A 240,367-nucleotide genomic window follows, 5' to 3' on the forward strand; every position below is an offset into this window, starting at 1 on the left:
TTGGCAACATCTGCAAAGCCCTGCACAAACCCTGTGCTTTGCAAGCCCCAACAATCAGCTGATCCCCAGGGCTTTCCAAGAACAAGTCACCTGATGGGTTACTTGCTGCTGGTCAGATACACTTCCCCCCATCTGCATATGGCCAACAAGCCAAGGAAATCTCCATCGCTTGGTATTCATTGCTTCTGGACAGAGAAGCCTTATTCATGGCTGGTAGCACCTCTAAAAGCAGATAAAGTACCCCACAATGGCTAATACTGAGCTATAGTCACAGGCTTTTTGCATTGGCTCTCTGACCCTTTGGGTACGCCTGGGGGGCATTTTTTTGAAGAAGACATACTTACCCAGTGCTAGTTCTGTGAACAGTAGGAGGCGTGGTCTCATTATTCTTAGCCCCTCCTTCACTTTTTATAACATGAACTGGGTTGGTGACCTAGTAATTAATAAGTTAATTTGGATTTTTGCTTTGTTCTTGTTTGTTCTTTAAAATAGTTCAATGGTGTACATGTTTTTAAAATAGCAAACACCCCCCTTTAACCGAAACCCTGGGGTACACCTTGAAAATGTAGCATAAGAATACACAGCCAGCAGTCTAAAGCATAGGATGTGGTTTAACATAGATCATCCAAAAGATATGGATGTGTGCAGAAGGTAAGGATTGTTTTTTCTTATTCGTATCAATAAAATAGTACTAGCCAGTTACAAATGAGTCTTTGTGTTTCTGTCCTTTAGCTAATCACATTTTGTTGGTCAATTTCTCTGTTAGGGCCAGTTGCCAAACTCTCTTGAGTCAATTCAGTAAGGATGCCCCATTCTGGCGTTATATTGTAAAAGTTTCTTTGAATATATTAATTTAGACTGCAATCCTCTGGCCGTTTTCCTAGGAGTAAGCGGAACTGAACACTGTGGGACTTAACTCTGAGTTGGACTGTGCATTATTTTATATGCTCAGGCTGCAATCTGAATCTTACTTGATTACTCATAGAAGTTTTACAGTGTGCCTACTCAGAGGTAAGTCCCATTGCACTCAATAGGGCTTCAAATTAGATATCAGTAATTATAGCAACAATTAAACAATAGGGACCTAAACTATGGTTGGCGCAAACCAGAGTTGAGTGTGATTTCTTTTATTTAAAATATCAATATGCCCCTCTTTCCACCTGACTAGAAGCCTCCAAAATGCCTATTGTATTCTTTGCATGAAACCCTTTCTTTAGAATAAACTCTAGCAAACATCAGTTATTGTATTTTTCTAATCTCACCTTTCTCCAAGGAGCTCAGAGTGGTGTGTGTAGTTGCCCTTGCTTTATCCTCCCAGCAGCCCTGCAAGGAAGGTAAATTTAGGGGCCACCAGGTGAGTCTCATGAGTGAATGGGGAGCTGCCTCTAATGGTGCTTGCAGGTGGGGGCTTAGTACTGCAAGTTATTCAGCATTCATCCTGATTTGCTTGTCTGCAGTGGTCAGACTGTGTCCAGTTCATTGAGCATTATTGAGCTTGAGTTGTTTGTGGGTTGGTTATATGACAATGAGCATTCACCCTCATTTGTTTGTGGGGGTGTTTGCATGTTTTCCTGTTAATCAGCTGTCCACCCCACACATTTTTATCCATTTCCTCATTACTTTCCAAACAGCAAAAAGTCTGGGTTTTTTTGTTTTTAAAGTCTGTTTGTTGAGCTAGGGCAGGGGTCAGCAAAGTTTTCAGCAGGGGACCGGTCCAATGTCCCTCAGACCTTGTTGGGGGCCAGACTATATTTTGAAAAAAATAAAAAGTGAACGAATTCCTATGCCCCACAAATAACCCAGAGCTGCATTTTAAATAAAAGCACACATTCTACTCATGTAAAAACACGCTGATTCCCAGACCATCCGCGGGCCAGATTTAGAAGGCGATTGGGCCAGATCCGGCCCCCAGGCCTTAGTTTGCCTACCCATGAGCTAGGGCAACAGAGTGCTTTAATCCACTTTATAAGTACAAACCTAAACTTTCAGTAGGCACTTGTATTCCTCCCATACAATACTAATAGTCTAGAGGCAATCTAGGTCATTCAAATATTGCCAATGAGTCATTCACAACCATTTTAAAACTTAGCAGATATTCTGCGGGAAATGGAGATGTTGGCTGGCGTTCTGATGCCAATGATGTCGTGTGGATGCTCTGAAAAACCTGCATCCATGAGGAGCCCTGATCAAACAATAAACACCCCTCTGGAGGCACCCTCCAGATCCGACACTCTAACCACTACACAACATTGCTCTGGTTAAAAACAGATAAAGCAGAAGACTTTGTATGACCATGTTTGTTTGTTTTTTGCAAGCCAGTTAGAGAATTCCCCCACCTTCTACCCCAAAAGTGAAACACTTACCAGCCTCCCATTCGTATTTTCAGAGCAATCCTTCAGAACGCTTGAGTCACACTGATCCCTGTCGCCCGTATGGTCTATAGCTCAGTGGGAGTTTTATACATGATCTCCCAGTAGGTGCAACTCAGAACAAATCCTGGACGCTTTAATAGGAATGAATAGATTCATTTGTCAACCCAACCTGTCTTGGGGTATTTAGACAGGGATATATTGTCCTATGGTCAGCTTCCCCTAATGCAACCAAGCCCAATCGCTGGCAGTCTCAGGGTATAAATATCAAACTGGGCAGATTTTTTTTAAAAAAATAAAAAATAACACAATCCCAATACCCTTGGCAAGGAGAAAGGGCAATACTGTAATACTGAATTGGGTAGGGAAGTGGAGATAGGTAACAGTACCAAGAAACAAGTGCACAATTATTTTTGTCACGAGAAAATGTTTTCAGCTTGAGGGCCAAATAATAATAATAATAATAATAATAATAATAATAATAATAATAATAATTTATACCCCACCCATCTGACTGGGTTTCCCCAGCCACACTGGGCGACTCCCAACAGAATATTAAAAACACTATAAATCATCAAACATTAAAAACTTCCCTAAAGAGGGCTGCCTTCAGATGTCTTCTAAATGTCAGATAGTTGTTTATCTCCTTGACGTCTGATGGGAGGGTGTTCCATAGGGCGGGTGCCACTACCGAGAAGGTCCTCTGCTTGGTCCCTTGTAACCTTACTTCTCACACTGAGGGAACCACCAGAAGGCCCTCGGAGCTGGACCTCAGTGTCTGGGCTGAATGATGGGGGTGGAGACACTCCATCAAGTATACTGGGCCGAGGACGTTTAGGGCTTTAAAGGTCAGCACCAACACTTTGAATAGTGCTCAGAAACGTACTGGGAGCCAATGTAGGTCTTTCAGGACCGGTGTTATGTGGTCTCGGCAGCCACTCCCAGTCACCAGTCTAGCTGCCGCATTCTGTTCTGGACAATCTTTTGGGGGCCACACGCCACTGGTGGGCAGGGTCAGAGGCAAAAGTGGGCGGAGCAACTAATCTGAATTTTCGCTTTGTACCTTTGTTGCTTTAGACTAGTTTCTACTTACCTTCCTGGCAAGTCAGAAGTATTATTATTGCGCACAGGCAAGAGGCGAATAAGTTGGCAGGGAAGGGGAGGTCTGCCCTCAGTTGTGTGCAGCAGAGGAGGATGCAGAAGAGGGGGGAGGAGGGAGGGATGGGGTGCCCCCTCTCAAATATTTTGCTCAAGTTGGTGCTGATGACAGGAAGATTGTCTCCCGTAGCTGGACTGGGTTGTGTGAGTGCTTGGCTGCGGTGGAAGTTTGGGGTGAGGTAAAAGCCACTTAGAGGCTGGTGTCAGTAACACCATCACTTCAGAAACTGTTGCCAAACACATTTAAGCAACCACAATATAGGTATCATTATTCCTTTATGTGCATAATATCCCTTGAATAACCCTACAATCTTTGCATGAAGTTCATCCTGTCTCTAGAGTTGCTGTTCATCTCACTTAGCCTTCTATATCAGCTGTTAGGAGGTGGGTTTAAAAAAAAACCCTGAGTGAATTGACAGCAGCAGAAAATTAAAAGCTGCACAAACACCTAAACATCTGTTTATACAAACGAGGCTGAGGCAACCCATGTCCCCAGCACTATTTTCAATGTTGTTGTAATTTCAAATTGCCGTAGCCCACCCTGGGAGCTTGTGGTGAAGAAAGGTAGGTAAGAAACAACAGTTTTAAACTACTGTATTTAAATTTATTGTTTAGATTTTGACTGGGGAAACCAGCAAATTTCAAACATATGTGAATGCAGCGTATAGAACTCTTGCTCAATGAGTGCTGCTGTTAAAAGGGAAGAAAAAAAGCTCTGGAGAGTTCCCTCCTGCTTAATATCTCATATTGCTGCTGAAAGGTGCAGAACTAAATTAAATATTGGAAAAATAAGAAGCCGAGAGATCTGAAATGGATAGATCCTTCCATTCCTAGCTTCAACTTGCACAGCATCCATGCAGAATGGCCTTTGGATTTCTAAATCTGATGCTGGGTTTGACCCTGGGATTTTATAGCTGAACATCAAGTAGAGGTCAACAGTTGTAGTGTTTTTCCTGGCATGGAGACCAAGCTTCACCTGCTTAATTTCTGAGTTTGGAATGAAGTTCAATCACAAGTGGAATGCTGGGGGGTTGGGGGTTGGAGTTGACTAGCTTCTTAGAGAAAAATATAATAAAAATCTTGCATAGCTGATCAAAGGCTTGGGCATGCCAAGGTAGGTTCCTTCTTCTAATGTGGAGTTTGCATTAGGGTCATCATTGTCCTGCCTTACAGAGGACAGGACTCCGTTTGATGGAATCCTCTGTCTGAAGGTCTGTCTGGTCCAAATCTGGTTAATATCAGTTTTCCTCTGTGCTGGACTAGGAATTGTATTCATGCACGTTTTTATGTATCGTTAAATTGTTTAATGGTGTTTTATGGGAAGTGATTCACAAATAAGACAGTGAATGACTCTCTCCCTCTCTCTATTGTTAAACAATCTATGGGTTTTTAAACTGCATTGGGGGTTATTGTTTTGTTACTGTGTTATGTGTTTGGGTCTTTTTATATTGCAAGCTGCACTGTGATCACCGGATGAAAGGCAGTATAGAAATTCAAGTTGTTGTTGTTTATTCTCATATCAACCCTGTGAGGTAGGATAGGTTGCTTGCTGGTGACTGGCCAAAGATTCATGGCTGAGTGGGGATTTGAACCCTGGTCTTCAGGACACTATTCCAACACTCCAACCAAACGGGCTGTCCTTTAAGGGCATGCCTGCACAACTCTGAATGATACAAGAGCTTTGTTGATCAGGACTCTGGCAAGCCAATCTCATCACCCACAGACCTCCACAATGGCAGCATCCAGCCTGGGTTCTCCAGGCAGACTGGATACGAATTTCTTGGCTCTTGGAGAGGGCAAGGAGGGAGAGAAAGAGTAGAGTTAACCATTAACAGGCAGTGGGCCTCTGTTCCTTTTCCCCAGGCGGATGTGTCACCTTACTCTTCCTACAGTGCCATTGTTCTCACCCAGCTGTGGGGCCTCAGCATATGTCAGGTCCCATTATTCTGCCACTGCATTATACTGCCGCTTCCATGAAATAAAGAAAAGAGACCCATTAATCATCCAGAGCTGGGAGATGGAGTGACCTCCACATCCATCCTGGGCCAGGTGAGCGGCCTTAGCGATGGGAAGCTCTTGGGGAGAAAATTAAGTGGATTTGGGGAGAGCAATTAGGTGCGCTTGGGGGCCTGCTGCAGGCAGGAACCCAAACAAGGTACTTAGGAGGAGTATTGGTCCAAGAGACTGATTGGTTTAAGTGGTGGATTTAGGGAACTTGAGAGTCTGGACTTAATGGTCTTACAGGGAACCCTCTCTAGATGATAATGGGTTTGAAAGGCAGTGGAGGATGATTCAGTAGGGTGAATGGGACACCCCACTTGCGGCGGCAGCAAATGCTCCCGTGAGCCATTTTTTAGTCCTTTTACTGGACTTTCAGCTCACTGGCATCCTCTTCAAGCTCTGGGGAGGGTCTCCTCATGAGCCACAATGACTTTCCAGTTCCTTCCTGCCATTTCAGGTGGGGGCGTTGTCTGTCTAATGGCTTGGAAGTATCTAAATGAGACAGTGTGACTTCTTACTGTCTTGGAATTTGTTTAGTAGGACCAGTTCTGGGGTGACCTCTAATACTTGCTTAGTTATTTTGCATATTTCTTGTGTGATTGATGTCCAGAAGAGTTGAATTTTGGGTCATTCCTACCACATGGGGAGGTATGTGCCTGTGGAGGGGCACTCTCTCCAGAATTTTAGTGAGGTTCCTGGGCGTATTAGCATTAGTTTCCGTGGTGTTAGGTACAACCTGTAAGTGAGTTTCAGAGTGAGTTCTTTTTGCTGATATGGATTTAAAGGGAGGTTTAGACCACATTCTGGTCCATTGGGTGGGGTTAATCTCATAGTTTATGTTGTTTTTTGAAGACAGTGTGACTTCTGAAAAATGTTTTAAGAGGTGGCACCTGTTAATATGGAATGGTTCATATTGCTCAGTGGCAGAGCAGGTTCAGTTCTCAGCAGTTCCACAGAGGACTTGGAGAGACCCTTGTCAGAAACCATAGAGAACTCCTGCCAGGAAGTGCAAGTGATGCTTACCTAGGTGGACCCAAGGTTTGATGTATAATCCAGCTTCCTATGTTACTAATTTAGAAATTAATCTCCCCACACCCTTATATATGCAGCCATTCTCCGTGTGTGTGTGTGTGTGTGTGTGTGTGTGTCATTACACACAGATTTCCCCCCAAATAACCTTTTTCAGATTTCCCCCCGCTCTTGAGATACATAGCACAACTACAATGCTAGAAGAGCTTAATATTTTATTGCTACACTACAATTAAGCTGCAGTTGCAGAAGGCCTCTAGAGGGCAACAGAGCGATAGTTCTACATCCTGGCTGTTTCTCTCTTCTGACGGCAACAGCAAAGGTCTTCTGAGGAAAGTGGCTTATCTGGAGTGGGGGAAAGAGCAAGATGTTTGTTTTTACTGAAAAGAAATTTAAGTCATTTTAAGGCCTGCCCCACAATCCCAGCTTGAGTTTGTCCCCTGCTTATCTACATTGTCCTTTCATACTGCAAGAAATTGCAAGCTCAGGACACACAATGTGCACTGTGCAGGGGGATATCGCTTCGGACTTGCAACAAAGTCTTTCTTTCAAGGTTATCTACTGAAAGTGTTTGCAAATTTGTGGAGTATTAATCAAAAATATCAATAAAAAACATTGAAAACAAAATTGCAAAACCTGGAATGAAACCAGTCATTTTAAAACAATTATACATACTAAGAGCATGTGTTAAAATTGCATGCTAAATTGGGCAGGCTTGCTGGAACAAAAATGCTTTTAGCAGTCGCTGAAAACAATACAGTCTACTCTGTGAACATCTGCTTTGTGTATAACTTAGCTGGATCTCACCCAGTGTCTCTGCAAAATAAACAAAAAAAATTCCTTGCAGTAGCACCTTAAAGACCAACTAAGTTAGTTCTTGGTATGAGCTTTCGTGTGCATGCACACTTCTTCAGATACACTGAAACAGAAGTTGCCAGATCCTTCTATATAGTGAGAAGGTGGGGAGGGGTATTACTCAGAGGGGGGTGGGAATGGGTGATTGGCAGATAGCTGTGATGAGCCTGTTGACGACTATTAACGACTGCAGTAGGTCTTACAGGAAAAAGCAAGGGGTGAGAAGGTGAAAAATGGCTTTGTCATGTATAGTGAGATAAGAATCCAATGTCTTTATTCAGTCCAGGTGTCTCCATGGTTTTAAGCTATCTGCCAATCACACAGCTATCTGCCAATCACCCATTCCCACCCCCCTCTGAGTAATACCCCTCCCCACCTTCTCACTATATAGAAGGATCTGGCAACTTCTGTTTCAGTGTATCTGAAGAAGTGTGCATGCACACGAAAGCTCATACCAAGAACTAACTTAGTTGGTCTTTAAGGTGCTACTGCAAGGAATTTTTTTTGTTTTGACTATGGCAGACCAACACGGCTACCCATCTGTATCTGCAAAATAACATATGGAAGTGACTTCCCTATAATATTGAAATGGTAAGAAGGACCACATTCAAGGTGAGATTTTGCAAAAGCTTGAAAATAATGTGAAATGATTCTGCAGTATCTTCTGGGGGGGGAGGGAGGTGCAGGAAGGACGTGTGGCTGAGGGCATGGTCTCTGCTTTCATACAATGCCCTGTGAAGCTTTTTCCTGTTGACTTCCAGGAAAAGCCAGCTAGTTCCCACCCTTCAGGCCTTGGCTTGACATACTTACCATTCACAGTGATCACTCTCCTCCTCATCACTGTCCACATGTGACTGTTCTTCAGGAACCTCCTGGTTGTCCTCATGGGTGTGATGTCCTGCTTCTTGCTCAGGGAGGTCCTCTTCTTTCTGGAGGACTTCTGGTTCTTCTTTCTTAGGCGTAAGCTCTTTAGGGTCTCCAGCCGGTTTGAAATTGTCCACCTGGAACACCCAGCGTCCTGGCACATCCACGTTGCTAGTTTTTGTAATGTTGATGACTTGAGGAGTGCGGGAGCTCGGGATGTTGTAGTAGTTCTTGTCATCGCCGCTGTTGAAGCCGGCCTGAAATAACCACAATACCAGCCTTGATACATGCATAGCAGTCAAATGCTGCTTTGTGGCAAGAAGCAGCAACAGTTTGGACTTCCAGGGAATCTTCCCAGGGTCTCTCCCTCTCAGGGAAGGAGTCCAAGCACTTGCAGGGTGGACAGGGTTCCTGAACTACTGCAGGAGCTATCAACAAACTGGTTGCTCTGCTAAAGACTTCCACTAAGGTGGGCTCCCTCAAGGAAAGTGGCTTTTTGCTGCAGAACTACTTAACCCAGGGATGAGGAACCTGTGGCCCTCCAGCTGTTGTTGGGCTCCAACTCTCACCCCAGGCAGCATGATGGGCTTTGTAGTCCAACAATATCTGGGCAGCCACAGGTTGCCTATCCCTGACTTAAACTCTCCTTTGGTTCCAATGCTCAGGTGTGGGGAACTTGGACCAAGCTGGCTGTGGATGGTGGGGATTTTAGTTCAGCAACATCTGAAGGGCCAAAGATTCACCAATCCTGCAATATCCAAGTTTCTTGCTTGTCAGATATTTGGCCCAGCACTGTTTCCATCCAAATCGTGAGATATCCAGGATGATCATTTGCTGCTTTGCCACACCTGGTCAGAAATATCCCTTAGCAAGATGGAAGGAAGAGACAACCCCAACCAGAAAAGAATGACAAACCAAGTTGATGGCAAAATTAACTGGGAGGTTCAGGAACCAAGAAGACAAAAACTCAATGGTAGAGCTTTGCAACAGATAGTCCCAGGTTCAATCCCCAGCATCTTCAGGTAAGGCTGAAACCCTGGAGGACCACTGCTAGTCAGAGCAGACAACAATGGGCTCAATGGGCTCAGTGTCACCCACTGCCTGTTAGAGGAGACCATTGTAGACCAGACCAACAAAATAAGTCAGCTAGCTGTGTTCCTGGATTTGAATGGAAAAGCATTTCATTCACTCTGGCACCATAAGGGACTCCGAGCAGCTCTTCTGAGAAAACCGCCTGGAACCAAATTCTCGGCTCACAGCGTGGGCCTACCTGTGCTGGGATTCCTCCTAAACCTGTTCTGGGATTTCCCTGACTTGCTGCCCCTGTAGTCCATTGGATGTCTGCATAGTTGAGCATCATAAAGGAAACATGGCCATCAGTACATAAGATAGCCTGGAAGGTGTTTACCTGGAGCAAAGACAAGCAGAAAGAGTGAGGTCGAGAAGACACACAATGAATTTCATTGCAATTTCCTTGGCCTATGTCTTTTCCTCTTTGGCTGGCTATGCTCTTCCATGTGGATTTGGCTTCTTGGTGCTACAGCTGCATTTAAGAAAGGGGTGCATGTTTTGACAAAGTTGGGAGTTGCTTATGATGGGCAAAATATCTATAGAAATTAGGGTTGCTTTGCACCTTAATTTCAAGGGCAGCTTCCTGGGGAAACAGTTCCTATTTCTGGTATATGTTAACCCTAAAAGGCCTACTCAACTCTTAATTTTGGACTCCAACTTCTTTCATCCCCAACCATATTGGGTGGATGGGAATGGGCATCATGTTGGGGAAGGCCAATGGATAGCTTTGGTATTTTGTGTGCTATACTTTTAGTGACTCTGACTTCCAGTGACCCTGAAAAGTGAGTATGCAAGTAAAAATTGGTGGTTATGCTTGAAACAAGCACTCCAGATGAGGCTTGCACAGCAGGGCAGCCCTGGAGTCCAAGGCATCTCTCCCAGCCAGCCTTCAGCCGATGTATCCCAGTCTTTCTTCTCCCCTCTTCTTCTTCCCACCTTGCTAAAAGACTCCCTTTACCTGTCACTTCACACCCACTTACCCTGGCACCATCTGTCTCCCCAGGCCAAAGGATTCCTCTTGGATGGTCCATCAACACCTTTTGTCATGTTAACAGATTTGCTCTTCACTGGGCCAGCCAAACTGCTTAGCATAAGCAAGCCCAGGGATTCTTGACACAGCTCTGCATCTTGTTCTTTCATCCACATCCCAATTAATCAAAAATCCTACCATTTATTAATTCCTATGGTTTAGGAGGTTCCCCCCTCCCCAATCTATAATAACACTCAACTACTGTAGATGGACCAATGGTCTGACTCAGCTAGAGACCCAAATTTGGGAAACACTGCTATGTGGTAATCTAGTACAGAGACCTCCAATGCCTGTATCAGAGCAGAAGCCCATGTTGCCCCAGACAAGGCCCAACTGGAAGGAAGATGCCCGAGCAAATTAGGCTCTTATTTATATGCGGAATGACTTACCTTACTGGACAAAGATCCGAAATAGGCTACACGGTCCCAGGTGGCAATGAAGAGCCAGGTAGCCGTGAAACTGATTTCAGGGAAGTAGTTATTAATGTCCCGGGTGACATTTCTCAGCAGTTCTGGTTTCTGCGTCTGCCGGTAATAGACATGGCCACCTAGAATAATGTTGGCATCCGCCCAGTAAGGGGCAACAAAGGCCTTTCCGTCTACCATGGGGATGGCTTTGGGGGTGTACTCTGGGACGGGCACGGAAAAGGAAACCACCCCATTGTTGTTGACCTGTGAAGGGGCAGAGAGCAGCAACGTAAGCAGAAACAGCAAAAGGCTAAAGTGCCCCCAAGCAAACCATCCCAAGGACTATTTCCTTCTCACTGCTAAGAATTTTCAGTTTCTGATCTGAATCCTCCAGGTATCGGCTCCTAGACTCTTGGAGCAGCACAGTGTAACAGGCAAAGGGGGTCGATACCATGACTGGGAAGTGAGACTGTGCTGCTGGTCCTACCCCTTGGGTCATGTGCTCAGGCTAGCTGCACTGCTGAGGACATTCTGAATGCAAATATCTGAAGGAGAGTCCCTATTCAGCAGCTGGTTCATGCATTATTATCATCATCATCATCCTTCATCTGAGGATCACAGAGCAGTTTACAATATAAGGTAAAGGTAAAGGTACCCCTCCCCGTACGGGCCAGTCTTGACAGACTCTAGGGTTGTGCGCCCATCTCACTCTATAGGCCGGGGGCCAGCGCTGTCCGGAGACACTTCCGGGTCACGTGGCCAGCATGACATCGCTGCTCTGGCGAGCCAGAGCCGTTTACCTTCCCGCTAGTAAGCGGTCCCTATTTATCTACTTGCACCCGGGGGTGCTTTCGAACTGCTAGGTTGGCAGGCGCTGGGACCGAGCAACGGGAGCGCACCCCGCCGTGGGGATTCGAACCACCGACCTTTCGATCGGCAAGCCCTAGGCGCTGAGGCTTTTACCCACAGCGCCACCCGCGTCCCAGTTTACAATATAAAAACACAAAAATACATGCCATAGTAACAAACAAAAGCAATAACCCCCATGTATGTAGTTTAAAAGGCCATCGATCAATTAGCCAAAGACCTGGGAGAAGAGGAATGTTTTTGCCTGGCACCAAAAGATATGTGATGAAGGTGCCATGTGAGCCTCCCTGCATTGTTGCCCCTTGCCTAGGCATTTGGATCACCAAGAGTTGCTATGCATGAACTGATGTTCATTGCCTAGCGGCTTGTTTTCAGTCCCCGTCCCCCCCCCCCATCTTTCTGAGAACCTCCGTCAGTGATTGGCATCGTCCTGCGTTGTTTATCTATTTGTACATGCACACTATTTATAGCCTGCCCTTTGTCAAAAGACCTCAGGGAAGATCCCTTGTCCATGGGAACTCTGTCTACCAGCAGGGGCATACCTAGGTTCCCTTGAACCCTTGGTAAGGAGATGTTGGTCACCCAGAGCAGTGAAGGAGTGGCCTGAGAGATGGCCAGGCAAGTGGGCTCCTAGTCAGAGTGAAGAGGCTCATTTTTGCACCCCCCCCCCCTGGGCCTGCAGCCCTTGGCAGGGGCCAGCCTTGCCAACCCCTAGGTACACCCCTGTCAAAGCAATGATTCTTCAACATCAACTTTGTTGGAGTGGTCATGTTGTGCAGATGCCTGATTATTGTCTTCCAAAGCAACTACAGTGGTACCTCGGGTTAAGTACTTAATTCGTTCCGGAGGTTGGAAATGCAGGGAAAGGGAGGGAACCTTCTTCCACATGTGGTGGGATTGCAAAAAGGTCAGAGGTTTTTGGGAAAATATTTATACTGAAATGAAAAAAAATTTAAGGTGTACTTTCGGAAAAAAACCAGAGGCCTTTTTGTTAGGTTTATCAGGTAAAGAGATAAAGAACAAAGATTGCAAATTTTTCCAATACGCAACAACAGCAGCAAGAGTCCTACTAGCCCAAAACTGGAAACAGCAGAAAATACCGACAATTGAGGAATGGAGAGAGAAATTAATAGATTATGCGGAGTTAGATAGATTGACGGGGAAAATTAGATATTTAAGAGACCAAAGGTTCATAGAGGATTGGGGGAAATTCGTGGATTATCTGGATAATATAAGTGAAGGACGATTAACGCTAGTAGGCTTTAAAAGAGCTCTGTGATATCAGCAAGAATATTGTCAAAAGAGAAATGGTAGAAAGGATTTAAATAATGTCAATAGATAGCAGTATATGCGAATATAATGGAAAGACTACGGAGGATTCGCGGAGAGGCTGAAGGAAGTTCTAAAGAATGAAATCGATGGAAATATGATGTAGACCGTTTAAGTATTTTTTTGTTATGTTTCAAATGAATAAAAATCATGCATTAAAAAAAAAAATAATTCGTTCCGGAGGTCCATTCTTAACCTGAAACTGTTCTTAACCTGAAGCACCACTTTAGCTAATGGGGCCTCCTGCTGCCGCCGCACTGCTGTAGCACGATTTCTGTTCTCATCCTGAAGCAAAGTTCTTAACCTGAGGTACTATTTCTGGGTTAGCAGAGTCTGTAACCTGAAGCGTATGTAACCTGAAGTGTATGTAACCCGAGGTACCACTGTACTCCATTCCGAACTTAAAAATGGAAAGCGTAATGCTGGTGGTCAACAAAAGAGGTTCAAAGACTGTCTCAAGGCAAATCTAAAAAAAACGTAGTATAAACACAGACAACTGGGAAACACTGGCCTGCGAGTGCTCCAGTTGGAGAACAGCCTTTACCAAAGGTGTCATGGGCTTTGAAGACGCTCAAACTCAGGATGAAAGGAAGAAAAGTGCTAAGAGGAAGACACACTTGGCAAACCCTCACCATGAGCAGCTCCCGCCCAGAAACCTATGTCCCCACTGTGGAAGGACATGTGGATCCAGGACTGGCCTCCACAGTCACTTACGGACTCACTGTTAAAACTGTGTTTATGGAAGACAATCTTGCTCAGCTACGAGTGATCGCCAAAGAAGACGACACCCCTGTGTATCGTTTTAGCATTCCCTGACAGCTAGGGCTTATCTACACTAACCTTCCCTCCTTGCTTTAAAGTTCTGTGCACTCTTTTTATTTTTGCTCCAGAGCTTTCCCTGTGAAAACCCACCCTTTAAGTGCTCTGACACAGAACTTCAAAGCATTGGTTTCTGCCTGGAAAGAGCAGGGCAAAAGATAACAAGCCTCTAATCACAGTATTGGCTATCTGTTCTTCCGGCTACAAGAAGATGGAAGTTTGTGGGGTAATGGGCATCCTGAGAGCAGAACACTTGAGGTTGAAGTGGGAGAGTGGTCACGTTCCCCTTTCCTGTGATTCATTCTTGCTTTGTGCCAAAAGGGATTATACGTACATAAACGCTGTGGTAAGTCTTGTCGTAGAAGGTGAAAGGTACCAAAATAGGAATCTTAGGGGACGTCCCGTCATCTGCTATGGGGTTCTTCATATCTCCTGCAGCTTCCCCATAGGGATACAGGAGGTGCTCTGGACAGAAAGGAGAGAAAACACTTTGATGCCTCAAACCTGACACAAACCTATGAAAATTGGGGAGGGGTGCTGTTGTGTGGCATAACAGAGCATCCTCAAAAGGAAGGAAACTGTTCTCTATGGTCTCACAGCTACCAGATTCTGGAAGGAAGATTTGCACAATAGTGACCCCCTAAATACTCTGCTTAAAAGTTTTTGCTAGGTGGACCTCCATCTTGGTCTCAGTAGTTGTTTTATGCAGACCCTCCAAGTGTCCCTATTTTCCACAGACAGTCCCAGATTTACAAAAGCCGTCCCAGTTTCTGATTTGATCCCAGAATGTCCCACTTTTCCTTAAAGGTAAAGGTACCCCTGCCCGTACGGGCCAGTCGTGTCCGACTCTAGGGTTGTGCGCTCGTCTCACTCTAGAGGCCGGGAGCCAGCGCTATCCGCAGACACTTCCGGGTCACGTGACGAAGCTGCTCCGGCGAACCAGCACCAGAGCAGCACACGGAAACACCGTTTGTTTACCTTCCCACTATAAAGCGGTACCTATTTATCTACTTGCACTTAAGGGTGCTTTCGAACTGCTAGGTGGGCAGGAGCTGGGACCGAACGACGGGAGCTCACCCCGCCGCGGGGATTCGAACCGCTGACCATGTGATCGGCAAGTCCTAGGCGCTGAGGTTTTACCCACAGCGCCACCCGCGTCCCCCTCACTTTTCCTTAGGACGTCCCTATTTTCATCAGAGAAATGTTAAAGGGTATGGAGGTATGCCCTTAGGCAAGGAGAAAAGTGACTATACCACCTTTAGAAGACATCTGAAGGCAGCCCTATATAGGGAATGTTTTTTTAATGTTTTGTTATGTTTTTTACATATGTTGGAAGCTGCTCAGAGTGGCTGGGGAAACCCAGTTGGATGAGCAGGGTATAAATAGTAGATGATGGTTGTTATGGAATAGAATGTTCCTATTTTCATTGGAGAAATATTGGAGGATATGTAGAAGACTTCAGTCAGCCCATCATTATCTAAATCAGTGTTAAATAACACAGGTTTCTAGAAATACTATTTCTTTGGAGAATGCTCCACCGACACCCCATGAGGGTCAGACTTTACCGTTGGTTTCTTTTGTTTCTTTTGTTTCTTTTATTGTTACTTTTGTTTCATGCAGCCAAAAAGTCGAAGCTGAACCTATAACAGAGAAGGAAAGACAATGGTGAGTCTTCAGGGGAAGAGTGCTCTCTCTTCTGGGATCTAGGAAGCTTTCTGGGTCTGTGGATTCCCCTGGGGGATCTCACCACATCTATCTGTCAATTTAGCAAGGCTTTGCAGCAGCTCCCCAATTTGTGATGGGCCTTCTCCACTTCTCTGTGCTTTTCACTTTTTGGGGGGTCTTGTTTATGCCTCTTTCTCCAAATACCAGCTTCTGGTGAGACTCAGATTGCTGCCTCGGTTCAACTTACCTAGCAGAAGTAGCAGGAAGGCAAAGGAAGTCTTCATATTGGCGTCTCCTTCCCAAGCAGCAGCATATGACAAGCAACATCCCAGGAATTGAGGAGAAAGGAGAGGGAATATAAAATTGAATTAAGACATGAATGCAGGAGGGAAAGATGCTTTTTCCAGTTGTGTGTATGACCCCCCACCCCCACTCACCCACATCCCATTAAAGCAGAGGTGGGGGACCTGTGATCCTCCAAGTGTTTTTGGACTCCATTTCCCATCAGCTCCAATCAATATGGCCAGTGGTCAGGGATAAGGGGAGTTGTAGTCTGCAAACAGCTGGACCGTCACAGGTTCCCCCTTCCTGCATTAAGAACTCCAAACAATGGATCACACCTTTTGGGTCTGAGACCTGCCTGTCAGTTCCACTCTTCCCCATTGCCTATGTGAAACTGGCCAATGGTTGGAACAGGAAAAATCTAGTGCTCCTCTGTATTTTCGTCACTTGATGTGGAATATTCTCCAGACAATCTCTGACCATGCAACTCTAGGCATGTTTACTTGGGTGTAAGCACTAGGTAAGTGGACAGGATTACAGCCTAAGTGTTTTACATATTTGCCAAAGTTACTTGATGTGGATATCTGGATTTGACACCCTGCGATATTTTGTTTCAGCATTTGATGTTCGACTAAAGAGGTTTGATTTCAGAATCTGATATTTACCTGTGTCTGATAGCCGATGCACAATTCTATCATCTATCTATCTATCTATCTATCTATCTATCTATCTATCTATCATCTATCTATCTATATCTATCTATCTATCTATCATCTATCTATCATCTATCATCTATCTATCTATCTATCCATCTATCTATCTATCTATCTATCTATCATCATCTATCTATCTATCATCTATCTATCTATCTATCTATCTATCTATCATCTATCTATCTATCTATCATCTATCTATCTATCTATCTATCTATCTATCTATCTATCATCTATCTATCTATCTATCTATCTATCTATCTATCTATCTATCTAATCTATCTATTTATCTAACTAACTAACTAACTAACTAACTAACTAACTAACTATCTAAGCACTTTGCATATCCCAACAATTTACCAAAGAGTTTGAATTCTGAAGCAAAGGATGTGGCGAGAGGGCGGGGGGAGGGAGGGAAAGCATTTTCAGAAATCAAAGCGATAGAATTGGAAAGTTTGGTGCGTTTTCAAGCATTTCCGCCTTAGGAAAATGGAAGGTATCATCAGGAGGTCATGAGCAGCACTTAACTATTGCATTGCAAACCTCCCAACAGCTATCAAAAGTGCACAAGGTGTCATACATGGACTCATTCTATGAAATGAGGTAGCCCAATATACAGTGGTACCTCGGTTTAAGAACAGTCCTGTTTACGAATGATTCGGTTTATGAACTCCGCAAAACCAGAAGTAGTGTTCCAATTTGCGAACTTTACCTTGGTCTACAAAAGGAAACCGAATGGTGGAAGGGCACCGGCAGCGGGACACCTCATTAGGGAAAGCACGCCTCAGTTTAAGAATGATTTTAGTTTAAGAAACGGACTTCAGGAACGGGTTAAGTTCGTAAACCGAGGTACCACTATATTGCAAGGTGGGTGGGTGTTCCATTGGAAGCACATGTGAGGGGTCACAGTGTTGTGCCACCCCACCAAAGATGTGCTCACTGCTCATCCCACCTACCCCTCTCCCCATCAGCCTCATTTAGGAGCCTCTGTGGTGATTTGGTCATTTTAGACTCTGGACTTTATGGTCTTACAGCCATCGCCCTCTTAAGATGACAGCGTTTATCATTTCACTGCCTTCAAAATGTAGTAAGCCAGCTCTGCTGTGCTTGGAGGTCTTCCTGCTCATTCTGATTGCTGGGTGGGGAATAGACCTCTCCCCCAAGTCCTGCCTTGATGGCATAACCGGGCAGTTTTTGTGCATGTTCTGATTGATGTGTGCTGGGCAATTTATTTCACAACGTTTATATACGCCTTGATTGTAATAAAAACTCCAAGTGATTTACTAAAAAAAAAACCAATGAAAAGAAAGTGAAAACACATATTTAAACCACCCAAAAATAATTAAAATCCAGGACAAAAATGCTCTAGCAGACACCGAAAAGAGTACAGTGAAGGCAGCTACCTGACGTCAACAGTCGGAGAGTTCCAAAGTGTGTATGTCTCACTTGCACGTGAATGGGAAAAGCTGGGTCTCTCCCTCATGCTGAGAATCTCTAGGCATGTTCACAGTTTCGCATGTATAGACGCTACACACAGCTACCTCACATGTAAATGTTGGGTTATGGGGCCAGCATGTATGTATGTTGACAGTGGCAGGTTTTGGGGGGGGTAAGCCAGCTAATGCACTGTACTCACTATTGTCTGTCCTCATAATTACAACTTGCCCCTTCCCCTTAAACCTCATCGCTGAGCCACCATATGAACCCAAATCTCCGCAATCCAATATCAACATGCTATACCCTGCAAGTGTCCTGGGGGGGGAAACAGAACATCCTGTTTTTTTGCGCAAGAGCATGGCGGCCATTCCGAGCCCTGTGATCTCAAGCGGGTCATGTGACTTTTGTGTGACACGCATCCTGGTTTGGGGACATGCCATTCACATATTTCATATGTGCTGACAACCTGGAAATGGCCCAGGAAGGCTTCTGTCTCAATGCAAACAGCAATGAGGGAAGGGCGCTTTTTGTTGGTATCATGGCAGGAGGAGGAAAGCAGTAAAGCCTTTCACGTGCCCCCTCTCTCCCTACCTCCCTCCATCTCCCTCCATTGCAGTCCCAGATGTTGCTAAGGCTCTCCCATGCTGCTATTCATGTAACAAAAGCATGCAAGTTAATTGCATTCAATTTCAAGCCTAGCTTGGCCGTATTATGTGTGTGCATATGTAAAAACACCTGTCTGTCTTCATGCTCCTGATATTGCTCCTACATTGGCTCCCAGTACATTTCCGAGCACAATTCAAAGTGTTGGTGCTGACCTTTAAAGCCCTAAATGGCCTCAGTCCAGTATATCTGAAGGAGCGTCTCCACCCCCATCGTTCTACCTGGACACTGAGGTCCAACTCCGAGGGCCTTCTGGCGGTTCCCTCACTGCGAGAAGCCAAGTTACAGGGAACCAGGCAGAGGGCCTTCTCGGTAGTGGCGCCCTCCCTGTGGAATGCCCTCCCACCAGATGTCAAAGAGAACAACAACTACCAGACTACCAGACTTTTAGAAGACATCTGAAGGCAGCCCTGTTTAGGGAAGCTTTTAATGTTTGATGTATTACAGTATTTTAATTAATTAATTTATTATTATTATTTTGGAAGCCGCCCAGGGTGGCTGGGAAATTATTATTATTATTATTATTATTATTATTATTATTATTATTATTATTATTATTATCTTGAGGATGCAGAAATTTCCACTTGCCTTTAGCCCCTACCTCACTTACCTTTCTGCTCCTTTCTTCCTCCACGTCCTTAAGGAGTCTCCACATCCTTAGGGAGTCTCTTCTGGTTTTATATATACAGCCCTGCAATATTTCCACACCCAAGTTCCCCTGTAAAAATTGACCTGCCTCCCGACTGCTCTTCCCTTCCCTCTGACCTGGCCTGATGCCCCAGAGGGATTCATAACTCAATGGCAAGATGGAAGCCTTAAATCCACTCTTAATCCATTGTGTATGTTTTAGGGGTGTGCGCAGGCCCCAAGATTTGTCTTGTAGCTGAGTTTGTGCATTTTAAAAGTACTGATCTGTTTTCAGACACACTACTTTCCCCGCTTCAATCTTTAATTTGGGTTGTGAGTTGTATCAAATGAAGCTCTGTGGTTCCCCTTTCACTATAATGGGAAATCTAAAAACAGCTGTAACTCTTCTCCCCTTTTGACGAAGTGAATGACATTTATGAGTCCCTTCAGAGTGGATTAAGCTTGCCAAATTGCAGTGGAATGGGTTCGGAAGCTTTTTGTAAATAAAAGAGATTCACTTTCTTCCATAAGTCCAAACAAGGGGCACCATGGGGCTTTCTTGCTCTTTCTTGCCAAGTGGTGCGCATTTTTGTCTTCATATTTCATTTCAATTTTTGAACCTTCACACTGGCCATTCTGCACATGCTTCCTGTCTAGAACATTGCCTGTGAAGTAATGTGAGCTATATTTGCTTTTCTTAAAAAAGAGCAATACAGTGGTACCTCGGGTTACATACACTTCAGGTTACATACGCTTCAGGTTACAGACTCCGCTAACCCAGAAATTGTGCTTCAGGTTAAGAACTTTGCTTCAGGATGAGAACAGAAATTGTGCTCCGGTGGCGCAGTGGCAGCAGGAGGCCCCATTAGCTAAAGTGGTGCTTCAAGTTAAGAACAGTTTCAGGTTAAGTACGGACCTCCGGAACGAATTAAGTACTTAGCCTGAGGTACCACTGTATAGAATTTAAAACAATAACAACAACCAAAATACATTAAATCAAGTTTGTAACTATTAAAAAAATATATCCAGAGCTGTGCTTTAACCATAAACCACGTCTTCAGTTCTCTGCAAGCAAAATTTTGAATAGCCTCATCTTTTAAAGCTATTGAAACACTGTGATGTGTAGGAAAACAGTTTTTCAGTTTTGCACCCCTCGGCTCAGCACCCTGTTGGGGGGATCTGCCCCCACACCCCTAAATTCAGTATGGTGGGGGCCAAGAAACACAGTTGCCATGATGTGAGGGCACAAGCGAAGCTGTACTATAGACTAAGGTGACCATGTTTCACAGGCTGATGTATCTTCTAATGCAGATGCAGGGGAACCTGTGGCCCTCCATATGTTGCTGAGCTGCAACTCCCATCATCTCCAGCCACTGGCCATGCTAGCTGAGATTGATGGGAGTTGGAGTCCACCAAAATCTGAAAAGCTACCAATTGACAGCTCTGTCCTAAAACATGCAGCCTGACTGTGTGGTTTGAAAGAAGCTCCTTCCTCAAGACCTCACTTTAGGGTGCTTTATCCCAACTCTATGAAAATCAGTATTAGCTGTCCTCTACCCTGTGTTCTTCTGACAAGGAGATCTGAGGGCCCCAATCTAGCAGTCCCAGTTAAGAAAGCAGAAAACAACTCATTGCTGAGAGGGCAAGGCGGATGTGGATTAGGCCTTGATCCTCTTGTTTGCTCCTTTACTGAGAGAAGATCAACAAGGATTAGGTGAACACGCAAAGTGTGGACTCTGTGCCATGATCTTCCCACTTGGCTTGAACTCCCAAATGTTTGCAAAAGGAGATCTGGATTGGGGAACAGGATCTTGCCACACCCCTGGGAATTGGTGTAATGCCTTTTAATGGGTGTATTGTCCTCTGTCTCAGCAGTGAGCATCCACAACAACACAGAACAAGTAATAGGGCAAATGCACTAACTCTCAGTTGCCCAGCCTTGTAAATCCTATCTATATCACTTCACCAGGAAGCAGCTGTATCTCTTAAAGCAGAGCTTTCCCAACTTTTCATGTTGGTGACACATTTTTTAGATGTGCATCATTTTGCAACACAGCACGGTGGTTAAGAACTTAATTCGTTCTAGAGGTCTGTTCTTAACCTGAAACTGTTCTTAATCTGAAGCACCACTTTAGCTAATGGGACCTCCTGCTGCTGCGCCGCCGCTGCACAATTTCTGTTCTCATCTGAAGCAGAGTTCTTAACCCGAGGTACTATTTCTGGGTTAGCGGAGTCTGTAACCTGAAGCATATGTAACTTGAACGTATGTAACCCAAGGTACCACTGTAATTCATTTTTGTTAGCAAACAGGAGGTTAAACTAACCCCTTTCCAGACCCAGGAGGAGTGCGGGGACCGTTTGCGTGACACACCTACACACTAACGTATCAGGACACACACTTTGGAAAGCTCTGCCTTAAAGGGACCACACACCAAATATCTGACTAAGAAACATAGAGGAACAGGAAACCATGGATAGAATAACTGGTAATTCAATATGAGATGGAATGAAGTCCTTTTTTTAGGAATTAGGAAAAAATTCATTCAGTTCACGTTTTAGTGCAAAATTTGTGCTTCTCTTTTGCAGCATAACCAAATAATGCATACGAAAAGGTTTGTATTAGGGCTCATCCATACTCCAGCTTGCCCCATGCCTAGAAAGCACAGGCCCAAGCAATTTTCCAATTGGCCCACTCCTTTTTGAGGGAAAACCCACTCTTTAGCTTTAAATCAGAACAAACTGCAGTCCATGGAAAACTCGATTGCTGTTTGCTCAGATGGCGCACTAAAGAACAGTTTTCCCTGAGGGAAAGCGGCAAGGCAAGAGGATGTGTGGATAAGACCTTAGTGAAAAGTGCATGTGCGAAAAATGCATTCTATTATGGAAAATTTGCTGGCAAGAGTATATGCACTAGGTGAAATTGCATGGGAAAGTGTGCACACTGGGAGGTTGGTTGGCATCCATCTGTCTCATGGAAATGTATGGATCATGATACCTTTAAAAAAAAAATGCCCTAAATACATACATTTATGAAGTGAACTGAATTTTAAGATTAACAAAATGCAAAACTGGGAGAAACCAAACTGACAGGTTTCTGACACTGCATTCCTCATTTAACATAGACATGTTAAAGAGTCTCCCTCTTGCTGCTGTCCACTTCTCTTGTCAACCTCTCTCTGGTACAGTGGCGTAGCGTGGGGGGCTGGCCCTGGGTGCATTTTTTTTTGAGGAGGCACAACCAGGTGCCCCAACAACAGGCTCCCTCACCTGAGAAATATTACAGAGGGAGTGGAATAGGACATCTCTATTTTCACCAGAGAAATGCTAGAGGGTGTGAGAGTGTTTGGGAAACTGAAAGTTGGTTATCAAGAGGTTGCCTTGCTTCTGTGAATCCCACTTTCAGATGAAACAAGAACCCCTCAAGTCAGATTTTGACCTAGACGTCACTGACACGGTAAGGACTCATCTGTGTCCATCCATTCATGTTCTGCTTTTTCGCCAGTGTTTCTCAGAAGATGAGAGCCAGAGTCTGGTCCAAACGCTGATCTCCTTCCTGACTTCCAAAGGTCCTGCTATTCAGGTCTTGCAATGCACTCACATTTTAAAGTTGCTTGCCCATCCCATGTGCATATCTACGGCTCAGTGAATCTGCTCGGAGCTGATTCATTTGCTGGTGCACTGATCCCTGTGTAACTATTAGCAGAGAATAGGACTTGGGTGGGGCAGGACAGCCCTAAGCCCTTGGAGAGCCATCTGTCGGCACCTGCCTGGATTCAGTAGTAAGAAGAGAGTAGAGCTCTATATTGTTGCACAGCACTGCAAGCTCCAGGTGGCTGCAGTTGTCTGAAAATGACAATTTCTGGGTTTTGAGATCCATTCCCCAGGACTACTCAGTGGCTTTTATCATTCCAGATACCACCTTGGAAGGCAGCCAGGCCTCAAGTGGGAAAAGTAGGAGTCGGCACATCATCAAATAACTTGCCCTGGTTCACCCTATAAAAGGTTTATTTGGTCCCAACCTCTCTTGGGTCAGTACTGGGCAGAACCCATACCCGCTAACATTTCTCTGATGAAAATAGAGGTGTGTTGTTGTTGTTGTTGTTGTTGTTGTTCTTGTTGTTATACCCCATCCATCCTTTATTATAAGGTAAAGGTACCCCTGCCCGTACGGGCCAGTCTTGCCAGACTCTGGGGTTGTGCGCCCATCTCACTCAAGAGGCCAGGGGCCAGCGCTGTCCGGACACACTTCCGGGTCACGTGGCCAGCGTGACATCGCTGCTCAGGCGAGCCAGAGCCGCACACGGGAATGCCGTTTACCTTCCCGCTAGAAAGCGGTCCCTATTTATCTACTTGCACCTGGGGGTGCTTTCGAACTGCTAGGTTGGCAGGCGCTGGGACCGAGCAACGGGAGCGCACCCCGCCGCGGGGATTCGAACCGCTGACCTTTCGATCGGCAAGCCCTAGGCACTGAGGCTTTTACCCACAGTGCCACCCGCGTCCCTATCCATTATTATACCCATCCATTATTATACCCCATCCATGGCGTGCTCTGGTCCATGGGGTCACGAAGAGTCGGACACGACTAAACGACTAAACAACAACAACACCCCATCCATCTAACTGGGTTGCCCCAGCCACTCTGGATGGCTTCCAACATATAAAAAACCATAATAAAACATTAAACATTTTAAAAAAAACACCCTTCCCCATACACGGCTACCTTCAGATAACTCGGAGGTCAGATAGCTCCATACCCTCCAACATTTCTCCGATGGAAATAAGGACATCCTAAGGAAAAGTGGAACATTCTGGGATCAAATCAGAAACTGGAGCAGCTTCTGTAAATCCGGGGCTGTCTCAGGAAAATAGGCACACTTGGAGGGTCTGCAATGCATCCAATTCAAGCTGGCTTTCATGAAGGAAATGTGTGGAATAGCTTGCAATGCACTCTAGTAGCAATTCTTACTTACTCTCTGTAGGCACTAAATAGCAAGAAGCAGTGAGAGTAGGGACTTTGCAAGAGTAATGAAGACAGTCTTGGAAAGAAATGTTTATAATCTACAGCACCACTCTGACAACCTTACCTCTCCTGAGCTATGTTATTGTAATTAAAAGCCACACATCAGCAACATTTTCTAGGGAGCTCAAAAGTAAAAGGAAACATAATACATTTTAAAAAAAATAGAATAAATTGCCTGGTAATAGGATGTGGTTATTCAGCAGCAGTAACAATGACTACATGAGACACAGAAGAATGTAGGGATACAGGTGTGCAGAAAGGACTGGAAGCCCATTTATATTAGACATTGATTTGTTTAAATTGCATTTTTTGAAATGCTAAAGACCTGCCTTTCAGAAGATTAGAAGCAGGCTGGACCACTGTTGCAGGGGTAATGTCATAAATATGCCAGCTCCAAGCGAAGGTTTGCAGCCAGCTGCAAAAAGCAGCCAAGAACGGAGAGGCTTGGATTTTACTAAGACAGAGGAGAGTCAGCAGCTGCAGGCCTTGCATGCTCTTGGCTTTGAGCAGCAGGCTGATAAGGCAGTAGCTGAGAGCAGGCTGGAACACAGCCAAAACTCTCAGGAAGCACAGACAGGTGTGAAAAGTGAGAGAGACAGTCTTTTGTCACAGGAAGGGGCTGCAGATGACCCAAGAAGCCCGAGACGTAGACAAATAGGACGGCTGCTAGACAGGAAACAAAACAAGAGACATAAGGGTAACAGGTTCAGTATCTTCTGTCAACGCAGGAAGAACTCCTCAGAAGGGTTAACTTAGGGATGATGCTGGTGTTGGGATGCAGCCAAGGAATCAAGGGCAATTGGCAGGCCCCCAGCTGGCTCCAGCCCACCGGCTGGTGTGCCAGGCAATCTCCAGTCCTTGGTGCAGCATCAGCGACTCAAGCTTCAGAAGCTAGAGCACGCTACTCAGCAGAGTAAACGCTACGCAACAGAAGTGGCAGGAGACAGCTGCATGAGCATATTTACAAGCAGTTTCTTCAGCGTACAGCAGGACAAAAGGAAAACATGTCCGATCTCCTTTGTGTCCCAAGCAAGACGCTAAAAGCGAAAGCTGTACACAAACGGAAATTCTCAGCAAGCTGTGCTGGAGTGTAAACAAGCATGTGACACACAACAGTCATGCCTGTACTTAAGGTGGAACGGGATATCCTAACATCCGGATGCTTGGCTAGAGCAGTCCGGAGCTAATTGCTTGTTTTTGCAGTAAGTTCTCCTTTTTAATTACATACATTTACTGTGTTATCAAGCCGGGAACCTGGACTCCTAACAGGTATATCCAGTTGGTGGAAATTGCAGGAAGGGAGATTCCCTTTAACCATTAAGAGAAACTTGCAAATGGCATGAGCTGTCCAACCGTGGAACAGGCTGTCTCAGAAGATGGTGGGTTGTCCTGTGTTGGAGACATTTATGCAGAAGCTGGGTGGCCATCAGTCCAGGGATATTGGAGTTGCACCTGTACCACAGATCTTGAGTAGAGCAGGGGGTTAAAATAACAGAACCGCAGAGCTGAAGGGGACCACAAAGGTAACCCCCTTTTACAGCGCTACTATAGCCTAGAATAGAGGTGGCCATTCAGTAACTACTTAAGAATCTCAGGTGAAAAATCACCCATCACTTCCTAAGATTGAACAGCTCATATAGTTACTAAGTCCTTTAGCTGACATCCTTGGGGTCGTAATTTGAACCCACTGGTATATTCGAAGAATGCCGACCCAAATAAAAGCTTTCTTTCGTTGCAATAAAAATGAAGGCACAAAATTATTGGGATGTGTGGCAGCATTTTTAATAACCCATTCATAACTCCAAAGAGATGATGATGATGATGATGATGATGATGATGATAATAAAGCATCTTGACTACTGTAAGAAATAACAAGGGTCAGAAATTACCTCTTCTGGGTTCAAGGGTGTGAGGAGTAGAATACTGCTGTTATCTAGAACACAGCTCTGACCAAAAAGCAGGAGTGGATTTTTATGCCTGCAGGTTTGCCTGCAGGTTCGCAACAGAAAGGCGCTTTGTTGTCACCAAATTCATGTGAAAGGAGGGGTGGGGGGGGTTATGTAGTGATTTTGTGCCGGAAGATCTTGCTGACACTTTGGGAAGATAGCTGGCTCTACGATCCTTAAGCAACATGGAATTTTTGCTAAGAGAGCAAGATGATGCTTCTGTCGGGTACGTGATGTACCTTAGGGAGCTGTCAAATGTATTAATTTGAAGATTGTTGCAATAGATGCCTACTGAATATTAGCAGCCATCGCAACAGCTCATCCAGTCCTCACCAGACATTTCAGTGCTACAAGGGCAATACAACATAGATTGGACAGCATTACTAAGTATTTAATTTTATCCAAATGTCTCACCCCAAACCCAGCTTGGTATCTAAAACCTCCAGAAGAAAAGAGTGTTCATGTCAATTGACACGTAGCAGTTTTTTCTCAATGTGTCTGTTGTTTATGCTTTCAGCGCAGCCTGTTAGGCTGTTTTGCATTTTCATGGAAGTAAAATGTTTTAGAAGCAATACTTGTGAATTCACGGGCTGATCTGTTGGGAAGGACCATAGCTCAGTGCCTTACATGCCTTACATGCAGAAGGTCCCCATTTCAATCTGCAGGGAGGGCAGTGAAAGATTCCTGTCTGAAACCCTGGAGAGGTTGATGGACCCATGTTGTTGTTGTTGTTGTTGTTGCAGTGGCGTAGCGTGGGTTGTCAGCACCCGGGGCAAGGCAAGTAATTTGTGCCCCCTAACCCGTGGATTTGCGCCCCCTAACCCGTGGATTTACGCCCCTAACCCTACCCCCCAGATGTTGCGCCCGGTGCGGCCGGCCCCCCCTGCACCCCCCACGCTACGCCACTGTGGTGGTGGTGGTGGTGGTGGTGGTGGTGGTGTTGTTGTTTTATAATTTTTAAAAATTATTTTCACATTTAAACATTATCATCATATAAACCATAACATACAAAAACAATTAAAATAAAAATAGAAACTAAAACATTTTCATACCATATTAAATCCATATTTTCAGATTATTCAGATCCCTTGACTTCCCTCCATTTCCTCCCCTGCTTCATTTATAATATATTATACATGTCTATAATTTCTTTATCCTTAACGATTTCCCATTTTAAACATTCTCCTTAATATTACAAATGTTTTTAAAGACCTGCTATTGTATTAACTTCCTTACAGTGCTTTTGTAAATATGCAATAAACATTTTCCATTCTTTCTTATATTTGTTGTCTTCTTGATTTCTTAGTCTTCCAGTCAATTTAACCATTTCAGCATATTCCATTAATTTAAGTTGCCAGTCTTCTTTAGTTGGGACTTCTTTCCAATGCTGAGCTATCAATATCGGGGGGCTGTTGTTGCATACATAAACAAATTTCGTATTTCTTTTGGTATATCCATTCCAGTTATACCTATTAAGAGAGCTTCTGGCTTTTTAACAAATGTTATTTTTAACTTTTTTTTTTCAATTCATTATAAATCATTTCCCAAAAACTTTTTATAACCTTACATTGCCACCACATATGGTAAAACGTACCTTCTACTTCTTTACACTTCCAGCACTTATTATCTTTTGTCTTGTGGAATTAGAGTAACAAAAGCCTCTTTCCAAGTCTTTGGTATTTCTCCTATCTTTAATATTTTGTTCATTCCATTTTGTAGTGGGTGAATTAAGTAATTTTCTAATTTTTTTGGTAGTATTTTGCTGTTAGTCCATCTGGGCCTGATGCTTTTCCTGTTTTTGCTTGTTTAATGGCATTTCTGCTATATTAATTGGTGCATTTAAAATATTCAACTTTTCATATGGAATTTCTGGCAACTTATTTTGTCTTATATTTCTTTCAATTTCTATTTTATCTTCCGGTCTGGCTCGGTTTAGGTCCGAAAAATATCAGAAGAAAGCAACCACTAATGTTCCTGTGATAGTATGGTTGTTATCTAGATACTCTTTGAGTTGCAACACTGTGCAGATGTGATGGAACCCAAGACACATGCAGCATATCCTACCTAGAAGCAGGGGTTGTTTCTTTACAGAAGTCAGTTCTATTCAAGGAATCCTCTCTTTGAAGGACTATCCAAGTCTGGTTTAAAGGTCAATAACTGAAAAATCAAGAGTAGGGGGCTTGATGTTGCCTATGAACTGTGAGCACGTGGAACGAGCAGCTAGTGCATTTCAACTTTTTTGGAGATGAGTTTAGTGGCCTTACCCATAACTTTCTTCCGTGTAGGAAATTTGTCTCATATGCAGTCACCTACACATTGCACGGAACTCTAGTAGGAATCTTTACTTACTCTCCATCAGCCACAGCAAAAGAATATAAGAAGCAGAAATCTGGACGAGCCCTTAGCTTCCTTGGAAGACTGCAGGTTCTTAGGTTTATGCACAAGGGAGAAACATTTTTATTTCTCCACTTTCTCTACCCTGTGCATAATTTTATTGTTCCCCATCATGTCTCCCCTTACTTGCTTTTTCCTAACCTGAAAAGTCCCCACTACAGCAATATTTTCCTCAGAGCTCCAGCCCCTTGATCATTTTGTTTGCATTTTTCTGCACCTTTTCCAGATCTACACAATATCCTTTTCGAGGTGCAGCAACAGTACCAAAACACAGTATTCAAAGTATGTGATCACACCATAGACTAGCATCAAACTATTGGCAGTTTTATTTTCAATCTCTTTCCTAACATGAATTTCACCTTTTTTCACAGCTACTGTACAATGGGTCCATGTCTTCATTGAGTGATCCACTATATAAAGTTAGGATTTCTTGCTTCAATGTACATACATAGAACAACATTTTCCATTTTAAGGCCCATTCACCCAGTTTGGAGCAATTCTTTTGGACCTCTTCACAATCCCTTCTTTCTTTTGAAATACTGAATATTTTAGTTTCATCGCTTGACCACTTCACTGTCACTCCCAACTCTATTATGAACAAGTTAAAAACACTGGCACCAATACAGATCATTGGAGACACCCCTTCTTACATCCATCCATTGTGACAACTGTTTCCTGTTCTTAACCAGTTACAGATCCATGAAATAATATGTCTCTTATCTAATAACTGCTAAGCTTACTCTGGTGTTTTTTTGGTGTGGGACTGTACCAAAGGCTTTTTGAAAGTCTAAATACACACTCTGTACTAGATCACCCCTATATAGTTATGGACCCTCTCTATGAACATAGTTATGGACCTCCTCTATGAACTCTAAATGTTGATTAGACAGGAATTACTTTCACAGACTGGTTCTCCTTCAGCATGTCTTCTTTCCTAGATGCTTCACAATTTCATCTTTAATAATGTTCGCCACCAGTTTTTCCAGAACAGATGTTAAGCTAACTAGCCGACAGTTTCCCTGACCTCCTCTGCATCCCTCTCAGTGTGTTCTGATTTTAAACACCAACATTTGGTTGACCTGGAGCCTGACACTTTTTTGTAGAGGACCAGTTTGTCACACACACACACCCCAAATTCCCCCATGCCTAACAAATCAAACTCCTCCTACTGACACCCATCATCTCATCAATGCATTGAGAGTCCTCAACGTTTCATGTCTTATTGGCCTTGCATGTGGATCTGGTAGCAGTTCTGAGAAAGCAACTTTGAAGATTCTGGTTTTCAAGCCTCTACCTAACACCTGAAATGTTGCTTCCAGAACTGCGTGTCTACACTTCCACAGGTTATTGAACCACTGACACTTCCCCATCATTAACAAGCAAGCTATCTAGATGATGTGTCACATTCTCAACTTTTGTAGGCAACTCACCATGAAGTCCACACACCCATTCCAAACCCTAATGATTGAATCGCTCACTACCAGGAAACTCCCACCCCCTGGAGGAGTTTCTTTGGCATGAGAGGCTATTGCTTCAATCACAAGGAAAAAGCAGCCAGAACAGGCTCTGTAATGAGGGGGGGAGGGAGAAAGAGAGAGACAGACTGCCAGTTTGGGAAATAACTTTGAAATCCGTAACACCAAGCTGACAGCATTACCATATGTTGTATTGGTATGGGTAATTGAATGCATTTAGCTGTGCATCAATACAATTATGGATACAATAAGATACAATACAATTTTATTACAGAATAAAAACAAACAGCATACAGCAGGGATGGGGAACCTGTAGCCCTCCAGATGGTAATAGATTCCAGCTCCCATCAGCTCCAGCCATCATTGCGAATGGTTGGGGGTGATGGGCTTGCAGTTCAACAACATCTGGATGGCCACAGGTTCCCTACCTCTTGCATACCATATTTGAAAATACAAAATACAATACAACCATACCATTTACTGACCAGCCTCTTCTGATCACATCTGAAGAAATAATAATTCAGCAGCGATACAGCCTGGTGGTTTGGTAGGAGGGACATGCATCATATGAGAGATAAAAGGGTGTGGGGATGCAAAAAAGCAAGCAAGAGCAACCATTTGTTCTTCTTCAGTCCCAGGGGAAACTCACACCCACACCCTTAATGTGAGATGGATAAAAATGGTCAAAGATTTCGTTCTGTGCCACTGTGACGTGGTTCTTCCAATCCCCGGGTAGCCCTGAAAGACCACAAGAGAGACTCGTAACCACAAAGATGTTCAGCCAGAATTATTTCAGCACTGGCTTCAGTTCCTGATTAACTTTATCCATTGGTCAATGGCAGTTCACAGGGAAAGACTCTCCACCCGCCCCGCCCCCTTTGCCTAATGGCCTTTATCTATGGACTCCACCATAAGCTATATTGTTACCTGTCAGCACAAGTGGCTGTTTAATGTGCATCGAAACACTTCCTCGCTTCCGAGATGAGATGGGCATAGCCTCATTCTTCACTTTATGGAAGGAGGGGTTTTCCGCCACAGAGTCAATTTGCTGGCTGTTCAGCTCCTTGCCAAGGAACTGGCAGATCTTCTCCACACTCCCTCGAAGGTCCTGCAGAAGGGGAAAGCAAATGACTGTGAAACTGATGAAGAGACACACAGAGGGCATTACTGCTAGTTTGTAGGGTGCATTTAACAATACTGATGCCATGGGTGTATTGACCTCTCAGCCACCATGGTGAGGAAGCCAGAGTAGAATCCTGTTCTCAAAAAATTGCCTTTCTTTTTGTCTCAGACTGCCTCTTGGCCGGCTCAGCACCGAAGGAGCATCTGAGACAGCAGCAGACCTTGGTTGTGTCCACATTAGGTCACTGAGTCCATGTGCAAATTTGTTTGCCTTCATCCAGTTTTGATTTTATGCCTCCAAAATCCGTCCTGTTGCTTCCTGTCTATACTAGTGGGTGATGCTTGATGGAATGTTTCCATGCTGTGTGTCTCCACACTCCTTCTCAATTAGTATATCCTTGTCCTTCACAAGTTCTGGAAAACTGAGGTCCATTATAGGCCATTTGTTTATCTGTGTGCACACTTAAAAAAAAAAAAAATCGGGGGGGGGGAGGAATACAAGTTTTTTAAACTATCAGATTTGCACAAAATAATAAATTTGTGTGAGGTTCCAAATGTTGTGGGCATTCATGCAAGTATTTGTTTCCCTGTGCACAGACACCTAAAAGAAAAAGTCTTTTTTTGAAGTAAGAAGTTGAAGAAAATACAAGTAAAAGGAGATATTGAAATAAATACAAAATAGCTAATCTGATGGCATTCCTGGTCTGATGTGGGACAAAGGAAGGGCACTCTGCACATGATATAAAGCTCTTTTCCATTAAGTGACTTTCCTATTAGGTTTATTTACCACCCTGAGCCCGGTCTTGGCTGGGGAGGGTGGGGTATAAATAAATTTTATTATTATTATTATTATTAATCATGTAGAGAGGCAGAAAGGAATACTGCGCATGTTTAAATGTATCTAGCAAACAGTACCAGAATTTACAAAAACGAAAATGGTGATAACCTTTTCTAAACTTCTTTGAGGGGTTTTTTTTTAAATCAAGTGCTATATAGATTTTATGAAATAGATAAGCAATAAACAAGGTGAGGTAACTATGGATGTGTGAATATAACAATGGGCTCATCTACACTTCTGCTTTTCTGCCACTTTCCCCCAGGAAATCCCGCTGTTTATAGCTGAATTGGAGCAAACATCAGTCAGGTTTTTCTCCAGATGGATGTTTGCTCAGACTTGGCACTAAAGAGCAGGTTTTCCAGGGGAAAGCAATGGGGCAAATACAAAACAGCTTGTACTCATGCCTAGAAAGTATGAGTTACAAGCAGAAAACCGGCTGGACCCATGCTTCCTAGCTACGGGACAAGCTGAAGTGTGGACAACTCCAGGACGAGCACTAAGGTTGGACCACACCTGTTTCAACTCTTCAACCGTGATGAAAAGGAAGTTTTCCCTTTTCTTCATCTGCAGCCAGCCTTTCACGTGGTCAAACCAGGAGCCATGGGACACTGGAAGAGGGAAACGGAGGCACCAGTAAGCATCAACAGTTGGGAGGTGTGTCAAGGAAGACTTGGGGAGAACAGACTAACCAAGAAGGTAGCAAGGAACATCTAATGCTTTTGCGTGGCGAGTTCCCGCCCCCCCAGGATAAATAAAGACACGAGACACCATAATTTAAGGTTAATTGGGCGAATTAGGCCACAACTTTATTGAATTCAGGAATGAGAGGCATTGGCTTAGGCATTGGTCCTAACGACTATCCGGCTCCAGCCCATTTGCTGGAGACACGGGGAAGGGTTAACCTTATATCGGGGGAGTCTCCCGCCGAGGCACGTCGACTAGGAGCTCCCCCGTGAATCTCCACCCCCTCCGTCCCTCCCACTTCCTCATTCATCACTTCTATGGGTGCTGCTAAGCGCCCTCTGTCTTTGAGCTCTTGGCTCTCCTACTTTCAAGGCTCGCCGGGTTCTGGGAGATGGTGGTGCTTTCTAATGGCAACGTGTCAGCCGGGTGTTGTCCCGGCTATCCCATGATTTTCAAGTTTTACCCCTCATCTTCCTCTGAGCAGCTACCTCCCTCAAACCCCTGTTGTAAATCTAGACTGTCTTCCTCTTCCTCCTCCCTGGAAGGGTCAGGATGCAGAGGCGGTCTCCACCATTCCTCCTCTGCCCAGTCCCTGACACCCAGCAGTATGGCCTGTGGTCAGGGATGATGGCATTTGTAGTCCAGTAACAACTCCAGTGTCACACATTCCTTATAATATTGCCCCAAAACACTGAATTTGAGACCCCACTATATCCCCACCCCACACATTCAGGCCATTCACTACTTAAGGACGTTATTAATGTTAAAAGGAAATGAGTTTAACTATCATGACACCTCCCACCTTCCTTCTAATTTATCCCTGCTGGAATTACAGTCCTATGATAGGGCTCTAGCAGTGGTTAAAAAGAGAGTCTTCGTGGTACCATGGAGCAGACATTTGGGCTGCAACAGAGGGGAATGAGCCCAGGGCCATCTTTACCCAGGGGTGCAAGAGGTGCGAGGCACCCAGGCGCCAAATTCTGGGGGTGCCAGGCGCCCGCTGCTGAAGCAGCCTAAGTTCTTAACTATCTACCTGTTATGAAATAATAAATAATTTTGATCAAGATAGAAAAACAAAATACATATATACCTAGGTGTCAGGGAACTGACATCAGAGACTAGCGGAGAGGGAAGTCGCCCCAATGATGCAGAGGAGGGAACTAGCAAGGAGAGAGAGAGAGCTTCCGCTGGGGAAGGGAATCAAGGTGACACCAGGAAGAAAGGGGAGGCTGAGAGTACTTCGGAGGGAAGGCTCCGAGATTCTTCCAGTGAGATCAGTGGGGAGAGCGCAGGACCTCCGCTTGGCACGCCTACTCTGCGCAGAAGGCTTCCGCGCAGAGAAGCTAGGAGGAGACTTGCTGTCAAGGAATTCTTATGTTGGAAGAAGTTCAGGAAATGCCCACTGACGGATTCTGCCAGTGATTGAGACAGTCATGTTGTGAGGGCTGTCAAACCAGGGAAAGGTTTAGCCATACAACCAGCTTGGAACAGTTGGGGAGTTTACGCACAAGCAACCCCAATTCCCATTACACTAGGTATTACCGAAATGTATACCTGCTGTTTCACTAAAGGACTTTTGACTTTGTGCGCTCATTTACCAAAGAAGCGCCAAGCCAGCAGCGGCGCTTGTCAATCACCACGGCGGCGCTTGTCAGACTCAACGAGGGCGCTTGCCATTCTCAATGGCGCCATGCATGCGAAATTAACTAAATTTGGGGGCGCTGGGCGGATCTTTGCACCCCAGCCACGCATATGCTAAAGACAGCCCTGGGTGAGCCGATTTGGCTCTTTCCATACCGTTCCCATCTAAGAACTCCTCCAAGAACTCATCCAGTCTTCCAGGATCCTTCCATTTTTTATAGCAGTAGTGGAACAATACCAGCACATCCTTGGGGTTTCGTAGGGTGTAAATAACCTGGAAGAGAGGCAGCGGGCACATTTTAAGGGAGCAGCAGCAGGGCAAGCTCTAACGTTGGGTAGAATGTGGTGGCCAAGTTGGGAGTCAGGAAATTAACTATTTATTGTAGTTTTATTATGTGATAGTTATTTATTGTTTGTAAGCCGCTTTGAGATTCATTTGAATGAAAAGCAGCATGGAAATAAATCATATCAAATAGTCGTATTGTTACAAAGGTTGCATGCCACCCCAGTCTGCTGAGCAGTAGCAAGATCCCAGAGGGTTCCAGGCTCTCTGGCAGGGTTGCTTCAATTGGGAAATCGAGGCACAGCAGAGATGAGTGTCTTTAAGAAATATGGAAATGGAGCACAGCCTCCATTGTGCCACATTTCCAAAGAAAACACAACCCTGGTTAAGTGCCAAGACCCCTGAAATCCTGTGCACCACTTGGCAGAGACTGGGGTGGCCCATAATAATATGCATTTTTATGTTCATCTTTGTACAAATTACCTGGTGGGCATTGAGAATAACTGGGAGGTACAAATTTAGAAGGATCACTGTCAGTAGATTTGCCTTTCAATGCACACTGAATCTCTCCCATCCCTAATCCCAGATCATATCTGATTTTCCCCCAGAGCACCTATATTTTAGAGTTTTGTATCTCTGAGGATTTAGAATTTTGAGATGTAGGTAGCTCTGAAAATTGCTTTAATCCTGCACTTAGCAACTATGTCTGGGGTTTAAAAAATAACAGCAGGTGTTGGGTGATTTGCCTTGAGTCCATAGAGGAGGGGCAGTTTTCATCAGAATCACAGCCAGGAAGGGAAAGGTTAAACTTCGCCTTTCTGTATACTATGGTTCCAATGATTCCAAACAGCAACAACAAGCTATTAGCTATGCAATTACTATAATAGGAAGTTTGACCCTGATTAAAGCTGGAAGCAAAATGAAGGGGAATTTTCTTGCTTAAATTTTCTTTGCAACCTTCCCTGAATTTATAGTCTCATAATTCACACTTTGCCCCCTCAATTTTAAGGGACCTTTTGGGGGTGCGGGTGGGAAAAATTAAAAAAGAATTGAATTTCAAAAAGGGCTAACTTTTAGAGGTCCTTAAAAAGTTTTCCTGAACCTTAAGTAGGTGTAAATAGTAGAAACCTGTGATATCTTGTTGGTCTGAGATTTATTCAAGAGCAGGTGTCTGGTGGCCCCTTAAGGGACAGAGGAAATGGGACTGGTGTGAGGTTTTTTAAAAAATCATTTTCTTTAATTCATTTCTCCATGAAGATCCCCACCATTAAGGAAAGATACATGAACATTGCCAGTGGCATGGATTGAAAAAGTCAGTCCCTGCCTCACCATACAGATATGGCTTCAGAACCCACCTGCATGGCTTCCTACTTGCCAAATCATCACATCAGCTAGTCTGGCCCTCAGAAGCGAAAGCTGAAAACACAGTTTGAACTCTGACATTTTGCCTAATTTTGAAAGGGAGACATTTCATTGCGACTTCCAGCTACAGAGAGAGCTTTGGGGGCAGTCTAGCAAACTGGGGCCACAGCAGTCCTCTGCTGAGGTCATGGACTGAACATTACCTATTCATAGGTAAAGGGACCCCTGACCATTAGATGCAGTTGTGACTGTCTCTTTGGTTGCGGCGCTCATCTCGCTTTATTGACCGAGGGAGCTGGCGTACAGCTTCCGGGTCATGTGGCCAGCATGACTAAGCCGCTTCTGGCGAACCAGAGCAGCATACGAAAATGCCGTTTACCTTCCCACCGGAGTGGTATCTATTTATCTACTTGCACTTTGACATGCTTTCGAGCTGCTAGGTTGGCAGGAGCAGGGACCGAGCAATGGGAGCTCACTCCGTCGTGGGGGTTCGAACCACTGACCTGATCGGCAAGTCTTAGGCTCTGTGGTTTAACCCACAGCGCCATTCTAGAATTAAGATGATGGTTAAAGAGTCTTTCTTATAGTGATCTCTAAGCTTGTACTATTATTACTGCTACTACTACAAACAACCTTCGTGGCACCTTCCTGGAAATGGACTGTGCCAAATACTGTATTGACAGTACGGAATTCCCAGTATCTTTACTGCAGACAGACATGATCAGGCTTTTGTGTGTGAATTGTTCCTCTCTTACCTTGGCCTTGGACTCGAGAAAGGTCTTAGGGAAAAGGTTTATTGGAAGGTGAGAAGCCAAGATTCTGGGTGGAGGATATTTCAAGGCAGTCTTCATGCCATCAAAAGTCTCGATCCAGGTTATTTTCTCACTGCAAACCCACGAGGGGTCCCATTCATGCTGGATCGCTGACAAGATCTCTGCCATCCAATGGCCACCTAGGAGGGAGTATAGCAATCATAGGGCTACCTCTTCTCCCACAGGCCTTTTGGTTCTGCAATGCACACCTTACAACTACTTTGACAACCAAAGCAAACCTCCTGGCAATATGAAATTATTAGTGTTGAGGGGATGTGACTGTTTTAAATGTTTTTGAATTGTCAGGTGTTTTCATGTGCATTATTTAAAAAAAAAAATCTTATTATTTTAATATTATTGCTTTAACATTTTTGTGTTTGCTGCCCTGGGCTCCTATGGGAAGAAGAGCAGGATGGGCATTTAATAAATAACCAAGATAAATGATTTGCCAATGCCAATTCAAATGACCTTTCCCTGTTTATGTTCTGCAGCTCTCATTCCACACATTGTCTTTCCTACCTGACTTGGGGTAAGAGACACTCAGTAGATCGTCATCCAAGAAGCGAAATTCTTTTTCCAGATAGGTGAGCGATTCTGCTGAGGACAGCGCTGTGGGGAATAAGATCCCATTGTAGACGAAAAATGGTGATGACATTGAAAAACGCTAAAGACATCAAAATAAATAGATCAGTAACCTGGACCAAGAAAGTTGTGCAACCTGTTACAAAGCATTTTAATTCTGATGGCCCTCAACCTTTCTGGACTGGAGGTATTGTAGAAACATTTCTGCATAAAGATGAGCAACGGGAAAGTTGGTAGATGGATCAATGGTCTGATATGGTATAAAGCAAGTTGCAATGTTTAATTAAACATTCAGCCCTTTATTCCGAGCCATGAATGGGAATCTTGCTAAAGGGCTAACATGGTGTAGTGGTTAGTGTCATACTGGAACCTAGGATGCCAGGTTTCAAATCCCCACCCAGCCACTGGGTGACTTTGGGCCAATCACTCACTCTCAGCCTACCTCACAAAGTTGTTGTGAGGATAAAAGAGGAGATCTATGTACGCCACCTTGAGCTCCCTGAAGAAATGTAATATATAGATATAAAATACATATTTTTTTCTATGGGGCAACCATCAAATCCACCATTGTAAGAAAGAGGATTTCTGAATCAATCATCTTAAGACACAAATAATCAACAATGGTTTCCATCTAGAATACAATGCTTGTTTCCCATGTAGCCTTTTCCTTTTCTTAAATTAAAAACAACAACAATGTATTGTGTATGACACACTCCTTAGAATTATTCCATCCCGAGTGTTCTTAAAACTGTCATCCAGGCTAATGGTGTTCATTTGAAATCCCAACTGTATCCCTGAGGAAGGTAGAAGTCTAAACATTTAGCTACATAGTCTTACATACTGTATGTCTTCCCCCCCTCAAACTCTCTCTCTCTCTTATACACACACTTAAATATATATTGATACACTTACAGTGATTTAGAGATAGATATGTTATCATGCCTTAAGTGTCAGTTTGCATTTCTTAGTGCAGAAAGCATTGATCTGATATGCAGATATCTTTCCTATTCTAATTAATTCAAGAGGTTTTCTGGAAGCTTCTCTGTGTGAAAGAAACAAGCAGAAGGTTCATGATGTTTGGCTTATTCCTTCAGAGAAGCTGAGTACAGCTGGCTTAAACTGGTTGCGTTATCTCTTCTGTCAAGGTCATGCTATAAAAGGCCAGAAGGAGCCTGGGTTTCACTTTCTCTTTCTCTTTCTATCTCTTTTCTGGTGTGGTGTTCTGTATATAGTGTTAAGGTTTTGTCTTATTAAAAGTTATTGTAAGTTTAAGTCTGCTGCAACTCGATTTCTTATGGACAGTACCAACCCTGGATGTATTGGATTTGTGACCATTATGCACATTTGCCTTCAGCAGCAGTAAAGCTCTGCTGGATGAAATATTAATTGCGTCTGGTCTATTTATTGGGAATCCTGCAACGTGTTTTAAGTTTTTTGCTCTGCTAACTATACGCTGGAGTTCGGCGCCGGATCAATATGAGTAGAAGCTGGGTAGATTACTTCTGAAATCCCTGAGAATGGTGCTTTGCAGATAGATAGATAGATAGATAGATAGATAGATAGATAGATAGATAGATAGATAGATAGATAGATGATAGATTTTAATGGGCAGCCTATGGCACCTACCAACAGAAGACCAGGCAAGTGAGCTGTCCAGTGATGAGGCAGATGACTAGTTGAAGGCTTCTCTGCTGCTCCTTCTTCTACCTGTCTCATTCTGAGGAGGAGGAGCCAATTGGGTCCTTCCTCACAGTGAGACATTCCAAGTGAGGTGGCCAGGAAACTGCCTGTGCTGCCCACCATGTTTTGCTGCTCCTCAACACCACCATCATCAACAATAAAATTCTACCCCACCTTTTTCCCTGACAGGGACTCAGGGTGGCTTACATGTAAAATACAAACAATTAAAAACAAAAGAGGGACAGAATATTTTTTTTATTAAAAAACCCCCCAATGAAACCTTGTATATTATCTCTTAAAGTCATACGGATAATGGACAAGGTGGGCTTGGGCTTTCCAGATGTCTTCTTTCCCCCAATGTGATGCCTCAGTGAACCAGTTGCAGTTTATCAATTAACCATGCAATGGTGGTCAGTAAACAATTTTCAGTGTGGTTTATTGTTCTTCACCAGAAACTCTGAGAATTGTAGGCAAGGGAATGGGGGTCTTCTAACAACTCTCAGCACCCTTAATAAACTACAGCTCCCAGGATTCTTTGGGGGAAGCCATGGCTGTTTAAAGTGCTAGCGCCGTGTTTTAAATGCATGGCATGAATGTGGCCTGAGCTGGCATCCAGGTGTGTTGCAGGTTCTAGTTCCTATGTTTGCTTCTCTGTCATGCTGTCTGTTGTTGATGGTAGTGTAGCCTTTCTAGGCCCTTTAAACCATGGGTAGGAAAAATGTTGCACCCGAGCTGGGACGAAAGGAGCCAAATGACACCAAGGGGTTAAATCCAGAGAAAGAGTTTTTATTCTGCCAACCTGGGTCGGCAGAGGAGCAAGTGTGATAAGTCACAAAACAAGCACGAAGTTCACAGCCATTGCACATAGTTTTTATATCCCCTTCCAGTTCCCTCCCCCTTCTTCAAGAGTCCTGCCCATGAGTTCCTCTGAGCATGAACAGAAAGCTCCTGTCTTGGGACCATTTTTGGACCCTTCCCAGAAAGGGGGTGAGAGGGTTTCAATGTGTTCCAGTTGTTTCATTCTTGTGCTTTGGCATGGTTCCCGGACAGAAAGCAAGTTGCAATGTGGTTCTTTAGCAAGGCCAAAGGCTCTGAGAAAGGCTTGAGAAGACAATGGGCTCTGTTCTCTACCTTGTTGCAATCTTTTTTAGTTACAGCATTTTCATTACAGAAGAGGACTGCTTAGCTAATGCTTTTTGTCTTAGAGGAAAATGCAGTTTTAAAATGCTTAAGGTGAGGCCTGGCTGGGGGGGGGGGAATTCACAAACAGTTTTTAGGGTTTTTTGGGGGGAACCCTAACTGTTCCCCTTCAGTAGTAAGCTGTTTCAGGCTGAGTTGTGAGCTTCTCTTTGTCAGATCAAAATAAATGCAGTTGTGTCACAGGGCTTCTTTGCAGAGTTGGAGCCTGTTCACAAGCCCCAAGGCACCCAGAGAAACCCATGAGGCATGCACCAAATTATTTCATCTCCTCTGGGCCAGATTGTATCTTAAGGCCCTCCTCAAGGCCAGAAATCAGAACAGCTTCTACCAGTAGTGTCCAATTAGAATTGAGCAAAGGGTTCTAACTAGAAACCACTAGCAAGAAGACATGTTGACTCCAAGGAGAGGAGGTAGGCAAGAAATGGTGACGCCTCTTCCTTGATGCAAGAAGGAAAGGCAGGCAATGATGGAAGAATGAGAAGTACAGCTGCTGCAGCCTGAAGAATGGGGGTGGGGGCAAATGTGCCCCCCATCCCATTTGTGTGGGATGGAGGGCTCATAAACCTGTCTGGTAGAGTGAAAAGGTGTGACAGTAGTGAAGTAAACAACTTAAACAAATTAAAATTACTCCTGTGACTTTCTGTAGTTTGCCAGATCTTACTGGAACACCCATGAAAAACATCTTGTTCCCATGGTAACTCCAGCAAACGCAGCTGAGCGGATGAACTACAGGGAGCCAAAAGGGACATTTTAATAAATTCCAGTAGGTGCTGAGAGCCCAGAAGCTTAAAAAAACCCCACACCCTTAAAAGGAGTCACACAACAAAACCATATAATTTCTATTCAGAAATCTGTTTATTTAGCAGGACACACTTCAACCATGAGAGGCATGAGGATCAAAAATAGCAGGAGGAATAATCTGACATTCTTCAATCCCATGGAAATGTCATGCGCAGACCCTGCATGTTCTCACGATAAACACGGTCAAAGTGTTCATTCTGTGCCACAGTCAGGTGGTTCTTCCAGTCCCCACAGATACCTGGAACAACACAAGAGGGTGTGAAACCACTTGGTAACCACAAAAAAGATCCACTAAAATTACTCCAACTAAAATCAGGACCCCATTTCATCTTGCTCAGGACTTGCCCTTCTACTGGATGAAGCAAGGCAGCTGCCTCAAGTGGCTTTTTTTAGGAATAGCAGGACCTGCTCCCTGGCTGTTCTTCCCAGGCCCTCCCTCAACTGGTACCCCAGGCGTAGTCATGCTTCCATGTCGATGGCCTAGACTTACTTAGCTGCATTTTCCTAAAGCTTCACAAGTAAGAATGGGCAAATCTGTCAATTTTGGTTACTCTCCTTTTCTCCTTTCCTCCCCAAATCTTAAATTCAGTTGTGCACATTATAACATCCGTTTGTAATTTTAAAAAAAAATCCTTCAAAAATCCACCAGCATTTTAATGCAAATTTATCCTAATTACACATTTTTCTTTTTTCTTTTTTTAAAAAGATTTTTATTAAAGTTTCAAAAATTATATAAAAACAAAACAAAACAATAGAACAAACAAACAAAAACAAGTATAATTTCAATCCCTTATTTTCTTATAACTTACTTCCCCGACTTCCTCATACCTCCCTTTTCTGTATTCTAATTTCCAGTTGTTAATTCAGCAAATCCTCTCCCTTATTTTCTGTTTAAATTTTTAACCTTTCATTTCTATGCTTAACCATTACTGCTGAAAACCACATATTTTCTAATCCAACATCATTCTAACATTCATTAATTTTACAATGTTTCTTAAGATAGTCCTTAAATTTCTTCCAATCTTCTTCCGCTGTCTCTCTTCCCTGGTCTCGGATTCTGCCAGTCATTTCTGCCAGTCCCATATAGTCTATCACCTTCATCTGCCATTCTTCCAAGGTGGGTAGTTCTTGTAACTTCCAATACTTTGCGATGAGTATTCTTGCTGCTGTTGTAGCATACATAAAGAATGTTCTATCCTTCTTTGGCACCAATTGGCCGACCATACCCAAGAGAAAGGCCTCTGGTTTCTTCAGATCTAATTACACATTTTCATGCAAGAAACAGGTTGTGGTTGCTTTTGTTGCAAATATGTATGTTATTGTCAGTATATGAATTTATATGCCTACATTATGCTAGCAGTGACATTTTGTACCGATTACTTGTCTGGAATACTGCATTGAAAAATCTGGAGTAGTGTGAATTTCGAAGAATGGTTGTGTTTCAGTACAAGAAAGTGTCAGTTAAGCAGGTTCACTTAAGGTGAACGGAATCAAATTCCCCCACACTCCCATACCTCTTTTTTTCTCTCCCCCCCCCACCTCCCTCCCTCTCTCACACTCACATGCACACACACAAGTTCTTCATAGCTTGCATAAGCCATGGCCTTGGTCTGTCATGTAAATTGTTACCTTTCCTCATGAGCTTTGCTTTTGTGTGATCAAAATAGGTATCTGGAAATTGAGTATTATTGGACATCTTGTTGTCCTTCATCTTGTGGAAGGAGGCATTTTCCACCACAGAGTCGATTTGCTGACTATTCAGCTCTTTACCAATAAAATGACAAATCCTCTTCACACTTCCTCGGAGGTCCTGCCAAAGGAAAAAGCAAATGAGTGAATCCTCACATTGACACTGCCATAGGGAGATCTATTCCGCCTGGCCTTTGGTTTGGACTCAGTCTGACCGTTATGTTTCCCTCCCCTTATGGTTTTGATGAGGCTGCATTTTAAATTGCATTTTAACCTGTATTTTAAATTGCTTTTCTCCCCCTCCCCATTATGTTTTTACTCTGATTTTACTGTTGTTAGCCAGGCTCTGGCCGGGGAGGGTGGGGTATAAATAAAATTTATTATTATTATTATTATTATTATTATTATTATTATTAGGAAGAAAACAAAGGCAATTGTGTCCGTTTGCGGGGAGCACTTGGCAAAAATGATGCAAACATTTGTCAACGGGTACCTCAAAGTCAGCACAAGAGTCAGTACTGAATTAGAAGACATTGAATTAAATACAGAATAGCATATTGTAGGGGAAGAAGTGATCTCTCCAGATACTTGTCAATTTTATCACTGCTCCACAGTTAAAATCCTGGTCTTTTTGTCAAAGAGGGGAGAGCCTTCAGGACCTGACTGCCCATTCTTACCACTTTAAATCTTTGTTTTATTAATGAAATTAAATTTAAAATTCCTTTACTTCTGCACTTTTAACTAACCTGTCCCCCCTTGATGTGAAACGAGATAGGATGGCAACTTTATACTGAACTGTGAAATCAAGGTAACAAGAATGGCTGCAATCCTAACACCACATTTGTACTTCTCTAACTCAGAGTCACCTTACCAATTGTACAAGACTTTTTTAAGAACCAAAAAAAATAAATGACAAAATGATATGTCACATGACACAAAGTTGGAGACATAACCTGGGGGCATAAATATACCTGCTGTAGTTCTTCGTAGGTGATGAAGAAGAAGTTGGATCTGTCCTTCATCTCCATCCAGTTTTTCACATGCTCAAACCAGGAACCAAAAGACACTTGAAGAGCAAAGTGGAATGTAAAGAGTTTTGAAGGGGAAAGGAAAGACATGGAGGATGCACCAGTCAGGAACCTAGAAAAGACCTTTATTCTTCACCTGATCAACAAGAACAGTAGCAGGGACCTTCCAACACCACCCAGATACGACAAGTCCCAATACCAGGCTGAGCTGTTTGATGATTCTGTTTACACTGGCAAGATATGTAATATCATCTACAACACTGGAGTTGGGGATTCACAGTATCCTCTCCCTACATTTTGCAGCCATTCCAATTCCCCTTTTAATGACATTTGTTACTTTTTTTGGAAAATGAGGTGAGTACTGCAAGACCTTTTCCCATCCTACCCCTTCCCCACTTATCTCGCTGGGAATTGTACTTCTCTGATACAACGAAAGGAAATGAGAGGAAAGAGCAGGAAAGAGCCTTGATAACATAGTGGAACAGTGAGGTAGAACAAATGAGAGAGGCTGATTTCCCTCTTTCCTTACCACTCCCACTCAGGAACTCCTCCATGTACTCTTCCAAAGTTCCAGGGTCCTCCACTGCTTTTAAGCCCTTGTTGAAATGATAGGATGAGATCATCACATCTTTGGGATTACGCATGGTATAGATAACCTGGAAGAGAGGGAGGGGACATATTTAGGGAAGGCAACAGAAGCAGCCCTAACTAGAGACAGACTGAGGCAGCTTAGGTGGGTCTCATGAAAAGGAAGCAAAGTCTTTGTAGTTTAATTTACTGTTATTGTTTGTTTATATCAATTAAATTTGTATGCCACCCTATACTCACAGGACAGGTGCCTGGAAGATTTGGTGCTTGATGCTTGTGGTTTTCTGATAAACCTCTTGCAGCATATCATCTTACTCCAGCATGGATTTGGGCAGGAGTTTTCTCACCACCTTTTTGGGCTAGATACTTGCCTTTCCTTACCTCTAAGCAACCTGTCCAAAATTTATGTGAATCCTACAGGATTAATAATTTCACAATAACCCCCCCACACACACCTTTTCACCAGACACAACTCAGTTGGAGACTAACCACCTTTCCCCAAAATTTTGAAAAATGTGGATGACTTCTCAAACAAGATTTTTCCAGGAACGGTGGGAGTTACTTAGGTGGAGGTTAAATGTAAAGTGAGAGGCAAAGTGGAATTTTCACCACAATCACAACATCTGGGGTGGGGGTATATAAGCCTTGTCTAACTAGCTGTGATCATGACAGAAGTTGCCCACGGTGATATGGTCGTAGGTGAAGTGTTTGAAAGACTGAACATGTCATGTTGCTTAGCAGATTGCCCAGGAGCCAAAAGCAGGGTTGACGTGTCAATTTCTACTCTCTTACCTTGGCCTTGGAGTGCAGGAAGGACTTGGGGAAAATGTGGAAAGGCAGGTGAGATGCCAGGAGCCTGGGTGCAGGACATTTCAAGGCAAACTGTAGGCCTGAAAAACTCTCAATCCAAGGTGACCGTTCCCACACTGGTAAACTCTGAACCCAGGAGGGGTCCCCATCATGCCAGATTAAGCCCAGGATCTCCTGCATCCAATGGGTACCTAGAAGAAAGTCAGGTAGTCTTCCCAACCACTCTTGATTCTGCAATAAACACATTTATTTTATCTTGTTCCCTCTCCCCTTTCATGTCATTTTGGACTCACAGCTGTCCATGGAGGTACAGGTCAATTCTGTGTCCAGGGCAGCTGTTTACCAGCTCCATCTGGTACGCAGGCTGAGAGCCTACCTGCCTGCGGACTGTCTCGCTGGAGTGGTGCATGCTCTGATTATCTCTCGCTTGGACTGCTGCAATGGGCTCTATGTGGGGCTACCTTTGAAGGTGACCCAGAAACTACAACTAATCCAGAATGCGGCAGCTAGATGGGTGACTGGGAGCGGCCGCTGAGACCGTATAACACCAGTCTTGAAAGACCTACATTGGCTCCCAGTATGTTCCCGAGCACAATTCAAAGTGTTGGTGCTGACCTTTAAAGCCCTAAACGGCCTGGCGCCTACCCTGTGGAATGCCCTCCCAGCAGATGTCAAAGCAATAAACAACTATTTTACTTTTAAAAGTCATCTGAAGGCAGCCCTCTTTAGGGAAGTTTTTAATGTTTGATGCTGTACGGTTTTTAATATTCAGTTGGAAGCCGCCCAGAGTGGCTGGGGAAACCCAGCCAGATGGGCGGGGTATAAATAATAAATTATTATTATTATTATTATTATTATTATTATTATTATTATATCTGAAGGAGCGTCTCCACCCCATCATTCTACCCGGACAATGAGGTCCAGCACTGAGGGCCTTCTGGTGGTTCTCTCACTGCGAGAAGCCAAGTTACAGGGAACCAGGCAGAGGGCCTTCTTGGTAGTGGCACCCGCCCTGTGGAATGCCCTCCCACCAGATGTCAACGAGAACAACAACTACCAGACTTTTAGAAAACATCTGAAGGCAGCCCTGTTTAGGCAAGCTTTTAATCTTTGATGGATTACTGTATTTTAGTATTTTGTTGGAAACTGCCCAGAGTGGCTGGGGAAGCCTAGCCAGGGGCATAAATACTACACAAGCAGGAATCCAAAAATTCATGACATGGTGAATCAAATTGAACCATTTTGATGACGGTGTAGCAGGTAATAATGTTATCAGTGTGCCTAATCTATAACAGACATATCACTTAGCTTTCTATATAAAGAAACAACATTCAGAGATGAATATCCTGAAATACAATTGCTTTTGACATGAGCAAATCATTCGAGAAAACAGAAGTAATAAAAATGCCTGTTACAGCTACAGCCCTGCAATTCCCTTCCCACCAGGCCCACTATGCAGCTGAGCCCCTCGTGCCACACCACAGCTCCTCTTGAAGTCCTCCTCTGGCTGGTTTGACAGCAGCATTGGTTTGCCCTCTGACCAAGCCACTTCCTGTCACATTACCTGTGCTAGGTTGGAAGCCAAGCAAATGATCAGCTCACTCCTGTAGGAGGAAGACCCCTGGAATCTCCCTATTAAACTACAGCTGATAAGCCTTATTCCAGTGATCCAGCTATTCCAGTACTGAGGACCCTGACAGGCAACAGATATTCCACAAGAGGGTTGTACTGAGCCTAAGATTCCTTAACTGACCTTCCGTTTGAGGGCAAATGATTCTGCATTTTGTGATAAGAACTTGGTCTGCTTAGTCAGGAATCCAGACAGATTTGTACTGCAGTGGGTGGGGCGGGGGGGGGGGAGAGGGATGTGGGGAGAGAAAATGGGAGATAAAGGGATTGATTAAAGTTGGCTGTGCAAAAGGAAGTCCAGGGCATTATGGCGAATAGGGGACAGTGCAAACTAAACTGTAGTCCATTACCAGATTACTGGCCAGTTTGGGTTGGGTTATCTGATGGTTTCTGAAATTCTCGCAAAAATTTGGGATGAGTTGGGACTCCCTGCCCCCCCCCCCAGCATCTTTCTCTTAAGCAAGCGTGTATATTCCTGATGATTTTTATAGGTCAGCTACAGTATACTTTGTTCAGGTACCCCCGAGTAAGCAGGTTTGTCATGGTGGTGTTAACAGAATTTCCATTTCCAGGGCCTGTCTACCTAGAAATGCAACATATATTGCACAGGCTATCTGCTTAGGAGTCCGGTGTTTTGAATCACAAGTTTAAGATGCATTTGTGCGTGGTGTTGCTGCTGGAATGGAATGATACAAACAGCCTGTAGTCATAACAGGGCCATGATAATTGGTTTTAAACGAAACTATTTTATTTCTAATTTATCCAAAAAAAAAGTGTGCCTTAACATTCAAAGACTGTAGGAGATGTAAAGCATAAAAAGGGAGAGATTAGCTATTTTATTGTTTAACATTTCTAAAATACAACATCATCATCTTTGAAACACCATTTACTCCAGCATTTAAAATTACCTAAGTGCACCACTAACCTGACTTGGGGTAAGTAACATTCACTATATCATCATCCAACATTTGGAATTCATTTTCAACATAGCGGAGTATTTCCTCTGAGTAGTAGTCCGCTACAGGCAAACTCATTCCCTTGTATGTGAAACAAGGCATGGTTGACACTAAAAAACTGTAAAGATAATACTATTTTTATTATTTATTGAATTTGTAAACCCCCCTTCATCCAAAGATCACAGTGCAGTTCCCAACACAAAAATAAAATCTGAGAATACAGAATGCACAATAAAGCAAAAACGAAAACAAAGCAATAACCCTCTCCCACAAACACATCATTATTATTCATTAAGATATATCTATCAAGATGTATGAGAGAGTGAGTTTTGATGCCATATCCTTAGGGACCTTCAAGTAGTCACTGTTTTGGGGCCAAACTGTGGACATAGCTGTGTCATCAACCACAATGATTCAGATCTCTGGGACACATGGAAACAAACCCTAACAAATTCAGTCATTTGTAGACCTAATAGTGGGTTTTCAAATCCCATGAAATCGACAGGGCAAATTCCTCACACTATTTGCTTGCATAATTTGCTCAAATCATTTACTTCCATTCAAAAATAAGCCACGATCCCATCACTAGGATTGGGACTTCTGTGCATAAACAGAGCAAAACTCGATTCAGACAATAAGGAATGGGGTGTAGTAAAACAGCCACAACTGCCCAAAGCAAAACACTCTTCCCTCCACACGCACAAGTAAATGCGTGTGGAATTAACTCCCGCAACATGCTCATGGGATCAATAATTTAAATGCCTATTTCCCCAAAGCCCCAAACACAGCAAAAATCTGCATTAACTTATGGTCCTGTTACATCCCAAGAGCCTGAGAATTTGCATCAGGACCCCCCAAAGAATAAGTGTAAAACATGAGGGCTTTTATGAACCAAAGAGGTATACATTTGGTTCTATGGGACTTGGAGGTTCTGAGTAACCATAAACCTTTGAAACAACCCCCCCTCCTTTTATAGCCCCCAACCCACCTTAGAATTCAGCCTGTACCATACTTACAACCACTGGCTGCTTCTGATCTTTCCTTCTTCTGGTCTCTTCCTTTCCCTTGTTCTGTCAGCAGTATGCCATGCGAGATGAACTTGATGCTCAAGGTGCTTTTTGATACTCGCTTCCTGATTCACAACTTTTTATTCTGCTCTGTGAAACATTCCCAGATAAGCTTACGTAGTAGCAAAGCAAACATAAGGGGGGGGGGACCCAGGCCTTTGGCCGATTGAACATTATATGGCCTTTTAAATGTGTTTGTGGGAGGGGAGGTATTGGTTTGTTTCTGCTTTATGATGTGTTCTGTGTTCTCTTTTTGTATTTCCGTGCTGTGAAACACACACACACACACACACCGGTGATATACGAATGAAGGGCAATATATAAATGGAATGAAGAATAAAATATAAAGTTGTTACTGGACCAGTGTTGAAGTGTAACTGAGGTGTTAGAAGTGTAACTGTGTTTGACTGTTTTGGATTATCTGTCTTTAACGTCTTCGTTAACTTGTGTCATTTTCCAACTGGGAAGCTATTATTCTGTTGCTTGTTTGTACATGGTGGGGGGTAGACAGGTGTCTTGTTTTTGGAGAGAGATAGTGTTGTAAAGTTGGGGGGTTCCAGGCCAGCTTCTTGGTAATGGCCCTAAATACAGGTTGTTAGTCTAATAAAGGCTTTCGGCAGGAGGGCAAATGGGAAGACAAAAGCCAGAGTGCATGAGAGCGAGCTGGGCCAGAAGCAGGCAGAAGCCAGAGAGGGAGAGCCATGCTTGATTTTTTATATTTTTTTTAAAGATATTTATTAAAGTTTCAAAATGTTACAAAAATAAGAAAAAGAAAAAAAGAAAAAAGAAAATACAAAGTACGGAAAAATAAAAACAGTTAAAAACAAATCAATCTTTCCATATCTTGTCTTTCGTTTGCTTGTTTCCCTGACCTCCTCACACCTCCCTTTTTTGTATTCCAGTTCAATTAGTTAATTTAGCAAATCCTTTCCCTCTTTGTTTTTATCTTAATCCTTTATCTTAATATATTATAACTTTAGATTATCACCTGTTAACAATCCATTTTTACATATTCCTTTATAACATTGCTGCTAAAAACCACTTAACTTCATTCCGACATCATTCTAACATTCATTAATTTTGCAATATTTCTGTAAGTAATCTTTGAACTTTTTCCAGTCTTCTTCCACTGACTCTTCTCCCTTGTCTCGGATTCTGCCGGTCATTTCCGCCAGTTCCATATAGTCCATCACCTTCATCTGCCATTCTTCCAGGGTGGGTAGATCTTGTGTCTTCCAATACTTTGCAATAAGTATTCTTGCTGCTGTTGTAGCATACATAAAGAAAGTTCTATCCTTCTTTGGCACCAATTGGCCAACCATGCCCAGGAGAAAGGCCTCTGGTTTCTTTGATTTCTGCTTGAATCAAAGGCTGTGACTATGGTGCAATATGCACAATGATACTCATTTGTACCTGTTGGATTACTGAGGGAGACAAAGTAAGATCAATTACTGCCTCAATATCATCTATCTGTGGGTGCTCCTTTTCTCAATAGATCGTTACACACTTGCGAAATCTATTAGAAAGTTCAAACACTTCATTGGTCTGATGCATCCATTAAGCAGAATACTCATTTTCTATACTTTTGCAAGGCAAGAAAAAAAATTAAGCACTGCTATGCCATCCTGCAAAAAAGGTTTCTAAAATAGTTCACGGCGCTGGCATAAATGAATCTGCCATAACGCAATTCGTTGCAAAACATAGCAAGTCACAAAATGTTCCAGCCAGCTTTCAGACAATTGGAACAGAAGGCATTGGAACTGGAAATTTCCAAGCAATTGGAGGTAACTTTAGGCCACACTTTGAACTACAGTGGTACCTGAGGTACCCGAGGTTAAGTACTTAATTGGTTCCAGAAGTCCGTTCTTAACCTGAAGCGTTCTTAACCTGAAGCAGACCTCCCCATTGAAAGTAATGGAAAGTGGATTGATCCGTTCCAGACGATGAAAAATACCCCCTAAAACAGCAATTTAACACGAATTTTACTGTCTAACGAGACCATTGATCCATAAAATGAAGGCAATAATCAATGTACTGTACTATAAAATAAATAAGACAGTATTTTAGATGAAAAAAAATTAACATTTTCTTTTTCTTACGTACACTGATGATAGTCAATTTGGATGGGGGGCTTTTATCCATTTCTGCAGTCATACAATCAACCAGTACCTGAACTGGGTTCCACACAGTCACAAAAACAAGTCACAAAAGTGAAGTCACAAGCCACAGTCACAAAAGCAAAGTTACAAGTCAGTCCCATAAAATGAAGAGCAAGTCAAAGTCAAAAAACCGAAAAAGCCACACAAACCAAAACGCAAAAAAATAGCAAAAACCAAACCTCCAAATCTAACTTCTGTGTTGCGTGGGTGCTCAGGATTCAACAGCTGGCAGACTCAACAGGAAGCCTCTGATTAGCAGCCAGGGACTCAATTAACAAACGGAACACACGAAAACAGGAACCAGACGGTGAAAAGCGACCCCTAAAACAGTACTTTTACATGAATTTTACTATCTAAGGAGGCCATTGATCCATAAAATGAAATCAATAAAACATTACAAAATGAAAATGTGTTTTTTTCTTACCTGTGCTGATGTTTGGATGGGGGCTCAGGGTCCTCTTCCACAATCACAATCGGCTTGGCTCCCAGCATTCGCAGAGCCTCCGCAGGCCCCGCGGATGTCAGGGCTTGGCTCCAGGCAGTGGCGAGGCCTCTGAGAGCTCGGAAAACTTACTTTCGGGTTACAATCGTTCGTAACCCGAAAAAAGGTAACTTGAAGCGTTCATAACCCGAGGTACCACTGTATCAGCAATAGCAATAAAACCCACTGAACAATACCCCAAACCAAGAGTCTGTTCAGCAACCTCAGCCTTTGTAGCTGGAGTCAGCCAGGACCCCACCCTCCCAGGCCAGGTGGAAAAAAGCTAGCCAAGCAGGGAGCAGGTCTTCCAGGACTCGCAGCAGTACAGGTGCAAAGAAATTTTGCCCCTTCAGATGTTGCTGAACCACAACTCCCATCAGCCCCAGCAAGCATCACCATTTGCCAGGGATGTAGTTCAACATCTGGAGGGCCAGAGGTTCCCTTATACCTGCTCTGCATACTACTTCTCTCCTTCCAGCATGTTCACAGCAGTGTTGGGACTTGAAGCAATATCTTTCTGGCCTCTTATCAGGCAGATATTGGGTGATGGGGTTTTAATGTTGTAGATTTGTTAGGGGATGGTGTACAGAGATTGTTAAGTTGTGGGTGAACATATCAGATGACACAGCGATTCTTCAAACAGCTCTTGTTTATTCACAGGCCAGAACAGAACTGAACTGAAGGGTTCAGCCAGCCTGCTTATATAGAGCTCCACTACCATGCAACTGTAACAACTTTCTGTAACTATCCAATCACTGAACATCACTTTCAATCCCTTCTTTGCATATGTGGACCTGAGTGAAAACTATCTACAGTATCCCCCTGCTGGCCGAGGGTGAGAACTTCAGTACATAACAGATAATACTGTGTTAATGTATATGACATAATAGGCATCACTGAAACCTGGTGGGATAAGTCCCACGATTGGAATGTAATAATGGAGGGATACAATCTATTTCAGAGAAACAGACCAGACAAGAAAGGAGGAGGAGTGGCGTTATATGTCAGGGATGTGTATACCTGTGAAGAGATCCAAGATTTAGAACCTCAAAGCCAAAATGAGAGCATTTGGGTCAAAATTAAGGGAGAGAAGAATAACAGAGACCTCATTGTGGGAGTTTACTATAGATCCCCAAGCCAAACGGAGGACATAGATGATGCCTTCCTGGAACAGATGGCCAAGCATGCAAAAGGAAGGGAGATAGTAGTAATGGGGGACTTCAATTACCCGGATATTTGTTGGATGTCAAACTCAGCCAAGAGCATAAGGTCAAACAGATTCCTCACTGGTCTTGCAGACAACTTCATTGTCCAGAAAGTGGGAGAAGCAACAAGAGGAACAGCCATTTTAGATCTGGTCCTAACAGGTGACTCATCTAATTATCGTGACCCAAATAATTATCGCCCAGTCAGTCTGACATCAATACCAGGGAAGATTCTGGAGTAGATCATTAAGGAAACAGTCTGTGAGCACCTAGAAAGGAATGCTGTGATCACCAATAGTCAGCATGGATTGCTGAAAAATAAGTCATGTCAGACTAACCTGATCTCATTTTTTGACAGAATTACAAGCCTGGTAGATGAAGGGAACGCAGTGGATGTAGCCTACCTTGATTTCAGCAAGGCATTCGACAAGGTGCCCCATGATATTCTTGTAAAGAAGCTGGTAAAATGCGGCCTTGACTATGCTACCACTCAGTGGATTTGTAACTGGCTGACTGACCGAACCCAAAGGGTGCTCATCAATGGTTCCTCTTCATCCTGGAGAAGAGTGACTAGTGGGGTGCCACAGGGTTCTGTCTTATTCAACATCTTTATCAACGACTTGGATGATGGACTCAAGGGCATCCTGATCAAATTTGCAGATGACACCAAACTGGGAGGGGTGGCTAACACCCCAGAGGACAGGATCACACTTCAAAACGACCTTGACAGATTAGAGAACTGGGCCAAAACAAACAAGATGAACTTTAATTGGGAGAAATGTAAAGTATTGCACTTGGGCAAAAAAAATGAGAGGTACAAATACAAGATGGGTGACACCTGGCTTGAGAGCAGTACATGTGAAAAGGATCTAGGAGTCTTGGCTGACCACAAACTTGACATGAGCCAACAGTGTGACGCGGCAGCTAAAAAAGCCAATGCAATTCTGGGCTGCATCAATAGTAGGAGTATAGCATCTAGATCAAGGGAAGTAATAGTGCCACTGTATTCTGCTCTGGTCAGACCTCACCTGGAGTACTGTGTCCAGTTCTGGGCACCACAGTTCAAGAAGGACACTGACAAACTGGAACGTGTCCAGAGGAGGGCAACCAAAATGGTCAAAGGCCAGGAAACGATGCCTTATGAGGAACAGCTAAGGGAGCTGGGCATGTTTAGCCTGGAGAAGAGGAGGTTAAGGGGTGATATGATAGCCATGTTCAAATATATAAAAGGATGTCATATAGAGGAGGGAGAAAGGTTGTTTTCTGCTGCTCCAGAGAAGCGGACATGGAGCAATGGATCCAAACTACAAGAAAGAAGATTCCACCTAAACATTAGGAAGAACTTCCTGACAGTAAGAGCTGTTCGACAGTGGAATTTGCTGCCAAGGAGTGTGGTGGAGTCTCCTTCTTTGGAGGTCTTTAAGCAGAGGCTTGACAACCATATGTCAGGAGTGCTCTGATGGTGTTTCCTGCTTGGCAGGGGGTTGGACTCGATGGCCCTTGTGGTCTATTCCAACTCTATGATTCTATGATTCTTCTATGATTCTTTGCTGCATGGATTGATAGGTATACATGTGTGTATGTGTGCTTGGTGGGCTGGGGTTAGAAAGCTAACAGTGCAAGTAGATAAATAGGTACCACTGTGGCGGAAAGGTAAACGGCATTTCTGTGTGCTCTGGTTTCCTTCGCGGTGTTCCGTTGCACCAGAAGTGGTTTAGTCATGCTGGCCACATGACCTGGAAAGCTATCTGTGGACAAACACTGGCTCCCTTGGCCTGAAAGCGAGATGAACACCCCAACCTTTGACTGGACTTACCTGTCCAGGGGCCCTTTACCTTTACCTTTACCTTTTAAGCAGTGTTCTGCTCCCATGATCTGACTGTGCTGCCATCCAGTTGTTGGAATGCTCCTTGAAGATATAAATACCTTTGGGACACATAATCCCTTAACATGGGATATGGCTTCTGAGCGTGACTGCTGTGAAGCTTCTGGGTCTTTTCACATTGCTGATTTTATATATTCTTTCAGAGAAGAGAACATGTCTGAAACCATAAAGGAAAAGCTGGAAAATTACCGAACGGCTCCATTTGACAGCCAGTTCCCCAATCAAAACCAAACCCTGAACCGCTGGCAGAATTATCTTGGTGAGTATAATTTATTTGTGTGAATTTTTGCATCCTTGGGTGAGTAATGAGAAACTAGGACTATTCATCACCTGACATTTGAGTTGCCAGAGAAGTATAAAAAATGTAGTTGTCTTATTGTACCATGTCTGAACTTCCAAACTGTTGACTTTCACTATTGCAGGCAAGGTCCATAGTGTATTGTGCAAGTTTTCCTAAACGTTTCAGGCTGCAGCACTTCTAGATCTGTGCATAAAATGAGGCAGTAAGTGCAAACAATAGGAAAATGCAACAGGTCAGACCATAATATTATCACTATAATATCCTTATTACGAGAATGTGCAAGTGTTATGTATTATTTTTTGTAAGTTGATCTGGATACTTTCTATAGTAGAGGAGGAAAGGAGGATTAAATAACAATAAAATAAGCAGAGATAGGCAAAACTAATGTCTGATGCCACCTTGTGCAAAATACATCCACAGAGTCTTGCAAACAGTTTGGGGTTTAAAAAGCTGTCCCCTGGGCTCTGCACTAGAGGAGCTGCAGTGGTCGTCTACGTAAGTCTGAAACATTTCTCTCTCCACAGATTTCCACCGCTGTGAGAAAGCCATGAATGCCAAGGGAGGAGACCCTTATGTCTGCCAGTGGTACAAAAGAGTGTACACGTCCCTTTGCCCCGTTTCTTGGGTATGTGAATGGAACTGAGCAGGGCTAAGGATTGTGTATGTGAAAGAGAAATAGGTGTCAGGGTAAAGGATGGGCTTGATGGGTGGTGTTTGGCACATTTCAGTGCTCTGTTATTTGACTGGAGGGGAGGTTCTGTGGACCATGGGCTGTGTTGGGTGAAGCCTCAGAGATGCAATAGACAGGTGCTTAATGTGTGTCAGAAAACTTCAATCTGCTCAAAATGATAACTCCTAAAACCTTTTATTTTGCATAAAATTAATAATGTGAGTCTGATGTGTTCCCATATTTTTAGCTGCATGTGGCAAAAGAACAAGGAGGATATGTATTGATAAGTGATGGGTAATAAAAGAACATAACTGGAGCTACTATTTTCATTGTTTTGCCTTGGGGACCTTTTCATGGACAAATTGCAAGGTCAAAATTTTCTTAAATATGAGGATAAGCTAGATAGCTATGCAGGAAACATAAATATCACCTTGTGAACACTGCAACATTTTGCAGGCGACTCCCACAAAACCCACCAAAGAAGACTATTATAATCTATAGTTATGAGGATTAGAAATGTGATTTAATTTTCTACAAAGAAAGCTGCAGAATTCCATGTGCAGGAGGAGATCTGTAGTCTGTCACTTTGCCTCTGTACTAGCCCAGAAGATATGACTAATCAAAGAAGCCTATTAGTCTTTTGCAGGTCACTAGCTGGGATGAGCGCATAGAAGAGGGGACTTTTCCTGGCAAGATCTGATTGTCTTGCCCCTGCCAGTTGCTCCCTTTCTCATGACACTGCTGTGCTGCTGAGGTCCCCCCACCGAAATGCGGTGACTGAAGGATAGTCTGAAATAACGCTTTTTCTTGGTCATGCTGACTTGAGCGTCCAACATCATGTGACAGTGCAAATTCTAATAAAAGGCATAAAAACCTGTAGTTATGGTTTGTGTTAAGATCAGCTGATTACGTGTGAATTTGTGGTATTGTTGCCAATGACTTGAGTGCTTCTTATAACGTATAGAATACACAACTCACATAATTTCTCACAGGACTCCTCCTTGCTTTGCCATAAACCACACCCCTCCACTTCCACTTGATAAGCAGTCTGGAATACTTTTGCACATGGAATTTCCTACTTGCTTGTTAGATTGGAGGCTGATCTGGCTACATCACAGCCAGCCTTCTCTTGCAGCTGGCCAGTTCCCACTTGGTGCTCATGATAAAAGAATGTTCCGCAGGTTGTCTGGATATGTTGTAATAAGTTACATGAGCAGATAACTAAAGTCCCTGAATTCTGTGCTTATGCAAGAGACGGGAGCCTAGAAGACACATTTTACAGAAGGGAGTTACTTTTCCTGCTGGGCTTAAGGGCTGACTTCATCACTGCTGCTTTGGCACTGTAGCATAGGAGTCAATTCCTAGGGGCCGACATCACTCCGGGCCCTCAATAAAATATTTGAGGGGGCCCAAGTCCCCCAAAGTTGATGGTCATTGCCAATTAAATGGTGCACTTGTGCCACATCTTGTGATCGATTATGCGGGGAAAGGCTTATCTGCTCCCCAATCCCATATTTTATTCAAGTTGGCATTCTTGCACTAAAGTGATATTTTTCTCACACTGCGAGAAGCCCTTCACCTAGACAAAAGGAAAACATTAGGTAGTTGAGTGCTAGGAAGCAAGACTTACTCAGGGTGATTCGGATTGCTGTGTAAATATCTGTAGGGCTGAATTGTAAAGTGACAGTGCAAAAATGTCTATTTACTATTGAACATTTACTATTGAACTCTGTGGATTTTGCTTCTGAATAAACACACAAGGTAAGAATGAAAGCCTTGGCCTTCAGGGCTGATTGCAGCCCTCCACACCTCTCTTATCTGGCCCTTGGGATTCCTCTGGCCATTCACACTTTCCCTAGGCTGCATCTTTCATCATCACTGAGCTTCCTCTGTGTGCTTCTGCCTGGCTGTGAGGTGCTCTTTCATTCTGATAATGCCTCTTGCTTCCCTGGATGGAGAGGTGAATGGAAAAATTACAGGGCGATGCTGTACAGTACAGGGCAACATGCAGAGTTTCTCAATAGAGCTGAGTGGGATGTGCTGGAACAGCAACACAGGTGGGGTGCCCTTAGGGAGGAGGAAGATCATCCGTTGTAAGAGATGAGCCCCTGGAGAAATGCGATGCACAGAAGTAGGGCAGTTGGGAGCCATGCTGTGTTGCTGGAGCTGCAAAATTGATTGCATGTTCTCACTGCAGATACCACTTCTGGGCCTGAGGAGCTAGGGCAGCAGTTGCTGACCTCAGAACACACCAAAGTGGCTGTGAAAGATACAGCACGATTCCTGCCACCCTCCAGAGGAGGAAGAGACAGGAAGAGATGGACTTGAAGGAGTGATTTTCCATCATTGACCTTACCACTTCAGATCCAAGGAAACTGGTCGTACAAGAGTATGCGGATAACCCACTTCCTACCTTCCAAGGAAATGATCAGAGTATCAGCTTTGCTGATAAACTTCAGGGAGCCAAGAGGGACATTTTAATGCATTCCAGTAGGTGTTGAGAGACCAGAATAATAATAATAACAAGGAGGCACAAAAGTAACGATCACACAATAAAACCATTCAATTTCTGTTCAAAAGTACCAGAACCACTAGAGACATAAAAGCATGAGACAAAATAGCAGGAGGAGTAATTTGACATTCTTCAATCCCATGGAAATGTCATGCGCAGAGCCTGCATATTCTCACGATAAACACGGTCAAAGTGTTCATTCTGTGCCACGGTCAGGTGGTTCTTCCAGTCCCCAGAGATACCTGGAACAACACAAGAGGGTGTGAAACCACTTGGTAACCACAAAAAAGATCCACTAAAATTACTTCAACTAAAATCAGGACCCCATTTCATCTTGCTCAGGACTTGCCCTTCCACTGGATGAAGCAAGGCAGCTGCCTCAGGTGGCTTTTTTTAGGAATAGCAGGACCTGCTCCCTGGCTGTTCTTCCCAAGCCCTCCCTCAACTGGTACCCCAGGAGTAGTCATGCTTCCATGTTGATGGCCTAGACTTACTTAGCTGCATTTCCCTAAAGCTTCACAAGTAAGAATGGGCAAATCTGTCAATTTTAGTTTTTCTCCTTTTCTCTCTTTTTTCAAATCTTACATAACTGATGCTTCACATGTAAGATTCACCTTCTGTTGTGTGGGCAGGGTGGTCTCTCCCCTTACCTGGCCAATCCCCTGGCAACGCCTCCCCAGGCGGGATTGGGTGATTGGCTGAGGTAGGCGGAGACCTCCAGGTATCCAGCTTGGGGAAGGTGAAGCCAGCCTACACTATGTTAGCAGTTTCATTTTTGCACTGATTAGTTGTGCAGAAAATAGCATACAAAATTCAGAGAAACGTGAATTTCAAAGAACTGTTGAGTTTCGGTACAGGAAAGTGTGAGATGAGTAGGATTACTCAATGTGAACTGAATCAAATTTCTTCCCCACCACTACACTCTCTCTCTCTCTCTTCCTCTCTCTCTTTCTCTCTCTCTCTCTTTCTCTCTCTCAGACACACACCCTCACACACACACTTGTCATAGGTTGCACAAGCCACAGCCTTTGTTTATCACAGGGTATTTTGTTACCTTTCCTCATGAGCTTTCCTTTTGTGTGATCAAAATAGGTATCTGGAAATTGAGTAAAGTTGGACATGTTGTTGTCCTTCATCTTGTGGAAGGAGGCATTTTCCACCACAGAGTTGATTTGCTGACTGTTCAGCTCTTTACCAATAAAATGACAAATCCTCTTCACACTTCCTCGTAGGTCCTGCAGAAGGAAAAAGCAAATGGCTGAATTCTCATATTGACACTGCCACAGGGAGATCTGCCCTTTGAGAAAGAAGAATACAGAGGCCATTCTTGCAGGGAGCATTTAGCAAGAATGATTCAAGGCTACCTCAAATTCAGTACAGGACCCAGGGAATACTGGAGACAGCATTGAATTTGAAGATGTTGAATTAAGTACAGAACAGCAGATTGTAGGCTACACCTGGTCTGTTGCAGAACAAACGAATGCCACCGCGCATGTAATATCAGGCTCTTTGGCCTTAAGTCATTTTTATTTTATTTTAAATATACTGGAGAAGAAGAAAGGAACTCTGAACTCAAAATAGAAATGTTGGAGAAATCAATTGAAAATGGACTATCAAACTGTTTCGTTCCATCTGCTCATTCAAACCCCCACTGTAGCACAGACTTGCTGTGAGCACTATTCACCTTAGTTCTCTACAAAGGACACTTTCCTTTTTTAACACACATACTTTGTATATAAATAGATACATAAATTTCTTTGAAGTATGTTGCTAATATGTTAACTGATGCATAAAGGTGCCTCATCGGAAGTGTTATTATGTGTTTAAAGGATTGTGCTGCAATCCTAACCATGTCTACTCAGAAGTAAATCCCACAGAATTCAGAGATACTCATCCACAGGTATATGGTTTTAGGGGGCAGATTAAGGATGAAATCCTATCGTGATTTTTTCCCTATTAACATTTTAAAGACCAAAGGAACACATCAATCATTATTGTTCTTTTCACAAGGAAATAAATAATCTCTTCTGAAAATTGCTAGTGTTATCACTGCTCCACAGATTTATTTATTTTTTAAAGAGGGGAGAACCATCTGGATTTGACTGCCCATTCTTACCACCTTAAATGTTTCTTTCAATAGTGAAATTAAATTTAAAAATCCTTTACATCCCCACCACCACCCAAGTTTTCTGCACTTACAGCATAACTAAACTGCCCCTCCTGACGTGAGAGAAACAAGACAGGATAGAAACTTTGTAATGAATTGTGAAATCAAGGTAGCAAGAATTGCTTCAATCCTAATTCCACTTACCTGGTGGTGAGCCCCACTGAATTCAATAGGACTTACCGTATTTTTCGCCCTATAAGACGCACTTTTTCCCCTCCAAAAATGAAGGGGAAATGTGTGTGCGTCCTATGGGGCGAATGCAGGCTTTCACTGAAGCCTGGAGAGCGAGGGGGATCTGTGCGCACCGACCCCTCTCGCTCTCCAGGCTTCAGGAAGCTATCCGCTAGCCGTGGGAGACCCAGCTCTCCCATGGCTAGCGGAGACCTTGCCGGCACCCAGAAGCTTGGGGCGCGCTGAGCTCTGCACGCCCCAAGCTTCGGGATTAGCGCAGCGCTCCGCTAGCCGTGGGAGAGCCGCGCGAAGTCGCGGGGCTCTCCCACGGCTAGTGGAGACCTTGCCAGCATCCAGAAGCTCGGAGCGCGCTGAGCTCCGCACGCCCCAAGCTTTGGGATTAGCGCAGTGCTCCGCTAGCCCTGGGAGAGCCGCGCGGCTCTCCCACGGCTAGCGGAGACCTTGCCAGCACCCAGAAGCTTGGGGCGCACTGAGCTCCGCACGCCCCAAGCTTCGGGCTTAGCACAGCGCACCTGGGGGAAAATAAAAATTTATTTCCCCCCAAAAAAACTAGGTGCGTCCTATGGGCCGTTGCGTCCTATGGGGCAAAAAATACGTTACTTCTGAAAGGGCATGTTTAGGTTTTCAGTGACAGGTGGATTTGTGATGGGCCATTAGTCACACGATGAGCTTTGTCTCTAAGGTGTCCCAAGGCTCTTGGCTAAGAGGGCTACCTGTTTCAATAATTTTGAAAGGGAACATGCAGGGAAGATGAATTGATTTGCAAATATCTGTAGATAGCTGTGATGGTAGTGTGTGTTAAAAATGCATATATTTCTGAATCAGCAAACAATGAAACAGAGCATAGACTTAGGCAGAACCAATCAACTGCAACTGGACAGAAAGCACCAGATAAAGGTGAGAATTACTTGGGAATTTGTACCTCTCTAACTCAGAATCACCTTGCCAATTGTAGAAGACTTTTTCAGAACAAAAAATAAAATAAAATGGCAAAATGATATGTCACATGACATAAAGTTGGAGACACAACCTGGAAGTGTGAATATTGTCAAGGTTGGGCCAATACCTGCTGTAGTTCTTCATAGGTGATGATGAAGAAGTTGGATCTGTCCTTCATCTCCATCCAGCTTTTCACATGCTCAAACCAGGAACCATAAGACACTTGAAGAGCAAAGTGTAAAGAGCAAAGTAAACAGTTTCAGAGGCGAGAGGAAAGACATAAAGGATACACCAGTCAGGAACCTACAAAGGGCCTTTATTCACCCAATCAGGTAAAAGGTAGGTAACAGTTAAATCCAGTCAAAGGCAACTATGGGGTATGGCACTTATCTTGCTTCAGGCTGAGGGAGCTGGCGTTTGTCCACGGACAGCTTTCTGGGTCATGCAGCTAGCATGACTAAACCACTTCTGGTGTAACAGGACACCATAACGGAATTCAGAGTACACGGATTCCCCGTTTACCTTCCCACCACAGTGGCACCTATTTACAGAACCAGGGAACTTTCAATAACACCCAGATACAACTAAGCCCAGTACCACCTAGCGACTGAGTTGTCTAATGATTCTATTTACATAGACAAGAGATCTAATATTGTCTACGACACTAGAGCCAGGGATTCATAATATCCTCTCCCTACATTTTGCAGCCATTCCAATTCCCCTTTTAATGATATTTATTACTTTTTTAAAGAAAATGAGGTGAGTACCGCAAGACCTTTTCCCATCCTACGCCATTCCCACTTATCTCGCTGGGAATTGTACTTCTCTGATACAATGAAAGGAAATGAGAGGAAAGGGCAGGAAATAGCCTTGATAACATAGTGGAACAGTGAGGTAGAACAAATGAGAGAGGCTGATTTCCCTCTTTCCTTACCACTCCCACTCAGGAACTCCTCCATGTACTCTTCCAAAGTTCCAGGGTCCTCCACTATTTTTAAGCCCTTGCTGAAATGATAGTATGAGATCATCACATCTTTGGGATTACGCATGGTATAGATAACCTGGAAGAGAGGGAGGGGACATATTTAAGGAAAGCAACAGAAGCAGCCCTAACTAGAGACAGACCGAGGCAGCTTAGGTGGGTCTCATGAAAAGGAAGCAAAGTCTTTGTTGTTTAATTTACTGTTGTTTTATTTATTTCTTTCTTTGTTTATTAAATTTGTATACCATCCTTATACCCCCAGGAGCTAGTAGGAATTAGTGTTTGGTGATGTGTGTTTTTTGCCACACCTCAGGCAGCAAATTGACTTCCTCCATCCTTGATTTGGACAGGGGTTATCTCCCCACCCTTTTTGGGTCAGATACTTGTCTTGACTAGGGCCATAGGTGGAGTGTTTGAAACACTGAGCAGGTCATGCTGCCTAACAGAGCCGAAAGAAAGAGCCAGAAGAAGGTTTGATGTGTCCATTGTTCCTCTCTTACCTTGGCCTTGGAGTGCAGGAAGGACTTGGGGAAAATGTGGAATGGCAGGTGAGATGCCAGGAGCCTGGGTGCAGGAGATTTCAAGGCAAGCTGTAGGCCCGGAATACTGTCAATCCAAGCTATCCGTTCCCACGCTGGTAAACTCTGAACCCAGGAGGGGTCCCCATCACGCCAGATTAAGCCCAGGATCTCCTGCATCCAATGGGTACCTAGAGAAATATTAGGTAGTCTTCCCAACCGCTCTTGATTCTGCAATAAACACATTTCCTTTATCTTGTTCCCTCTCCCCTTCCATGGCTCAATAGCACCAGTCTGCCCCATGCAAAATCAATTGAAAGGATCATAAAAAATTGGAATGGTTTTTTGTGAACAGCAAGTTACTCAGCACCCTTCTACGCAGGCAAGATTCCAAAAATTCATGTCTAGTTTAACATGTTGAACCAAACTGAATGAACTATTTTGATGAGGGTGGAGCCGGTGAGGATATTAGCAGTGTGACTAATCTAGAGCAGACATATTACTTAGCTTTCTATATACAATCAGCATTCATGGATGACTTGTTGCTCACAACACATCTCTAGAATCTTCCTGTTAAAATATAGCAGATCAGCTTTATACTCGATCAAACATGTGATCCAGCTATTCCAGTATTGAAGAACAGATATGCTGCAAGAGGGCATAATTAAGCCTCAGATTCTTTAAGTGGCCCTCCATTTGAAGGAGAATACCACCTGATTCTGCTGCATTCAGTGATAAGAACATTGTCTGCTTAATCAGGAATCCAAAACAGCTTTATACTGAGGGGGGTGGGGGTGACGAGGGGAGAGAAAATGGGAAATGAAATTATTGATTAAAGTTAGCTGTAGAAGTTTTGGATGGACTATCTGAAATTCTTGGACCTGTTTTCCTTAAGCATCTTTCTCTTAAGCAAGAGTGTATCTTCCCGATCTTTTTATAGGTCAGCTATACCTTAATTGTTAAGGTACCTCCAAGTAAGGAGGTTTAGCATGGTGGTGTTAATAGAGTCCCCATTTCCAGGGGCTGTGTATCTAGAAAAACAAAAATCTATGATGCAAGCCACCCGCCTAGCTGTCCAGTGTTTTGAATCACGAGTTTAAGATGCATTTGTCAGTTGCATGGCACTCCTGGTAGAGTGGAATGTTACACACAGCCTTTTGTCATGACAGGACCATCATAATTGGTTTTAAATGAAACTTTTATCTCTTGATCCAACTTGCCGAAAAAGAAAAAGGTGTGTCTTAACATACAAAGACTGTAGGAGATATGAAGCATCAAAAATGGATGCAGGGAGAGATTAACTATTTTATTGTTTAATGTTTCTGAAATAGGACATCATCATCTTTGAAACACCATTTACTCCAAGTTTAAAATTACCTACGTGCACCACTAACCTGACTTGGGGTAAGTGACACTCACTATATCATCATCCAACATTTGGAATTCATTTTCAGCATAGCGGAGCGTTTCCTCTGAGTAGTAGTCCACTACAGGTAAACTGATTCCCTTGTATGTGAAAGAAGTCATTGATGACACTGAAAAACTGTAAAGATGTTATCATCACCATCACCATCATTAATTAAATTTGTATACAGCCAAAGATAACAGTGTGTTTCGCCACACAAAAATACAAAATACACAATAAAGCAAAAACAACGCAGTAACCCCCTCTCACAAACACATTATTATTATTCATTAGAACATATTTATCAAGATATATGAGAGAGTGAGTTTTGATACCACATCCTTTGGGACCTTCAAGTAGGACCCCTCACCTTTCGCATTGGGCAGTGTTGTGGCTGGGCATCTGGGCAATTGAGACCCCCTTCTGCACCTGCCCCAGCTGCGTCACCCCTGCTACGCCAATCTATGCCGGTGGGGGACATGACCGCGGGTGTTTTAAACTGCTTTGCGGCCAGGGGCTTCCTTCTCTTGCCTCCTTGCCAGGTCTCCCAACCCACCCGCCCTCTTTTCAAACTTTGGTATGCATGACCTTGCTATGGGCAAATGTCGGCCGCCTTATTGTTGGGACCGGGTAGGAATATTTCCACTTGTAATTGCTTGTAAATACACATGTAATTGCTTGTGGACTAACTCTCACACTATGGCCATGGAATCAGAGTTTAAATGGCTATTTCCCCAAAGCCCCAAACACAGCAAAAATATGCATTAACTTATGGTCCTGTTACATTCCAAGAGCCTGAGAATTTGCATCAGGACCCCCCAAAGAATAAGGGTAAAACATGAGGGCTTTTATGAACCAAAGAGCTCTATGGGACTTGGAGGCTCTGAGTAACAATAAATAAACCTTTGAAACAACCCCCCCTCCTTTTATAGCCCCCAACCCACCTTAGAATTCAGCCTGTACCATACTTACAACCACTGGCTGCTTCTGATCTTTCCTTCTTCTGGTCTCTTCCTTTCCCTTGTTCTGTCAGCAGTATGCCATGCGAGATGAACTTGATGCTCAAGGTGCTTTTTGATACTCACTTCCTGATTCACAACTTTTTATTCTGCTCTGTGAAACATTCCCAGATAAGCTTACGTAGTAGCAAAGCAAACATAAGGGGGGGGGGAGGACCCAGGCCTTTGGCCGATTGAACATTATATGGCCTTTTAAATGTGTTTGTGGGAGGGGAGGTATTGGTTTGTTTCTGCTTTATGATGTGTTGATAGCCCTAAAGGATCCTCCAACCCACCTTAGAATTCAGCCTGAACCATACTTACAACCACTGACTGCTTCTGATCTTTCCATCTTCTGGTCTTTTCCTTTCCCTTGTTCTGCCAGCAGTATGGCAAGGTGGGACGAAGAATGTTCACAATGCCCTTTGATGCTCAGTTAATGATTTACAGCATTTTATTCTTCTCTGTGGCTGAAAACATCCCGGGGGAAGCTTACGTTGGAACAAAGCTGACAGACCCTATCTAAAAGGCACAACTCCAAAGGAAAAGGGAATGGACAGGGAGGAGGAAGAAACAAAACTCAAGTGCAAAATGAGGCACTGGAGTGTCCCATCTCTCCCTCTGCCGCAGCCAATTATAGAATTGATTTGATTTAGCATTTAATTTTAAATCCGTGCATGTTCCATTCTGGAAATCAGACAGAGGGGAATCAGGCAATCGTTCTTTAAGGAAAGAAAAGGGAGCCTAACAGAAGGAAGCAGGAATTGTCTTCCTAGGTATACACGGAGTTTTCTTGAGGACTTTGCCATGTCACACAGGAAACCTCTACAGAAAGCCCAGGAGAACAAACTAGGACTGACAATTACAAAGAACACCCCCCCCCCCCGCCCCCTAAAGGTGGTTTTCATACATTGCATCATGACACATAATCTGAGAAGTTGTTTGCAGACAATGCAGCCTTGGCAGCACATTCAGGGAAGCTCCACAGAAACTCATCAACCGTTTTGTCCAAGCCTGCATGAAGTCCGGCCTTGTCATCAGCCTGATGGAGACCAACACCTTGGGTCGGGATGTCGCCAGCACTCCATGCATCTGCATTGGTGGCTACACGCTTGAGGCGGTAGACCATTTTGTCCACCTAGGTTCCACCATATCCAGAAATCTCTCCATTGTTACTGAGCCAGACAAGCCTAATGGCAGCTCTGGCAACGGCTCACTTCTCCAAAAGGGTTTGGGAGAGAGAATGTGGAGCTAACCTCCAATACCAAGATGAAGATCAGGAGGATTTTGGGTACCAAATGGCAGGACAGAATTCCAAACAAAGATGTGTTCTCCCAAGCCCACATTCCCGGCGTGTTTGCACTTTATGTCTCCGTGATGTCTACGCTGGCTTGGTCGTGTGTCCCACAGAAGGGAAGATGGCAGGATCTCTATTGCCAGAGAAAGAAAGTTATCTAATGCTGTCTCTTCTCCAGTGTTCAAGGAGCTGCAGCCATAATGAGGCATCTGATCAAGGCTTGTATTTTAAAATGAGCTTAAAAAATATATTTGCAAATGTTTGTATGTTTCATGCCAGACATAAAGCAGCTGGCTGAGTACTCTAGCAGTTGTTTATCTTCTTGATCAAGGGCCCCCTGATCTATAGCAGTACCTCAGGGTTGTAAGGGGAAGTTACAGGCTGGGAGCAGAGGTCATACTGACCATACAAATTACAGAATACAATCAAGCTGCAAAAACACTAATTAAGAGTTGGTAAATAGTAAGAATTATTGTGCCTCCCATCAGACTCGAGCCACATCTTCCTAAGGTTAAAGGGCAAGAGCTAATAGGAACAGCAGCTGGCTTGAAAGGGGGGTGTAAATTTAAGGGGTTGCTTTTGGAAACTGTTTTTACTAAGTTCCTTTCCTTCTAAAAAGCTATATATGTTAATGTATGAAATATATTCGCTTAAATGTAAGTATGCAAAGGATTTAGAAAGTAAGAAATGTTAGATTCTTATGTTAGATTGTTATTTCATTGATGGTGTGTGAGAAGGTGAACCCAAAATCTCTGTTACCATGAGCCATCTGTTTTGGAGTGAATAGGGCAATAGGGCAATAGGGCAAAGATGATCTGGTAATTAAGGTGCCTTGTCGAGGCAAATGTAAGATATATGGCTACTTGTCTGCCATTTATGGATAGAAGGAAATATAGCTCTTTGTCTCCCATAAAAGGTAATAGGAAATGGGTGTATCTTTTATGATTGGTTCTAGCAAACAGCCAATAGGAATTTCAACCAGGCTGATTGGACAGAGGCAGCCAAAGGAGGAGCAAGGGGGCTGGGCTGAGGAAATATAAGTGCTGGCCATCAGGGCTGGAGTGGGGAGAGCTTTGGTAACCATATACCACTGTGTCTCTCATTTATTTGTCTGACAAATAAATTATTATTTTAATTTCTCTATTGCTGCGTTGAATATTTCATTCCAGCTAAGCGTTAACCACAAGCAGGGTGCTACAATTACAGTCAAGCCATTCACGCACGAAACAAAATGGAGAATGCATTAAGATACCTCCTATGTGACTAGAGTTAACCGAACGCATGAGAGTTACTGGGGAACATTCCAGAATTAAACACGTACCAATGCATTTAAGCATTTCCAATTTCAGTCAGGTAAAATCACTGTATTTGACACTGCTCCCCTGTACACCTGCTCCTCTCTGGCCTCCTTTCCCCCACCCAGCCACTGCCTTCAGCATGCCAGGGCATCCTCGGGCTGCCTCCAGTCACCTCAGGCAGTGATGGAGGAGGAAGCAGCTACAGGGGGTGTGGAGGAGGCAGCAGCAGGGAAGCCATTTTGTTTTGCCTCAAGTAGCAAAATGCTCCGTGGCAACCCCACACCCTATGCACACAACCCACTATCCCAACCGTCAGTTATCATGCTACGAAACAGTGCACAATATTTCAACTTCTTCCCATACTGAAGAATTGCGAGCATCAGAAACTTGTCCCTTAATTATTTCTGGGGAGTAAATGGGGGGAGGGGTGAAATTGTATTGCTGCACATGCTCAGTAGAGAGTTGAAGCCTGCGTCACCTGCCATTAAGGGCAGTAAACTTGCTGTGGAAAAAGAGGAGGTGGGACTTTGCGGCCTTCCTCCTGTAAAGCTCCAAAGCCTTTCAGACCAGGTAAGGTAATTTGAAAGCATTTAGGAAGTGCTCCCCCTCAAGATATCCATTCCTCATCTGTTTATGGTGTTCTGTTTGCTTATAGAGGGCCTGTAAATTTCATTCCCCTCGGTGAGCAGTTGGCGCCGGCAGCCATTCTGAAGGCTAAGCATGTTGTTGTTGTTGTTTAGTCGTTCAGTCGTGTCCGACTCTTCGTGACCCCATGGACCAGAGCACGCCAGGCACTTCAGTCCTCCACTGCCTCCCACAGTTTGATCAAACTCATGCTGGTAGCTTCAAGAACACCATCCAACCATCTCATCCTCTGTAGTCCCCTTCTCCTTGTGCCCTCCAGCTTTCCCAACATCAGGGTCTTTTCCAGGGAGTCTTCTCTTCTCATGAGGTTTCCAAAGTATTGGAGCCTCAGCTTCAGGATCTGTCCTTCCAGTGAGCACTCAGGGCTGATTTCCTTCAGAATGGAGAGGTTTGATCTTCTTGCAGTCCATGGGACTCTCAAGAGTCTCCTCCAGCACCATAATTCAAAAGCATCAATTCTTCGGCGATCAGCCTTCTTTATGGTCCAGCTCTCACTTCCATGCATCACTACTGGGAAAACTATGGCTTTTACTATACGGACCTTTGTTGGCAAGGTGATGTCTCTACTTTTTAAGATGTTGTCTAGGTTTGCCATCGCCTTTCTCCCAAGGAGCAGGCGTCTTTTAATTTTGTGACTGCTGTCATAGATAGCATCAAACTAAGAGATGTTAATGTGTCCACTGTAACTCCCCACCCACCCCTCAAAAAAAAAAGAAAACAGCCCAATGAATTTAGTGAATGCTGATTGGAAATGGTTGTGGCAGAAAGTTTTCCTCGGTTGTTGTTCTTATTAAACATTTTATAGCTGGGGGAGGCCGGCTGCGTATTAATCAGTGTGGTTACAGAGGAGCATGTTACTGTTTTTACTTCATTTTTCTACTACACACACAAAAATGTTCTTATTCCAGTCAAATGTGTTTAGCATCAGGACAGCGGAAGCAAATTCTGTTTACCGTAATTTTCACTCCATAACACGCACTTTTTTGCTCCTAGAAAGTAAGGGGAAATGCCTGTGCGTGTTACGGAGCGAATGCACTGGATTGGAGCCGTGGCTGCCGTCAGTCAAGCAAAGCGGGAGCTGCTTGCAGGGCTTTGCACGGCTCTAGCTTTGCTTGCTTTACAGCCAGGAGGGGGGGCTCCTTTGCTTGCTTTAAAGCTACCTACGGAGGAGCCGGGGAGGGGGGAGGGAAGGAGAGCCATGGCAGCAAAGCGGGCAGCAGCCGCTTACACGGGAGGAGGGACAGACGGGAGCCATAGCGAGTCGGGAGAAGGCAGGCGGTTCAAAGCCAGCAAGCGCTTTTAAAGTAGCCAGCAACAGCTGCTGCAGCCTCAGCTAGCAAAGGTCCGCGCGCTCTCTAAACGGAGCAGTGAGGCTGCAGAGGGACAGGAGGGCTTGGATCAGGAAGGATAAAATTTAAGCAACCAGCAGCAAAAAAAAAAAAAAAAACCAACCTGGAGCTCTGAGCCACGAGCGCAGTGAAAACCAGGAAGTAAAAAAAAAGGCTATCCTCCCCCCCCCCCCCCCGCTTCTCAGCTGTTTTCAGGCAGGATAGATTTGAGCATTGTCTGGGTCCTAGTGCCCCTACCGCTTTTTGTGCTCCATTCTATTGCTGCTGGTGGCTGCTTATCACTCAGGCTGCAAGGAGGAGCGCTTTTACACAGCTAATGGCGAATCCCCTGCAATCCAAGTCCTCCTCAATTGCTCAAATCTATTCTGCCTCAAAACAAGGAGCAGAAGGAAAAGGCTGCAAACTGTTAAATGGAAAAAACCCCAGGCACAGGGCAAATACCTTAAGTATACCTTTAAAGCAACAGTGTTCTTTCCCTCCCCGCTCAGCTCACAGAAAAGCTCCTTCTCCACACACCCCACGCGTGCTCCTTGTCCATTGAGTGCTTTTCCTTCCCTCCCCACTTAAAACGTGGTTACAAAGCACGGATCCACATGGATCCTCAGGATTTTTGCACTGGGTCACCCCAAACTCACCATCAGATCACATGTCTGTGGCCACAGCATGAACCACAAAAATCATACATCTACTGTTTCGTTTAGAATATTTTTTTTCTTGTTTTCCTCCTCTAAAAACTACGTGCGTGTTATGGTCAGGTGTGTGTTATCGAGCGAAAAATACGGTAATTACTGTAGTCAAGTTGGTGCTATGCTTTAAGTGAGTCTAAAATATAAACCTGGGCTCAGGGGATTCTTCTTTTTTAAAAAATAAAAATAAAAAGTGGATTTCCTTAATTTTAAAAAGTGTTATTTTATTTTATTTTTAAAGTGTTTTGGTGTTTATATCAGAGTTAGCAATGTTTTGGTGTTTATCTGTTTAGCTTTTTGCTGTAAAATATCCGGAATGTAGAAACAGCTGTAAAACATGAAAGAGCAGGTGGGAACTTTATAAGTAAACCCCAAATCATTGCAGTCATACCTCGGGTTGCGAACGTGATCCGTGAGGGAGGCACATTCACAACCCGCAGCGTTCGCAGCCTGAAGCACCACATATGCTCATGCATGTGACGCGATTTGGTGCTTCTGCACATGCACATGATGTCATTTTGCACTTCTGCGCATGCGCAAGCACCAAAACCCGGAAGGTGCCCATTCCGGTACTTCCAGGTTTGGTGCAGTCCGCAACCCGAAAACGTGCAACCCGCAGCGTTCATAACCCGAGGTATGACTGTATTGCTTTCAGTTTGCAGTTAGGCCCTAATGGAACTGTGGTGCCACCCGCACCTGCCATGCAGTTGCCAGAGCCTACTATGCAAAATTTCTCGCCACCTATCAGGACTAGAAGGCAGGAATGTCACTCCCACCCAGCTGCAGAGTCATTGTGACTCCTCAGCATGGCTACACCTGAAGTCCCTTCGCCTTCAACCCTTTCTGTGCTGGGAAAGAGAAGCAGAGCAGGGTGTTGAGGGAATGGTGTGGGAGAAGGAAAGCAGGGCCAGGAGCTATGGAGAGGTAAAGTGATGAAAGGTGTAGTTCTGGCAGTCTCTCATTGCACCTCAGCTAGAGGAGCAGACACAGGTACCGTATTTTTCCGTGTATTAGATGAGGTTTTTTTACCGTAAAACATAGTTCAAAATCTGGGGTCATCTTATACATAGGTAGTGCAGAGGGGGGACGTGGGATTGGTTGCTGGCGGTAGCTGGAGATTGTCGGTGGCTATTGGTCATGTTATTTTTGGCTGTGGAAGGGCTGGTTTGATTTGGCGTTGCTGTATTTGTGCAGGTGATTTGCTGCTTCTGCCAGCAAGAGAACAGCTGATAGGCGGCTTGTTAGACAAGCACAACTGGCAGCATTGGTCCAGCGGTTGAGCAATTTTCGTTAACAATTTCCCCTAAAAAAAGCTCAACCGCTCTGCCCCCCATCCAAAAACCTCAAGAAATCAGGGCAATCTCCCCCCCCCCATTTTCTCAATTTGGTGTCCCCCAAAATAGGGGATGTCCTATACACGAGGGCATCCAATACACAGAAAAATAGGGTACATGTTTCTGTTAAAGTTCAGCAGACAGACTTCTGCAAAAGGAATGGCAACTTTCTTGAAGTCTTGGCTGTCAGAATAAGTAATCCTGCAGCTTTATTATTAGTATTTTACATTTCACAAACGTAGGTAAAATAAAACAAAACTTGAAAATCAACTCCTGTTTCGGATTATAATTTCTCAGTGATGTGCTCCTATATAAAGTTACCTGTGAGTAACTCCTGATGAACTCAGTGGAACTTACGTACTTCTGAGGGGGGGGGGGTAAAATCTAGTTCACATTCAAAGGTGAACCTACCTAATCCACACTTTCCAAAACAATATGCAAGCTTAAATAAAGCAATTCTGCAAAATTCAGCGTTCGCCAACTTTTGCAATAAAGTTCTCCGGTGACGTAATGTATACAAAAATGCATATACCTGGGTAAACTGTGCATGAAAAACTTACACTACTGTTTTTTGTTCAGTAATTTTATTTGCAAAAATGTGTATATTAAGGGAACTTGCATACAAATGTGTATAGTAGAAATTTTAAACAAAATTCAAAAATGGTGAATTTGCATGAGGACTTAAGAAAAATTACGAACGGATTTGTGGATAGATCAAAAACTGAATTTAAAATTGGGGAAATGAGGAACTGACAACAGATTCACACATCCCTACTTCTGATTATAGGATTGCATGGTAAAACTGCCATTCTAAACACACTTAAAATCCAGATAAAGGGGGCTAGGGTTCCACACTTCCCAAGGAATATATCCCACTGAAAACAGTGGGAGTTACTTCTTACATGTCGGACTTCCTCATATGTTTCTTGTGCCTTCTGTAAGTCATCCCCTCAGTGTTCTTGCTTCATGCAGTCATAGCTCATCGCTCTTGACAGAGGCAGGAGCTCACCCTTGGCTTATTTGCCTTAGGATCTCATCAGTGACACCCAGGGGAAGTTAGGGGTTGGTTTCCATATCATAATGTGACTTTTGTTTCTGGTGAAGCTGTTAGGGTTCCAAGGGGTTGCTCGAGAGTAAGCAGGCAAATGCCTCCCTGCTCGGCTGTGAAGCCTTGCTTTTGTTTTGTTTTTAAAAAATTTTTATTAATTTTCAAACACAAAATAAACACAAACAATAAACAATACATAAACAAACAAACATTAAACATGTATAATTTTCATAACCTTCTTTTCATAAACCTTACTTCCCGGACTTCCCCATACCTCCCCTTTTCTGCATCCTTGTTTTTACATTTCTTCAGCAACTCCCTCAGTTAAACAATTAATCAGTTCATTTTCTTTTAGGTTCTTCTCTAGCTTATCAAATACAGCTACAATTCTCTATTTCCCAATCCCTTGACATTTTAACACTCATCAATTTTACAACAATTTTTGAGATACATTTTAAATTTCTTCCAGTCTTCTTCCACCGCCTCTTTCCCTTGGTCGCGGATTCTGCCAGTCATCTCCGCCAGTCCCATATAGTCAATCACCTTCGTCTGCCATTCTTCCAGCGTGGGTAGTTCTTGTGTCTTCCAATACTTTGCTAAGAGAATCCTTGCTGCTGTAGTGGCATACATAAAAAACGTCCTATCCTTCCTTAACACCAATTGGCCAACCATGCCCAGGAGAAAAGCCTCAGGTTTTTTAGGAAAGGTCCATTTAAGGACCTTCTTAATTTCATTATAGATCACTTCCCAAAAGGCTTTTATCTTCGGGCAGGTCCACCAAAGGTGATAAAAGGTACCTTCAGTCTCATTACATTTCCAGCATTTGTTATTGGGCAAATGATAGATTTTTGCAAGCTTGACTGGTGTCATGTACCACCTATAAATCATTTTCATAATGTTTTCTCTTAAGGCATTACATGCCGTAAACTTAACACCGGTGGTCCATAACTGTTCCCAGTCAGCAAACATAATGTCATGACCAATGTCTTGTGCCCATTTAATCATAGCTGATTTCACCGTTTCATCCTGTGTGTTCCATTTCAGCAGCAAATTATACATTCTTGACAAATTCTTAGTATTGGGTTCTAACAGTTCTGTTTCTAGTTTTGACCTCTCCGTCTGGAAGCCTATTTTCCTGTCCTGTTTAAATACCTCATTTATCTGAAGATAATGAAGCCAATCTCGTACTTTAGGCTTTAATTTCTCATAGCTCTGTAGTTTAACTGTTTCACCATCTTGCTCTAAAATTTCCCAATATTTTGGCCATTTAGACCCCATATTGAGTTTTTTCACTTCCTTGGCTTCCATTGGTGACAACCACCTGGGAGTTTTACTTTCCAATAAATCTTTATATCGCATCCATACATTATATAATGCTTTCCTGACAATATGGTTTTTAAAACCTTTATGGATTTTTACCTTGTCATACCATATATATGCATGCCAACCAAATCTATTGTCAAACCCTTCCAAATCTAAAATGTCCGTGTTCTCAAGAAGTAGCCAGTCCTTCAACCAGCAAAAAGCTGCCGATTCATAGTATAGTCTTAAGTCCGGCAGGGCAAACCCCCCTCTATCTTTTGCATCAGTTAGTATCTTAAATTTTATTCTGGGCTTTTTGCCCTGCCAGACAAATTTAGATATATCTTTCTGCCACTTCTTGAAACAATCCATCTTATCCACAATCTGCAATGTCTGGAACAAAAATAGCATTCTCAGCAATACATTCATCTTGATGACAGCAATTCGGCCTAACAAGGAAAGTCTCAACCTTGACCATATTTCTAGATCTTTCTTTACTTCTGTCCAGCATTTATCATAGTTGTCTTTAAATAAGTTCACATTCTTAGGTGTTAGGTTAATTCCCAAGTATTTCACTTTCTTTGCTACCACTAAACCTGTTTCACTCTGAAACCTCTCTTTTTCAGCATTTGTTAGATTTTTCTCCAAAACTTTAGTTTTCTGTTTGTTCAATTTAAATCCTGCTACCTGACCAAATATTTCAATTAATTCTAAAACTCTTTTTGTACTAGTGTCTGGCTGTTGCAAAGTCAGTACTAGGTCATCTGCAAATGCCCTCAGTTTGTATTGTCTGGCTCCGACCTGGACTCCTTTAACCAGCTGGTCCCCTCTAATCATGTGAAGCCTTGCTTTTGATACCAAAATAAACTTTATCTATCCAGAGCACCACTCTCCTGTGGCTGGCTCATTCACTGGCAGAATCCGTGAGTGGGCGGTCCTTAAACCTTCCCCAGCAAAGTAGTTTCTTGACGCCCAGTCTGCGCCTCCCCTCTCGGCACAAAAGCTTACTGCGCAAGGAGGGCGTGGGTAACGGAGGACCTCTACCCTCCCCGCTTTGCCCAGGCAAGGTGTCCTGGCACCGCCTCACCTCCTCCGAGCCCTGAAACTCCTCTCCACTGGAGGCGTGGTTACTCTCCTCCGCTGAGGAGGAGCTGCTCCCCACGATCTATGGGGGCTCTCTGTAATCCATCCGGCTTTTCCCCTCTCCCCCCTTAGCTGATGGCAGTTCCCTGACAGAAGCCATGTATCAACCTCTGGTAGTTTCACTGGAGATAATGTACATGCAGATTCTGCTAGCCCAGCATTCATTGTAAGAAAGTTCACTTACCCAAAGACAAGGAATTAGTACCCACTATATTCACCACAGATTCAGATATCCAAACCTGTGCGTAGCATGGTAAAGAAATAAGCAGCCTTCGACAAGCCTTACTTTTTGTGTTTTGCTGGTCTGTGGCAGCTGTTTTGCCAGAAACCATGGTGGGAGGGAAGGTTAGAAATCAGACAAATAAAAGGTCATTTTTTCCTTCCTTGTTTGCCTTTTGCATAGATTTTCTCTCTCCCCCCCCCCACGTCATTTTGGGATAAAATCCTGCAGTTGGGAATGCGTTACAAATCTCCCCATAGGAATAAATGGAAATTGTCGACTTGTTACGTGAACGCTTGCCTAACAATTTCTTGAGAACACACGGCAGTTGGATAGCAAGACCTGGAAGTACTGTACTCATAGCGAGTCTATTACACAAAAGGCATCCCATCAGCAACTGGACAGGAGTGAAGACTGGTGTGTTCTAGAGGTTTGAGAGGACCAGGTGGGGATCTGCACCATCTTGCAGTGCCCTTTTCACCCCCATCCACCCCCGCATCTTCCATTAAGCTAGGCCATTAGATGGAGTACAGGGTAGGGATTGTGTGAGTCATTATGGTGCCCCATTCTCTGGCAAATTGATGCACGCTGTTACTTGCAAAAAGGAACGTGGCCAGGAACAATCTCCCTGGGGATTGGGCGAAACCTGCTTTCAGCTTTGCCGTTACAGTGGAGACAGCATGTGTTAAAAGAAAACACACCTGTAAAAAAAATAAAGAACAACTATTCCATTCCTGATTCCATTCCTGACCTGTTTATTTAGCAGAAGGTACCCAAACCATATTACACATTCAGTGGCGTAGCGTGGGTTGTCAGCACCCGGGGCAAGGCAAGTAATTTGCGCCCCCTAACCCATGGATTTGCGCCCCCTAACCCATGGATTTGCGCCCCCTAACCTGTGGATTTGCCCTAACCCCAGATGTTGCGTCCGGTGCGGCCGGGCCCCCCTGCACCCCCCACGCTACGCCACTGTACACATTAGAATGTGAGGGTGGAGAACAGAGGAGCAACTATCTGGGATTCTTCAGTCCCAAGGGAAGGTCATATTCACACCACGCATGTTCTCCTGATAAACACGGTCAAAGTATTCCCTCTGTGCTACTGTCAGGCGATTCTTCCAGTCCCCAGAAATCCCTGGAACAACAAAAGAGCAAGTGGCAACCGCAAAGAAGTACAACTGAGATTACTTCATTTCTTCCTCAGTCTCAGTCATGAGGCAGTGTCCTCAGGTGGCTGATGTTAGGGGAAAGCACATGCCTCCTGACTGTTTGCCCTGATCCCCTGCAACTATTCCACCTTCCTGATTTGGAACTCCAGCCGCACTAATGCAGGCATGTTGGGGACCTGGAACAGCTGGTTGTCTCCTCCACCTACCTTTTCCTGTTGAATCACAGAGAGTTCCATGAGGAAAGGCAGCTGACTGAGTAGGCAGGCTCGTACACTCTTTTGTTCTTCCACCAATGTAGCATTGCAGCTTTTATTTAAAGTGGAAGCCACTTGGCATCAAAAGGAGCTGTTAGTAAGCATTGGTGAGGTGTTGAGCTGCAGTGTCTGGCCCTAAAAGCCTGTTGCCCACAAGAAAAATGGAAGACGCTGTTGCTTTGCTATTTAGAAGTAAGATGCAGCAGCGACTCCCATCAGCATCTGGATGTGGAATGAAGAATTGTGACTTTCTCCATCACATCAGGCAGGAAAATGCAGTGAGTCATGTTTGCTCTCCCACACTGCCACTCCTTGGCAAACAAACATGACAATTGCTGTGCTATTCCTACCTCTCACCCATTCTAACCACTTTGACGATTTTTTTCTATAATTCAGTGTTACATGAATTTTATGAAATAAATAATAAATGATGATGATGTGCAAAACAATTCAGTTTAAGTTACTTCTGTCGCTTTTGAGAAGGGGAACAGACTCTGTGGCCATGGAAACTAGGACTCAGGGAAGTATGCATTTAGATATGGGGGAAAGCCACTTCCGAGCTAGGGAGGAGGTGGGGTTGCGGGAGGTGGGGATACCAGGGGAATCCTCGGACACGTCATCCCCGAGCTAGCCAATCGGCTGGCCCAGGGGGCATGGCCTAGCCGCATTTAGGTCTGGGGGAAGCTTTACCTGCTGAATTTCTGCTTGCTTTCCAAATAGATGCTAAGGGCACAGAATCTGCCAACTCTAGCATAAACAACCCCAAGGCGACTACTGTGTCTTGATGGCCTGGAGATTATGTGCCCCTTAGCCTGTTTTCAGGCAGTCCCCAGTATCAGCCAGCAGTTAAAATCTTGCAGGCACACCTTGTTCTCAGAATAATTTCTTGCTTTGATTTGTATGTTGATGCATTAAAGGTAAACATAAGGTAAGATATTGCTCAAAAAGAAAGGTGTGCAATTCTGCCAACTGTCCCCATTTTGGCTCTGGCTCCACCACTTGCTGTATTTGCTGATTGACTTTTTCTGTGAGTCAACAGCCATCCACAGAAAAAGAAAAGGTTCTTCACCCCTGGCATGCAGCATTACGACCTTATTCCTTGGCGCTGTATGGCAACCAAAGTTATTACCTTTCCTCAGGAGCTTTCCCTTTGTGTGGTCAAAAATGTCGTCTGGTATCAAGGAAAAGTTGGACATCTTATTGTCCTTCATCTTGTGGAAGGAGGCGTTTTCCACCACAGACTCAATTTGCTGGCTGTTCAGCTCCTTGCCAAGAAAACGACAGATCCTCTGCACGCTGCCTGGAAGGTCCTGCAGAAGGGGAAAGTAAAGGAATTATAGGAAGCCTTAGAGCCTTATATGATGTACAGAGCTTGCCCTTGATCAAGAGGCACACAAAAGGCATTCATTCAAGTTTGCAGTGCACATTTGGCAAGGTTGATACCATGAGGGTGTGGAATTTGCTGCTATCACTGTGCAGAAGCCATCCTGTCTCAGACTGCCAATACAATATTTCAAAACAAAATAATCTGGTAGTGTGTGGACACAGTCAGGCTTGGACCTGTACCTGCTGCAGTTCTTCATAAGTGATAAAGAAGATGTTGGCTCTATCCTTCATCTCCATCCAGCCTTTCACGTGGTCAAACCAGGAACCAAAAAGTACTGGAGAAGCAAAGAGGAAGCAGTGGTGAGATGAAAAGAGGTGCCAGGGAAATGGAAAGAATGCTATTGAAGATGTAGAGGAAACACCAACGTGGAACCTAAAAAATAACATGTTGCTTCCATTCTAACCCATTTGTTAAGGGCATTTATTAATTTTCTTTAAAAAGAAATGACTATCGTAAGACTTAAACCAGTTTCTCCATGTAGCCAACTACAAATTATACTTCTCTGATAAGGCTATAGGATTAGCTAAGAAGAGAGCCTTTCTGGTAGTGGACATTGTGCTGGATCAGAGCAGATGAGACTGGCTGATGTGCCTCCTTCCATACCTTCCCCACTCAGGAACCTCTCCAGGTACACTTACATTGTTCCAGAATCCTTCAGATCTTTAAAGCCTTGGAAGAAGTGGTAGCCTGAAACCATCTCATCTCTGGGGTTACGCATTGTGTAGACTACCTGTAAAAGAGGCAGAGCCACATTTAGGGAGAGCCCGGGAAGCACTAACATTAGGAATAGTGGGACAGCCACCATAGGCACCTGAGCACTGTCTCCTGAAAGGCATGTTTAATTTACTGTTGTTACATGTATCCCCAAAGATGTGCTCTACGGGGAGCTGGAAGGAACTTTGCATTAGGGTCAGGAAGAAGGGTCTGGTTCTGGAGTGCAGGTGCATGTCTGGTGCCCTAGAAGAATTATGCAAAAGACTGAACAAATCATGTTGCTTAACAGGTCCAGGAACCTAGGCTGGGGCTTTCTCAGGGGCCTCAAACTCTTCTTCAGTGAGGTTTTTAAGCATATGGGTTATCATGGCAAAGGACCATGCATGTGGGCCATGACCAATTCAAGTTCTCCTGCAAGCATGCAACTGCTAAGGAGATATCCAGTATTCCTCCCAATGCTGTAGTGCAAAATATGGCATCCTCTGGTAAATGGGCTGTGTCAAGCGTCTGTGCTCCAGAGTCCCCCCACATCTGTGTGGCAGAAAGGCATCAGTCAAAGGCAGGCTTGCTGTGTCAACTGTTCCTCTTTTACCTTGGCTTTGGAGTGGAGGAAGGACTTGGGGAAAAGCTGGAATGGCAGGTGAGTAGACAGGAGCCTGGGGGAGGATATTTCAAGGCCTCCTTCAGCCCATCAGCAGTCTCGATCCAGGGTGCCCTATCCCACACATGTGCGTTCTGAACCCATGAGGGGTCCCCATGACTCCGGATTAAGGCCAACACTTCTGACATCCAGTGGGTACCTAGGAGGAAGTTCACCAGTCAGTCTTTTTTCCATAAATCCACTTGGGTTTGCAGTGCACACCTTTCAATGATCTGGTTCCCTGTTTTCTTCCTCTGCCCACCAGTGAATGCCTGGTCCTCATGAAACCAATTACTGGATTATAAAAATTGGTACTACACTCAATATGCCAGCAAGTTTGGAAAACTCAGCAGTGGCCAAAGGATTGGGGAAGATCAGTCTACATCCCAATCCCAAAGAAGGGCCAAAGAATGCTCCAACTACCGCACAATTGTGCTCATTTCACACGCTAGCAAGGTTATGCTCAAAATTCTACAAGGCAGGCTTAAGCAGTATGTGGTTTTCCCAGTAGTGATGTATGGTAGTGAGAGCAGGACCATAAAAAAGGCTGATCGCCAAAGAATTTATGCTTTTGATTTGAGGTGCTGGAGGAGACTCTTGAGAGTCCCATGGACTGCACGAAGATCAAACCGATCCATTATGAAGGAAATCAATCCTGAATGCTCACTGGAAGATCCTGAAGCTGAGGCTCCAATACTTTGGCCACATCGTGAGAAGTGAAGACTCCCTGGAAAAGACCCTGATGTTGGGAAAGATGGAGGGCGCAAGGAGAAGGGGACGACAGAGGACGAGATGGTTGGACAGTTTGCTTGAAGCTACCAACATGAGTTTGACCAAACTGCGGGAGGCAGTGGAAGACAGGAGTGCCTGGCGTGCTCTGTTGCATGGGGTGACAAAGAGTCAGACACGACCAAACAACTAAACAACAACAAGAAGAATTGGAACGGATCTTTGCCCACAGCTTGCTCCTCAGCACCCTTCTATGGGACAGGATTTCCAAAATTCAGGACTGCTGCAGCTTAGTGAAGTTGAAACAATTTGGAAGTTCTGACACGAAATGTTTGTGGGCTTTTTTCAGGACCAGGTGGTTGTGTTTTAGGCTCTGTGGATCTAGGAAAGCCTGGACTACTTCATTTACTTCTTACATTCTTGTCACTCACTTTTTACTTCAATTTACATAATTTAACTTTTGCATGACTTGAATTTTGTAACTTTCCAAATGTTCCTTTTTCAAATGCCTATTTTTTTTTTATTTTTTTTTTTGGTAACTCTCCATTTTGGACCTGGCTGCCCATTAAAAAAAGCAAAAAACTTGTGAGAAATGCAAACATTATTAATGTAGGCCACATAAAAACACCTTGTAGTTATGACAAACTGTTAACCTTTCTTTGTCCTTATGTTCAACGACCATCATTAAACATGGGGGTGGGATTAGATATTTTATTGCTTAATATCCTTTGTGTGCTTCATATTTAAAGTTAGTGAAGTAATAAATAATACCATGTAAAGAGCTGCCTTATTGAGTTCAGAGTCTATGCACCACTCACCTGACTTGGGGTAAGCGACATTCACTATATCATCATCCAACAGTTGGAATTCATTTTCCACGTTGCAATCTTTAATTCAGTTCTCCATATTTCCACTTCATTTTGTGAATTTTGTGAATTTTTTTACATATTTTTTTTCAAAGCACTTTCTTCTAATATAATGCACTTATATCCCCCCAAAAGTATGCCTTTTATGCACACTTTTGCCTTTTATACACATTTTGTACACGTTACTTAGCTTAAGAGCTGCATTGCAAAATTCAGAGAAGTGCAAATTTCAGAGATTGCCTATGTTTCACTTTGTAAACTTCAGAAAGTGCAAAATGTGTAACTTCCACATGTGGTGGACTTGTGCACATGTATGCAAAGTTTGGGAACATGTTTTAGAGGAAATCAAGGATATTGTGGGCACTTCAGGCTAACCTGAATTTTCCCCTTGATACTTGGTTAAAGAAGGTCGTATATAAATCACAATATTTGAAAACTCATTCGCTCATTATGAACGTATGGACTATGCAGCTACATGGTGATCATTCACGACTCACATCAAAAGCAAACTTACGGCAGGCAAGTTCCTGCAAAATATGACTTTATCTGGATTTGAGTGCATTCCCGGGCTTACTATTGACCATTCCTTTATACTTCAATGGAATCATGATCTTATTATTCATAGCATTTTTTTTTTAATCTTTCTGCAGTAACCATTCTCCCACTGTGCATGGTTTTCTTTCTTAAGTTGTGAACCATATTATGCCAAACAGGAAAGCCACTGTTCTTTTCTGGATCTCTCAAACATTTGTACAGTATGTAACAAAATATAATAAAAATAAATCTCTGAACTTTCTGACAGTAAGAGCTGTTTGACAGTGGAACAGACTCCCTTGGGAAGTAATGGGCTCTCCTTCCTTGGAGGTTTTGAAGCAGAGGTTGGATAGCCATCTGTCATGGATGCTTTAGTTGAGATTCCTGCATTGCAGGGGGTGGCTCGGGATCCCTTCCAACTCTATGTTTCTATATTATTCTTTGTGTGTTTAATGTTTAAAGTTAGTGAAGTAATAACTATTACCATCTAATCTGATGACTCACTAAATTCACTAAATTCAGTCTATTTACCTAATTGCACCACTGACCTGATTTGGGGTAAGTAACGTTCACTATAGGGGACGCGGGTGGCGCTGTGGGTAAAACCTCAGCGCCTAGGACTTGCTGATCGTCAGGTCAGCGGTTCGAATCCCCGCGGTGGGGTGCGCTCCCGTTGCTCGGTCCCAGCGCCTGCCAACCTGGCAGTTCGAAAGCAGCCCCGGGTGCAAGTAGATAAATAGGGACCGCTTACTAGCGGGAAGGTAAACGCCGTTTCCGTGTGCTGCGCTGGCTCGCCAGATGCAGCTTGTCACGCTGGCCACGTGACCCGGAAGTGTCTTCGGACAGCACTGGCCCCCGGCCTCTTAAGCGAGATGGGCGCGCAACCCCAGAGTCGGACACAACTGGCCCATACGGGCAGGGGTACCTTTACCTTTACCTTAACGTTCACTATATCATCATCCAACAGTTGGAATTCATTTTCCACATAGCTGAGTGTTTCTGTGAAGGAGGAAATCATCTCATGAAGCTTCCGTGGGCATCCTATCTTGAGCAGTGTGAAGAGTACTTTTTGGTTGACGAGGTTGGAGGCCATCGTCAGGTCTATGAAGGCGATGTTCAAGGGGCATCTTGGTCTCAGCATTTCTCCTGCAGCTGCTGCAGAAGGACCTCCAAGCTCTAAAGACACTTTGTGATTTGTTCAAAAAATAAAGAACAACTGTTCCATTCCTGATCAGGTATGTTTATTAGCACAGTGGTAGCAGAAACTAGCCAAACCATATGATACATAAGAATGTGGAGAACATCAGGAGCAACAATCTGGGATTCTTCATTCCCAAGGGAAAGTCATATTCACACCACGCATGTTCTCCCAGTAAACACGGTCAAAGCGTTCACTCTGTGCCACTGTCAGGTGGTTCTTCCAGTCCCCGCAGATCCCTAGAACAAGACAAGAGCAAGTGGAAACCACAAAGATGTTCACCTGAAATTACTTCAACTTAAATTGGGACATGTCTTCTTTGTCCTCAGCTGTGAGGCAGGCAACCTCTCATATAGCTGATGTTATTGGAGAAATAACATGCCCCCTGACTGTTTACCCTGAGCCCTTCTCCAAACCATTCCCACCCTCCTGATCTGGCTTTCCAGCAGCACTAATGTATGCCTGTTGGGTACCTGGACCAGCTGGGTCCAGCCATGTTTTCTTATTGCACCACAGAGAGCTCCGGGAACTGTGTGTCTGTTGCTCTGCCTGCTGAATTTCTGCTTGCTTTCCAAATTGATGTGAAAGGTACAGAATCTGACAAATCTAGCATAAACAACTCTGAGGCAACTACTGTGTCTTGGTGGCCTGGAGAAACTGCAACCTGTTTTCAGGGAGTCCCCAGCATTATCCAGGTCTCAAAATTGTGCAGAAACACCCTTGTTCTCTAGACTGCCTCTTTCAGAATAATTCCTTATTTTGATCTGGACTTTCATGAAATAGATAGACTTAGATGGGATGTTGCACAGAGAGGAACATATACAATCCTGCAAACTGTACCCCTTTCTGGACCTGCAAACTGTGTTCACAGTCATCTCTGACTCTATAATCTATTGACTGGTTGCTGATAGACTTTTTCTGTATGGCATCAAACATCCACAGAAAAAGAAGAGGTTCTTCACCCCTAGCATGAACATTATGGCTTTATTCCTTGGCACTCCATGGCAACCAATGTTTTTACCTTTCCTCAAGAGTTTTGCTTTTGTCTGGTCAAAAATGTTCTCTGGTGTTAAGGAAAAGTTGGACATCTTGTTGTCCTTCATCTTGTGGAAAGAGGCGTTTTCCACCACAGAGTCAATTTGTTGGCTGTTCAGCTCCTTGCCAAGAAAATGACAGATCTTCTGCACGCTGCCTCGAAGGTCCTGCAGAAAGCAAAAGGAAATGGCTGTGAATCCTCATGTGATGTAGAGAGCTTGCCCTTCATCAGGAGGCACACAGAGAGCATGAGGACCAGTATGCAATGTGCACTGGTAAGATGGATGCCTTGAAGATGTGGAATTTTCTGTCATCACCGTGCAGAAGCCACTGTGTCTCCACCTGCCCCTCAGCCAGAAAAGCACCAATGGGGCATCTGAGTCAGCAAGAGACATTGCTTTTGAGGCAGAAAAGCAGGTTATTGGCACATCTGCTCTCATGTAGAAGAAAGGAAATGTACTCTGCACATGATATGCAGTGTACGTAGAGGTAGCAACAAATTTTGCACATGTTCGGAATCCTCTTCTGGCCAATATTACAAGAATCTTTTTTTTATTTTCAAAGGCAGCTTCATGTGTGAATAATGTTAAAATTGGGGCAGCAGGTCAACACAGTTAAAACTGGACCTTTACCTGCTTTAGTTCTTCATAGGTGTTGAAGAAGATGTTGGCTCTCTCCTTCATCTCCACCGAGCCTTTCACATGGTCAAACCAGGAACCATAAGCCACTGGAAGAGCATAGAGGAAGCAAGGGTGAAATGTAAGGAGTTATTGGGGGGGGGGTAGAGAATGCTGTTGTAGACATAAACACTAGCCAGGAACTTGGAAAATAACTGCATTTTCCCTTAAAAACACAAGACTTCAACGCTACCCTGGGTCCAATGCAACCTACTGACTGCTCTATGTACTGACATTTTCCACATACAAGAGAAGTAAAGCTTTGAATGAGTAGATAATCTTACGCTTTAATGGGCTTTCTCCATTAAGGTTTCTTTTTCTTTCTGCCACCAGTGAGAATGTCTGCTATCATCGATTCTGATCTATTCTCTTGTTGGCGCCAATCTCACCCAGCTGTTAAGGACTTTCCTTAAGTTTCACCCTCTTCTCATTTTAGTGCCAATCTCGCCCATCTGAAAGGACGTTTATTGATTTTCTTTGAAAGCAAATAACAAATGTAGGACTTCCCTGCATTTCTCCCCTTCTCCATGTATCCAACTGGGAATTATAGTTATCTGATAGGACTGTAGAGTTATGTAAAAATAAATACTTTCTGGTGGTGGACATCACTGGCGCTGGGTCACAGCAAACAAGAGTGGCTGATTTGCCTCCTTCCATACCTTCCCCACTCAGGAAACTCTCCATAAATTCTTCCATAGTTCCAAGGTCCTTCAATTCTTTAAAGCCTTTGATGAAGTGGTAGACTGAAACCATGGCATCTCTGGGGTCACGCAGAGTATAAACTACCTGTTACAAAGACAGGGACCCATTTAGGGAGAGCCCAGGCAGCCCTACCCTAACATTAGGCAGGGTGCGGCAGCAAACTGAAAGCACAATAAATAAAGCCTGACATGGAAACAGGAGAAGCCTGCAGTGAGGACCTGGGCTGACCATGCATGTGGACCATGGCCAGTTCAATTTCTCGAGCAATCATGAAACTGCTAAGGAGATTTCTGATATTCCTCCCTATCCTCAAGTCCAAAATATGGTATCCTCCTAAAAATGAGCTGTGCCAAGTGTTTGTGCTCCAATATCCCACACATCTGTGTGTCAGAAACACAGAAGCCAAAGACAGGCTTGATGTGTCAGTCATTCCTCTCTCACCTTGGCCTTGGAGTGGAGGAAGGACTTGGGGAAAATGTGGAATGGCAGGTGAGTAGTCAGGATCCTGGGGGAAGGGTTTTTCAAGGCAATCTGCAAATGATCGGCATACTCAATGCAGGGTGCCCTTTCCGTCAGTGGTACATTCTGAACCCATGTGGGGTCCCCTTGACTCCGGATTAAGCTCAAGATCTCCGACATCCAATGAGTACCTAGGAGAAAGTCCACCAGTCAGAGGCTTCTTCTATCAAACCACCTGTACATTAATGTCTGGCCCTTGCTAAATCAAATGGAGAAACTTAAACAATCGAATGGATCTTTGTCCCCTGCTAGCTATTCAGCATCCTCCTATGGGGCAAGATTCCCCACATCAGGGATGGTATACGGTTGTGAAGTTGACTATATTATTTACCTGGTCGTTGCGCAGATGACAACAGGCTCAAATCTGCTTGATCAGGCCAATGGCCTATTCTGTCCAGCTCCCTGTTTCTCCCAAAAGCCTGTGGGAAACCGGAGAGCAGAACATGGGCTCAAGAGCATTCTCCCCTCCTGTGGTTACCAGACAGTAGTATTTAGTAGCATTACTGCCTCAACTGTGGAGGCAGAGCACAGCCATCATGGCTAGTAGCCACTAATAGCCTGCTCCATGAATCTGTCTCCTCCTCTTATGTGCTCCATCATGCATCACTTTACACTTGTTTACATTGACTTGCCTTTGCCATTTTGCTGACCATGTATTTTTAGTGTCAGCAAACCTGGCCACCTCACTACTTGATCATTTATGAACAAATTAAAAAGCACAGGTCCCAATACCAACTCCCAAGAAATGGGTCCTTTCTAAGGGAATGCCTCCCTCTTCTTCAAAGTGATGTTCTCCTTTCTCAGGACCTTTGTTCTACCTGGCGGCAGGAGAGCTGTCATTGTGGGAAGGTCACCCAGCTACCACATCCCTGAAGGCCTCATCCACCACTTTCTCTGCCTCCTACTCTTTCTAGTTCTGCCACCTTGGCCTCAAGGGAAGGAACTTGTTCCCAGAGAACCAGAATCTCATGGCACCTCTGACATACACATGACTTCTGTGCCATGGGGAGATATTCATACAGAGGGTGCAGAGGGTGCAAAACAATGCAAAACCCCCACACCCCTGCTGGTTTTGATAATTTGCTTCTTTTAATTTAGTTACCCATTGACTTTCCTGCTTGCTAGATTTCTGTTTTCTTGTGCAGTTCTTAGTCTAGTTTACTGTGGTTCCCTGAATTGTCCTGCTAGGTAGCTTTTCTATAGACTTCTTAGCCCTAGGATTTAGCTCCTGTGTTGTGGGTTTTCACGAGATTTTTATCCTGGTGGACAGCCACCTTACTGTGCCCTTGTCAATCCAAGTTGCTTTAATTCAATCATTAAGTTAAGTGGGTGTTATTTATGAGGACTATAACAGACAGATGGCATATCAACATTTAGATATGGTTATCCTGACACAGCATCAGAGACAACTTTTGTAATATGGTGCCTTGAGCAAGGACAAAAAATTCCCCTCCCCCAAAAAAATTATTTTCACAATAATACATTTAGGTACAGTTGCTTTTTTAATAAATCTTCTCAGTAGGTAACCAAATAAATATAGGTTTCATTATGATTATGATTATGATTGTGATTATGCACCCCCTCGGCTTGGCACCCCATGCAAGGAAATCACCCACACCACCCATATCCAGCACCAAAAGCGTTCCTAGTGACATGGCAGAAGCATGCCATAACGTATAAGATTCTCCTGGGAATATTCTCAGTTCAGCTCACGAGCGCTGTAAATATCTGGGTTCAAATATCCCAGAAAGAAAGAAAGATCTGAAAATCTCTCTTATTTTTTGGCAAGGTTTCCAGACATCCCCATGAATTTCAAATGTTCTTTCACTTCTTTCTGTGAACATCAACAGTGGCTAGGGATGGTGTAATACGTCTATTTTGATTTCTCCTTTTTGCAATCTTACATTTAATTCTCCATATTTCCATGTCAGTTTGTGAATTTTCTTGCACATTTCTACAAAGCATTTTCCCTTACTATAATAATTTTTTCCCCTAAAGTATGTATTTTATGCACACTATTCTAGTATATGCATTTTTGTACACATTACTTAGCTGAAGAAGTGCATTGCTAAATTCAGAGAATGTCTGTGTTTCACTTTGTGTACTTCAAAAAGTGAAAAACATGTAACTTTCACATGTGGTGGACAGGTCTATTCATATATTCAACTTGTTTGATGTCCACCTTCCTTATTTGTAAATTTCTTATAATTTATTTGTTTATTGCTCCTTGACTAATCGTTACCCACTGATGGAGAGCTAACCTGACTTTCCCCCTTCATACCTGGTTGAAGAAGGTCTTATATATCGCAACATCTGAAAAACTAAACTCATTCATTTTACATGGGTTTCCAGGGATTAAGCCAAAGCTTAGGACTATGCAGCTACATGGTGGTTGTTCATGACTTATGTCAAAAGCAAACTTATACCAGGCAGGTTTAGTGGATACTTTAAGTCTAAATCCAAAGTCCATTTACCTAATTGGAACACTGACCTGACTTGGGGTAAGTCACGTTTACTATATCATCATCTAACAGTTGAAAGTCATTTTCCAAATAGCTGAGTTTTTCCACTGAGTTAAACTGTTGAGTAAAAATGATCCCCTTGTATTTGAAAGTAGCCATTGATGACTCTGAAAAAGGTAAGATGAGAGAGAGAGGGAGAGAGATTATGTCACATCCTTAGGGACATTCAGGTAGCTACTGTTCTAGAGCCAAGCTCTGTGGATAGCTGGGGAGCAGGAGGAAGGGGAGAGTTCAGGAGTTGGTGATGGGCCATCAATAGATAGTTGAGTGGTACCACCAGGTGTGGTGGGGGAAAATCCAAGGAACTCACTTCTGAGTACATGTCATATCTATCAAGGCTGGGTCAGATACTGGTCAGCACAAAGAGGAAGAGTCTGTTGTCAGTGAAATTAGTGCTTTATTCAAGAAAATGGCATAAAACTTAGCAATACATCCTGGTCAGTCTTTCTCCTATGGAGCTGTTGTCGGGACTGAATGTCCCTTTCTTCCACACTTTCTAAGGCTCCTACTCTCCCGGATGTTACCCAAGCAGTCTCCAACAGTCTCTGCAGATCTCTTGCCTCTTCTCTGCCCTCCCCATGATCTTGCATGTTCTTTGGGATACAGGAGAAGCTTCTTGCAACCAGAAAGGGCCATTCACGTGATTCTTCAGCAGCTCCTTGACCCCACCTTATCTGCTTCAGTCTGAACTGCTCGCTGTCATCACTTTTCCCTGCTCAGTAAACCTTCTCAGCATCCTCCTCCTTCTCCCAATCTTCTCCTTCTGACCTCTCCTCAGTCTCCCACCACCAAACTCTTCAGCCAGCCAGATCCACCACACTTCAGCCAGCCAGATCCTGACAACAGCAGGCTTTCAAATCTCAATTTGATCATGGGCACATGTTTTCATACCATTAACTCAAATCACTTCCATTAGGAAATAGGTCCAAAGACATCCTCTAGATGACTACAACTATGTATCAACTACAGGAAAATCGGTTTACGCCATGTTCACACCTACCCAAAGCAAGGCACAAACCCCTCTGTACACACACTGGGGCTACTCTCACACTGTTTACCTAAAGTGCAAAAGAGTCTTCCCTCTTCCCTGCTTCTGCCAATAGGAGGCCAGGTGAGGCAAACTTTTGCCTGTATATGGAACCCTTGGTACTCATGTATTGATTTAAAGCATTTCACTTGCTCAGCAGCTGCAAACATTTCCAGAAGAGCTTTACGTAACAGCGGTAAACCAAGGGCAGAGCAAACAGTCCCCACTCACAGCCTTAAAATCTCGAAAGACAATCCAAAAGGAAAGGGGGTGGAAAAAACCCATTTGTAAAACTTCAAACATCTGACACTGATGACCAGATTGCATAGAATCCGTTTGGGAAGAATAGAAGTGAAATGAAGCTGGTCTCTCAGCAGAGGCATTGCTCTCCCTTCTCTCTCACAGCTGCAAACAGGTGGAGGACTGCCAAGAGCAGACAGTTCAGGGAGGAGAGGAACAGGGGGAGCAGGTCTCTCAGAAGAGCCAGTGGGTGTACCTGTTGTCCTGTCTTTCTTCCACTGCTACATTTATAGACTATAGCAGTTAATTTAAAACCCATGCATGTTCCAGTCTGGAAAAGAAAAGAGGGAATCAGAAGGAGGGAGAAGGAAATTAGGGAAGAGTTCTTCAAGGGGAAGAGAATGAGGTTGAGAGGATCAGAAAGAACGTAAGCAAACCTTGAATACAGGAAGGAAACAGGAGCCGTCTTTATAATTCAGCAGCTACTAGAGCATCCTGTGGGTCTGGGAAAGATACTTACTGTGAGAGGAAACCTTGCAAAGAGTCTGCAGGAATGCCAGGAAGTAAGAAGTGTTGGAAACTTCAGCAGGTATATTTGGAGTACAACGACCCAGCATAGCATGAACTTCCTACATCGATAAAATGAAAGTGCCAATGAACTTTGGATGAAACCATTCCCAACCAGAAAGGGGAGTTTCTATTCCAGACCAAGCATGCCTCTTAAAGACACAGGCCATGCTCACTATGTTGAGTCTGGAGCTTCCTTCTCTTCCTGGCTCACAGAGCAAGACTTAAACACTGAGTCCGCAGGGGATGTGTTTTCTTCCCCCCCCCCCACCTCCACAATTCATAGATGGGGAGGAGTTTCAATCTTGCTGGGAGGGGCACTTGTGAAGGAGCATTTTGCAGCCCTCCAGACCAAATCTGCTCACCAGCTGTTTTTCAAAGACTCAACTCTGCTCAGATCTGCTTCCCCAGTGCATTCCCTACAGAGGCTTAGGGGTTGGTGAAACAGGCCCCTGCTAGTGGTGCAAAAATCATGTACCAGACTATGGAGTGGATGACATATACCGTATTTTCCCATGTATTAGACAAAGTTTTTGTCCTCAAAACTAACGTTTAAAAATGGGGGGAGGTCCATGTTGCTTCCGCTAGGCTAAGGTGGTCAGCTGTATTATTGGTGGCTGCAACAAGTGCTGGTGTGGATTTGCTGTCAATACGACTTCTGGCGGTGAGGCAACAGCTGATAGGGAAAAGCTCCACAACTCTGGGCAATCTCCCCCCATTTTCTTAAGTTTGAGTCCCCCAAAATAGGGGGTGTCTTATACATGGGGCCATGTTATACACGGAATGTGTCTGGTGACATGAAGCCACTGTTTCTGTCAGTTCATATGTGAAAGAAGCTTACCGTCCTCACACTGCAGGATAAAGGCAATTTGGGGGGGGGGGGTGCACGATAAAGCTCCTTTCCAAGGGCACAAGGGATCCCAGTGTGTAGTGAAATAAATATTTAATTGCCTCCCCAAGGGGTCCCTGCCTCAGAAGGAGGACCAGGACCTCGGAAGGAGCGCAATTGAAGGCTCTGTACCGGTCGGGAAAAGACAGAGACCACACCAGGATTTGGAAAAAGCAAAGCCTGATCTTTATTAAAAGAACAGGGAGAAAAACAACAACACAAAAAACTGTTGCAACAGGGTCCCCGCTCATGCAATGACACGGAGTCAGAGAGCCCGAACAAAAGGACTGCCTTGATTCTTATACCTTTTGATTTTCATCCAGATCAATAGCAGAGGAGGTGGCGGGAAGCGACATGAGAGGTGATATGTGTCGATCTTCGTGTTATTTAATTTTTGGATCTGCTTAAATGGCTTTTCCTTTATCTACAGGATAACCAGTATGCAGATCGTGAGGCTGGATGTTCAGGAAGATGTTCAGGAAATGGCTTAAATGTTAATGTGAAATCCTATTCTGCATTGCTATCAATTCGAGTGTGATAGCTTGATGTTTGCATACTTTTTTGAAAATAAAACTACTTTATTTTGAGTTCTTATCTGTGTGTATTCATTCGTTTGTAGACCCAGTAGGTGGCAGTGTGGTGGAGAGTCTTGGCAGCCTTTTGGATACAATATCGAGTCAAGTATATACGGTACATTTTGAAATACTTAGATTGTTACATTCTTTAAAACTACAATTTGGATACATTCAGAAAAGTACAGCATACTAGGCATTTCAGAAAAGATACATTCACAAATACATTTTAAAAGGATAGCTTCATGGAGAAAGAGGTACACTTCGTAGAGAAAAGATTCATTTCAGTAAGGGCACCAGTAAGGGCATTCAGACTCATTTCAGTGAGACAGGAATAGCAGCAGGCACGTTACATTAAGATGATGCATTAAAATGGAAAAGGCACACATTATTTTACATTCAATGATACGTGAAAAGACACAGTAAGATGACATATTCCCAATGATGCGTTCTTCAAGGCACAGTTTATTATTGTTGTGGGGCTGTTGGGTAGGATGATATCATTAGGATCATTTTTCCTTTATTCCCCTCTCTGACCCTGATTCTCTTATGACAGTAGCAACACCAAACTATCCATTAAACTGTGTCAAACAGCAGGCAAAACCAGCAGGCAATTCTGCAGAGGGAGTGGAAGATTGGACTCACATTCCACCCCAAAACATGTGCAAAACTATATGCCTTGGCTAACCAGCAAAATGTACACAATGATGGGGGTCAGACACACCTCAAGAGGGAGGGGGCGTCCCACAGCCTGGCCATTTGGTAGCCTCTCTCCTTAAATGGGGGAGTGTCACCAAGTGGTTAAAGCAAGAAAAGAATAAGGTGTGGTACATTTGTATCCCAAGACACCTCAATTCCTGGAAACATGTGAAAAGGGAGGTCACAAATCTTTCCCTCAAAGCAAGGAATGAGGTGTGCCTTTAAATACTTAAGCCCAGTGCTATTTTTCTAGATGGCAATGGCACCCACCTGAGAGGGGCCAGAAGGTGAGTTCTGGCTGGAAATCAACCCTGCTTAAGCTGCTCCACTTTCAAAATCAGGGGCCCCCATAACAAATGCAGAAATGTGGTGTGTTATTTCAAGGAACATTTTCCTGCTTAACAAAAATTCCAGTTAAAATCTTTCCCCTGCGGTCAGTGTCACTGGGCACCTCAAAATCACCACCAAGAGTATTTCCCAGGACCTTTCTTAAGAGATTTCTAAAGTGAGTAGCTTGCCTTGGTTTAAAGTTTAAAAGGGTTATGGGGGCGTAAGCAGAAACACCACCATGCAGTTATCAAAGTGTAAGCTTCCCCACCACCTAAAGGTACTTGCCCTGGCCCAGTGGACTAGGGGGACTAGACTAGCCCCCTAAATGTTCCCCTGTCGCCTCCTTCCCAAAGCCCAGGAAGCTTCTGCATGACTTAGGCAGTCACCTAGGAGAGGGACAGTATGGTGGAGAGAAAGGAGGTTTTCTAAGAAACTACCTAGGATTTGTGAAGGAAAAGACAATGGGGAGGCTTTTCCACTTTGACCTTGCAGAGAAAACATTTGGTCAGTTTAGGAATCAAAATGGTTCCAGGTTGGTCTTCCTGTGCTGATCTATGTATGTGCGGTTATGAACATTACCATATATCTAAGACCATAAAATTCCTATCACAGTGGAGAGGGACAGTATGGTGGAGAGAAAGGAGGTTTTCTAAGGAACTACCTAGCAGGACTGGCCCAGCAGTGTTGTAAGAACCAAACAAGGCCCAGGGCGAGTGCAAAGTATATACACAAAGTATCAAATGTGGTGACAGTAATAATAATGCAACAAAACAACAACACCACAAACTGGCTTATAAGTATAAAACCAAATTTACTAGAATAATAGCTGGAATAGAGATAGACTTGTAACCATTCAAGCAACAAACATACTAAGGTGCCATGTGCAAAACAAAGCCTGGAAATAGTGTAAACATGGAGTACAACTGCATCTTAACAAGTTACATGTGCAATAAACGTTATACAGACTGGATAAATGAACTGTTCAGCCAGGGCGAGTGCACACGTGTTGGAGGCTAAAGCCTCACAGCCTCAAGGAATTGGCTCCTTTGCTCCACCCCACAGAACCAGAAAACTGCGGAGCTGGAAGGGACCCCAAGAGTCATCTAGTCTACCCTCCACAATGCAGGGGTCGCAAGGAAAGCATCTGACAGAGATGGGTGTCCACCCTCTTTCCCCACTTGGAGTCCCCCCCCTTCTCAAGGGGTGCCCACTTCTGAGCCCCCCAAAGAGCTCTCTCCCCCCCCGGGGGGGTCGAGGGTGGCTGGGGGGTCTGGGACCTCAGAGGCCTTGGGTCCCATGGCTTCCCTTCCCCCCACCCACCCAGGGGATCCTCCCATTCATCTCTCAGCCCTGCAACAGCCTCCTCTGCACCCCCCCCCCCCATCGCCCCACAGCCTCCCCTTTGCCCAAAACTCTCACCGCCCCAGAGGCCTCCCGAGAAAAGCATGGAGAGGAGACAGGAAGGAGAGAGGGGCCTTTTCTGGGCTGCTCTCGCTCCCCTTAACCCTTATGTGGCCTCGCTGCTCAGGGATTCCTGCCCAGGGAAAAAGTGGGCAAGGCAAATGCATTCGCCGATCAGCGACCCTACAAGTAAATAAAGGATATTCCAGCCTGTGTTCCTTAGTCTCAGGCACTCCAACTCAACAGCATACCCCACGAAGTGCAAAGAGACTTCCTTCCAAGTTAATGCTCTCAGATAGGAGACAAAGTTGCACCCATAAATAATCAGCTGCAGCAACACACAAGATACGAGGCAAGCAGGGCAGAGATTAGCTGGAGGGGACAAGGGAAACAGCACAGAAGTACAGTTAAGAGACGGGGGGGGGGGGGAATGGATAACCCAAAAACCATATGGTCAAGCAAATCGCCAGCTATTCTAATTGGTTGTGAAACCTTTACTGTACCGGCTAGAAAAGTGAGCCAACTGCAGTCCCCTGCTGGGAGTGAGCTCTATTGAAACCAGAGGATCTTACTTCTGTGCAGAGGTGTGCTCAACTGGAGACAGGGATGACACCCGTCTCCCCTGCCTGTCTCCTCCTAGGGCGGCGGGGAAGGGCAATGCTCCCCCCCCCCCACTCCCAAGCCCACAGTGAGCCTAAGGAAGGGGAAGCAGGGCTCGAAGGTGCCCTGAGTTTTCTCCACCTCTGGGAAAACTTCAGTCAATCTCTGTGTTAAAGCAACTGGAACAGAGACAATGAAAAGCAACCGTCCTACTACAGTTACAAAGAAGAATGTGTGAGAAAACTGGAGAGCTTCCTGCACACAGCTCTCGGCTGTGTGCAGGAAGCTCTCCAGTTTTCTCCCACATTCCTCTTTGTAACTGACTTAGTTCTGTTCTAGAACTTGGTGGTGGTTTTGTCAGGAAGAAGTGGGAGAGTGAAACCTACTAGGACGGTTGCTTTTCATTGTGTCTGTTCCAAGGCAGCCGGTACCCAAGTACCCCGAGCCCGGGGGGGGGGGGCAAAGCCAGTCAGGAGCGGGGGCAATGACACCCCCCCCCGCGATTCCCAAGTACACAGAGCCATGGGAGGGAGGAGGAGCTGCACAGCTTTGCCAGCAAAGCCTCTGCTTCCTCCAACCGGGAGCAGGGGCAACAGCGCCCGCACCATGCGAGCAGGTGGGCAGCACCACAACTGTCACACCCCTCATGATGACACCATGATGTCAGCTTTCCCAACAGAGGCTTAGGGGTTGGTGAAAGAGGCCACTGCCAGTGGAGCAAAAATCATGTACCAGACTATGGAGTGGATGACATATATGTGTCTGGTGACATGAAACCGTACTTCTCACAGTGCAGGATTATTCAACTTGGGGAAGGGTGCACGATGAAGCTCTTTGCCAAGGGCACAAGGGGCCCTAGTTACGCCTCTGATTCCCTGCGTGGAACATCCTAGCAAAGCAGACTCCTCAGGCTCCCCACCCAACGCCACGTCCTGTAACAGGCCTGGATCACTCTGAAATCCTGGGCTGCCTCAACCTGACTCAGCCTAAGCACAGATTCCTGCCCCCCCCCCCCCCCCGGTCACTGGAATAGGCCTGAATCAGCCTGCAATTCAACTTGTGAAGAACTTTCCACCACTGGCAGCCTCTTCTCTTATTTTTCTTCTGGTCTTTGCTCTTCCCACTTTTCTTCAAGCAGCATGCCAGCTGAGAATAGCTTTTGCCCCAATCTATAGCATGTCCACTGTAGTTCATGCACTGGCACCCTTGAGGCTAGATTACTGTAATGTGTTCCTTGTGGGGCTGCCCATGGGTCTGGTTCGGAAACTCCAGCTCCTGCAGAATGCTGCAACCATATAGCTAATGGGAGCTTCTGGTCGAGAACATGTGATATTAGGAAGAACTTCCTGACAGTAAGAGCTGTTCGACAGTGGAATTTGCTGCCAATTTGTGTGGTGGAGTCTCCTACTTTGGAGGTCTTTAAGCAGAGGCTTGACAACCATATGTCAGGAGTGCTCTGATGGTGTTTCCTGCTTGGCAGGGGGTTGGACTCGATGGCCCTTGTGGTCTATTCCAACTCTATGATCAGGGACGCGGACTTATAAAAAATATTGGGGGGGCCCGGGAAAGCTCATGAATAATAAATAAGCTCATGAATATGCAAATAAAGTGGCTCCGGCCCTAAATAGGGCAAGCCACGCCCCCCAGCCAGCCAATCGGCTGGCTGGGAGGTGTGGCCAGTCGGGATTCCCCTGTTCTCGCGGGGGCCAGGAGGAAGGAAATTCCCCCCGGCAGTGCCTTGGCAGTGGCGGTGGTGCTGCGAAGCAGCGAGGCAGGAGCCCCTGCCCCCGGGGATTCCCTAATCTCGCGGGGGACGGCCGGGGCTCTCCGACTAGGGCGCGCGGCTGGCTGGCTGGCTGGCGAGGGAGCAGGTGGGGAGGAGGCGGGGGACGGCGGCGGCGCTCTGCTGGAAGGGCGCCCGAGATTATTGGGGGGGCTGAGCCCCCCAAAAAAAATTTTTGAGGGGGCTCGAGCCCCCTCAGGCCCCATGGAGTCGGCGCCTATGTCTATGATTCTATGACCCCACTGTTAAAACAGCTGCACTGGCTGCTCAGCTGCTACTGAGCCAGGTTCAAGGTTCTTGCATTGATTTACAAAGCCCTGGACAACCTGGTCCAGGATAATTCAGGGATCACCTGAACCCTTATAGTCCAGCCCAATCATTGAGATCATCTGCAGGAGCATCTTCAGTTGTCCCCCAAGTTGATGTGTCTCAAGAAACCGAGCTTTCAGTGTCATTGGCCTTGCCATGTGAAACCCCTTACCAACAAAGATTCAATGGGAACTTTCTGTACCACCTTTAAATGCCTGCTTGAAAATTCTCTGTTGCGCCAGGCCAGTGCAGGCCATTAAGAGTATATCTCCCACTATGGCCTTTTTGCTGTTTGTTTTTAATTTATTTTTGTTTGTTCTTAATTTATTTTATCTTGTTCTTAGCTTTTTGTGATTTACTGTTTGGTTTTATGATACAGTGGTATATAAATCTTTATAGGAATGAAGAGATAAATATTCATTTAGCCAGTCTCTAACCTGTTATGTAAATTTATTCATTTTACCCTGCTGTTTAGCATTCAAAGAGGAACTTTTCTAACAGCAGTACATGCATTTTAAAAAAAAGAACACAAACAGGGAAGGCATCTGAGGATGAGCCTTCATATTGGATGGACCTGGGCATGTTTTCATGGAAGTAGAAAATCATCTTGTGAAGCTTAGGTGGACATCCTATCTTGAGCAGTGTGAAGAGTTTGAAGGCCATTATCTGGTCTATGAAGGCGATCTACAAGGGGTGTCTCAGTCTCAGGTGATGCAGTGAGAACCCCAAGCTCTAAAGTCACATTGTGATTTAGTAAAAAAGAAAAAAGAAAACAGCAACTGTACCATTCCTGATTAGGTATTTGCTTATTCAGAAGAAAATACCCATCCATCTGAAACATAAGTATGTGGAGAACAGCAGGTGCAACAATCTGTGGTTCTTCAGTCCCATGGGAAGGTCATATTCACACCACGCATGTTCTTCCGATAAGCATGGTCAAAGTGTTCACTCTGCGCCACTGTCAGGAGGCTCTTCCCATCTCCGGAGATCCCTGGAACAACACAAGAGCAAATGTCACCCCCAAAGAAATATGACTGAAATGACTTTAGCCCAAATTAGAACTTTTCCTCCTCATTCTCAGGCATGCGGCAGCTCCCTCAGGTGGCTGACATTAGAGGGGAAAGCACATGCCCCCTGACTGCGTGCCCCCCTGCTGACTTGGCACTCCAGCAGCACTAATGCTTGCGTGTTGGTGACTTGGCCCAACTAGGTGTCTCATCCAGCCACCTTTTCCAATTGCATCCCAGAGAGCTCCATGGGAAAGGCCACTGACTGAGTAGGCAGGCTCGTACGCCCATGAACTGTGTGTCTGTTGTTCTGCCTCCAATGTAGCGCTGCAGCATTTATTTAAAGCGGAAGCCACTTGGCATCCAAAAAGAGCCGTTAGTAAGCAGTGCTGAGCTGTAGAGCTACAATGTCTATCCGTTAAAAGCCTGTTGCCATCAAGTAAAATGAAGGACACTGTTCTTTCGCTCTTTAGATGCAGCAGCAAATCCTGTCAGCATCTGAGTGTGGAATGAAGAACTGTAGCCTTCTACATCTGGCAGGAAAATGCAATGGGTCCTGCTTCCTCTCTACGACTTACCACTTCTGATGATGTGGCAAACATGCCATCTCTGGCATGGTCCATTCTTGTTAGAGGATGGTACCACCTCAGACTGCACATGATATAAAAGCTTTCCTCAAGGCCATTAAGAGTAAATTTATTCATTTTACCCTGCTCTTTAGCATTCAAAAAGGAACTTTCATAACAGCAGTTCATGCATTTAAGAAAAGAACACAAACAGGGAAGGCATCTGTGGATGTGCCGTCATATTGGAAGGTGCCAGGCATGTTATCATGGAAGAACACAATCATCTCGTGAAGCTTTAGTGGGCATCCTATCTTGAGCAGTGTGAAGAGTCCTTTTTGGCTAACGAGGTTGAAGGCCTTCATCAGGTCTATGAAGGCGATGTTCAAGGGGCACCTTGGTCTCAGCATTTCTCCTGCAGCTGCTGCAGAAGGACCTCCAAGCTCTAAAGACACTTTGTGATTTGTTCAAAAAATAAAGAACAACTGTTCCATTCCTGATATGGTATGTTTATTAGCACAGTGGTAGCAGAAACGAGCCAAACCATATGGCACATAAGAATGTGGAGAACATCAGGAGCAACAATCTGATTCTTCATTCCCAAGGGAAGGTCATATTCACACCACGCATGTTCTCCCAGTAAACACGGTCAAAGCGTTCACTCTGTGCCACTGTCAGGAGGTTCTTCCAGTCCCCGCAGATCCCTAGAACAAGACAAGAGCAAGTGGAAACCACCAAGATGTTCACCTGAAATTACTTCAACTTAAATTGGGACGTTTCTTCCTTGTGCTCAGCTGTGAGGCAGGCAATCCCTCAGGTAGCTGATGTTAGGGGAGAAAGAACATGCCCCCTGACTGTTTGCCCCGAGCCCCTCCTCAACCATTCCCACCCTCCTTATTAGGCTTTCCAGCAGCACTAATGCATGCCTGTTGGGTACCTGGACCAGCTGGGTCCAGCCATGCTTTCTTATGGCACCTCAGATATCTCCATGAACCGTGTGTCTGTTGCTCTGCCTGCTGAATTTCTGCTTGCTTTCCAAATCAATGTGAAAGACACAGAACCTGCCAAATCTAGCATAAACAACTCTGAGGCAACTACTGTGTCTTGATGGCCTGGAGAATCTGCAGCCTATATTCAGGGAGTCCACAGCATTATCCTGGTCTCAAAATCGTGCAGAAACGCCATTTTTCTCCAGATTGCCTCTTTCAGAATAATTTCTTATTTTGATCTGGACACCCATGAAATAGATAGACTGTGATGGCCTGGGAATCAGATTCAGAGGCTGAACCGGAGGAATCCCAGCCTGCACAGGAGTCTCCGCCTCCAGGGCCGGCTGAGCCGGGGCAGAGCCTTGAATCTGAAGGGCCCGCACCTGTGCCGGATCCTCAGGAGCAGACACCAGATGAATCCACTCTGGCTCCGGGGGTGATTGAGGACCCATTGCCTGCAGGTGCTCCTCTCACAGCCCTGTCAGGGGAAGGTGAGGCGGCCTCTGGGGCCAGTAACCCTCCAGCCTCTCCTGAGCTGCAGAGGCTCAGGGCAGAGAGGCGGAGGGAATTAAGTTCTATCAGGAGGAATGCTCGCCTTAAAGCCAGGAGAGGCGAGTCACCTGTGGGCCGGGGCTGCCCTAGTCCCCAGAGGACATAAAGGCCAGTCAGCCCGGTCCCAGGTTGCGGGAGCAACGTTGTTTTTAACCTGTTTCTGCCAGCACCCAGACCTGTTTTTCCGGAGTTCCCAACCACACCCGGCTTCTTGCTTTGGACCCCACTTCGCCTTTGGTGAACAGTCTCCAGACCCTCGACCCAGGACGGGACTCTGACCACGCCTCAAGGTAACGCCCCCTGGGACCTGCACATAGACTTAGATGGAATGTTGCACAGAGAGGAAGGTATACAGTCCTGCAAACTGTACCCACCTTCTGGACCTGCAAACTGTGTTCACAGTCAGCTGTCACTCTACAATCTATTGACTGTTTGCTGATAGACTTTTTCTGTGAGACAGTCAAACATCCACAGAAAAAGAAGAGGTTCTTCACCCCTGGCATGCAGCATTGTGGCCTTATTCCATGGCATTCCAATGTTATTACCTTTCCTCATGAGCGTTGCTTTTGTATGATCAAAAATGTTCTCTGGTGTTGTGGAAAGGTTGGACATCTTGTTGTCCTTCATCTTGTGGAAGGAGGCGTTTTCCATCACAGACTCAATTTGTTGGCTCTTCAGCTCCTTGCCAAGAAAATGACAGATCTTCTGCACGCTGCCTCGAAGGTCCTGCAGAAAGCAAAAGGAAATGGCCGTGAATCCTCATGTGATGTAGAGAACTTGCCCTTCATCAGGAGGCACACAGAGAGCATGAGTACCAGTATGCAATGTGCAATGGGCAAAATGAATGTCTTCAGGATGTGGAATTTGCTGTTATCACCTTGCAGAAGCCACTCTGTCTCCACCTCCCCTCAGCCTGTACCAAACACATGGGGCACCTGAGTTAGCAAGAGACATTACCTTTGAGGCAGAAAAGCATGTTATTGTCACATCTGCTCTAAAGTAGAAGAAAGGAAATGTACTCTGCACATGATATGCAGTGTATGTAGAGGTAGCACCGAATTTTGCACATGCTCAGAATCCCTTTCTGGCCAATATTAGTAGAATCTTTCAAAAAAGAAGGCACCTTCATGTGTAAATAATGTCAGAATTGGGGCTGCAGGTCAACAAAGTTAAAACTTGACCTTTACCTGCCGTAGTTCTTCATAGGTGATGAAGAAGATGTTGGCTCTCTCCTTCATCTCCACCCAGCCTTTCACATGGTCGAACCAGGAACCATACTCCACTGAAAGAGCAAAGAGGAAGCAAGGATGAAATGTAAGTACGTAGTTATTGGGGGGGGGAGAAGAGAATGCTATTGTAGACGTAGAGGAAACACCAAACAAAATCAGTAACAGGAGACTTCAACGCTATCCTATGTCCAATGCCTACTGACTTCCCTGTGTACTGACATTATCCATGTACAAGAGAAGTAAAGCTTTGAATGAGTCAATAATCTTACGCTTTAATGGGCTTTCCCCGTTATGGTTTCTTTTTCTTTCTTCCACCAGTGAGAATGTCTGCTATCATCAATTTTGATCTATTCTCTTGTTAGTGCCAATCTCACCCAGCTGTTAAGGACTTTCCTTAAGTTTCACCCTATTCTCATTTTAGTGCCAATCTCGCCCATCTGAAAGGACATTTATTGATTTGCTTTGAAAGCAAATGAGAAATGTAGGACTTTGCCACATTTCTGCCCTTCTCCATGTATCCAATTGGGAATTATACTTTTCGGATAGAACTCTAGAGTTAGCTAATAATAAATGTTTTTTGGCGGTGGACATCACTGGTGCTGGGTCACAGCAAACAAGAGAGGCTGATTTGCCTCCTTCCATACTTTCCCCTCTCAGGAATCTCTCCATGAACTCTTCCAAATTTCCAGGGTCCTTCAATGCTTTAAAGCCTTTGATGAAGTGGTAGCTTGAAACCATAGCATCTCTGGGGTTACGCAGAGTATAGACTACCTGTAACAGAGGAAGAGCTATATTGAAGGAGGGCCCAGGCAGCCCAACACTATCAATAGGCAGAGTGCGGCAGCAAACTGAAGGCATGATAACTAAAACCTGACATGGGAACAGGGGACGCCTCCAGTGAGGACCTGGGCTGACCATGAATGTGGACCATGTACACTTAAAGTTCTTCCACAATCAGGAAACTGCTAAGGAAATTCCCAATAGTCCTCCCCATTCTCTAGTACAAAAAATGGCATCCTCCTGTAAAGCGGCTGTGTCAAGTGTTCCCGAATCCCCCACATCTGTGTGCCAAAAAGACAAGAGTCAAAGGCAGTCTTGATGTGTCCATTGTTCCTCTTTTACCTTGGCCTTGGAGTGGAGGAAGGACTTGGGGAAAAGCTGGAATGGCAGATGAGTTGTCAGGAGTCTGGGGGGAGGATTTTTCAAGGCAATCTTCAAATCTTCATCCAGCTCAATCCAGGGTGCCCTTTCCTTCAGTGGTACCTTCTGAACCCATGAGGGGTCCCCTTGGCTCTGGATCAAGCTCAAGACCTCTGCCATCCAATGGGTACCTAGGAGGAAATCCACCAGTCAATCATTGTGCATTAATACCTGGCCCTTGAAAAGCAATTAGAGGAACATAAGTATTTCAATGAATCTTCTTCCTCTTCTATCTATTCAGCACCCTCCTATGGGGCAAGACACCCAGATTCTGGAATGGTTTACCGTGGTGAAACTGACTATATTTTTTTGTTGAGTGTGGCACAAGTGAGAACAGAAGAATAGCCTTCTGGATGACGCCAATGACCCATTGAGTCTGGCATCCTGTTTCTCCCAGAAGCCTGTGGGAAACTAGAGAGCAGCATTATGTTAGCAGCAGTTTTGTTTTCATTTCGTTCCTAGTGATCCCCAGTATGGAATCTGCTTTTCTCACGACCACTGCACACTGGGTCAACGTCTCCCTTGAGATGACTCCAAGGTCTCGCTCTTGCTCCATCACCTCCATTTCACACCCCATGAGCGTGTATGGGAAATTGAGATGTTTTGCTCCAACATGCATCACTTTACACTTGTTTACATTAAATTCATTCACCATTTTACTGACCACCTTTTTTTGGTGTCAGCAAACCTGGCCACCTCACTGCTTGATCATTTATGAACAAATTACAAAAGCACAGGTCCCAATACCAACTCCCAAGAAACGGGTCCTTTCTAAGGGAATGCCTCCCTCTTCTTCAAAGTGATGTTCTCCTTTCTCACGACCTCCCTTCTTCCTGACGGCAGGAGAACTGTCATTCTGGGAAGGTCACCCAGCTACCACATCCCTGAAGGTCTTCTTGGCCACTTTCTCTGCCTCCTACACTTTCAAGTTCTGCAACCTTGGCTTCGAGGGAAGGAACTTGCTCCCTGAGAGCCTGAAACTCATGGCACTTCTGACATACACAGGACTTCTGCTCCATGGGGAGATATTGCAAAACAATGCAAAAACCCCACACCCCTGCTGGTCTTGATAATTTGCTTCTTTTAACTTTCCTGCTTGCTAGATTTGTGATGTACTTGTGTGGTTCTTAGTCTAGTTTCCTGTGGTTCCTTGAATTCTCCTGCTAAGTAGCTTTACTATTTGTGATGTACTTGTGGGGTTCCTATTCTAGTATCCTGTGGTTCCTTGATTATACTGCTAAGTAGACTTACTATGGACTTCCTAGCCCTAGGATTTAGCTCCTGTGTTGTGGGTGTTCACAGAATCTTTATCCTAGTGCACAGTCACCTTGCTGTGTCCTTGTCAATCCATGTTTTTTTAATTCAGTCATTAAATTAACTGGGTGTTAATAATGAGGATTTATGGAAAATGACTATACCAGAAAAATGGCTTATTCGCCTATGTTGTGGGTTTTCACAGAATCTTTATCCTGGGGAACCTAGCTGTGCCCTTGTCAATCCATGTTTTTCTTTTTTAATTCAGTTATTAAATTAACTGGGTGTTAATTATGAGGATTTTTGGGAAATGACTATACCAGAAAAATGGCTTATTCGTCTATATACAATCAACCGGTAGAGATGGTTATCCTGACACAGCATCAGAGATAGACTTCAGTAATATGGTGTCCTGACCAAGGACAAAATTTTCCCCTCTCACCTCTCCAATATATTTTCACAATAATATATTTAGGTACAGTTGCTTTTTTAATAATTCTCAGTAGGTAACCATATAAGTATAGCTTTGATTGTGATTATGATTATAAACCCCCTCGACTTGAACCACCCACACCTCCCATATCCAGCACTGACAGCCTTCCTAGTGACATGACAGAAGCATGCCATAACATATAAGATTCTCCTGGGAATATTCTCAGTTCAGCTCATGAGCGCTGTAAATATCTGGGTTAAGATATTCCAGAAAGACAGAATGATTTGGAAATCTCTCTTTTTTTCAAGGTTTCTTGACTTCCCCAGGAATTTCAAGGGTTCTTTTGCTTCCTTCTGTGAACATCAACAGTGGCTAGGGACTGTGTAATATTTCTAATTTGAATTCTCATTTTTGCAATCTTAAAATCAGTTCTCCATATTTCCACGTCAGTTTGTGAAATTCCTTGCACATTTTTGCAAAGCGTTTCCCCCTCCCAATATAATGCATTTCTGTTTTTTCCCACTAAAGTATGCATTTTATGCACACATATGCATTTTTGTACACATTACTTAGCTGAAGAAGCTCATTGCAAAAATCAGGGGTTGCCTGTGTCTCACTTTGTGTAGTTCAGAAAGTGAAAAACATGTAACTTTCACATGAGGTAGACAGTTCTATGCAGATATTCAACTGATTTGCTGTCCATCTTCCTTCATTTGTAAATGTCTTATAATTTATTTGCTTGTTGCTCCTTAAGTAATCATTATCCAGAAATGGATAACCGGTTTAAGATGGTCCTATATATTGCAATACAGTTCTACCTCTATGCAGCTACATGGTGGTTGTTCATGACTTATGTCAATAGCAAACCTACGGCTGGCAGGTTTAGCACTTTGTCCACTAAATCCAAAATCTCTTTTCCTAATTGCAACACTGACCTGACTTGGGGTAAGCGGCGTTCACTATATCATCATCCAACAGTTGGAAGTCATTTTCCACATAGCTGAGTGTTTCCTCTGAAAAAAACTCTGAAGAAAATGGGATCCCCTTGTATTTGAAATAAGGCATTGGTGATACTGAAAAACTGAAGATGAGGGGGGAGAGAGAGAAGGAGAAAGAAAAATTATGCCACATCCTTAGGGACATTCAGGTAGCTACCGTTCTAGAAAAACTCTGGGAATAGTTGGGGAACAGGAGGAAGGGGAGAGTTCAGGAGGTGGTGATGGGCCATCAGTAGATGCTCAAGTGGTGCCACCAGGTGTGGTGGGGGGAAACCCAAGAAACTCACTTCTGAGTACATGTCATTTCTATCATTGCTGGGTCAGATAGTGTTCAGCACGAAGTGGCAGAGTCTGTTGTCAGTGAAATTAATGCTTTATTCAAGGAAATGTTAAACAACTCAGCAATACTTCCTGGTAAGTCTTTCCACTATACAGTGGTATCTCGGGTTACATACGCTTCAGGTTATAGACTCCGATAACCCAGAAATAGTACTTTGGTTTAAGAACTTTGCTTCAGGATGAGAACAGAAATTATGCTCCGGCGGTGCGGCAGCAGGGAGGAGGCCCCATTAGCTAAAGTGGTGCTTCGGGTTAAGAACAGTTTCAGGTTAAGAATGGACCTCCGGAACGAAGTAAGCACTTAATCTGAGGTACCACTGTAGAGCTGTTGTCGGGACTGAATCTCCCTTTCTTCCACATTGCTTGATATGGGTGGTGTGGGTGGTTCCCTTGAAAGGGTCCCAAGCAGTCTCCAACTGTCTCTGCGTATCTCTGGTCTCTTCTCTGCGTGTTCTTTGAGACCAGGATACGGGAGGAGCTTCTTGCAGCTGGAGAGGGCCATTCCCAGGATTCTTCAGCAGCTTCTTGACCCCCCCCCCCTTCTCTCCTTCAGCAGAGAATAGGGAGAGTTCAGGAGGAATTGCTAGGCCATTAATAGGTGTCTGGGTGGTGCCTACAGGTATGGTGGTGGGAAAATCCAACAAACTCGGTTTTGAGTGCACATCATATCACGCTTTCAAATCTCAGTAAGATCTTGGAAACAAAATCGTCACACAATAAACTCCCACCACCTTCACTTCCATGAGGAAAGAGGCCCCATTCCCCCTCTCTGGATCACTGCCACTATGCATCAACTGGAGAAAAATCAGTTTACGCAAGAAGGGAGTGCTACATCACAGCCCCACCTGCCTGAAAATAGACACACACCCCTCCATACACACACATGCACAACTGCTTCTGGGGCTACTCTCACACTGTTTACCTGAAGTGCAAAATAGTCTTTCCTCTTCCCTGCTTCTGTGACTAGGAGGCCAGGTGAGGCGAACTTTTGTCCCTATATGGAACCCTTGAAACTCATTTATTTATTTACAGCATTCAATTTGCTCAACAGCTGCAAACATTTGCAGAACAGCTTTACGTAACAGATGTAAACCAAGAGCACAGCAAACACTCCCCACTCACAGCCTTAAAATCTCGAAAGACAATCCAAAGGGGAAGGGGGAAGAAAACCTTCAAAGTAAAGTAAAACTTCAAAGATCTGAAACTGATTACCAGATTGCATGGAATCTGTTTGGGAAGAAGAGAAGTGAAATGAAGCAGGTCTCTAAGCAGAGGCATTGCTCTCCCTTCTCTCTCAACAGGTGGAGGACTGCCAAGAGCAGACAGTTCAGGGAGGTGAGGAGCCAGGAGGAGCACGTCTCTCAGAAGAGCAAGTGGGAGGACCTGTTGCCCTGTCTTTCTTCCACTGCTACATTTATAGAATATAGCAGTTAGTTTAAAACCCATGCATTTTCCAATCTGGAAAAGGAAAGAGGGAATCTGGAAAAGGGAGAAGGCAACTGGGGAAGAATTCATAAAGGGGAGAAAAATGAGGTTGAGATGATCTGAAAGAACGTAAGCAATGCTTGAATACAGAAAGGAAACAGGAGCAGTCTTTATAATTCAGCAGCTACTTGAGCAACCTGTGGGTCTGGGAAAGATACTTACTGTGAGAGGAAACCTTGCAAAGAGTCTGCAGTAATATCAGGAAGCAGAAGGAATGAGGGAAACTTCAGCAGCTTTATTTTTCTGTCAGCAGAAGATCAACAACTCAGCATAGCATGCACTTCCTACATAGATAAGATGAAGTTTCCAATGAACTTTCGACCACTGCCAACCAGAGAGGGGAGTTTGTATTCCAGGCATGCCTCTGAAAGACACAGGCCATGCTCACTACAGTTGAGTCTGGAGCTTCCTTCTTTTCCTGGCTCACAGAGCAAGACTTAAACATTCAGTCAAGGGGGGAGGCGTGTTCTCCCCTCCCTCCACCTCCCCAGTTCATAGATGGGGAGGAGGTTCAATCGTGCTGGGAGGAGCACTTGAGAAGGAGCATTTTGCTGCCCACCAGGCCAAATCCGCTGCTCACCAGCTGTTGTGCAAAGATTCAGCTCTGCTCAGATCTGCTTCCCCAGCGATTTCCCTGCAGAGGCTTACGGGCTGGTGAAAGGGGTCCCTGCCAGTGAGGCCAAAATCAAGTACCAGACTATGGAGTGGATGACGTATATGTGTCTGGTGACATGAAGCCACTGGTTCTGTCAGTTCATACATGAAAGAAGCTTACACTGCAGGATAAAGGCAAAAATTTTGGGAAGGGTGCACGATAAGGGACCCTAGTTACACCTCTGATTCCCTGCATGGAACATCCTAGCAAAACAGATCCATCAGGCTCCCCACCCAACGCCACATCCTGTAACAGGCCTGGATCACTCTGAAATCCTGGGCTGCCTCAACCTGACTCAGCCCAGATCCCTGGCCCCACCGTCACTGGAATAGGCCTGAATCAGTCTACAATTCAACTTGTGAAGAACTTTCCACCACTGGCAGCCTCTTCTCTTCTTTTTCTTCTAGTCTTTGCTCTTCCCACTTTTCTTCAAGCAGCATGCCAGCTGAGAATAGCTTTTGCCCCAGTCTATAGCATGTCCACTGTAGTTCATGCACTGGTATTTGGGAATTTGGTTAACCTCTAAAAATATTGATCTATTTCAAAATAACTATATGCCAATGTGGAATGGTATTAAAAGAGATCTAGAAATATGAGGAAGGATGAAATTCTCATTTTGGGGAAGGATTTCTGCCATTAAAATGAATGTGCTACCAAAGATGTTATTTTTGTTTCAGACAATTCCAACAATCAAAGGGGCAGCAATTTTTAAAGAGTGGCAAAAAACGATTTCAAAGTATATCTGGCAGGGAAAAAAGCCGAGAATACAATTTAAGTTGTTAACAGATGCTAAAGAAAGAGGAGGCTTCGCCTTGCCAGATCTGAAATTGTATTATGAAGCATCCTGCCTCTGTTGGTTAAAGGAATGGATGTTATTAGAAAATACGGAACTGTTAGATTTGGAAGGTTATGATAATAGATTTGGATGGCACGCATATTTATGGTATAATAAGACAAAAATCCATACAGGATTTGGAAGCCATATATTTCGAAGATCTTTAATAGAAATATGGGATAGTTATAAGAACCTATTGGAATGTAGAACACCGCGTTGGTTATCTCCATTAGAAGCAATGAGTGTGAAAAAGGTCAATATGAGTGGGAAATGGATAACTTATTGGAAGTTAATACAAAAGGAAGGAAGTAAATGGAAAATGAAACCATATGAAGAAATTAAAGAATATGTGAATGATCGGCTGCATTATGTCAGGTCAATGAAATGTTTAAACAGGATTTTAAAGAAAAGGGATTTGATGAAAGCAGGTCAAAGTTTGAATTAGAGATATTAAGCAATGATTGTCAAATTTTGTCTAAAATGTAAAAATTGCTGCTTGAATGGCATTTGAAGGATGAGGAGGTAAAGTCGGTTATGATTCATTGGGCTAAAGATTTTGGGTATAATATACAGCTGAGTGATTGGGTAAAATTATGGAAAGAAGGTTTAAAATTTACTGCATGCAATGCCCTAAAAGAAAATTTGATGAAAATGATGTATAGATGGTATATTACACCCGTCAAGTTAGCTAAAATGTATAAAGTTAGCAATAAATGTTGGAAATGTAAAGAAAAAAAGGAACATTTTATCACATGTGGTGGGAATGTAAAAAGGTGAAAAGCTTCGGGGAGATGATATTCAATGAGATGAAATTTTTTTGAAATATACATTTATAAAGAAGCCAGAAGCATTTTTACTGGGCATAGTAGGAAGTGATATAAATAGAAAGGAATGTAAGTTGTTTTTATATGCAACAACGGCAGCAAGAATGTTATTGGCCCAAAAATGGAAGCAAGAAGAACTACTGGCAAAAGAAGAATGGAGGACAAAATTAATGGACTATGGAGAATTGGATAAACTAACCGGAAGGATTCGAAATCAGCGGGACCAGAAATTAATTCACAGAAGACTGGAGTAAATTTACAGACTATTTGAAAACTACTTGTGATGATAAGACTACGTTTGTAGGTTTGCAAGACATTTTGTGAGGAGTGTTATTGGAATTATTGCAAAAATGGATAAGGGGGAGGATGGTTAGTTAAAACAATTACAGGCAATATGAATTTAAGAAATGCATAAGAAATGGTCAAAACGGTGGATCATCAGAGGTGCTGATGGAAGTCCAAAAAAGATTATATAAGTGATGAAGTTATGTGGTATGTATTATAATTTATATGTTAAAATCAATAAAAATTATTATAAAAAAGAGTACAAGAGTACACTATGGCCTGTTGCTGTTCGTTATTAATTAATTTATTTTTTAAACTTGTTCTTAGCTTTTTAAGATTTTACTGTAAATTTATTCATTTTACCCTGCTGTTTAGCATCCAAAGAGGAAGTTTTCTAAGAGCAGTTCATGCATTTTAAAAAAGAACACGAACAGGGAAGGCATCTGAGGGTGAGCCGTCATATTGGAAGGTACCGGGCATGTTATCATTGTTCTTCACAATCATCTCGTGCAGCTTCAGTGGGCATCCTATCTTGAGCAGTGTGAAGAGTCCCTTTTGGCTGACGAGGTTGAAGGCCTTCATCAGGTGTATGAAGGGGATGTTCAAGGGGCGTCTCGATCTCAGCAGTTCTCCTGCAGCTGCTGCAGAAGGACCTCCAAGCTCTAAAGACACTTTGTGATTTGGTCAAAAAAGAAAGAACAACTGTTCCTGATCAGGTATGTTTATTTAGCACAGTGGTAGCAGAAAACAGCCAAACCATATGACACATAAGAATGTGGAGAACACCAGGAGCAACAATCTGGGATTCTTCATTCCCAAGGGAAAGTCATATTCACACCACGCATGTTCTCCCAGTAAACACGGTCAAAGCGTTCACTCTGTGCCACTGTCAGGAGGTTCTTCCAGTCTCCAGAGATCCCTAGAACAAGACAATAGCAAGTGGCAACCACAAAGATGTTCACCTGAAATTACGTAAACTTAAATTGGGACGTTTCTTCCTCGTGCTCAGCTGTGAGGCAGGCAATCCCTCAGGTAGCTCATGTTAGAGGGGAAAGAACATGCCCCCTGACTGTTTGCCCCGAGCCCCTCCCCAACCATTCCCACCCTCCTTATTAGGCTTTCCAGCAGCACTAATGTATGCCTGTTGGGTACCTGGACCAGCTGGGTCCAGCCATGTTTTCTTATGGCACCTCAGAGATCTCCATGAACTGTGTGTCTGTTGCTCTGCCTGCTGAATTTCTGCTTGCTTCTGTGAAAGACACAGGACCTGCCAAATCTAGCATAAACAACTCTGAGGAAACTACTGTGTCTTGATGGCCTGGAGAATCTGCAACCTGTTTTCAGGGAGTCCACAGCATTATCCAGGTCTCAAAATTGTGCAGAAACACCCTTGTTCTCCAGACTGCCTCTTTCAGAATAATTTCTTATTTTGACCTGGACACCCATGAAATAAATAGACTTAGATGGGATGTTGCACAGAGAGGAAGGTATGCAATCCTGCAAACTGTACCCACCTTCTGGACCTGCAAACTGTGTTCACAGTCAGCTCTCACTCTACGATCTATTGACTGGTTGCTGATAGACTTTTTCTGTGAGTCATTCAAACATACACAGAAAAAGAAGAGGTTCTTCACCCCTGGCATGCAGCATTGTGGCCTTATTCCTTGGCACTCCAATGTTATTACCTTTCCTCATGAACTTTGCTTTTGTATGGTCAAAAAGGTTCTCTGGTGTTAAGGAAAAGTTGGACATCTTGTTGTCCTTCATCTTGTGGAAAGAAGTGTTTTCCACCACAGAGTCAATTTGTTGGCTGTTCAGCTCCTTGCCAAGAAAATGACAGATCTTTTGCACGCTGCCTTGAAGGTCCTGCAGAAAGCAAAAGGAAATGGCTGTGAATCCTCATGTGATGGAGAGAGCTTGCCCTTCATCAGGAGGCACAGAGAGAGCATGAGGACCAGTATGCAATGTGCATTGGGCAAAATCAATGTCTTCAGGATGTGGAATTTGCTGTTATCACCTTGTAGAAGCCACTCTGTCTCCACCTCCCCTCAGCCAGTACCGAACACAGGGCGCCTGAGTTAGCAAGAGACATTACCTTTAAGGCAGAAAAGCAAGTTATTGGCACATCTGCTCTAATGTAGAAATAATGAAATGTACTCTGCACATGATATGCAGTGTATGTAGAGGTAGCAACAAATTTTGCACATGCTCAGAATCCCTTTCTAGCCAATATAAGTGGAATCTTTCAAAAAAGAAGGCAGCTTCATGTGTGAATAATGTCAGAATTGGGGCTGCAACTCAACACAGATAAAATTGGACCTTTACCTGCCGTAGTTCTTCATAGGTGATGAAGAAGATGTTGGCTCTCTCCTTCATCTCCATCCAGCCTTTCACATGGTCAAACCAGGAACCATACTCCACTGAAAGAGCAAAGAGGAAGCAAGGATGAAATGTAAGGAGTTATGGGGGGGGAGTAGAGAATGCTATTGTAGATGTAGAGGAAACACCAGTCAGGAACTTGGAAAATAGCTGCATTATCCCTTAAAAACAAAATCAGTAACAGGAGACTTCTACGCTACCCTGAGTCCAATGCGACCTGCTGACTTATCTATCTACTGACATAATCCACGTACAGAAGAGGTAGAGGTTTGAATGAGTCAACAATCTTAAACTTTAATGGTCTTTCTCCATTAAGGTTTCTTTTTGTTTCTTCCACCAGTGAGAATGTCTAGTATCTTCGATTTTGATCTATTGTCTTGTTGGTGCCAATCTCACCCAGCTGTTAAGGACTTTCCTTAAATTTCACCCTATTCTCATTTAATGCCAATCTTGCCCATTTGAAAGGACATTTATTGATTTTCTTTGAAAGCAAATAACAAATGTAGGACTTTGCTGGATTTCTGCCCTTCTCCATGTATCCAACTGGGAATTATAGTTTATTATAGTGCTGGGTCACAGCAAACAAGAGTGGCTGATTTGCCTCAATCCATACTTTCCCCTCTCAGGAATCTCTCCATGAACTCTTCCACAGTTCCAGGGTCCTTCAATACTTTAAAGCCTTTGCTGAAGTGGTACCTTGAAACCATAGCATCTCTGGGGTTACGCAGAGTATAGACTACCTGTAACAGAGGAAGAGCTATATTGAAGGAGGGCCCAGGCAGCCCAACACTATCAATAGGCAGAGTGTGGCAGTAAACTGAAGGCATGATAAATAAAACCTGACATGGGAACAGGAGAAGCCTCCAGTGAGGACCTGGGCTGACCATGCATGTGGACCATGTAAAATTAAAGTTATCCCACAATCAGGAAACTGCTAAGGAGATTCCCAATAGTCCTCCCCATTCTCTAGTACAAAAAATGGCATCCTCCTGTAAAGAGGCTGTGTCAAGTGTTCCCGAATCCCCCACATCTGTGTCTCAAAAAGACAAGAGTCAAAGGCAGTCTTGATGTGTCCATTGTTCCTCTCTTACCTTGGCCTTGGAGTGGAGGAAGGACTTAGGGAAAAGCTGGAATGGCAGGTGAGTATTCAGGATCCTGGGGGAAGGATTTTTCAAGGCAATCTGCAAATGATCATCCATCTCAATCCAGGGTGCCCTTTCCCACAGTGGTACATTCTGAACCCATGAAGGTTCCCCTTGACTCTGGATTAAACTCAAGATCTCCGACATCCAGTGAGTCCCTAGGAGGAAATCCACCACTCAGTCATTGTGCATTAACAACTGGCCCTTGCAAAAGCAATTAGAGGAAGATAAGAATTTCAATGAATCTTCTTTATCTTCTAGCTATTCAGCACCTTCCTATGGGGGAAGACCCCAAAATTCTGGAACAGTTTACCATGGAGAAACTGACTATATTTTTTCGTTGAGTGTGGCACAAGTGAGAACAGAAGAATAGCCTTCTGGATGACTCCAGTGACCCATTGAGTCTGGCATCCTGTTTCTCCCAGAAGCCTGTGGGAAACTAGAGAGAAGCATTATGTTACCAGCAGTTTTGTTTTCATTCCATTCCTAGTGATCCCCAGCATGGAATCTGCTTTTCTCACGACCACTGCACACTGGGTCAACGTCTTCCTTGAGATGACTCCAAGGTCTCGCTCTTGCTCCATCACCTCCATTTCACACCCCATGAGCGTGTATGGGAAATTGAGATGTTTTGCTCCATTATGCATCACTTTACACTTGTTTACATTAAATTGCATTCACCATTTTACTGACCACCTTTTTTTGGTGTCAGCAAACCTGGCCACCTCACTGCTTGATCATTTATGAACAAGTTACAAAAGCACAGGTCCCAATACCAACTCCCAAGAAACGGGTCCTTTCTAAGGGAATGCCTCCCTCTTCTTCAAAGTGATGTTCTCCTTTCTCAGGACCTTCGTTCTGCCTGATGGCAGGGGAACTGTCATTGTGGGAAGTTCACCCAGCTACCACATCGCTGAAGGTCTCCTTGACCACTTTCTCTGCCTCCTACACCTTCTAGTTCTGCCACCTTGGCTTCAAGGGAAGGAACTTGTTCCCTGAGAGCCTGAAACTCGTGGCACTTCTGACATACACATGACTTCTGCACCATGGGGAGATATTCATACAAATGGCAGAGGGTGCAAAACAATGCAAAAACTCCACACCCCTGCTGGAGTTAATTTCCTTCTTTTACATCAGATGCAAATGAGAATTTCCTGAGGGTATCTCCTTTACATACATGAAGAGAAGATGTAAACTGACATCAGAATTTCAGACGAGAGAATTCCTCGATAAAAATAGGAGAGACTTAGACCCCAAAGAAGACAGGGGAGACCCCCTCTCTGAGCAAAAGAAATCCTTGGAACAACTTGCACTGGAAGAGGTGGCATCAGGGAAAACAGATATTGTAACTGACTCTGGGAATGGCCAATCTTAAATTACTGAGTTGGAATGTTAACGGTTTAAATTGTGAAGCCAAACAACTTCGGATTGAACATGTAATAGCAAAACAGAAATTAGATATAATCTGTCTCCAAGAGACACATTGCAAAAAAGCACAAAAGGGCCTTAATTAACAAAAAATTAGGTATGGATTTCATCTCATCAGATAAAACAAAAAAGAGAGGAATTGTTTTTTATATTAATCCTGCACTTGAACTCAAATTGATTCAGAAGGACGAAAAAGGCAGAATTTTAATAATACAGATTAAAATCCAGGGAGAGAAAGTGATATTGGTTAGTATTTACGCCCCTAATGATAGAAAAGCATTTTTTTCCAGAAAACTAGAAACAGAACTACTTGAATTTGCAGATCAAAAGATTATCTTAATGGGAGACTTAAATGGAGTTCCAACTTTAGACAAAGACAGATCAGCCAGGAAAAAAGAGACCAAAGAAGGTAAACTGCCATAAACTTTTTTTGACATGACTCAAAATCTAAAGCTGATAGATATCTGGAGAATGAGACACATGTTTGATAGAGAGTATGCTTTTTAGAGCCATGTCCATGACAGCAGCTTGAGAATAGACTCTGTATGGATTTCCACAGAATTGGAAACAAGAGTCAAAAGAATTGAAATCAATCCCAGAACCTTTTCAGACCATAATTCCCTTACTATGGAATTACAAAAAGAAAGCCAAATCTCTTTTAGATGGAGATTAAATGATGATTTATTAGATGATCACAAATTTGTTGAAAAAGCGAAAAAGACCTTGATGGATTATTTTGAAATAAATAGTCAAGGGCAAACAAAGTTACAGACAGTCTGGGATGCAAGCAAGGCTGTAATGAGAGGACTCTTTATACAACAAAACTCATTTAAAAGGAAATTGAGAGAGAAAAAGAAAAAATAATAATAGAGAAAATTATGAAAAAGGAGAAACAGCTGCCAAACAAAGCAAATAAAGAGGCAGTAAAACAGGCAATCAAAACATTACAAACCCAATATTCAATTATTATAAACCAGGAAATCAGCTGGAAAATAAAAAGAGTAAAACAAAAATATTTTGAGCATGCAAATAAACCGGGGAAGTTGTTAGCTTGGCAGTTGAATAAAAGTGAACAAATGAACTCCATAAATAAAATTAACATAAATGGCAGAATTACAGACAAGCTGAAGGAAATACGAGAGGGATTTGTTAAATATTTTTCTGAGCTGTATAGACAAGGGAAAGAAAACATTTAAGATAAAAGAGTACATCAGAAATAGCAATATGCCATATTTAAAAGAAGAACAAAGGAACATCCTTAACTCCCAGATAACAATACAAGAAATACTTGAGGCAATAAAAAGCTCTAAAAATGGCAAGTCCCCAGGCCCGGATGGCTTTACAGCAAAATATTATAAGACCTTAAATGAACAATTAGCGAACCCATTGAAAGATGTCATGAATGAAATATTGAACACAGGCAAAATCCCAGAAACATCTAAACAGGCCTATATAACAGTAATTCCAAAACAAGACACAGATTTGCTGCAAATTAAAAACTATAGGCCTATCTCCTTGTTAAATAACGATTACAAATTGTTTGCAAATATTCTAGCTAACAGATTTTTAAAAATATTAAATGAATATATACATCAAGATCAAGCCGGGTTATTACCAGGAAGACAAATGAAGGAGAATATAAGGAATATTTTGAATATAATAGAATATTTGGAGGCTAAAAATGAAAAGAAAGTGGCAATGATGTTTATAGATGCTGGAAAAGCCTTTGATAATGTTTCTTGGAAGTTCATGATAAAGCTGTTAGAACAAATCAGAAGCGGTCCTAAGTTTTTAAAAGCAATAGCAGCAATCTATTCAGAACAAAAAGCCAAGCTAATTATAAATCAGGTGATAACGGATGATTGTAAGATCCAAAAAGGAACAAGCCAAGCATGCCCATTATCACCATTATTGTTTATTCTGGTCTTGGAAGTACTTGCCAAAAACATAAGAGCAAATAAAGAGATTACAGGTGTATAAACTGGAAAAAGTGAATTCAAGTTAAAAGCGTATGCAGATGACCTAGTGATAACAGTGGAAGAACCTAAAACTTCACTCACTAAAGTAATAGAAAAAATTCAGAATTTTGGGGAAGTGGCAGGATTTAAGCTAAATAGGAATAAAACTAAATTATTAGTTAAAAACATGAAGGAAAAAGAAAGAACCGAATTAGAACAAAACATGGAGTTTGAAGTCCATAAAAAGGTTAAATATTTAGGGATTTGGTTCACATCAAGAAATATAAACCTATTTAAAAATTTGATGGCATTTGATGGCATACACAATGTTAGACGATACATTTGATGGCATACACAATGTTAGACGATGAGCAATTAAATAGTCTCGGGACTATTTAATTGCTCATCCATACCATCTCGGGACTATTTAATTGCTCATCCATACCATCTTGGGACTATTTAATTGCTCATCGTACCATCTCGGGACTATTTAATTGCTCATCGTCTAACATTGTGTATGCCATCAAATGCCAACAGTGTCCTTCAGCTCTCTATATTGGACAAACAGGCCAAACCTTACGCCAAAGAATAAATGGACATAAATCTGACATCAAGAATCACAAGACAAGAATCTGTGGGAGGGGAAGGGAGGAAAAATGGGGGGGAAGGATGATATGTTCCTGAATAATATGTTTTGTTTTAATTTTGAATAAAAGTTATTTAAAAAAAGATAATTTGCTTCTTTTAACTTAGTTACCAATTGACTTTCCTGCTTCCTAGATTTGTAATGTACTTGTGGGGTTCCTATTCTAGTATCCTGTGGCTCCTTGAATTCTCCTGCTAAGTAGACTTACTATGGACCTCCTAGCCCTAGGATTTAGCTCCTGTGTTGTGGGTTTTCACAGAATCTTTATCCTAGTGCACAGTCACCTTGCTGTGTCCTTGTCAATCCATGTTTTTTTAATTCAGTCATTAAATTAACTGGGTGTTAATTATGAGGATTTTTGGAAAATGACTATACCAGAAAAATGGCTTATTCGCCTATATACAATCAACCTGTAGAGATGGTTATCCTGACACAGCATCAGAGATAGACTTTGGTAATATGGTGCCCTGAGCAAGGACAAAATATCCCCCTCACCTCCACAATATATTTTCACAATAATATTTTAAGGTACAGTTGCTTTTTTAATAATTCTCCATAGGTAACCATATAAGTATAGCTTTGATTGTGATTATGATTATAAACCCCCTCGACTTGGGCTCCTTTGCAAGGGAACCACCCACACCACCCATATCCAGCACTGACAGCCTTCCTAGTGACATGACAGAAGCATGCCATAATATATAAGATTCTCCTGGGAATATTCTCAGTTCAGCTCATGAGCGCTGTAAATATCTTGCTTAAGATATTCCAGAAAGACAGAATGATTGGGAAATCTCTCTTTTTTTCAAGGTTACCTGACTTCCCCAGGAATTTCAAGAGTTCCTTTGAACATCAACAGTGGCTATGGAAAGTGTAATATTTCTATTTTGAATTCTCATTTTTGCAATCTTAAGATCAGTTCTCCATATTTCCACGTCAGTTGGTGAAATTTCCTGCACATTTTTACAACACATTTTCCCCCAATATAATGCATTTTTATGTTTTTCCCCACTTTAGTATGCATTTTATGCAGACATATGCATTTTTGTACACATTAATTAGCTGAAGAAGCGCATTGCAAAAATTAGAAATTGCCTGTGTCTCACTTTGTGTAGTTCAGAAAGTGAAAAACATGTAACTTTCACATGTGGTAGACATTTCTATTCAGATATTCAACTTATTTGCTGTCCATCTTCCTTCATTTGTAAATGTCTTATAATTTATTTGCTTGTTGCTCCTTAAGTAATCATTATCCAGAAATGGATAACCGGTTTAAGATGGTCCTATATATTGCAATACAGTTGTACCTTGCAAATTTAAAGGAATCCGTTCCGGAAGTCCATTTTCAGAAACCAAGGAGTAGCGTTTCAGAAAGAATAGTAGAAGCCGTGCTACATGTTTGGCATCCAAAAAAACCCAACGTTCGAATATTGGAACATTCACTTCCAGTTTTCGATCGTTTGGGAGCCAGAACGTCACTTTCTGAGATGTTCAGGATCCAAGCTATGACTGTATCTGAAAAAGTCATTCATTTTTCATGGGTTTCCAGGCACTATGCAGCTACATGGTGGTTGTTCATGACCTATGTCAATAGCAAACTTATGGCTGGCAGGTTTAGTGGGCACTTTGTCCACTAAATCCAAAATCAATTTTTCTAATTGGAACACTGACCTGACTTGGGGTAAGTGACATTCACTATATCATCATCCAACAGTTGGAAGTCGTTTTCCACATAGCTGAGTGTTTCCTCTGATGAAAACTCTGGAGAAAATGGGATCCCCTTGTATTTGAAATAAGCCATTGATGATACTGAAAAACTGAAGATATGAGAGAGAGAGAGAGAGAGAGAGAGAGAGAGAGAGAGAGAGAGAGAGAGATATTATGCCACATCCTTAGGGACATTCAGGTAGCTACTGTTCTAGAAACAAACTCTGGGAATAGCTGGGGAGCAGGAGGATGGGGAGAGTTCGGGAGGTGGTGATGGGCCATCAGTAGATGCTCAAGTGGTGCCACCAGGTATGGTTGGAAAAACCCCCAAGAAACTCACTTCTGAGTAGATGTCATTTCTATTAAGGCTGAGTCAGATACTGTTCAGCACGAAGTGCCAGAGTCGGTTGTCAGTGAAATTAATGCTTTATTCAAGGAAACATTAAAGAACTCAGCAATACTTCCTGGTAAGTCTTTCCCCTATACAGTGGTACCTCGGGTTACATACGCTTCAGGTTACAGACTCCACTAAACCAGAAATAGTACCTTCGGTTAAGAACTTTGCTTCAGGATGAGAACAGATATCCTGCTCCTGCAGCCCAGCAGCAGCAAGCAGCCCCATTAGGTAAAGTGGTGCTTCAGGTTAAGAACAGTTTCAGATTAAGAACGGACCTCCGGAACGAATTAAGTACTTAACCCGAGGTACCACTGTAGAGCTGTTGTCGGGACAGAATCTCCCTTTCTTCCACATTTTCTAGGGCTCCTCCTCTCCCGGATGTTGCCCAAGCAGTCTCCAACTGTCTCTGCGTATCTCTGGTCTCTTCTCTGCCCTCCTCATGATCTTGCGTGTTCTTTGAGACCAGGATACGGGAGGAACTTCTTGCAGCTGGAGAGGACCATTCCCGTGATTCCTCAGCAGCTTCTTGACCCCCCCCCCTCTCTGCTCCAGCAGAGAATAGGGAGAGTTCAGGAGGAATTGCTGGGCCATTAATAGGTGTCTGGGTGGTGCCACCAGTTGGTGATGGGAAAATCCAATGAACTCGGTTTTGAGTGCACATCATATAAGACTTCCAAATCTCAGTAAGATCTTGGAAACAAAATAGTCACAAAATAAACTCCAATCACCTTCACTTCCATGAGGAAATAGGCCCCATTCACCTCCTCTGGATCACTGCCACTATACATCAACTGGAGGAAAATCAGTGTACGCAAGAAGGGAGTGCTACATCACAGCCCCACCTGCCTAAAAAAAGACACACACCCCTCCGTACACAAACATGCACAGCTGCTTGTATTAAATCATGTATTGATTTACAGCATTCCACTTGTTCAGTAGCTGAAAAGATTTCCAGAACAGCTTTACGTAACAGCTGTAAACCAAGAGCAGAGCAAAGTGTCCCCACTCACAGCCTTAAAATCTCAAAAGACAATCCAAAGGGGAAGGGGGAAGAAAACCCATATGTAAAGCTTCAAAGATCTGAAACTGATTACCAAAATTGTATGGAATTACCGTACTTTTCGCTCTATAAGACGCACCAGACCACAAGACGCACTGTGCTGGTTCGGGGGGGGGGTTATCGTGCGGCGTGGTCCGTGTCCGGTCCAAGGCTGAAGCGGGGTCCAAGGCAGGGAGTCAGGCGTGGTCAGGAACTCTGGCAGAAAGCAGACAGGGTGCTGGCAGGAACAGGTAAACCAACAATGTTGCTCCCGGAACCTGGGACTGGGCAGGCTGGCCTTTATCTCCTCTGAGGCATTTCCTCTGAGGTGGCCCCGGTCCACAAGTGACTCGTCTAATTATCGTGACCCAAATAATTATTGCCCAGTCAGTCTGACATCAATACCAGGGAAGATTCTGGAGCAGATCATTAAGCAAACAGTCTGTGAGCACCTAGAAAGGAATGCTGTGATCACCAATAGTCAGCATGGATTTCTGAAAAATAAGTCATGTCAGACTAACCTGATCTCGCCTGGTAGATGAAGGGAACACAGTGGATGTAGCCTACCTTGATTTCAGCAAGGCATTCGACAAGGTACCCTATGATATTCTTGTAAAGAAGCTGGTAAAATGCGGTCTTGACTATGCTACCACTCAGTGGATTTGTAACTGGCTGACTGACCGAACCCAAAGGGTGCTCATCAATGGTTCCTCTTCATCCTGGAGAAGAGTGACTAGTGGGGTGCCACAGGGTTCTGTCTTGGGCCCGGTCTTATTCAACATCTTTATCAACAACTTGGATGATGGACTCAAGGGCATCCTGATCAAATTTGCAGATGACACCAAACTGGGAGGGGTGGCTAACACCCCAGAGGACAGGATCACACTTCAAAACGACCTTGACAGATTAGAGAACTGGGCCAAAACAAACAAGATGAACTTTAACAGGGAGAAATGTAAAGTATTGCACTTGGACAAAAAAAATGAGAGGCACAAATACAAGATGGGTGACACCTGGCTTGAGAGCAGTACATGTGAAAAGGATCTAGGAGTCTTGGCTGACCACAAACTTGACATGAGCCAACAGTGTGACGCGGCAGCTAAAAAAGCCAATGCAATTCTGGGCTGCATCAATAGGAGTATAGCATCTAGATCAAGGGAAGTAATAGTGCCACTGTATTCTGCTCTGGTCAGACCTCACCTGGAGTACTGTGTCCAGTTCTGGGCACCACAGTTCAAGAAGGACACTGACAAACTGGAACGTGTCCAGAGGAGGGCAACCAAAATGGTCAAAGGTCTGGAAACGATGCCTTATGAGGAACGGCTAAGGGAGCTGGGCATGTTTAGCCTGGAGAAGAGGAGGTTAAGGGGTGATATGATAGCCATGTTCAAATATATAAAAGGATGTCATATAGAGGAGGGAGAAAGGTTGTTTTCTGCTGCTCCAGAGAAGCGGACACGGAGCAATGGATCCAAACTACAAGAAAGAAGATTCCACCTAAACATTAGGAAGAACTTCCTGACAGTAAGAGCTGTTCAACAGTAGAATTTGCTGCCAAGGAGTGTGGTGGAGTCTCCTTCTTTGGAGGTCTTTAAGCAGAGGCTTGACAACCATATGTCAGGAGTGCTCTGATGGTGTTTCCTGCTTGGCAGGGGGTTGGACTCGATGGCCCTTGTGGTCTATTCCAACTCTATGATTCTATGACTCTATGATTCTATTCCAGACTAGGCTTGCTTCTGAAAGACACAGGCCATGCTCACTTCCGTTTGAATCTGGAACTTCCTTCTTTTCCTGGCTCACAGAGCAAGACTTAAACATTTAGTCAAGGGGGAAGGTGTGTTCTCTCCCCCCACACACACACACCTCCCACATTCATAGATGGGGAGGGGGTTCAATCCTGCTGGGAGAGGCACTTGCGAAGGAGCATTTTCCAGCCCTCCAGACCAAATCTGCTGCTCACCAGCTATTATGCAAAGATTCAACTCTGCTCAGACCTGCTTCCCCAGCGCTTTCACTGAAGAAACTAGGGGTTAAGGAAACGGGTCCCTGCCAGTGGTGCAAAAATCATGTACCAGACTATGGAGTGGATAACATATATGTGTCTGGTGACATGAAGCTGCTGTTTCTGTCAGTTCATACGTAAAAGAAGCTTACCATCCTTCTCACACCGCATGATAAAGGCAATTTGAGGAAGAGTGCACAATTAAGCTCCTTGCCAAGGGTACAAGGGACCCTAGTTACGCCACTGATTCCCTGCGTGGAACATCCTAGCAAAGCTAGGCTGCCTCAACCTGACTCAGCCTAAGCACAGATCCCTGCCCCCCGCCCCCCCGGTCACTGGAATAGGCCTGAATCAGCCTGCAATTCAACTTGTGAAGAACTTTCCACCACGGGCTGCCTCTTCTCTTGCTTTTCTTCTGGCCTTTGCTCTTCCCAGTTTTCTTCAAGCAGCATGCCAGCTGAGAATAGCTTTTGCCCCAGTCTATAGCATGTCCACTGTAGTTCATGCATTGGTACCCTTGAGGGTAGATTACTGTAATGTGCTCCTTGTGGGGCTGCCTGTGGGGCTGGTTCGGAAACTCCAGCTGCTGCAGAATGCTGCAGCCATATTGCTAACGGGAGCTTCTGGTTGAGAACAAGTGACAGCACTGTTAAAACAGCTGCACTGGCTGCTCATCTGCTACTGAGCCAGGGTCAAGGTTCTTGCATTGATTTACAAAGCCCTGAACAACCTGGTCCAGGATAAGTCAGGGATCACCTGAACCCTTATAGTCCAGCCCAATCACTGAGATAATCTGCAGGGGCATCTTCAGTTGTCCCCCAAGTTTGTGTGTCTCATTTGTCAAGAAGCCAAGCTTTCAGTGTCATAGGCCTTGCCCTGTGGAACCCCTTACCAGCAGAGATTAAGCAGGAGCCTTCTGTACCACCTTTTAAACACCTGCTTGAATATTCTCTGTTGCGCCAGGCCAGTGCAGGCCATTAAGAGTACATCTCCCACTATGGTCTGTTGCTGTTTGTTTTTAATTTATTTTTGTTTGTTTTTTATCTTTTTCTTAGCTTTTTGTGATTTTACTGTTTGGTTTTATGATACAGTGGGATATAAATCTTTTTATGAATGAACAGATAAATATTCACTTACCCAGTCTCTATCCCATTATATAAATTTATTCAGTTTACCCTGCTCTTTAGCATTCAAAGAGGAAGTTTTCTAAGAGCAGTACATGTATTTTAAAAAAGAACACGAACAGGGAAGGCATCTGAGGGTGAGCCGTCATATTGGATGGACCTGGGCATGTTTTCATGGAAGTAGAAAATCATCTTGGGAAGCTTAGGTGGACATCCTATCTTGAGTAGTGTGAAGAGTTTGAAGGCCTTTGTCCGGTCTATGAAGGCAATGTACAAGGGGTGTCTCAGTCTCAGCTGACGCAGTGAGAACCCCAAGCTCTAAAGTCACATTGTGATTTAGTTTTTAAAAAAAACACAGCAACTGTACCATTCCTGATCAGGTATCTGTTTATTCAGCAGAAAATACCCAATCCATCTGATACATAAGAATGTGGAAAACAGCAGGAGCAACAATCTGGCATTCTTCAGTCCCATGGGAAGGTCATATTCACACCACGCATGTTCTCCCGATAAGCATGGTCAAAGCGTTCACTCTGCGCCACTGTCAGGTGGTTCTTCCAGTCTCCAGAGATCCCTGGAACAACACAAGAGCAAATGCCAACCACAAACAAGTTCACCTGAAATTACTTCAGCTCAAATTAGAGCTTTTCTTCCTCATGCTCAGGCTTTAGTAAGCAGTGCTGAGCTGCAGAGCTACAATGTCTGTCCCTTCAAAGCCTATTGCCCTCAGGTAAAATGGAGGACACTGTTCTTTCACTGTTTAGATGCAGCAGCAAATCCCATCAGCATCTGTATGTGGAATGAAGAACTGTAGCCTTCTCCAGCACATCTGGCAGGAAAATGCAATGGGTCCTGCTTGCTCTCTACCCATTTACCACTTCTGATGATGAGGCAAACATGCCGTCTTGTAGCACCCTGCTTGTGGTTAACGCTTAGCTGGAATGAAATATTCAACGCAGCAATAGAGAAATTAAAATAATTATTTATTTGTCAGACAAATAAATGAGAGGCACAGTGGTATATGGTTACCAAGCTCTGGCCTGGCCTCCTGCCATTATGGCCAGCACTTATATTCCCTTAATCCAGCCCCCTTTGCTCCTCCTTGGCTGCATCTGTCCAATCAGCCTGGTTGGATTTCCTATTGGCTGCCTGCTATATCCAATCACAAAAGATACACCCACATCCTCCTGTCCTTATATGGAGCACAAAGAGCTATATATTGTTACATCTATAAATGACAAATAAGTAGTAATATATCTTACATGTGTCTCAACAAGGAATATTAATTACCAGCTCACCTCTTGCCCTCTTCGCCCTATTGCCTTCTAAAACAAATGGTTAATCTTAAATTTTTATCTTAAACATATGTCAAGGATCTTGAGTTTCACATCAACATTGAAAGATCTCCTTCATTTGAGAGTTTCTAAACAAATGTCTGACAGCCATATATCAGGACTGCTTGGATGGCTGCTTGGATGGCGTCTTCTTGTCTGACAGGGGGCTGGGCTCAATGGCCCCTGTGGTCTATTCCAACTCTAGGACTCTATGAAATAAGAATCTAACATCTAAATTTGTTACTTTCTAAATCCTTTGCATAGTTACATTTAAGCCAATATATTTAAGCTAATATATTTCATACATTATCATAGGTAACCTTTTAAAAGAATAAAGCTTCTCAAAGTAGAAGTAGAAAAGGGAACTCAGTAAAAAAACAGCTTTTAAAAGGAACCCCTTCAGTTTACCCCCCCCCTTCAGCCATCTGCTCTCCTCTTTAGCTGTTCCCAATATTTATTGCTCTTTTAACTCTCTCAGTTTAAGAAAGAAACAGTTTTAAAAGACTTCCCAAAATTGCTTTAAGAAGACTTCCCAAAAAGCCTCTCTTTCTGCCAGCTAGATGCTTCTCCATTTGGTCTTGGCCTTTTAACCTTAGAAAGAAGATCTGGCTCATTTTACTGGGAGGCACATTGGCATTATTTTACTATTTACCAACTATTAATTATGTTTATCTCTGCCTTTTTTATCTTTTATAACATGTAGGGTCAGTGTCCTTACTCAGTCTGTAATTTCAGCTTTTACGACTTTGAGAATTGTTTTCTGCTATCAATCAAGGGGCCCCTTGTCTAGGAAGAAAACACTGTCAGTGTTTTCTTAAGCAGCTAGCCTTCTTGCCTGGCGTGAAACTTTTAAAAATCTAAGCCCTCTTTAATATACAAGCCTTGATCAAACATTAATAAAATGCAGGCTTATGCCTGATGCCTCAGTCTCTGGCATGGTCCATTCTTGTTAGAGGACGGTACCACCTCAGACTGCACATGATATAAAAGCTTGCCTCAAGGACCTCCATAGCAAGCTTTCTCTCATGAACAGCCCCCAGTCAATGGGGGCACAGTGGGGCAATTGTTCTCACATCCATTTTAACCACTTTGAGCTGCGAAACCATTCAGTTAGGTTTCCTTTGCAGCTTTAGAGATGGAGAACTCAGACTCTGTGGCCCTACAGTGTCGGACTTAGGGAAGTATACGTGCAGAGATTTGGAATGGTTTAACTGCTGAATTTCTGCTTGCTTTCCAAAGAGATGTGAAGGGCACAGAATATGCTGACATTAGGGGGGGGAGAACATGCCCCCTGACTGTTTGCCCTGAGCCCCCGGCCCCAACCATTACCACCCTCCTGATTTGGCTTTCCAGCAGCACTAATGCATGCCTGTTGGGTACCTGGACCAGCTGGGTCCAGCCATGTTTTCTTATGGCACCTCAGAGATCTCCATGAACCATGTGTCTGTTGCTCTGCCTGCTGAATTTCTGCTTGCTTTCCAAATTGATGTGAAAGACACAGAACCTGCCAAATCTAGCATAAACAACTCTGAGGCAACTACTGTGTCGTGATGGCCTGGATAATCTGCAACCTGTTTTCAGGGAGTCCCCAGCATTATCCAGGTCTCAAAATAGTGCAGACACACCCTTGTTCTCTAGACCAGTGTTTCCCAACCTTGGGCCTCCAGCTGTTTTTGAACTACAATTCCCATCATCCCTGACCACTGGTCTTGCTAGCTAGGGATGATGGGAGTTGTAGTCCAAAAACAGCTGGAGGCACAAGGTTGGGAAACACTGCTCTAGACTGCCTCTTTCAGAATAATTTCTTATTTAGATCTGGACACCCATGAAATAGATAGACGTAGATGGGATGTTGCACAGAGAGGAAGGTATACAATCCTGCAAACTGTACCCCTTTCTGACTCTACAATCTATTGACTGGTTACTGATAGACTTTTTCTGTGAGACATTCAAACATACACAGAAAAAGAAGAGGTTCTTCACCTCTGGCATGCAGCATTGTGGCCTTATTCCTTGGCACTCCAATGTTATTACCTTTCCTCAAGAGTTTTGCTTTTGTGTGGTCAAAAAGGTTCTCTGGTGTTGTGGAAAAGTTGGACATCTTGTTGTCCTTCATCTTGTGGAAGGAGGCGTTTTCCACCACAGACTCAATTTGTTGGCTGTTCAGCTCCTTGCCAAGAAAATGACAGATCTTCTGCACGCTGCCTCGAAGGTCCTGCAGAAAGCAAAAGGAAATGGCTGTGAATCCTCATGTGATGTAGAGAGCTTGCCCTTCATCAGGTGGCACACAGAGAGCATGAGGACCAGTATGCAATGTGCATTGCGTGGCAATTCCCGCCTCCCACCAGTTGGAATAAATGAAGACACAGGACACCATTAGTTTAGGTTAATGGGCAAAAAATGGCCACAACTTTATTGGTTACAGGTAAGAGCGGTATTGGCTTTAGACATTGGTCCTATCAGACTATCCTGCTTCAGCCTGTTAGCATGAAAACTGGAAAGGGTTAACACCAGCAGGGGGAGCCCTGAGATGTACATCACTAGGAACTCCCCGAGGGGTCACCGCTCGGGGGCGTGCTTTAGGCCCTGGCCTCCATAGGTTTCGGATGAGGCAACACCCCCCAGAAATCTTTACCGGACTGCGAGGACGAAAAGAGGAGATCCCGGGGCCGCACCGGCATTAAATGACCCAGGCCATGCCCCCGGGGCCAGCCGATTCGCTGGCCCTGGGGCTGATGCGGCCCAAGGATTCCCCAGGTCATGCAGGGCTAAAGCCAGCTGTGCGCAGTTGTTGGGGGCGTGAGCCTGCAACTCCACCTCCTCCTTATGTCAGAATTGGCTTTGGGCAAAATGAATGTCCTGAGGATGTGGAATTTGCTGTTATCACCTTGCAGAAGCCACTCTGTCTCCACCTCCCCTCAGCCAGCACCGAACACAGGGGGCACCTGAGTTAGCAAGAGACATTACCTTTAAGGCAGAAAAGCAGGTTATTGGCACATCTGCTCTCATGTAGAAATAATGAAATGTACTCTGCACATGATATGCAGTGTATGTAGAGGTAGCACCGAATTTTGCACATGCTCAGAATCCCTTTCTGGCCAATATTACTAGAATATTTCTAAAAAGAAGGCAACTTCATGTGTGAATAATATCAGAATTGGGGCTGCAGGTCAACACAGTTAAAATTGGACCTTTACCTGCCGTAGTTCTTCATAGGTGATGAAGAAGATGTTGGCTCTCTGCTTCATCTCCACCCAGCCTTTCACATGGTCAAACCAGGAACCATAACCTACTGGAAGAGCAAAGAGGAAGCAGGGATGAAATGTAAGGAGTTATGGGGGGGGGGAGTAGAGAATGCTATTGTAGATGTAGAGGAAACACCAGTCAGGAACTTGGAAAATAACTGCATTATCCCTTAAAAACAAAATCAGTAACAGGAGACTTCAACGCTACCCTGAGTCCAATGCCACCTGCTGACTGATCTATCTACTGACATTATCCACGTACAGGAGAAGTAAAGGTTTGAATGAGTCAACAATCTTACACTTTAATGGGCTTTCTCCTTTAAGGTTTCTTTTTCTTTCTGCCACCAGTGAGAATGTCTGCTATCATCGATTCTGATCTATTGTCTTGTTGGTGTTAATGACTTTCACCCTATTCTCATTTTAGTGCCTTTCTCGCCCATTTGAACGGACATTTATTGATTTTCTTATTTGAAAGCAAATAACAAATTTAGGAACACCCCCCCATTTCTCCCCTTCTCCATGTATCCAACTGGGAATTATAGTTCTCTGATAGGACTGTTGCGTTAGCTAAAAATATATACATTCTGATATTCCGTATCACTGGTGCTGGGTCACACAAAACAGGAGTGGCTGATTTGCCTCCTTCCATACTTTCCCCACTCAGGAATCTCTCCATGAACTCTTCCAAAGTCCCAGCATCCTTCCATTCTTTAAAGCCTTTGATGAAGTGGTAGCTTGAAACCATCACATCTCTAGGGTTACGCAGAGTATAGATGACCTGTAACAAAGGCAGGACCACATTTAGGGAGGGCCCAAGGCAGCCCAACGCTAACATTAGGCAGAGTGTGGGAGCAACTGAAGGAGTCAAAGGCAGTCTTGATGTGTCCATTGTTCCTCTCTTACCTTGGCCTTGGAGTGGAGGAAGGACTTGGGGAAAAGCTGGAATGGCAGGTGAGTAGCCAGGATCCTGGGGGAAGGATTTTTCAAGGCAATCTTCAAATGTTCATCCAACTCAATCCAGGGTGCCCTTTCCCACAGTGGTACATTCTGAACCCATGAAGGGTCCCCATGACTCTGGATTAAGCTCAAGATCTCTGACATCCAATGAGTACCTAGGAGGAAATCCACCAGTAAGTCACTGTGCGTTAATCTTTGTCCCTTGCAAAAGCAATTAGAGGAACATAAGAATTTGAATGGATCTTCATCATATGCTAGCTATCCAGCATCATATGGGGCAAGATCCCCAAAATTTTGGAACGGTTTACTGTGATGAAATTCACTATATTTTTCCGTTGAGTGTGGTACAAATGAGAACAGAAGAATAACCTTCTGGATGACGCCAATGACCCCTTGAGTCTGGCATCCTGTTTCTCCCAGAAGCCTATGGGAAAGTAGAGAGCAGTGTGCTGTTAGGGGTGCCTCAGGGTTCTGTCCTCTCCCCATGCTCTTCAACATCTATATGCAGCTGCTGGGAGAGATCATTAGGCGGTTTGGGCTGGGTGTCCATCAATATGCAGATGATACCCAGCTCTACCTCTCTTTTAAATCAGAACCAGTGAAGGCGGTGAAGGTCCTGTGTGAATGTCTGGAGGCGGTTAGAGGATGGATGGCGGCTAACAGATTGAGGTTGAATCCTTACAAGACAAAAGTACAGTTTTGGGGGGACAGGAGGTGGGTAGGTGTGGAGGACTCCCTGGTCCTGAATGGGGTAACTGTGCCCCTGAAGTACCAGGTGCACAGCCTGGGAGTCATTTTGGACTCACAGCTGTCCATGGAGGCACAGGTGAATTCTGTCTCCAGGGCAGCTGTTTACCAGCTCTATCTGGTACGGACTGCTTCGCCGGAGTAGTGAATGCTCTGGTTATCTCCCACTTGGACTACTGCAATGCGCTCTACGTGGGACTACCTTTGAAGACGACCCGGAAACTACAACTAATCCAGAATGTGGCAGCTAGGCTGGTGACTGGGAGCGGCCGCCAAGACCACATAATATCGGTCTTGAAAGACCTACATTGCTCCCAGTGCATTTCTGAGCACAATTCAAAGTGTTGGTGCTGACCTTTAAAGCCCTAAATGGCCTCGGTCCAGTATGTCTGAAGGAGTGTCTCCACCCCCATCGTTCTACCTGGACACTGAGGTCCAGCACCGAGGGCCTTCTGGCGGTTTCCTCACTGCGAAAGGCCAAGTTACAGGGAACCAGGCAGAGGGCCTTCTCAGTAGTGGTGCTTGCCCTGTGAAACGCCCTCCCACCAGACGTCAAAGAGAACAACAACTACCAAACTTTTACAAGACATCTGAAGGCAGCCCTGTTTAGGGAAGCTTTAAATGTTTGATGTATTTTAATATGTGGTTGGAAGCCGCCCAGTTGTTGTTGTTGTTGTTGTTGTTGTTGTTGTTGTTGTTGTTGTTGTTATTATTATTATTATTATTATTATTATTATTATTATTATGCAGCTACATGGTGGTTGTTCATGACTTATGTCAAAAACAAACATACCTGGCAGGCTTAGTGGATACTTTAAGTCTAAAGCAAAAGTCTACCTAATTGCACCACTGACCTGACTTGGGGTAAGTGACATTCACTATATCATCATCCAACAGTTGGAGTTCATTTTCCACGTAGCTGAGTGTTTCCACGGACATCAAAAGGTGAGCAAATTGGAACCCCTTGTATTTGAAATAAGCCATTGAAGACACTGAAAAACTGATGATGAGAGAGAGAGAGAGAGAGAGAGAGAGAGAGAGAGAGAGATTATGTCACATCCAATGAACTCGGTTTTGAGTGCACATCATATCAGACTTCCAAATCCTCTAGATCACTGCCAATATGCAGCAACTGGAGGAAAATCAGTTTACGCAAGAAGGGAGTGCTACATCACAGCCACACCTGCCTAAAAAAGGACACACACTCCTCGGTACACAAACATGCAAAACTGCTTCTGGTGCTACTCCCACACTGTTTACCTGAAGTGCAAAATAGTCTTTCCTCTTCCCTGCTTCTGCCAATAGGAGGCCAGGTGAGGCGAACTTTTGTCCGTTTACGGAACCCTTGATACTCGTTTATTTATTTATTTACAGCATTCCACTTGTTCAGTAGCTGCAAACATGTCCAGAACAGCTTTACGCAACAGCTGTAAACCAAGAGCAGAGCAAACACTCCTCACTCAGAGCCTTAAAATCTCAAAATACAAAGGCAAAGGGGGAAGAAAACCTTCAAAGTAAAGTAAAGCTTCAAAGATCTGAAACTGATTACCAAATTGCATGGAATCTGTTTGGGAAGAAGAGAAGTGAAATGAAGAGGGTCTCTCAGCAGAGGCATTGCTCTCCCTTCTCTCACACAGCTGCCGACAGGTGGAGGACTGCCAATAGCAGACAGTTCAGGGAGGAGAGGAGCAGGTCTCTCAGAAGAGCCAGTGGGTGGACCTGTTCTCCTGTCTTTCGTCCACTGCTATATTTATAGAATAAGGCAGTTAATTTAAAACCAGGCATGTTCCAATTTGGAAAAGGAAAGAGGGAATCTGGAAAAGGGAGAAGGCAACTGGGGAAGAATTCATCAAGGGGAGAAGAAGGAGGTTGAGATGATCTGAAGGAACGTAAGCAAACCTTGAATACAGGAAGATACTTACTGTGTGAGGAAACCTTGCAAAGAGTCTGCAGTAATATCAGGAAGCAGAAGGAATGAGGGAAACTTCAGCAGGTATATTTTTCTGTCAGCAGAAGATCAACAACTCAGCATAGCAGGCACTTCCTACATAGATAGGATGAAAGTGCCAATGAACTTTGGATGAAACCACTGCCAACCAGAGAGGGGAGTTTGTATTCCAGGCATGCCTCTGAAAGACACAGGCCATACTCACTTCCATTCGAATCTGGAGCTTCCTTCTTTTCCTGGCTCACAGAGCAAGACTTAAACATTCAGTCAAGGGGGAAGGCGTGTTCTCCCCCCCCCCCACACACACACACACACCTCCCACATTCATAGATGGGGAGGGGGTTCGATCATGCTAGGAGAGTCACTTGCAAAGGAGCATTTTGCTGCCCTCCAGACCAAATCTGCTGCTCACCAGCTATTATGCAAAGATTCAACTCTGCTCAGATCTGCTTCCCCAGCACTTTCACTGAAGAAACTTAGAGGTTCAGGAAATGGGTACCAGACTATGGAGTGGATAACATATATGTGTCTAGTGACATGTAGCCATTGTTTCTGTCAGTTCATACGTGAAGGAAGCTTACCATCCTTCTCACACTGCAGGATAAAGGCAACTCCGGCTGCTGCAGAATGCTGCAGCCATATTGCTAACGGGAGCTTCTGGTCAAGAACATGTGACACCACTGTTAAAACAGCTGCACTGGCTGCTCATCTGCTACTGAGCCAGGTTCAAGGTTCTTGCATTGATTTACAAAGCCCTGCACAACCTGGTCCAAGATAGGTCAGGGATCACCTGAACCCTTATGGTCCAGCCCGATCACTGAGATCATCTGCAGGAACATCTTCAGTTGTCCCCCAAGTTGGTGTGTCTCATTTGACAACAAGAAACCATGCTTTCATTATCATTGGCCTTGCCCTGTGGAACACCCTGACAACAGGGATTCAGTAGGAGATATCTCTGCCACCTTTTAAACACTTGTTGAAAACTTCTCTTTTGTTCCAGGCCAGTGCAGGCCATTAAGGGTAAATTTATTCATTTTACCCTGCTCTTTAACATTCAAAGGGGAACTTTTATAAGAGCAGTTCGGTCATTTAAGAAAAGAACAAAATAGGGAAGGCATCTGAGGATGTGCCGTCATACTGGAAGGTGCCGGGCATGTTATCATGGAAGAACACAATCATCTCGTGAAGCTTCTGTGGACATCCTATCTTGAGCAGTGTGAAGAGTCCTTTTTGGCTGACGAGGTTGAAGGCTTTCATCAGGTCTATGAAGGCGATGTTCAAGGGGCATCTTGGTCTCAGCATTTCTCCTGGAGCTGCTGCAGTGAGACCTCCAAGCTCTAAAGACACTTTGTGATTTGGCCAAAAAATAAAGAACAACTGTACCATTCCTATCAGGTATGTTTATTTAGCACAGTGGTAGCAGAAACGAGCCAAACCATATGATACATAAGAATGTGGTTCTTAGGAGGAGAACAGGTTTTTAGCAGGAGCAACAATCTGGGACTCTTTAGTCCCATGGGAAGGTCATATTCACACCACGCATGTTCTCCCGATAGTCATCATCAAAGCGTTCGCTCTGCGCCACTGTCAGGAAGTTCTTCCAGTCCCCAGAGATCCCTAGAACAACACAAGAGCAAGTGGCAACCACAAAGAAATTCGCCTGAAATTACTTCAGCTCAAATTAGAACTTTTCTTCCTCATGCTCAGACATGTGGCAGCTCCCTCAGATGGCTGATGTTATGGAAGTAAACACATGCCCCCCTTGCTGTTTGCTAGCCCATCCCCAACCATTCCCACCCTCCTGATCTGGCTTTCCAGCAGCACTAATGTATGCCTGTTGGGTACCTGGACCAGCTGGGTCCAGCCATACTTTCTTATCGCACCATAGAGATCTCCAAGAACTGTGTGTCTGTTGCTCTGCCTGCTGAATTTCTGCTTGCTCTCCCAATCGATGTGAAAGGCACAGAACCTGCCAACTCTGGCATAAACAACCCTGAAGCAACTACTGTGTCTTGATGGCCTGGAGAATCTGCAAGCTATTTTCAGGCAGTCCCCAGAATTATCCAAGCCTCAAAATCTTACAGGCATACCCTTGTTCTCAGAACATCTCTTGTTTTGATTGGGGCATCCATGCAACAAAGCTAGACATAGGTGAGATGTTGCACAGAGAGAACCGTATGATATCAGGCAAACTGTCCCCACTTTCTGGCCTAGTTGGGGATTGGCTTTTTCTGTGAGGCAATAGACATCCACAGAAAAAGAAAAAGGTTCTTCACTCCTGGCATGCAGCATTGTGGCCTTATTTCTTGGCTTCCAATGTTTTTACCTTTCCTCATGAACTTTGCTTTTGTGTGGTCAAAAATGCTCTCTGGTATTAAAGAAAAGTTGGACATCTTGTTGTCCTTCATCTTCTGGAAGGAGGCGTTTTCCATCACAGACTCAATTTGTTGGCTGTTCAGCTCCTTGCCAAGAAAATGACAGATCTTCTGCACGCTGCCTCGAAGGTCCTGCAGAAAGCAAGAGCAAATGACTGTGAATCCTCATGTGATGTAGAGAGCTTGCCCTTGATCAAGAGGCACACAGAGGGGTATGTGATTTGGGCAAGATGGATGCCATGAGGTGTGGAATTCACTGCTATCACTGTGCAGAACCCATCCTGTCTCCAGCTGCTCCTCAGCCATCACAGCACCCAGGAGGCATCAGAGTCAGCAAGAGACATTGCATTCAGGGCAGAAAAGCAGCTTATTGTCATACTAGGGAGTGTTGAATTTTTCAGCATTCCATTTCCCAAAAAAAGAGGGCTGCTAAAAAGTTGTAACATGACTTGAAAATGCAAACATATATTGGTTAAATTAATATAGTTTTGTTTTGCTTGGTAAACAAAATATGTGTAGAATTGCATATGAGTCATTAAAAATGATTGCCAATTACTTGCTATTATATTTTTTTATTATGATTATGATAAAGTACAGTTGTACCTCTGGTTACGTAAACATTGGGATATGTAAGCAGCAAACCCGGAAGTATATCTCCAGGTTTTTGCCTCATGCGCATGCGCAGAAGCTGTAAACCATACCGCGCGAGTGCACAGAAGCAGTCCTCCAGTTGAAAAACTTCAGGATATGGCCGGACCTCCGGAACGGATCCCGTTTGCAACCAGAGGTATCACTGTATTACCTAAAATTTTCAGAAGATAAAATTCTTTGGTTTTCTGAAAGCAATTTATGTGTTTCTTCATTCCTATGTGGTCTTACCAAACTAAATGTTGTCCAATCACAAAAATAGTAGATTTGAAATCCTCACACCCAAAAACCTGTTTTTAAGGCACCTCACTGAATAAATTTGCAAAAATTTAGTTTTCACATCCCTGAAATGACACAACCTATTGACATACCTGCTCCAATGCAGAAGAAAGGAAGGGCACTCTGTGCATGATATGAGGCTCTTTGCCTTTAAATCCTTTTAAATCCTGAAGGAGCACCTTCACCCCAATTGTTCAGCCTAGACACTGAGATCTAACACCAAGGGCCTTCTGGAGGTTCCCTCACTGTGAGAAGTCCACTCACCTTTTCTAGTGGGCGGATTTGCAGCCAGGCATCCCGACCACTGCAGTGATCTGGCGGGGGCAGAGATTGACTGACAACCCCCTAGTGCCATCCTGGCTGCGTCACCGGCGTTGGGTGGGGCCATGCCCAGTGCCAGTTGGGGGTGTGGCCATGGGTAATTTAATCTGTGGCACAGCCAGGTAGCCCTCCTCTCTCGTCCTTTGCCAGATCTCCCAACCCACCTGGCTTCTTTTTTATGCTTTGCTATGACATGACCTTGCTATGGACAAATGTCATCTGCCATATTGTTGGGGTCGGGTAGGGGTTTTTTTCACTTGGCAAATTGGCACCAGCCATTTGGTTTTTGCCTACCTTGTAGCAATCATCACAACTTTGTGAGGTTAGGCATTGGGTAAGCCTTTGTTTGGATAGAGGGTAAGTTGTAGCCTCCTCCTGCTCCTCCTCATTAAGGGTATCCTGTTAAAGGGATCCGGGGGTGTGGATCCTATCCAATGCCCGGACATGGGCTAGGGCCATGCCACGACCCCAACGGGGAACTGTTGGGGTGCCCCTATTTGATGTAAGTCATAGGTCTCCCCCTATTGGTGGTTTGCCCTTAGCTGGACTCCCTGCAGATGGGTGGGAGTTGAGTGTCACCCAGTGCCTAAGCCAAACCGCTCACATCTGTAACCAATAAAGTTGTGGCCTATTTGAACCCATAAGCCTAAATACTTTTGTCCGTGTGTTTATTACCCACTAGGGAACTGCAAGTCACAGGGCCTTGGCACGCAAGTGAAACTACAGGGAACCAGGCAGAGGACCTTCTTGGTAGTGGCCTCACCCTGTGGAACACCCTCCCATCAGATATTGAGGAGATGAGTAACTATGTAAACTTTAGAAGACATCTGAAGGCAGCCCTGTATAGGGAAGCTTTTTAATGCTTAATGTTTTATTATGTCTTTATATGTGCTGGCCAGAGTGGCTGAAGCAAGCCACCCATTTGAATGGGTACAATATTATTCTTATTCCTATTCTTATTTTCTTCATAATTCTTGTAGGGGTAGCAAGGAATTTTGCACTTCCTCAGAGTCGTCTGGCCAATAGTACCAGAATGTTTCCAAACAAAAAATTGGCAACTTCATGCATGAATAATGTCAGAGTTGGGCCCATAACCTGGTAGTGCATGAACACAGGCAAGCTTGGACCTGTACCTGCTGCAGTTCTTCATAGGTGATGAAGAAGATGTTGGCTCTCTCCTTTATCTCCACCCAGCCTTTCACATGGTCAAACCAGGAACCATAAGCCACTGGAAGAGCAAAGAGGAAACAATGGTGAAATGTAAAGAGTTATGCAGGGAAGAAGAGGAGTTTGGATTTGATATCCCACTTTATCACTACCCTAAGGAGTCTCAAAACGGCTAACAGTCTCCTTTCCCTTCCTTCCCCACAACAAACACTCTGTGAGGTGAGTGGGGCTGAGAGACTTCAAAGAAGTGTGACTAGCCCAAGGTCACCCAGCAGCTACATGTGGAGGAGCAGGGAAGCGAACCCAGTTCAGCAGATTATGAGACTACCACTCTTAACCACTACACCACACTGGCTCTTCCCTAAAGTTACAGGGAACCAGGCACCCTGTGGAATGCCTTCCCATCACTGGGAAGGGAGAGAATGCCATTGTAGATGTAGAAGAAACACCAGTCAGCATAGGTGCCAGCTCCTGGAGGCTGAGGGCCATTTCCAAGGCTAAACATACCCAACTCCCTCAACTGCTCCTCATAAGGTTTGGTTTCCAGACCCTTGATCATGTTGGTCAAGCTCCTTTACACACATCCCATCTTGTCAATATCCTTCTTAAATTGTGGTGCCTAGAACTGGACACAGTATTCCAGGTGTGGTCTGACCAAGGCGGAAGAGAGTGGGACTTTGACTCCTCTTGCTCTGGGCACTATACTTCTGTTGATGCAGCGTAGAATAGCTAGGTGGGCTTTATTCAAGTTGGCCTGTCAGGGACTTAGAACGACTGCATTGTCCCTCAAAAACAAAATAAATAACAGAAAACATTGACTCTGGCGTATGTCCAGCTCCACCTAGTGACTGATCTGTGTAGTGACATTATCCACACAAGGGAGAAGTAAAGGTTTGAATGAAGCTTTCTCTGTTAAGGTTTGTTTGTTTTTGTCTCTGCCACCAGCGAATGTCTGTTATCATCCACAACACTGAATGTGAGGTTTCACTCTATTCTCATGTTGGTGCCAGTCTTACCCATTTGTTAAGGATGTTTATTAATTTGCTTAAAAAGAAAATGACTAAAATAGGACTTTCACCCATTTCTTCCCTTCTCCATGTATCCAACTGCAAATTATACTTCTCTGTCAAGGCTGTTCCATTAGCTAAGAAGAGAGCCTTTCTGGTAGTGGACATTGTGCTGGACCACAGCAAAGGAGACTGGCTGATTTGCCTCCTTCCATACCTTCCCCACTCAGGAAACTCTCCATGAACTCTTCCACAGTTTCTAGATCATTGCAATCTTTATAGCCTTTCCTGAAGTAGTAGGCTGAAACCATCACATCTCTGGGGTTACGCAGTGTGCAGACTATCTGTAACAGAGACAGGGCCACATTTAGGGAGAGCAGCCATCTCGGCCCTAACATTAGGCAGAGTGTGGCAGCTGACTACTGTCCCATGAAAGGGTAACAAATTGTTATTAAATTTACTGTTACTGAATGTATCCAGTGTGACATCTACTCAGAGTGGAGCCACTGAAAATAACTAACATAGGACCATTAATTTCAAATGGTCTACTCCAGGCACGTCCAACAGGTAGATCACCGGACGTCTGTGGTAGATCACCGTTAGATCACTGGCACCCCCCAAAGAAGCTCAAGAACTTTGGCTCCCCTAAATAAAGCTCAACATTTTAACATTTTAGCCCAAAAAACAGTGCTTTCCTCCTCCAAAAAGGGGGATTAGTCTCTTGAAAACTCTCCAAAACTTCTTTAAGGACAATGATGTGGGCAAAATAACAACCCCCCTCCTTTGGGACACAATGAAAGCAGTCACCAGAGGAGCCTGCATAAATTGGTAAATTAGAACAAGACATTATGACTCTCTCATCACACTACAAACAAACAGGAGCAAAAAAGCAACAACTCATGGAACAAAAAAGAAGGGGAATTGACTGTCTAGAAATCAATGATAAAACAACCATTTTACGAATATGGAGGGAAGGACTCCAGACTATTAGCAAACAGATGCAGGAACAAAATCCCTCAAAACTAGAATACACTGTGTCACTAAAAACTGTAACTGCCTTACTAGAAAAGCTAACCAATAAACTGAAACTGACCCAGGAACCAATAGAAAAGGACACCTTCACCCCAGTGTGGCTCCCCTTTATCACATACACAGCCCAACAAGATAACAACAAGAATCCACCAACAGCATAAGAATCACTCTGGTTTCCCTGACCCAACAAGCATTCCCCCTGCCCTCACAAATGCAAACAAACCGCACTGCAGCCACCCACAAACCAACCACCCCCCTGACACACCCCCCCCATACCTCTCACTACCAAGGAAATGCAATAAATGAATAGAAAGAGAACCTTCCCAGTTGATGCTGACACAAAACCTTACACGTACACTATACAAAAAAATATAAGCCTCACCACCCCACCCCTCCTCTCCCCCTCTTCTTCCCCAACCTTATACAGTGTTGTTGTTGTTGTTGTTGTTTAGTCGTTTAGTCGTGTCCGACTCTTCGTGACCCCATGGACCAGAGCACGCCAGGCACTCCTGTCTTCCACCGCCTCCCGCAGTTTGGTCAGGCTCATGTTTGTAGCTTCGAGAACACTATCCAACCATCTCATCCTCTGTCGTCCCCTTCTCCTTGTGCCCTCCATCTTTCCCAACATCAGGGTCTTTTCCAGGGAGTCTTCTCTTCTCATGAGGTGGCCAAAGTATTGGAGCCTCAACTTCACGATCTGTCCTTCCACTGAGCACTCAGGTCTGATTTCCTTAAGAATGGATGCGTTTGATCTTCTTGCAGTCCATGGGACTCTTAAGAGTCTCCTCCAGCACCATAATTCAAAAGCATCAATTCTTCGGCGATCAGCCTTCTTTATGGTCCAGCTCTCACTTCCATACATCACTACTGGGAAAACCATGGCTTTAACTATACGGACCTTTGTTGGTAAGGTGATGTCTCTACTTTTTAAGATGTTGTCTAGATTTGCCATCGCCTTTCTCCCAAGGAGCAGGCGTCTTTTAATTTCATGACTGCTGTCACCATCTGCAGTGATCATGGAGCCCAAGAAAATAAAATCTCTCACTGCCTCCATTTCTTCCCCTTCTATTTGCCAGGAGGTGATGGGACCAGTGGCCATGATCTTCGTTTTTTGATGTTGAGCTTCAGACCATATTTTGTGCTCTCCTCTTTCACCCTCATTAAAAGGTTCTTTAATTCCTCCTCACTTTCTGCCATCAAGGTTGTGTCATCTGCATATCTGAGGTTGTTGATATTTCTTCCGGCGATCTTAATTCCGGCTTGGGATTCATCCAGCCCAGCCTTTCGCATAATGAATTCTGCATATAAGTTAAATAAGCAGGGGGACATTATACAGCCTTGTCGTACTCCTTTCCCAATTTTGAACCAATCAGTTGTTCCATATCCAGTTCTAACTGTAGCTTCTTGTCCCACATAGAGATTTCTCAGGAGACAGATGAGGTGATCAGGCACTCCCATTTCTTTAAGAACTTGCCATAGTTTGCTGTGGTCGACACAGTCAAAGGCTTTTGCATAGTCAATGAAGCAGAAGTAGATGTCTTTCTGGAACTCTCTAGCTTTCTCCATAATCCAGCGCATGTTTGCAATTTGGTCTCTGGTTCCTCTGCCTCTTCTAAATCCAGCTTGCACTTCTGGGAGTTCTCAGTCCACATACTGCTTAAGCCTGCCTTGTAGAATTTTAAGCATAACCTTGCTAGCGTGTGAAATAAGTGCAATTGTGCGGTAGTTGGAGCATTCTTTGGCACTTCCCTTCTTTGGGATTGGGATGTAGACTGATCTTCTCCAATCTTCTGGCCACTGCTGAGTTTTCCAAATTTGCTGGCATATTGAGTGTAGCACCTTAACAGCATCATCTTTTAAAATTTTAAATAATTCAGCTGGAATATCATCACTTCCACTGGCCTTGTTATTAGCGATGCTTTCTAAGGCCCATTTGACTTCACTTTCCAGGATGTCTGGCTCAAGGTCAGCAACCACACTACCTGGGGTATACGAGACATCAATTTCTTTCTGGTATAGTTCCTCTGTGTATTCTTGCCACCTCTTCTTGATGTCTTCTGCTTCTGTTAGGTCCTTTCCACTTTTGTCTTTTATTATGGAAATCTTTGTACAAAATGTTCCTTTCATATCTCCAATTTTCTTGAACAGATCTCTGGTTCTTCCCATTCTATTGTTTTCCTCTATTTCTTTGCATTGCTCGTTTAAGAAGGCCTTCTTGTCTCTCCTTGCTATTTTTTGGAAGTCTGCATTCAATTTCCTGTATCTTTCACTATCTCCCTCGCATTTTGCTTGCCTTCTCTCCCCCGCTATTTGTAAGGCCTCGTTGGACAGCCACTTTGCTTTCTTGCATTTCCTTTTCATTGGGATGGTTTTAGTTGCTGCCTCTTGTATAATGTTACGAGCCTCCATCCATAGTTCTTCAGGCACTCTGTCCACCAAATCTAAATCCTTAAACCTGTTCCTCACTTCCACTGTGTATTCATAAGGGATTTGACTTAGATTGTATCTTACCGGCCCAGTGGTTTTTCCTACTTTCTTCAGTTTAAGCGCCCGTCTTCGAGTGCCACCTGGTACGAGCGAGGTCCAGTGACTCCCACTACTGTGGCTGACACCCAAGGGATGTCCCCCACATAGTTCCGGGCAAAGACCTGGTTTCCTGGGACAAATGACCGTGGTGCGTTGGCACAGCCTGGGGGTTCAGCCACGGCAAAGTCTGGGTGTAGCCGGTCGAGCGGTGACCTGAGGCGGCGGCCCATAAGCAGTTCCGCAGGACTCCTCCCTGTGGCCGCATGAGGGGTGATGTGTTGCGCGAACAAGTATTCGGCGACCCGCTCATGCCAGTCTCCCCGGTCCAGGCGCGCCAGTGCCTCTTTTGTCGAGCGCACCATTCTTTCCGCTTGCCCGTTGCTGGATGGATGAAAGGGTGCCGTTAGGGCATGGCGGATGCCCAGTTCCAAAAGATACCGCTCAAACGTGCCTGATGTGAACTGCGGTCCGTTGTCAGAGACAAGGACATCAGGACACCCATGCGTTGCAAACAGGCCTCGCAGCACCCGGATGACAGCTTCGGTAGTGGTGGAGGGCATCAGGGCGACCTCCAGCCATTTGGAATAGGCGTCCACCACTACCATAAAGGTCCGGCCGTGAAAGGGGCCAGCCAGATCGATGTGCACCCTCGACCAGGGTGTCTTTGGCGTCTCCCACGTGTATCCCTTAGCTGCCGGTGGTGCAGGCCTCGACTCCTGGCACGCTTGACAGGCGGACACCCAGGCAGTGATGGCATCGTCCATATTAGGCCACCAGACGTAACACCGAGCCAACGCCTTCATTTTGACAATTCCCGGGTGGCCAACGTGCAGAGCCTCCAGGACGCGCTGACGGAGTCCCTGGGGAATCACGACGCGGTCTCCCCACAGCAGACAGCCGCGATGAGCTGAGAGTTCATGTTGTCTGGTTGCGAAGGGCTGGAACTCTGATGCAAAGGGCCCTTGTGGCCACCCCCTCCACACCCAGTTGAGCACCCGGCTGATGGTGCGATCCTGGGCAGATGCGGAGGCCACAGTGGCAGCCGACACAGGCGCTGCCGGAAGATCCTCAATCAGAAGGAGCGATGAAGCTGGAGCCGGGTCTTCCACAAATGCTGGAAGAGGGCAACGGCTGAGGGCGTCGGCATGGCCCATCGATTTCCCCGGGCGGTGGATGAGCCGGTAGTGGTAGGCAGCCAGGAAAACAGTCCATCGCAGCATGCGTGGTGAGAGGACCGGTGGAGTTGGACGATCACCGGCGAGGAGGCCCAGGAGTGGCTTGTGGTCAGTGATGAGGTCAAAAGTCCTGCCATAGAGGTATTCATGAAACCTCTTCACTCCAGCCACAAGTGCCAATGCCTCCTTGTCGAGCTGGCTGTAATTCCGTTCCGTCGGAGATAGTGTCCTGGAAAAGTAGGCGAGCGGTGCTTCTCTTCCATCTGGAAAACGGTGACTAAGGACAGCCCCGATGCCAAAAGGTGAGGCGTCGCAGGCAAGGACCAGCGGCCTGGATTCACTGTACTGTACCAGCACACTGTCCGAAGAAAGGAGAGCCTTGACCGCGTTGAAGGCCGCCGTCTCCCGATGACCCCAGGCCCAAGGCGTCTTAGTGCTAAGGAGTCGGTGAAGAGGCTCAGCCACTGTGGCTTTGTGGGGCAGGAACATGTTATAAAAGTTCAGCAGCCCCAGGAACGCCTGCAACTCCGTTTTGTTCTTTGGAGTGGGGGCCTGCTGGATAGCGCGGATCTTGGATGTGGTTGGATGAAGACCGGAGGCATCGATAAGATAGCCCAGGAACTCTACCTGTGGAACGGCGATCTGGCACTTCTCCCTTTTTACCTTGAGCCCGGCCTCCTGGAACCTGGTCAGCACGGCACGGAGGCGCTCGAACAGCTGCTGGTGTGAGTCTGCAGACACCAAGACGTCATCAAAATATGGTACCACGCCCGGAAGCCCTTGCAGGAGACGCTCCATAAGGCCTTGGAAGATGCCAGGAGCCACACTCACCCCGAACTGCAACCGGCGGCAACGGAATGCCCCCCGGTGGGTGACGATCGTCTGGGCTTCAGCAGTGGCATCATCGACTGGCAGTTGTTGATAGGCTTGGGCAAGGTCCAGCTTAGCGAAGACCTTACCCTCACCCAGGGAATGCAGCAGGTGTTGGACAACAGGAACCGGATAAGCGTGCTGCTGAAGTGCCTTGTTGATCGTGCACTTGTAGTCAGCGCAGATTCTCACCGACCCATCTGGCTTGACAGGCGTGACGATGGGGGTTTCCCACTTTGCGTGGTCAACCGGCTCCAAAACTCCTTGGGCGATCAGTTTGTCCAGTTGTTCGTCCACCTTAGCCTTGAGAGCAAAGGGAACCCGGCGTGGCTTTAGCTTGATGGGGGCGACTTGTGGATCCAGGCTAAAGGAGATGGGCGTACCTGTATATTGGCCCAAGGTGCCGTCAAAAACCTCGGCAAAGTCTTTGACCAGACCCTCAGTCTCTGCGTTAGAGATGCAGTTGATGCCGGTGACTTCCAGGCCGAGGGCATCAAACCAGTCTAGCCCTAGGAGGCTTGGCCGCTGACCTTCGACCACCACCAACCGGAGCAGGCCCGAAAAATCCTTGAAGGCGATCCGGAACCGGCCAACGCCTACCACGGGAACGTCGTTTCCCTGGTAGTCTCTCAGGTGTACGCGGTGAGAGTCGAGTTGCCTTTTGGACACTCTGGGTACCAGTCTTTTGATGGTGCTCCATGACACGATGGACAGGGCAGACCCGGTGTCGATCTCCATGTCACATGGAGCTCCTTCAATGAGCACCGTGACGTTCAGCTTGCGTCTCGTAGGCGAGTCGGTTTGGCCAATCGTGGTTCCAGACGGGCAGCGGCAGTTGGTGAGAGCGAAACAACTTTCCTTGGCAGACTGGAGTGAAGACTTGGACTTGCGAGTCGATGAAGGGGGGGTGTCAGACGGAGCCGATCGGCAGACCTTAGCGATGTGGCCCCTTCTGGAACACCTCCTACAGATGGCGTCTCTGAATCGACACTTGGCACGGGAATGGTTGCCTCCGCAGCCAGCACATTCCGGTTGGCCCTTGGACTTCTGTTGGAACTTCCTGCGCTCCCGCTTTGTCTGGTGCACATCATCGTCTTCACTGGAGGATGCCTCCTCACTGCTGGCCTCTTCATGATGCACCGGAACGGGCTCCCTAGCAAGACGCAGGCTGCTGGACTTGCGGATCTCCTGAGCGGAGCGTTCAGCAGCTTCTGAGGCCACAGCCTCCTCAATGGCTTTCTGTAGCGTGAGGTCTGGCTTGGCTAGGAGACGCCGTTGCAGATGGATGTCCCGGACCCCGCAGACGATTCGATCCATCAGGGCATCGTCTAAGTCTCGGAACTCACAGTGCATTGCAGCCTGTCGCAGGGCGGTGGTGTAGTTGTTGATTGACTCCCCCTCTGCCTGGTTCCTGTGGTAGAACGCATGGCGGGCAGCAATCTTGGACGGCTTTGGTGCGTAGTGGTTGCGGAGCTTCTCTTGGATCGTGTCCCATGGTGATGCCTGGACTGCTTCAGGCGCAACCAACGCTCGGGCCGTCTCAAACACCTCAGGCCCACAGAGGCTGAGGAATAGGCCCCGCTTCCGATCCTGTGATACTGCTGTCAGTTCGTTGGCTTGGAGGTAGCAGTCGAACCGAGCGAGGTAGGAGTCCCATGATTCAGAGGCTGGCGCAAACGGCGGTAGAGGCACAAGTGAAGCCATGATTCCGATGCCGGCGTGAAGGGCGATGGATGGAACACAGTGCTCTAGCCAGAACAGTCAGCTCTGAACTGGTTCTGCCCAGTGATTTCGCTCAGTGATTTCGCTCTGTGATTCAGCTCAGTGATTCAGCTCAGTTCAGAGGCTGGCCGCATCTGGCTGTGCTCTGATGTCCATCCATCCCATCCTCGTCGCCAGGGTTAAGTCGTGGGTTGACATAGCAGCCGGCACAGCGATTTCTTCAAGTAGCTCTTTATTCTGGTAAGCTGGAATAGAACTGACAGTGAACAGCTCAGCCGGCCTGTATTTATAGGCAGCCGGCTGTCACATTGTAACCACAACAGCCCAGAGTTCCCGCCTAAAATAACTGCCGCGGACCTGAGTGAAAACTATCTACAGACCTGAGTGAAAACTATATACAGTATCCCCCTGTTGGCCCAGGGTGAAAACTACACTACATAACAGTTTTCCTCTATTTCTTTGCATTGCTCGTTTAAGAAGGCCTTCTTGTCTCTCCTTGCTATTTTTTGGAAGTCTGCATTCAATTTCCTGTATCTTTCACTATCTCCCTCGCATTTTGCTTGCCTTCTCTCCCCCGCTATTTGTAAGGCCTCGTTGGACAGCCACTTTGCTTTCTTGCATTTCCTTTTCATTGGGATGGTTTTAGTTGCTGCCTCTTGTATAATGTTACGAGCCTCCATCCATAGTTCTTCAGGCACTCTGTCCACCAAATCTAAATCCTTAAACCTGTTCCTCACTTCCACTGTGTATTCATAAGGGATTTGACTTAGATTGTATCTTACCGGCCCAGTGGTTTTTCCTACTTTCTTCAGTTTAAGCTTGAATTTTGCTATAAGAAGCTGATGATCTGAGCCACAGTCAGCTCCAGGTCTTGTTTTTGCTGACTGTATAGAGCTTCTCCATCTTTGGCTGCAGAGAATATAATCAATCTGATTTCGATGCTGCCCATCTGGTGATGTCCATGTGTAGAGTCGTCTCTTGTGTTGTTGGAAAAGCGTGTTTGTGATGACCAGCTTGTTCTCTTGACAGAACTCTATTAGCCTTTGCCCTGCTTCGTTTTGAACTCCAAGGCCAAACTTGCCGGTTGTTCCTTTTATCTCTTGATTCCCTACTTTAGCATTCCAATCCCCTATAATGAGCAGAACATCCTTCTTTGGTGTCATTTCTATAAGGTCTTGTAAGTCTTCATAGAATTGGTCAATTTCAGTTTCTTCAGCACCAGTATTTGGTGCATAAACTTGGATTACTGTGATGTTAAAAGGTCTGCCTTGGATTCGTATCGAGATCATTCTATCATTTTTGAGATTGCATCCCAGTACAGCTTTCACCACTCTTTTGTTGACTATGAGGGCCACTCCATTTCTTTTATGGGTTTCTTGTCCACAGTAGTAGATATGATAGTCATCCAAACTGAATTCGCCCATTCCCATCCATTTTAGTTCACTGATGCCCAAGATGTCAATATTTATTCTTGCCATCTCATTTTTGACCACATCCAACTTACCCAGGTTCATGGTTCTTACATTCCAGGTTCCTATGCAATATTTTTCTTTACAGCATTGGACTTTCCTTTCGCTTCCATGCATATCCGCAACTGAGCGTCCTTTCGGCTTTGGCCCAGCCGCTTCATCAGCTCTGGATCTACTTGTACTTGTCCTCCGCTCTTCCCCAGTAGCATGTTGGACACCTTCCGACCTGAGGGGCTCATCTTCCAGCGTCATAACTTTTATATGCCTGTTATCTTTGTCCATGGAGTTTTCTTGGCAGGGATACTGGAGTGGCTTGCCAGTTCCTGCTCCAGGTGGATCACGTTTGGTCAAAACTCTCCACTATGACCTGTCCATCTTGGGTGGCCCTGCACGGCATAGCTCATAGCTTCTCTGAGTAATTCAAGCCCCTTCGCCACGGCAAGGCAGTGATCCATGAAGGCAGTGATCCATGAAGTACCTTATACAGTACTCAACACTAATATCTGTAACTGATTTGTAAGAAAGACTATAGAACCTGAAAAAGAAACAATGTATGTACTTTTGTAAACCAAGAAAATCTTTAATAAAAATATTTTTTTAATAGAAATAAATAAAATCATGCCATTTTGAAAAAAATGGTCATTCAAGATTTGCCCTTTAAATACTTTTAATTTGTGAAATATATAATCCATAAAGCATCACATAATAAAGCCTGACATGGAAACAGGAGAAGCCTGCAGTGAGGACCTGGGCTGACCATGCATGTGGGCCATGACCAATTCAAGTTCTCCCACAATCAGGCAACTGCTAAGGAGCTTTCCAATAGCTCTCTCTGTGCTCTAGTACAAAATATGGCATCCTCCTGTAAATAGGCTGTGTCAAGTGTTCCAGAATCCCTCACATCTATGTGTCAGAAAGACAGAAGCCAAAGACAAGCTTGATGTGTCCATTGTTGCTCTCTTACCTTGGCTTTGGAGTGGAGGAAGGACTTGGGGAAAAGCTGGAATGGCAGGTGAGTATTCAGGATCCTGGGGGAAGGATTTTTCAAGGCAATCTGCAAATGATCATCCATCTCAATCCAGGGCGCCCTTTCCCACAGTGGTACCTTCTGAACCCATGAAGGGTCCCCATGACTCTGTATTAAGCTCAAGATCTCCGCCATCCAATGGGTACCTAGGAGGAAGTCCACCAGTCACAATCTTCTTCTGTGCATTAATGTCTGGCCCTTGTGAAATAAATTAGATGATCACAAGAAATGGAATGGATCTTTGTCCACAGCTAGCTACTTAGCTCCTTCCTGTGCGACAAGATTCCCAAAATTCAGGAATGGTATAACATGCTGAAGTTGATGATATTATTTTGCTGAGTGTGGTGCAAATGAGAACAGAAGAGTAGCCTGCTGGATCCAACCAGTGGCCCATTGAGTCTGGCGTCCTGTTTCTCCCAGATGCAAGTGGGAAACCAGGGAGCAAAACATGAGCACAAGAGCCTTCTCCCCTCCTTTGGTTTCCAGCCAGGAGTCTAAACAATTTTGTCCTAAGAACGACTGCGCAAAGAGAAGGTGGGTGATGTTCTGGAAGGCGGGTGCTGACTTAAATTGCCCAGATAACTGTGAGAAAGAGGGGTGGGCACAAGGTAGGCTGTGGTCCGTTTCCAGACTATTGACCATTGTCAATGGGACTATTGATGTTTTCTGAAAAACCCACAAATAATTTTGGACAATTTAAACAAGTATATTTCTATTAAATAAGTTTGAACAGTTCCCTTTGACATAGATCTCTTCTGCCTTCATTGTTAAGGTATCCCAAGAATGCAAGTTTGTCATGGTGACCTAGATTTTCGTAGGCAGCTACCTAGGAATCAGGGCTGTTTTAAAGAAAAACTGTCTGCGATTTTTGAGTACAAAGCATGAGCTGCTGCAACACACCTGCCCTTTTTGCACAAGTGCGCACACATCATCATCATCATCACCTGCCTCCTTGATCCGTGCCCGTCTTGGCTGATTAGGGAGTGTCCAGATGTTGCGCGGACCCCCCTGGTTGAAATTATCAATTTGTCCCTTGACACGGGGACATTCCCAGGGGAACTGAAGGAAGCAGTGGTGTGTCCACTCTTAAAGAAAACTTCATTAGATCCCTTAGACTTATCCAATTACCGCCCAGTTTCAAATCTTCCATACCTGGGTAAGGTAATTGAGAGAGCGGTTGCTGAACAGCTTGGTAGGTTTCTGGAGGAAACATCAGCATTAGATCCATTTCAGTCCGGTTTCCGTCCTGGTTTTGGGACGGAGACGGCTCTGGTTGCCCTAACAGATGATATCTGTAGACAACTGGATCGAGGCGGGTCAGGACTGCTGAACCTTTTAGATTTGTCAGCAGCCTTTTTGACATGGTCGATCATGATCTTCTGGACCACCGCCTCGCAGACGTGGGGATACAGGGCATAGCCCGTAACTGGTTGTGCTCTTTTATCTCTGGTCGGGGACAGAGGGTGGCACTAGGGAGAGAAATGTCGTCGCGCCACTCCTTGGTGTGTGGAGTGCCACAGGGCGCAATTCTCTCCCCGATGCTTTTTAACATCTTTATGCGCCCCCTTGCCCAGATTATCCGGAGCTTTGGGCTGGGCTGTCACCAATATGCTGATGACACTCAGCTCTACCTGCTGATGGATGGCCACACCGACTCAGCCCCGAACACACTGACCAGATGCTTGGAAGCTGTGGCTGGATGGTTTCGTGGGAGCCGATTGAAACTAAATCCTTCGAAGACAGAGGTCCTATGGCTGGGTCGGGATGGCATGGGGATGAGGGACCAACTCCCTTCTCTTGCGGGGGCCCAATTAGTGCCATTGCCTTCCGTTAAGAGTTTGGGTGTAATCCTTGACGCCTCCCTTTCCATGGAGGCGCAAGTTACAGCAACAGCCAAGGCGACATTTTTCCACCTTCGCCGCATCAAGCAGTTGGTCCCTTACCTTTCCTGTCCTGACCTGGCCACAGTGATCCATGTGACGGTCATCTCCAGGCTTGACTACTGTAATTCGCTCTACGCGGGGCTGCCCTTGAAGCTGTCCCAGAAACTCCAGCGGGTACAGAATGCTGCAGCGAGGCTCCTCACGGGGTCTCTGCCATGGGAGCATATTCACCCAGTGCTTTTCAAGCTGCACTGGCTCCCGGTGGAGTACAGGGTCAGATTTAAGGTGCTGCTTTTGACCTTTAAAGCCCTTCACGGCCTAGGACCCTCGTACCTACGGGACCGCCTCTCCTGGTATGCCCCACGGAGAGCCTCAAGGTCCATAAATAACAACACCCTAGTGGTCCAAGGCCCTAAGGAAGTTAGATTGGCTTCAACCAAAGCCAGGGCCTTTTCAACTCTGGCTCCGGCCTGGTGGAACGCTCTGCCTCATGAGACCAGGGCCCTGCAGGATCTGATTTCTTTCCGCAGGGCCTGTAAGACAGAGTTGTTCCGCCTGGCCTTTGGCTTGGAGCCAATTTGATTCCCTCCCTCCCTCTCTTTCTTTTTTCTTTTCCTTCTCCTCCTGCAATGAGGCTACATTTTAATATTTTAATGTTCCATTATTTTAATGTTGTATTTTATTTTTGTTTTTAAGTTGTAATCATTCTTCTTGTTTTTATTATTGCTTGTAAGCCGTTCTGAGCCCGGCCTTGGCTGGGGAGGGCGGGGTATAAATAAAAAATTATTATTATTATTATTATTATTATTATTATTATTATTATTATTATTATCATCATTTTATTATTTATACTCCACCCATCTGGCTGAGTTTCCCCAACCACTCTGGGCAGCTTTATCTAAAAATATCATGAAAACAAGCATTAAAAACCTTCTGATACAGGGCTACCTTGAGATGTCTTCTAAAAGTTGTGTAGTTATTTATCTCCTTGACATCTGATGGGTGTTCCACAGAGTGGGTGCCACTGCCAAGAAGGCCCTCTGCCTAGTTCCCTGTAACTTCGCTTCTTGCAGTGCGGGAACCATCAGAAGGCCCTTGGAGCTGGACCTCAATGTCCAGGGATGGGGATGAAGATGCTCCTTCATATTTTGTTTAGTTGCTTAGAGTTGCATTCCATGGCATGTAGATGCCTACACAGAGTGGGGGGAAACCCTCAGAACTGAAAGTTTGACATCTAGAGTAAGGTTACCAGACGTCCCTGTTTCCCAGGGACAGTCCCCGGATTTACAAATCAGTCCCCATAGAAAATCCACTGAATTTTAAAAGTGTCCCCGGATTCAAATCTGGTAACCTTAATCTAGAGTGAAGAGGGATCTACCTACATATCTCTCTGGGTTTAATGTGTGGATGAATCTCACTGCAGTGATAAATCTGGGTAGAAAATTTCTCTCTTTGAAGCTCAAGTTCAATTATCTTTTGCAGTGAAATTTCCAGGCACAAATATGTCATGTATAGTTCTGTATTTTTATTATTCCCCACCCCCACCCCTGTTCTTTTCTTAATCTGAGATAACTTTTCTTTGTCCTGACATTCATGGAGCATCACAGTTGTAAAGTATCGAAAGAGTGTGGGGAGGGGATATTCTTTGTGAGCTTCATATTTAAAGTTAGTGACGTAATAAATATTATCATCCAAAGTGGTACCTCACTGTCAGGGAACTGCCATCGGAGCTAGAGGCAGAGGGAAGTCTCCAGAGGGATGCCGGAGAGGGTCCCAGTAGGGAGAGAGGCAGCCCATCTGCTGGGGAAGGAAATCAGCATAACACCAGTGGAGAAGGGGGGCAGATGGGGGAATCGGAGAGGAGGCTCCAGGACTCTTCACCGGAGACCAGCGGGGAGAGCACGGGTCCTCCGCTGCCCACACCCTCCCTGCGCAGAAGACTTCCGCGCAGGGAGAGTAGGAGGAGACTTGGCGTCAAAGAACTTCTTTGCTGGAAGAAGTTCAAGAAACGCCCACTGACGGATTCTGCCAGCGACTGAGACAGCCACGAAATGAAAGGCTGTCCAGACAGAAAGGGTTCAACCAGGTAACCTAGCCAGGAGTGGCGGCAACTTACGCACGAGCAACCCCTAGAACCATTACACTCACTAAGCCAACTAAATCCAGAGTCTATCTATTTACTTAATCGCACAACTGACCTGACTTTGGGTAAGTTACGACCACAGTATCATCATCCAGCAGTTGGAATTCGTTTTCTACATAGCTGAGTGTTTCCACTGAGTGGATCAGTGGAGTAAAAAGGATTTCCTTGTATTTGAAAAAAGCCATCGATGACACTGAAAAACTGAAGATGAGAGAAAGAAAGTTATAATGCCACATCCTTAGTAATTTTCAGGTAGCGACTGTTTTAGAGCCCAACTCTGGGGAAAGCTGGGAAGCAGGAGGAAGGGAATTGTTCAGGAGGTGGCAATGGGTCAAGAATGGATGTTCAAGTGGTGCCACCAGGCTGGGTGGGGGGAAAATCCAAGGAACTCAGTTCTGAATGCATATCATATTAGCCTTTCAAATCTCAATAAGATCATGGGCACAAATTAGATGCACAATTAACTCAAATCTCCATCACCTCCATTAGGAAATAGGCCCCATTCACATCTTCTAGATCAGGCATGTCCAACTGGTCAATTGCGATCTACTGGTTGATCAATTTTTGGCTCCCCCAAAGAAGCTCAGCAAGTTCGGCTCCCCACAAAATGTTCAACATTGGCTCCCCAAAAAAGCTCATCAACAGCTTTGGGTCTTCCTCCAACTTTCATCAATTCAATGGGTAGATCACTGCCAGGTTTTTTTTATGGTGGAAGTAGATAGCAGTCTCTTGGGAGTTGGACGTGCCTGCCTTAGATTACTATGCATCAATTGAAGGGAAATCGCTTTAAACAAAGAAGAGAATGCAGTACCATAGTCAGTCACACCTGCCTAAAGCAAGGCACACACCGCTCCATACACACACATGCATAACTGCTTATGAACCTACTCGCACACTGTGGCATTGGAATTAGAATTTAGAAGACAGCAAAGACATGCATTAACTTTGTGTCTGGCTACAACACAGCAGGCTTAGAATCTGCATCAGGACTTCCAAATAAGAAGTTCAAAAAAAACGGGGCTTTTGTACACTAGAGGGCACACGTTTGGTTCTTTGGGGCACCCACAATCTCCCACCCTTATGGACCCCAAAGATCCACCGCCACTGCGTACCATAGAATTCTACCTGTACTTAAATGCATGCAAGTTAAAACCCAGTTAAAACAATTAAAATTAATTAAAGCGGTTAAAAACTTTAGATAGCTGGGGCCATGATAACAACACAGAAACCAGCATACCCCAACCCAAAGGTCTACTCAGCCAGCTCAGCTTCCAAAGCTACAGTCAGTCAGTCAGTCAGGACCCACAGACAAGATGGTATTCAAGGTGCTGAAGAGCTTTTCTAGCTTTGGTCAGTCAGGGCCCCACCCTCCCAGGTGAGGGGGAAGAGGCCTGACTGCTAGGCAGGTTCTACAAGACTCACAAGATGCACTCTTTACCCTAGTGAAGGCATTTTTGTCTACATTAATTGTTTGCAGAACTGCATTGCAAAATTCAGGAAAGTGCCCATTTGTGAAAAGTGTGAATTTTGTAGGCTCACCTTTAAATCAGAAAAGGATTTGATTTCTTACCCCTCCCTGCTGCTAATGGGAGCTATCAATGCATGATGTAGCTGATCAAGGAGACTTTGGATAAATCTGTTGGGATCAAACAGCATGGTACTTTAATAACCTGCTTTACGCAATATTTTGCTTTTGCAAATTTCAGACAGAGAGGGTGGGTAGAGGAGTTTCATCCCTCCCAGACACCTGCTCATGACCCAGAACCAGCTTTTTGCATGAGGAGGAGTTCTGATTAGACCACAGAAGTACTGAGACAACACCATGGTTGTCATGGAGGCCATGAAGTCCCCAGCTGGTCCATTTGAGGAAGCCTTGGCATTGATATTGAAGTCCCACAACATTACCCCATGAAAGGATTCACCACATCCAAGACTGACTGCCTACCAGCTGGAAAGGTCGGTCCTCATGTGCTGAAGCTCTCTTATTTTTTTCCTTTCTGGATTTCCTTGCTTTTACTTTGGATTGAATTGGATTTGTTTGGCTGCAACTTATTTTTCTATATTTTCTTTATCTTGGAGTGCTTCTCGGTGACAGTTTCCCAGACTCCCACCCTAGGTGTCCCTTTCTTCTTTCTCCCTCCATTTCATCAGGCCACTACCCTAAAGGACTGGGCTCTTGGGGAACTTTAACCTTTTACAACCTCCAAAACAACCCTTTAATCCTCACTTTTCCCCAACCAAGCTAGGGAGGAAAGCTTCTCCCTTTGTTGCACAAACTTATTTGCCACACTATAGCTGCTGTGCATGGTAGCACATCAGCAGTAAGAGACTTGTCACATCTTCCTTAACTAAAAAAGTCACCTTTTTACTGAAATTGCTCCACTGCAGCCTGTGCTTTGCAGGTAAGCCCAGCAAGGACTTTTTGTCGTGTGACATTGCAGACCAGTGAGAGGGAAGAGTCTTTTATTTTATTTTATTTTATTTTATTTTATTTTATTTTATTTTATTTTATTATTTTATTTTATTTTATTTTATTTTATTTTATTTTATTATTTTATTTTATTTTATTTTATTTTATTTTATTTTATTTTATTTTATTTTATTTTATTTTATTTTATTTTATTTGTAATGTAATGTAATGTAATGTAATGTAATGTAATGTAATGTAATGTAATGTAATGTCCTTGCCAGAAGGCTGAATGTGAGGTGGGGACCATATAGCATCCCCGGTAGCCAATCGGTTGTTCCCATGTTCATTCCCTGCACTTCTTGTGAGTGGAAGCGAGACACAAATCTGTTTATCTGAGTATTCAGTGGGGTGACAAACAGAACCACGACTGGTTCTCTGAAGTCTTCCACTATCTGGTGGAAGTCGGGGGGTGGAGTTTGCATTCCACCTCTGAGATGCTTTGCCAGCTGAGCCAATCTGCCTCCTTGTTTTCCACCCCAGCGACGTATTCGGATTTGATCGAGAGAATGTTCTTCTCCACCCACTTGAAGAGGTGTTTTTCTGTTGTTTGTTTTGTTCTGTTCTGGTGGGATCTCTACACTGATGCTTTCAAGAGCCTCTGGGGAACAGCAGGGTGGATAGAGTACTAGCAACCAAGCTCGCCCAAGACATTTTGGCGCCTGAAACGAATTAGAAAATTGTGCCGCCGACAATCATAGTTTGCAAAGGCCACTGCATAAACTGTCCTGCTGATGTATGTAGTGCCTCTCTCATTCGATATACACTTCAATACTCACCAGTGTGGGAAAGCAGCAACATCTGGAGTGGCTGCAGCTGCAACAACCACAGCAGCCATGGGGGCCACATTTGCTGTCCCCCATGGATCCCGGGGGGGGGGGCACATGACATCACTTCATGGGTGAACCGGCCCTGCTAACTAAATCTCTGTTCTGCCTCTCTGGCTTAACACTCACAAACACAAACAGTCTCTGACCTGGAATGGTGCTTCAGCAAGTCCTCTGGTGGGCACAGCTGTGCTGGCACAGAGCCACCCAGTCCATCCCTTTTGTGCCATCCCAGGCAGGCAGGCTGGCTTTTTAACCCTCCCTTCTCCAGCACCAGTGAAAAGCAGGTGATCTATAGCCCTGGTGGGCCTAGTCCTTAAGGAAAGTACCTCCCAAAGCAGTCTTTTAAAGACAGCTGCTTCTGCAAGGGGACAGGGGCCTGGTGTTAGCCTGTACGTCTTCTCAGCTAGGTGTGGGCCTGACCAAACCTTCCTCCATCATCTAGCCGCCCAGCTCCTGCCATCAGCAAACAGATTATTGGCATCCCATGCAGAGCCGTAGCTGGGTGATCTTGTGCCCCTGGCAGAACCGTCCAGATTGCGCCCCTTATCCATGGAAAAATTAGCTCTTCTTTCCACCTCTCCTCAACCCCCCTCCTCCAATTCACCCTCTATTTAAAACCTTTCCTTATGAGGCAATAACCAATATTTTTATTTATGGACATATTTTTAAGCCGGTTTTGCGCCCTCCCCCTTGCATGTGCCCCTGGCAGGCAGCGGCCCACCTCACCACCCCCTAGCTACGGCCCTGATCCCATGCAATGGTGTTCAGTTGTGATTTGTTTTTCTGGTGCAGAATGTGGACTTCTCTCCACACACCCCCAAACTGTGAATTAACACTTGCTGCCCATCCTTCCTTGCAGGGTATTAAAGCAGCATTGAATTTTCCAGGTATTCAAAATGGTGTATTTTGCTGGGGGGGGGAGGGGATAGTGGCCCTCATTCTGCACTCCCAACAACAAGGGACACAATACTGATGTGCAAGTCAGGAGGCTCCTTGTTTGGGCCTTGGAGGGGGGATCCTAAAAAGTCTGCAAGATAATCCAAGGGCCATCTATAATCAAAACAGGTTTTATTTACTGTAATTGTCATAATTACACAAATATATACAAGCTAAGTGAACTGATCCATGGTCCCAAAAGACAGAGGAGACCCAACATAGTTATCTATTTACAGTATCAGAAGACATAATAGAAGATTGTTCTGGGATACTTCCTGGCCCCAGATGGGTTATTACTGTATGTAGGCAACTCTGTGGAGGGTAAGGCCACAATGGCTGTGCTCCTCCACTGCTGAAGGCAGCAGCACGCCTCTGAATAACAGCTACTGAGAATCACAAGTGTGGAGAGCACCACTGCCCTCAGGCCTTGCACATGGGCTTCCCACAGGCAGCTGTGTGCCCACCGTGAGAGAGAAAAAGGCTGGATAAGATTGGCCCTTGACCTGAGCCAGCAGGGCTTCTTCATATGCTCCAGTGACACAATGGGTTAGTGCATCTGGCTGTCAACCAGAAGGTTGGTGGTTCAAGCCCACCCAGAGATGGCAGTGAACAGGATTCCTGCATTTCAGGGAGTTGAATTAGGTGACAATCTAACTCTGCATTGCCACGATTCTATGATAGGCAAACCACATGTTTTTAATTCAGCTTCTTCTTTTTTGATCACGGCATCAAATGTATCTGATCAGCCCAGCCAGTAACTTACAAATTACCACCAAATCAATAAGTGTGAGTGTGTGCATGGCTGTGCTAAAGCTGTACAGTTGCTTTCGAACAGCTGGGTGCTTGTACATTTATCGGAATGTCAAGAAAGTGAGAAGTTATCCTTTGATTCCAACAGCTTTCCTCAAGCTGGTGCTCTGCAGATGCATTGGACTAGACTACAACTCCCATCAGCCACCAGGGCCATTGGGTCAGGCATGGTGGGAAATGTAGTCCAAAGCTTATGGAGGTTATCACATTTGGGAAGGCCGGTGTATCACTTGTGTGCAGACCCAAAATAATCCTTAATGGAACTTCTAATACGAAACTGAAGCAGCTTCTAGTTCTTAATTTCCCAGTGCATACATCTGTGCTAGGCTTTTTTCCAAGTCCACAGTGTGCATGTGATGGAGGAAAACCATCAGATTCAACATTATTGGTGGCTATTTTCACCTGTGAACAATGCTAGAGTGGGGGCAGCAACAGATCCTCAATGGAAGATACAAACATAACTCTTAAGTCTGTACTGGAGGGCTAAAAGTACCCTAATAAAGCCCTCCCCAAAATGTACGGTACTCAATTTTGTTAAAAGGACAGATGGAAAATGCACAGAACAGCTGGTCAATCCTTCCTGACATCTTCCCATCCAGAAGGGAAACGGGAGACTGGCGGGAGGTATCCAATCCTCAGTAATATCCTCCCTGGACTCCAAATGAGGCTCTTTGGGTCAGATATTGATATTTTGCCCTCATATAAAATGTGGGCCCGCTTTTTATTGGTCCTGTCAGTTTCCCTAAAAATGGTTGCAAACTTCAGGTGAGTGGAAGTAAACTCTTTTACTCAGGCCCATGTCTTGAGTCATAAACTCAAATAAAACAGCAGCCGGTCCCTGGCAGGGGGAGGGGGGTGGCACTGGCTGGCTTAGCCCTCTGAGACCCAGGGCAAGGGAACCCAACGCCCTACCCCCTCTGCATGGGTCTGCTTCTATTGTGTTCCAAATTTGCCCTTAGCAAACTGCAGTAAAGGAGTATCTCCTCCTCAAGACTTCCTGTTGTCGGTTCAACTGTTTCCCCCGTCTCCCCTGTGGTAAGTTCTGTTATTCATGGTATAACACAACACATATGCTCTCCAAGTCTGTCTTACGGCATTTGCTCTTTAAAACCCCTGAACAATTTTTTTAAAAAAATATACGAAAATGGTGGTGGTATGACTTGCACAACCAATCTCATCTTAGGGTGCAACCTACCATTTGGAGACCAATGACCTAGAGAAATCACCTGACAAAATCACCTGAGAGCCAAAGGTCCACAGAACAAGGCTTGGGGCATACCCTCCTATATTCCCCAGATGGAAATCAGGGCATTTTCATCTGAGGAATGCAAGGTGTTTCTGGCTGGGGGGGAGTGGGAGGAGGGGTCAAAATATGCATGTCTGCATTCTGTACATGCTCAGAGGCACTGCTGCCACCTCACAAGTTACTGGGCAGGACCCTAGCCCCGGGCACCAAGCCCTCCTTCCTTTTCCCACTGACCTCTTCCCCACCCTGCTAGCAGCTCAAGACTCCCCCCCACTACTGCTGGCTCCAATCTGCACCACAGCCCTTTTAAGACCATGCTCCGCCTCTCTGTCTCTCTGTGTGTGTCTCAGCTTCCAGCGGCATCCTGGGAAATGACATCATCAAGCCGCGCTGCCAAGCTCGTAGCTGGCTGCCATGTTGCAAGGGGCAGGGAGGCAGGATCCGCTGCTGGGGTGGAACTGGGAGGGGGAGACCAAGCCTTGAAATCAGGACAATCAGGACACCCCAGCTTCAAGTCAGAAATCATGATGGTTTCATCCATCCTGAGTGTATACTGGGGTAGTGTGAGAAGTTGCTGTGGGGGTTTCCCTTTAAATGCAGCTTCTGCCCTTCTTCACAGCTGGGAAAAACTTCCAAGGACTGGGCCTTAGCTTTTGAAATTCTTGACCTGCCAGAATTCAATACTTTAAAGTGATAGGGTCTCACGTTCGTGTGATCTGGGTAATGAGCCACACCAAAGCAACCACAGATTAGCCAGTCGCAGGTGTCCTGGGAAGCAAGGCCGACCCTCACTCCTAGATGGGCCATTAAAGAACCAGAAGCACCCCTTTGATAGGCTGCCAAAGCAAAGGCATCGTATTGGCAGATGTTTAAAGGGCCAGCGAGGAGCTGTGACTGCACAGTGTAGAAGGGCTCCCCTGCCCTATTCCACGAGGCTATGCCAGAGCACACAGTTGGATGGGACAATGTTTGTTCTCTGTAAAATGTCATTTCTGCCCCCCACCCCCGATTTGTTCAAAGCAGCAGTCTCACACTGGAAGGGGGGGAGGTTGGCGAGGCGGAGGCGGCTCAGCATCCCTCTTCCGGGGCTTCAGTCCTGGATCACCATTCCACTGGCATGGGAGTGAGTCTGCAGGAGGGGAAACAAAAGGAGAGGCAGGCTGTGCATCTTTCTGGAGCCTTCAGACAGACAGATGTGCTCGGAGGACAGGAGAGGTGTTCCCTTGCCCTTCCACAGCAATGCACTGGTTATGTGCTCACTTGAGATCTTTTACATTGGACACCAGTTAACCAGTGGATGTTGTAACACAGGGATTTGGAACCTCCGACCGGCCTAATCAGGCCCAGCGTGGGTCTCGGTTTGGCCCACAAGGCTATATCCCCTCGAACCACACCAACCTGCCCTACACTTGACATTTTATGTGACATCCCAGTTTCCAAGCACAGTTCAAAGTGTTGGTGCTAACTTTTAAAGCCCTAAACGGCTTCAGCCCTGTATACCTGAAGGAGCATCTCCACTCGCATCGTTCAGCCCAGACACTGACGACCACCTCCAAGGGCCTTCTAGCAGTTCCCTCATTGCAAGAAGAAGAGTTTCTATTTGATATCCCGCTTTATCGCTACCCGAAGGAGTCTCAAAGCGGCTAACATTCTCCTTTCCCTTCCTCCCCCACAACAAACACTCTGTGAGGTGATTGGGGCTGAGAGACCTCAGAGAAGTGTGACTAGCCCAAGGTCACCCAGCAGCTGCATGTGGTGGAGTGGAGACGCGAACCTGGTTCACCAGATTACGAGTCTACCACTCTTAACCACTACACCACACTGGCTCTTCCCTGAAGTTACAGGGAACCAGGCACGCTGTGGAATGCCTTCCCATCAGATGTCAAGGAAATAAACAATTGTCTGACTTTTAGAAAATATCTGAAGGCAGCCCTGTACAGGGAAGTTTTTAATGTTTGATGTTTTACCATAAAGTTGCATAATTTGTTCAATCCTGCTCAGAGTGGTGCAGGCAACCCAGACAAATAGGTGGCATATAAATATATGATGATGTTGGTTGTTTGGCAGGTAGACAGGGCTTCCCAGGCACAACCAGAAGCCTTAAAGGGCATCCCCAATTGTGCAATGGCAAGGGAGGCAGTCAGCTGATTGAGATCAGCCTTCTGGGATCGGCTAAGCTGCAGAGATACCTATCAGAAACTCACAGCTGACACCTGCCTAAGGCAGGGCATAGCGAAAATCATCACCTTCAATCTTGCTGAACTGGCTGCATGACCTGACTTCCCACTCACTAGTGCAACTGATCCCTGCAGAAAGGAGGCTTGGAGTCACTGCCTGTCAGCCGAGTGCTTCCGTTCCCATTGCACAAGCACCAGCCCCAAAAGGCTGCCAACCGCTGCATTAACTTTTAGGGTGCCGCAAGCCTCTCCCCGTTGCTTTTCCTGCAACCGATTCACCCAACTGCCCCGGGTGCCCTTTACCTTCATGGCACGATAGATCCACCCTTGAAAGTCATTGACCTTTGTGTAGACCCCTGGTTTATTGGCCAGGGCGCAGCCGGTGCCCCAGCTCACAATGCCACAGAGCCTCCAGCGGGAAGTCCGAGAGATGCCATCCTCACACACAAAGGGGCCGCCGCTGTCGCCCTGCCAGGCAGAAGAAAGCAGGAGTTACAACCCTTGCTCATTCCACCAGGCTCTGGTTATCTCCCGCTTGGACTACTACTGCAACGCGCTCTACGTGGGGCTCCCTTTGAAGGTGACCCGGAAACTGCAATTAATCCAGAATGCAGCGGCAAGACTGGTGACTGGAAGTGGCTGCCAAGACCATGTAACACCAGTCCTGAAAGACCTACATTGGCTCCCAGTACGTTTCCAAGCACAATTCCAAGTGTTGGTGCTGACCTTTAAAGCCCAAAATGGCCTCGGCTCAGTATACCTGAAGGAGCATCTCCACCTCCATCGTCCAGCCCAGACAACTGAGGTCCAGCTCCGAGGGCCTTCTGGCAGTTCCCTCACTGCGAGAAGTGAGGTTATAGGGAACCAGGCAGAGGGCCTTCTCGGTAGTGGCACCCTCCCTGTGGAACGCCCTCCCATCAGATGTCAAGGAAATATACTACTACCTGACTTTTAGAAGACATCTGAAGGCAGCCCTGTTTAGCGAAGTTTTTAATGTTTGATGTTTTATCATCATCATCATCATCTTATTATTATTATTATTATTATTATTATTATTATTATTATTCTGTTGAGAGCCACCCAGAGTGGCTAGGGAAACCCAGCCAGATGGGTGGGATATAGATAATTTATTATTCTTAATCTTATTCTTATTATAATTTTAGTAGAGAACTCTAACTAGAAATGTGGACCAGGTAAGGCCAGGGTGCTGAAGCAGAAACACAGGCCAATCAAAGCCCAAACCTATGGGTTGGAACTGCAGTGGTGCCTTTGAGGGCAAGAATTAAGTTCTGGATGGACAATTTTCAGCAGGGAAATGGCACAGGGAAAGAGTAAGCCCCTTTCCCCCATCATTCATGTTCCCCAGTGATGTTATATGCCTCATTCCAGCTCCAATCAGGCATTTGTAACCAATAAAGTTATTTAGATTATCATAATAATCTCGTGCTTCCGATGTGTGCAGGTCTGATCAACTTGTACATGTGATACATTTTTGAAACCTAATCTCTAATTTTAATGTGCTGTCACAACCCCATGATCCTAATCTGAAACCCTGGCTGCCATTATGGTTGTTTTTTTAAAAAACAAATATCTGAAGGCAGCCCTGTATAGGGAAGTTTTCAGAGTGCAGGCCAAAGTTCAACAGCTAGGGCACATGAGGGGAGAAATTCTGACTGAGCCTCTGTGGCTCTTCACAGGGAGAAGAAGGGGTTTAAAAGCCCTTTGCCCTCCATTCTAGCGGGCAGAGAAGCCAACTGGCAGAACCAACGCTCGTTGTCCATTACCTCTTGCTCATAAAACACACACACATACATTAGGAAAAGCATCCAAGATAATTTAAGGGATTAAACCTTGTCGGGAAGAAATGTGAGTTGTTGGCCCAAGCCCCATGATATTTTTTGCCTGGGTCACTTCGTGTCTGAACAAATTCACCATGCATCCTGCTCTGCTTTGTTGTTCAGCAAATAATCTACTAAACACTAAAGATGAGGGAATCTGTGCCACCCCAACCCCCCAGGATTCCCGTCAGCTCCAGCCAGAATGGCTTATGGTCAAGGATGATGAATGATACAGACCAGCCAAATCTGGATTACCAAATGTTCTCCACCTCTGCCTAACACACACCTTGCTTTCTCTTTCTAAATGCAGTCCACCACACCTCGCCCACCTTCAATAACTTATATTCCCTTGCCTTCCCAGCCCTGCCCTTGTCCACTGCCAAGCACAGCCTACCTGGCAAGCATCTGTTCCGCCAGCAGCAAAGCCAGCGCAGAACATCCTGGGCCTGATCTGGCTGCCATAGTAGTCGGGGCTGTTGCAGACACTGGTGCTGATGATGGGCACGCTGGCTTCTTGCAGCACGTCAGACTGTTGCCCTACAAAGTGGAAGAACCGAGTGCCATAGGAAAGCAGGCTTAGTAAACAGGTCGGACTTATTTGTCCAAGTGCAGTCAGCTCTGGCTGGCAGCAGGTCTCCGGTGCCTCTGGCAGAGGTCTTTCCTGTTGCCTGCTCCCTTGATCCTTGGAGATGCCAGGGTTTGAACCCAGGGCCTTCTGCACATGGAGAGTGTGCTCCACCACAGAGCGATGCTCGCTTCCACAATGAAGTGCAACATGCAATGGGGTCAATGTGGAGAACGTAGGCAGAGAGAAGTTTATCTCTCTTCCTCACAATACAGTGGTACCTCAGGTTACAGACGCTTCAGGTTACAGACTCTGCTAACCCAGAAATAGTACCTTAGGTTAAGAACTTTGCTTCAGGGTGAGAACAGAAATCATGTGGCGGCGATGTGGCGGCAGCGGCAGGCCCCATTAGCTAAAGTGGTACCTCAGGTTAAGAACAGTTTCTGTACTGGAATACAGGGCATTGTTAACACTATGGAATTAACTCCCAGTAAAAGCAGCAATGGCTGCCAAAATGGACAACTCAAAGTGATGTAAGGAGCTGCAGCTGGAACACCACTTTTCATCTCACCCGCCTGTAACCAGAGCTGTATGTCGTCTGCATATAAGCAGGGGAAATAGTCAAAATTACAGGGATTCTGTATCATGGCAGGCTAAGTTCTGCAACCTAAAAGACACTTTGCATTCTGCTTTTATTGGCCCTTACATCAGATCTCCCTTTGGCTTCTGGATTGTGTGGGTTTTTTAAAAGGAATGGCCCACATCAATTAAACCTGCCTTGAAGCCTAGCAGCTTTTAAAAAAAACGAACCAACAGAAATCTGGGGTTATCAGGTGAATGATGCAGCCCACAGCCATTTCTGTACTTGCATAAGGAGCCTGAAGGATACGCAACACAGCTTGCAAGAGCTGCTGCCATCTTAGTAGTGGCAAGAGGTACTTACCATAGTACTGGGTGTTTCCCCAGCCAGTAACAATACAGATCTTGCCATCCACCAAAGGCTGGCCCAAAGCTGGCAGGCAGATGGGCTGGATATATTCTGTGGGGAGAAAGAAAAGTATCGTCCAGAGGCAAATGAATCTTTTCATCCTGCCTCCTAGCTTCTGGGTCGCTCGCATCCATGGGTTTTCCTTTTCTCTCTCGTGCGCGCACATACTCAGAAACATGAATATATGCACTGGGCTGACTGCTTTTTTTTTTTTTTCCAGAGGGGGGAAGGGAGTTTGGGGAAGTCACAATCAGTCTCCCACAAACAGACATACTGCAGAAGAGAGAGAGAGCAGGTGATGGTGGCTGTTGCCTCTTCTGACAGCTGTGGCTGCTCATACTGTCACCCATCCACTCTCCTGAAAGCCAAAAAAACTCAGCTGGTTTGCTTGGCACTGCCAGTGTGCCCAGGCCCATCACCCATTAGATGTCGAACTCCAAAACTGGCTTTGAATGTTAACTTTTTTCTGCAGTGGTTGTCCCAAGTTGAAGCATGGGCACAACCAACACCTTACTTTGAAAGGCAAGCTCTGCATTGCGATACATCGTAGCCCCATAGGGCATGGAAGCATACATTCCTTCCTTTCTCCGATTTCTCCCTTACCCTTCATCATAAGGTTGCAAGGCAGGTGACAATATAATCATGCTAGCAAACTCATAACCAGCGTGGCTTGGGAATTGTATGGATGGATCTCAACACTGTGCTATTATGATCGCTCCATCAGCACAACATTTCTTCCTGCCCAACTCCCCTCTCCCCACCTCCCTGGGTGGATTTGGGGGGGCAGGGGGAGGAGGGACGCGGGTGGCGCTGTGGGTAAAAGCCTCAGCGCCTAGGGCTTGCCGATCGAAAGGTCGGCGGTTCGAATCCCTGCGGCGGGGTGCGCTCCTGTTGCTCGGTCCCAGCGCCTGCCAACCTAGCAGTTCGAAAGCACCCCCAGGTGCAAGTAGATAAATAGGGACCGCTTACTAGCGGGAAGGTAAACGGCGTTCCGTGTGCTGCGCTGGCTAGCCAGATGCAGCTTTGTCACGCTGGCCACGTGACCCAGAAGTGTCTCTGGACAGCGCTGGCCCCCGGCCTCTTGAGTGAGATGGGCGTACAACCCCAGAGTCTGTCAAGACTGGCCGGTACGGGCAGGGGTACCTTTACCTTTAGGGGGAGGAGGAGTCCAACAACCAGAGTTCACAGATTCCCCACCCCTGCCCCACAGGCTCTTAATAACTCTTTCCCCACCACCACCTTCCTGACACCACATTCTCACCGTTAAAGGAAAGGGGTGTTGCCAAGTGCATCAGGGCGATGTCATTGCTGTTCTCCTCGCTGTTGGGATCCAGGAAGGGCTGGTACCCACCGTGGTACACGACGCTTGTCACACCCACCTGCAGCCCCTTAGCGGAGCGCTGGGAAACGGCCCCCACAAACACCCGCCACCTGCTTGGTGCTCGATTCCTCCTGCAGAGAGATGGGGGAGACTTGTTGAAATCAAAATTGAATCATAGAGGTGGAAGGGAACACAAGGGCCATCTAGGCCAATCCCCTGCAATGCTGGAATATTTTGCCCAACGTGGGGCCTCGAACCCATGGCCCTGAGATTAAGAGTCTCATGCTCTACCAACTGAGCTATCAGCCTAAGGCACAGAAAGAGATTGGAGGAGGACAGCTATACAACATTGCCAGGGTTGATGGTGGCCTGTGGGTGGGTGTGCATGAGAAGAGGTTGCTGGATCAGGCCAGTTGCCCATCTAGTCCAGCATCCTATTCTCACAGAGGCCAACCAGATGCCAATGGGAAAGCCTCCAACAGAACAAACACATTTCTACACCTGGATTGAGAGTAGTACATGTGAAAAGGATCTAGGGGTCTTAGTAGATCACAAGCTTAACGTGAGTCAACAGTGTGGTGCAGCAGCAGCAGCAAAAAAAAAGCCAATGCTATTCTGGTATCCCAGTCAAGGGAATGGGATCCCAATCAAGGGAAATAATAGTTTCACTCTCTTCCACCTTGCTCAGACCACATCTGGAAGACTGTATCCAGTTCTGGGTGCCACAATTTAAGGATAATGGCAAGCTGGAACAGGTGCAGAGGAGGGCAACCAAGATGATCAAGGGTCTGGAAACCAAGCCTTATGAGGAACGGTTGAGGGAGTTGGGTATGTTTAGCCTGGTAAAGAGGAAACTGAGAAGTGATATGAAAGCCATCTTCAAATATCTCAAGTGCTGCCACATGGTAGATGCAGCAAACTTGTTTTGTCCTGCTCTGGAGGCTAGGACCCGGACCAATGGATTCAAGTTACAAGAAAGTAGATTGTGACTAAACACCAGGAAGAACTTTCTGACAATAAGAGCTGTTCAGCCATGGAATGGACTCCCTCTGAAGGTGGTGGCCTCTTGGTCATTGGTGGTTTTTAAGCAGATGTTGGATGGCCATCTGTCATGTATGATCTAGTTGAGATTCCTGCATTGCAGGGGGTTGGACTAGATGACTCTTGGAGTCCCTTCCTACTCTTCAATTCCATGATTTGTTCATTTCTAATCATGTCTGTTTTAGAACAAATTAAAACTGAAGCCAACTGAGGCCATTCAGTTCAATTTTTCATGTTGCTGTTGTTATTAATATTAATATTAATAATATATCACCCATCTGACTGGGTTGCCCCAAGCACTCTCGGCAGCTCCCAACAAAATATTAAAAACACAGTAAGACATCAACCATTAGAAACTTCCCTGAACAGGGCTACCTTCAGATGTGTTCACACATCCTAGTAAACACCCTAAAACATCAGGGCAAGCCATGAGAGGAGCAACTTTACCAAGCTGGGAGCCATCACAATAGCAAACACAGATATGACAGGGACTTACTCTGGGAAGCAGTGTGCAGCCGTGATAACCCACTCATTGGAGATGATGGAGCCACCGCAAAGGTGCGTCCCATCATAGCGCAGGCTGACTTGCCACGGCCATTTGCCCAAGCTGGCGTCCTGGCCTCCCACAATGCGGTCCACGGACAACTTTCTACGTCCACAATCTGCAAAGAACACAACAGGCATGAGTTCTTCGAGGGGCAGGTTCTGGCTAGAAACATCCCAGGTGATCAGGTAACGTCACTTAAAACTGGGGGCCATTTCCCGGCTACCCTCTAGGATTTGAGATACATTTTTTTCAAAGAGTCTATCCCATTCCCACAATTGCTGCAAAGTAAAGAACAAAATCAGATCTATGGGTTTGAGCTGAGATTCATACCTGCCCTGCAGAATACTGTCATGAACATGCACACCAACTTTGGTTCCAATGGCCTAGTAGCTAATGAAAGCCTTGTAAACATCCCCAGGTTCCTCTAATCCTCTCTTAACGTAATCCGAGTTGGTGGTCATCACTACCTCCTGTATGCTAGAGGGGAGGTCCACACAACTCCTGCATGCCATCAAAATAATTCACAGACCTGCCCCAGTCACAGCCTCTGCTGCCCACAAATGAGACCTTTCCTTATTATTCAAGTGTTCCAGCCATCTCCACATGTGCCGATGTGAAGGGAGAAGACCCTGTTTGGACCAGGCTCCTCCTTGCCCTCACCTCAGTACACGCCAACATATCAGTGACAGAGACCAGAGTTATCTGGAAATGGCCTGTACCACATCAAGTGTTGTGGGGGTTTTTGGGGGAGGAAACATTTTTTTAATGCTAAGCACATAAAAAACCACAACATCCCCACAAGCAGAAAACTAGTACAACCGGGAGCAGCTGGGTTAGAAGTTTTCTCCCTGGTGGGATAGGCCTGTGTTTTTGTTTTCAACTTGCCATCTCAAGCTTTTATTTCAGGGAGCATTCTTAAGTGGTACCCATCTCCTGCTGCCTGAAATAGTACAAGGCAAACCCCTGCCTCAGAATCCTGCCACCTCATTCTGCTGCATGAAGAGAGTGCCATGGGCCACACAGGGGCATAGGAAGGGGAGTGCGGGGGTGCGGTCCGCCCCGGGTGTCACCCTGAGGGAGGTGGCAAAATGGCGGGCAGCATTCACCACAGGGCCTGCAGCATGCCCAAACCACACATCTCAGGCGCCCGCAGGCTCCACACTATCCGCCCGCTGCCTCCCCCCAGTTGTAGGGTAGCTGAGGCCCCACAGCACACACCGTCCTAAGTCATGGTTTCGCACAGAGAATTCTAGGCCCTGTCGTTTGTTGAGGGTGCCAAAGAGTAATTAGGAGACCTGTATTCCCCCTCAGAGAACTACAGCTCCCATAATAGTTTAACCATCAAGCCCTCTTCTCAGGGAACACTGGGAACTGTAGTGCTGCGCAGCAGAGTTACCACACAAAAGGCAAGCAAACTTAAAAACGAAATGCCAAATGGCCAAGTTTATTGGGTAGACCAATAAACAGAGGCCATGCTTTCTCCGCCATCTCAGGGTGTTGACTGCCATCCCTAAGCTTCACACAGTATTTCCTTAGCCATTCCTTGATAAGAGGCAATGTAGGTTTCTAACATTTACTGGCAATTAATGAGTCCATAGATTTCTAGAACCTTTATCCAGTCCCAGCTTCTCCACACAGCTTTTGGGGGGCAGTTACTGGGGTTCCTGCCCTGAGCTCCCTTTAATTTCACGCACACACTGACTGGCACTCACAATTTCCATTTCACACAAGGTCATCAGAGCCGTCAGGGGCATTGTGGGAAATTTAAATGGCGGCTGCCAGGCATTGACCCACTCCTAATGGGTAAGCCTGCTGGCAACAGAGGAGCCCACCAGAGGGCACCCTGCGGACGGCTTCCTCAAAGCTAGAGCTGACTTTGCCTTTCTTTCCTCATTCTGATGCAAGTTTCTGTCTGCTTTCATGAGATCACATTCGCATTAGCACCAAGGCCAGTAAACTAAAAAGGCAGTGATGGCTGGTGCTTGTTGGGGCTGGTAGGGTGGAAGGCAGGGAGTCCAACAGTAGGTGGAGCCAGAGAGCCAATGTCAGTTGTGGTTTTGCCCCTGTCCTCCCTGATGATTTCTACAAGGGCAGCACTGAGACTGAGGAGGAGGATGCTGGCAGCTGGCAGTCAGGGCCACCTTCTGGACTTCCCGGTTTGGTTGGAAATAAGGAGGCAGGCAGGTGGGGGCTGGCTGGCTGAGGTTGGTGGGGCATTTGGCCTAACAAACCAGCCTCCACTGTCCCAAGGGGTGTTTAGGTGTGAGCAGGTCAGAAGAAGAAAACGAAAAGCTGTTAATGGCATTTGGACAACAGAAGGAGACTGGGAAAGAGTTATAGGAACTTCAAGATAGCAGGCTGGGGGAGAGAGAGAGAGAGAGAGAGAGAGAGAGAGAGAGACCTGTACGCAGGCAGGTGGATCAAGACGGTGCCCTTGGGAGGGTTCGGGGTTTCCATACCTTGGCATAGCGTTGCCAGGAATCGGCCTGTCGGGCATTCGCTGTGAGAGAAAGAGAAAGAGGAGAGGGCTCAGCTGCAGAAAGTAAGGAGAGCGAACCTTCATCAGGAACGTGTGTATTCCAGGTTCCTTGCAAGTTGAGCTTTCTGCCAGGTGCAGAGTTCATGTTCCTGAACATCTCCACCTGCATTTGATTTCCAGGATTCTAAGCCTTATGACAAGCCTGGAGGCAATGGTGCAGTTTCTCGCTAACTCGAAAGCTGGAATTCACATTGAGTAGGATTTATAGTGGCCGTAAAAGTCCCTTGTGTTCCTTGTGGCTAGCAGGGGAATGATGTAAAATAGGCAGATTAAGGATATTTTCACTTGTTTTAATTCACACAGGGTGCACCTTTTCCTGGTGCAGAGCTGGGTGGGGAAGGTGTTGTTTTCCAAAGCCTAGCTTACACACAGCCCCCAGTAGCATTATGAACTAAATGACCTTGGCCATGTCAATGTCACACATTTACAGTGACTTTAAGCCAGGCAGATGTTTTTGGCCTATAACTCCCATGATTCCTAGCTAGCAGGACCAGTGGTCAGGGATGATGGGAATTGTAGTCTCAAAACATCTGGAGGGCTGAGGTTGAGGAAGCCTGCTTTAAGCCCTTATTGGGTTTATTGCAACGGTACCTATTCCTCTCCAGGGTCAAATTCTAAGCAAAACCCCAACAGCTCATGCTTCTGCAAGTTTGCAGCAGAAGCCAGCTGTAGGCAACAGATGAATGCATGCACCCATGAGCATTCATGAGATGCTTTTAAAAATGAACAGAGAGACGGGCAGGCTGCCCAAACAGCAAAGGATGGGGTAAGGCTGAGCCAACATTCAGTTTGTTGGTATACGCATATGGTGATGAAGCTTCAGAGAAAGGGTGAGCATTCTGGTGATGGATGCACTTTTCCTAGTATGCCTGTGCTCACTCTTGAGGGCAGGCACAACCTGTACAGTTACAGCTCATCCAAGGCACATCTAAAGCACATGACTTCCCCCTAAAGAATCCTGGGAACTGTAGTTTAACCATGTGCTTTATGTGATCTGCTGTCAATGTCACTCACAAATGGGTCAGTCCCAGTACCAATTGTTAGGGGAATAGGACAAGTATTTGGCAGCTGAGAGCAGCATAAGGGGACAGAATATAATCCAGTCACCAAGTGTTGGGATTAAGTCCGTGAGATCCATCATATAGGACTGTGAAATGCCTTAGACCAGTGGGTGGGGAACATTTATGGGCCCCACCAACATGGGTCAATTTTGACAGGTGGGCGGGGACCTCCATCTATCTAACATCAGGTGATTGGCATGTGGGTTGTTCCGCCCACCTGTCAAAGTTGGCGAGCGAGGGGAGACAGTGACCAAGCAGGACTGAACTCCCCATCCGCTGATGGGTGGAGCAGGAGGGTTTCAACCCTGATTTCTGCTGCAATCCCCTGCGTCCATCAAACCCGCCTATCAAGGTTATGTCACCTGGTTGACGGCTGGGCATGGCTCCACAAAAACGGTCTTGCAGGCAAATATGGAACCCTTGGTGAGTCAAGAATGGCCCAGGGGAGGGTCCCCATGCCTGCCTTAACAGGTCCATGTCTAGGTCGTCCTACAAGGCCTAGGTCAGGGCAGAGGGAACTGTTGGCCTCCCATCAGCCCCACCCAGAAGGGACAAAGGTGTCAGTTTGCATTTCTTAGTGCAGAAAGCATTGATCTGATGTGTAGAGATCTTTCCTGTTCTAATTCATTCAAGAGGGTTCCGGAACCTTCTCTTTGTGAAAGAAACAAGATGAAGGTTCATGGTCTTTGGGTTATTCCTTCAGAGAATCTGAGTACAGCTGGCTTAAACTGGTTCTCTTATCTCTTTCTGTTAAGGGTCATGCTGACTATAAATATAGGCCAGAAGGAGCCTGGGGCTTACTTACTTTCTCTTTCTACCTCTCTTCCTTCTGGTGTGGTGTTCTGTACATAGTATGCTTAGTGTTAAGTGTTAGTCTTGTTATAAGTTTATATGTTTTTGTAAGTGCTGCAACTGGATTTCTTATGGACTGTGCCATTTCTGAATGTGTTGGATTTGTGACCATTATGCTCATCTGCCTTCAGTAGCAATAAAGCTCTGATGGATTAAATATAATTGCCTCTGGTCTATTTTGGGGAAACTCTGCAACGTGTTTAAGTTACCCCCCACCCCCAGCTCGACAAAAGGTCAGGGGTACTGTGGAAACCTAGCCTAGCGCTTCTCAGCCACCATCAGGGTTTTCGGCTTTGATTCTGTGGCCTTCCAGACGCTTCTGGATTTCACCTCCCACCCTAAGTCCATCTTGTACTTTACCACACCACAATGGCCTCGCTCAGCCTTCGCGCAAAAGGTAGGCGGGACTCGTCCACGCAGAAATAGCCCGACGTCCCATTGGCCCCTGCTCTGTCAGCAGCCAGAACTGAATGGGAGAGAGACCTAAAGCACAGGCAAACACAGAGGGGGTCAGTATCAATGCAACAGCCATGCCTGCATCCCAGCACCAGAACCGAGAAAGATCTCCCTGGCCCTCTTAGTGCATTTTCAAGGATTGTTTTTAAAGGGCAATGAAAGAGGTTGCCTTAGAACAGGCATAGGCAAACTTGGCCTTCCAGATGTTTTGGGACTACAACTCCCATCATCCCTGACCACTGGTCCTGTTAGCGAGGGATGATGGTAGTTGTAGTCCCAAAACATCTGGAGGGCCGAGTTTGACTATGCTTGCCTTAGAAGGGCCCCTGAGTGGCCAGGATCGACCATGTGACCACTACAGGAAGCATTGCCCTGACTCTAGATTGAGTCACCCACCTGGGCAGAAGACTCTCTCAGCCCTGTTCTCCAGTACCTCTTGAGGTTCTCCACGTATTGTTGAACTCCAACTCCCATCATCCTTGACTACTGGCCATGCTAGCTGGGGCTGATGGGAACTGGTGTCCAACAATATCTAGAAAGCGCCAGCTTACCACCCTCTCCCCCCCCCACGGCTTCCATAGAATCGTAGAGTTGGAAGATGACCAAGGAGTCATCTAGTCCAACCCCCTCCAATGCTAAAGCTTTGGAGCAGAATACAGCTGCTCAGTAATGGCTGCTTTCGAGCTAAATATGCCAGGGATTTATCCTGCCACCTTCTGCACCAAAAGCAGGGTGCTCAGGGGAAGGGCATGCTGCAGGCTGCTTTGATCATGCCCTGAACACCATCCACTCTTTGGGGTGAACAAAACAAGACCCAAACATGACCATTTGGTTCAGCCCAACAGTTTGGGGAGGAAGCATGTCTAATCCCATCCGTTTTCCAAGGCTCCTTAGACCAGACCACCCCTACCTACATCTCTCAACTGGTCTCACCTCTCACACAAGTTCTACCAGTGGCCAATGTCTCCAAAGCCCTTCTCACACACTGAATGCAGCTACAGTTCTCATGTGCAGAAACAGGGGGATCTGTCCTCAGTGTCTATGTGATCAGTGTGTCCATCCGCAAAGGGAAGCTCTCAGGCTCCTGAGCTAAACGCAGAGCCGGCAGGGGTTGCAATGCTGGGACGTAGCCCTACTTCCCTTTCCACAGGTGAAAAGCCCTACATGCAGTTAATGCCTGGAAAGGGCTACAGACCCATGCGAGCATCGGTTATGTTGAATGCTGGCATGCATCTTAATCAGGTTTTTAACTTATCATTTACTTATTTTTTTAAGGTTTTAAATAATTGTTTTTTACTGGTGGCTTTATTCTTTTTTGCAAGCTGCTGTGAGGCTTCATTACAATAAAGCAGTGTAAAATTTTTGTGAAATGAATAAAATTATGATGGCCAAGTTAAAAAGCAGAGGAGGTGGGTGGTCCTGTGTAATACATAGAAGAGAGCATCTCAACTGGTGCAGGTTTTCTCCCTCTTATGGGACAAGCTAGGCTCATGAGGCTCCCTCTTCTAAACTTCTGCTCCAAAAGGCCTCCTCTGGCAATGCTCCTCTCACCCTTAGTCACCTCAGCCATTACCGTTCTCTTGAAGTACCTGACAAATCCCATCTCCTCGCAACTGAGGGTGGCCACTTGGGCATCGGAGGACGACGAACAGAGCAGCCTCCACCTCCCTTCATTCTCATCGTACACAGTGAGGCGCAGGTCGCCAGAGCTCACCTGGACTGCATTGACCAAACAAAGGTGTGAGATCTTGGCAGGATATGCCCACACTTCACCCCACCTTTGCCACAGCCCAACACTGACCGATCCTTTCCTAATTCATGGTGGCATCTCCCTCTTGCATGAGGCACCATGGCACAGCCAAATTAGAAATATGACACATTACTTAACAGCTAGTTTCTCCTCACAGCAGACCCACAGAGATATATGACTCCAAGTTAGTTGTGCACATCAGTTTCAATGGGCAAGGACTAGTATTGGCTTCACCCCTAAATTTCCTAGCTTGGCTTCTGAGAGCTCCCCCAAATACTCCCGTTGAGCAATGATGTCTACCTGGCAACTATATAGGCATATTTACAGTAAGTTCAGGCCTAGATTTCGTGCTTCAGCTGATAGCAGATGGCCTAAATTATCCATATAGGAACAATCTTGAATGAATGTTTAATTTGGTGCGCCATGGCATCAGGATTTGGGGGTAATTCAGTTGAATGGATTCTCACACAATTCCCCACATTTACCTCAGGACTGAACATAGGAGGAGTCCTGTTGGATCAGACCAAAGGTCTTAGCTAGCCCAGTATCCTTTTTCCTATTGAGGCCAATCAGGTGCCTTCCAGAAGTCCGCAAGCCAGGCAGACAACATCTCTCTCCCATTGCTGTTTTCAGAGGCCTGCTGCCATTGATAGCATATCCTCAATGAGTTTGTCTAAACCCCTTTCTAACCACCCAAATTGGTAGGCATCACTTTATCTTGTGGGAGTGAATTGCCTGATTTTAACTTTGGCCCCATTCGTGCCTAAAGGGCTACGGTACCATTTTAAACCATCATGGCTTCTCCCAGAGAATTCTGGGAGGAGGAGTTTGCCAGGGGTGCTGCGAGCTATTAGTAGACCCCTATTTCCATACCAGAGTTCCCTGTGAAGAGAAATTTATTGCTAAACCATTTTGAAAACTGCAGCTGTGAGAGGAACAGGGGTCTCTCCCAACATCGCTCGGCATCTTTAACAAACGAAAGTTCCCAGAATTCTTTGGGGGAAGCCATGACTGTTTAAAGAGATAGTGTAACGCTTTGAAGTCATGATGGGAATGTGGCCTGTGCACTGTTCCCATCAAACCTCTGCAGAAAAATTAGGCCTTTAAGGTGCAGGAAAGAAATATAATACTGGCCTGCCCTACAGGGTTGCTGTTGGGGGTGGCTGAGAAAAGGCACACGGAACGCTGGGGGAAAGCATTGTGTAAGTAATTTATGAGATCAGGGATTTAGAGAAGACCGGTAAACTGGACCCTATGACATGATGCCGTATGTAAAAAGAGAGGCCACAGCTCTCTTGCAAACACTCACCAACATACAGGCTTTCACCTTCACTTCTGAGCACAGAAACCACTGCAATGGAGAGACAGGAGGGTGAAGTTAGAGCAGAGGTGGGGAACATTTTTATTTTTTTGTGAAGGGTCTCATTCTCTTGGGGGTAATCAGTTGGGGTCCCCATGCCAGTGGTGGGTGGGGCTAGAGTCAAAAGTGCAAAGGGTACCCCATTTTCTCTCTCTTAGCCACCCCCTTTCCCACCCTGCTCCCTGTATTCACACGAAGTTAGGCTGTGGGCCAGAAGTGGCCCTAAGGTCGTAGGTTGCCCACCCCTGAGTTTGAACAGCATTCATCTTAAGGAGTAGGGTTGCCATATTTGTCCGAAATTTCCCAGGCATAGCCAGCAATCGGTCGTCAGAAACAGTGTCCAGACGAAAGTTGTTTCAATGTCTGGGGAAATCCGGACATATGGCTACCCATGTTAGCAATGTTGGTTTTGGTAATTTCTAAATGTTCAATTTTCTGCTCAACAACTTTGGGCAAAACTAAAAAAAAAAAAAAGCTCAACAAAACAATTTTTCTCTCTTTCACTTTTTGAAATATGGCAACTCTAGATAGGAGGCGATGCTAGGATCAGTAGATTCATCTTCTTTCTCTCTTCCTCCCCCCCCCCCCTTTTGCCATTTTTTACATTTTTATTCTTCTCATTTACAGGTCAGAGAGACAAAAGCTCATCGGGGCACTTATTCTAACTTGATCAGTTCATTGTGCAGAAAAGGCTATCATTTAACCGTCAGCACTTTATGACGTAGAAATCTGTGGTTACTGTAGGGTTCCTTCCAGCTTCTGCTTGTTTGCTTCAGAGAATCCATGCAGCTTTTGGTTTCTCTTGCAGCACTGGGACCTTGGCCTGCATTTCACATGGCAGTAGGCAGCAATGTCTTGAACATCATCCACAACAAATTCAGCTCATCTGGATACTTTCCAGTAAGACTGTGGAAGAACGGCTTGGTCCTTTTACATGGTCCATTACCATGTGGTGGAGAAGTCAATGACTATCAGCTTTCTGTCTGAAGCTCAGATACGGTTTGCCATGGTCTTCCCCATGCTTGCAGGTCCTGCTGTGGGTTCCTTAGGTGTAGTACTATCAGGTTCCAAACCCAAAGCTGACTTTGGCTCCTCAATGGCTTCGGGAGTGCTCCAGCAGAGCCATCTTCTACAGGAATTCATACTACTGGGATACTGCTGCCCGCTCAAACTCCCTTACACTATAGGGCTTGCCATTTCTCCAGAAATAGCCTGGCATTGAATCTGATACATTCGCCCTGTTTTTTTACCAGTGGCTTCCAGCTGTATGTGATTCCTGCTCCAGGATTTGTTCTTACCCTGTTTGGTGTTGCATTTGGTGTCCCTACAGTGTGCTTGAAAAGAGATGGAATCTTTTATGGAAAGAGTTTTGGAGCAACTACTGAAAGTCTTCCTGGGCTGGATAGAGTTGGATAGAGTGCCCTTTCCTTGCACACGGAAACATACATATAAAAGGCACACACACCCTGCAACTAGGGTCACTGGTTTTTAATGTGTCTTGTGAACAGCCTCTTCCAGCCCTGCAGAGACTCTCACCTATAGCCCAGCTCCCAACTCCGATCGCAGCCAAGAGAAGGAAGCCGCTTGCTACTACAGCCACCACCTTAGGCGAAGTCCAGTTGCGTCGTTTCAGGCCCCCTGGAAGGCAGAGAGAGGTGGTTAGACAGCAGAAAGGCAACCACAAAACCACAGGTGCATCACTCGCTGGCAGGCAAACTTAACAAGGGGGAAACTCCATGTGCTTGAAAGAAGTTTTGTTCCCAGCCAGACGTGTTTTGCAACAGATTGCTCCTTAAAGGCACACCTGTAGTAGCAATTCTCAACAAGCGCATGGGGCACTGTAATAATTGGAGGCCTTTGCCTCCACCTCTTTTTCACTGGTTAGGAAACAGAGCCAGGAGCCTCTCCCATTATCTGGCAGTACTACTGCCCAGGACACACATACCACTTGGATGCCGAGGTACGAGATGGCTTGCAGCTACCGGTATATTTTTTTCTGTTTCCTGCTGGGTCAGAGCAGCAAATAGGGAAAGAGGAGGCACACCCTTTGGTATTTTCAAGTACCATACCCTGGAGCTGCTATTAATTCCTCTAGAAGCAGAAATTGGCTGGACAGCCAGGGAAACATTCTTAAGTCCTTATTGTGCATGCATTCCTGCCAGCTAGTTAGCTATAACCTTAACACCTCTCCTGAAGTTATGCAAACTGGCACCTGCCTGTAATTTAGGGAGGATTGCAAAACAGCAGCAGCAGGATGTAGTCAAAATCACCTTGACTTAAGCTTAGGCAAGCTGTTAGAACTGAAATCAATGAGCTTCACATGAAGGTAATCATTTCAACTTCAAACGAAATAGAAATCGGGTTTTCATTATCACCTGGCTCAATGGGAGACCACTACTCATGTGCCTCTCTGCTTTGCCCCCAGACTAAGAAGAAAAGTAGTGGAGTTGCAGGAGTTGGGAATTGGATCTGGTTTTTGCAGGCCGCATCTCCTCACACACAGAGCCAAATTGATCAATCACCTGACATCGCAATGATGTCAGGAGATCCTTTTCTGCCCATCTGGTTTGAAATCAAACTACGGGGGCAAAAGCTAAGCCCTCAAAGTACCTTTCAAATGCACTCTGCAAGACCTTACAATCAGCTTGTTGTTGGGTCTTGTAGAAGCTTTGCAAAGGGCTCTGGATAATTGCTTTTCATAGCAAAGCTCTACACCAGACACTACTGGGCAGTCATTGCAGACTATGATCTGATGGTCAGTCCTTGTGAAGCCCCTTGCAAAATGCTCTTCAGAGCTGATTGACGGTGCCCACAAATCCCCTTTTGGCTGAGCCACATGTTTACCTTCATCACATCTGACATCGTAAGTAGTGTCAGGTGTAGTGGAGGTAGGTGGAGCCAGAGCCGTCTTTCCCATTGGGCTTAGTGGCGCATTGTGCCAGGGCGCCGGCCTCTCAGGGGTGCTCCAGCGAGTGGGGAACTGCACAGCTTTGCTGGCAGCCTCCCCTTTCCCTGCACGCCCAACCATATGGCTGGCGGGTGTGCAGCTTCCTTCCCAAGCCTCCACGGGAGGAGAGCAATCCCCGCAGAGGCTTGGGAAAAGGTTGACAACTCTGGGAAATGGGGGGGGGGTGCCGGAGGGATCTTTGCACCATGGCACCAGATATGCTTAAGACAGCCCTGGGTGGAGCATTGCCCCAAAGTCCTTGCAGGCCAAATGGGGTGGCCTGGGCAGCCTTATTAGGCTCAAGGACTGAAGGGTCCTCACCGCTGCTGTAGTGGCTTTTTTCCAGTGGGTCTGGCGAACAGGTGACTCTCCAGACATTGCTGGACCACAACCCCCATCATCCCTGGCTGTTGCCCATGCTGGATGGGGATGATGGGAGTAAGAGTCCAACATCTAGCAGCTTCCCCTTTGCATGGAATACACCTTTTCACAGCTGATGCCCAGTGTGTTGGGGAGGGGCTGTCATTGGGTTGTTTCTGTTTTTATTATGCATCTTGTGTTTCTATATTGTGGTTTTATGTTGTAAGCAGTGCTTTTTTCTAAAAAAAATAAATGTTTAGGGGTACTCTCACTTTGACTCAATAAAAGTCAGGCATAGGACAGTATACAAATTTTAATAATAATAATAATAATAATAATATGTTTTCACTCAGCTACCCACCATGATGATCACTCACAACACCAAACAATTAAAATTTACAGCAAAGGTGGAAAAGCCATAAAACTAACAGCAACAACACAGATTTGGAGTTGGTTTTCTAAAGCCTTGATAAAGAGAGACATTTTCACCGGCCAGTGTGTAAAAACACACCTGAGGGAGCTCCACCCTCTTAAAACAGGTGCCACCACTAAAAAGACCTTTGTCAGAAAATCAGGCTCTGGGAATCCAAAGAGCCTTCAGCATGGATGAAAAAGCTCGCTACTGCTCAACAGTCTGTCTGGCATAATACATAGAGCGGTATGTCTTATATACTGTCATTGGTGGAACCCAAGACAAGGACAGGGGCGAGTAAATCAGAGCTGGATTAATCTCTGCTCTAAGGACTCTATAGGGGCTCACAAGCTTCACCTATGAACAAGAACAACAAACACTCTTTGCTGCAGCATAGAGTCACCTGCAGAAAACCTAACACAACTCACCCTGTGGAATTTGCCCACCTCTGAACGGAACAAAAACCTAGAGAGAGGGTGCCAAGAGGTCACTTAATGGGCACATGACCTCACTGCCTTTCCCAGGGCAGCAGGAATCAGCCAGAAATGTTAATGTTTAAGTCCTGCTCTGGCTGAGTGAGGGGTGGGGGTGCTGGGGAGGAAAGCCTGGAGTTAAATGAAAAGAGGCATGGGAGGTTCTAGGGCCTTCAGGGGGGAAATTGCAACTCACCATCTTTTTCAGCCATTTCAGAACTGGTTAATCATCAAACCTGCCGGATCCTCCTTTCCAAAATCCAGGTCCTCCAGGAGAGGAGGCCTTTTCTAGGTGGGTGGAGGGAATCTGGAAGCCCTGTAGGTAACAAAAGATGAGTGTAAGCCTCAAGAAACCTTGAACCCATCTGCCAGGGCTGAGTCGAGAAGGAGGCAAAGATGGACACCTGTCAGGACCCCGAGATCAACAGAGAGCCTGCTGACCTAACAGAGTAGTCAAGAACATCAGATATACCCTAAGCAGATTCTCAAGTTTGCATGTTCCAGCTCTTACAGGTTGCAAGGCTGTGCTGTGGGTGCCAAGACCAAGGGCCCCCGAAATCCTGGAGCCACAGCACCGCCCACCTTTCCATTGAGCATGCAAAGAAAGTAGTGGTAGTTCAGAACCATAGACCTACTACATGGAAGTTAACAACAGGACAACAAAAATGGATTTTACACACTCTAATGGTAGCCAAGAAACTGATGTTGATGAACTGGAAGAATAAAAACATGATCTCCCTTAATCAGTGGTTTGATAATATGATAACACTTGCAATCTATAAATGGGCTGCTTACATACGTAGACTCCACTTGGATAAATACAACAATTTTTGGAACGAATTCATGCAAAATGTAGTAGGCTTTTAATATTTACATTAGTATTAGGATAATAATACCAAGTTTATAAAAGAATGGGTTAGGGTATTTTTGTTATACATTGGTTTTCGAACAGAATCCATTCCGGAAGTCTATTCTACTTCTGAAAATGTTCGAAAACTAATGCGCAGCTTCCAATTGGCTGCAGGAGATTCCTGCACTCAATCGGAAGCTGCGCCGGATGTTCGCCTTCCAAAAAAACGTTCGCAAACCGGAACACTCAGTTCCAGGTTTGCAGCGTTCAGGAGCCAAAACGTTCAAGTCGCAAGGCATTCGCGAACCAAGGTAAGACTGTATTCATATACTGTAATGGTTTTTTCCCCTTAACACAGTTTTGTGCTTTGTTCTTTTTTCATTTTGTATCACTTTGTTGCTTCATAACAGTTTTTTTTTCAATAAAATATCAAATTGAAAAAGAAAAGAAAGTAGTAATCAGAGTATCACCATCACACACGCTGACTCCACTTCTCCTCCGAGGAACAATGGGTGGCACACATGGTTCCCCCGTATTATTTCCACAGGTAGGTTGAGCTGAGAAAGTGTGACTAGCCCAAGATCACCCAAGTAGCATCAGGACCTAGTCGGAATCTGAATCCTGGTCTCTTCAGCCTTTACCCACTGAACACTACAAATGCTGAACACTTAAGCAGCATTCCCAGCTGCCTGGGGGCAGGGGAACATGTACGCATGTGGATCTCTCAGCCGATGTAGGGAAATAATGGTGGACTGATGCTACATAGAGAAGATTTGGCTCTACAGGAGGACACAGCCTCTTGTAAGAGATGTCAACAATAAGCTCTCTTGACTTAAGAGGTATAGACCTGGTTTGCATGACAACGTCTGACAGCTGTTGGAGATGCAAAGCTGCCAAAAGTATTGTGAGGTGATCAAAGAATTCTGGATGGAAATTAAGCAAGAAATTAGAGAACTAATAGACACCCATCTACTTTCAGACCCTTTAACGATGGTATTGGCAATACAGAACACCAGGTATTAGCCAAGGTTCTTTTGCCCTGGTCTCTCAAATGCTACTAACTGCTTGCATTTTAATAGCAAAGCTGTGGGAAAAGAGGAAAGTTTCACACTTAATGATTGTGAAGAAGAATAAGATATACAAAATATAATAAACAGATATTAGCAGCTATGAGAAGGAAAGATCCAATCAGCGGAAAAAAATGGTTACCATCTTCATTGCACAGCAATCAATATGAAACAAATGAACCTGTAATTATGGCTATATGAAGTATGAGCTAACTGTAAAATTACATGTGATTATTGTGTATTATAGAGAGGGGGGTTGGGGGTTTAAAAGGACTGGGCAGTAATGTGCTGCACTTTTCTTTCATTTTCTGGCAGCCTTGCAGAAATGTGTTCCAGTTTTTTGGTTCACCTTTACTTCACTCCGATGAGTCACTTTCCAAACAAGTACATCAAAGATAAGTTCAATTTCCCAGCAGCGCTCCGATGTCCCAGCCGCGAGCACAAAAGACTGTTTCCTAACCCCTCCAGAAATGTCCCTTGTTAGAACTGAGAGTTCAGTCTAGAACCCAAGAGGAAGCATCATACAGTTCAGGAATTATAATGCCCCAAGGGAATCTGCATTACCAGGAACAATGTTATCAAAGTAGCTTTCTGCAGGCACTTTCCTATACACAATGTTCACCCATGGGAACACCCAGAAGAAGGTGCTAGGCGGGTGTGGGGGGCATGTGTCCTACTTTACAGAAGACACCGTCCTCTATTTGAAGGGCTTTCAAGATGACAGTCCTCTGTTTCAGGTGTAAGGAACCTTTTTTTCTGGGTGAGGACCACATGCCCATCTGTATGACCTTCTGGGGGCCAGAGCAACCAAAGTTCATTTGACCTTTGCACAGCAGGCTAATTTCTACACACCCCTCGCTATCCTCCATCCAGGCTAGCAAAGAAGCATAACAGAGCTCAAAGACACATTCCAGCCAGGCAAAACCCCTTTAGGGTATGAAGCAAAGCTGGTGGAGAAGTGGCAAGGAGAGAGTCCCAAAGACCAGGCAGAGAGACCTAGAGGGACACATGCAGCCCCCAGGCTTGAGGTTTCACATCCCTGTTCTCTTCTGAAGGCATCCTGTTTGAAGGACTTTCCTGTCCAAGACTGGTTGAAAGACAAAGATCTCTCTGTTCTTAGTCCCAATACCTAATTGAGGACCATGAGTTCACCATCCCTTATAAGTCCTCCTCCCATCAATGCAGAAGTGCCCAGTACCATAGGCGCCGACTCCATGGGGCTTGAGGGGGCCCGAGCCCCCTCAAAAATTCGTTTGGGGGGGCTCCGCCCCCCCAATAATCTCCGGCGCCCCTCCAGCAGAGCGCCATCGCCGCCCCTCCCCCAGCCCAAAATGCACAGGGAGGGGCGGGCTGCATGCCTCCTGCCCTCCCTCCCGAGCAAAAGCTCCACCCAATTTCCTTTGGAGCTGATTAATAGGCGCAGCACGCTCTCCCCTATTCGCTCACGAGGAGGCGGCGCCACTTTATTTGCATATTCATGAGCTTATTTATTATTCATGAGCTTTCCCGGGCCCCCCCCCCAATATTTTTTATAAGTCCGCGTCCCTGCCCAGTACCTCCTTTGGTTTGGGGTGTTCCAGGCTGGTGGGAGTCAGGGAGGTGACTGTGTCAGCTTGTCTTCCCTGATCCAGAGGTCCCTGGCCTAATACCCTGAATAGGCAACAATGAGATCTCTCTGTGTATATCCATCAGTTTTCCAAACAAAAATACAGTCGTACCTCGGCTCCCAAACGCCTTGCGAGTCAAACGTTCCGGCTCCCAAATGATTGAAAACCGGAAGTGAGTATTCCTGTTTTCGAACATTCTTTTGGAAGCCGAATGTCCGACGGGGCTTCTGCAGCTTCTGATTGGCCGCAGGAGCTTCCTGCGGCCAATCAGAAGCCATGCTTTGGTTTCTGAACATTTTGGAAGTCAATCAGACTTCCGGAACAGACTCCGTTCAACTTCCGAGGTATGACTGTAGTTATTATGCAGGTTGCCTACTCAGCATTGCTGGCCACGTGACCAGAGTTGGTTCCAGAGGAGCAAAAAGCTCAAATTCACACACACACACACACACACACACACACACACATCCTTGCAATACATGCCTACGACTAAATTGGGGTATTCTAATCCCCATCAGGGACGGACATTTCCTGTTCATCCTGTTTGTATCCTACCAATCTTCCAGTGCACATAGCTTCCATTCTTACAACAACCACCGCAATGAGGTATACTAGGGCTGTGAGAAGTGAATTGGCACAAGTCAATATCATGGCCGAGTGGGGAGTTGAAACCTGGACTTCCTAGTCGGGGCCAGCACTGGCACCCAATTCCTTGGGCAGCTGTTTGGGCCTCACACCCCATTAAGACTCACTGCTGATACATGCCTTGGGCCTCTCACCTTAAAAAAAAAGTCTGACCCACTGCTCAGGCAGCATTGAGACCCCATCTGCAGTTTCACACCACTTTAAACAGTCAACTCTTCCCCCCCAAAACACCCTGAGAGTTATAGTTTGTTAAAGGTGCTGAGGGTTGCTAGGAGACCCCTATTCCCCCTCAGATAGCTACAATTTCTAGAGTTTCCCATAAAGAGAGATTGATAATTAAATCACTCTGAAAATTGCAGATCTGTGAAGGGAATATGGGTCTCTAACAACTCTCAGCACCCTTAACAAAAACTGTATTTCCCAGGGTGCTTTGGAGAAGCAGGGGTATGAGACTGTTTCAAATGTACCATGCCGGTGGAATCTGGGTCGAGCCACCATTTTAATTTCCCACAATGCCCTCAAGGTAGCATTGCTCCAGGGCATTGTGGGGAATTAAAATGGCAAGCCGTCTCAGACAACTGTGCCCCCCACCTGCTCTCAGTTCACCACAACCCCACCACCAAAGGTGGAAGCTCACCCAAGGGTATTGCCCAAACTGCCCTGTATTATCTTACTCAGTTAGGAGAAGGCAGTGAATTAATTAATTCAGAAAAATTGTGATTTATTAATTCAAAAGACATGGGATGTGGCAAGGGAGTAATTTATTATAGCAGGCTGTCGAGAAACATTCTGGAGCAATCTTTCTAGTAAAGAATTACAGGATATTAACAATGAGATATACATGGAGGGCTGGGGGGCAGCTGCTTCCCTAAATCAATTAAAATACATAGCTAACGGAGGTTCTGCCCCCCCCCAACAAAAGGCCTGACACCCCCCCTCAAAAATCCTGGCTGCACCCATGGAGATAGAACATTCCTCAATCCCTAATCCTTCATTTAAAAGGGGAGGAGCACACTTTGGGTTGCATGCAATACTAGCCCTACTCAGGGTAGACCTATTGAAGTTAACGGGCATGATTAATTTAAGTTCCTTCAGTTGGAGGCAAGCCAGAGATTTTAACATCTAGATAAGCACACATTTTCAAACCTGTCGGACCAAGTCAACCCCAAACAAATAGCGTCACGTTCCGAAATTCAGAACAGGCCAGAGGAACTGTTCAGATCGAAAGCGATAACCCAAAAAAAGTTTAACTGGAGGGTATAGCGGGAAAGCAAAGTAGGCAAATGGAAATGTGGCCCAAACTGGAACCCACTGTGAAACGGCAAGTAGCCCATGGAAATATTTAAAAAAATAAGAATATCAAAGTATATCATATGCCAACAAGCCCTGGGGTGGGGGTGGAATTATGGGGTGTCCAGAAGGAGGTGGAGGAACACACGGGTTGACAAAGCAGGGCAGCGTTCAAATTCTGCTCCCCACTTCCCTGTGGAATGGGGTTCGCGAAGTAGCAACCGCGGAAAGGAAAGAAGCCCCTCTTACCTCGCTGCCCTCACCGGGGTACTTGCCTTCCCGCTAAGGGGGGCGCGATCTTCATGGCTGAAAAGCCAGAGACAGGGCAGGTCTCCCGGGCTCAGAAGTGCTTCCTTGCGCAAGGCTGCTTCCCCACCTGGGGCGGCGGGAGGAGGAGGAGGGGAAGGGCTGGCAACCCGGGAGGAGCCGGGAGGGGGGACCCGGCCCCTTTGCAGCTGTGGCCAGCCAGACACCTGCCAGACGGAGGGGTGGTGGGAGGGAAGGAGCCGGGGGGGTGGGGAGGGGAAGAGAACACGCGGTGGGTGTGGCTAACAGGTGGGAGGGGCTTGACGCGCCCGGATCCCATCCCCAGCTAAAGAAAGCGTGAGGGGTTTTTTAGGGCTGGAGGGGAGGGAAACAGCCTGACAGACACAGAGAGGGAGACGGTGTTTGGGGTTTTCAGGGGAAGGGGGAGACCCGGATTCCTGGGATCCATTCCCAACCTTGAAAGTGAGTTCTTTAAAAAGAATTGGGGGGAACCATGACCGGACACCTGGGTCCCTTTCAAAAATGGCCCGGGATAGTGAGGGTTAACGGATATAAAGACCTGTTGGATCAAAGACCTGTTGACGGATACAAAGACCTGTTGGACCCACCTGTTGGATGGGTCCGTAAGTCCAGAGTTTCCCAAACTTGGGTCTCCAGCTGTTTTTGGACTACAACTCCCATCGCCCCTAGCCAGCAGGACCAGTGATGAGGGATGATGGGAACTGTAGTCCAAAAACAGCTGGAGACCCAAGTTTGGGGGACACTGGTCGAAGGACGGGGAACCTGTGACCCTCCAGATGTTGCTGAGTCCAATTCAGCTTCAAGCCAACGTGGCCAGAGGCCAGGGATGATGGGAACTGTAGTCCAACAACATCTGGAAGGCCAAACGTTCCCCATCCCTGACCTAGTCCGGCACAGTTTTTGTCTCCAACGGCGACCAACCAGCGATGTTCCTGGCGTCTGAACTGCGACGTTTGTGATCAGAGGTTAATTCCTTTGTAGAAAAAATATGCTGGGGCTAAAGTCGGCCTGGAAGCAACATATCTGCTTCTTCTTCATTGTATCACCTTCCAACGGTTCTCAACCTGTGGGTCCCCAGATGTTGTTGGACTACAACTCCCATCATCCCTGAGCTTTGACCTTGCTAGCTAGGGGTGATGGGAGTTGTAGTTCAACAACATCTGGGGACCCACAGGTTGAGAAAGGCTGTAAGTCCTTCCTCCCTAACCGTTGGGGATTTTCTGGAGTTAGGGAGCGGTCAGGGGAATGCACTCTGCACGCGCTCAGGAGTCCCTTTAGTCCAGGTATCCGTCCTACATTTGGAGCATTAAGCCCTGGCGGGAGAAATGGGCTTGTTTGGTGACCAAATGACGATATTGGGACGGTGCGTTTGTGCTTTGCAGCGGACCACCCTCCCTTTTCATTCTTTTTCCTCCTGAGAGCACGCTCGCCTGCTATTATCCTGCAGGGAGGCGCGAGCTTCAGCCTGAAACAAAATCCGATGGCGAAGAAGATCTCTCCAAAGGGTTTGAATCAACGGAATGCGGTGGTGTTTGAATGGATGGAAAGGTGTTTGTAAAGGGAAAAGGCTGCTCTTTTCTAACTCGGCCCTGCGCTCTAGCTTTTGGAGATCGCCAGACCCGAAGCTCGCGCGCCGCTTCCCCGCCCCCATAGCGCGGCCTCCTTTCTCAAAGCGCCCATTGTCTGCGGCTCACGTCGCACCTGCGACTCAGGAGCCTCTCCAAAGGAGAAGAGACTCTCTCTCTCTCCACACACACACACACACACACACGCAGGAACAATCCCAGCCCTCAGGCGCAGGTTCATCAGGACCTCCTCTTCCTCCAGCCGCTTCCCCCGTGCCTCCCCGCTCCCCCAGTTCCAGCAAACGTCGCCCAGCGAGGAAAGGGAGCGCAAACAGGCTGTGTGGGTCAATGGGATGGAGCTTTGATCTGGGTGAGGTCAGGTCAGGCCCAAGACATGTCGGAGCCTGATGTAAAATATCCAATTGGAAAATGAACGCCCGTCATGCTAACTAATACGGACCATGATTCTTTATTTAGAGAGAGAGGTCTTGGTAGCCTTTGTTACAGAAATACCACTGTGTGCAATATTTCAGTACTGTATTAAAAACATTTTTAAAAAACCAAATGGAAATGGATATTACATCCCCCCAAAAGCAAGCATTCATTTTGCCCATTGTGAAACATGATACATACCTTTACAGCAGATTCAAAACACGCTCCCCCCACCCCAAAAAAAATTCATGGGAACTCTAGTTTACCCATTGCAGAGCTACAATTTCCCAGCATCCTTAACAAATTACAATTCCCAGGATTCCTTGGGGCGATGTGCCAATGGACCACCTTAATCTCACTGAGGGTCTTAGCGGACCACTTAATAAATTTTATTGCAGTTGTAGCAATTGTAATATGCTGTATGATTCCTTAATTGTATTTTTCTTTGCTTCTTTTACTTCCATAGTAAAGTGTAATACAATAAAATACAAAGTGTAATACAATAAAATACAATATTATAATTTGTTGTTGTTGGCATCTATCTGTCTCAAGAGGAAATGGAGTGTGCCTCTCCACTCCATTGTCCCTCCCTGGGGGGTCACTTTGTGTATATGGAGGTCCTGGGCTGCCCAAATTATAAGACACTGCCCTGCAGCCTCGCTGATGTGGTCCAAAGGAAAGACAAGCAACACATTTGGCACCAGTTGGGCTGCAGGAGTTGCCAGAAGGAAGTGTGCAAGTGTAATAGGAATTTTATGGTCTTAGGTATATGGTAATGTTTATAAGCGTACCAACCAAGCACGTACATAGATCAGCACAGGAAGGCCAACCTGGAACCATTTTGATTCCTAAACTGAGCAAATGTTTTCTCTGCAAGGTCAAAGCGGAAAAGCCTCCCCATTGTCTTTTCCTTCACAAATCCTGTCTTAAGGGTATGTCTCTGTTTGAATAGGGTGTGAGCCTGTGAGCCTGTGACCTGGCCCAGGAACTAAGTATTTATCATTACAAAAGACTGGCCAGGCTACCCAGGAAATCCAATCAAGTAACCTGCCAGACAGGAGATAAACAAGGACAAGAGATAAACAACATTTAAATTTCTGTGATGTAGGTGGGATGTATCTGAGGGGTGGTCTTAGGTTACACCCCTTCTGTGATGTATGTATGATGTTTCTGGGGGTGGTCCAGATCTACAGGATGGGAATTTCAAAAGTCTTTATAAGGCCTTGCACACCATTTTTCTGGGTCTCCTCCTTTCCTGCGTGTGAGGGGAGCACGCTGTTGCAACAGATCAATAAAGATCAAGCTTACTAGCTGCTTTGCTTCTCAATATTCTCTGGTTGGCCTCGGTTATTTTCTCCTACCAAGAGGGAACCTGTGTAAGGACTCTATATGGGCTGTTGGATACCCCATAAGGGAAAAATTTTTGTTTACAACACAAGACACTATCCAACCGTCTTAGGGACTCGACTCTGGATTTGTGTTGAGTTTACTCCCTAGCCTTTTCTTCTCCCGAAGATTTCCCTCAAGACAGTGGAGGTTTAGGACCAGAGATTTCTTTCTCCTAGATGGGCTACCTTCCCAGGTTGACGAGCCCCATTTACCCCTCACTTCACTGTACAGCTCATCCAGAAACCACCTTTGTGGCCATTGGACCCACTATTGATATTTTCTGCTCAATCTGCTGGTGCCTGTCTTCTCCTGCAGCAGAAATCCCTAACTCACTGAGGGTAGCAGACATCACTCATCCAGGTTAATTCAGTCTCTTGTTATTGTTTAGTCGTTTAGTCGTGTCCGACTCTTTGTGACCCCATGGACCAGAGCACGCCAGGCACTTCTGTCTTCCACTGCCTCCCGCAGTTTAGTCAAACTCATGCTGGTAGCTTCGAGAACACTGTTCAACCATCTCGTCCTCTGTCGTCCCCTTCTTGTGCCCTCAATCTTTCCCAACATCAGGGTCTTTTCCAGGGAGTCTTCTCTTCTCATGAGGTGGCCAAAGTCTTGGAGCCTCAGCTTCAGGATCTCTCCTTCCAGTGAGCACTCAGGGCTGATTTCCTTCAGAATGGATAGGTTTGATCTTCTTGCAGTCCATGGGACTCTCAAGAGTCTCCTCCAGCACCATAATTCAAAAGCATCAATTCTTCGGCGATCAGCCATCTTTATGGTCCAGCTCTCACTTCCATACATCACTACTGGGAAAACCATAGCTTTAACTATATGGACCTTTGTTGGCAAGGTTGTGTCTCTGCTTTTCAGTCTCTTACCTCTGCACAATTAACTGTGCTGATATAGCTATAGATTCAAAGATTTTAAATCACTGACTCATCTAAATAACATAACCATAAAATCAGAGGTAAATTATACAACTCCCTTTCCTCCTCTGGAATTAATCATCTGTGTCACGTATAAATTTAACTATATATCTGTCTTAATCTCTTAGCTGTTCTGTGTTTTTTGTTTTCCCACCGTCTATGCGACATTCTGCGGTGTGTAATAACCAAGTAGGACTTTCATCAGGGGCTGGGTACAGAGCAGAGGGAGAGACTGCCAAAACAAATGGGTGACTTAGCTCTTGGTGCACGCAGCCAGCACAGGAGTGGGGGAAAGGGAAGGGGGAAAGGCAGCAAATCACCTAGCTGCCTGATTTTTAGAGGAGGCTCAAGTGTAGGTGGGGAAAGTCTTTGGCCACACACACACACACACACATGCACACGCTCAGTTACTGATTACCTGGTTCTCTGCGCCACCACCCTGAACTGGATTGGGACAGCGGGGTGGAAGGCAGGGGAGAGATCATGCCAGGAATGGGCAAGAGAGCAGCCGCTGCCACCATCGCCCCTTTTCCATCCCCGCCCAATATGAAAAAGCACAAAGGCAACCGAGTTCATCCTCAAAGACACATTGCAGCTCTTCTGTCCCAGAGACAGGGTAGAATGGTGGAGGCCCTTCCCTGTCCCCTGCTCATAGCTGTCAACTTTTCCCTTTTTTTAAGGGAAATTCCCTTATTCCGAATAGGATTCCTCGCAATAAAAGGGGAAAGTTGACAGCTATGTCCCTGCTTGAAATCTCGACCTACAGTTCTTTGCTGCAGCAGGGGAGGCCACATTTTGCTAGCTGAACACAGTATGCTGAGAGGCAGCTGGCTGCATAAAATACTGCACATTTGCTGCATAAAATACTGGCTGGTAGCTGGTAGTTTTTTAAATTAAACTTTTATCAATTCTATTTATTCCAATATATTTTTAGACCATCTCTTGATGCAAGTAAGGTAGCTAGCAACAACAAGAAAGTAAGGTAAGTTTACCTTTACCTTTTACCTTATAATTTGTTATTTGTTTCTTCAAACCTTTTCACAATAACCTTCAAATCAATGGGAAGAGCACCATCTTGTCCTCAGGCACCATAAGATGCTGCCTTATACTCAGGTCGTTGGTCCATCTAACTCAATGCTGACTACACTGGCTGGCAGTGGCTGGCTGGAGACAGAGTTCTGTCCCAGACAGTCCAATCTGGAGATGCTTGGGGTTGAATCTGAGCCCTTCTGCATGCAAAGCAGATGTTCTGCCACGGAGCTAAAGAAATGTTAAAGAAAAATTTCCCCGTTTCACTTGGATTACCAAACAAAGACACCAGCCAAGAATATAGGAGCAAAACAGCAGCCTGCAGGCCTGATCTTTATTCAAGGAACTGTTGCAACAGGACTTCAAACTAACAAAAGGAAGAGAAGAAAGAAGGATGGCTCCCTGTTTTATAAGTTTCCCATTTTACCCATAACACCCTTAGCAAAAACATCATACATTTTGTCATAACTATGTCATAAACTGTCTTCTGGCAGAAACCTGAGTATAAGGTTTGCCCCCTCTCCCTTCCTTCACCTCCACCTCACACCCACTAGGTAAAAGAAAGGTAAGTATTTACATGTTCCTGTTTCCCAGCCAAGTTAAGCACACCCTTTCCTCTTGATTGAGACCCCAATCCATTGAGGTTGGGTTTGCTATTGTGATTGGGATGATTACCTGTCTGGCACTCAGGTGCCAGGATGCCAGGGATTATCACCCAGGCAGTGGCGCTGCTGCATAAGTGGTCTCATGCTTCAGGGATTATGGCTGCCCCAAGCCCTCTCCCAAGCTCCTCTTTTGGTAGCCATTTTCCTTCCAATTAGATCGTTGGAATGGTGTAAATCCATCACTGGAGCGATTTTATATGACTTCCTAAAGTTTTCCCATTGAGCCAGTACATAGATGCATTTATCAGTTTGCTACATTTGGTAATGTTCAGTGGAAGCTCTTTGTCTTTGCCTCGTAGTGTGGAGAGGCAAGGCTTGGGGGGGGGGTCCACCCCCCTTCCAATTTCCAGTAACGCTAAGCAGGAAGATGTCTCAGGACAGCCCTCGATGAGACCCTCCTCCATATGTCCATTCTGTTCCCATCAAAAATGTGGTGAGTTGCAGGATCATAAAAGGTAAAGGTAAAGGGACCCTTGACAATTAGGTCCAGTCGTGGCTGACTCTGGGGTTGCGGCGCTCATCTCGCTTTATAGGCCAAGGGAGCCGGCGTACAGCTTCCGGGTCATGTGGCCAGCATGACTAAGCCGCTTCTGGTGAACCAGAGCAGCGCACAGAAACGCCATTTACCTTTCCGCCGGAGTGGTACCTATTTATCTACTTGCACTTTGACGTGCTTTCAAACTGCTAGGTGTGCAGGAGCAAGGACCGAGCAACAGGAGCTCACCCCGTCGTGGGGATTCGAACCGCCGACCTTCTGATTGGCAAGGCCAATTCTCAAAGGAGTAGATAGGAGAGGGGCAACTGGGCCCTCACCTCGGTGCCATTTTTGAGGTTTGGGTTGAGGCCTGTCCATTTTGGATAAATAAAGATGGCGGGTGGCCCTTAAGGATGTTAGCTGAACTGAGAACCTTCCACCCACCACTGCAGTAGCCTCTGGGGAGCTGGTGAGGAGCGGCATCACAGCCAGACTGGGCTGGCTAGGAGCCCTTCTGAGCTGACTGCTGATGCTGAACCTTATCATTCAAGCGCTGGATAGGAAGCCCCCAGAAGTCAAACTGGCACCCTGGGCTGCCAGTAGTAGCTGCTGATCCTTGTCAATACCCTCCTTGTAACACACATCAGGTAACTCCAGCTTTGCCTAGGAAGGAAGGAACACATTTTGGAACCTGTCAGGATTTTCAGATGCCTCATACAGGATGATTCTTGTCAGACGCTGCCCTCCTTGGATCATGTTTCTGTTTTTTTATCCTCCAAACAAAGCTCATTTCTTGCCTTGTTCCCTTGGCAGCCAATGGCGTTCTCTCTACAGGCATTTTCTTCCAGCTCTGTCTGCCTCCTATTGTGTTACACACAAACACACGCCCGTGCAGATTAAAAAATTTCCCTCTTGCCTTTAAAGCTGCAGAAGAAATTTCTCCCATCCTTCCACCTATGAGGGAAAGTATAGGCCACCAACAAAACAAAACAAAAGAGGAAAAGAGAGGGGTTTTTTTTTTTTAGAGAATCCATTCTTTGGAGATGGAAACGAAAAATGAAGTACCGTATTTTTCGCTCTATAGGACACACTTTTTTTTACCCTCCAAAAATTAAGGGGAAATGTGTGTGCGTCCTATGGAGCGAATGCAGGCTCCTTGGCTTCATCGATAGCAACACGAAGCCTCCGAAGCGCAGAGGGAGCGCTCCCTCCGCGCTCCAGAGGCTACGCGTTGTTTTCGCTGAAGCCTGGAGAGCGAGAGGGGGAGAATTTCCCCCCCCCCCTGTTCTCCCCCTCCTATGGTTCAGTGCGTCCTATGGTCCGGTGCGTCCTATAGAGTGAAAAATACGGTAAGCTCCTGAACTACATGTTGTTTGTCATATGAAGTCTAACTATTTGTTATAACCTGGGAAGGTGATGTTAACATGCACCTGAAAGCACTGGCAGTGGTAAAAGCAGGGTGGTGTTGGGGCACAGGTACAAGGGGAAATCTGGCAGATAAAGAATTAAACACTGCTTTTACACACACACACACACACACACACACACCCCACAGCAAAGCTTCACATATTGGGGTCACTTTGTGTCAGATAAAGGGGGTTTAGTCGTTTAGTCGTGTCCGACTCTTCGTGACCCCATGTACCAGAGCGCGCCAGGCACCTCTGTCCTCCACTACCTCCCGCAGTTTGGTCAAACTCATGTTCATAGCTTCGAGAACACTGTCCAACCATCTCGTCCTCTGTCGTCCCCTTCTCCTTGTGCCCTCCATCTTTCCCAACATCAGGGTCTTTTCCAGAGAGTCTTCTCTTCTCATGAGGTGGCCAAAGTATTGGAGCCTCACCTTCAGGATCTGTCCTTCTAGTGAGCACTCAGGGCTGATTTCCTTAAGAATGGATGCGTTTGATCTTCTTGCAGTCCATGGGACTCTCAAGAGTCTTCTCCAGCACCATAATTCAAAAGCATCAATTCCCTTAGCACACATCTAGATAAACCCTTAGCACACATCTAGATAAAACAAAGCCTCAAAACCATCTCAACGGTAAGCCTTATATAGCAAGCAGCAGCCAATAAGAATGAGGCAGGTGTCGGCTGTCGTAAGAGAGTCAGGGTCAGAGAGGGGAATAAAGGAAAATGACCCTACCAATATCAGAATTCTAGTGTTCTACCTTAAAAACCCCACACGAAATGAACTGTGCCTTGGAGAATGCATCGTTTGAGAATAAATCATTTAGCTGTGTCTTTTTACCTTCTTTTGCTATCACTGAAATGTATCAGAATGTATGCTGTGTCTTTTTCATGTATCGTTGAATGTATCATTTTGCTGTGTCTTTTTTACCTTTTGCTATGGCTGAAATGTATAAGAATGTATCCTTACTGAAATGTATCTCTTTTTCCATGAATGAACCTTTACAGAGTACAGTTAAACCACAGAGCCTAGGGCTTGCTGATCAGAAGGTTGGCGGTTCGAATCCCCACGACGGGGTGAGTCCCGTTGCTCGGTCCCAGCTCCTGCCAACCTAGCAGTTTGAAAGCACGTCAAAGTGCAAGTAGATAAATAGGCACCGCTCCGGTGTTTCCGTGCGCTGCTCTGGTTCGCCAGAAGTGGCTTAGTCATGCTGGCCACGTGACCCGGAAGCTGTACGCCGGTTCCCTCGGCCAATAAAGCGAGAGTTGGCCACGACTGGACCTAATGGTCAGGGGTCCCTTTACCTTTACCTTTACAGAAATGTAATGCTGCACTAGGCTGTATTTTTCTGAATGTATCCAAACTGTAGCTGCCAAAACACTCTCCACCGCACTGCCATCTACTGGGTCTGCAAATAATGCCATGAACACACACAAATACCGCCTCAAAATAAAGTAGATTTATTTTCCAATAAGTATGCAAACATCAGACTATCACACCCAAGTTGATAGCAATGCAGAGCAGGATCTCACATTAACATTGAAGCTATTTCCCAAACATCCAGCCTCACGATCTGCATGCTGATTAGCAGCAACTATGGAGATTTTTCCTTTAGATAAAGGAAAAGCCATTAAGCAGATCCAGAATAAATGAGAGGAAACTCAACACATATTATTCCAGCCCACCAGCAATACTGACACCTGCCAAAGGGCTTAGAACATCCTTCTTACCTTATGTTAAGAGAGCCAGTGTGGTGTAGTAGTTAAGAGCGGTAGTCCCGTAATCTGGGGAACCGGGTTCGCGTCTCCACTCCTCCACATGCAGCTGCTGGGTGACCTTGGGCCAGTCACACTTCTTTGAAGTCTCTCAGCCCCACTCACCTCACAGAGTGTTTGTTGTGGGGGAGGAAGGGAAAGGAGAATGTTAGCCGCTTTGAGACTCCTTCTGGTAGTGATAAAGCGGGATATCAAATCCAAACTCTTCTTCTTCTTCTTCTTCTTCTATGTTAATCCCCTCTTCACACCATTCATGTCGCTTCCTGCCATCTCTGCTGTTATTAATCTGTATGGAAACCAAAAGGTATAAGAGTCAAGGCAGCTCTTTTGTTCCAGGTCTCACTCCATTTTATTACCTGAGCGGGGGGACCCTGTTGCAACAGTTTCGTGTTTTTTTTCTCTGTTCTTTCAATATAGATCAGACTTTGCTTTTTCTCAATTCCTGGTGTGGTCTGTGTCAATTCAGAGCCTTCTACAACCGCGCTCCTTCCGAGGTCCCAGTCCTCCTTCTGAGGCAAAGACCCCCTGGGGGGGGCAATTAATTATTTATTTCACAGCCAACCAGAAGAACCCCTTCCATAAAGCAGAGCCAATAGGAAATGTTCTCTCTTATGCTGTTAGTACTGCTTCCTTTCGGCCTTCCTAAACTTGTACAGTAGTACCTCAGGTTACATACGCTTCAGGTTACAGACTCTGCTAACCCAGAAATAGTGCTTCAGGTTAAGAACTTTGCTTCAGGATGAGAACAGAAATCGTGCTCCGGCGGCACGGCGGCAGCAGGAGGCCCCATTAGCTAAAGTGGTGCTTCAGGTTAAGAACAGTTTCAGGTTAAGTATGGACCTCCGGAACGAATTAAATACTTAACCCGAGGTACAACTGTATATAATTGGCTTCAGACCGGGCTCTGGCAAGAGCAGGATTTTGCACAGGCATTGGCTCCCAATTGTGTTAAGCAACACCAAAGCACACAATTGTCCTAAGCACTGGTATTTTTGGTTAAAAATAAAACAAACGAGGTGCTAGTACTCATATATTAATAAAAGTACTGTTGGTACAAAAAAGATGCTGGAACTCTGTACCAGTGGTGAGCCTTGCCACAAAAAGCAGCTCCAGTCCTGTGTCTGTAATGATAGAAACATATCAGCTGGTATACGCCTGTGTTCATGTTTGTTCATTTTTTTCATTAATACAATTACTGCACAGAGCCAGTCAGCAGCTACGTTCATGTAAAAGGGCCCTGGGGCCTAGCCCTAGGCCTGCCCTACACTGAGTGTGCCTGGTCACAATGGAAGGGGTAGCACTGTGGCATAATGAGGACTAGGCAAACAGTGGCCTTTCTGGGACAGGCCTTCAGACTCATAGCCTCCAATATGCTAGTGCCGGGGCATCCTGTGGGCGGTAAGTCAGCTCCATGGGTCTGGAGGCAGAGGCAGAGCTAGTCTGGACAGCAACAGGGCTGAAACACAAGGGGTGGCTGCAAGGGGAGTGAGGGAAAGTGGCAATAGGGTGGGTACACAGCCTTCTAGCTTGTTTGCCTGGCAGTGGCTTTCTCTGGACCTTGGAGTTTTATATAATGCCCAAGTACAGGGCATGACATAAGGAACCATGACCTGCTCCTAGAAAATTAGAAACCTCTGTAATTATTCCATGTAGGGCGGCCCCCATCTTTGTTTTGAAGGACCAGGACAGTGTCAGTCATTGCTATACAGGCATCCTTGTAGTAACAGTAATACAGTGGTACCTCGGGTTACAGACGCTTCAGGTTACATACGCTTCAGGTTACAGACTCCACTAACCCAGAAATATTACCTCAGGTTAAGAACTTTGCTTCAGGATGAGAACAGAAATTGCACAGCAGCAGTGTGGCGGCAGCAAGAGACCCCATTAGCTAAAGTGGTGCTTCAGGTTAAGAACAGTTTCAGGTTAAGAACGGATCTCCGGAACGAATTAAGTACTTAACCCGAGGTACCACTGTAGTAGTAGTAGTAATAGTTATACCATTCACGTACATACCACTTTACAGACTTTCAAAAACAAAACACAGACAGAAGCTTACAATGAAAAATCAGCGATGAGGAAAACGACAGCGCAAGGGAGATAGGATAAAAATCAAATGTCAGCAAACACATTTACATTCCAATCCTATAGACGAGGGATGTTGTTGGGCTATAATTCCCATCATCCCTGACCACAGGCCACTCTGCCTGTGGCTGATGAGAATCGGAGTCCAGCAACATCTGCAAAGCCACACAAGTTTAGATTTTTGTGTGTGTTTTAAGCTTGATTGCATCTGGGAATGAGTACTGAGCCAGAGTCCTCATGGAAAAGCTGTCCTTTTGGGGAGCAAACTGATGGAAGGGGTGGCGGCGGCACCACAGACATGTTCAGGGAAGGGATTTAGGATGCAAAATAGAAACTGAGTGTGCGTGGAGCTAGGGAGGAGACTTCAGAGGTTTGGGGAAAGTCGAGGGCAGGGTTGGGAAGCCTCAGGGTCTTGGACCGGATGTGTCCCTCCAGACTTCTCTTTCTGCCCTTCAGAACTCTCCCCAGCTCACACCTCTTTTCTGACCCTGCTGCTTCGCACCCTCCTTGAATGTTTTTGCCTGGCTGGAATGTGTCTTTGACCTCAGACAATGCCTCTTGCTTGTCTGGATACAGCAGGGGTAGTCAACCTCTTTATACCTACCACCCACTAATGCATCTTTCTTGATGGTAAAATTTCCTTACCTCCCACTAGTGCTCGATGGAAGGAGGATTCAGCTTGTGCCGTAGAACCCACTACCACCAACCTAGAATCCTGAAATGCCCACTAGTGGGCAGTAGGGACCAGGTTGACAACCCCTGGGATACAGGCTAGAAAGGAGTGCATGTGAGTGTATGTAGAGGTGAGAGGTGAAAGTCACATTGGTTGCTCTGCTCAGTTTTACCTCTGGCATGTGGTCCCTGGAAAGTTACCTAGAAAGGAACAAAGCCTATGGGTTGAAAAGGCTTCCCTGCTCCTGGTTGGGGTTTTTGGCTGGATCTGGGAGCAGAACCCCCAGCTCAGGAGTGAAGCCAAGTGCATAACCTGTCTGTTCTGTGAAGGTAAACAGCTCTGTTCCTCCTCTTCTGAAGCTGGGGAAATGGCTTCTCTTCCTGCGTTTTTCTGAAAGCAAACAAACAAAACAGAACCCTATCCAACCAAGCTATGTTTTGTTTTGTTTTCCTGGAAAGTTAGCAAAGGGAGTTCTCTGCCTAGGTAACAGCAAGGGAGACTGGGTGGAAGTCTTGCTAAGGAAGTGCAAGGGGCTAGCCACCACAGAGATGGATTTTGGGGGAGCACAACTAGTTCGCCCACACTGGGCATTGAGTTCAGAGGGCACCGCAACAATGACAAGAGGCTGGGGGCGGAGAGCGCCAAATTTTGGTGTTGTGCAGGGCACCACTGAAATTCAAAAGCCCAAAGTCTGCCCCTGGCTAAGCCTCCCTTTGCCGCATGCACAAGTTGGTTCCTGGGCAGATGCATTTCAATGTGGAAAGGGTTCTGCTCCTTGCAGCTGGAAGCTTTCCGAACTTTTCGGCTCAACAGATGTGTGGGCCTATTTAATCCTGATGCACTCAACCCCCCCCTCCATTCCTGTGAACAGATGCAGCCTTAAAGGTGCAAGTCATTCATCGCCACTCATCATATCTGCCGCAGAGAAGCCTCGTCAAGTCTCTCCTTCCCAAGGGCATGACCTCTCCCCTGCTTGGAAATGGTAGGTGAGGTATTTCTCTAAAATGCTTTTTAAAAAAACCCCGCTAATGTGGGCCATCAACAAGGAACCAGGCATCCCAGAATAAGGGAGTAGACGGTGCTAGGACCCCTCTGAGACTGGGGGACTGAGGCCCACCCACCCTCCACCCCCGTCCCTGGATAATCAATCTACAGCTCTTATAATCAAAGCTAATTCATAAGGAACCCCCAAAAAATCTAATTCAAGAGGGAAGGGTGCAGCCTAAGGAGATACTTTGATCATATAAATGAGGAGTAGGGAACCCTAGGCCAGGGAGTGAATATGCCCCCCCCCCCCCGCATCTCTGTTTTGCTCTCAGAACTGTCCCCAGGCCACACCCATAACTGGACCTGCTCCATGCCCCCCCCAAGTGCTTTTACCTGCTGGGATGTGTCTTTGATCTGTGGTGATGCCTCAGAGGATGCATAGGGTAGGAGGGACTGTGTGTGGAAACATCTGGATTTTGTGTGGCTGTAGGCTATTGTACAAAGGCAGGAGTCGTATCCATTGCCCTGGCTCCAACTTATGCTGGCATGAGACTGCCAACAGAAAATGAAAAAAGTTCCCCTGATGGTAACTGGAGTCCACCAACATTAGGACCATGTTTTCTTCTTTTAGATGCTACAAAGTAGTAGTGAAAATGAAGACCTTCCTAGGTTCTATTGATGCTTGTTAAAGTATTGTCAGTCATCTGACAATATACACATCCTTTCAATAAATGGGAAAATGTTGGAGTGTGAGGAGACGAATGGGGAACCTGCAGTCCTCCAGATGTTGATGGACTCCATGTCCTATCAGCTGCAGCCAGCATGCCCAATGGTCAGGGGTGTTGGAAATTGTAGTGCATCAACCTCTGGAGGGCATCAAGTTCCCCACCTCTGGCTTAGGAGAACATGAACAACAAGTTCTGCAAGCAGGTTTCACTCAGGGGTTGTTTGGGTGTATTCTTCTTTTAATTTAGTTTCAGCTCTACAGAAATCACTCAAGCCTTCCCAGTGAAAGCAGCGACACCTCCAGCTCTGGCCTGGGCAGCATCATCGAGACCCCCAAACACATCCTCTACTCAGCCTGCAGTTTACCTCACACCTTGGACGACTTGCTGGCCGGGCTGTCAGTTCCGAAGAAAGCCGCTCGCAGGCCCCCGCCAAGCTGCCCTCGGCGCAGCAGCAGCCCCAGCGTCCCTGTCGACCTGGACATGAGCGACGGGGAGACCAGCCTCTCCGACAGTGGCTCGGAGTCTCCTGTGTGTGTGGAACTGCCGCCACAGCCCTTCATCCGCGAGCACACCGTCAGCAGCACCAGTGCTCAGGTGGGGCCTACTGACACAAAATGGCCTCCTCTGCATTGCTAAGTTATTGTGACTGGAGAGCCAGGTCTTTCTTTGAGCCAAAAGCTGAACTCCTCTTCAACTACCCCACTGGGTAAATGGGGGTGCAACATTGGAGCTAGATAGATCACATTTAGTGCACCTCCGAGGAACCCGTATTGTTACATGCACCCCAACCCTATGAGACGTGAGAGATTTCAGGGGCTCCAGTGCTTGTCTAAGTATCTGTGAAATAAGGTTTGAGGGGAGTTACTAGAGCCTTGTATCATATGGGTTGTTGTTGTTGCTGCTGCTGCTGCTGCTGCTGCTATTTCGATTTATATACTGCCTTTTATCAAAGGGTCCCAGGGTGGTGTACAACATTAAGAACACATTCTATGGAGCATAATAATTAAAACATCGTAAAAAGCATCATAATAGGCAGCATCATAATAAAATTATCACAATAGCAGGCCATTTATATCAGGGATGGGGAACCTGTTACCTTCCATATGCTACTAAACTACAACTCTCATCATCCCTGGCCATTGGCCATGCTGGCTGGAGCTGATGGGATATGGAGTCCAAGAACTTCTGTAGAGGCCACAGATTCCCCATCCCTGATTTATGCATGTACACAGGTTGAGCATAGGTGGAAAATACAGAGGTCCCAGGTGTAATGCTCCCCATCAGATTTCTAATGGAACTGCCAGAGCCTTTTACAGTGCCTTTTACAGAGAGCAATTCAGCCCTCTGTATCCTTTTGCCCATTGATTCTCCATCAGTCACAAAAACATCTGCAGGTTGATCGCTTCCTTTTCTTTTAACCCCTCTCCCTGCTTAATGGGGTTGGGGACAATAAGGCTCAGTCATCGCTCCTCATCCTTTTTCTGAGCCATCTTAACTCCCATCGAAGCACATCACCTGACTGTCACCAGCTATAAATAGTCTTCTTTCAGGCCTTAAGACGTGTTGCCTCAGGATAAGCCACCCTTGACAGCTCTGCTCACAGAAACCTTAAGAGCGAAAACATCACACAAGGAATCCCAGTGGGTCATCGAGGCCAACTGCCCTCCAAGTGCACAGCAATAGTCTTCAGTTTCAAGGGCCTGGAAATTTCTGTGTTTGGAATATAGCTCGTATTGGGCACAGTGGCATGGTTTGCACATAATGCTGAGCCGAACCATGACTGTACAAGAAGGAACGAGTGTGACATTGGTATTCATAGCAAAAATCACAGCTGCTTCATTCCTCTCCCTGCTGTTGCTGCTTCACTACCAGGAGCTAAACTATGCTTTGGCTTAACATGACATCCAAAACCAGGCTTGTAGTTTGTCTGCCCCCAAGACAAACCATGAGTGGTAAGCCAGGAACTTACCACGTGGGTGGCGCTGTGGTCTAAACCACCGAGCCTCTTAGGCTTGCTAATCGGAAGGTCAGCAGTTCAAATCCCCATGAAGGGGTGAGCTCCTGTTGCTCTGTCCCAACTTCTGCCAACCTAGCAGTTTGAAAGCACACCAGTGCAAGTAGATAAATAGGTACCACTGCAGCAGGAAGGTAAATGGCATTTCCACACACTCCGATTTCCATCACTGTGTTCTGTTGCACCGAAAGCGGTCTAGTCATGCTGGCCACATGACCCAGAAAGCTGTCTGTGGACAAACGCTGGCTCCCTTGGCCTGAAAGCGAGATGAGCACCACAACCCCATAATCTCCTTTGACTGGACTTAACTGTCCTGGGGTCCTTTACCTTTACCTCTTTTTTAAAGCCAAGAACTAACACTTGGCTGCAGGGTCCAGCATTCAGCCACACACTGCCAAATTCAGGTTGCGCAGTTATAGTTGATTGGGAGGTGTTGTGCAACCAACTCTCTTCCCGGAGGGACTGGACATCTTGTGCTAAGAAAAATGTTGGGGAAATGCACTGGAAAGTGTGGAGCAGCACTCGGTAACCTCCCTACAAACAAGTGAGGGTGAATGTTCAATAGACAGGCTGCCTGGAAGCACCCCCAGTATTTTCTGCTATATCAGAGAAGACTAAGGCGACCTCTTGGTGTATGTCTCTTAAGGGCAGTGGAGGCTGGTTGTTGTTGTTTAGTCGTTTAGTCGTGTCCGACTCTTCGTGACCCCATGGACCAGAGCACGCCAGGCACTCCTGTCTTCCACTGCCTCCCGCAGTTTGGTCAGACTCATGTTTGTAGCTTCGAGAACACTGTCCAACCATCTCGTCCTCTGTCGTCCCCTTCTCCTTGTGCCCTCAATCTTTCCCAACATCAGGGTCTTCTCTTCTTATGAGGTGGCCAAAGTATTGCAGCCTCAGTTTCACGATCTGTCCTTCCAATGAGCACTCAGGGCTGATTTCCTTAAGAATGGATAGGCTTGATCTGGTTAGGAGGCTAGTACATTAGGGTAAAGAGATCACTGCCCAGCCAACCTCCATCTGTCTCCAACCAGCCACCACCTGTCCACCATCTTCCTTACAACCAGCCCCGGGGGTGGCCCCAAATGCCAGCTTCCTCCTCCTTACTTCCTGCAGAACTCAACAGGGTAGAGGATGGGGGACAAAACTAGAATCAGTTGGGTTTGGTCTGGCTCCACTTACTACTGGTCTCCTTGTTTTCTGTCCCATAAATCCCAATGGGCACCAGCCACCACGGTTCCTCCCTGCACCAGTGAAAGGACCCCTTTAGCACCCACTTCCCTGAAGATGTCGGGATCAAGTGAAAGAGCTCGTCTCCTAGCTTTCTGCATGATGCCCATTTTCTCTCCTCCATAGGTTTCTTGGTCAGGCCCACGCAACGGGGAATTGATTTCCTTCTACGAGCTGCAACTGCAGGAGGCCAGGCTGGATGGTCAAGGCAAGAACATCCATTGGTTTTGCTCGCAGACAGAAGAGCACCTGGAGAATCTGACTCCTGGCACTACGTACTTGCTCCGCGTGAGGTCTCTCAACGTGGCAGGTGCTGGGAAGTGGAGTGCACCCTATAAGGTGAGCACAGTCCTCCTGGTGGGGAGGCGGGTGCACGTACCATAGAGTTGGGCATCCAAAGAATGTAGAAAGGCACACCCGTTGCACTTTCACCCAAAGCCCAATTCAGGGAGGCTGACCCTGGTAGAAACGTCAGAACCATTGATAACTGCAAAAAGGCATATCAGAGCTAAAATGAAATAAATTGAAGAATTGTCCATATTTGTAACATTTTGATTTTTAAAAAAATTAAATATGCAGGAGGTAGCAAGTACTTTTTAAGACAGACAGACAGACAGACAGACAGACAGAGAAACCTGCAGGCTTTTGGTGAATAAAGCACTGTCAACAAATTATATGCTAATTTTAACCTTTGGCACTCTGTTTTGCAAAGCCCTAAGCCAATCCACGTTTTTTAACTGTAGTTGGGGGAATCCTGTAAATAAATAAATAAATATTAGAAGTACATATTAGAAATACATAAATATTAGAAGTACGTGGATTCACTTCTTTGCAGTCGAATCTGAACTACAATGATTTGCTCAAGAAGCCCTCCAGCCGATGTCCTATTTCCCCCCTACTTTTTATACTGGTTCTGGAGGTTTTGTTAAATATGATTAGAAAGGACCAGTTGGTTAAAGGAATTCAGGTCGGAGTGAGAGAGTATAAATTAAGGGCATTTGCAGATGACCTAGTTTTGACTTTGCAACAGCCAATCACTAGCACAAAAAGAGTTTTAGAACTGATCGAGATATTTGGTCAAGTTGCAGGATTTAAGCTGAACAAACAAAAAACTAAAGTTTTGGAAAAAAACCTAACAAATGAAGAAAAAGAGACATTCCAGAATGAAACAGGTTTGGAGATAGCAAAAAAAGTGAAGTACCTGGGGGTGAATTTGACATCGAAAAATGTGAATCTTTTTAAAGACAATTATGATAAATGTTGGACAGAAGTTAAGAAAGATTTAGACATATGGTCAAGGCTGAAACTTTCCTTGTTAGGCAGAATTGCTGTTATCAAAATGAATGTATTGCCTAGAATGTTATTTCTGTTTCAGACATTACAAATAATAGACAAGATGGACTGTTTCAAGAGGTGGCAGAAAGACATATCGAAATTTGTTTGGCAGGGCAAAAAGCCAAGAATAAAATTTAAGACATTAACAGATGCGAAAGATAGAGGGGGTTTTGCCCTGCCGGACTTAAGACTCTACTATGAATCAGCAGCGTTTTGCTGGTTGAAAGATTGGCTGCTCCTCGAGAATACAGACATTTTGGACCTTGAGGGATTTGACAACAGATTTGGTTGGCATGCATATATATGGTATGACAAGGTAAAATTGCATAAAGGTTTTAAGAACCATATGGTGAGGAAAGCTTTGTATAATGTTTGGATTAAGTATAAAGACCTGTTTGAAAGTAAAACCCCCAGGTGGTTGTCACCAATGGAAGCAAAAGAGGTGAAAAAATTGAATATGGGTTCTAATTGGCCTAAATATTGTGAAATTATAGAACAAGATGGTGAAAAGGTAAAATTGCAGAGTTTTGAGAAACTGAAATTTAAGGTGAGAGATTGGTTACATTATCGACAGATAAATGAAGTATTTAAACAGGACAGAAAGAAAGGCTTCCAAGTGGAGAAGTCAAAATTAGAAACAGAACTGTTAGAACCCAATACTAAAAATTTGTCAAGAATGTACAACTTGCTGTTGAAATGGAATACTCAAGATGAAATGGTGAAATCTAATATGATTAAATGGGCACAGGACATTGGGCATGACATTGAAATTGCAGACTGGGAGCAGTTATGGACCACTGGTGTTAAATTTACGGCATGCAATGCCTTAAAAGAAAACATTATGAAAATGATCTACAGGTGGTACATGACTCCTGCTAAGTTAGCAAAGATCTATCATTTGCCCAATAACAAGTGTTGGAAGTGCAGTGAAACGGAGGGAACCTTCTATCACCTTTGGTGGACCTGCCCGAAGATTAAGGCTTTCTGGGAAATGATCTATAATGAAATAAAAAAAGTTCTGAAGAGAACGTTTGTTAAAAAACCAGAGGCCTTTCTCTTGGGTATGGTGGGCCAAATGGTGCCAAAGAAGGATAGGACATTTTTTATGTACGCCACTACAGCAGCAAGAATTCTTCTAGCAAAGTATTGGAAGACGCAAGATTTACCCACGTTGGAAGAATGGCAGACGAAGGTGATCGACTATATGGGACTGGCAGAGATGACTGGCAGAATTCGAGACCGGGGGAAAGAGGCGGTGGATGAAGACTGGAACAAATTCAAAGTTTATCTTAAAAACTGTTGTAATTTGGAAAATTAGGGGCTCAGAGTTATAAGAGACAAAGAACTACAGTTGTATTAATAATTAACTGAAGTTAAATACATGAAATATATTTAAGTTAAGATCAGAGGGTTGCTAAAAAATCTTGAAACAAGAATGCAGGAAAGGGGTGGTATGGGGAAGTCATGTTTTTGTTTGTTTATGTCTATGTTTTTGTTTTGTTTATTCTTTATTTATGGAAAACTAATAAAAATTTATTATAAAAAAAAAAAAAAAAAGAAGCCCTCCAGCCCTGCTCCAACGTATTTACAGTAGATGCAATCCCCAAAATGTAACTGCCGCATAAGTTGTGGGCTGACTATTGTTGCGACTATTTCAGCAGTCACCTATAAAATGGCAGGATTGAAGCTAACTACCCCAGCAACCCTTTTACTCTAACCCCAAACTAATGAAGCACCAACGTTCACGCATCTCCAGGAGATTTTATATATATATATAATGTTTTTATCCTGCCTTTGTTCCCAAAAGTTCAAGGTGGCATGTGTGGAGTTGGATCTAAGAACTTAGCTGAACTTTGCTGCTTTTGAAACTAGTCACGACTACCGGTAGTTTTTTCACATTGGTTTCAATTGGAACTAAATGCAACTAAGTAACTTAGCCTGGACCCAAATCATAGTCCTCTTCCCCACTCCACCATCTCCATATTTTACCCTCAAAACAAGTTTGGTTAAGCTGAGAGGTAATGGAATGGCTCTAAGTCTCCTGGTGAGTTTCACAGCTGGACCTGGCTTCCCCAGTCCTAATCCAACACTCTAACCATTACACCTCACTGCCTCTGAGGGAAATTGGCTTTGCCAAACATAAAATGCATGGTCACATTTCAAGATGCAAGCAAGTCCACTTTTGATGTAGAAAACACCCTTGCAAGATGGGATGCTAACCACTGCAACATACTACTACTACTACTACTAATAATAATAATAATAATAATAATAATAATAATAATAATAATTTATTTATACCCCGCCCATCTGGCTGTGTCCCACTCTGGGCAGCTTCCAACAAAACAGTAAAATACAATAACCTATTAAACATTAAAAGCTTCCCTAAACAGGGCTGCCTTTAGATGTCTTCTAAAAGTGTGGTAGTTATTTTTCTCTTTGACATCTGGTGGGAGGGCGTTCCACAGGGTGGGCACCTCTACCGAAAAGGCCCTCTGCCTGGTTCCCTGTAACTTGGCTTCTCGCAGTGAGGGAACCGCCAGAAGGCCCTCAGCTCTGTACATCAGTGTCCAGGCAGAACGATGGAGGTAGAGACACTCCTTCAGGTATAATATAATAATAATAATAATAATTTATTATTTATACCCCGCCCATCTGGCTGGGTTTCCCCAGCCACTCTGGGCGGCTTCCAACTGAATATTAAAAACAGTACAGCATCAAACATTAAAAACTTCCCTAAAGAGGGCTGCCTTCAGATGACTTTTAAAAGTAAAATAGTTGTTTATTGCTTTGACATCTGCTGGGAGGGCGTTCCACAGGGCAGGAGCCACTACCAAGAAGGCCCTCTGCCTGGTTCCCTGTATACTGGACCAAGGCCGTTTAGGGCTTTAAAGGTCAGCACCAACACTTTGAATTGTGCTCGGAAACATATTGGGAGCCAGTGTAGGTCTTTCAAGACCGGTGTTATATGGTCTTGGCGGCCGCTCCCAATCACCAGTGTAGCTGCCGCATTCTGGATTAGTTGTAGTTTCCGGGTCACCTTCAAAGGTAGCCCCACATAGAGCACATTGCAGTAGTCCAAGCAAGAGATAACCAGAGCACCCACCACTTTGGCGAGACAGTCCGCAGGCAGGTAGGTTCTCAGCCTGCGTACCAGATGGAGCTGATAAACAGCTGCCCTGGACACGGATTTGACCTGTGCCTCCATGGACAGCTGTGAGTCCAGAATGACTCCCAGGCTGTGCACCTTGTCCTTCAGGGGCACCGTTACCCCCACACCTGCCCGCCTCCTGTCCCCCAAAAACAGTACTTCTGTCTTGTCAGGATTCAACCTCAATCTTTAGCAGATTTTTAGCGTGTTGTTTTGCATTTCACTGCCTCCCTGTAACAAGCTCTTCCCCTTTGCTTCTTCCAGTTTGGCACAATGCCTTCTGTGGCAGGAATGCCTCTGGACCCGGCTCCTGTCACTGTCACCGTGCGGCGGTGCAGGAAGCCCCAGAAGAAGACGATCTTTATCCCTGCCCCCTAAGAGGACTGACAACATGGAAGTAAAGGATGGCACCTTCCTCTTGCCCTTGCATCAGTTATTCCACATCTCCTCATAACTGCTGTTTGGTACCTTGGCAAATTTTCTGCTCACAAAAATAACTTCTAGCCAGGTGAAGAAGGTCAGGGGCTGGGGTGACGGGAACCGGGCATATACGGATGCCACAGTTCACAGGTGCATTTGCAACTATTTTGCTGCGTATGGTGGGAATCTGATACATAAGAGCAAGGGAAGAGGCTGAAATCATGTGACTGCAGCCTCCTACCCTACTCTCTACTGACCCCTTTTGCCCAGGTTCTGTAATGGCAGCCTGTTCTCTGCTGCCCCCTCTTGACCAGGTTGCCAAGAGGCAGCAGAAGGAAACAGGGATTAAGCCCTGCTGTTACACAGCCTGTACAATAGTAGGCAGCAGAGAGCAGAGAAAAGGGGCAACAGTTACACAACTTGGATAACAGGGAGCACAGCAGAGAACAAGGGACAGGCTACAGTTGCAGTACCTGGCCAAGAGGGGGCAGCAGAGAGCAAGGAAAGAGGCTGCAGTAACACAACCTGGCCAGCAGTGACCAGCAAATAGCAGGGAAAGAGGCTGCAGTTGCAGGACCTGGCTGAAGGGAGGCAGCAGAGAGCACGCCATTCCTGTCCCAAGTCCTTGATGAAAAGCGCAACCTCTGAGCTTTAAGATTTTGGGTTGTGTGGGGTGAGTTTCATGCAGCTGTATCCTACACATTTACTTTGCTTCCACTGAGCTCCATGGGATTTAATTCCATGTGGCAGTGCATACATTTGTCAACAACTGGTGTGTTGGTTGGTTTTTCCAGCGAAATACCACAATCTGTCACCCTTTGCAAGTGGCCCGAGTGCCTGGCGATTTGCTTGCAACATTCACTCATGATGAGGTTGGCTGGACTTGGCAATGCAGGGTGGGCAGCATTTGTGTGCCCACCAGATGCTGCTTGACTACAAATCCCATCATCCTTGGCCATTACAGCAGCTGGGACTGGTGGGAATTGTCATCCAGCAGCATCAGGAAGGTAAAAAGGTAAAGGTAAAGGGACCCCTGACCATTAGGTCCAGTCATGACCGACTCTGGGATTGCGGCGCTCATCTCGTTTTATTGGCCGAGGGAGCCGGCGTACAGCTTCTGGGTCATGTGGCCAGCATGACGAAGCCACTTCTGGCGAACCACAGCAGCGCACGGAAACGCCGTTTACCTTCCCGCCAAATGTAACTTATTTATCTACTTGCACTTTGACGTGCTTTCAAACTGCTAGGTTGGCAGGAGCAGGGACCGAGCAACGGGAGCTCACCCCGTCGCGGGGATTCGAACCGCCGACCTTCTGATCGGCAAGTCCTAGGCTCTGTGGTTTAACCCACAGCACCACCCGCGTCCCATCAGGAAGGTACCGATACCATTTCAGTCTGCATATGAAGTGGTACGTAGTGGAATGCAGCAGCTGCTTGCGCTTCAGCGTCAGTGTGCTGTATATGACTTTAAAGTGTAATTTGAGAAGTTGCCACAGGATGGTGCCAGAAAACTATTCTGCAGCTGCACATAAGGTACAAGGGTCTCAGCGCCACTTTTGAGTACCTGTTGGCCCAAGAGAGCCAACATGAGAGATGTGGGGCAATTTACTATCTTCCAGCCTAAACTAGCTCACGAGATGAAATAAGGTACCTCATAATGGGGTGAAGGAAGACACAGCCATGTTAAGCTACTTGAATGAAGGTTCTGATACCAATAAGAGGAAGAGATAGACTAAAGTATAGACTATAGTTAGATATGAGGGAGAACTAGACCATTTACTGACTATAGATAAATATGAGGGAGAAATGGACGGTTTAAATATATACATAAAATAAAAATAATAAACTAAGACTACATTTTGGCAAGTCAGTGAAGAAGACTTATACCAACTCAGACCATTGGCCAATGTTGTCCAGCAATAAGTCTCCTGGCTCTTAGGCAGAGGTATTGTTATTACAGCTTTTACATTGATAAAATGTACTTGTTTTAATTTTGTTCTAATCCTGTTTAAAGTTTTAATAATGAAAAGTGCACTGTTTGTGGGCTTCTGTTTACATTTGTTTTTGGAGTTTGAATGTCAGTGGACTATTAATAAACTTGTTTGTATGGATTTGTTTATTGCTGCACGTACATCCTCCTTTCCCTCCAAACTCGACAGTGTGCAGTTCCTAACCTCCACCATGTTATTCTCACAACAATCCTGTGAGGGAGATTAGGCTCCAGTGTGCAACACGATTGTTGAGCAAGGATTTTAACCTGGGTCTCCCCCCAGCTAGGCCTAATTACTTGGCCCTCCTGAGATCTTTCTAACTGCAGAGGCTGGTGATTTTATCTGTACGTTGAGTATATATGCTCTACCACATAACGGCATTCCCTTTGCATTCCTGGCAAGAGACACACTTCTCAGAAAAGGTGTCTGGATCAGACACAACTTAGCAACTATGCAATTACTGTGTAGAACGCTTCAGGTTATGAACACCTCAGGTTACGAACTCCGCTAAACCAGAAGTAGCTGCTCCTGGTTGCGAACTTTGTCCCAGGATGGGAACAGAAATCACGCGCCGGAGGCCCCATTAGCGAAAGCATGCCTCAGGATAAGAACGGTTTCGGCTTAAGAACGGACCTCCGGAACGAATTAAATTCATAACCAGAGGTACCACTGTACAATATACCTCCTGCCTTCCCCCTTTAAAAAATCCAAACTCATTTGGAAAGGGATTAATGTGGGAGATAGGAGGCATTTGAAGTGAAAAGTCTTCGGATGCTTCCAGGCTGTCTCTATTTTGCAGTGGGATTCAATAACATACCGACAAATTCAGGAAAAGCGATTACAATCTAACCTCCCTGCAGACGAATGAGCGTTCATTAAATAAGCCAACATTGTCTAATATCCCTGCAAAAAAAATAGGAGGAATGCTCAATAAAGCATGTGCCTGCCTGCCCGCCTCGCCTTCCAATACCTTCACCTGGGCTCAGTTTAAAGTGCTGATTTTTTACCTTTTAAAGTCCCTGGATGGCTTGGGGCCAGGTTACCTGACACATACGCCTTCTTCCATGTCTCCATCAAAACCCTAAGATCCTATTCACAGCTGCTGCTCTGGGTTCCTCTACCAAATAAGCAGAAAGGGCCATTTCAGTCCCAGCATTCCCATTACAGAACTGTCTTTGCCGGGAGATTCACCTGGCGTCTTCCTTATGATGCAAGGCAAAGACCTTCCTCCTCACCAAGGCATTTGATTAACTTGCATCAGGGGTAGAGACGTTCCAGCCTGTAAGCTGCATTTGATCCAACGCAGGTCTCAGAGCTACAAGGTTGTTTCACCTCCAGCCACTTACCTGCCCCACACCTGACCTCATAGGTGATGTCAGGTTTGAGGCAAGCAGAGGCACGACTAGAAGACAGGTTTGCAAACCCCGTGCTTTGCCAAGCGTAGGATTGATTGGCAAAGCCCTCATGCTGCAGTTCCCAAACATCGGGCAGGCTGTTGGGTGCTTGGGAGTTGCTGCACAAGCAGCTCTGACAGGTGGGGGGGGAACAACCCACCTGTCAAAATTGGCCCACTGAGGTGGAGAACCTACAGATCGGACCTGCAAAGCCAAAAATGTTCTCCACCGCCAACTTACCTAGTCTGAGCCTCTCAATTATTAAATCTGTGTTTTAAGCTTGGGGTTGCAATGAGTTGACTGTGTTGTGTCTGTGTCGCTTTTGGTTTTGTGTCTTACTGGTATACATTTATTTAAAGCACAAACTTTAAGGATATGGGGCGGCATGTGCACGCCACAAGTGATTTCTGCAACGAAATAAATGGAACCCCATCGTCCACGCAAAGTGTTATCTGTTCCATGCTTGCTTTTCCACACATCTGCATCTCCTTTCATCACAAGAATGACTCGCTTCAACCAGAGCTGGTGAAATCCAATCTTTTTTTATTATTTATTTATGAACAAACTCGATTCTATTATTGTGATGGTGGGCAGCTGGTCCCTGGGACCAGCCCCGGGGTCTGAGGAGAGGGGAGGGCACAGTATTCCCCGATGAGCCAAAATGGCCTGACTGGGTGGCGATGGATGTAGGAAATGGAAACGTGAGGAGGGGGAAAGGCATGAAGGCATCGTGGGAGGAACTGATATGTGCCGGGGACGAAGATCGGGAAGCGAATTCGACAAGACGCCAGGAAGGGCAGAACAGTAACAAAGTTTGGGGACACACAGCAAAAGGAGCAACGTCTGGATCCAGGCCCCCTGCACCAATCGAATTTCTGCTCTGCGACATCTTCCTTTCGCAAGATCCCTTGAGCAAAACCTTCTGTCAGGGAAATCCTGTCAAGACAATTAAATGGCGGAATCCTGCCAGGGCAGGCCTCTGTATTGTCACAGTTCATATATCCAGATATATATCGGATATTCACCCCTCAAAGGTATTCCTAGATTAGCGCCCCCATCTTAAGGTCCTCTCTAAGGGTCAGGCCTTGTGTGGCGGCCATCTTGAATACCTTTCTCCACTCCAGTTCCTTGCCAGATGTGGCTGCCCTGGGAGCAGAGAGATCAAGGCAGAGGCCTAACAACATGACATGAAAGGAGGGGGAATGTCGGGGAGCCAGGCAATTGCAAACCGCAGGGGCCTCCTCTCCTCAGACCCATAGAAAGTGCTGGTAGCGAAGTAACGGGGGAGGGGGCAAGGGGGAAGCGCAATAAATGTGCAAAAAACCAGAAAGCGCAAGTGCAATTGCTCTTAAAGAAAAGAGGCCTCGGGCGGCGCAACGGGGGGGCCACAGCAGCAAAGGGGCCCCAAGCTTTGTGTGTGTTTGCGAGTAGCCATACCGCTTTCTCCTCATGCATCGCGGCAGAGGCGACCCTTTGCTTGACAGAAGGCGAAAAGGATGTGTCCTTGGAAAAAAACAGCAAGGTGCCTGCCGGAACGAGCCGCCCCCTCCCCCTTTCTCCCTTCAGAAACACACGTCGTCTGTCCCTGGGTAGCCGGGCCAGATACAGAGCTCTCTTTTTTTATTATTATTAAAAAATAGCATGCTTGGTTAAAGGGGGAGGTGGGGGAGGGGAGGCCGTGCAGCGGGGTGGGGGAGCGGCTGCTTGGCTCCAGCTCAAATCTTCTCAGGGGCTGCTGATGCCTCTGCTGAGTCACTTTCCCTCTCCGCCATCGTCCTCCTCGTCCCTGGAACAGCGTTAACAAACACAGGAACGTTAGATAACTGCCACCGCATAATGAGAACCTGAGCTCAGGCTTACCGCCTCCCTCCCTCTCTCTTTTCTTTTCTCTCAGGCTCCAAAGCGGCTCAGGTCCAGCACTGAGGGTTGGCACAATTGGGTTCCTGCCATGCCTCATCTGAGGTGGGAAGTGGGCACAACTGCCAACCCTAGAGACCCCTGCCCCCTTGGCTGCCTCTCCTCCTTGCTGTCGGGGCCTGTTCGCCCAAGCAAGAGAGCTGTGAGTAGAAGGTACGGCGGCTTTTTCCCCACTCGCCTCAGCCTCGCCCTCTTGGCCAGGGGTCGCCAAGCTTTCCAGGCGCATGGGCACGAAAACTGGGGAAATTTCAGTGGGCTTTACACAGCCGGCCACACACCGCAGCCTGTCCTGTTGGCTGCAGTGCTTCTTCCAAGCCTGATTTCTGTGGGGTGGGGAGCATGGGTGCAGGAGAGAGCGGACTCTGCGGGCACCGAGGAAGGCCCATAAGGGCCCACAGGTGCCCTGCTCTAGGTGCCCCTGTAGACTGAGCCCAATGGAAAAAGGGCAAATGAAGTAACCTTGAATCAGCACTGGGTTTCCGGGCCCTTTAACAATAGGGTGATGGAGGAAGGCTCAACAAGGGCCAGTTTTCCCAAAGTTGTGCCACAGTCCAGGGGAAAGCTGCACCCCCCCCCCGGATTCTTCCCTTGCCACATGCCCAGAGACAGAACTTTTCTCCCTCTGTACGTCACACCGTCTCCCCCTGCTATTTAATCTCAAACGGGGAAGCGGTAATAGAATGCTAATTAACCTTTCCCTTCAGAAGCCTGCCAAAATCACTCTTGATATTAGAAGCCGTTAGAGGGGGGAATATTGAGTGCAATCGCCATCCACTAGAGGTGGGGTTTTTTTGTTTGGTAGGCCCCATGGCAACAAAGCTTAATTGCTCATAACTGCATTTGCCTACATTTGTCCCTTGCTGACCTCTTGCCTCTTCCCATATTTCCCTGCCCGCCTCTCCTTCCCTTCTAGATTTCAGCAGTCATTTCCTGGGGAAAGGGGCATCTTTTGCTGATGTCACTCCTGGAAAACAGGGGGATGAAGCCGTGTTCGCAATACATTACCTGCCAGCCAGGAAGTCCTGTGCCCGCCAACAGCCCTACGTGGGCTATTCAGCTACCTGCACCCCTGTACAGTTTTCCTTGCTTTCCGACGTGATGGCCAAGTACTCAGAGCTGTCAGGACACAAGAGAGAAGCAGGAATATGTGTGAGGTGGGCTTTTGCCCCGATTCCCCACCCTCCATAACCAGGGCTGGCACCGGCACACGGCAGCTGCAAGAGCCCCAGTGTGGCCCGTTGCTGGTGCCTATCCTGGGCCCTTCTGTAAAATAACTATGTGGGTCTGGGAGCTGCCCGCCATTTTAATTTCCCAGAATGCCCTGAAGTGATGTTACGCCAAGAGCATTGTGGGGAAACAACATAATCCCCCCCCCCAGGCCCCGGTGCTCATCAGGGAATGACTGCTGGCTATTGTTGTTGTCAGGTTAGCCTGCCAAGGCAGCCTCAGGCCTAGGTGGGGGTACATTTTGACAAGCCCCCTCCTCAACGAACCTGGAGCTGGCCTTGTTCCAGGTTCCGCTTAGTGGCTTACAAGCCAGGTTGGGTCTGCCAAAGCTCTCTAACCAGCCCCTCAAGTACACATGAAGGCCTCTTCACACATTAAGTTTATTCTGGGAGAACCACCAAGGATATTTTAAGTGTTTGGCAATAGCATGCCTCAAGTGCAGTTTGAGGACAACAGTTGAAGGTGGCAACACTTCTAAATACCAGTGGCTGGAAACCACAGGAGTGCTCTTGTGGGCTTCTCACAATGGGCATCTGGTTGGTCATTGTGAGAACAAGATGCTGGCCTAGATGGGCCATTGGCCTGATCCAGCAGGGCTCTTGTTATGTTCTTACGGGTGCAGCCAACAGGTGTCTCAAGGACTTGTTTATTCTGCAAGGAGAGCTTTGAGGCAGGCAATGCTTTCACCTGAGCCTGCAACTTCCTGCCAGGCTAACAAGGAGGATTATAACAGCAAAAAGAAAGGGTGAACCTGGCTTTGCCACCAGTTAAGGCATAAAACTACTGCAAGACACACAGAAGTCTTCCACTGGAAGGGCCTTTGGCCTGCTTCCCAGATCCTTCTGCTCCAGTAAGACACACGGTCCGGTCCAGATGTTTTTGCTTCCTACGTCCTTCCCCTGCATCACCCTGTGTTCGCCACCTCCAGCAGGGCCAGGGCCAACATCTGGCATCCTCAGGCAGCTGCTGGGCCCTTGGCAACACCAGAGAGTCCACTGTTGTTGGCAGCCTTGGGCTTCCTATACCAGTCCGGGAGCCACCTACCACTTTAAATTACCCATATTGCTGCCCTGAGGCACTGTGGGAAATTTAAACAGCAATGACCCTGTAGTGATGCACTGCAACCATGTCACTCCCCTGGAGTGTTCTGCCTATGTAGGAGCTGGCCCAGCAGAGGGCACTTTGGCCAAGATGGGTCAAAGCTGGAGCTAGCACTGGTCTCCTGTTGCTCTTTCTTTTCGTTCTCAACACGTGTGTGCACGCACACGCACAACTCCCAACCTATCGCCACCCACGCTTCTTACGCATTCTCTTGAGCAGCTGCCTCCGTCGCCGCAGCGATCTTCTTGTAGCAGTAGACCATCTCAGCCACCAGCCAGATGGTCAGGACGACGATGAGAACGTACATCATGATCTCGGAAACGATGGATGCCATTTCCCGGTTTTCTGTGAAAGGAAGGACAGAGATAAGGATGTGCAAAACAAAACAGGCGCACACACACACCCCTAATACACGTTTCTAGCTGCATTTGCTCTCCGGCTCCAGATTTTGAGTCATGTTTGTCCTGCCATGCAAATTGGTCCTCCCTTTAGCTTGCGTGTGGGGAGCCTCTTACCATTCTAACAATTTTAACAAGCAAAAGCTCCCTGCATCCATGGTTGTTAAAACTTCCCCCTCCCCTTTCAATTCCTATTACAGCAACACACCAGAACCAAAAGAGCTTCCAAATATAAACATGTGCCCTTAGTTTTCATCCCCATCCGGTACAATAGGCTGCCGCCGATTAATCAGCTACAGCTCTAAAGTCAGTGTATCTGTTGCTTGGACAGATTAAAGCTGGTAGCTCTATGCAAATAACTGAAATTTGCAGACTTCCCGGAGGCGTCTGGTTAGCCAGTGTGGAAAACAAAGGCTGAAGGAGATGAGATGGACCTTTGGTTCACCAGTGCTTTTTTTCTGTTTTAAACCAGGCACAGGGAAATGAATCTAGCCAGCACACACATGAAGGCCAAGTCTCGCAGGTGGGTGGAGCTGACCACCTGCCAATCACCTGAAATTACTGTGATACCAGGTGACCCATTTTTGAAATAAAAATTCACAGGGGGGGAACAACCCCACACGCAGTACATGGGGCTTCCTTAGCTTATTTTCAGCACTGGGGAAACCCTGAGTGCAGTGCTTTCCCAACCCTGACTATCAGCTGATTGTCAGGGCTTGGGAAGCCTCATCCCCAGCAGTTCCCAAGCGCTGACAATCAGTTGCTAGTTAGCACTTGGGAAGTGCTTTGCAGGCACAATGGATCGGCTGGGACCGCAAAGCCCCTTTTGTCCACACCCTGCCTTTACCTGCCTCACACCTGACATCATATACAAAATCAGGTGTAGGGAAGGTGGGTGTGGCTTGGCCAAAATGGCCTGGTGGGTCTAACAAGGCCTCTGGGCTGAAGGAAGGATCCCCCGTCCCTGTCTTAAGCTTACCACTGTTTCACAGCCCGCCAAGAGTCCCCCACCACCCCAGCTTCTCCCTCTGCTTCTCCTTAGCTCCAAGCTTATACTTACGTTTCTCTACCACCGTAACATGGATGGTCTTGTTGACCATGATGTTGTGTGTGAACTCCGCCGCGAAAAAGAGTGTGCGGTTGACAGTGCAGACGTATTCACCCATATGGTCAAAGGTCACATTAAGAATGAAGATGGAGAGATCCTGCAAGTCCCGGATGTTCTTGGTCCCGTTCCAATGAACCAGGCCCTCAAAGCGAGGATCCATCACGTTGAGCCTCTCATCTGGGTCATAGCGAAGGATCTGGAGGACAGGTGAGGTTCAGTCCACACACAGAGAAGCCTGGCTGGCAGAGGTGGCCCTACTATAAGGCAAGACGTACTCAACTCCAATCTTGAACTCACTAGGTGGACCTACACAAACCACTTCCACTCACAGCCTCAGACTCCCAACCCCAATCTGGAAGGGAATAATACAGGCTTGCATATAGGGTTGTTGGCTCCGAGCCCGCTTTCAGGGATGATGGGGGGTCCGCTAGGACAGATTGGGACTGGTAGGGTGGAAACAGGGAGCCCAACAGTAGGTGGCGCCAGAGCTCATAACAGGCAGAGCCAACTCATTCTAGTATTGTCCCCATCCTCCTCCTGCGGAATTCTGCAAGGGCAACACTAATGCTAAGAAGGAGAAAGCTGATAGCCCTTGGGCTGGTTGTAAGAAGGCAAGCAAGTGCAGGCTGGGTGAGGACAAACTGAGTTTGGTGGGGCAGTGCCCCATCAGTCCATCTTCTGCCCTACCAGTCCCAATGTGTGCCAGCCTCCCCTACCCCTGTTCCCTGTCCATCGAACACAGTGGCTGGGGCTGATGGGATTTGGAGTCTAATATCTAGAGGGCCATAGGCTGCCCACCCCTGCTGCAACTAAGTGAAGTATATGAAACACTTTGAATACTGGAAAGCACAATGCAAATGCTGTCCTTTTTTATTATGAGGGTGGCCACCCTGTAAAAGCCATCTAAGGTCCACCAGCACGATTTTTATGGGCTTTGTTTACACCATCCTGCCTCTATCCTGCTCCCAAAAGTCTTTTGCCTGTATCTCTGTCTTCTTCTTTCTCTCTGAGACCTCCTATACATGCAGGTGCTCCTAAAATGGTTAATCATTGATGTAGTTAATAAAAATAGCCTGGGGAAGAGCTCTCTGGAACACCAAGTACCTTGAATCTCACAAATCAACAAAGGCATTTCAAAGGAACAAAAGACACCCAATTAACATTGGTCTCTTGGAGAATGGGAGGTCCAGGACATCAGACTATCTGCATTTAATTGTGGTTGCTGTACAAAGAGTGTGCATACTCCATGGGTGTCCATTTCAAGTACAGTGGTGCCTCGCAAGACGAAAAACTTGCAAGACGAAAGGGTTTTTGGTTTTTTGAGTTGCTTCGCAAGACGAATTTCCCTATGGGCTTGCTTCCCAAGACGAAAACGTCTTGCAAGTTTGTTTCCTTTTTCTTAAAACCGTTAATACAGTTGCGACTTGACTTCGAGGAGCAACTCATAGCACACGGTGTGGTAGCCTTTTTTGAGGTTTTTGAAGACTTTGGTGATTTTTGAAGCTTTTCCAAAACTTTTCCGAAACCGTGCTTCGCAAGACGAAAAATTTGCAAGACGAAAAAACTCGCAGAACAAATTAATTTCGTCTTGCGAGGCACCACTGTATAGTTTCCAGCATTTAGTCAACTTATTTGTTATATTAAAACAGTGCCTGCCACACTGGGATCAATCAGTAGAGGAGATCATATATATATATTATATTGTATTCAATGGAATTGGAATGCTAGAACTAAAAAAAAATTCTTCTAACTAGTTTTCAACAACTTAAAATACTTATTAAAATATTGATAGGAACAAACATTTAAGAACTATATTAAAGATGTAAAATATAAATACAATCAGGATGTTTTTAAAAAAAACACACCATACTTTTAATTAAAACAAAATGCTCAAGTTATATGCCTGGGTCGGCATGCTGAAACAAAAGAGTTTTTAGCAGGTGATGAAAAGAATACAACTGCTGCCTAATATCAATGGGCTCCAAAGAATGGGTGCTGCCACACTAAGGGATCGATTTCCTACAAAAGCAGAACAAGCATTACTTAGCACTTGCAAAAGTACCATATATATTCCCTCCATGGTTGGGGGGAGCCCAGCCCCATGGAAAAATACATTGAGGGGGTGGAAACAAAACTGCCTCAGCCCCTAGGAGTCAGTGCCTATGTACCAGTCTATGTAGTTTATCCCAGTGTCTGCTGGCTCATGGGGTACAAAGAGCAACTGGCTCCACCCCCTAAGCCGCCATTTTGAAACCAGCTCCACGCTTTCAGCCCCTATTTTGCACTTGCCTTTGATTGATGGGCTTTGCAGTTCCAAACTGGGATGAGGACAGATCCCACAAGCTTATTTATTCTAGACCTGTGTATTTATGGTGAAGGTGCTTACAACATTTCCTGGTCCAGGGAGTGAACAGGCCATTATGCTACCCGTCCCACCGCCCCCTCCACACAACCGCTTGCCCTTACATCGCCACGGCACACACCTTGACATATTCTTCCTCCCCCTTCTGCTTGAAGAACCACTCAGTGAAGGCCTCTGCCTCTGTCTCGCTGCGCTTCTTGCAGGAGATGCACAAGATCTGGAAGCTGTTGCCGGCCACAGCCTCGGTGTACGAGTCCACCTCCACGCAGCCACCCTGGCACAACGTCACTGGGAAGGGGGGGTGGGAGAGAAATCACATCAGAAAGGCAACGAAAGCTTCTCACGTGTCTCCGGCTTTGGAACGATTGCTTTGTATCCTCTCACCAAGGGCGGCCATCTTTGCCTCCCTTCCTGGCAGCAGAATTCTTCCAGTGGTTAAAAGGATTCTAAGGTCTCAAATATAGAATAAATGTTGATAATTGCAAGCGTACGTAAGTATATAAACCACATGACTACAATAGTATAGGAGAGCAATCCAAAAGCCATCTTGGCTCCCCTAAAGACTCTAAATATTTCCTCTGCCTCCTTAATCCCTCTTGCCTGAGACCTCGTAGGCAGGTAGCAATGAGGGGAAGTTTCTGAACCTCCTTTGTATTAATTGTCATTGTTTGCCCAGATGATGCTCTGCATTGAAGAATGTCTGACGGGCATCCTGATTGTCTTATCAAATGCTAATGTTTTGTGTAAACTGTGTCTGGAACTATGCAAAACTTGCCAAATCCTCAGGAATATCATACCTTGGCCTGCCTGAGCCACAGGAACCTCATCTTATGTGTGATGTGATTTCTGACTGTTTGTAAAGGGGATGTCCTTCTCCATGCCAAAATGAAAACCCTTTAAATAGATGTTTCTTCTTGGTTCTGAGTCTCTCTTTGCTCCTTGCTAGGTGGGGAGGGAACTCTGTTGCAACAGAGAAATAAAGATCTGCCTTGCTTTCACTGCATCCTGCCTCCATCCATTCATCTCTGACCGATCATGGACTCAGGGGACTCAGTCCCTTGGGAAGTTGGGCAGCAAAAGACAACCACCCCTATTTTTCTATATCACAGACACTGCTAGCTTTCAGTTTTGGGGACCCACACTGAGCACAGAAACAAAGCCTCATAATTTTAATATTTTGTCACCTGCTGACGTTTCTGTTTCACCAAGCATGTTCAGAGGAAGTATACCGTATTTTTCGTCCCATAGGATGCACCTAGTTTTTTGGGGGGGAAATAAAGGGGGGGAATTCCTTTATTTCCCCCCCAAGACCAGGTCGGGAAACAGCGGGATGGTGGCGCTGCGCCTCCCCGCTGTCCCCCGAGCTTGTGGGGCTGGCCGATGTCTGCCCGCCGCGCGGGGCGCTCTGCTTCAGGGTGCACTGTGCGCCGGGCGGCAGGCTGCTATCCGCAGCATGGGGAGCCCTGCGGGAACTCCCGCAGGGCTCCCCATGCTGCTGATGTCTGCCCAGCGTGCAGGGTGCTCTGCTTCAGGGAGCCCCGCGCGCCCGGCCGCAGGCTGCTATCCGCAGCCTAGGGAGCCCTTTGGGAACTCCCGCGGGCTCCCCAGGCTTGCTGATAGCTTCCTGAAGCCTGGAGAGCAAGAGGGGTCGGTGCGCACTGACCCCTCTCGCTCTCCAAGCTTCAGCGAAAGCCTGTATTCTCCCCATAGGACGCACACAGATTTCCCCTTCATTTTTGGAGGGGGGAAAGTGCGTCCTATAGGGCGAAAAATACGGTACCTCTGGCTTTTTAGGTACACAACATACATTTACATACCAATGAAAATAAGGGAGGAGGAGGAGAGGGGATTTCGGCAAATGTAAAATTGCAATATGCTGTCCTTTGCCCCTGGAGAAGGCCTCGGTTTTTCCCCCTCTCATCCTTCCGCAAGGTGTCTGCTAATGCCAATAAATACAAATGTAAGTCGATGGTGCAAGTTCTGACTAATGCAGCCGCAACAGACACTGCCAGCTCCCACCAGCTTCTTGTGCCTGCCATGATGACCCTTGGAGCTCAGCCTATGGTTGGCGGGAGGAGAGGGCCACGGGTCTACAGGAGTCTTCCCAGAATGCCTTGGGAGAGGTGGAAAGATGCCCAGTGGGGCAGGAGAAGCTGGAAAAGGGACAAGTTAAGCAGCATGTAGGAGGGGCCAGGGCCAGCTGCGGACGTCTTTCCTCCGAAGAACTTCCTCTAAGGAGCTAGAGAGCAAAGCCTCACAACAGCTTTTAGGTTGAACAATAGTGAATCTTCCCTAAGGCCGTCCTCAGAGCTTCACGGCCAAGTCTGGATTTAAAGCTGGGTTCAAGCTCAATGTTCTAACCACTAGGATTGCTGACCTCTGCACCAGCTCATGGTATGTGGCCCTTTAGCGGTATTCTGATCTGGAGCAATCACTGGAGCACCTCAAATACAACTTCACTGAAGGTCAAACCAGACATGATTTCAAGGACATGATTCATATGCTTGTGACCAGGGCCCTGTCTCATTTATTTGCAAAAATTACTTCCTTCCTTTTGTTAGACTCCACTAACGAAATCACCATCAAAGTGGCAAAATTCTGTGCATCAGCAGGCACTGCTGGTAACCAGATGATTAAATCCCCCTACCAAACACACAAGCACTCAAAAACTAGTTCTACTTCAATTGTGAACAAAGCATACACAATGCTTTTTGTTATGTTGTTAATCCCAAAAAGGCTTTTGCCTGGAAACTGTAAAATTGCATCTGTTTAGATGTATTCTAGTGGCTGATCTGAGATCGTAAGAATATTGATTGATAATCAAGTCCCACAGATCTGAATCAGGAGAACGGGGAGGGGATGACAATTTTTTCTCCCTCTCCCTTGCCCCACTTCCCTGCTGAAAACCCCATTTCCAGAAGCTGTCATTTGGTTCAAAACATTACAAGTGGGGCAATGGACAAGCTCGGGAAGCGATTTTCAGCAGGAAAACAATGCGGGAGGAAAGGATTAACAGCCTCTGTCAACTCTCATTGACACTCTGACCCTGCAGAATCCTGTTGACTCAATTTTAATTTATGAATACTTGCTTTTGTCATATGCGAATTATTGTCCAAGTGCATACAAAGGGCATTAATTGTATCCTTCTGTTTTGTATTCTGTTATCTCTTATTTCATTAATTAAAAAAACATTATTTCAACACACACACACACCCCACAACCCTGCACGGCATGGTCCCAATCCACATCACCCTCCACCCTTGCCCCAACTTTCTGGGTTCTTTCTATAAACAAAGGGATGTCAGAACTCATAAACACAACGGGTTGAGGGTGGGGAGAAGTTTTGCAAATTAAAACTGGGGCAAATAGCGGCTGGGGGCACAATTTTAATTGGCGGGGAAGGCTTTTTATAAACAGATGTTGCTAGATGCAAACATACAACTCTACGGCCTGATTAAAGTTCATGCCTGAGCCAATATGGTCCAGAGCAGGGATGCAGGGCCTCAAGCCCAGATGATGCCCAGATGATGCCAGGCTTCCCCATCTCCCCCCCCCCAGATTCTCCCCAGGCCACACCCCCTCCCGAGCTGGACCCCTCCCCAGCCCTGCATTGCAACCTGCTGTACTGCTTTTGACCTGCTGCAATGTGCCCTTCGATTCCTGGTAATGCTTCTTTCTTGCCTGGAAGGAGGACAGAGAGGGATGGGTGAGCATGAAGAAACTGGCCTGCTATACAATGTTGTTGTTCTTTGTTGTTGTTTGTTAAATCACATTTGTTGCCCCTCCCACTTTTGTCTCTGGCCCCACCCACCAATTGCATGTGGCCCCCTGAAGATTGCCCAGAAGCGAATAGGGCCTCTGGGGTGAAAAAGGTTCCCTACTCAAAGTTCAGGGTTGAAACTGGAGGCAAGAGTTCCGTCAACCAGATAGCTCAGTTGGTTAGAGCATGGTGTTGATAATGCCATGGTTGCAGGTTCAATTCCCTATATTGGAAAGCTGCATATTCCTGCATTGTAGTGGGTTGGACTAGATGATCCTCAGGGTCCCTTCCAATTTATTAAATATATCGCGCCCATCTGTCTGGGTTTCTCCAGCCACTCTGGGCGGCTCCCAACAGAACATTAAAAACACAATAAAACTTCAAACATTAAAAACTTTGCTAAACAGGGTTGCCTTCAGATGTCTTCTAAAAGTCAGATAGTAGTTTATTTCCTTAACATCTGACGGGAGGGATTTCCACAGGGCGGGCGCCACTACTGAGAATGCCCTCTGCCTGGTTCCCTGTGGCTTCACTTCTCTCAGTGGGGGAACTGCCAGAAGGCCCTCGCAGCTGGACCTCAGTGTCTGGGCTGAACGATGGGGGTGGAGACACTCCTTCAGGTATACTGGACCGTGACCATTTTGGGATTTAAAGGTCAACACTTTGAATTGTGCTCGGAAACGTCCTGGGAGCCAATGAAGGTCTTTCAGGACCGGTGTTATGTGGTCTCCGCGGCCGCTCCCAGTCACCAGTCTAGCTGCCACATTCTGGATTAGTTGTAGTTTCTGAGTCACCTGCAAAGATTCGATCCAGATCCTACTTTGCCATGGGAGTCGCTGAGAGTGGTCTTGGCCATCTCTCTGGCCCTCAGTTCCCCTTCTGTAAAAGGAGAATAACTCACAAGATCCACAGGCAAACCAGTGGAACAGAGGACACTGCCGGCTATTCTGCGGAGATCAGCTGCATCAGCAGGAAGAACACAGATGCCATCTGTTAAGACTGAGCTCCTGCTGAGGCACCGCGCTGCATATGTTACAGCGCGTTGACTCCCTGAATCCAGAAATGTCCGAGGCAAAACTGAGCGAAGGCCCAAATCCTAAACATACTTACTATGGGAGGAAGGCCCACTAAATCCATTTGGATTTACTTCTGAGTAAGTATAAGATTTTGCCATACGTGATAACGACAATGACAATGCTACAGCAAGATTGGAAAACCTGTGGCCAGATGTTGCTGAGTGAGGACCTGGGAGACCAGGGTTCAAATCCCCACCCAGCCATGAAGATCACTGGGTGGCCTTGGGCCAGTCCCTGCCTCTCAGCCCAACCTACCTCACAAGGTGGTTGTGAGAATAAACGTCCGATACAAATATCTCACATCCCTTCCACTATCCCCACTTCCACCCCAGGAGATTCACTTGGCACCTGCAGATGCCACAGTTCAGGTGTGTTTGTTTGACATTTCCCAAGTCGTATCATGGTCTCATTGCACTGCTGTTCAGGGGCGGAGGAAGGGGGGTGCGGGCAGTGGCGTAGCGTGGGGGGTGCAGGGGGGGCCGGCCGCACCGGGCGCAACATCTGGGGTTAGGGCAAATCCACAGGTTAGGGGGCGCAAATCCACGGGTTAGGGGCGCAAATCCACGGGTTAGGGGGCGCAAATTACTTGCCTTGCCCCGGGTACTGACAACCCATGCTACGCCACTGGGTGCGGGGGGTGCGGTCCACCCTGGGTGTCACCACTCAGGGGGGTGACAAAATGCTGGGTGGCACTCACTGTGGGGCCTGCAGTGCACCCAAGCCACACATCTCTCCTGGGAGAGATACAGTGGCTTGGGCACATGCAGACTCCACGCTGCCCAAACAGTCTAACTGCTGCCTTTCCCCCCTCCCCAGCTGTAGAGCGGCTGAGTGGGAGGAGGCAGCCAGACTCCAGAGGCCCCACGATGTGCCCACCCTTGCCCCAGCCCTATGGGCAGCTCGCCCTGTCCCTGGGCACACTGCCCCAGGCGCCCGAGTGGCTTCCTCCACCGCTGCTGCTGTTCAACTACCGTGCCCCTCATTCCCATATTAGTGGGGCAGGAAAGCTGCCCCCACTAAGTCTCCTGATGTATATTTTGCTCTATGAGGCTTAGTTTGGTCAGAATCGGGGATACACTTCCAGAGTTAACACTACATACATTACTTCTGCTAAATGAGCCACCACAAGCTGCTAGAGGGCTGTGAAAATTTGTGTCCCGGGCTTCTTAGACTCGTCTACCCATGTATTATCAGAAACCAAAGGGGCACATTGGTTGCCAGGTATGATTTTTTTCACCAGCTATCCTACCCCACTATACAAATATATAGCTGTCCGACAGTTTTTACCTCCATTTTTTTAAAAAATAAATAAATCTCTCTCTCTCTTTTTTATATATACTTTTCAGGTTTATACATTTCACTGATTTTACAGTCATTTTGATATTTCAAAACTTGACTTCCTTCCCCCTCTTTCTGCGGTTCCTTAAATTTATTTCTAATGTATTCTGCATATCCTAATTTACTTAATTGGCTCATTTATTCATCTTCTTTAAATATATACAGTGGTGCCTCGCAAGACGAAATTAATCCGTTCCGCGAGTCTCTTCGTCTTGCGATTTTTTCGTCTTGCGAAGCACGGCTATTAGCGGCTTAGCTAATAGAACAGAACAGATGAAAGAAGAGGATTCTGCTGAACTTGGGGAGTCAGAAATGGAGCCAGAGATGGAGGTTGCGGCCCTGCAGGAACATGAGTCTTTGGATTTGGCAACGGATCTTCGAAAAAATCAGACTCGGAAAGATAAAGTTTGGACTGGACTGGAAATGGGGGGTTGGATTGACCCCCCTGAGCAAGGTTATATGGACTTTCCAAGTCTGGCAATGGGCCATGAGAGGTTTGGAGATATGGGGGCTCTAAAGTTTGGAGGGATTCTGAAATATGCTTTTAAGTACTACATGGAGCTCAGTCTGGACTGTGGAAAAGGGACTGATTGGTTGAAAAGGGGCAAAAGCATTATTAAATTGGAGATCACACGAGTGAAAAGAAAAGATGAAGAAAAATCGTGGAAGGGACATGGAAGAGACTTGAGAGCCTCGGATATAAGACTACCAGGTTAATGTGCTAGTTTGACGGGATAAATGGACTGACAAACCCGGGACCAGGAGGAAGGGACGCTGGATGAAGATTTTTTCTTTTTTATTTTGTTACTAGGACTGTTTTACATAACTGATGAATGTTAGAAGGATGTTTGAAACAAAATTGCTTGGCTTTAGTATAAAAGCTTTAAAGGACTAGGAAAGAATATAATGGTTATGAGAAGTTATTAAAAATAAGATTAGGTTTTGAATTAAAAGGCTTTTTATAGGATTATGAGGAAAATAGAGTAAGGTAATGTAATGAAAGATTAGAATAAATAAAGTGGGGAAGGATTTGCTGAATTAACAAATTGAGTTGGAATACAGGAAAGGGAGGGGTGAGGAGGTCCGGGAAATAAGCAAATGAAAGTTAAGTAAAGGAAGATGGAATTGTTTTTAACTATTTTTGATTTGTATCTTTCTTTTTTTCTTTTTGTATTTTGTAATATTCTGAAAATCTTAATAAATATCTATGGAAAAAAATAATAACGGCTTAGCGGCTATTAACGGCTTAGCGGCTTTAAGAAAAAGGAAACAAACTCGCAAGAACTCGTAAGACGTTTCATCTTGCGAAGCAAGCCCATAGGGAAATTTGTCTTGTGGAACGACTCAAAAAACGGAAAACCCTTACGTCTAGCGAGTTTTTCGTCTTGCGAGGCATTCGTCTTGCGGGGCACCACTGTACTCTTACGAAACTGCAGGTTATTACAATAATCCTGCCGTTGTTTTTATCTGTTTACAATTTATCTGTAAATATTCAATAAACCATTTCCATTCTTTTATTTTTTAAAAAAGTTTGTTATCTTGATTTATTCTTCCGGTAAGTTTCACCATTTCTGCGTATTCCAGGAGTTTTTGTATCCATTCTTCCTGTGCTGGGACACCTGTGCAGGGGCGAAGGAAGGAGAACCACCATCTGGTGCAGGATGTCGGGCGCGGGGCAAACTGCCCGGTGCACATGCGTGCGTGCCGCTACATACAGCGCATGCGCCGCTACGTACCATGCATGTGAGCGTGCTGTACGGACGGTGGTGGAGGGTGCAGCTGCAAGTGGAGGATCTTCCGCATGCGGCGGCGGCATGATGGTGGCAGCTCACACCCAGGGTGGCAGGGCAAGTCCCTCGTGGGCTGCCTTCTTGTCACCCCCTCAGAGGTGGCACCTGGGGCAGACCGCCCCCTGCCCCCTTCCTCTGCCACTGCACCTGTGAGCTTGGGCCCCAGAACTGACCAGTAAGATCACCTCACCCCACAAGGAATCCTGCCTATTTCTTGGGAGTAGGAATGAAAGCGTCAGAGTGGGAAGCCTGCAGAGATCAGTTACTGGGACTGCATCATCATTAAGTGTGACTGAGCACCCGTGGGCGAGTAATTGAGTAGGTGTGACAACATTGTCAGCAAAGGGAGGAAGCATGTGCGCATGTTTGTGGCTGCAAAGCGTGTCAGCACACCAGTGGGCGGGAGCCAGCGTCCTCCAGCAGGTCATTTTCTTTCTCCCTGCTTTTCATGCCTCAGCAATGACACCCTGCTGGCTTGAAGGACAGAGCTTGCAGAGGGAGCTTTGCTGACTTCAGCACACAATCGGCAGCATCTGAAGCACCAGCGGTTCTTTTGCAAAAGTCTTAGCTGCTGACCAATTCTCAGCACTATCCTGCTGGAGAACCAGCAGGACATGATGTTCAGCCTCTGCAACCTCATGCCGGAAACCCCCAGGGCTTTAAAAACAGGCTTGCAAACAGTAGCTCGCCTAGGGTTGAGTCAAAATCTGGCTCAAGGTGACCAGGTAGGGAAAATTATGAAAGTTACTTTTTCTTGAGGGTTTGGCCCCAGGTTTTCCTAGAGGGGGCAAGGGCTGAACAAGATGCCTTGATTCCCTCACATATACATGTGCAAAGTCTCCTTCCACATGGCTGCTAACATACTTGGAAAGGGCAGGTACAAAAAGAGTTGGAAGGGACCTCAGGGCTCCAGAAACACAGGCAGTTCTTTCATACCATCTAGCTCAGCAGCACTAACAGGCAATGAAGAGGATTGTGGGATAAAGGAGAAATGCAATTCTGTTTGCGTTTAACAAGAAACTGCCTTACCTACACTTTTCAAACCAATATGTGAACCAAACCGCAGCTCTTCTTCAACGTTTGCACTTCTCTGAGTTTTGCAATGCAATGCTTGAACCAAACACCACGTACCAAAAAATGCATATATGGGGGGTGGGGTGGATGTGCATAAAACATAGGGTTGTCTCCAATGTCAGCCCTACTCAGAGTAGGCCCATATGAAAGCAAAAGATATAACTTTACAGTCATTCAATGGGTCTACTCTGAGTAGGACTTAGCTTATTACAAGCCATATGTTAGTGAAAATAACATACCAAAATGCACTATTTCCAGGGGGAACCGACTGCAAAAAATGTGTAAATGTGCATGCTTTAGTTAGATCCCTGTATTGCAGGGGGGTAAGAGTAGATGTCCCTTGGGATCCCTTCCAATTCTACAATTGTATTATTTTATGTAAACTGTAACATGTTTATCAGGAGAAATTGACATAGAAGTGTTGATGAATTTTCATGAGGATTTTTCCCCCATCACAAATTGCTGTGGAAATGTGGAGAACTGAATTTAAGTCTGGAAAATTGGGGTGGGGGCACCCCTTCTCCAACTCATCTCCTTCAGCCTGAATTAGGGAACAAATATATATTTTAAGGAGGAGAAATGGGGTGAGATTGGGAGCACTAGATGCCAGCTTAGTCTGTCTGGGTTGTGTTAGTATGCGTGGATATAAATATTATTTTAATAAACAGCTCCAGGTTTTTGGGCCAGCGGAAATCAGTGCACATGCCCAATCCCAAAGGAGAAAACGCCGCCCGGGAGAATGTTCAAAGTGCTTTTCCTCTTGCCGTTGCAGAACCAGAGCCAACATCTGAGGCTAAGAGAATGGGCTCCCAGGACAAAGGTGGATGCTTCCCGATAGCACCTCTCATCCATCCCTCTAATAGCAAACACAGAAAGGATGTGCCAACAGGACTGTAGCCAAAATGTGGCCACTGAGAAACAAGAGGGAGATATCAGCATGCCTGGGGAACTGCAAAGGGGAGCTGTGTTGTTGTTGTTTTTTGGGGGGTGAATTTAATGGATCAGGGAAAAACAAACCCAAATGGGGACTGAAGAGGCTCAACGGCTGCAAAACGCTGAGTATCTGGTTGAAGGAGAACAGTCATGTGGTGGAAGAGAGGAATGAAATGGGAGTATCCTGAAAGAAGCTGCCGGGTTGGCTGGAACACTGAGCAGCTAAAAGGCACGCTGCAACATGGTGTTGCAGGTCCCACTCGTTTCATGCGCTTCTGACACCAAAGATGCTTGCTGGGAGAAAGCCTGGGAGATCACTGCGGCCCACCAGGTGAGAAGATGGAAGCAGAGGCCGATGGCCAAGGTTTCTGCAGGCCTTAGCAAACGCCTGATTTCTCTCCACGCTGATGCAGACCCTGGGAATGCATGGGTCTTGCAAGGACCTTGCCGATGGGTGTCAAGCAGGCTTGGGGAATGTCAGGAGGCGGGTGGACTGTATCTTCCTGAGCACTGCCATTTGGCCACAGCCCCACAATCAACTCTGCAGCACTCGAGCAAGAGCCGTGAAAATTTAATGATTAGAAATGGGCCGACCATTAGTTTTAAGTAGCGTCCAGAAACGCAAACAATCCCCAGATGTACAGCTCCTTCTATTAGCATAAGGTAAGAGCATACCTTTAATACCGTTTGCAAATTATGACATCACTACTCCCCCACCTTTAAAAACATACAGTTTCCTCCTAAATTTCTTGCTCCCCTTTGCTGTCTTCAAAGACTGGGAGAATTTGTCAATTTCTGTTTCTTTCAGTGTCTCGTCCTTTCAAGTCTTAAGTTCAGTTCTGCATACAGTGGTACCTCAGGTTACATACGCTTCAGGTTACAGACTCCGCTAACCCAGAAATAGTGCTTCAGGTTATGAACTTTGCTTCAAGATGAGAACAGAAATCGTGCTCCGGCGGCGCGACAGCAGGGAGGAGGCCCCATTAGCTAAAGTGGTGCTTCAGGTTAAGAACAGTTTCAGGTTAAGTACGGACCTCCGGAACGAATTAAGTACTTAACCCGAGGTACCACTGTATTCCCATATCAGTTTCCAATTAAAAACAAATAAATGCAGAAGCATTGCTACCCTCAGTTAAAATGGGTGGGGGACTTCAGGCGCTGGGGCTGAATGCAGCCTTGCAGGCCTCACTGAATGTGGCCCTTGGGACTCTCTTCAGGCCACACCAGTGGCGTAGCGTGGGTTGTCAGCACCCGGGGCAAGGCAAGTAATTTGCGCCCCCTAACCCATGGATTTGCGCCCCCTAACCCGTGGATTTGCGCCCCCTAACCCCAGATGTTGCGCCCGGTGCGGCCGGGCCCCCCTGCACCCCCCACGCTACGCCACTGGGCCACACCCCCTCTCCAAGCCACGCCCACACCTCATTAAATGCTCTGGCCTGGCCAGAAAGTGTCCTTCACCTTTGTGTTAATGCCTCTTGTTGGCCTATATGGAGCACGGAGAGGTTTATGTACAGAAATCTTTGACCTTGGGGTGGCTGGAAGGAAGCTTTACTGTCCTAAAGAGTCAAATCTATTGTTGCATCTATTTTGGCCTCTGGCTCCGCCCATCACTGACATGCACACACACAGCACAGAAGGTAATGTGGTCTTTGGGTGGGAAAAGTTTCTCCTCCCGAGTTAAAAGGAACAGCTATCAACTGAAGCGAAAAATCTCTGCCTGAAGCCCTTAATGGACAAACTGATTTAATAACTTGGGGGAGGCTAGCAAATTAATACCCAGTGCAGTTTGGGCATCAGCTTAGATTGGATTCCTAGCCCGTTTTAGCACCACATTTTTCTTGGCCCTGGTTGTAAATTAATGGGGTGACTTGGAATGCTATCAAAGTGCTCTCTCTGTGCTATTGGTTAGCAACCAGAGGCCCTGGTATGAAATCTGGCCAACTGCATAAGACCACTTGGCCCATCTGTTGCCAAACCATGGCCAAAAGGGCAGAGAGTGTGGCATCTGCAGCAGAACAGAAATTTGCAAACGAAGGAATGGGGCGCTTTTGGAGAAATGGAGCATCTTCTTGACCCTCTGCCCCGGACTCTGTTCTAGCCCTCCAGAAAATCTGGTCGCTGACGAGGGTTGTACACCCTTCGCACCCCAATGAAAGCATCCTGCCCAACAGCAGAGGTGAGTCCAGGAGGGCCACACCTGAAACAAATATGTAGCTACATATTTAAAAAGGTGTCATTTGTATGTCATTTGCAAAAAACAAAAACAAAAACCACAAACCAAGGTCAGTGCAGCTCAACCACAGCAAGCAAGCATGCAGCTTCCCTTTTGTAAATAGCCTTTCTTTGGGATTAAAGGTAAAGGTAAAGGGACCCCTGACCATTAGGTCCAGTCGTGGCCAACTCTGGGGTTGCGGCGCTCATCTCGCTTTATTGGCCGAGGGAGCCAGTGGCGTACAGCTTCTGGGTCATGTGGCCAGCATGACTAAGCCACTTCTGGCGAACCAGAGCAGCGCATGGAAACGCCGTTTACCTTCCTGTCAGAGCGGTACCTATTTATCTACTTGCACTTTGACGTGCTTTCGAACTGCTAGGTTGGCAGGAGCAGGGACCGAGCAACGGGAGTTCACCCCGTCGCAGGGATTCGAACCGTCGACCTTCTGATCGGCAAGTCCTAGGCTCTGTCGTTTAACCCACAGCGCCACCTGCGTCCCTATTTCTCTGGGATTACAGATCCCAAAATGTGATAATGGCCACCAATTCTGATGTTTTTGAAAGGGGATTAGACCATTTCACAGGTCATCAACAGTAGCTACTGAAAGAGTTTTCCCTCATTTGTTCAAGTTAGAGAAGTGAAGAAATTGTTCAAGGAATTTAGAAGTAGTGGTGCACAAGGAACAAACGGTTTGCGAGATTGGCTCTAGAACCCTAAATTCCTGCCAGCTCAAATGACATGAGTAAAACTTGTGACACATTGCGCAGTCAACGCTACCACATCGGCAGCCACAGATGTCAAAATTGTTCCACTTTCCATTTCACGGTTTTAACGTCATTCCACCCGTGAGCCTTAATTCAGCACTGGACGGCTTGTGAAATACAGCTGGTTGGTAAATTTCAGGATTTAAAACAGATTGAGCTGTTTGCCTTTTGTATAGCCCACTGCTATGGAGACTTTGTAAAAGTTCCCTATTTTGGATTGATGAAGGTATACACAGGAAGATGTCAGATCAAAGATCAGGGGCCCAGATGAGAGCTGGGTCTACTTTTCTGTTTATGGAGAAAGGGATTTGATAAAATTCCAATAGAGGACTTTTGGTATTCATTCTTTTTATTTTTCTCCTCCTGCCTCTCTATTTCTTTCCCTTTCTCTCTCTCTTTTTATTTAGGTTATTCTTTATTCTTTTTCTTTAGATTAGTTTGGCTTTTATTGTATGCAATGTAGAAAACTTTCAATAAAAATATTTACAGAGAGAGAGAGAGAGACTGACTTAAGCATGTATTGCTAAATTATAGCTGATTTCTGAAAAAGCACTTCAGTGTTAGGAATCTCACTTCTCATGATCACGTTCTGAGATCCCGAGAAAAGCCCATATAATAAATAAATACAGGTAGACACAGATGGGAGGAGGGCCATGACATCACCCACCCATTCCACTATAGAGATGTACTGTTGACATAACAAAATAAAGCACACAAGCCTTGCCAAAGTGTAGGAAGGATGCGGGGGGGGGGGGGTGGAGACCGGGAATAGATTCATCCAGTACTTTCCAGAATGTGGAAAATAGGCATGGGTTTTCTTCCATCTGCAAACCATCCAGAGCTTTTGATTAAGACAGGCTTGCAAATAGCAACCAGCCCCTGGGGTGAGTATATTTTTTTTAAAAAAAATCACTTCCAGGCTACCAGGCATAGGACAGTTTTTGAAAATTGGAAACAAATAATTATTTTAGCTATACATAAATATGCATGGGAAGGCAACCAAGAAACTTTCTTTCCAGGGGCAGGAGGGATCAGTCCCTTTGCTGTGTGGTATAGTACAGTGGTACCTCGGGTTATATACGCTTCAGGTTACAGACTCCACTAACCCAGAAATAGTACCTCGGGTTAAGAACTTTGCTTCAGGATGAGAACAGAAATCGTGCAGCGGTGGCGCGGCAGCAGCGGGAGGCCCCATTAGCTAAAGTGGTGCTTCAGGTTAAGAACAGTTTCAGGTTAAGAACGGACCTCCAGAATGAATTAAGTTCTTAACCCGAGGTACCACTGTACTGGCTTGTTGAATCTACTTTGTTTTTTTACTATAACCCCAAGATCCACGAACAGAAGTTAGATGCAAAATATATACAGTTTAGAATTAAGGAACAGGGCAGGTTGCCTCTTGAGCACACCCTGAGCCTGGATTTTGTCTTCATCACCAGAACTGAACTGAGCTCATAATCGTTTCACATAGCAATCCACTCTTAGTGAGCTTTCTTCATCTCAGTGGCCTAATTTAGGAGGGGAAAGTTCTTTTGCAGTTGCAATTGTTGAACAACTAGGAGTAAGGGGGAAAAAAGAGGGGAAACCCACCCTTGCTGATCTACTGTAAATCATCCTGAGAGCTAGCAGATCTCAATCTACTTTCTGCCCACCTCTGGTGTAGCAGACTAGGAATCGGGAGCCCCAAATTTAAAACCCGCGTTCAGCCATAAAATCAATCTTCGTAATCTTGGGGGTCCGTCACTGGCTCTCAACCTAACCTGCCCCACAGGGCTGTTGTGAAAACAACATTGAGAGGGAGAGGAAAGCATGAATGTCGACCTAGGTCTTCGGAATATTACAATGAGATGGGTAAATAAACTGGTGCCAAAGGTTTTGGAATACCTTCCTGAGTTCTGTCTGTCCAGCCCTAAATTTCTACATGGGTTTTATTTCAGTGGGCAAATGGTTCTTTATACCAAGGAGTTGTTACAGCCTTATGCTATGTCATGTTGCCCATTTGCTTTAATCAGCTGTTTTAATATTTCTGGTTGTGGCTGCAATCCCATGCACGCTTACCCATTTTATACAGTGGGACTTATTCCTGGGTAAATACATAGGATCGTTCTGTGTATTTAATGCAGCTCCTTCTTCTTTCTTTACGTTTTACTCCCCTGGGTGATCCGGCAAGTGAAAAAAGCAGAGGCACAAATGACTGGAAATAAATAAATTGCTAAGTAGTGGATTGATCTGCATGTCTGCTTTGAAATTCCCGCCCCCACCCTCTATTCTTCCTGGATCCAGGGGACTGTGTAGTACGAGAGCAAATATTGCTCTATGGAGTCCAATTATTTTCACTATCCTGGATCAGCGAGGAAACCAATGCACACAGATACATTGGCTCGGGGTCGTCCTTACTGTGCTCAGCAAGGTAGAAGCACCTAAAGGCATCACACACACACACACACACACACACACCCCTGTGTACTTCGTGAAGTCAGGGCATCCCACTGAGCCAGAACAGAGAACCCTAAAGCAAGGGTTGGGAATCTCCATAGATTAGATAGGCAAGATTTTGCTGGACTAGTTGCCACCTACGACATCTGGAGGAAGGCCACAAGTCTCCGCAGAAGCTGTCAAAGATGGTGGGAGAGTTTTCATAGAATCGGAGAGTTGGAAGGGACCACTGCCAGCGGTTCTCAACCTGTGGGTCCCCAGATGTTGTTGGACTACAACTCCCATCGTCCCTGAGCTCTGGCCTTGCTAGCTAGGGGTATGGGAGTTGTAGTTCAACAACATCTGGGGACCCACAGGTTGAGAAAGGCTAGCCCAATGCCCTGCAATGCAGGAATCTTTTGCACAGTGTGGGGCTCAAACCCACAACCTTGAAATTAAGAGCCCCATGCTCTACCACTGAGCTATTCCAAGCACCTTTCTCCTTTTCCTCTGCCTCCTCCAAAGCCATACTAGATCTATGAGGATGAACCGGAAGATCCTGCCACAGGAAAGCATAGCTATGGAAGGGAGTGGGTGGAGACCGGGCAGCACAGTCAGGTTAGGACTTGAGGGCAGCAGTCCAGGACCCCAGACTCTGAAGAATGAGGGTCCCCCAAGCATCAGGGCTTGGGGTGCCATGTTTTGAAGTCGAGTCAAACACATCGCCATCTAAAGTGTTTGGGAGTGGGGAGGATAGTTCAGGGTCTAAAATTACCTGACTGCACCACTGGAAAGATTTCTAAAAGCAAGAAGGTATTACGCTACCTATAAACCCATCAGAAAAGGCTGTTGACGTGCAGGAACAGAGACAGATGGAAGGGGACCCAAGAGGAGGCTGGCAGGAGGCAGGAATAGGCAAGGTAGGTTTCTAGAAACATTTGAACTGGGCAATTTCCCCATGGAAATTAAGGGTAGTTTGCCACCGGGATTTTTCTGATGCCCTAGCGCATTGCCTTATTTAGCATTTTTATTTTGCTTGTATTTGAGAAAGAAAGCTAGGAACTTTGAAAATGCCATGCTTGTCTAATTTTATATTAGCAGTTGGCATCACTCATGAATGCAAAAGAAGAAAAATATGTGGCAAACTAAAGCACCAAAAAAAATTGGGGGGGGAGGTCACCCCACTTCATTTACAACAATGGGTGTGATCCTTCCTTAGTTTCTTTTTACCCTGTCCATTTCCCCCCTCTCTCATAGACGTTTAGCCAGAGAAACACTTATATTTTGTCTGCAGCAACCCCTGCCCCCCAAAAACCCTCTATCCTTTCAATTGCACCTGCTTTATTTTTTCACACAATTCCCTGTTTCTCTTCTGCACACAAATGCACAGCCTGATCCTTAATTTGTAGATTCGGGAGTAAATCCCACTGGCTTTAGCCGGACTCACTGGGACCCCTTTTGGAGAACATCTTAGTACACAAAAATTGGGGCTCCTTCCTTGGGCTATTGTTCACTTAAAAGTCCATTACCTTTGCAGCCACTGTGACTATTCACTCCCACCCCCAAATTGCTATTACATTTGCAGTCTGCTCCTGGTTCCTTTGAGATTATCCCTGCTGGGTTGACTGTATGGGGAGGTGCTACTTTGGGGCCCTTTTGGGAACAGACAAAGAAATCCTGACATGGATTTTAGAAGCCATGGAATGGACTCTGTGGGACCTATAAAAAAAGTGCAGAAAAGGATTGAGTGGCAGTGGTGCGGCCTCTGTTCTGCCCTGCACAACATACACAAAATCCTGGGCCCTAAGACTGGGGTCAATATGCAAACCCTAATAGAGGGAGAGAAGAACTGGAGATGGATTTCAAGCTCCCCAGGATGGACTGTTTGCACCCTCTCCTTAAGGGAAGTTCTGAAAGAGAACCCCTTTATAGGGCCAGTGAAAGCTCAGAGAAGACTCAGCACTGGGTTCGTGGATCTCAAGAGATTCGGATTCTATCTGAATCATGCCCCAGAAAAACAAAAACAGAAGCCCTTAGCTTTACTGAGGAGGGGGCAGGGATGTGCGTGTTTTGCACTGGGTTCAAGTCCCACGACACAAAATCTAGAAAGTGGGTTTTCTTGGGATCAAACCGCGTGCCTGCGCAGGCCCTAAATGAGCAAAGAGAAGTCCTGGTCCTTCCTTGGTCTTCCCCACCACCACCACAACGACCCAGCTAGTTTTGCACCCCCTGCACGTCTAAACTGGGTTTCCGCAGCACCCCCGCCGAAGTCCCACTCCGTACCCTTAGATCCGGATTCACCCCGTTATCTCTCTCTCTCCCTCCCTTCGCCCCACCACCCCGTTTCTCCAACTCACCCAGGGCCAAGGACAGCAGGAGCGAGATGGGGCGCGGGGTAGCCATCCCGGGGGGTTCGGATCCAGGGTGCGCGCCCTTCTGGGCCTAGGGGGGACAGACACAGCGCCGGGCTCCCCCCGCCCTTCCCAGCAACCTCCTGCGGTCAACAGACAGACGATCCTGGGGGAGAGTCTTCCAGGGAGGGTATTTATAGCCCGGGGCTGAGCTCAGCGCCCGCAGGAGAAAACCCAAGAGCGCCTTGGAATGCCGGAGCCGGATGCAGCTGACTCGGCCTCGGCCACTTGATCCCGCTCGGCCCCGAAGAGGGCGGCGGCGGCAGGGGGCGCTGCGCCGCTAGCTGCCCCGACGGCTGCCCCTTGCGCCGCGGCGCTGCGACGGGACGAAGCCGGGGACCGAGAGCTCGAGGAGATGCAGAAGAGGCGGCCGGCGGGAGGATCCATAAAAGTTGGGATGGGCCCGGAGAGCGCGGGGGTCCTTTCTCCTCCTCAGCAAGCCAGGGCGAGGCGAGCCGGGGTGGCTTCTCCTGCCGCAGATCCCGCGTCTGGAGCTTTGAATTTCCTGCCAATTTTCTCTCCAAAAAAAATATTTGTTTGCTTGTTTCCCGGTCCCAGGAGCCGTGTCCTCCTCACTCCGAGGTGCGCCGACCAGGCTCCAGGCGCTCACGGCCTTGCTCCGGGTCCGCGAGTCACCTTACGTCTTTAAATCCGGAGTGCCTTCCGAATGGGCATCCTGTCTCTTTTTCTCTGCGAAAACACGGGCATGCACATACACACACCCCGATCTAACCAGGCAGCGCAGCCCGATTGGCAAAGCGTCTTCGGCGCGCGCAAGGAGGAGCTACCCGCCCCCACGAGCAGGTGCGGGACGCAGCAGGGCCGGATCCATGGCCGGTGCGCGGCGCCTCGGAAGCCCCTTCGCGGGCTGTACTTGGGACGGGGAGAGGTCAGATCTTTTTAACCGCTTCCTGTCGCCGGTAGGGCTGGATCGAAGCGAAGAGGAATCGATTTTGGAGACAAGACTCTGCCTGCTGCAGAGGGATGGGAAGGATCAGGGTGTGGGGTGAGACGCTGCCCGGATGACCCTCCCTCCTTCCTTCTCTCTCTCTCCTTCCCGCCTTCCTTCCTTCCTTCCTTCAACTGGGGGCTGCGACGCGGCGATTTGCCCGCTCTCGCCTTGCCTAGCCTTCCCCGGCGGCGCGCACCGCTGCGGCAAAGCCGGCGCTGGCGGCGGAAGGCTCGGGCTTGCTGGCGCTGCTGCTGCTGCTGCTGCTCTTGCTGCTGCTGTCGGAGAGGGCGGCTGGGAATGAATCAAAGCGTGCGCCAGTCGGAGGGGGAGGGCGCAGCGAAAGTTGATGCATTGCAGCAGCAGCAGCCCAAGCAACAGCGGGAGCCGAGCAGGGAGCCGCCACGCGGGGCAAGCCGAGGGTAGGCAGGCAAGGGGAGGGCGAGCTGGCTGGACGTGAGCGCCAAGCACTGCGCCCACCTGCCCACCCGTCCGCCTCCTCTGCTGTGTGGTGGGGAATAATCAACGAGGGGGGCGGGTGTGCAAGGAAGATCAGGACGGAAGAGGGATGCGTCACTCTCTGCAGTGGCTGCGGGAGCGGAGGAGCTCGGCAGCACCTCGTCCCAAGTCGTGTCCCCCGCCCCGCCAGCGCGAGTCACGCCCACGGTGGGTCCTCGACCCCCGCGCGCCTCTCTGCCAAACGGCAGGTGCACCTCGAGATTCTAGTTACAAGAAGAGAAGGGACTGCCCCGAAAGTCTTGACAATGCCCCTGATCGGGCCCTGAAGGACACTTTGCACCGGGTCAGAAGCACTCTCGGCGTTGGTGTGTCACGTGAGTCGAAGCCTTGCAATAGGTCCCTGAGGATGAAACTCCTTGGCCTCTTCATTGGTTATTGGGTTTACAGTATTTTTACCCGCTCTTCATAAAATTCTAGCACAAACTACAATATAGTTATAACATTATTATTTTCCAAAGATCAATTAAAACTATGTTTGCTGCCTCCCATCCTAGTAAGAAAAGAGGTGCCACGTTCTATCCTGTCTGTGGCTACTGGGTAATAAAAGGCACTCTGCAGATACTCAGAGGCAGCCTCAGTTTTTATCAGCAGACCTGTTGCTCTTTGGCACTGAAAACAGATTCCTGGACTAAGTCCCAGAAAGTGATGGTTGACTTAAGCCCTTCTGCCTGATCCCAAAGAGAAATACCCCTTTGTCTCTCCCCACCCCTCGTCCTAAATTGGGTAGACAATAGCAGATGAAATCCCTTAATCCACACACAGTGCAGGCTATATATGTTGGAGAGGATGCACTTCTGATACTTATCCTAGCCAAGTTTCGAACGCGAGAAGATGCCCTCTACTTAATCAAATCATTGGCCCATGTAGCTCAGTATTAGGCAGAGCCACACTGCGCATTCAAAGCACATCCAAAGCACATGACTTCTCCCAAATAATCACGGGAACTGTGGCTTGTGAAGGTTGCTGGGAATTCGTAGCTCTGTCAGGGAGAAACCACCACTCCCAGGATTCCCATGTGCTTTCAGTGCCTGTTGGACGTGTTGCCCACGGGCGCAATGGCACCTTAGAGGTCTTCTGCTGGTGTCTACACAGCTTCCAACCCTCCCACTCACTGCCCCCATGGTGGTAAGGGAGAGTATGTTTTTATCCCTTCTAAAACTTTTTTTAAAGAGTGACACCCGTTCCCCATTTCCTCGCTCAATCCTATGTGCTTTTCAAGCCTCAAATTAATTTTACTGGATCTGGCTTTCTCCCAGATCCCTTGGAAAAGCAAAGTGTGTGTTTGTGTGTCCCCTATATTGGCAGGGGGCTGATCTGAGGAAGCGAGAAGTGACAAGAGGGGTGGCACCTATGATGCTTAAAATCCAGATGTTCCCCTGGGCCTAAAAAAAGTTGGCAACCCCTGACATAACACAAGGCTGATCTATCTATAGCATTCACCCCAACAGATGTAGTGAAACCTAGATAGCTTTAATGATCAGATTCCTGATGTCTACCAGCCATGATGGCGTCAGAAGTGGCTTACTTGTGAAGCACACAATTTGTATGTTGAGGTCCCTGGAGCAAGCACTCAGGTCTCCATTTGGAGGGGCTGGGGAAGCTGGTGATGTGAAATGCCTTTCTCTGCCTGAGACCCTGGAAAGCCATGCTGCCAGTCAAGAGTAGGCAGCACCGGTCCAGTGTTCGGCATTCGCCAGGCACAATTTGCACCTAGCTATCAGCCGCATGCGACCAAGTGAAGATGCCCGAGTGCCAGGATGTCACCTGACATCTCCTCCATCTGGAAATGCGTGTCTAGCAATCCTTGGGTCTTGCCTGTTTCCACACACTTAACAACACACCCTGTAGAATTCTACCCGTGATATTTTATGTGCCACAATCAGAAAAAAATTCAGGAACCAAAAAATACAACTTTCCAGCGGGGTCTGGCATCAAAATGGCAACTAGACATTTCGTTTTGGCAATTGCAACCCTGGTTTAAGGAGCCATTTGGCTCCTAGCTTGTATATCTGAGTTTCTAACACTGGTCTCATCTGGGGTTAAGGCAGCTCCCTGTGTTTAATGCAAGCTAATGAGCGGTTCAAATTCTAATCTGTGAATGCACACATGAAACCAGCAGGCGGCAGTTACTCGGGACTGATTTAATGAGCACTGCAGAGGTGCAGTCTTGTATATTCATCATCAGTCACGAACCCTCTCTCCCTTTCCTCTTATCATCTACCTGCCTCCCACAATGCCTCACGGTAACATTCCCCATCTCCCAGGCTCTGAGAGATTCTCTGATTTCAGCCTTATCTCCCAGTTCCCATAACAGGCTCCTGCATCATTCACTTATGCAAGGCTAATGGACACACACACTTGCCTGCCTGGGAGTCCGATGATGGAGATCACTCCCGTTCCACTCCGGTGCCCCGGGGGTCAGCATCCACTCTCCTCTGCCCCATTGTGAGCAGCAAGCAAAGCTTTCAAGGGCCTCTTTGACTCCAGCATGGTTCCTTGTCCCTTTGCCCTTCAGAGATGCTGTCTCAGCTGAGCCGTTAAGGTTGGTGGGGAAAGGCATGTGAGCCTAACACACTGGGAGTTAATCATAGAACTGTAGAGTTGGGAGGGACCCCAAGGGTCATCTAGTCCAACCCCCTGCAATGCAGGAAGACTTGAGCCACACTGCCCATCAGAGTAGGCCGTACCGTGAGCTTACTTGAGAGACCCCATTTCTGGGAGTTCTGCTACCATTTGAGAAGAGAATCCTGCGGGAAGTGAAGTTACAGGGAACCAGGCAGAGGGCCTTCTCGGTAGTAGCGCCCTCCCTGTGGAATGCCCTCCCATCAGATGTCAAGGAGATAAAGAACTACACAACTTTTAGAAGACATCAGAAGGCGGCCCTGTTTCAGGAAGGTTTTTTTTATGTTTGACATCTTACTGTTTTTAATATGTACTGTAAGCCCAGCCAGATGGGCGGGGTATAAATAATGCAAATAATAATAATAATAATAATAATAATAATAATAATAATAATAATTCCTCTGATCCAAGCGATGGCTGTGGCATAAAAGACCGTCCATTTGTTCCTCCCTAAACACTGGTTTACAGCAACACACAGCAGTGTGAACCCATAGAAACCAATCCCCATATGACTGCTAGAGTGCCTCACCTGCACCCGTGTTCCTGTTGTTATTCATAGAATCACAGATTTGGAAGGGATCCTGAGGGTCAGCAACTATGAGCAGAGGGCTGCGTGCCCACCAGGGCAACCCTCCAGGTGTTATATCCCAGTGGTAGGCGGGGTCAGAGGGGAAAGCGGGCGGAGCAATGGATGTGATCCTTGGCATATGCTGTAGGCTGTCTTTCAATCACCCAACTGTCCTTGGGTTCTGTGCCTGGGCATGCCTCTCTCCATCTT

The 240,367-nt window shown here is 45.8% G+C and overlaps 13 protein-coding genes and 1 pseudogene across 30 annotated transcripts; 2 read left to right on the forward strand and 12 right to left on the reverse strand.

Annotated features, from left to right (window-relative positions):
• Positions 1-6,791: 6,791 nt before the first annotated feature.
• On the reverse strand, positions 6,792-14,430 carry LOC114603049 (alpha-tectorin-like; the record flags this gene model as incomplete). The annotated part of the gene is made up of 5 exons (XM_028741764.2): positions 6,792-6,902; positions 8,223-8,533; positions 9,547-9,684; positions 10,767-11,048; positions 14,134-14,430. Coding segments are annotated over 5 exons (1,029 nt in total), but the record flags the coding sequence as incomplete, so codon positions are not given.
• A 14,488-nt stretch (positions 14,431-28,918) lies between these two features.
• Positions 28,919-39,180, reverse strand: LOC114603007 (sulfotransferase 2B1-like). Of its 2 annotated transcripts, none has more exons than XM_028741731.2 (7): positions 38,972-39,180; positions 37,283-37,427; positions 36,707-36,903; positions 34,463-34,580; positions 32,495-32,589; positions 30,949-31,129; positions 28,919-30,759 (listed from the first exon to the last, which is right to left on the reverse strand). In XM_028741731.2, exons 1-7 carry the CDS (start codon positions 39,146-39,148, stop codon positions 30,650-30,652), a joined length of 1,023 nt encoding a protein of 340 aa, XP_028597564.2. In that variant the 5' UTR covers positions 39,149-39,180; the 3' UTR covers positions 28,919-30,649. The 2 variants fall into 2 exon arrangements, with proteins under 2 accessions (XP_028597564.2, XP_077788222.1); XM_077932096.1 differs by having other exon boundaries at positions 37,283-37,372; positions 38,972-39,061.
• Positions 39,181-41,058: 1,878 nt separating this feature from the next.
• On the reverse strand, positions 41,059-49,012 carry LOC114603553 (sulfotransferase 2B1-like). 6 transcript variants are annotated; one of them, XM_077932098.1, is made up of 8 exons: positions 48,715-49,012; positions 47,696-47,844; positions 46,895-46,942; positions 45,124-45,332; positions 44,273-44,399; positions 43,687-43,781; positions 42,656-42,836; positions 41,059-41,264 (listed from the first exon to the last, which is right to left on the reverse strand). In XM_077932098.1, the coding sequence occupies exons 2-8, from the start codon at positions 47,826-47,828 to the stop codon at positions 41,155-41,157; spliced, it is 903 nt and encodes a 300-aa protein (XP_077788224.1). In that variant the 5' UTR covers positions 47,829-47,844; positions 48,715-49,012; the 3' UTR covers positions 41,059-41,154. The 6 variants fall into 6 exon arrangements, with proteins under 6 accessions (XP_077788224.1, XP_077788223.1, XP_077788228.1 ...); XM_077932097.1 differs by having other exon boundaries at positions 48,743-49,010; XM_077932102.1 differs by lacking the exon at positions 47,696-47,844 and having other exon boundaries at positions 46,895-46,973; positions 48,743-49,005.
• Positions 49,013-54,633: 5,621 nt separating this feature from the next.
• LOC114603552 (cytochrome c oxidase subunit 6B1-like) lies at positions 54,634-56,368 on the forward strand. The gene is made up of 3 exons (XM_028742641.2): positions 54,634-54,782; positions 55,349-55,449; positions 56,141-56,368. The coding sequence occupies exons 1-3, from the start codon at positions 54,677-54,679 to the stop codon at positions 56,192-56,194; spliced, it is 261 nt and encodes an 86-aa protein (XP_028598474.2). The 5' UTR covers positions 54,634-54,676; the 3' UTR covers positions 56,195-56,368.
• Positions 56,369-57,948: 1,580 nt separating this feature from the next.
• Positions 57,949-66,697, reverse strand: LOC114603550 (sulfotransferase 2B1-like). 5 transcript variants are annotated; one of them, XM_028742637.2, is made up of 7 exons: positions 65,532-66,697; positions 64,199-64,347; positions 62,787-62,995; positions 62,239-62,365; positions 61,432-61,526; positions 59,061-59,241; positions 57,949-58,248 (listed from the first exon to the last, which is right to left on the reverse strand). In XM_028742637.2, exons 2-7 carry the CDS (start codon positions 64,329-64,331, stop codon positions 58,139-58,141), a joined length of 855 nt encoding a protein of 284 aa, XP_028598470.2. In that variant the 5' UTR covers positions 64,332-64,347; positions 65,532-66,697; the 3' UTR covers positions 57,949-58,138. The 5 variants fall into 5 exon arrangements, with proteins under 5 accessions (XP_028598470.2, XP_028598469.2, XP_077788233.1 ...); XM_028742636.2 differs by lacking the exon at positions 65,532-66,697 and adding an exon at positions 65,182-65,322; XM_077932107.1 differs by lacking the exon at positions 65,532-66,697 and adding an exon at positions 65,154-65,291.
• A 9,570-nt stretch (positions 66,698-76,267) lies between these two features.
• On the reverse strand, positions 76,268-82,914 carry LOC114602409 (sulfotransferase 2A1-like; annotated as a pseudogene).
• Positions 82,915-83,042: 128 nt separating this feature from the next.
• LOC114603546 (sulfotransferase 2B1-like) lies at positions 83,043-90,504 on the reverse strand. Of its 2 annotated transcripts, XM_028742627.2 has the most exons (7): positions 90,262-90,503; positions 88,444-88,581; positions 85,875-86,083; positions 85,391-85,517; positions 84,687-84,781; positions 84,041-84,221; positions 83,043-83,258 (listed from the first exon to the last, which is right to left on the reverse strand). In XM_028742627.2, the coding sequence occupies exons 1-7, from the start codon at positions 90,356-90,358 to the stop codon at positions 83,149-83,151; spliced, it is 957 nt and encodes a 318-aa protein (XP_028598460.2). In that variant the 5' UTR covers positions 90,359-90,503; the 3' UTR covers positions 83,043-83,148. The 2 variants fall into 2 exon arrangements, with proteins under 2 accessions (XP_028598460.2, XP_028598463.2); XM_028742630.2 differs by lacking the exon at positions 88,444-88,581 and having other exon boundaries at positions 90,262-90,504.
• An 8,460-nt stretch (positions 90,505-98,964) lies between these two features.
• On the reverse strand, positions 98,965-131,613 carry LOC114603547 (sulfotransferase 2B1-like). Of its 2 annotated transcripts, none has more exons than XM_077932109.1 (7): positions 107,103-107,364; positions 105,054-105,199; positions 102,354-102,562; positions 101,876-102,002; positions 101,190-101,284; positions 100,548-100,728; positions 98,965-99,165 (listed from the first exon to the last, which is right to left on the reverse strand). In XM_077932109.1, the coding sequence occupies exons 2-7, from the start codon at positions 105,181-105,183 to the stop codon at positions 99,056-99,058; spliced, it is 852 nt and encodes a 283-aa protein (XP_077788235.1). In that variant the 5' UTR covers positions 105,184-105,199; positions 107,103-107,364; the 3' UTR covers positions 98,965-99,055. The 2 variants fall into 2 exon arrangements, with proteins under 2 accessions (XP_077788235.1, XP_077788236.1); XM_077932110.1 differs by lacking the exon at positions 107,103-107,364 and adding an exon at positions 131,567-131,613 and having other exon boundaries at positions 99,013-99,165.
• LOC144328471 (sulfotransferase 2B1-like) lies at positions 110,245-113,222 on the reverse strand. Its single transcript, XM_077932111.1, has 5 exons — positions 113,010-113,222; positions 112,532-112,658; positions 111,865-111,959; positions 111,225-111,405; positions 110,245-110,458 (listed from the first exon to the last, which is right to left on the reverse strand). The coding sequence occupies exons 1-5, from the start codon at positions 113,205-113,207 to the stop codon at positions 110,349-110,351; spliced, it is 711 nt and encodes a 236-aa protein (XP_077788237.1). The 5' UTR covers positions 113,208-113,222; the 3' UTR covers positions 110,245-110,348.
• LOC144328470 (sulfotransferase 2B1-like) lies at positions 123,731-131,703 on the reverse strand. Of its 3 annotated transcripts, none has more exons than XM_077932106.1 (7): positions 131,567-131,703; positions 130,499-130,644; positions 128,844-129,052; positions 128,592-128,718; positions 127,893-127,987; positions 126,730-126,910; positions 123,731-123,935 (listed from the first exon to the last, which is right to left on the reverse strand). In XM_077932106.1, the coding sequence occupies exons 2-7, from the start codon at positions 130,626-130,628 to the stop codon at positions 123,826-123,828; spliced, it is 852 nt and encodes a 283-aa protein (XP_077788232.1). In that variant the 5' UTR covers positions 130,629-130,644; positions 131,567-131,703; the 3' UTR covers positions 123,731-123,825. The 3 variants fall into 3 exon arrangements, with proteins under 3 accessions (XP_077788232.1, XP_077788231.1, XP_077788230.1); XM_077932105.1 differs by lacking the exon at positions 131,567-131,703 and adding an exon at positions 131,194-131,331 and having other exon boundaries at positions 128,580-128,718; XM_077932104.1 differs by lacking the exon at positions 131,567-131,703 and adding an exon at positions 130,905-131,071 and having other exon boundaries at positions 128,580-128,718.
• Positions 131,704-132,701: 998 nt separating this feature from the next.
• Positions 132,702-153,665, reverse strand: LOC114603545 (sulfotransferase 2B1-like). The gene is made up of 6 exons (XM_077932112.1): positions 151,292-153,665; positions 147,148-147,356; positions 137,607-137,733; positions 136,349-136,443; positions 133,919-134,099; positions 132,702-133,209 (listed from the first exon to the last, which is right to left on the reverse strand). Exons 1-6 carry the CDS (start codon positions 151,470-151,472, stop codon positions 133,100-133,102), a joined length of 903 nt encoding a protein of 300 aa, XP_077788238.1. The 5' UTR covers positions 151,473-153,665; the 3' UTR covers positions 132,702-133,099.
• Positions 153,666-155,584: 1,919 nt separating this feature from the next.
• Positions 155,585-184,161, reverse strand: HPN (hepsin). Its single transcript, XM_028742621.2, has 13 exons — positions 183,921-184,161; positions 178,409-178,528; positions 175,557-175,658; positions 173,970-174,011; positions 172,500-172,629; positions 170,815-170,937; positions 168,462-168,502; positions 165,952-166,117; positions 164,355-164,545; positions 163,049-163,144; positions 161,935-162,077; positions 160,006-160,170; positions 155,585-158,654 (listed from the first exon to the last, which is right to left on the reverse strand). The coding sequence occupies exons 2-13, from the start codon at positions 178,422-178,424 to the stop codon at positions 158,616-158,618; spliced, it is 1,254 nt and encodes a 417-aa protein (XP_028598454.2). The 5' UTR covers positions 178,425-178,528; positions 183,921-184,161; the 3' UTR covers positions 155,585-158,615.
• A 4,667-nt stretch (positions 184,162-188,828) lies between these two features.
• Positions 188,829-208,342, forward strand: FNDC8 (fibronectin type III domain containing 8). Of its 4 annotated transcripts, none has more exons than XM_077932114.1 (6): positions 188,829-189,247; positions 190,259-190,392; positions 197,241-197,351; positions 198,331-198,678; positions 201,452-201,664; positions 206,076-208,342. In XM_077932114.1, exons 3-6 carry the CDS (start codon positions 197,349-197,351, stop codon positions 206,187-206,189), a joined length of 678 nt encoding a protein of 225 aa, XP_077788240.1. In that variant the 5' UTR covers positions 188,829-189,247; positions 190,259-190,392; positions 197,241-197,348; the 3' UTR covers positions 206,190-208,342. The 4 variants fall into 4 exon arrangements, 3 of the variants coding, with proteins under 3 accessions (XP_077788240.1, XP_028598453.2, XP_077788239.1); XR_013393742.1 differs by lacking the exons at positions 188,829-189,247; positions 190,259-190,392 and adding an exon at positions 192,826-192,915 and having other exon boundaries at positions 206,076-206,740; positions 206,793-208,342; XM_028742620.2 differs by lacking the exon at positions 190,259-190,392.
• Positions 208,343-210,142: 1,800 nt separating this feature from the next.
• On the reverse strand, positions 210,143-236,956 carry SCN1B (sodium voltage-gated channel beta subunit 1). The gene is made up of 6 exons (XM_028742619.2): positions 235,446-236,956; positions 217,851-218,017; positions 215,320-215,563; positions 214,065-214,206; positions 212,539-212,649; positions 210,143-211,402 (listed from the first exon to the last, which is right to left on the reverse strand). Exons 1-5 carry the CDS (start codon positions 235,489-235,491, stop codon positions 212,583-212,585), a joined length of 666 nt encoding a protein of 221 aa, XP_028598452.2. The 5' UTR covers positions 235,492-236,956; the 3' UTR covers positions 210,143-211,402; positions 212,539-212,582.
• Between the last annotated feature and the right edge of the window lie 3,411 nt (positions 236,957-240,367).

Source organism: Podarcis muralis, chromosome 7 (assembly GCF_964188315.1).
Source record: "Podarcis muralis chromosome 7, rPodMur119.hap1.1, whole genome shotgun sequence".
In the NCBI taxonomy this organism is placed as follows: domain Eukaryota; kingdom Metazoa; phylum Chordata; class Lepidosauria; order Squamata; family Lacertidae; genus Podarcis; species Podarcis muralis.

Excerpts from the sequence above, each read along its gene's own strand:
- LOC114603007 (XM_028741731.2), bottom strand. The coding sequence starts at position 39,148 with ATGGTGGGCAGCACAGGCAGTTTCCTGGCCACCTCACTTGGAATGTCT. Across the intron at positions 36,904-37,282 it reads TGTCTCTTACCCCAAGTCAG|GTGGCCATTGGATGGCAGAG; the intron begins GTAGGAAAGACA and ends ACTCCCTCCTAG. Across the intron at positions 31,130-32,494 it reads CGGTTGAAGAGTTGAAACAG|GACCTTCGAGGGAGTGTGGA; the intron begins GTGTGGTCCAAC and ends CCCCTTCTGCAG.
- LOC114603553 (XM_077932098.1), bottom strand. The coding sequence starts at position 47,828 with ATGCCTTGTTTCACATACAAGGGAATGAGTTTGCCTGTAGCGGACTAC. Across the intron at positions 43,782-44,272 it reads GGAGTTCCTGAGTGGGAGTG|TGTCTTTTGGTTCCTGGTTT; the intron begins GTAAGGAAAGAG and ends TTGCTCTTCAAG. Across the intron at positions 42,837-43,686 it reads CCTACGAAGAACTACAGCAG|GACCTCCGAGGAAGTGTGAA; the intron begins GTATATTTATGC and ends TTCCTTTGGCAG.
- LOC114603552 (XM_028742641.2), top strand. The coding sequence starts at position 54,677 with ATGTCTGAAACCATAAAGGAAAAGCTGGAAAATTACCGAACGGCTCCA. Across the intron at positions 54,783-55,348 it reads CCGCTGGCAGAATTATCTTG|ATTTCCACCGCTGTGAGAAA; the intron begins GTGAGTATAATT and ends CTCTCTCCACAG. Across the intron at positions 55,450-56,140 it reads CCCTTTGCCCCGTTTCTTGG|GTCACTAGCTGGGATGAGCG; the intron begins GTATGTGAATGG and ends AGTCTTTTGCAG.
- LOC114603550 (XM_028742637.2), bottom strand. The coding sequence starts at position 64,331 with ATGACTTCTTTCACATACAAGGGAATCAGTTTACCTGTAGTGGACTAC. Across the intron at positions 62,996-64,198 it reads TGTCACTTACCCCAAGTCAG|GTACCCATTGGATGCAGGAG; the intron begins GTTAGTGGTGCA and ends ATATTTCTCTAG. Across the intron at positions 62,366-62,786 it reads TCCTGCACTCCAAGGCCAAG|GTTATCTATACCATGCGTAA; the intron begins GTAAGAGAGGAA and ends CCTCTCTTCCAG.
- LOC114603546 (XM_028742627.2), bottom strand. The coding sequence starts at position 90,358 with ATGCTGGGTCGTTGTACTCCAAATATACCTGCTGAAGTTTCCAACACT. Across the intron at positions 88,582-90,261 it reads TTGCAAGGTTTCCTCTCACA|AGTCATCAATGGCTACTTTC; the intron begins GTAAGTATCTTT and ends TACCTTTTTCAG. Across the intron at positions 83,259-84,040 it reads AGCAAAACTCTTGAGGAAAG|GGATCTGCGGGGACTGGAAG; the intron begins GTAAAAACATTG and ends GTCTTGTTCTAG.
- LOC114603547 (XM_077932109.1), bottom strand. The coding sequence starts at position 105,183 with ATGCCTTATTTCAAATACAAGGGGATCCCATTTTCTTCAGAGTTTTTT. Across the intron at positions 102,563-105,053 it reads CGCCGCTTACCCCAAGTCAG|GTACCCATTGGATGGCAGAG; the intron begins GTCAGTGTTGCA and ends ATTTCCTCCTAG. Across the intron at positions 102,003-102,353 it reads TCCTCCACTCCAAGGCCAAG|GTAGTCTATACTCTGCGTAA; the intron begins GTAAAAGAGGAA and ends CCTCTGTTACAG.
- LOC144328471 (XM_077932111.1), bottom strand. The coding sequence starts at position 113,207 with ATGTCGGAGATCTTGAGTTTAATCCAGAGTCAAGGGGAACCTTCATGG. Across the intron at positions 112,659-113,009 it reads TCCTCCACTCCAAGGCCAAG|GTAGTCTATACTCTGCGTAA; the intron begins GTAAGAGAGGAA and ends CCTCTGTTACAG. Across the intron at positions 110,459-111,224 it reads AGCAAAGTTCATGAGGAAAG|GGATCTCTGGAGACTGGAAG; the intron begins GTAATAACATTG and ends GTCTTGTTCTAG.
- LOC144328470 (XM_077932105.1), bottom strand. The coding sequence starts at position 130,628 with ATGGCTTATTTCAAATACAAGGGGTTCCAATTTGCTCACCTTTTGATG. Across the intron at positions 128,719-128,843 it reads TCCTCCACTCCAAGGCCAAG|GTCATCTATACTCTGCGTAA; the intron begins GTAAGAGAGGAA and ends CCTTTGTTACAG. Across the intron at positions 127,988-128,579 it reads TGGGGAAAGTATGGAAGGAG|TAGGTTATGGTTCCTGGTTT; the intron begins GCAAATCAGCCA and ends TTGCTCTTCCAG.
- LOC114603545 (XM_077932112.1), bottom strand. The coding sequence starts at position 151,472 with ATGTGGCATTATAACTTTCTTTCTCTCATCTTCAGTTTTTCAGTGTCA. Across the intron at positions 137,734-147,147 it reads TCCTCCACTCCAAAGCCAAG|ATAGTCTGCACACTGCGTAA; the intron begins GTAAGAGAGCAA and ends TCTCTGTTACAG. Across the intron at positions 136,444-137,606 it reads GAGTTTCCTGAGTGGGGAAG|TGGCTTATGGTTCCTGGTTT; the intron begins GTATGGAAGGAG and ends TTGCTCTTCCAG.
- HPN (XM_028742621.2), bottom strand. Across the intron at positions 168,503-170,814 it reads AGCGAGGCCATTGTGGTGTG|CGAATGCCCGACAGGCCGAT; the intron begins GTAAAGTACAAG and ends TTTCTCTCACAG. Across the intron at positions 158,655-160,005 it reads GGATCTATCGTGCCATGAAG|ACTCACTCCCATGCCAGTGG; the intron begins GTAAAGGGCACC and ends CCCCTCCTGCAG.
- FNDC8 (XM_077932114.1), top strand. Across the intron at positions 198,679-201,451 it reads TCAGCAGCACCAGTGCTCAG|GTTTCTTGGTCAGGCCCACG; the intron begins GTGGGGCCTACT and ends TCTCCTCCATAG. Across the intron at positions 201,665-206,075 it reads AGTGGAGTGCACCCTATAAG|TTTGGCACAATGCCTTCTGT; the intron begins GTGAGCACAGTC and ends TGCTTCTTCCAG.
- SCN1B (XM_028742619.2), bottom strand. The coding sequence starts at position 235,491 with ATGGCTACCCCGCGCCCCATCTCGCTCCTGCTGTCCTTGGCCCTGG. Across the intron at positions 218,018-235,445 it reads CCTGCTGTCCTTGGCCCTGG|TGACGTTGTGCCAGGGTGGC; the intron begins GTGAGTTGGAGA and ends CCCCCTTCCCAG. Across the intron at positions 215,564-217,850 it reads GGGAGGAAGAATATGTCAAG|ATCCTTCGCTATGACCCAGA; the intron begins GTGTGTGCCGTG and ends CCTGTCCTCCAG.